General features: G+C 35.9%; 4 protein-coding genes across 6 annotated transcripts; 1 reads left to right on the top strand and 3 right to left on the bottom strand.

The window, feature by feature from the left end:
- Nucleotides 1–46,986: 46,986 nt before the first annotated feature.
- Nucleotides 46,987–142,484, bottom strand: LOC129239594 (uncharacterized). 2 transcript variants are annotated; one of them, XM_054875206.1, is made up of 3 exons: nucleotides 142,070–142,484; nucleotides 140,703–140,943; nucleotides 46,987–47,529 (listed from the first exon to the last, which is right to left on the bottom strand). In XM_054875206.1, exons 2-3 carry the CDS (start codon nucleotides 140,820–140,822, stop codon nucleotides 47,320–47,322), a joined length of 330 nt encoding a protein of 109 aa, XP_054731181.1. In that variant the 5' UTR covers nucleotides 140,823–140,943; nucleotides 142,070–142,484; the 3' UTR covers nucleotides 46,987–47,319. The 2 variants fall into 2 exon arrangements, with proteins under 2 accessions (XP_054731181.1, XP_054731182.1); XM_054875207.1 differs by having other exon boundaries at nucleotides 142,123–142,484.
- Nucleotides 142,485–143,868: 1,384 nt separating this feature from the next.
- LOC129237621 (uncharacterized) lies at nucleotides 143,869–144,918 on the top strand. Its single transcript, XM_054872479.1, has 2 exons — nucleotides 143,869–144,381; nucleotides 144,440–144,918. The coding sequence occupies exons 1-2, from the start codon at nucleotides 143,994–143,996 to the stop codon at nucleotides 144,808–144,810; spliced, it is 759 nt and encodes a 252-aa protein (XP_054728454.1). The 5' UTR covers nucleotides 143,869–143,993; the 3' UTR covers nucleotides 144,811–144,918.
- A 4,411-nt stretch (nucleotides 144,919–149,329) lies between these two features.
- On the bottom strand, nucleotides 149,330–183,869 carry LOC129237852 (neutral amino acid uniporter 4). 2 transcript variants are annotated; one of them, XM_054872810.1, is made up of 6 exons: nucleotides 183,719–183,869; nucleotides 157,586–157,951; nucleotides 157,106–157,466; nucleotides 153,307–153,761; nucleotides 153,044–153,219; nucleotides 149,330–149,698 (listed from the first exon to the last, which is right to left on the bottom strand). In XM_054872810.1, exons 2-6 carry the CDS (start codon nucleotides 157,678–157,680, stop codon nucleotides 149,454–149,456), a joined length of 1,332 nt encoding a protein of 443 aa, XP_054728785.1. In that variant the 5' UTR covers nucleotides 157,681–157,951; nucleotides 183,719–183,869; the 3' UTR covers nucleotides 149,330–149,453. The 2 variants fall into 2 exon arrangements, with proteins under 2 accessions (XP_054728785.1, XP_054728786.1); XM_054872811.1 differs by having other exon boundaries at nucleotides 183,730–183,869.
- Nucleotides 183,870–220,331: 36,462 nt separating this feature from the next.
- Nucleotides 220,332–282,993, bottom strand: LOC129238705 (proton-coupled amino acid transporter 1). The gene is made up of 6 exons (XM_054873827.1): nucleotides 282,497–282,993; nucleotides 229,061–229,221; nucleotides 225,090–225,450; nucleotides 224,581–225,032; nucleotides 224,350–224,522; nucleotides 220,332–220,785 (listed from the first exon to the last, which is right to left on the bottom strand). The coding sequence occupies exons 1-6, from the start codon at nucleotides 282,512–282,514 to the stop codon at nucleotides 220,535–220,537; spliced, it is 1,416 nt and encodes a 471-aa protein (XP_054729802.1). The 5' UTR covers nucleotides 282,515–282,993; the 3' UTR covers nucleotides 220,332–220,534.
- Between the last annotated feature and the right edge of the window lie 5,365 nt (nucleotides 282,994–288,358).

The following is a 288,358-nucleotide window of genomic DNA, read 5'->3' as shown; positions in this document are numbered from 1 at the left end:
ATGAAAAAGAGATAATTACAAGCTAATTATGCAGAAAAACAAATAAATATGAAATCAAGAAGCTAACAACGCATGCAACGCACGAAACAGACAACACAGACTGCAGCAGAACGAAATTATCTGGGGAAGAAGCTACACACTCATACATACACACATACATACACCTGAGTACAATACTCATACACACACATATGCATGTATACATTTCAGAGACACCTGAAATACAAAAATCCTCAAATAATTTCGAGAATCCGACGGGGTGATTTCAACAGACCGCCGAAACTGCTTGCAGCTAAACAATCTTACCACCGCACAACCGCCCTCAAGAGCCCAACTACTTCCTTACTATTCGAATCCAATCCGTCGTGGTAATTTATGTGCGCTGCATAAATGCATGGGCAATGCGATTTTTTCTCGAAATTGCAAACACGAACGAATGCAGTCAGTCAAGTGAGGCGATTTGAAGGTGGTGCATATGCGCGTACGTACGTATGTATGTATGCATGCGCATATTGTAGGTGTGTAAGTAGAATTTACATACATAGTAGAAGAGAGTGGAGAGCGGGTTGGCGCGGTAGATAAAATAGTAGTAGCGCGAGAAGGCGTAACGGCTGGAAACTTGCTTGACTTAGCGGCAATAGGTAGTATATACATGCATACATACCTACATACATAGCTAGTAGAGACACAAGTGCACATTTTTCTACGCCGGACATGTACTGCCCGCTCGTATTTCAAACACAAACGCTCCATAAAAGGTAACGCTTTTTCAAAAATGTGGAATCAGTAACCAAATGTATTTATTTACTAGACTCTTAAGAATGCTAAGGTGTGGGTTGAAGTGGTGGAAGGGGCGGTAAGAAATAAATTAATTATAAGAAGTGCGATTTGTGGTGTGTTTTCAAAACAAAAACGGCATTGATACCGATGTATAACCTCTTAGTTCTTAGTCGCTTTAAGTATACTAGGGTGGTCCTCATAAAAATCAAGACCTTAAATATTTTCTACTTCCGCCTACTTATACCTACTATTAATTCGTACCCCTACAATTTCTACTGATATACTTGTATAACGACAGCCCGGCAAAATTGTTCGGAAATAAAAGGGACGTAATTTTTTTATTCTGAAAGCAGTTGATGGCTGCCGGAAACCCCATGAAGTTTCGATATATGGAAATAACTTTTTTTTTTGTTTTTGAAAACTGTGTATAAAATCGTTAAAAATTTATATTTTTCAAAGAGTAAGCGGTATTTATCTTCAGTAATTGTAAAACTATGAGCTCACGATTTCAATTTGAACATGAACACACCTTTTTCTATAGCATGTATGTAGGTAACAAGAACGCCAAACGTTGGAGAATGCAGTCGGTCAGTCGGTCTCTGAAAATGTAATCGACAAGATGCTAAGCAGCGGACAACGTGGAAAATCATCAGTGGCTTCGCAGAAAAAATTCTACGGATGATGAAGCGGGACCTAGACTCAGGCACACAAGCATTGACCTTTGTAATGAGGAAGATGGAACGCCATAAAGTAATGCAAAAGTGCTCCCAGGGTGGGCAACGGTTCCAAACGAGGCGGAGAGTTTTATACTCCGGATAGGTAGTACTACCGGCTTCTTTTCATGATTTGTTTCACATAGCACTCAATATGGCAACATTTACCACGTTATGACGTCATTACTGCTCCCTCTTTCCCCAAATAACAAATATTCTTTCAATTTTATATTATTATATTACCTATGAGATATTGACAAATTTTAGATAACATTTTTCAAAAATTCTTGAATTAAAAAATAAATAAAGAAAATTATTAAAAAAATAGTATCAGTTGTAGCAGCAAAATTCCAAACATCTCCTAGTAGTTAGTAACGAGTTCTATTACATATCATCGAGGAGGTTAGTTTTCATACTTTCCAGTTTTTAAAAAGTGATGGCTATCGATGGCTTACAGTTCAACTCGTCATTCAGGAAAGCCATATACTTCTCTCTAAAGGCTCTATTAATGACTTCGTTGATGAGCCTATCATCGATACCCTACACTACACGTCCGAGCATGAAACAATTCAACATAGTCCATTCTCTAGAAATGTAGAAATTCGTCTCTGAAGAACCATTTTGGTATTCATTGGTGCGACTAAGGTAATCTAGGCTAGCCAGGCATGGAACATACAGCACTAAGACTTAGAAGATTCGACCGCTTGAGGAGTTCAATACCAACACAACGAAATCTCGAATATGCATTATCTCGGTTTCATGTGACGAAAACAGGTGGCTTGATAACCTCCCTCTGCTGTGGAATCACTAAAAAATTTAGTTATTAGTCAGTAGGAGCTCCGGTTATCGCAACCGTTGCTCTACACAAAAACATTTTTCAAGCGTATCGAAACGACGTGGCAATGAATGCGCGCGTAAATGGTTGCTGATAAGGAGAAGAGTGGGAGGGAATCAACGCCATGAAACGACAATAACAACAGCAAGTATGAATAGCATTTAAAATACTTGTAAGCAAAGTAGACGCAGCCTCATTTGAGGTGCGCTATAAAAATTGCTACGGGCAAGTAGCCGCATATAAAAGGAAGAAGAATGACTATTGAGAAGGTGTTGATGATACGCCACCACAAAAGCTGGGGATGGTAAAGAGAATTGAACGCTTGCAACTTGCTACTTGCAACATAGACAAACAGTGGCAAGAGCAAACAAATGCGACTATGATAATGTGCCAGCAACACTTATTTTATGGTCAATGTGGCATTCTACAACCGAGGTATGGCAAAGAAGGTTGTTAGTAGCCACTTTGGCATAGTAAAAAATTTGTAATCGTTAAAAGCGATTTCTGCACAAGAGAAAGAAATGGAAAAATGAGGAAAACAGGCGGCAGGAGAAATAAAAATGCGGCAGCTAAATCATAAGAACAACAAAAGCAAAAGCACAATAAACGCGTTGGAGCCGGTAAAGTGCTTATGGTGTGCAAAGCGGCGAACCGCAGGTGGCCAGCCTGTGCGAAGCGACCACTAATGTTGCATACAACGCGCAGCCGAGGGCGCTGTGCTCTGCCAAGCAGCTAAACTAGCCAGTCAGCTAGTCAGCATGAGGCAGTAGCTGCGGTGGCCGCCGTGAAAATGGCGGCAGTTCTTACATTGGCAGTCATTTTAATAGCTAAATAGTCGCCTCGTTCATTCGACTGCCGTCTCGCCCGTGCATCCACCTGTCGTTGTAGTGTTTAGTGTTGCTGGCAAAGCAGCAGGAATATGTCAAGGACGGAAATCGTGCTTTGAATACTTAATTTTCAACTCGTTCTTAGGCACCTAAAACAAAAGCCACAACAATACTGGCTGGATATGTATGCAGCTATGCCATGTAATAAAACGTGCCACAAGTTCATAAGAAAATCAAAAGTAAACACGCAACACAGCAAGTGATCGCTGCGGACAGACGGAAAGTTGTAATGGAATTTTAATATTTATTCAAACATAAAATATTGAATTAGAAAAAATATGATATGAATGTACACACACTCACACACACATGCATAAATGTATGTATGGAAGTATGTTTGTGTTTGTGTGAACATGTTTGACTAGTCTAGACTGGTATTATGTTGGAAATTCCAGCAAATTGTAATAAAGACAGATATCGATCTATTTGCAATCCTAATACAAATTCATTCTGCCATGCAGATTGAGAAAATCGTTACTTCAATGCAACTTTTATGTAAGAAAATTGACAGGTGCAAGAGGGGAAAATGATTTAATGGAATTTGGAAAACCATATCAGTGAGTTTAGTTGAGCAAACACAAAACTAAAACCAAAAAAAAAAAACAACAGGAAAAACATACAAACAAAAACACACACAGAAAAAAAATTAAAAACCAAAAGATACAAAAAAACGACAAAAACCAAAAAAAAATAAAAGAAAAAAGAAGAAAAAAAAACAAAAAAAAAAGAAAAAAAGAAAGACAAAACAAAAAAAAAAAGAAAAAAACATTAAACAGTCAAAAGAAAGCACAACAAAATCGATAGATGGTTTCAAATTCTTCTACGTGTGAAGTGATATTTTATCAATTATTAAAGGGCGACCAGATAGCAATACTAGTTTCTCCAATTATTAAATTTCAGCATACTGCCAGGGTTTTTCAAGCAGAAGTCTTTGCGATCCTGCAGGCGTGCGAAATGCTTAGGGAACGTGGGACCGAGGGAGTTATTAACATTTTTCCGACAGCCAAACCGCGATCAAAGCTCTGACGACGTCATGGTGCAGATCCAAACTGGTCAACTCCTGTAAGGAGCAGATGAAATCTCTTCAGCGTACAGGTAACATTTCTCGGATCTAGGTGCCAGGGCATAGGCACATAGAGGAAAATGAAATTGCTGTTGAGCTAGAAGGGGTCGACTGAACAGGTCTCAGTGATCTCCTACCCGGTCATCGGCATCCCCACGACTGTTGTTAAAGTGGAATCGCACAACTTATTTTTCAGGAAAGCGCAGAAGAGATGGAGCTCCATTTTTTCATGTGCTCCATTAACCCTGTGGCCCTAATCCAATAGACGCAGCACTCAGAAAGCCCTGGGGACTCCACCTTACCTGTAACCTTCTTCATTACATCAACAGCTCTCTTTGCATTTTAGATATCTGCCTGTGGGAGGTCTCATATTGGTATCAAAACGGCGCTTTACTATTACTTGGGGAGTGCCAGAGTGATACTTTAACCATTTCACCTCCTACCTACATTTCAGCAGCTGTGAAAGTTACGCTCGAAGCTGTAAATGTTATAATGCATGAACACAATGCATCTACAGAGATTGACGCTTTGGTGCAGTTTATTGCATAACAGCATCACCGAATCTTATTTCTTTCGAAATGAGGAAGGAGCGTCAATGGAGCTGGGTATGCAGCAATGTTAATGGATTTTCTCTGGTCAGAGCTGGACAATATCGATGTAACCGAGCGGTGGTTTCCACACATGACACACAAACAACGCAATGCTCGAAGTTGTGAAGTAGAAATTTGACGAATGGGTCATCTCACAGCGAGCGTTCATCAATTGGGCATCGTGATCATGCGACTTGACACCTCGCGAAGTGCAAAGTGGTAGTCCTTAGTAAATGCTCACAACAAGCCAAACTCTTTGGACGGGCTCGAGCCCAACATTCGTATGCAGAAAAAAACCATGCCATATAAATCAACAGTGGAAAATTTAATGGACCGAAATTCTATCTGTCAAAGGATGCTAAAGCGAAATAAATAGAGGCACTTCTAAAGCGGATGATTGCTGGTGATGAAAAATAAAGCACATATAAGAATGTGTGTGAAAAAGACGTACACGAGGTGGACACCTCTGGAAGGTAATGCTGTGTATTGGACTTGAATTTGGTAGATAGGACGTTACGAGTTACTATCCCCACCCAAACGATTGTTTCTTATCTCTATAGTCATCAATTCAATTGAAGCGACTGGAATTGTCCAACAGAGGGCACGTCGTTGAACATCATGAAAACATCAGACTACAGGTTTAATGACGCGACGGAAACGGAGAGCATAGCCGAGATGCTTCTTAACCTGACATCCTCAGACTATCACTGCAGAACTAATTAGCATCGCTTTAAGTCCTAAGAACCTGGGTACACAAGTTTTTCTTCCAGTTTTTTTTTAGAATTTAATTTACTGTGAAAATCTGGTCTTTGGCAGATTTTTCAGGTCTGAATTTACACAGATAAGACTTAATCGAACAGTCTATTAAACCTCATACCGTAGTAATTGGCAGAGACAGCTGGACCACCGACCAAATCTTCTTCAACAGCTTTGAAAATCTTAGCTGTATATCACCATTCTCTGATACCATCATCTCTGGCCGATAGTGTTGAGTCAGCCCTTCGTGTCCCCCTGCACATTTGGCACCAAATTTCCATCTTTCTTTGTAAGAACTGCCCATCGTAACGAGTATACATTTTTTCATTCACTAACGTCACTTTTTTCGAGTTTCATTCAATAAAATGCCATATCTACTCATTTACTTAGTTTCACTGGCTTGTCCAAGTATTTTTGCAAAATAAAAAATTAAAACGTCCGCTAGCATTTTCCTGTTTTTGCATAACTCACTGCAATTTATTTATGGTAAGAGCACAAATTTACAAAATTACAGCTCACAGAAGCAACGAAGATAAATCGTCGCTGAATACGAGTAATTCAAGAAAATTTTAATGCGCCGCCTGAGAGTCGAAGTGAACACCTTGCGCATGCGCAACACCAACAAACCACACCGCGGAATATTTCGCAAAAGAGCTAATCATACCTGGAAATGCAACGGAAAATAAATATTTTACAAACCCACACACATACGCTTATTAATAGTCACATGAGGAGAGTATATTTCACATGCTAATTAGTGGTGCGCGCGGAATTTTGCATTTTTGCATGGAAAGTTTTGCGCGAAAAGTCATTTGATGGTGTAAGCCACAGCGAGCCAAGTGGGTAAGACAACAAGTAAACACAAAAAAAAACCAAATGAAAATATAAATAATAATAAAATACAATTAAATTTTCCTGCATCACAGTTACATGACGAATAAAAATTTTAAGAAGGAAATTTGCAGCATACAAAAACAAAAAAAAAACAGAAAAAAATGCATGGCATTGTTTTGATTGAAGTACCTGTAGCGTTGCAGTTGCGATTTTTGTTGGAGTACAGCTGGAAAAAAGTAAAAGTTGCAAAGCTATTTTTGCTGCAATTTATTTAATGTGGCAAAGGCCGACAAGTCATTGGAATTACCACTGCAACAGTAACAACAATGTGGTAAACTTACGCCTGGGCATCAGAAAAAAGGGATTTTTTATTTTATTATGGATTGCACAAAATCACGACTGGCCAAATGCAGCTGAAAGTTGGAAAAGGGAATTAAAAAAAAATTTTTAAAAAAATTTAAAAAAAATATAAAAAAAAAATTTTTAAATTGATTATAAAAATAGCTGGAAACCAAAAATAAATCGAAATGCGACATAAAGTAAATTATAAATAAAAAAGATAAGATAAAAAATAAAATTTAAGAAATAAATTAAAAAAACAAAAAACAAATAATACAATAATTTAGAGAATAAATAAAATTACATGAAAAAAATAGTAATGAAATATAAATAAACAAAATAATGGTCTATGGATAAGTTCGTGCGGTTTTACAACAGATGGCGTAACTTGATTATTATTCCATCGATCCACATTTCCAAACATTCATTGGAGAGCTACTGTCGTAAGGCACAAACGTCAGTATAAGTTTTTTATTTGAAGCGTAAACAACAATATTTTTACCACACTTGAAAATGTCGAATTTCGTGCCAAATAATGTGTTTTTGCGGGGAATTCTTTAATATGAAGAAAAAAGCAGCCGAAAGTCATCGTATCTTGGTGGAAGTTTATGGTGAGCATGCTCTAGCTGAGCGAACGTGCCAGAAGTGGTTTGCACGCTTTAAAAGTGGTGATTTTGGCCGCGCCGCCAAAGTTCATGGATACCGAATTGGAGGAATTGCTCGATCAAGATCCGGCTCAAACGCAAGAAGAGGTTGCAAAAACTTTGGGAGTTGATCAATCAACCATTTCCAAACGTTTAAAAGCCATGGGAATGATCCGAAATTCAAATTTCTATTAACATAAATAACATAAATAAAAAACAAAATTATTAAAAAAACAACATTCACAAAGAATAGAAAACCTGATTTGCTTTATTTATTTTTTTATTTTAAATTTTATTTGTTTCAATTTTATTCTTCCAAAAAAAAAAAAATGAAATTTATTCAACAAATTTTAATAAAAAATAAAAATTAGAAACAATGTTAGCGCTATTTTATTTTACATATACAAATTTTTTAATAATTTTTTTATATAAAAAAAAAAATAAAATAAAAAAAGCAAGGAAAAATTAATAAAGATAGATAAAATAAAATAAAGCAAGCCAAATTTGTTAAAACAAAAAAAAAAAAATATATATAGAAAACGACGAAGAAATTTAATTTTGTTTTGTTTCTTTCTCCCTTTATTTAGTTTTATGTTATATAGAATAAAACATAAAAAATAAATAAAACAAAATAAAGTAAATATATAAAGCGCGCAGTGCAGCAATGAGGCTGAGAACTTTAAGTAAGTGGTCCAACACAGACTATGGCCACGGTAAAATCCTGGATCGCACGTTATGGCTTCCCAGATAGGTTGACTATACAGTTCCGCCTATACTTGCCACTACAACGTTCGTGACCCTCCTACCCTCGAAGGAAGAGTGGAAACGGGACGCGGTAAGACAGGGTGAGTCCATCCATGTATACACAGATGGCTCAAAGCTCGATGGCAGGATGGGCGGAGTTGTATATGCCGAGCATCTGGGGATCTCCTTCAGTTTTCGGTTTCCCAACTACTGTAGTGTCTTTCAGGCTGAACTAATTGCAATAATGAAAGCCGTGGCACTGTAACAGTGTGCCGCGATACCTGGAGATGATATCTACATTCTCACTGATAGTCAGGCGGCGATAAAATCCCTCACAAAACGGTCGATAACGTCCAAGGTAGCCATGAAATGCCGCGCATCTTTTAACGAGATGGCTGAGTCATTTCACCTAATGATAGCATGGGTTCCCTAGCATGGGTTTTTCTTTGGGGTCACGTGAAAGAGAAGGTCTACGCCAACAGCCCAGAGTCGATTCAAGACCTCAAAGATGGAATTTGTGAGGCTATCGAGGACATAGTGCAGCCACTTTGCAATTCGGTCATGTAAAATCTCATGAAAAGGATATTGTCCGGTAAGCGTTGTCGTGGTGGTAATTTGCCTGACATGCTGGCTTTCGCATCTGCAAATGAGGTAATTTTTCAACGTTTTTCAAATCTAAAGCCACTCACTTTGCTCCACAGGTGTACCTTCTGCTCAAATATGAACGAGACGGTATCAATAAAACGGTCCGCGGATGACATATGGCAAAAATAAATTTTTTGTTTTTTGGTAGGACTGTTATAAGCTTACATGGCAAATTTCAGCGTGATATGTCACATAGTTTGTTTTCTGTGCTACTGTAAACAAGTCAAGCTCGAGTGTGTTCTTCGAATTGTTCAATTGTCTAAAAATGTTTTCCACGGATCGGCAACTTGAGCTTGGGAAACAGGAAAAAGTCACATGGAGCCATATCAGGCGAATACGGTGCTTGCGGAACGATATTAACATTATTTTTGTTCAAATAATCGCGAACAAGACGTGATGTGTGAGCTGGTGCATTATCGTGATGCAAGAACCATGACTTGTTGTCCCACAATTCCTTCCTTTTAAGACAAATATTCTCGCGCAAACGCTTTAAAACGTCTAAATAATATTCAGCGTTAACCGATCGGCCTTGCGGAGGGAACTCCGAGTGCACCACACCTTCGTAATCGAAAAAAACAGTCAGCATAACCTTAATTTTTGAGCGACTTTGGCGTGGTTTTTTGGGTTGATGTACGGCCCTCTTTGAACGATTTGTACCACTGGAAAACACGTGCACGCGATAGAGCAGAGTCCCCATAGGTTGTCTGCAACATTTTTAAGGCGTCTGAAGCCGAAATTTTTTTTGGAATAACAAAATTTCAAACAAATTCTTTGAATTTCCATCGTTAAATTCGAAGAACACACTCGAGCTTGACTTGTTTACAGTAGCACAGAAAACAAACTATGTGACATATCACGCTGAAATTTGCCATGTAAGCTTATAACAGTCCTACCAAAAAACAGAAAATTTATTTTTGCCATATATCATCCGCGAACCGTTTTATTGATAACGTCTCGTTCATATTTGAGTAGAAGGTTTTTAAGAATAATACTATACTGGCTTAGAATTGAAATTTTAGAAGAAAAAATGGTTAGTGTGAAAATAACATAATATTCATTCACACTATAAATCATTTATTATCTCGTCTAATATGGGCATCTCTATAGTATTTGCACACTGGACTCAGGGTATAATGGCCTATGTACAAGTAACTTTAGAGATTTACGCATCTGCAGGCATAAGTGGATCCTGGTGGAATTATAGAGCAGTTTCAAGCCACGTTATGTCGAGGAATACGATTGTTTAAGAGGAGGATTACTAAGAGCATAACCTCGTGTACGTGTCATTCAGATTGGCTCGTGTACAAATTCATAAAATAGTTTTTCTACCAGCACAGATCGAAACGGCAGCTTAAAACTGTAGGCCAGCATCAGTACGCAAATCACAAGTTGCAGTAGAAACAAGTTACAGCCTAAACACCTTGTATTTGCAGCAGTCTACTATTGAGAACTAATTTCAGTACTTAAATTTTTAGCGAACTGTTTGTAAATTTGATTGCAAAATTTTTCCCACATTTTCCTAATAAAATGAAAATATAAAAATTCGTCTGGATCTTAACAAGGTGCAAACGAAAGCGATAAAAGAAATTGATATGTAAAAAATCTAGAAAGTAACTTCCGCCTTTTAACCAAAAACAAGAAAAAAAAAAACAGTATAATAAAATTTCAATATATAAACAAATCACAAAATCGACATCGCAGCTGTTTTAGCACAACAAAAAGCCAATAAAAAAGTTTACAACCTGAATAAAAAAAAATCATCCAATTAGATTACGAAAAGAAATATCAGATTTAAGCCTTGCCTTAATGGGAAACAATAAAATTAGATAAGCAATAAAAGTTTGGAACTAAAAGAGCTTAAAACTATAAAACAACAAAAATCTATGGTAAAAATTCTGACAATCCACAGTGCAGAGGTAAAACGTATCAACGTAACTAAATGAGTTTATCGTATGCGAATTTTTTGATTTGCCCCTTTTTCGTGTTTTGTTTTGATTGCCGGTCAGTTAGCCAATTTACGCCGGACAAGTGCGTAGCTCATTAACAAGCAAAAAACAAAATACAAAACAAACAAAAAACAAAAAAAGCAAGAGCCGAAATGGTGAATATAAATATAAGCGAAGTAGAGAATTGAAACGCAGATAGGCAGAAGTTTGTTGAAGAGCAAACAACCACACAAAAGACATATCAGATGGACTTCAAAACCAGCTAATCACCAATTGATTTAACAAGCAGTCATTTGACCGATTAAAAATCCCACAGAGCTGTGAACTTCGTAAAACGAACGGATGGTAAAGTGGCTGACCACCGCTGAGACGAGAGTAAGCAGTGCCAGAAGCAATTCGAATTTTACTGCGGTGAGAGAATATAAATGAATACTCGTATGTATGTATGTATGTAGGTATGGACCTAATTTCAGTATGTTAAGTACTTTTTTTCACTTTCTGAACGCGATTTAAAATTTTGATTAGCCTTTCTAATTGAATAAAATTTGAAAACCTCTTCAAAACAAAAAAAAAATAAAAATAAATAAATAAATAAATAAAAATAAATAAGTAAATAAAACAAAAATAAATAAAAATAAAAAACAAATAATAATAAAAAATAAAAATAAATAAATAAAAAAATAGTATAAAAAAAAATAAAAATAAAAAATAAAAAAACAAATAAATAAAAAAAAAATAATAATAAAAACTATTAAAAATGAAAAATAACCAAAAAAGTAAAAATAAAAAAAAATTAAAAAAAAACAAAAAATAAAGAAAAATTAAAAAAAAAAAACAAAAAAAGTAGCTCTCGAATAAATTAATAATTTGTTTACTAAACTTAAATTACAAAACATAGGCAAACACAAATATCGGCAGCAAAAGTTTATTCACCAATTACCTCCTTTGCGATTTTGCAGGTTTTTCGTATAAATACTATGAATAAAAGTAAATATTTGAAATCCGATAGTTAAATTAATTCTAGGTCGTTCAATAAGTTTTGAGATGCAGTGAGGAAAATACAATTTTATGGTTTCAAATGCACTTTATTATTCAGTATAGTCTCCCTGAACATCAACAAACTTGTTCCAACGAGGAACAAGGAACTGAAATGGATGCGAAATACGCTTACACTGCTATTATGACCTCATAATTTGATGAAAAACGCTTTCCACGCATGAACTTTTTAGGTCTGGTAACAGAAGTAAGTTGCTAGAGGTCAAATGTGTTGATCGCTTCAACAACTCGAACTTTAATTCATCGATTCTAGTCATTGTCAAAATGCTCTTGTGAGACAGTGCATTGTCCATTTTTTTTTTTCTTTTGTAAATTGGGTCTTTTTTCACGAACTTTTTCCTTCAGCTGCTCTAAATAATATTCAGAATTTATTGTTTTACCAGTTTGTAAGTAATCCACAAACAAAATTCCTTTCGCATCCCAAGGAACATATGCTAACAACTTCTTGGCCGATTTCTGGACACGAATTCGTTTCGGAGCCGAAGAACCTGGCTCACACCATGTTTTTTTTTTTTTGATTTGTGATCATGGCGATAAACTCAAGCCTCATCCATAGTGTGATTAATCGATGAACAGAATCCACTTTATCCTTTCGAAAACGCTTTAAATGTTGCTGAGAAAGTCGCATTCACACAGCTTTCTGAGAGGAAAAGGGATGCCCAGGGATATTCTGAGACATTTACTGAGACATTCGCATTCGAATGTGTGTTTGTTCCATTGTTATCGAATGCGGCACCCATTTTGCAAACAGCTTTCTGAAACCAATACTTAAATCAAAACATTGCTCACACTGCCCAATGAGATGCCTAGGGCTTCAACTAAATCTCTTTCAGTCACTTGACAATTTTTCTATATAATTTCTTGTATTTCTTCTACGATTTCAGGTGTTGCTATTTCTTATTAAACAATTTGTAATTTTGAAGCACATTTTCTGATTTTGTTTTTTTAGTATTCGACAAGTTTTGAAACTTGCGCTTCAACTTAAACTTACACTTTATAATGCTAAAACAAGATTTGAAACTTTGATTTATATGGCATTTGCAGTAGGATTAGCATATTATTATCGAAAAAAAGGTACGAGAATTTAAAAAATTTAAAAATTGAAAAAAAAGTAGTAAAACTATTCGATTATTTCAACTATTCTATTATTTTGTCCATAAGTATATGTGTATGCTTGTAGAATGCTGTAAAAGAGGCTATCCCTTGCCGGATATAATCCCGGCAAATCTCGTAGCCTTGAAAACGGTGATAGGCATCCAAGAAATATGGCACAAAACGGCTCCAAAATTGCTACTACTTTCAGTTGACGCCAAAATCATTTTTTTTTTTTTTTTGAAAAAGCTATATTCACGATCTCTAAGAATAATAAGCGTTATATATATGCAATAGTAGACATCATGTACATGTGTTTGTGTGCATGTATTAATCAGCTTTTACTATAAATCTGTCTTGACATGTCTCTCCTAAAGTGTTGACATTTAATCCAATTTCATTTTCTACATTAAAATGTTGCAATACGCAGCTAAATGCGTTTTTACAAGCCATTTAAATTGTGTATATGTATGTGGGGCACAGTCAAGTGCATATATGTATGTAGGAAATAAGTCACAGCCACATTTGGAGCAACTCAATTTAAAGAAAATTAGATTATTGCAACAATGGCATTTTTCAAAGTCAAAACAATTAGAGTGAGTTCAAGTTGAAAATGAATCTACATAGTTTGAGAAAAAACATGTAATAAAAAATATAAAAGGTTAATTTAGAAAAACTAGCGAAAAAATAACAACTAATTGAAACCATATAAGAGCCACAAAAACAAAAGCCAGTAGCAAATTAATAGAGAGGTGCCAACCCAGCCAAGAGACACCACCACCAACTAAGCCAGCGACATGCTCCAGTGCTAGCGAGCAGAAGCGCATGCGCGAAGCCAGTCGAAGTGCGGACATTGGCAACAAAACTTGCCGACGCCATCAATGAAGACGTTTCAACCCTTCTGCTTTCGTTTTCTTCAGTAACACTACATTTGCTTTATTTTGTAGCAAATATCTACATATAAGTTTTCAAAAAATGCCAGCAAAGCAATTTTGCATGCTTTGCTTAGCAATTTTCTTTTCGCTATAAACTTGGCCTTGACTAGCTACTATTACTCAAGCGGAAATGGTAAATGCTGTGCACTTACTTGGTGCCAACGGCTACAATGTGTAGCAGCAGCAGCAGCAACAACAACTACAATTCCAATACAGCGGTTATCTGGTTTGTCAATCAGCAACGTCGAAGAAAAACCTCCAAGCAAAGTGACAAGAGAATTGGTGGTAAACAAATGTGGCAAATAAGTTGATGAACGCGTAAGCCAATTTACTATTGGAAATTTTAAAGGAAAGTAACGAACGCACAGCAATTAAATGAAGTGCAAATGCAACGTTGCAATAGGCCATTATAATGTAATTTAAATATAATTTTTTTTTAATGCGGCGGTAATTTAATTAATTAACTAGACTCGAGAGGAAACACGATTTTAGTGTTGGACAAGTGAATACTGGATAATGACTTAATATAGGGTGTGTTTTTAGAGATTTGTTTTTCAACTTGGCAAAACCGCTTCCGGGGACAGTCAACTTGATAAGTGAGAATTGATGAGCGCTAAGTGTCAAGTGGCAAAATAGATAAGAGCGCATGAAATTTAAAAATGCGAGCGAAGAAGCACCGCGAAATTGGTAACTCCTAAAACAAACAGGTTAAAAGGGCTATTGTATTTAAAACACTCAAAATTAAAAGGGTAGATAGCCAAGGAGAGAGACAAAGAGAAAGAGATAGCATAGAATAGAGGCAGAGAGAGAGAGAGAGAGAGAGAGAAAGAAATAGCTGATCCTGTGAGAACTTTCCAGATTCTTTGGCAAATCGCAAAATATTATCCAGTTTGAGAGAACGAATTTTACTCATTCCCATGACATTGGAAAAAATTCGTAGCCTTGCTCTAGCAAAGGCAGGGCACTCACAGAGAAAATGCTCAGTACCATCCGCCTCCAGCAGGCAAGACAACCAAGTCAGGTCCTCAATAATTCCAGCGGAGGTCATATGCTGGCCTCAAAGAGTTGTGTTCTGTAATAATGCGGACCATCAACCGAATGTCTTTCCTTCTAAGTTTTAGTAGAAAGTTTGACAGTTTTCTATTCGGGCTTGTCACAAAACAGTTTGCAGTTCTTCAGCTTTTCAGTTCTTTATGTAAATCGCATACATAATCGCTGATCCAATTCATGATTCCTGTAGAACTCATTCCGATTATTCAATTATGCAAATTTTTTTCGGAAATGGTGGCTCAGTTCCACTCAAAAATATTGTTCAGGTGTTACGCATTTTCTTCATATAAAGAATACTCGACATTTTTTTACATGGAAAAAATCAGCAAGATCCGCAAAAATTGTATAACATCAATAAAAATTTTGAGCCACTTCGAACTTGGACTTTATTATACTAAAATGCTGTTATATCTTCTACTCAAATATGAACGAGACGTTATCAATAAAACGGTCCGCGGATGACATATGGCAAAAATAATTTTTTTGTTTTTTGGTAGGACTGTTATAAGCTTACATGGCAAATTTCAGCGTGATATGTCACATAGTTTGTTCTCTGTGCTACTGTAAACAAGTCAAGCTGGGCAATCCGACTTGCAGCCTAATGATTTCTTTTCATTCCCGAAGATTAAAAATGTAGTCTGGTTCTTGTTTCAAAAAGTCAATCTAATTGGTTCGGCCTCCATTACCTCCACTGAGTTCCTGCTCAATATATCTAACCTAATCTTTTTCTCGGAATCCATTGGTACCATTTACAAATAAAATTTTGGTGCTTTTATTGTCTACTTTAAATGAGGAATCCAAATTCAATGCACTGATGATCCCACGACTAGAAGTAGGGCATAAGTATTAGTGCACCAAATATTTGGTTTTTTTTTTTTGTTTTTGCTTGTCAACTTGACAGTTCAATTACATACAAAGCACTGTGACAGCGCTGAGAATACTTTGGATCCATTATTGAAGCGTACTTGAAAAATGGCTCATTCATCCCGATGTACCAGTGTGAATGATCGTCTTTATATAAAGCTGCGGCATATAGTTTTTCGTTTCGTTTTTTTTCAAACTGAAGTACTTTGTTGATTGAAATGTTCACACAATAGCTAAGCTGTTTGCGCATAGAGAGTGAACGCCGATCGCAACAAAAGCGGCAAAGCTCGCAATTAACGTAATGGTTTGGAGTTTTACACCAACCAACCAGCCAACCGACCAACTAAACTTTAGGAGAGATGAGTACGAAATGCGCAGCACCACAAAGCAAGTGTTCGGAACAAAAGGTGAGACGCATAATTTGAAAATAGATTAAAAAAATGTTGCTATGACAATACTACGCGCATCTGCATATGAGTTTTATGCTCTTTGCATGTTTTATTTGGTATTTTTTATGTTATTTTTCCTCTCACTTTCCTGCGACTTTTTGCATTTATGTGAACTATGATTCATGTTAATGCAAAGTGCGCAAAAGAAAACTACAACTGATTTCATATAAGAAAAACTACAAATTCGTATAATAGAAAATATCAAAAATTTAAGAAAAATGGCTTTCAAAGCTTTCAATTTACTGTGGCTCCCTAAGTAAAAGTGAAGACATCATTTTTATCTATTTTTTTCGGACTATGACACTCTTGTAATGATACTCGTCTCATCTGTGTGATGGTAAAAAAAATTTTTTTTTTTTCAAAGTTAATTATATTGATAATAGACTGTAGAAATTTCAAACCGAAAAAATTTCAAATCTATAATATATATAAAAAAATGCTATACATTTTTTAAAATGCATAAAAAGCAAATATATATATAAAAATTAATTTACAAAATTATAAAAGGTTTACTTTAATCGCCTTTTTCGCGTAACCACATTTTTTAGCCGCTGGGTATGGTACGAATTTCCGCCAATCTGTTCTACTTACCCAATACTATGTTCAGGCATAGGCCTAAATTGAGGCAATTAATTTTGAAATTTAGTTGTTGTTGTAGCAGTCCACAAAATCCTTCCATTACGGTGTAGTCTCCGATCGTCATCGTCTAACTCATCTAACGGTAGGCCCACGAAACGTTTAGACAGGTTGAGACCAGAGGCAGAGTGGTGTAAGGATAGTGGCCTTGAGAGAGCATATGAATAAGTGGCTAGTATCATACGGGTTACTCGATTGCTGGGCATGTATTGAGTATATCTAGGTAGTTTCTGGAGACTTAGGAGTTTAACCTGCTACAATAATCAGATCATAATTGAGCCAAAGTCACGCGGGTGTCACGAAACAACTGAAGCTCTTCGCCTGCAATGGGTGGTGATTGAACTCCGATAACGGTATTCGGGGGTCGGGAGTTTAGGTAGGTGGTGAGAGTCCCCCGATGAATGTCGTTTAATTTATGCTTATCTACTGTCCGATCCAGTAGTTGCAGTCATGTTTGGTCCAGGATCTCGTCGGTGTAGTCGAAGAGATGCCCCCTGACTCACCTGGAAGGCTCTATCAAGTGTCTGCAGTGGCAATTTCTGCGGTAACACCCTAGCACACTGACGAAGATGACAACCAAGATTTTAGGACTGTTAACGGTCGGTATGTCATCGACTTTTACCTTTAACTGCAATTTGACTTCCTTAGTTCTGGTGGATTGAGTGAGGTAAAGCCGCAGATTGAGTGAGGTAAAGCTAGAGATTCCTAGCAGTGGAAAAGCGAGAAAGCGAGCGGGCTTTGGAGCTCAAGTCATCAATGTCATTGCCGGACGCCATTTTTTTATTTTATTTTATTTACTAAGCCGATGAATATAATATATTTTTATAGGCTAAGTAGACATGTTTTAAGTTTTTTCAAGTTAATAGACATTAAAAAAGTACTATTAAATCAAACAATCAAAAATTTAAATTGGCGATCTTTTGAATCTATCTCAACAAATTTAGAGATTTCATTAAACTCAATTAAGGCACTAGTAATAGGAGCATTATGAGCATAAAGAGATTTTGAGAGACCAACATAGTAAAACTCCAAACTTCGAAGAGCTCTGGCCGGAATATAAAAGAAAATCCTCTCAAGAAGCTCCGGACAGTCAATAGCGCCAAGGATTAAATCAAAGATGAAAGAGAAAGATAAAATTGTTGTAGTGTTTTGCACAGATTTTAAGTTAATCAATAAGCATCTCGCTTCATAGGTAGGCATAGGATCCGAAAAGCATAAATTATCGAATAATCGTCGGTATAGGAGACCAGTGCTTATAAATTGAGTCATCGATTTTGTTGTTGCACATACTCAATTAAGCGTACTCGAACATTTTCAGAGCTGAAAATGTTTTCAAAGAAGAGAAAGATACAGTATTAAAATAAATATTTACATTTCGAAATTGGGACACTGTTGCTGCGATCGAGATTTAGTCCATAAAAATATAAATGCATATAAGAAAGCCAAAAATTTCATGGAGAACATATCTTTAATGCATTCTATGAAAACTCAGCATAATAAGAAATGGTCAGTTATACGTATTCTGCTCTCGAGTGGGAAATTCAAAAAATTTATTCATTTTCCCACATTTGGGAAAACCAAGCATTTTGTGTATCCTAGGGCGGTAGAATAAAATAACGGCAGAGCATTGCATGCCGAGCATCTGCTAGTAAACTATAAATGCAAAATAACTGATAATGTGAACATATGTGGCGATCATGTGTGCCACCATAACAACAACAATATTCTTTCACGCAGCCCGTGAAATTGGAAATCACCTTTTTTGAACAAACCTCCCTTAATTCAAAATGATAGTTTCAATCTTCAGGTTTCTTCGAAAATTCCTTTTGCAGTTTTAGCAGAGCGCTAAAATTCCTTTCGTCATCTCTTTCACATTCTTTTGCCAATGTTACGCTCAAGGAAGACAAAGATATGCAGAACTTCATCATTTCTTTGCTACCAAAATGATTTCCATCTTGTCATTCTCAACTCGAAAGGCTACCTTCTTTCAGAAATATCATCTAGTTTTACTTCCATGAATTCACTATTCATTCACTCATTCATTATCCATATTAGTATTTAGCGATTTCCCCGCTATTAAGCAAATAATTCCTTCCTTAATGTTCACATGCCCTATGCCTCGCGCAACATTTTCTGCACGTTTGTTACTTTAAACCAAGAGAATTTCCGTCTTTATGTATTTGCCAGCAGTTAAACAGCAGTCACCGCGCAATCAACCGTTGCTCCTAGTGAAAAGTACGTATGTATGTATATTTGTACCAAAATACATATATATGTACTCCTATATCAGGTCATCCTATAGAGGTAGTCAGCAAGGCAATCAAATTGAATACCCGCAATCATAAAAACAAACTCCAACAAATAAAAATAACAATAGGGACAGCTTTTCTAATGGCCGGAAGTTTAATGATAAAATATTACATACATGTGTACCCACCATGCAGGAAAAATCTAAGGCATTGAAGCACATGTCTGGTTCAGAACTCGTACAATTACGACAATTTGGAGCCATTTCGCTACTCATGTCGCAAGTAGCGAAATCTGTATTCAGAACGGATCAGTATCTAACCAGAGAAGTAAACGACAGCATGGCGGTTCTTCCAGCATTTGAAATGCAATTCAATGTATTATTCCATAATTTTATTTTATTAATATAGAAAGAGTAAACAGCCTTAGCATTTAACATAGAACACAATTTCATTAAAATAAGTTCGATAGTTGCCTTTACCGTAGTCCATTTTGTCAACTCAATTATTTTAATAAATTTGCACCTGGCTCTTATCTCATCAAAAGCAACTTTATTGCAAATTTCCCCTCCTGAATCGCCTCTGGATGGTTGGTGTGACATACTTTTGCTGAAATATGAACGAGACTTTATCAATAAAACGGTCCGCGGATGACATATGGCAAAAATTATTTTTGTTTATTTTGTGTTTTTTGGTAGGACTGTTATAAGCTTACATGGCAAATTTCAGCGTGATATGTCACATAGTTTGTTTTCTGTGCTACTGTAAACAAGTCAAACTCGAGTGTGTTCTTCGAATTCAACGATGGAAATTCAAGTTGAACAAAGAATTTGTTTGAAATTTTGTTATTCCAACAAAATTTCGGCTTCAGACGCCTTAAAAATGTTGCAGACAACCTATGGGGACTCTGCTCTATCGCGTGCACGTGTTTTCCAGTGGTACAAATCGTTCAAAGAGGGCCGTACATCAACCAAAAAAACCACGCCAAAGTCGCTCAAAAATTAAGGATATGCTGACTGTTTTTTTTCGATTACGAAGGTGTGGCGCAAGACCGATCGGTTAACGCTGAATATTATTTAGACGTTTTAAAGCGTTTGCGCGAGAACATTCGTCTTAAAAGGAAGGAATTGTGGGACAACAAGTCATGGTTCTTGCATCACGATGATGCACCAGCTCACATATCACGTCTTGTTCGCGATTATTTGAACAAAAATAATGTTAATATCGACACGCAAGCACCGCATTTGCCTGATATGGCTCCATGTGACTTCTTCCTGTTTCCCAAGCTCAAGTTGCCGCTCCGTCGAAAACATTTTGAGACAATTGAAGTCATAAAAGAGAATTCGAAGAAGGAACTGAAATCCATACCGAAATCGGCCGTCCAGAAATGCTATGATGATTGGAAAAAACGTTGGCATATGTGTATCGCCTCCAATGGTGATTACTTTGAAGGAGATAAAATAAAAATTGAACAATAATTAACCGTTTGTGTTTTATTAAATCAGTCTCGTTCATATTTGAGCAGAAGGTATATCCTTAACGGCGCTCCATAAAACACACGTCTAGTATAGTCAAGCCGCCTCTTCCAGGCGACCAATTAACATCACTGTTTCGGCTGATTATTCGACTTTAATATTTCTTAAATTTGTTCAGGCGGAAAACGGTCCCTTTTCTAAATGTCTAACCATAAACATAAATTTCTGATACATTTCAGATGTATTTGATAAAAAAATATTTGATAGTTAAATTTCATTTAACGCACGTTCGGAACTAACGCAGAAGGGATAAATCGTGGATGCTTCCTAAAGTTCCCCGTTTTCTTATATGGAAAAGGGAAGGAACGCGCATTACACCCTCTTTAGAATTGCATTACTTCAGAGAGTATTGCCTGAATAGTCTTTGTTAGAGTTAATTTCTTATAATACTCGTATTTAACAGACCATCGCATCGGAATATTTTACAATATTATAGTGAAAAATGAATGAAAATTTAATTCTAAATATTTAACGGTTTCTGATATAGAACAGACCATTCCCATTTATTGTGATTCCTATCAAATTTATTTAATTTTCATTCTTATCAAATTTTATTCTAAATATTTAACGATTTCTGAAGGAAAATGGACTATTCTCAATTATACTAAAAAGCTTTCTGAATTCCACATCACTATTCTACCGTGCATTCACGCCTTCTGAACAAATATTCATAAAGGTGTGTTCCTCTTCCGGATCTCTTAAAATTCATCAATGAATCCAAGAGATTTATGGAAGAGTGACCTCAAACTAATTTATCCGCCTTACCATCCCCTTTTATCTTTCCTATCTCCATTCTTTCTACTGAAATCTATCCGGGTGTAGTACAATGGTCTACTGACTGAGTGCTTGGACTTGTCCAACCCCCCACAAATCTAATCTAATCTAATCTAATCGAAAGGTGTGTTAGTGGTTTTAAAGTAATAGAATTAGAAACATAACAGTTTAGCACTAGTACTAGTACACTTTCCTGCAAGGTATTATTAAGGTGGTAAGTATCTATGTAAGTATAGTGTACACAATCACAGGTCCATAACTACAAATCATCCAAAATAAATTTAATAATAGTTGCGTGTGCAAGTACATGGAATGTACGTCAAAAAAGGAAATCAGAGGGAAACAATAAAGATAAATTCTGAAGCAATAAAAAATGAACTCCATATACATACATACATGCATATGGATCACATGTACATAGAATTACTCTAATTATCATTACATATGTACATATGGAAGTATTTATATAATTATTTGATACGCAAATGCCACCCTTATGTTTTTTTATCAATTGATGCGATCGATTAATGCATTCATCGGAAACTCGTATAAGAAAATTTTATATTTATAAAATTGTATGTAAAAAATGTTTATGTTCTACGAGGTGTGTTCAAAAAGTATCGCGAATTTTTAATTTTCGCAGGTTACGTATATTCGAATTTCGATTTTTTTGTGTCTCTCACTCATGCCGACGAGTTCGGCCATTTTGAATGTTCAGTTAATTATTCACAGCTTATTCAAAAAGATGGATCAAAGAACCTGTATCAAATTTTGTGTGAAAAACGAAATTAAGTGCGCGGATGCATTCCGAATGTTGACTGTGTCATACGGAGAAGCTACTTTGGACCAAAGCAACGTTTATCGGTGGTACAAAATGTTCTCAGAAGGCCGAGAAGATGTGAACGACGAAAAGCGCCCGAGCACTTCAACAACAGACGAAGAAATTGATGAAGTGAAGAAAACGGTCAATAAGGAATATTACCTGCAAGATATGCGCAATTTTCGCGAAACAATCCGTCAGAAACGCCCGGATTTGTGGAAGAAAAACAACTGCCTCTTGCATCACGATAACGCCCCTGCTCAAACATCGTTGCTTGTGCGCGACTTTTTGGTCAAAAACAACACACTAATGATGCCACTAATGATTTCGGCCGCCGTAGCCGAATGGGTTGGTGCGTGATCACCATTCGGAACTCACTGAGAGGTCGTTGGTTCGAATCTCGGTGAAAGCAAAATTAATAAAAACATTTTTCTAATAGCGGTCGCCCCTCGGCAGGCAATGGCAAACCTCCGAGTGTATTTCTGCCATGAAAAAGCTCCTCATAAAAATATCTGCCGTTCGGAGTCGGCTTGAAACTGTAGGTCCCTCCATTTGTGGAACAACACCAAGACGCACACCACAAATAGGAGGAGGAGCTCGGCCAAACACCTAACAGAAGTGTACGCGCCATTTATTTATTTTTATTTTAATGATGCCACAGCCACCGTATTCCCCAGATCTGGCCCTCTGCGACTTTTTCTTGTTCCCGAAACTGAAGAGACCCATGATAGGACGACGCTATGCTACGATTGACGAGATAAAGAGGGCATCGAAGGAGGAGCTGAACAAGATAAAAAAAAAATTATTTTTTGAAGTGCTTCGAAGACAGTAAAAAACATTGGCACAAGTGCATAATATCTCATGGAGATTACTTTGAAGGGGACAAAATAGATATTAACGAATACTTACGCGATACTTTTTGAACACACTTCATATATCTTTTCCTTAATCCAAACCCGTTATTTCTGATTTCCAAAAACACCAATATTAGAAAAAACCCACCATATTTTCTTGAAAAAAGCAGTAAAAATATTTTCGAAAAAATTTGCTTAAGCAGCCAATAAATTAAGAAAAAAATCGTTTTTTTTTTTGTAAAAAAAAGTCCCTATATCCACTCATTCACAATAAATTAGGTGTGCGACATTTTGACCAGTTTTAGTTGTTCTGTTTCTGTTTATTTAAGGCCTTTTAATTTTTTATAAAAGTTTAAATCATTATTACAACAAAAGCCATATACATTGTTAATTCAAAATTTGAGAAAAAATTATAAATATTATGAAATTTTCACAAAAAATTTTAAACTTTTTAAGCACAATTTTTAGAATTTATTTGGGCTTGCAGTTTTTTAGCCCACTGAATTCTTGGACAATAAAGTTCAAATTGGAAGTGCCGTGCCGAATGGCAAACAACTATAGAAATTTTCTTTCTAATTTCTAATAGCTGTGCTTCTTGGCAGACGATGGTAAACTTTCATGTGTACTTCTGCCTTGAAAAAGCTCCTCATAAAAAAACTATCTGCCTTTCCGAATTGGCATAAAACTGTAGGTCTTTGAAAAATAGCAAGACGCATGCATACCACAAATAAGTGGAGGAGCCCGACACTCACCGTCAGTCAACTTTTGTCCGCCTAAGAGAGGTATCCGCTCAAGGGGAGAGCAGCTTATTTTAGAACTTTTTAGTTTTTTTAATTAATTAAATACTGTTTCTTATTTGAATAAAAGACATTGATATTATATCATCCAAACAAAAATGTGACGAAAATTGCAGTAAAAAAAATGTTAATGTAAATAAAGTAAAGTCCATGTCCACACACATCCATTTTGACCGACTAATCACTTTATTTTGGACGTTGAGCGCAGCCGGTGTTTTTCCAATTTTCAACCTGAAAAAGGCAAATCGAGCTAATTTCTTTAAAACTTTTATACAGAGACTCAGTGGGGACATTATGCTAAATGTACTGAATTAATTATTTTTCATCTGGAAGAAATATATTTGTAAGATTTGATTAGTAAAACTTTCCTACTGGCCTACTAATGCCCGGGCAGACAAATTGTTTTCTTCGTAAGTGTCACTGTGCAAACCAAACTGAATGTGTGGATGAAAAAGCATCACACTTTATCCGGGAAGTCCTACTTTTTCTGCTTTCTAAGTATGAACTACTCACTCGCGTTTTTTATATTTCAACAGAGGTTTTGGTTTGATTTGTTATGAAAGAAATTTGTGTGCGCTTTGATGAAAGCTTCGCGTCCGCTCAATAGAGGCTTTTGTGTAAAATAGAGGTGCTCGTTAGGAGAGGTTTCGCTGTATTTAAAACTGCAAACCAAATATTATTCCCACAACAATTCCAATCCAACTTACTAAATAACTAAAAATATACAAATTCCATTTGCTTATTTGTAATTAATCAAAATTTAATTTATTGGCACTTACTTACACTCGTGCGTAGGTAATAATAATATGACTTATTTATGACTATTTCCCCCGCAAGAAGTCTTTATAGCCCTTTTAACAATAACAAAAAGCCAAAAAATTCTTTTACATTTATGTTCCCATATGAAAAACGGCGAATCATTTACTAGCAAATCTTCAATCGGAAAAAGTTATTTAAAATTTGCGTCTTCTGCTTTCATTAACATTCTCTCTGCTGGTCTCGCTAAACAGTAGTTTACAATAACAAGAGTTCACACACAGGTGGCGCGATGAACGGTTACAACTTGTCGCGCCGCGACTTGTCGTATATGGTGACGAACCACAATAGAAGTGTTAGATTTTGCCGCTTAAAGCCGATAGGTGGCGCGAGTATGTAAACAGAGTGATTCAGAGGAAATAAACTGAAATGAAGTGGAGGAAAGTGTTCATAGCAATAAACGCGTTTTAGTTTTGCTTGAAAAAATTGAAATTTCTCTGTCAGCAATAAATTTATAAATGCAGCCCCTGCAAATGAATGCGCGTAGTAATGTTTCTACACTCACTTTCGTTTTAACTTTTGTTCGACGTACTAAAAAGCTAATCAAGCCTGTAGTGCAAGTTGTTCTATGAAGAGCTTGGCCCAAACGCTTTTTAGTGATAAGAGAGCTCCTAATTGCGTGTTGTATAGAATACTTGAATGCAAAATGCTGAATATCCACAAATTTGCTTTTCATATTTTTATTTTCTTCTATTTTTCTAATGGCTAATATAAAAAAAAACTATAAATTAGTGCAATAGAAAATTCTTTTGAATAGAACTTATCGAAAAAATGCCAAGAACACAATAAATGTTAAAAATCCACAAACATAAATAATATAATGAAGCATTTTTAAATTGAAATGCACCATACGAAGGCGTGAAGAAAAGTTTCCAGCCTGATAAAAAAGATCTTAATTTTTTTATGGACTTCTTTTTTTTGTGTTTTCAAACTTCTTAGGTGTCGATGGACGAGCGAGAATGGAGAGTAAAATTTCAAGGCCATGCAACGTTTTGAGCATTTTCGTTCCACAAGAGAGAAAAACGATATTACGTAGAGGAAAAGGGAAAAGAGAGAGAGAGAGCTATACCTTATACATATCTTAGATACACTTTAGGCTATTTTTCCTGAGTTTTTCTTTGTGGTTGCTAATTTCTAGTGAGGAATAACACCGCCTACTTTTTGGCGCTTGTTTTTTTGGTGCAAACTTGTAGGAAAGATATTTTTGGGGCCTACTTTTTGGCGTTATATTTCCTTGGTGCCTACTGTTTGGGGCGTTTTTTGGTGCCTAGTTTTTTGGCGTTTTTTTGGTGCCTACTTTTTGGCGCTTATTTCCGTTTCCTGGCTAGTGCGTACTAGTGCTATCCATTCCGGCGTCGGGTTTATTGATATTGTCTTGCGGTAATTTCTGCCGTTGCTGCTGTCCTGGAATCTCTGCGTTTGTGCGAGTGATAAACGCTCAGATTTTTCCCTTCGAGCTACTTTTTGAGGTTAGGACACAAATAATGTTGCTTGGAGCTAGGTAATCTAGTGAATATGCTGACTGGAATGGAGCGAATTGCTTGAATTCTGTTTGTTTATTTAAGCCCCATCAACTACCACAGTATAGGCGGGTGTCAAGGATGATAGATTTACCAGGTTTCGCGAATAACTATCGAGCGAGCAACTTCGCCTGCCACGTGACATTGCGTTGAGTTTTTTCGTATCTCACTAACACATTCTTAGTGTTTTCATAAAAAACCTGCTCCGTGACCCCAGTTGCGTCAGACCATCAGCTGAATCTATCCAATTCGCAGAGAGCTGGACAACGGCATGTTATTGATCTCACCTTCTCAATTTTTTTCACCATGGTCGGGTGTGCTATAGTCGTGAAAGTGGATTTTTCAGCAAGCACGGCACCCATCTGGCATAGAGTTTCTCTGCTGCTTTACTCTCTTTTACTTCAATTTACTATCTTCTAACGCTTTTTTATGAATTTTGTCGTTAATTTCGGCTATACCAAGCAAGCAATGGAGCTGGGCCTGGGCATTCGCATGAGTAGTGGAAAAGACTTCTACAGATGGGATTGAAAGAAAGGTTAAGTATGGCTGCATGATGCCCTACCTTACAATGACCTGTAAGGGTTGCAGTAATACGTGAGAAGCTTGGGCGAAGTCATCCTACTAGGTAATTCGTCCTCTGAATGTTTTACAACGGCCATGTTTTTCTTGTTGTGGTGCATGTAGTTAATTGCTTCCACCTTAATTCGACTAAATCATAGTAGTGATAAGGCGTTAGGGGTAGAACTTTCAAAAAATTGTTTTTTTTTGTTTTTGCATTTTATTAAAGTATAATATCTTTAAAATATTGTGTGAAAATTTGAAGTGAATCCGACAAATACCTTTCAAGTGTTTCTCAAAACTATGTTTTTTGAACTGATGATTGAAAATCATCATTTTTTCGGGCCTCTGACTACCCTTAACCCCGTAAACAATGAATAACTCTTTAATTGAGCCTCAAAAATTAGCAGTGCAAATGTTTTAGAAAGAATTTTACTTGCTTCCGTTAGTAATTTTTAATTAAAGCAGAAAATGTATTTACAGAAACCGTTCTTTTAGTGATAGAAAATTTTTGCAATCAAAAAATTACATTTTTTCCGGTGCCCTTTTTGACTTATTGATTCTCTGTTTTCGTTTCGTTCACATTCTCTGTTCTCATTTCATTAACATTCTCTGGTATCTGAGAGTCTGGTATCACTCCACTCCCACACACTATGAGCTGTATTGAAACCGAAATGCCAAGTGGCGACTGGTAATGCCCACTCTTAAAAGATCTGTCTAAATTTGGCATGGGCTAATAATGAAATATTTTATTTTTTTAAACATACCAATGTGGCGCAAAATTAATCATCCAATTTTGTTTTTGAATAACTTTTCTACTAAATGAAATAAAATATATTTACAATGATGGAACTCTTTATTTTGACCCTAATGCGTTCCATTGTTTGACTGTTTGTATGCTGTAGCTGCCTAAAAAATATAAAGTTTGTGCCACCTTTTATAATCACAAATTTTAATTGGTTATAGAGGTTGAATTTTTTGCGCGAATATTTTTCTATATTATTGCTATAGTTACTGGATTTCATAAAAAGGAAAACATTTGGTACAACTAAAGTTAAAAGCAAACAACGAATATTGACGTTAGGACAACGAAAGCTCTCCCTTAGATATTTCGTAAAATTCGGAGGCCTTGCCAAAGTTGTACTTTTTTGCCTGTTACTGTATTTATAGAAATATGCAATTTTTTGCTGGCCGCATCATGTACCACAACGACCTTGTAATAAATAGCTAACTAGATATGTAATCGAATTTCGTGACTAATTATTAAAAAAAAATGCTTGTTAAATTTCTTGATTACTGCCATATTTGCATTTTGTTACCTCATTTCTAGCATCGAACAGGTGTCTCTGAAATGAAGAGGTCTTACCGAGGTGCTATTAATTTGGCTCAAAAATCGTCAATTATTTGACAATTACGAAATGGCAATGAAAAATAAAGTAAATGTTAAGCATCAATAATGAAAATTGGTAAAATAAACAATTTTTTGGCATATAAAAAATTAGAAAGAAAAAAAAAATTGTACATTGCTTCAAATATAGGGAAGTTATTCATAAATCAACTTAAAAATAGATGCAAAACGCAGCTAAATTCAAAAATTTGTTATCAAGTTAGATAATATTTGACTTTTTCCTTTCATTTTTCTTTACTAATAAAATAGGCAAATGCAAATCAGTAACATAAATTTTTTTGTTTTTTTAATCTTCAAACAAAACGCATGCGCACAAACGGCATGAATAACGTAATCGCGAAATATAATAACAAAGCGACCGGTTTGGCTTAAAAATTGCAAAAACAATAACAAACAAGACGAACATCAATAAATAAATGCAGAAAACTAAATTAAAAAAACTAAGTTAAAAATGAGGTGAATATGTTTTACTTAGTCGATTTTCTTTGCAGTAGTTGCTTGCAATTTAAACTGCAGTGACAGCAAAAAGGTGTTCACATACATAGTTGTTTGTTTGTTTAGCAGTAGCCAGCTGTCCAGCTACTAAAACAGTTAATAACAACAACAAGCTAGTCATCAGTTAATCAACAAAGAAATCACTCAACAACTAAATCAATTTGCGCCAGTGAGGTGGAGAACATAACCGCAAATGCATATGAGTGTATGTGTGTATGTATGAATGAGTACGAGTAATCGCGTCTCAGTTCGTAAGTAAGCCAATGAATATGTATGTAAGTATATACATATATCTGTGTGCTCACCAAGTCATTGGGTCAAGCGAGACAAGTCAGCGATATTAAAAGCAAATTAATTAAATATTTACTGCGGAAAAAGTTCATTAATACAAATAAAGTTATCATTAACATTTATGGAGAAATAATTTAGCAGAAGAAAAAAGGAAGTGACTATTTTTTAAACGAGCATAGCATGCAGCGCAACAGTTTCGTTGAAAATTAAAAGCAAATACAAATTTAAGCGATTAACTGGCAATGATTCGAAAAAAAAAATCGAATTGCATCGAAATAATTTGCAGTTTGAAAACAAAATTGTATAATTAAGAAAAAAATATGCAAGCAAAATTAAAATACTGAAATTATATAAAATTTAAATTACTAAAAACAAAATACTAATAACGTAAGTTACTACCAACTTCAACAAGTCGTAAACTGCACAGTAAGGCAACTAAGGATGCCCAAATTAGTGGTAATTGTTGATACCGAAATTTCAGGATATCTATAAATTAATCCGGGGCTCGTACAGAGATACATTTTTTTTTATTTATTAAAATTTTTTTAAATTATTTTCTTTTTGTCTAGAAATATTTTAGCAAACAATATTATGATATTAAAAAAGCCTGCTGAAAATGGAGGGCAAATAATATGTAGTTTTGTCAAGGATGCTAAAATTAGTGATAATTGTTGAACTCGAAATTTCGGGATCATTTTAATGTAATCCCTGGATTTCGGCACTAGTAGATGCCGAAATAAAATTTTCTTAAATTCAGTAAAAATTTTATGCGTCTTTAATTTTTTTTCTGTATAAAACCATAAACATTTTAACAAACCTTGCTAGAATATAAAAACAATTGTGCTACAAATCAGTTACATTGAATATTATTTATTCAGTTTTAAACAAATAAACAATTTCAAAAGCGGAAACTACCTCACATATAACTTTTTTTAATTCTTTTTTTTTTTAGAAAGTTTATGGGAATCGGATAAAGAATCCAAAAATATAGAAAAATTTAGTGAAAAATTCAGAATCGCAAAATAAATCATGTGGTGTAAAATTTTTCAAATCGGCATTTCGTTATTATTTATATTTTCTTAATTTTGAAAATCCACAGGCGGTTAAAGTTGCACAACAATGAACTTCGTAGTAAGATTGTATTTAGTAACAGTAACCACAATTTCTTGCCAGCATCAATTTCGAAACTAGAAGCGACAGCATTGACTTTATCGGCACAAATAGAAATGTTTACGGCGCTGAAGAAAAAATTAACGCTAAAATCGGTTTCCAATAAAAATAAGGACTTTGCTGAATTAAAAAATATAGTAAGGTTGAAAACTATAAATTGAGTGAAATTTCTGCCTCAAAGCGAACGTCGCCTATTGCCAGTGTAGATGTAGAAAGGTCCCTTTCCCATGTCCATAGTTTCTCTTTGAAAATTTATTGTATTTAAATATTTTATTATTTCTTGTAAAAAAATATTTAAGCTGTATTTGCATTTTTATTTTAATAATTATGTAAGGGAATACGCTCTGAATTTCTAATAGTTTACTTCACCAGTATTTTTGGTCCTTTTTGATATACAATTTAAGAGATTTTTGTACAAGAAAAATTAAACGGTTTATGTTTTTAGATGCAAATTTTCATCAGGTATTTTGTTTCTCGTGCGCATTTCAAGCGCTAAAATTATATTCAAGTATGTTTTAATTGCTCCAGTTATCAGTATCAATTTTTTTTTTTTTTTTTTAAGTTTATGTCATCTTTTTCTTTTTAGAAAAATGAAGCCTTTAAAATACAAAAAAAAAAATAAAACTTAAAAATGGAGGAAAAAAATATTTAAATTTTAAAATCGGCATTTCGTTATCAGGATCATTTATATTTCCTCTTTTATATTTAAGTTAAACTTTAAACTTTTCACTAATTAATATTTAGAAAAGTGAGGAATTTAAAAATACAAAAAAAAACAAAAAATGTAGAATTAAATAAATAAATAAACGAATGCATTGGGTATTAGCTTCACTTATATTTCTTTTTTTTGTGATTTTAAGTTAACTTTTAAAATTTTCACTAAATAATATTCAAAATATTTAAAGAAAAGATACAAAAAACTAAATTACAAAAAAAAATGTGACTTTAAACTTTTTTATCAGCAACACTCATATCTTTTTTTCTAATTTTTAGTTAATTTTTATTAATATTAATTTAGGTTAAATTTAGGTAAATTATACAAAAAAACTAATTAAAAGATAAAAAAAAATTATTTTAATATTTATTATTTTTTTAATTAAAAATTTTCTTTTTTGTACATTTCCCTTAAATTTGTAATTAAATAAAATTGTTATTTCAAAATGACTTACATATATTTCTTTTTTTATTTTTAAATTAGCTTTTAATAACACTTTTTTAATAAATTAAAGGAAAATATAAAAAAAAGAAATATTAAAATTAAAAAAATTTAATATTTAGGTACATAAAAAAAATTATTAAAAACAGATAAACATTTTATTTACTTCTTTTTTTTTTTTAATTAAAAAAATTTCTTTTTGCATATTTTCCTTAAATTTACTAAAGAAACATTTAAACAATTTTTTTTTTAATTTTAAAACCATGTTTTGTTTTTATAAAAAATTTTAAACAAAACAAATAAACAATTTAAAAAACAAAGTACAAAGAAAAAATGAATAAATAAAAAGAATTAATTAAAAAAATAAATAAATTTTAAAATCGGCTTTTCGTTATCAGTATAACTTATATCGGGTGTGTTTTTTTTCAGCTGCAAGAAAACTATCGATATCGATATACATATATGGTGTTACAGCTGAGAATGGTTGACATTTCAGTTCACTAAGTCTTGACGAGTCATCGGGAATCGTTTAACGGGAGAACAACGCTTCTTTATTTTTCCCCGTTCAGGCAGGCGTTCATCAACATTTTCATACCTAAAATTACCTTACCTACTCCTGCCTAAAATTATAAGACTCTTGCAGATATTTGCGACAGATAATTTGGTCCCCGTGGCTGAGAAATAAGAAAAAGAGCTTCAACGCAAACCTTACATTGAACATTCCTTGCCACAGCCAATTGAAAATATATACAATAAAAAATATAAAAAAAAAATTTGGTCTTCCTACTACTAAAGAATAAGAAATTATGAGCCTCACACTGCATTCCCTGAAGCTGTGTCGGAAGAAAGTTTCGTAAGGCTTACAGCTCCTCCTAGTGCTGCAGATAACGCAGAGGTCATGGCATCAAAAAGTATCATTGAAATCAACTCCGAAGAGATTTTCGAAACAAATATCTACATGGTAGGGATAATATAAACTTTAAGGGACATAAAGCATGACAACGCCTGCTCCTAGAATGTTTTTCACTAACTATTTATTCTCAGAATTGTGGGTACTCAGCAATTTTCAAGATTCACGATTGCTATTTAAATAAAAGATGCATCAACCGGATATTCTTTGATAGCAAATCATGCCCCGAAACTACTTTACAATTACCTGATATAAGTACACGCACACATACATACATATGAAAGAAGCTGACTGACTATGCCGAGGACTTTAAAATACTCCACTCACACATCTCAACTGATAAAGTGATTAAATGAGAAATTCTTTGAATGCCAGCAAAGCTCCTTGCAATGAGAAAAGAAAAAAAAACGGTGATAAATGTTAGTTTTTATTAAGAAAACCAATAATTTCAAGACAATTTACTTTTGCCTTGCGGGACATTGCATTAGAAGTAAAAGTGACCAGAAAAAATTATAATAATAATAGCGATCGTTAGCACCTGTTGTGGCTGGCGCTTTCAGGCCACATTGTTTTTCCCATTTTGTTGCAACAAATAGCAAATTGGAATTTTTCAAACCAAAAGCCAGTCAGCTAGAGGAGCTCAACTGCAACGAATGACCAACAAACGCTGCGGGTCAGCAAAGTGATGCGCTGTGCTGTGGCCATTGCTGCTGGTAGACGACGGGCACCATAGGTGGATAGTTGGACGTTGGACCGACTAGCAGTTTGCCCTTTATAGAGGTACGTTTGTATTAGGGATGTCAAAGCCGGGATACCGGAATTTCGGTATTTTTAAGTCCCGAAAGTTTTCGGGATTTGTAAATTCTTACGAAGCATATGAAGTGAAGACAGAAAAGAGAAACCAAGAGCAAAAAAGAATAAATGTTTACAAATTTCAAAATTTATCATCAGAATTTTCAACATTTCATTAATACTTATTTATTAAGCCAATAAATATATTTTACGTTTTTAAGATTAAAGACATTAAAAAATAAAGTACGATTAAACTATTCGTAATTAATATTCAAAAATTTCAATAGGCAATCTTTTTAAAATAAAATTTTTTCCTAATGAACGAATGCATGAGGTTTGCGCTTCGACCTAATGGTCTCTACTCATCACAGTATCTCATCCCTTATTAAGCTCAGGATAGAGCTGGGTTGGATTGAGCCTTTCCTCTGGCTGCAGTTGGCCTAGATATCTCAACCGTCTCCGCGCTATAGCGCTGCATTCAAGGAGAAGGTGCATTATAGTCTCCTAGGATTGGTCGCAGAAGCGGCAAGAGGTCGTAGACCAACACCCGATCATGTGCAGATGACTTCGCCGTCTGCAGTGAGCATCAGATTATCCTTGAGGAGGGTTCTGAGTTGTTTAAACCTGTTTTCAGTATTGATTTCGCCTGGCGAAGCCTTATAGTTAGGTGCCAGCAAATCTCCCTTAGCCCTAGCTCTTTACTCCTGAGCTTCTTCTTGATGGTGTGTTGTCCCATGGCAAGGAAGGGTTCGGGTCCTATTGCAGGCGAGACCGCAGCCTCTATCGCCAATGCGTTCGCTACTTCGTTCCCAGTTATACCCCTGTGTCATGGGACCCAAATTAGCCGGATGCCGTTGTGCATTCCTAGTACGTTAAATTTCTCGATACACTCAAGAGGATCTGATCTCATAAGACGATAGGGCCATGAGTGCCGCGTAACTGTCACTCAGAATCGCAATTCGCTCATTCCGGTCTAAGTTTAAATTTTTTATCAACAAATTTAGAGTTTTTATTAAACTCAATTAAAGCTCTAGTAATAGGAGCATTTTGAGCATAGAGATTTTGAGAGACTGACATAGAAGAACTCCGAAGTACGAAGAGCTCTGGCCGGAATATTAAAGAAAATCATATCAAGAAGCGTCAGACAGTCAACAGCACCAAGAATTGAATCAAAAATGAAAGACAAAGATAGGATTATTCAGCGTATAAAGGTCGGAGAAATCGGAGCTATGATGCCTAACAAAAGCAAGCATGACTTAGCAAAAGAAACTCAATCGAATCGATTCAAATACTACACCCAAGGCTTTAAATTCACCTACCCATTATAGGGGCCTGCTAGATATGTGATAAGAGGTGTGAATAACAGTGGCACTCTTAGAAAATTTAATTTGGAAACTTATTTATATTCAGCGGTAGACGATTATTGATACACCAGTTGCTGAAATTATGTAAATCAATTTGCATCAATTTAGAATCGAGAGATCACTAGCGGCGAATAAATCTTAACGTCATCTGCGTAAAGCAGAAATCTTGCTGACGAGAGGCAAGAGCAAATATAATTAATAAACAGAACAAACAAAAATGGGCCCAAAATACTAGCTTGTGGAACCCCGAAACAAGCAACGAAAGGAAGAGAATTTACATTGTCGACGACAACCAAGCAATGGCGAATGAGCAAGTCGATGAGATCCAACTTAAGAAGGCTGACTGGAAGTCAATGCAGGTTAATATTTTAATTAATATTACGAGGGCGATTCAATAAGTACCCGTGTTTGATGACAGAGGGCGTTGTTGAGGGAAGTTGGTTTCAGCATCATGTGCTGCCTTCTATCAAACGACGGCAAAACAAATTTCAGACTGATTGTTAGGTTAGTTTAGATTTGGCAGCTATTCGAGTAAGACGTGTTGCGTGATTTTCGCGAAGATGGAAAAAGAGCAGTATCGTTCGGCAATTCGCTTTTTATTTTTGTATGGGAAAAATTGTGAGGAGATAAACGCAAAGTTGGATGCTGTCTATGGGGACGCTTCGCCATCTACGGTCACACTTAGATATTGGTTCAACGAATTTAAACGTGGGCGAGCCTCTATTTTTGATGAGGAGCGTCCAGGACGCGCGGCAGACGTGGTTACCAAGGAAATCATTCAAAAAGTCCACGACATAATTCTTGCTGATCGACGAACGAAAGTGCGCGAAGACATAGGTGTGACGACTGGAACGGCAATTAATAGTTTACATGATATGTTGGCGATGAAAAAATTGTCGGTCCGATGGGTGTCCCGATTGCTCACAAGCAACAACAAGCGGAAGCAGTGTTTGGAGTCATTTAAGCGAGATCCGAAAGAATTTTTGCGTCGAGTTGTCATCGTTGATGAAATCTGGATTCATCATTACACACCAAAAACTAAAAAACAATCAATACAATGGATTTTTCTCGGTGAATCTGCTCCCGATCACCCGATCTGGCTCGCTGCGACTTTTTCTTGTTCCCTAACATGAAGAAATGGCTCGCGTTGAAAAAATGTAGTTCAAACAAGGAAGTCATTGCCAAGACGGAGGCGTATTTTGGAGAGTTCGACAAATTCTATTTTTTGGAGGGGTTAAAAAATGGCCGGAGCGTTGGGAGCAGTGTATTTTTCTAAATGGCGACTATATTGAAAAATAAAAAAAAGTTTTGGGAAAAAATGATGTCTTCATTTCTAACTTGGGTACTTATGAAACTCCCTCGTACTTGGGGAACACGATCAAAAGCCTTCGATAAGTCGGTATAGGCGATGTCAACCTGGTACTCTGATTGGAAGGCAACGATAAGATCATCCGATAATACACATAGATTAGACAATGTTTGGCGGACCGGAAAGAAGCCATTCTGCTCCGGGCACGCGATGTTCTTGACAGGAAAAAGCGATTTGCCCTGGATGATGCATTCAAAAAGCTTTCCATTTTTATTACAGGTGAAATGAAAGCCAATTTCCAGGTATCAATAAGAGTGCCCGAAGTTAGTGATGTGTTAAAGATTAGCAACAGAGGCTACCTATACACCGCTTGAATAACAGCGCAGACAAATCATCAACATCAGTGTTTAAGGAGGTTTAAGTCGAATAATGGGCACTGAAGACATCTTCGAAAGCATTTAGTTTTACCAAAAAAAACCTCAACATTGTAGGCAAAAAAAATTTTTTTAAATCAACGAGATTTTTAGCGACTTCAAACTCGCACTTTGTTATGCTAATGTTGGATGGGCTCCATTACTGCGTACTCAGAATTTTTCTAAAAATTCTTTATAAAAAATTGGAAATCTTGATGCATTTTGGTTTGTTCAATTTTTGAGAATTTTGTACAAATTTCGGAGCATTGAGTTATATGATTTTTGTGGTAAAATGTACTACATTTTTATAAAAACACAAAAAAATTAAATCGCAAAAAATTGTGAATAGTTGGTAGTCCGCCGCGCTGCTATTATTTGGATCACAGGTGTATATTTAAAACCCATTTATTTAGTATACAGTAGCAGAGCTTCTCAATCAAACAATATTGATGAAAATTTTCCGAGTTAAGTTGCTACAAAATAATGAATATCTAAATTTCGCAACTAGTACCGGCATCCCGGGATTGTAATAACGGGATCATCGCAAAAATGTACATCCTTAGTACGTATGCTCATATGTGTATATGTATAGGTATGTATGAATGTATACACTTGTAAATTTGAGCATTAATTTCAAATCCATTTCTGTGGCCATAAATTTTACATAAGAAAAACATTTTGTATTTAAATTAAATTACAAAAAAAAACAGTAACAACAAATGAATAGCTATTAAGAAAAAAAACAAGGAACAGAAATAAATGCAGCCAAGCAAACGATAGGGAAATAAGAATAATAATAGTGAAATAGATATGTGACGACGACGACCATCGGACCATTCCAATTGGCATCCAGCAGCAGCAGCAGCAGCAACAACAACAACTGACATTAAGAAATGCACGCGTGCAAAGGCAAATGTTTTTGTTTTTAGACACCAAATTCCAGCAAAACAAAACGCCAAGTGCAGAGTGAGTGGCTAACTGGCTGGCTGGCTGGCCAGTTGGCTAAGGCTGCCTATCTGATCGAGCCACCAAACAACAACAAACGTGGTTTTGGTGTTACATAGTTGCAGCACCTGGGTCAACTATCTACTGCCTGCGTTGCGATGCACTACCATCCGCACTCCGTTCTTCCCACAGCCAGTTGACGTCTTGTCTTGCCTTGCTATGTTTTGTCAAACCTTTGCTGCTGGTAACGAAAAAAGTATCTTTTTCATGCGCGAGTTGGTGCTGTCGTCTTTTGTTTTTGTTATTTTATTTTGGTTTCCTGTAGACAGTTTGTTGCAACGCTCTCGGCTATTTTTCTTCTTTCGTGCCCATTTCACCCCATATGCGATAAAGAAAAATATGTATAAATTTCTTTCTTTACCTTCTTCAGTGCCTGTCTCTTCCATCCAATCCATGCATTCTATGCACATATTTTTTTGCGTTACCTTGCCGCTTTGATAGTTTTCAAGGTTTTCTATATGTATGTAATGTAACGACTGCATAAAAATATGTCCGCGCGCACGCGTATCATCATCATCATCGCCCTCATCATCATCTTATTCCACTCAACTGGCACCACCAACCAGATATGTATTCTTCTTCTCATTTGCTATAATATCTTAGTTTTTATTATTTTTATTCCGCTGGTCACTAGCGCCGAACCTGTTTTCTTACTCGCAAAGAATGGAGCAATCGAAGGGGTAAAAAGGTGGAAATAAAAAGAAATACAATTTCACACTTGCAAGAAGAAAATCGACTGCTACCTTTAAGGAGTTAGTCGGTGTAGTTGCATTTGCCGCGGCTGCTGTCCTCTGCCGCGAAGGCGCGTTGCAAACTATACTTGCACTTACACATATACTCGTACATACATATGTAGAAGGGCGCACAGCCGATCGGTTGGACGAGCGAATCGAGCAGCAATGAATCAACGAAGAAAACAGCAAATAAATGAGCAAAACAAAAAAAAGCACAACAAATGACTATTGCAGCGAATAAAATAAATAATAAAAGTTGGTGGAGAGTGCCGAGTAGTTCGAAGAGGGAAAGACAATAAAATAAAACATTGTCCATAAATATAAAAAAAATGAAAGAAGCGATCAACTAACCACCAACCAAGCACTCAGTTGAATGACAAAAAACTCAGGCAATATTACGCAATTTTGTTATAGAGAAGTGTTTTGAAAATATTAACACTCACCTAGACCTGGATACAAAACACTCATGTTCTGACTATTTCACTAGGTTAGGTTAGATTGGGGTAGCTGCCACCTTAAAAAGCGTAAAAAGGTGCGCCCTTACACTGTTAAGTTCACTGTGTTGCCACTGAACGGAATGCTGTTGGCTCACCTTCCTTGAATAAGGAATCCTTGAAAGTATACCCTATGATGAGGAAGAAAATTGGGAATGCTTGCTCTGTTCTAGATCTGCTACCCCTTCTAAAATGTATCGTGGAAGTATCGGTATCACATCTGGGTCAGAGCCGAACTAAGGCATAGGTAAAGTGCAACAGTCTCCACCTGCCGCTCATATGTGCAAATGCGATATAAATTGTTAATCCATCGACCTACCGTATGTACGCCCATCAGTTAGAGTCTCGATATTATGCCGATTACACTGCACAACACACAAAAAAATTGCAAGGATACGACAATGGATTCTGATAGAAGGAAAACAATGATACGTGTATTGGTGATTTGAATGCTTGCGTCTGAATGTTATTTCAGGCGGGTTGGTCAAGGGAAGATTGAGATAAATGGCTGCCCAAACCAGGGCCCACGTGGATAAAAAATCAAATTCGTTCATTGCGATGCCATACAGAGAAAAAACAAAAACGAAAAGAGGGAAAAAGTATTGTGTGTTGAGCCCTATTGTTTTAGTTAAAGTTCAATATATGCAAGCCACAGTATGTATTTTCTTTGCCTGCTCATTATCCATGTAGTTCCCAGGGATGGCCTGGTGGTGCCTTGCGAAATTTTGAAAATCCTGCAATGAATTCTAGTCGCAAATCGATTAAATAAATCTGTGTGAACAAATATACACAAGGAGCCGTAGGTCAATAGCCACATAATCGACTGCGAGTTAGCGAATAAAAAAATGAAAAATACAAAAAAAAAAAAAAACACAACAACCATCAAACAAATAACACAATTGACGACCTCCAACTCCAGCGTTTAAAATTAACCATGTTTTGTGAGCATTTCGATTATTTTTGTTTGTTCTTTACTCTTACTAAAAATCAAATAATCTTAACTGAATCGTAATCTCTGCAATCAATTTAGTTGAATGCCCAAATACATAAAAACTATCACAGCGATCACGTATACATCCATACTTATTTATGTTTTTTCCTTTTCTCGGTTTTTTATTTCTCTTAATTTAAATAGCATTCATTAATGCCACTAAACATTTTAATTACACTGAAAAATGTCAGGCCCTTGGGCTCCTGATAGACGAGCAGCATTAATTAATGGAATGTCTTACATTCATGGGTCTTAAAAAATGCATCAAATTAAAAAAAAAACAAATAAAACAAGACATCAATATAAAATGATAAAAAATACATTCTACGAAATCTCTACTGCTTTTACCCTCCTATCAGATGCTAGAAAGTGATTACAAAGTACAAGATGTCACTAAGATGCCACTTGTTGTCAGACAAACAAAAACAAAAACTCCCAAAACAACTCAGAGAGCTCTGCGTTTTCCTTCTCCGTTTAGTGTGAAAGCTACTAAATCCACTTATCCTAACTTTCCAGTTAGTTATAAATTCAAGATTCTACTGTGTAAAGTTTCGTAACCACAGACATATGTAAATAAATAAAAGGCGGAACGGGTGGTCATATTATGTGTGTTCGTTGTAGGCTCAGCACAGCAACGAAAATGAACAGACTAAAGCGATCTGTCCAACGATACCTTTTTTATGGACGTCGAGGACGAGCCAAGCTCTGGTAGGACAATCGTCGATAAAAATAATGGAAATCGTGATGTCATGTGAGTGGTAATTTCATTGTTCAGAATTAGAACATTAGCCAGAAACTCCTCTGAATCCATTGCATACTAAAGACTGATCTCGAGAAGATGCTTTCTGTATGACTGCGACACGAATTTAGACAAGGCAAACTTTTTGGACCGAATTGACGTCTGAGACTCTTTGCTGAAATAGAACGAAGCCGACATATTTTTGAAGCGGATGGTAAATGGCGATGAAAAATTAGTTACTTAAGAGAACAGCAGTCAAAACCGAGATGAGCATTACCAAAAGATTGCTAACTTCAGATTGAGAGCTAAGATAGTTTTTCTGAGAGTTTAGAGGAAAGAGGAAAGAGAAAGAGAATCATTCATTGGGTCCGACGCTCACCACGGACCTCTACTATAAACAACTGACCAGACTGGGGCCAAGCGATGAACCAGAAGCGGTCAGATTTAGCGAATAGGAAGGGCGTTGTGTTCCATTAAGTCAAAGCCACATCTCATTAATGACGCACCAGAAGCTCTGAGAAGTTGAATGCCAATCAATTGCACTATTTTCTTCATAGCCAGAAACTCCTCTGAATCCATTGCATACTAAAGACTGATCTCGAGAAGATGCTTTCTGTATGACTGCGACACGAATTTAGACAAGGCAAACTTTTTGGACCGAATTGACGTCTGAGACTCTTTGCTGAAATAGAACGAAGCCGACATATTTTTGAAGCGGATGGTAAATGGCGATGAAAAATTAGTTACTTAAGAGAACAGCAGTCAAAACCGAGATGAGCATTACCAAAAGATTGCTAACTTCAGATTGAGAGCTAAGATAGTTTTTCTGAGAGTTTAGAGGAAAGAGGAAAGAGAAAGAGAATCATTCATTGGGTCCGACGCTCACCACGGACCTCTACTATAAACAACTGACCAGACTGGGGCCAAGCGATGAACCAGAAGCGGTCAGATTTAGCGAATAGGAAGGGCGTTGTGTTCCATTAAGTCAAAGCCACATCTCATTAATGACGCACCAGAAGCTCTGAGAAGTTGAATGCCAATCAATTGCACTATTTTCTTCATAATTCAAAACTGGCCCCAAGAAAAGCTTTTGAAAATAAGCTGATTCAGTTTTTTACCAATAGAGATGAGGACTCTTCCAATCAGGGATTTATGGAATTGTCTTCAACTGAACAAAATTTATCGAAACAAGGGCGTATATTTGAACGAAATCCTCGAAATAAAGCGAAAAATGCTTAGAGCTTTTTAGATTACGCACTACTACAAACTGAGAGACGAATAAATTATGGAAAATTTTGAGCTAAGGAGATAAACGATTAACAAATTTCCGATGCAATTAAACGATTTTTAGATCGCCATATAAGAAGATTGACATGAGATTTCTAAAGAAATTTAGATTATCCGATTATCGCGGAAATGTAGTGAGTGTGCAAAAAGAGTGAAAGCACACAGTAAGAAAGGCCATTGGACTACATCCGGATATAAGAAGGAATAGAGTTACAGGATAGTTGGAGTATGGATGGTAAGATGGAAAAATTGGTTTGAGGTCACTCTTCCGCGAATCTTTTGTGCCCTGTGATAACACGCACCAGTACTCCAAGGTCCTTCCTACTACGTTTTGGGAGAAAGCTCCCTAATTTCCTATTTGGCTCTTTCACAAATCACTCAGTTACTCTGCAGGAGCCCAATTCCGACCAACATCTTCTATGGGTAGACCTCACGAAGTCGTGAATCCATAGGCCCAAGAGTGAATATTGCTAAAAGCGACCTCTATATCGAAAATACGCCTAGTGATAATTCTTTAAAGTTTAAGCACTTTTCCATCTCCGATGCGGTTTTGTGAAGTAGGTACAATTTCCAGGGAGTTGTTTATTCCTGCAAAGGCTGAGATGATAGTGCTGTTAAGATAGGTCCAAATTGCAGCACAGAGGTCCAAGTTGCCAAGTTGTTTTTGGCTTTAGGTTCGATTTTTCAGTGTTGGTTTAACTGTGACGAACTTATTAAGCACAAATTGACTTTCAAACTTGGTCCACCAGAAAGCTTAAATAAAACAGTACTGAAAATTCGACGCATAGTGCATCTTTCCAACACTTGGAATCAAAGACTTTCTTTCCCTCAACACTTGTCAATTCTCATAATTCCATTTACGCACCACCTAGCACTCATAGTAAAGTCTTATGGTAAATTTCTCTCACATTTTCATTTTCACAATTCTTCATTTCATCATATTTATTTCCTTTTCAACCTTATCCCACAGTTTTGCTTCAAGTCAAAGAAACTGCAATCAAAATGCAATCCATTGGAACGCACCGCAGCGAGAGTTACAAAGCAATCACTTGGAATTATGAACACATGAATGGACATGGAAAAGTTGTCTACGCATAAACAGTGACAGTCGAGCCAAATAGACCAAGTGGATCAATGGACGGACAGCAAAAGGCAGACTAAGCGACCGACAAGCCTAGAAGCCGATAACCGGCAATCAGCAACCGACTTTTGTTGAACGGCCGTTGAAACCGCTCGGATGTGAACAATGGACGGCGACGTATGGGTGGCACTGAAAATATGAAGAATGATGGCGGCAACAGTGAGCAGCAAAGAAGAAAAAAAGAACATATCTAGAATTGAGGATAAAAAGCAGTGAATTCAATATCTCGATTAACTAGAATCTAAAATTAATTCAATCATCAAGACGTGCGAGAAGCGAGAGCTTGTGATTGCTCATTGAGGCGTGGATACTCTTGTGTGTGCGTTGCGTACGTGCATTTTGAAATCGGGGAGATTGATATAAAATATATGTATGTACATATACAGTTGTGGACATAAAAATGTAGAGAGGCAATAAACCGGCTTTCAAAGATTTATAGGGTCTAAGAAGTGTAAGATTATGCGGGTAGACTCCTTTTTTTAGCATAACTATTTGAATAATATGGCTTTGTAAATTATTAAGTATAAAATGTGCGTTGAGAAAAGTAATCACGCTATTGCAATTAAAGTTAAATTTAAATAATTAAAAAAAAATATCTATAGCAACAAGAGTGCTACGAAAAGAAAGTAGAATATCCAAGTCAGAAATGGTGAAGTCAGATTTGGCTAGCCTGCCTACAGATACGGCAGAATGAAGAAATTGCCAAAACCAGGTGTGTGCGAAAAGCCGAACAGGCTCAGAATACATAAAATAGCTGGAGGGAGGATCGCTGTATGGATTAGGTGGGAATCCATATCAGCCGACCGCAAAGAAATTTGTTTATTTAATTTTAAAGAACAAACTCTACCACACGACTCTGACGACGCCATGGTGAAGATTTAAACTAGTCAACCACTGTAGGAAGGAGATCAAATATCTTGGTTGTACAGGTAGCATTTCTCTAATCTGGATTCTAGGACATAGGAACATAGAGGGAAATGAAATTACTGATGAGCTTGCCAGAAAGGGAACTGAATTGGTCTCAGAGACCTCCTACTCGGTCAGCGGCATCCCCCTGACAGTTGTTAAAGGAGAACTGCACAAATTATTTCTCAGGAAAGCGCAGAAAAGATTGAGTTCCATTTCTTCATGTGCTATTTCGAAAAACCCGTGACTCCAGTACACTAGACGGAGGACTCAGAAAGTCCTGGGTACCCGTCATTGAACGATCGACACACACGCGGAAAAGCTTTGTTTACCACTGTGATTGCAGAAGCTGTGGTTACCTTTCAGAGAAGAAAACCCTCTTTCACTGTAAATGTCCGGGTTTGACAGCTAGGCGATTAAGGTCACTGGCTGCTCCTTTCTTCGACAGCCTTGGGCAGTGCGCCAACCTAGATCCCATCAGTCTTCTTCATTATATCAACTGCCTGTTGGAGGTCTCATAATGACATCAAAACAGTGCTTTAGTGCTTCTTGCGGAGTAAAGAGTGATACTTCAACCATTTCAACTACCTACCTACCTTAAAGTATATAGGACGGCCAAAATCTTTGGCAATGCAGATGCCATAATCACCGCCAGCAGAAACTTACAACTGGAAGAGTGATTGGCCTAAGAATTAGGCAACGGTAACCAACATGGTACTATCACGATCCGCGAGCAGGAGGCGACCAAGAGTACGGGAACATGAATGGCTACAATTCCCAGGCTGTTGAAACTTTTGAAACTCTATATAATGGCAATGTGATGAAAACGATTATCATCGAGAGACTAGAGAGAAAAAGTTCAAGAAAAAAACGTAGACCAATGAAGGAAAAATACGAGTGGAGAAGACAAAGCAATACAGGCGAATTTATTGAGTTAATAATACAAAGGTTGGACGCAGTGGATTTTTTTAATTCCGATAGCATCAGATGGACAAGACACGTGCGATCACGCAAGGAGGTGGATAGAGTACAAAAGAGATTACTCGAGACTTTGATGGCAAGCGTTTAAAGCCAAGGAAGACCCAAAATACGAGAGATTGTAGAGAACATTATATTATATGTGAAAGTGGGAGTCAGAAACTGGGAGGAGGCAGCATGTAAAACGACAAAAATAGCGAAAAGGCTCACAAGGACGCTGCAGCGCCAAACGATAACAACGATGATGATGATGATCTCAAAATTCAACGCCTTCCCTTCTTAACACGGAAAGCACTCTCTCTCAGATTTCGTTTGTTGAATTAAGTTTTGTATAATTCTATTTGTCTCTTTAGATGAGTCTACTCAGTTTCCGCATATGTTTGGCGAATTGGCGAACTCGAATTCGCCAAAAATTGCAAATTTATATAGTACATTTTACATAACCTAAAAATGTGTTTTTCGTAACTTTAAGCCGAAACACTTTGAAAACCAGCCACCCTTGGTTTAATCTGATTTCACATTCGAATATTGCGTAAGCAGCATTTCATGCAGCATGGGAATTCAAATTTTAAATATTTAAAATACATTTAGACACCAGCGGCAAAGTTTTTTTTCTTCTACATAAAGGTTTTCTCAGGGCATTGGTTCGCCTTCAAGGCATCATTTGCGTTATTATTTCAGCATGCATGTCCATATATTCATATAAAGATTAATCGAATTTCACCACAGCGGTGCACTTAATTTGACGTATAATAAGCATAATTAAATATAAATAATTTTTTTTTTTTACATAATAAATGTAAGAAAAAATACAATAAAGACACACACAAACTACTATTTGAGAGGAAAAAATTGTAATTTTATTTGAGACACTAAAATGTTACCTTCCTCACAGCCCTCACATACAAAATTATTTGTTCTCATAGCGGTCAGTATTCATAGGCTACTTGACTCAATCAAACTATCACTTTTCTGTTGCTGATAATTTATTTTCACTTGGCATGCGGTCTATGCATTCATTGACCATTTTGCCATGACAATTGCAGCCGTATGCGTTTGAGTCATCAATTCCATGCTCTTTTGTTCCATTCAAATACTGAATCATTATCGAGCGTACGCTTTTTTGTTATGTAGAAATGGCGTATATGCGCATGTGATTTATTATAAAAATCTGTACTATGAGTATAGTAATAAACATCAGTATTGAATCCTAAATGGACGGGTTTTTAATTAACCTACCCTTGACTGTAAGCAAACTAGTACAAAAGGATGGAAAATGGGTGCGCGGTGATTCCAATTTTTCGCAGACAGCACTGCCAGTTTTATGTACCTTAAGGTGACTAGTCCAATGCGGCAAACTTAGAAATATAATGAATAGGAATCCGTTGTAAAATCGCTGTTAGCTAATAAAGTTGATAGATTACCCAGTTTGGCCATCCGAAACAAGCAAAACTGTGAGAGTAACTTCGGCTGCCTGGGGATACAGCAGCAGAATTCAGCATTTCACACATACTCACACACTCGTCCAATCAGTCGTTGTTCAGATGGCAACGAAGTAACATGGGCGGAGACTGCGTTGTTGTTGTTTTTTTTTTGTATCTCAGTTTTTTCGTAAACAAACCGCTATCATGACTCCTGCTACGTAACGAGATCAGCTGGTTTCTTCAAAATCGCTCCGACCCCCTTAGCGCTCAAATGTTGGCCACACCTCTGCATTCTGTACATGGTAATTATCTAAGTGACGTTTTATTTTTGTATACGGCTGCTTATGACTTTTTATAGGGTCTGGTAGGCACCGGTTCAAAACTTGTACAAATGTATGTAATGCTTGGAAATTGGCATAGTAAATAATATTGTCACATAAAAGTGGGCAGTTGGAAGAATTCAGTGTTTCAAAGAGAAACTAGTTCGAAAAGGAACAGTTCGTAACCAGCCTTAAGATCGCTCGTTTTACTGCATAGCAATCACGCCCGTCTTGAACGTTACTTCAACTAATATTGCAATCAAAGTGTCAGCTTGAAGTTGACGTTACATTATTCTCCGGCAAAATGCCACGCAATACGACACTCGATCGGCTGTTGCATTGTAAATATGCATACATATAGACACCATAGCTAATTATAGGTTAAGTTAGATTTGAGTGCAATGCATTGACGCAAATGACATGGAATTTAGGTAGGTAGATGCACTTTTTCGATCGATATGATTTTTTTATTATTTTTTAACTATTTTTTTTAATGTTTTTTTAAATTTTATTTTTTTGTTTTTGTAATTTTGTGTTTTTTGTTTTTGTTTTTTTTTTAATTTTTTTAATTTAATTTTTTTTTTTCTTTTTTTTATTAAATTTTTTTTCTTTTTTTAATTTAATTTTATTTTTTCTTTTTTTAATTTAATTTTTTTTTTCTTTTTTTAATTTAATTTTTGTTTCTTTTTTTAATTAAATTTTTTTTTCTTTTTTAGTTTAATTTTTTTTTCCTTTTTTTCATTTAAAATTTTTTTTCTTTTTTTAATTTATTTTTTTTTTTTTTTCAATTATAAAACTTTACTGGCAAACACGAGTTGAGTTTAAAGCGCGATAAAAAATAGATTTCTTTCTAAGGAACAAATAATATCGGGCATATGTAGAAAAATGTGTAGCGCTACGATTACCGTGGAATGGGCTGACATGTAGCCTCATAGTAAGTCAACAAAGACCGCCGCTAGGCAGGAACTATTTGCTTACACATACGAGAACCCACATTCATGACTTATTATAGTAGGTTGCACTATACAAAATTCTATGGTAAATAGATGACCTCTGATAAGATAAAAAATTGATGGCACGTCGCCAAGTGCCAAACTTCCTTTTGTATATAAACAAAGCCAGAGGCTAACCAGAAAAAAAAAATGTGTGTGCTTGGATATACTTGGATATGTAGGCAGAACTCCTCTATAGGTGCCGTATGAGGGTTGCTTTTGTTATCCAACATTTTGTGCCTCCAGTTGGCATTTATTGATGGTGCAATGCTGTAGCGGCTTAGTTGAAAGTAAGCGTGGTATACAAATTTGTATGTGTATATGTGTATGTTTGTATTTATAGCTTGTGGAATATAGAGGAAATATTACCAAGTGCACCTGCCTCTCAGCGAATGGAATGCGAAATAAAACAGCATGTTGCAAATTGCTTACCTGCAAAGAAACAAAAAAAAAATAGGTGACTTTTATTAAAAGATAAATAATATGAAAGTTTATTGTTAATAAGTGTTTAAAAAGGAAAAATTACTTAGGTATTTCAGTGAATTCTGCCCGTTTGCTCAGCAACAAATTGTTTTTAATTTTACTCAAATTTTAATGCAGCAAATTGAGGCGAGAGGCCACTGCTGAATGTTAAAAAAATATTATAGTTTTGCTTTTTTTTTTGTTTTAGGTAATAGCTTGTTTTGTTTTTGCTTAAAAGTTTCTCTACGACCTTAAAAACTGCATATTGAAAGAATTAAGATGGGGAAATTTTTAAAACGCATATAATTTGAATTTTGGCACAGACCCTTTTAGTTCGATGCGTACCATCCGAGAAGGTTAAACGAGTTTACCTCTAAACTTTATTTTTATTTTTCAAGTTGGCGCGAAACTCAAATAAATCTGCATTGGTTGATTTGAAAATTGAGCACACAATTACATATTGGATTTTAATTTCTATTTAAACAGTTTTCCGTCGACTTTTTTCCTTTTTTTTTTGTGTGAAAATTCTGAATATAATTCTATAAACTTTTAAAAGCTCTACGTTTTTGTAAAACTCGATGTATAAAAAAAAATGGTACTTCTGTTTTTAAAGTTACTCAAATGTATTTAGAATAAAAAAAATTACAGTCAATTAAAACGTACAGGTGCGTGTTAGGTCAACTAAGTGGGCTTTAAAATACAGACTTTCGCAAAAGAAGAACTCTGCAGCCGCCTTTTCTTTTGAACTGTTTAAAAAAAAGTAACACTAGTTTATACTTTTTATGACATATACAAAAGAAAAGGCCGCCTTTCGAAACTTCGATTCATTCCATTGTCCCGGAAAAAAACTTCCAAGGCATGCATATTCTTCCTCCGCTACAGTGGCAAGATCTGCAATCAGCTTTGCAGCAAAATTACAAATAAACCTATAGACATAATTGAAAATTTCTCCACTAATTTGGCTGAGACTTGGCCATGCAAATGATAGTTTTCCATCTGATAAGGATGATTTTTTCACGCTGTAAACCCCAACAACTATGGAGCCGTAGATGAAATATTTTAGTGGAGTGAATTCCTTAAAAACGTATCCAAACGGGTCTTCTTTTATGTTGTTGTAACCATGTCAAAACCACTTCATTTTCAAGTGTCGACTTCTTCATTGTCTAAGAGTGTACAAAAATTGGAAAAATCAACATAAATTATTTAGTTTCAGAGCAGCTGAGAAATGTCGCCCATTATTTTCCGCACATATTGATAATGGTTTGGTAAAACTAATATTATGCGACAAATGAAAGTATTAATCGAATCAGTACGAGAAGCTGTGCTAGGATTGTATGTATCTTACTAGGAAACTACTTGCAGGCCATAGCCTACACCTAGGAATATATTCACAGCATTAAATTGCTTTGATTATCTAGAATTTCGTTGGTCTGTTGACAAAAATGTTGAACGAAAGAAAATTTCTTTCCTAGGCATAATGCCAGGGCTTCTGCATATGTACAATGGTGAGCATGATTTTTTTAGAGAACTTATTTTGTATTTAAACCTCATAAATCCACCTTTCAAGCTTTATACAAAATTAATAAAAATGTAATAAATTGTCTTCTAAATCTTAAACTTTTTAATCTGAATCTTTAAATATTCTCGGGTATGCAGTAACATGGCTCATGAAATTTTAGTAAAATGAGTGCAAGTTTTAAACACCTAAAAAACCGCTTGGATTTTGAATGATTTTTTTTTTCATATAAAAATTAATTTCTTGTAAAAAAAACTCGCAAGACCTTTACGAAAGAAAATTAGAAGTAATCAACTAGAGTTTTTATAAATTACGCTTGTCACAGAAAAACAAAAATCGCAGGAGCTTAAAATTTGCACCTTCTTATACCAAAATTCCATGAGCATGAGCTCCAAAACTGCATATTCGAAATTTTTCTAGAAACTCTAACAACAAAGTTCAAAATTTAGATGAAAATTTATTGAGTGAAAGATGAAAATTTGGGGAATGAAAGATGAAACTTTTGCATAAGGTTTGAGAGCTTGATTTCTACGAGTTTTGTGAAAAAATGAACAAACTTCCAAAAAATAAAAAAAGAAATTCACTCGACATTGTAAATATTAAAAACAAAAAAAGCACAAACTAAGTTATGCTCACCACCGTGTTTTAGGGTGCATAATTTTCCATACAAAAAAAATCGGCACCGTTTATGGATCGGAATTATAAAACGTATTATATTATATTTCTTTGGTATATTTTCGCTGGACTGTTTGGAAAATACCTCCAATTATCGAGTTTTTTTACAGACAAATTTTGTTTTTATAAACATTTTTTCCAAAAAAGGTGAGATATTCGAAGAGTTAGTTTAAGCTTAAGAGGTCGGCGTAAAAATGTTTAATATTTTGATCAAAGTTAGATTTTCAATTTTAGATTTTCATTTTTTATTTAGAAGATTGATTGTTATACGGGCAGGTTTTGCAATTCACTTCCGAGTGAATGTCATTGAAATTTTCTTGCAATTGGAAAAGCATAAGTTTGATAGCCGAAATATGCTGCTTTTGCTATAATGTGAAATGTAGTTTTATACAAATTTAACGAAACAAATTGGCATGAAAAACAATGCACATTTTGCCAAACCTCTTTTGATTCACTGTATACATACCTTATGATCAAAAAGTACCGGGAAGGTGATGCTGACAGTTTTCTTCGATAGCCAAGCCGTAGTGCACCAAGAGTACCTTCTATCGGACCAGACAATCAATAAAGAATATTATTTATCCGTTTTGAAGTGTTTGAGAGATGCTGTACGTCGCAAAAGGCCGGAAATGTGGGCAACCATGGGCATGATGATAACGCGCCATCGCACCGAGTCTAAATTTTGCTGGATTATTTGACCAAACACCAATTGAATACCATCGCGCAAGCACCGTATTCACCTGATATGACCTCGTGCGACTTTTTTTGTTTCCCAAGTTGAAGTTAACACTTCGTGGAAGGAGATTTTAGTCGATAGAGCAGATCAAAGAGAATGCGACGAAGGAGCTGAAGGCCATACCTTCGTCGGCCTACCAAGGGTGCATGTGGGACTGGGTTAAACGTTGGCAAACGTTGCTTCAGACGGGTCATATTTTGAAGGCGATAAAATAAATTTACCTGAAATTTAACTCTGTTTTGTTTTATTTAAACATTCCCGGTACTTTCTGATCATAGTATATACAGGGTTTGATTGAAAAGTAATGAGCTTTATTTTTTTTAAGGAGTTTTATTAAAGCTTTTGGCTTATACAACTAATATTCTTCAAATTAGGACCCTTGAGCGTCAATACACCGCTGGTAGCGGTCCTTCCACTGCAGGAAACATTTTTTAAACTCATCCGCCGGAATCGCGTTCAATTCGGCTGTCACAGTTTTTTGGATCGCCTCGATGGAGTCGAAAAGCTTCCCCTTCAGCTTTCTTTTCAGGCGCGTGAACAAGAAGAAGTCCGGAGGGGACAGCACATTGTAATAAGTTAAATTAAACTCTTCACTGATCTCACGTAGACTAGCACGGCGGTCAATGTTCAAAAATTCACGAATCCGGTCCACATCTTCGTCTGTTTGCGCCGTCGAAGGCCTTCGAGATCGCTTTTCGTCTTCGACGTCCTCCCGGCTTTCCTTGAACGACTTGTGCCACCGTTTTACCTAGGCACTGGACAGAGATTGGTACCCGTAAGCCTCCTTGAGTAGCCCAACGGTTTCGGTACTCGTTTTGTTTAGCTTTACGCAAAATTTGATCGAGTAACGTTGCTCCAACGATCGCTGCATTTTCGCCACTGCAAAATCCTAACACACTTTTAAAACAGCTTTCACGCGCGGAGCGATGTTGACTGTACCGTTGTTGCCAGCGAACTGGGACCGGTTTCTAGTGGAAGGTGAAGGTCCAACGATCATTTTCCCCATCAGCCGATTCGGTTGATTGCTTGACAGACGCTCCGCGCGGAGGAGGCTCATTACTTTTCAATCAAACCCTGTATTGTGTTAAAATTCATTTGCAGCCTCTGCCATAACCAACTTGCCTGTAAATCTTGGTAAGTAAAAAAAATCCTGAACAAAAACCAACAACTGTAGAGCCGACTAGTTCAATGGAAGCTTTAGTGGCACAATTTTAATGCATTCAATTCGAATGTTTTGAGTACGTAACAGAACAATATCAATATTACGAGGAAACGCATTCCTTTATAGACTTTTGTGCAATCTCTTTTTTGCGAAAAATGCTGAAATGATCTTTCGTTGTTCAGTTAACTTCTGGTGGTTCAACTATTTCGTAATCGGTTGTCAGGACCCAATAGAATAAATTAAGTACTTAAAATCGGAATAATTATAAGTAAACATTCTATTTATGTTCCAAAGCACACGGGCTTACTATCTCAACGTGTCTATATAAAAAGAATGAAGTTATTTAATCACTTCCGCTGTTTTATTTGCAATGTGTACATCAAATTCTAATCTGATTATGATGTCAACTTTGTTCTCCACAACAATCGCGGTGTCAGTAGAACAAAACGTACGAAATGCTTTTGCTGCTTGTAACAAGAGACAGATGATACCGCAGTAAGCTGACCACCCACCATGCCATCACATTTTTATGTACTACAATAAAATCTGAGCAAAAAATCAAGTCATTAAAAAAGTGAGAAAACGAAAAGCTTGCAAAACTTATACTTTTTTGCACACACATCGCACATGCAATTAAAATTAATAGCATTCAAATACAAAAATGTAATTTATACTGTCACAATGACATTGTGTGCATTAAATTTTAGCTTCGCTCGCACTAAATGTCAACTACCGAAGAGGATCAAATGTTGATTGCGTGCACAATAAACAAAAATTATAGACTAGTAGCGGCAGCGACGACGACGGCGGCAATGGCAATGCAATAATGCCGAGTATCAAATGGCAAAAACTGTAAAACTGCTAATGAATAGAAGCTCAACAACTGACAGGTTAGAAGGAAAGGCGGAGAAAACCGACCGACCGACCGGCCCACCGACCACCAATTGGAATGACAGACCAACTGACGCTAATAAAAATATCTAAATCCAACTAATGTGATATACAATAACTCCGGCTTAAAACTAAGCCAATTGGCAGTGATATCACCCTCACAAAACATAAAAGCAAAAAACAGTTAGCGAGCAAACGAAATGCACTCCACATGCAATGAGTGCTTGCCTGCTTGGTACGACAAACTGCCGCCTAAGCGCTCACGTGAGTCCAGCACCACTATAGGTACTATCAGTAGTACAGCCATTGCGCGCGGGGCACGAGGTGGGCGGATATTAATGCTGCGGCGCCGCCAAATGACAAATCCACTTATGCATTACAAGTACACAGCAGCGATACAAGCCAAGTATGCGGCGAGAATGCATTGAATGTATCACTCGGCAAAAGTAGCAGAGTTCATCGAAGAAAAAGAAGAGAAGAAGCAAGAAAACAAAAACAAAAAAAAAAAACATTTCAAACAAATAATAAATAAAAGTATAGAAAAACATAGAAACTGCAACAGCAGAGAGAAAAATGTAATCAATAACCGCAACGTAGCAATGCGACACTGACAGACGAGTGGACGAATATACCTATGAACAGATAGACAAACGGTCGTGAAGTCACGCTGAAGCCAAACAAAAAGGCCAGCAGCAGCGCTCACATACGCCAGCGTGTAAAAACGATCGAAAAAAATATGAACAGACAAATGCACGTACAACGCTATTTCTGCAGCTCTCTGCAATAGTTGTGGAAATCGGACAATAACCTTCGAGGTACTGCCCTTTCTGCGTAATTTTTATTAAACAAATTTCCAAAGTTCCAAGTACTCGCCTTATTGGTAATAATTAGTAAAATACTAGCATGTCTCAATAAGCCGAGGTTTTGTCGCGGATGATAAAGAAATTTGAAGTGCTTGAACCGACAATAGATCAATCGAAATTTTATTAATTTTCTGATTTGAAAAATTACGAAGGATATTTAAAAAGTGACGCCTAGATGTCAGTAGTGAATGACGGTACCTTCTCTTTATGTAAACAGATGAACAATTTTATACGATAGAACAACGCGTTAAAAATATTAAAACTTATTATGAAAATAGTCGATCTTTAAAAACGAAATATCGCAAAATTGTGATTTTTTGGTAGAATAATCATCCGAGTGAGTAGGCAATTCAATTCCAATTTCCATTGCTTGAAACTGGTTCTATCGATAAATAGAAAAAGGACAAGCAGATCAAAAACTGGACGTTCTGTTCAGAATAAGTGCTGCTGTAGTTCAAAGTGTTGCTGAACCAACTTCAGCTTCGACGTTCACAACAATTAGGCATTCACGAATTGACTGTTGGCGGATTTTACCTGTAGACCCACTCATGGTTGACATTTAAATGATGCCACTTTTCGCATATAATTCTTAGATTCCTACAGTTCTTAAGAGACTTTTTTTAAATTAAAATAGTGTAACCTGAAAGAATCTAAATTTTTTCACGTTTTACTTTAAAATAACATTTAGGCGAGTATTTTGAAAGACCCTTTATTTACAAGGTTGTTTAATAAGTTTTGCGGTTCAATAAGAGAGGGTGTTGCTACTACCCTAAATTTTCTGCATATGAACGTATGTGAAGTTTAATTTCAATCTGTCAGTTCATTCTTTGTTTACAAGCCATATAGTACCGACGTCTAATGGCTTTTTCTACAACGGAAAAAATCAAGTCTCGTGCAGTGATTAAATTTTTATTTTTAAAATTTTTATAAGCAAAGGAAATTTATGAACGAATGTTGAAAGTGTTTCGCCATCAATTAGTACAGTAGAAAGATGGGTTGTTGAATTTAAAGCTGGTCGTACAAGCCTTGAAGACAATCCACGCCAACGGCGTCCAAAAACATCAACTACACCAGAAATCGTAGAAAAAATACAGGATATCGTATTGGGAAATCGTCGAGTGGTTGAAAGAGATTTAGTAGAAGCTCTAGACATCTCATTGGGCAGTGTTACCAATATTTTGTCTGAAGTAACAATGGAACAAAAATACATTCGAATACGACGCTCTCAGCAACATTTGGAGCGTTTTCGAAAGGATAAAGTGGTTTTCACGCATCGATTCATCACTACGAATGAGACTTGGGTCTATCAAAATCAAAACAGGAAGCCACAGAGTGGTGTGAACCTGGTTCTTCGGCTCCGAAAGGAGTTCGTGTCCAGAAATCAGTCATGAAGTTGTTAGCATCAGTTCCTTGGGATGCGAAAGGAATTTTGTTTGTAGACCACTTGCACACTGGTAAAACAATAAATTCTGACCATAGCAGATATGGTGAAGTCAACTCAGGTTAAGTTGAAAGAAGCAGAAATCAATTCCAAAAAAATCGCGGAGAGTACTCGGTGACCAAAGAAGTCCATTTTAGTGACCAACGAAGATGTACCTAGTCCTATTCCTGCATGCTATTAATCCATCCCGATTTATTGGCGCACCTAACCATATTCAGAGACTATGCCTAACTGCCCAGATTCTCATATAAATGACTAGCCAGACGTTTGAGGTGCATTCTTTGAAGTTTGAGGCATTCTTACAGCAAACATTGAATGCACTTTACCTCTTCCTCGTCTCTGCAGTTTCTGCCAAAAACTGTTGTGGCTCCAGTTGTTCATTAGTATGCAAACGAGAAACTGCTTTTAAGAGCTTCAATAAGTGTTGAGTCCCACATTAGTCCATCTGCTAATAGAAGCCCCTTTGGACCGACAGGATAGTAATTCCCACAACAGTCGATTCTACGTCACCGGAACGACCACCGAATTTATGCTGCTAGAACAACAACCTGACAGAGTAGTAGCGAAATTCGTTCGCAGATAGTCGAGGATATGTGGGACCACTTACCGGGCACAACCCATGCGGAATGACATATGAACACCATAAACATCCTCGACGATCTACTGTGTACATCTTATTTGGAGGATGAAAATAGCACTGAGCGTTTTCTCGCTATGCGGCTTTTGCCAGACTGAGATGGTATATTTTTTAATCGGAGGTATTGAGAATGGACGAACTACATGTTTTTCCCACCGACCAACTGCAAAGATTCATAAAGAAATATGGGAAGTTTGCTGAGGAGTAATGAGCCCCCACCTCCCTCCATCCTTTAATTTCTATATCAGAGCCTAAGTAGAATAGAAAATATTGCCTCTTGAGTGCTTGGGAAAAAATTTCGGGCCACTCACAGTTCCAATCCATCCCAGTAGCTTTTGTACCTTTTTGCTAAACTTGTGATAAAAGAAATTGTTGAACATACCCCTAATTAGGCATTGCCGTTCCAAGCGCTTCATTTAACTTTAGTCCAACTTTGCCGCTAGGCCAATGGTGCAATTGCATAGAGCTCGGTTAAAAAACCGCTGTGGTAGTATGTTCACTTAGAACCCTATCACCAGTTACCAGTTACTTCTGCCGAAGAAACTTCTCTTCTCTGTGGTCAAAATGAGTATTTCTTCTACGTTCCTATTCCGTTTAAACTACTCAACTTTGGAGCACTCTTAGATGCAGACTATCATAGATAAACCATTGGCATAATAATTTAATTTAAAACGCCCAAAGTTTTTTAAGAAAAGCAAAAGCTTTTAGCTCTTATTTGTTGGCATTGATAAGGGAGGTAGCTATAATTGAAGCGTAATGAGAGGGAGAAATATTTTACACACACTGTAAAGACTCGTTGAGAAATATTTATGTTGCCGTAACATAGATGTACATTTTCAAGGGCCAACGCGTGAGTAGAAAACTCCTACCGCCAAGCCGCAAACCTCAACATCAGAGATCACGCGCACAGATAAGCTAAGCTGCGCTTGAATTGAGCAAATTAAGTTGAGTTAAGTTAATTTATGCAAAGTGTAATAAAAATAAAAAAAAAAAATGTTAAAATATTAAAACAAATAAATCATGAGGCAAGGAAAGCTGGTAAAGCATGAAGATGTTAAGAAATTTGGTTTATTTCATTGTTATGGCCTTTTTCGCACTACCAACAGACATTTTTATGTCATACCAACAGCTGTTGGTTGAATTCAGCAAGCCTACTTTGCACAGCCATAAGTACATGCATACACACACACACATACATACGTCTACTCAGTTTAAGTGGAATGGTACCCCCATTAATGCCACAACCAACTAACAATCATAGAGCAGCTTGGCAGTCAAAGCATTTTGGGGCGACAACAAAAAAAATAACAAACACAACAAGAACACCAGCAACAGCAACAACAATCATTCGAATAATTAGTCAACTAACCAACATTTCTGTTGAGGCATGAAATTTAAGCCACATAAAGCCTGAATACTGAGCACATTTTAACTGGCTTTTCACTTTTCGCAGCCGAATTAAACCCAAACAGAAATAAAATTAAATAAAAGTGTAAAAATAAATAATAACTTTTTACTTGGTCATTGTTTTGATCTCGAGCTAAGAAACCGAACTGCGAATGCGACAGCAACTAAGAGCGCAAGTGTTGAGAATCAGCCAAAACGTATGAGAAGAGCAGGTAGAGGAAAGTGATTTTAAAAATTTTCTAAATTAAGGCGTTTAAAATACAAATATTTAGTTGTGCCGCGTTAAAGAGCAAAGTGAAGTAAACAAAAATGAAATTTATTTACAGCAGAAATTAGCAAAGGAATTTGACCCACAGACCTCAAAGTGGCACCACATTTTTTGGAGTTTTCTTTTTGCCCCTTTGAACCGGTACAGGCTACATCATACAGCACAAAGTCGACTCAAAGCGCAGTCACACTGAAGATTGTAAAGTGGCGGCGCAGCAGAGAGTGGCCGTTCGGTTGGAATGCGGTAGAAAAATAAAAACAATTGTTTGCGCGCTCCAAATGTTGCTAGGTAATAAGCTTAAGAGCGGATCGTGGTGAGAAAAAAGGCTGAGAAATGTGATATGAAAATAAATGGGAAAATAATACTGTTGCTTTAAAGATTCAAAGTAGTAGTGCAATGTTTACGGAAAGGAGAAGAAAAGCGCAAAAACAAAATAGCGCAGTTATATGGAAAATGAAGGTAGTAAAATTAAGCCAAAAAAGAGTAAATTAGCAGTGTACAGAGTTATGCAAAAAACAAAAATTACTAATAATAAATGAAAAAAATAAAAAATAAAAACAAATGTTACGTAGGCAAAATAAAAGGGAAAACATGAAAATAACTATTGAATAATAAAAAGAGTTTATTAAACATAAACTATAAAAACTTTAATACCATTAATTAAGTAAACATTATTATCTAAAAATTTAGGTACAGCGCTTTCTCGATATATGAGACCCACGATTACTGCGAAAACTCTATTAAAGCCACAATTAAGGTAAAAGCAAGAATTAAAAACAAGTGCGTGTTCAAGTGCGTTCAAGGCAGACAAAGAAAGAGGGAGAGACCCGAGAGAGAATGAGAGAGAGAAAGAAAATAAATCGAATTAAATTCACAACATTTGCAGAGAATACAAATAGACAAAATTTACAAAAAACGGAGATGGGTCGACCGGTGTAGGTAAACGCCGGACACAAGCCGTGGAAATAACGTCCCAAACAGTAGGATCCAAGGAAATATAACGACAAAAAGTAGGCACCAAAAATATATTTCCTACAAGTTTGCACCAACAAACAAGCGCCAAATAGTAGGCAGTGTTATTTCTCACTAGAAATTAGCAACCACGAGGAAAAACTCGGGGAAAATAGCCTAAAGTGTATCTAAGATCTCTCTCTTTTTCCTCTACGTTACATCTTTTTTCTCTCTCGCGGAACGAAAATGGCCTTGAAATGTTACTCTCCATTCTCGCTCGTCCATCGACGCCTAAGAAGTTTGACCTCAAAAACGGGCTGCCGTAGCCGAATGGATTGATGCGTGACTACCATTCGGAAGCGCACAGGTTGGAATCTCCGTGCACGAAGCACCGATTGATAGAAAAACTTATTTTCTAGTAGCGATCGCCCCCCAGCAGGCAACGCCAAACCTCGGAATGTATTTATGCCATAAAAAAGCTCCGCATAAGAAATATTTGTCGTTCGGAGTCGGTTCAAAACTGTAGGTCCCTCCACTTGTGGAACAACTCGGCCAAATGCACAATAAAGAGTGCCAGCGGTAATTATATTAGTTCTATCTAACTTACAAAAATGATAAAATAAAATATTACTCAAGTTTAGTGCAAAAATCTGTAATCAGTTCATTTATAAATAATACGAGTGTCAAAATAGTAAGTTTTTGTTAACAATAAAGAGAAGTTAGGTTGGGTTAATGTAAAAAAAAATTGTTTGTGAACAAACAAAAAAATATTTCACCAAACTCTACAATTACGCAAGGTAGCGATATCGCGATATGCATAACATTTTTTGTTTTCTTTTTTTTATGAAGATGGCAAAATCATTGAAAGCCGACAAGTGTGAGACTGGTCTTACGACTCACCCAATAAAAATGCCAAGTTACTGGTTCTAACGGGGAAAGAAAAATGACTGGCAGATCAGACTGGGGTTTTTTAAAAGCAAATTCTATGTGCATAACGATTTCAGAGTTAAAATATTACATTTGGATGGAGATTTCTGCATTCCATGCGATAATGTATGGGCGAGTCCTTGAAAATGTTTATTCTCATATGACAGCCTGTAGACGTGCTCAGGGTGGACATATTATATGAACGATGAAATTTTTTCATATATAATAGTTAAGAGCGGTATTTGCAATAAAAAATAGTGAAAACTGAAAGAATCTAAATTTTTACATTTTATTTTAAAACAACATCTAACGCGTCTTTTCAAATACCCTTTATATCAAAATCAAAACATTCCAAATATCGTAGAACAGTTTCGAATATACTGTATGTATCTATGGGCATATTTCTTTATGTTTTCCATGAATCCTTTGCGATTTAAAAATTTCTGAGTTATTATTAAAAATCACATTTCGATTTGTAAATAATTGCTCAGAAAATAAAATTAATAAATCGAGAATTATTTTTCTTTATCAAAATTAAAACTAAATTTTCCGATGTTATTTTTTCGCTTTGAAATAATTATTTTGTGAGTTAACAACTGTTTTATCAGTAGTAAATATTTCATTAAAAATAATGATTGTTTTTGTGACCGAGAAAATTAAAAAATAATTTTTGAATTTTTTAAGAGACTTATTGACCCATACACAGAGACTTACTGTCAAGTTTTGCTTCTTATTCAATTAAAAAACAAAATTTCTGAAAACAGTTCATTCTATCATAAAACCTTATACTAAATCGAAGTTTCAAACTTTGTGAAAATTAAAAAAAAAATTCAACGCATTTTCCTGAAAGTACCAAACCTTTTAATCAGATTTTTTTTAGAAAATTTTGAGCATGAAATTTTATAGCCCATTGAATTTTGGTACAATAAATTGCAAGTGTGAAGTGGCTCAAAAATCGCGTTGATTTTTGGAACTTTTTTTGGCTGGCAGTTTTGCGCATTTGCTGCATATCGCGACTACTCTACATTTTTCGCGACAAATTTGACGCATAATGCTTATTGCGTGACATTCTGGCAAAAGTAAAAAAAAAATTCTTGTACAATAAAAATTTGATCCCCAGAAAATGTCACCTGATACATTCTAGATATTTTTATTTTTCACTATTGCACAGTTTTTCAGTCTAAAACTTACAAGAGACTTAATTTGAGCAAAATATTTCGACTTCGTTGGTTTTAACCAGGAAACTAAGATTTCATGTCACCGCAAGCAAACAGAAGAAAATACTAAAATACAGTAATTTGTACAAAAAAAAACAGCTAAAAAGTCGATGTCGCCAAAACACCGTCACACAGTTTTTGTGACAACTTTCTTTCAAAGCCTAATGGCTTCACAATAAAGTAAATAAGTATTAGCTACATACATATGTACACATATATATTTGCGTGCAAACCATTATAAATATGTACAAACATATGTACATGCATAATTTTTGTGTAAATAAAATAAAAATAAATTTCACAAACCTGCATTAACCGGTACAAATTATGACCAGAAAGAAAATACAACGAAATGTGTGAGAAAAATATTTCGTTGGCAAATGAAACTCAATGAATGTAGCAAAAAAAAAAAAATAAATAAATAAAAAAAGGAATAAAAAACAAATAGAAAAAAATAAAAAAAATAAAAAAAAATAAAAAATAAAAAAATAAATGAAAATGTTGCACAAGGAAAGCTAAGTTCAGGGGTTATGTTGTAAAGCTAAGTTATTCGTATAATTTTCTAGTAAAGCAATTTAAATTATAATACTGAATAAAGACCTTTCTACCAGAAATGAAAAAAATACGCGTTAAGCAATAAGAGCCTCTCTTGAATTCTTAATTTTCTGCTCTCTACCCACAAATTTCCCCCAAAGTCCCCTCTAAACTCATTTATTCTAGGTAGGCGCTCTTGTTCGTCATTTTCACACATCATTAGTTATCATTATTGTTCAAACAGAAAAAAAAATAAATAAAACACACACACATACACATTTACTTGACTTTCTTTTCTCCTATCGCCACTAATATACGCATAAATACTACTAATCAACCAAAATGTTCCATGATTAATAATATCCTACGGCTATAGAAGTTTGCTTGACTACCGGAAATCTTACACGCGCACAACACATGTTTTAAAAACAAAAACAAAAAAATTAAAAAATATATAAAAAAACTCCACTTCCAAATTCCAATTCAAATCTTCATTACTCTTATTACCGCCCGCAGCAACAACACAACACAAAGGACAAAATTGAGGGAGTCCACAGGAAATGACAATAAAAACAACAAAATCTATAATAACAGATCATTATCAAAGAAATTTGTGTACACAATTATGCGTTATTGTATTTGTATTCAAATGATAAACTCACAAGAGCGTACCTGTTTTGAATATAAAAAATATCTATTGAAATAAGTTTTGAAAAATCATCATACACGTTTATGTGAGTACGACTGTGGATAGTACATATACATATATATACAAACACAAGCCCATTCCTTTTGGCCACTTGTGGAAAATATATGGTGGCATACACAGGGAATATTACCTCTCCACTACTCGACGACAGCTACGTTTTGTATGCACAAGTGGAGAAGTGGCAAGTGTATTGCCGTACGGAACAATGGAACCCCTTTTCTTTTGAGCCTACATACACACACACATACATGCATACCATATTTGTTATTATACAATACGATATTCTTCATTCTTCTTTATTCTTTTCAACATACGCAATTGCTGGAATATTGAATTATAGTAGTTGTATGTGGCTGTGTGTGTGTTATATTTGACCCTATGAAATATGTCCCAAATACGTTGAAAAACTACCCTTTGTATTCTTGGAATACTTGAAGATATACACATTTCACATTCTTATAAGAATTGTGAAGAATGAAAGATAGAATGGCACACAATAATTGTTAAGGAGTTTGAATTGCGTATCTAAAAAAAATTATAAAATATCGTATCATTGCTCCTACGCAATAAAACGAGAATAAATAAAGATATAATTTTTTAGAAAAAAATTAAAAAAAGATATCAGAAAACAATTATTTTAATAAAAGATAAGCGAAAAATAGGCCGTACCAGAGCGCAATTTAGGGAAAAAAAAATTTGTTGGCCGAACGCGGAGTTGCCTTTTATATTTTTCGTTATATTTTCGCATTTTTGTGAGAAGCTTTTTCATCGCAGAAATATTTACACTCGGAGATGTGTCATTGCTTGCCGAGGGGCGACTGCTATTAGAAAATAATGTTCCTATTATTTGATGTTCGTGCACGGAGATTCGAACCAACGTACTCCGGAATGATAGTGACGCACCAATCCATTTGGCTACGGCGGCCGTTTTCAAAATTGCCTTGCAAAAATACTTTGGATTCAAAGATGTACGGCAAACTAAGGCGGTGTACTGTAATATGCATATACAAGATAATACAAGGTATGTTCAAAAAGTAAGGTGACTTTTTAAATTTCGCGAGCAACGTAAATTCGATTTTCGATGTTTTTATTTTGTTTTGTTGGTGCACATGCCCTGAATATACTGTCAGCGTCAAAAGAATGAGTGCGACACATATTGACAAGTTTTGACTATTTTTTTTAACTTTTTATTTTATAATTTGTTGTTATGCATCTTTTTATAAAGTTGTTTTGTGTTTATAAATTTTTTATACAGTTTTTATAAATTTTTTTAATACCTATATATTTTTAATAATTTAAAAAAAAAAATTTTTATATAACTTTTTTTATACATTCTTTTTATAAATTTTTCTTTAAACATAACTTTGGTCTTAAAATTTTTTTTCAAGAATTTTTTTATAAATTTTTTTGGACAAAATACAGTTCATACTACAACACGTCACGCAAAGGTTAAAAATTTATAAAACTTCGGCAAATTTCATCAAAATTTTAAACTTTAAAGCCAGAATTTTTAGTAACGCCCACTTAATTTTAGTGCAACAAAGTGCAAGTTTCAAGAGAATAAAAATTCGCGTAGATTTTTAGATTTTTAGCAATTTTTTTTATGGCAGTCTTGTGCATTTTTTCACCCTCAGAACTCGAATTTATTTTAGACAATATTGTTTCGCTGTTGCGCATTTTATATAAAAAAAATCGTGCATTCGTTTACAGTTTCAACTATATGGCATATTTTTTTTTTGTTTTTTTTTTTTGACAGATACAATCACCTAGATGTTTTTTGGTGGATCAAAAGGAATAGAAATCGGCCTCAACCACGGCAGTACTCAAGGAACTTGGCCCCTTCAGACATTTTCCTGCTCCCAAAACAGAAAATAGTACGACCACTATTAAAAGACCGGGATTTTCTACAAAGGTGAAGATAAATTTCGCAGTGTTGGAAGACATCGTGTCATACCAAAACGCTTTTTCGTCAGAAGTGGTTCGAGGATAGGGAAAAGCGCTAGCACAAGGGCAAAGATAGATAAAAGGGGCGAAATAGATATTGTTGAATAAATAAATATTTTTTGAGAAAAATACAAAGTCAACTTACTTTTTGAATACCTAAAATCTGTATAATGAAAATGTATACATTACATATTGAGACCAAATACACATTCTATACAATGTCGGTCCCAAAAATTTTCGCCTCGGATCTTTAAACAATTTTAACAATACCTCTTTAGTCGCCAAAAAGTTTGGATGTGCATACTTATCTTAAGCGTCGTAGCGCCAAATGTTGCATATATTCAGAAAATACCCCATTCACTGTGCGTTACCAGCTAGTGCACAAATGTCCTCTTACCTCTACTTCATTGAAAATGTTCGAACCTAAAAATGCCGAGTTTTGTTAGCGGAAGCTTCTTGTCTTCCCACATATGTAGGTTCCACATTACCAAAACGACCCGGATTTATATCCGACCAAAGCCTGTCACTCCAGAAGAATTCCTCGTAGATGTATAGGGAATGTTTATGCAGTTACAATAACAACACTAACGCCGTTTGCCCACCGTTTTAGGACCACCGATTGCGTCCATCAGTACGTAGGCTAAGATGGATGAAATCAACACGAGGACCCAAAACAGATGGACGAAGGCCAAGCTTGTTCGTGGGGCAATAAGATATCCTCATAATTTTGGTCTCTTTTCGCACTAGCATCAGGATTACTATTGTAAGTTCTGGCAGCATGCTAATAATAATTTCAGGTGCCAGTTTATAATTAATTCGAATACACCTGCGCTAAATCAGATAGGTTATGTTTTAAGAATAATTTAAAGCTGATAAATGCGATCATGGCTCTTTACGTCGTACATTTCTTGGTTGTTAAAATTTAAAAAGGATAAACTTTGAGCTCTGCTACAATTGCCGCATATTGTGCAAGGCAAGCAAATTCCCGTTGCCGTATATATAGCGCTGTGATAATCATTACCATCTTGTCTCTTGTTGTTTGCTTTATAGTCTCAGAGTCTATAGCAAACTACGTATAATCGGCCGTAAGATTTGGCCTCTAATGGCTTAGGCCAGATTTGTGCTAACTACAACAGTAAAGCCAAGACGATGTGGAGCATAAGATATAAGATATATGTACGGCGAAATGGCGCATATTGTAAATAATAACCAAATAAAGTTGTCGTTCAAAATTGACTTGGATACAGTTGAAGTATCAATGGCATAACTTAGGTTGTGTATGACGGGCCTCACAACAAGAACCAAAATGTCGTGCCATAAATAATATATTTTGCGATAAATAAAGGTTAGGAAAATACAAATAAAGACACACAATTTCCTCACTTATTTTAGAAAAATTCATTTACTTAATGGTTGGCATGTGAAAAGGCCAGATGAATGGTTTACTTAATACACAAAATATTTGTATGACCTAAAGCAAACATTTTTGTTTTCCTTTATTTAAGAATATTCCTTTCAAATTTCGGAAGCCACAAATAGTATAATTAAATTACGTGTACTAGACCACATACGCACCACCAAAAGCAGTAAATTATCTACAATAAAATGGAAGGAAGGCCTTAAAATAAATTCAATTGAAGCAGGATGTGAAATATTTGAAATCATTAACACGCACATAACGTTTCTGTATTCTTGAAAGCGCCTTTGTAAATATTGGGTAGTTGAAAAGTTCGGTAGCTAATTGGCGATGAAAGGCTTTAAACTCGCATATGTCTTTTAATATTTATAGTGAGTTTGAAACGTTATATTCTGTAGATTATTTCCAAGTTACAATAGTAATCCCCATGCGGAATTACAATGGGATATGAGCCTGACTATGTCCCATAGTCAGCAACCGCTACAACCTAACCTAATCTACATTGGAAACTGGGTGAACATTTCGACAAATTTTGCTTTCTGTACTGCTTAAAGAAATGTAATGTTTTTGGTACAAAGTATGTCTCTGTCTCACTCTGGCCGGCCGATCACGGTAAAAGGCAAAGGAAATAATGACAGAATTTGAAGAAGATCGGCACATAAGCAGTCATGGCTTTGCTAAGCCATAAAACACCCAGCACCTAAGAGTTTCGAACCACTTGAAACACCTTTGAATACAAATGAAGCGCGATGTGTAGGTTAAATACGAGATAACAATGATTGAAATTTCCCTATGAGGAACTTAGATGCAGTGAAAATAAATTTACTCATTTCTACTTGTGGCGGCCTGGTTCTCAAGTCAACTTATCAATGGAGAGGTCATCACTTCACCGTCGACTTATTAGTAACAAATTTCACAGAGACCAAAGTAAAAGAAAGGATCTGAAAAGCGAAAAGTGGTACGAGTAACAAACCGGACCCTTTGGTTGGGCACCTATTGCGGCGCGTCCCAGGTGGTGGATAGGGTACGCCACAGTTATCTTCTGTGGTTAAGTAGGTCATAGCCTTGGTAAAAGCCTACTCGCGAACCAGCCTAGTTCTCGTCAACCAACAACTATGGTAGGGGGAACAACATGTAGTGCAGTGTTACTGCACGCGTGCCGTAACTGCCATAATTGCTGGCAGTGACCCATATCCACTTCGGTGGAAGGCGAGAAGCCACTCGTATTAGTAGGTCATGTCTCTGCTAATACGAATGGAGTAAACATGGACTCACGGGGAGAAGGCCACTTCCTTATATCAAAGGCTACCAATCCAAGGTGGAACAGCATACGCCGAGGGATGCATGGCTTAGGGTGAGCTAAGTCGCTAGTATGCGGACTCTGGGGCACCTGTCGCACCCCAGTTTAAATTAGACTTACCACGGCATAGGGCTCTGGCGTGGCGAACCCCATTATTTCCCTACTAAAATCTCTGGTTACGACTGCTGACTCGTCAGCTGAGTGACCGCCCCGCAAAAATGAACAAAAAATAACTTAAAACAAACAACAAAACAAAAAATTCCTTCCCGACGCGGAAGACCTGTTGGCTCCACCAAACTAATGGCGGAGTCAAAAACCACCCCTTCGGTGGCTAAAGTGCTCACTAAGAGCAAGACCGTCAGGGAGACACCACCGCACTCCCAGGTGGCTTCTACTTCCTCCAAAACCGACTCGGCTGCGGAGAACCCATTGAACACCAAACCTGTTTTGCCAGAAACTGGGAAAACAAGTCGGACAGAAGTCTCCAGGAAACCCATCCCTCCTCATCTCCGTCGATACAGAGATCGAAGACGCGCCACCTTCCTTACGGAAAAGTTCGGCAAAACCCCTGAGGAGGAGCTGTCCGACCAACAAAGGTCAACTCTCGGTTGGGCCCGGGAGTTTCTTCGGAAGTATGAGGCGTCCAAAGAGAAACCGAGTGCAGCTAAGCGGCAGCGGTCTTCAGAGGATCCTCATAGCTCCAACGACCCCAAGAAGCACAAAGCTTCCTCTGAGGTCAAAATACGCAAGTTCTGCGAAGTTGCCAGAGATAGTCTGGTCATGGCGGTGGTGGATAAAAGCCACCCTGACGGTTTCATCTCTCCATCAAACTGGAAGATTGTGGAGAGAAAACTTCAGTTGGGATACCTGGACGTTCTGAAACAGAACCCAGGGCCTCCTCCTTTCTGCTCTGACGCGGGATGGTTCCAGGCAAGGGTCAAGTTGATCGCGTGCTCGGATCAACGTTCGGTCAGCTTGTACGGCAAGGCCCTCGACCGACTCGGCGAGGTATGGCCCGGAGCGAATCTCCAACTCATCAAAAAGAGTGAAATTCCTAACAAACCCCGCGGCAGAGCAAGGATACCTGTAGAGCCATCCGATCCGGAAACCATCCTGGAGCTACTGAAGATCGGAAACCCGAACCTACCCACCGAAAACTGGAGGGTAGTTAAGGTGGAAGAGCCTTCAGGAAACTCCAGACATGTCACGCTGCTCCTGGACCAGGAAAGCGTTCAAGCACTGGACGACCGCAAGGGGATTGTGGCATTCGGGTTCACTACCACTACCATTTGGACCTATCAGCCGAAAAATCTCCTCGCACCCAGCGAAGAGAGTACGGCGGCCCCAGAGATGGATGTCGATAAGCCTCTCTCACAAGATTCGACGATTGAGTCCGACTCGGAATCAAACAGCGAACTTGTGGGAAACTTATTTAACATTCAACTCGAGGACGAGGATAGTCTTTTAGATAGCGGTGATGACGCGAACGCCACAGTCATCGAATGTCCCTCTAAAAGTGCTGCAGATTAATCTGCACCACTCTAAGGCTGCCTCGGCAGCTCTCATTCTTCGTCTCTCTGACCTCAGAGAAGACATCATTCTCATCCAAGAACCTTGGATATCAAACAACAAGATATGCGGCCTGAAAGATAGGCACTACACCTTGTTTCAAGGTGAGGCTAACGGTAGATCGCGCTCTTGTATTCTCATTCGAAAACATATTAATGATTTTCTTCTTCCCCTTAGCAATGCTGACACCACTGCCATAGAGGTTGAAGCAGTCCACGGCCCGATCTGGATTGTGTCGGCTTACATGCCTTACGACGCAGCGGAGGCGCCTCCTCCTGAAGCAGTGAGGAGGCTCGTCAATACGGCGCATCTGATCCAGAAACGCGTCATTATTGGAGCAGACGCTAATGCACATAATACTGTTTGGGGCAGTACAAACAACAACACACGAGGTGAGCAACTTTTTGATTATATTCTAGCAAATAAGCTTGATATATGTAATAGAGGGGATGTCCCTACGTTTCTTAACTCGTCTAGAAGAGAGGTACTCGATATTACTCTTGCTAGCGAATCATGTACACAACTGGTGCAGGACTGGAGCGTTGATAAACAGCACTCTTTTTCCGACCACCAATATATAACATTCACTTTAAAAGCCGAAACGGCAAAACCCATGAAGTACCTTAACAAAAAACGTATGAATTGGATCAAATATAAAGAACATCTTGCCAATGGACTTCCTGATATCAGGCAGTTTGAAATGGCAAATAAAAACGATATCGAAAACGCTGTCAACATAATAACGAAGACGTGTCAAAGCGCAGCACGACAATCTTGCCCCCTGACGAAAACAGGAGGTAAGCATAAACCTTTTTGGTGGACTCCAGAAATCTCAGAACTTCGCAATCGAACTCGGAAACTCTTTAACCAATCTAAAATAACAGACGAATGGGAAGAATATCGACAATGTCTCAAAGACTTTAAGAAAGCCGTCAGAAGTGCAAAACGCACATCCTGGCGATCATACACTCAAGAATTAGAGAACACCTCAGAAGTAAGCAGACTACGCAAGATTCTTGCTTCAAACCCAGTCTCTCCCAGTTTTATCATGACTCAAGATGGAACTTGGACTACTTCAACTGACCACACTCTTAGAATACTTCTAGAATCTCACTTTCCAGGCTGTGTTGCCAACTTACCTGCACTTCCCAGCACTTTTCAGAGTAATTATGGGAATAGATCAGATCTAATCAGCTCTAATAGCATCTCTACAGCAATACTAAGCTTTAAAAAATTTAAATCACCGGGTCCTGACAACATCATTCCAGCAGAACTTCAAGAAGGACTAGAAATTCTACTGCCTTGGTTAACCAGGATCTTTAACAAGTGTTTAAATCTGTCTTATCTTCCGACAATTTGGAAGAAATCGAAGGTAGTATTCATTCCGAAAACGGGGAAGCCTTCACACTGTAAACCAAACGACTTCAGGCCCATTAGCCTAACCTCTTTTTGCTTAAAAGCTTTTGAAAAAGTCTTAGATGAGCAAATCAAAACCCAACTTGATACTAAGTTGATCTCTGAGGCACAACATGCCTACACTAAAGGGAAATCGACTGAAACGGCACTTCATTCACTGGTGCAAACAGTGGAAACTTCCCTTCACAATAAGGAGTACTCTCTTGTCGCATTTATGGACATAGAAGGTGCTTTCAATAATATTGAACCCAACGCTATTTTGTCTGAAATTGCCAAATTGGGTATCAATTACTCCATCCGAAAGATGATCGAACAAATGCTCCAAAGTAGAATAATCACTGCAGAGCTTGGGTTAAGCCGCATGAGAATGTACGCCGTCAAAGGCACCCCTCAAGGCGGAGTACTTTCACCCCTTCTCTGGAATCTCGCTGTAAACAGTTTGCTCCGAAATCTCGAAAAAGCAGGCTGCAAGGTTGTAGCCTATGCAGATGATATTGCTCTCTGCGTGTCAGGCAAACACCTGAATACTATTACTGAGCTCATGCAACGCTCAATCAATATTCTGTCAAAATGGTGCACCGAATGCGGACTAAATGCGAATCCAGCAAAGACAGATCTTGTTCTCTTCAATAGGAAACAACAATCTCCTCCACTGCAAACAATAACCTTAAAAGGGGAATCATTACTCCTATCTGACTCAGCTAAATATCTAGGAGTTATTCTAGATAGGAAGTTGAGTTGGAAATTGAACATCGAAAACAGATGCAAAAAAGCCTTCATAGCTCTTTATACTTGTAAGAAAGCTATAGGCAAAACCTGGGGTTTTTCACCTCGGATCATTTATTGGATATATACCTCGATCATCAAACCGATACTCTTCTACGGTGTGGTTGTATGGTGGACAGCACTCGAAAAACGGTGTAGAGTAGCCACAATTGATCGAGTTCAAAGAACAGCCTGCCTCCTGATAACAGGATGCTTAAGTACAACACCTACTAAGGCTCTAAATACGTTGCTTCACTTGCTCCCTATCGATCTGGCTGGCAAAGCGATTGCAGCGAAAGCAGCGACACGCATGAATGCTATATCGAAATGGAATAAGTATCTTGGCCATTCGGCCATACTGAACAGGAACACTGTTATCTCTTCCGACATAGACTATCATGTAAGTCTTCCATCACCACCCTTGCTATTCTCCTGTTCACTCCCAACTAGGGAAGAATGGAAGACAAATCTTACCGAAAGCGATGGCCCTCTGACTATATATACAGATGGTTCAAAACAAGACGGCAAAGTGGGATTTGGAATCTTTTCCAATTCCCCTCACATCAATCTATCATTTAGATTACCCGACTACTGTAGCGTATTCCAAGCGGAAGTATGCGCTATCTGGTATGCTGCGAAAACTCTCTTAGAAAATAGAATATCACTAGAGGATATCCGCTTTTTCACCGACAGTCAAGCGGCCGTTCGAGCACTCAGCTCCTCTTATACCCACTCAGATGTGGTTCGATCCTGTCTCTTATCTCTTAACGAGATAAGTGTTCAGAATTCTGTCCAAGTTATCTGGATACCGGGTCACAGTGGATTCGAAGGTAACTGCAAAGCTGATGAGCTCGCAAGAGCTGGAGCTGCGCAATCATATGTCAGTAACTTACCCACAATCCACATTCCGCTCTCAACATGTAAATTACTCATTGATCGAGAATTTCACAGCGTTGCTGATCGGAGGTGGCGAGTGGAAACTACTTGCGTTACGACCAGACAAATCTGGCCATCCTACAATCTGAAACAGACAAAAACCCTTATAAGTCTTTCGAAACACGAACTAAGGCATATAACATCTCTTATCACCGGCCACTGCCTTTTGGGCACTCACGCACGTCGGCTCGGGGTTCCTCAAAACGACCTGTGCAGATACTGCGAGGACGAAGATGAGGAAGTATCGAGCAGACATTTGCTGTGCAGTTGTCCGGGTCTAGCCAGAAGTCGACTCGCTCTTCTAGGCTCTCCAACTATTGACAATCTTTCAGTACTCTCGGACCTGAAAATCGAATCTCTCATCAAATTTTCGAAACGAATTAATATCTTTGACCAAAATCCACAATAAAAATCTCGGTTAGGTGGGGAAATCATTTAAAATAATGAGCTCTAGGGCAACACAACGGACCCAACTTGCGGTCTATGTGGCACTCCGATGCGGGGTCACCCTTAAACCAACCAACCAACCAACAAACCGGAATATGGAAGAAATCGGGACACAACTTCCTCCAACCCAACTTCACAGAGATGATGTAAATAAGACCATTAGCTTTGAGAGTCAATTCAGAATAATAGGAAATATTGAAAATTGGATCGACTTTACACTAAGAAGATATGCCTAGGCCTAAATACGCAACCTAAATTGGTAAGAATGGTTCGGAAATCCCCAAGGGCTACCATTTTTGATGCTAGAGCAAATGTATCACTGTCGATGTATGATAGAAGCTTCTTAAACGCACCGCCACGAACGAAAGTGAGGCAGCATTTAAAGCGCTTTTCTCAGGTGAAGTATAAGTACAAACGTCTTTGAAAATTAAGTGTACAGACCAAAGGGTAGAGAAACTAAGTGCTCTAACTCCAAATACTACTTAGGAGTCCCTCTGTGCTTACGCCCTACATGCATTAAGAGAAACGAGAAAGCAGATGGATAGGTAAGAGGAGCTGCACTAACAACATCAACGCACCGTGAATCCTTATTTTCAGTGACACATCCATACCTTATAATACTGACCAGGCACTCTCTGAATATTATGTGCTGCTGTTCTATCTATAAAAGCTACCTTAATGGAACGCAACTAAATTCTATAGAAACCTTCAAAATTTATTATTTTTGAGCCATTTTTTTGCTCAGAAAATTCTGCCACAAATATGGTAATCGATAAAAAAACGAAGTAAACTAAATAAGATAACAAAATAAAACAAAATAAAAAAATAAGATAAAAAGAAATAAAAAAAAACTAAAAAAAGAAAAAAGAAAAAAGGAAAAAAAATTAGTACATTAAAAATATTAAAAAATAAAAGGAAATATAAAAATATTAATACGTTAAAAAAAAATTAAAAAATAAAAGAAAATATAATATAAAAACAATTAAAAATAAAACGAAATAAAAAAATAAAATACAAATAATAAATAAAAAAAAAATTAACTAATAAACAAAATAAAAAAATAAAACAAAATAAAAAATAAAAAAATAATAAATAAAAAAAATAGTAAATTAAAAAATAAAAGAAAATATAAAAAAAAATTAAAAATAAAACGAAATAAAAAATTAATAAATTTAAAAAAAAAATTAATTAAAAAAAAATTAAACAAATAAATAAAAAACCCAACATTAAAAAACACAAATTACGACAAATATTTTACCTTTCCGCAAATTAGTTACCCAACTTTATGAACTACCCAATAATACATTGATATCCGATACCTATGAACGTACCTAAGTAAATTTCAAAGGAATTTCTAAGAACAGAAGTTGAGTCATTAGGCCAATGAGGGTACTACGCAAGTCATTAAGCAACGCTGCCACCACCAAATAATACACAAACACGCGCCTAGAAGCAATGAAATATTTTCACGGCAACAGAAGGAACCAAAATTAAAATAAAACAAAAGCGCACACAAATAATACAAAGAAATGCCCACAGAAGGCGCAAACTAGAAATAAATAAATAGAACCAAAAAAAAGGTCCGATACAAAACTGCTACAAGCGCGATTTAATCGAAATTACTTTTAGCTGCATACAATTTTAATTCGCTCGTTTGCAAGGTGAAGAGGGTAGAGCAGACCAACCAACCAACCAACTTTGCATTAAACATAAAAATACGCAAATTTATTGCCATATAAAGGAAGAAACTAATTAGGAGAGGACATTATCAGTCAATCAGAGACATTGATGTTCAAGCAAATTAAAAGAAAAGGAAACTAAGTGTTGCAATTCACAAATAATGATTATGAAATCTCAGCAACAATGTTGCATAATGCTCAAGATGTTCAATCGAATAAGACTCAAACCGATGAGCATTCATGGATGAAGCTGGCAGGTAAGGCTGGGTTGGTACGTTGGGCAGCTTGTGACAACAAGTCAACAACAAATTTCGCACAAAAACATTTGCACATACATTTGTATGTAATTGCTACGTTTTTTCTTCTTGTTTTTTTTTTTTTTTTGTTTTATCTCACTAATGCCTCAACTCAGCTTAGCTGTGAGAATTAACGCATTCCACTTCAACTGTTGATATTTTGCGATGTGTTGCGATGGCGCACATGCCAGTGTGTACATAATTGCTAGACTGCCTGCGAGCTGGTTGACTTGCGCGCTGTTTTGCATGCAATTAAAAGATTCAGCAAAATGAAAAATTACACACTCACACACATGCGCACGCAACTTTGTTGATGATGTTGTTGGCTGAGGGAAGGCCATCAGTCGTCAGCCATCGGACGTCGGCCGTCTTAAAGTGAGAAACAGAAAATTGCTTAAACAAATTTGCTAAGAAGAGGTCGTAAAATGTGTATGTATGTGTGTATGTAATACTATCGCTGATTGCTGTGAGTAGTTGCGTAATTTCTATGCAAATACGTGTTGTTATTTATTATGATTTGTGCAAAGCGGCTAAATAAAAACGTTGCGCCATGAATGAAAATATGTTTGTTAAACACGATTGGACTTAGAACGTTCGTAAGCATTCGTCGCTTAAGATTATCTCAAAATTATGCAAATTTTATTGGGGAACGCATGGCTGTTTTTTTGTAGCCAAAGAGCTGCTCCTTTCGCGAAGCCAAGAATTTACGTGCAGTGCTGGCATGAAAATTAGCATTGCACCGACATTCATTTCGCATTACTTTTAAGAAGAAAAATAAAGGTTTCACCTATTTCTAGAGTTATATGACAAAATTATTTATCTGCGCCTGACTTTGCTGAGTATTACCTGAATTAGAAAACTATATATATTCGTCTAGATTTCTTTCCCTTAAATTTATTGAAAAATTACACGATTATTTTTAAGCTTATAAATCTGTTTTTTGTTTTACGTATTTAAAACTGGTGATTTTTATTTATATTCTTTATATAATATAATATATAAAAATGAATGTTTGTATGTATGTTATCGATGAACTCAAAAACTACTGGACCGATTATTATAAAAATTGGTATATATATGTATTTGTCCACGGAGAAGGTTTGTAGAATATGCTCATTGATGCCATTCGCCACCAGGTGGCGCTGCAGAGTAGCAACTTCTGCCCCGTTCAACCAATTGTCATAAATATTAGTATAACCATGTATTTTTGCACAGAGGAAACGAATATGACATGTTCATAGTCAAGGGCAATCGTTACAAGTGGATTAAATTGGAGAATCCATGCTTCTCACATGGACTATGTGACTTGCTCACGTGTCGGAAAACATTCTGATTTATTCGTCTACGCACCAGATCGAAAAACAAGAAATATTGTGTATCTCTTTGTTATGTTAGTTGTATTGTTAGTTGGTGGCGTAGCAACGCGTGCCGGGTACAGCTAGTTGTTTTATAAAAACTAAAACCTACGAGACCGTGAGCCGCTGTAATCGATAAGGAAGCGATATAGATGACTTCTAAAATACCCTGTACAAAGAAAAATTTAGTAAAATATCTGTTACATTTCTGCCACTTTTTATGGATTTCAGAGAGCGGCCGAGAATCGATTTTGAAGGCAGAACTGAACCAATTTTGGCCGAAATCAAATAAAACCGAACCGAACATTCTCAGGGGCCCAAGTAGTAAGCAAAAATTCAATATTTCTCGATTAATTTGAGCTCACATACTCTGTTTAGTACTCAGAGATGAATAATTTTTTATTGTAAATATAGAAAATTGTTATTTATTGTAAATAAATAAAATGTAAAAATAATAGCTTAGCGGCATTTTCACTTTGCCAGCGGTATAGTCTATCTGTATGGAGCCGACCTGCAGCTCTCAACAATTGCTCACTAATCACGCTCAATGGTGGAAGGGATATATAGAGAAAATGGAATAAAAATTCTACAACTAAAAGTTTCTACAATTTTTGACAAAAAAAAATTCCAACTAAAAGTTTCTACAATTTTTGACAAAAATAAATTTTTTTCAACTAAAAGTTTCTACAATGTTTGATTTAAATTTTCCAAAATACGACCAAAGTTGGGAATTTTATTGTTTGCCGAAGTAGAATCGAACTGAACTTTTGTGGCTGAAGCCGAAGTTCGATTGCTTTCTAATGGTTTTTCAATTGAAGTTTTACTGTTGCTAAAACTAAGAAATCCATTCTCATGGAAAAAAATGTGTATATTTTTTTATTAAGAAAATTATTTGTTTAATTTAAAAAAATAGATGTATATATTTGTTATTGCAAACCACTTTTTTCATTTCTCTTCAAATATGGTATGAAAGTACAGAAAATGTCAGTGAAAAAAATCAATGAAATGAGCTAGAATACTACGTAAAAGTTACTACAAATTATTGATTGCAAGCAAAGGGGTTGCTCGGAGGAAAATTATACAAGAAAAAATATATTATATTAGTTACCTGATTCAGCAAAATGATCCGAAATAAAAAATCCGTGGACACACATGAGGTATATCGATCTCCATTACTCTTCAATAGTCAACTTATTCAGAAAAGCAAAAAGTTGAATTAAAAAAAAAGAACTTAATATCACAGTACGTATGGAGACAGTTCGACAGAACAATCCGGATACAGGAGCAGTTCAGAGTCGGTTTGAAAATAAAGATTTAGAGTTCTGCCCTCCCAGAAAGACTCCCCGCCTGGCCCGTAAGCTTATATACAAATGTATTACGCTTGTAAAAGAACATTAATACAATGACCATTAGAGAGACGGAAAACATTTTATGAACACAAGAAAAAGAAAATTGTCTTAGTTTTACCTGCAAGCAGTAGATATCTACAGGCTCTACAAAGAATGAAGGAAATCATGGATAGGTGATTTTGCCTACCACCAACTAAGAAGGGCCAATTATTATAGGGCATGCAGCAAAACAATGACCCCAAAAACTCCAGTAAGAAGCAAAAAACTGGTTTGGGAATATTTTGATCAGCCTGTGCAGTAGCCTGATTTCAAAATGGTTGGAAATCTTTGGACTGGCAGCAAGAAAGCAATTCATGATACAAAAGCCTTTACTCATGAAGCTCATTGAGTGTCAGTTGAATTTTGCTAGAGGAAAATATCAATGAAAAAATGCCAGAACCTTCTTTGACTCTATGCCAAGACGTTGTGCGACCAAGTCTATTAATGGCATAAAAGCAGATTTTACTAAATGATTGGATGGCCAGATATAAGCAAGCCTAAAATAAATGCATGATTGCTATATATGTAGGTATAATTGACATTTATACTCTGTATTGGGCTCTTGGCCGTGCATATCCTCCTTAATGGCGTGCGTCTTAATGTTGTTCCACAAATGGCAAAGATAATACAATTACATTATATTCAGAACTACCTCTCCTTGTGCCATATTTCGATAGAGATAGGCGTCCTATTTTTCTGGGCTGTAGAATCGAAAATACTGGGGGGAATATCCTTCCAAAAATTTGGCAATATATTCTTAAAAGCCTATACTTTCAAAATATTAAAAGAAAAAATTGATTTTTTTTTTAATTCTAGACCACCGGGACGCCATAACGTTTGTTTACTCTACACTCTACTCAGTGTAAAATAAATTATTTGTTCACTCTACAGTACTCAATGGAGAGAAATTTGGTGTTCACCCGATCGAGAAGTGCCGTTAGGCTGCGCTCCATTTAACTCCGATTGTACTGCTTACTGTACTAATTTTAAACAGTTTTTTGCGTTTTGATTTACTTTGTTATAAATATTTTTATTTACTAGTCATGAATTAAAAAAAACTTGCATTTTTATCGTTAAATCACCTATTGAGAGGTTAAGACAAAGCTCAATAACTGTTGGAATAGGGTGAGAACTTATTTAAGACTTCAATATTTCGAATGAATTGCTCAAGCGGCAGATATTAGCTGCCGACCGCGCAGCCGATGCTGACCTTGAAATATTTCGCATAATCATCGTGGTTGTTGTTCGGCAGTGTTGCTTTAATCTCTTTCATTTTCTCACGAGTTGAATACCGCATACGAAAAATTGTTGTTATGTGCATCGGCAATATTTTCTATTTTATTTCAATATGTTACGGTTTATTGTTTTTGTATATGCATACACGAATTACTACTTCTGTGATTTCTTCTTATTGTTTATCATATCTCAGCCATTCGCACCGCTGAAGCTGATGGCCTCAGTCGCTAACACACATTTTTTGATTGTTAATTTCGTTGCGCTCTCAGCTACTGCAGAATCCCGGACCTAGAGCCGATTGATTTTTGGTTGTTTAAAAATTAAAAAAAAAGTAAAAAATAACAATAATAATTGTAGGAAATGTCTGAGTAATAGAAAAATAGAATGCATAATCCTTGGAGTTTAAAGACTTTTTTCCGACGAGGTTCTGCGACATTAAAAACTTAAAAATTAATGGCAGTTATGTCGAAACAATAACAACACAATCAATTATTTTACGGAACTGTCTGGGGTGCGTATTGGACCAATCCTACGCTTCATAAGAAATATGAGGTTTCCGTGTCGAAGAGTGACATCACAACGAACTTGTAAGGTCTACGTGAGCGAAATTGTGTCAGTCACATCGTATACAGGGTTGGCCATATTAAACTGACCCATGTGATTATTAAAAAAATATGGAAAAAGAAACATTTTTTTGTGTTTCATTGTGAAAAACATTTAATTTAGTTCAAGGAGATTCGTTTACATCACTTTTTGAATATGATATCGCGCAAGTGGTCGCCCTTAGCACGTATTTGGATATGTACAGGGTTGGCCATCTTAAACTGACCCATGTGATTATTAAAAAAATATGGAAAAAGAAACATTTTTTTGTGTTTCATTGTGAAAAACATTTAATTTAGTTCAAGGAGATTCGTTTACATCACTTTTTGAATATGATATCGCGCAAGTGGTCGCCCTTAGCTCGTATAGCGTAATGTGCCCGTTTTTCGGCGTTTTCCATAGTTTTGGCCAGCGTCTCGGCCGATATGGCGGCTATTTCCCGTCGGATATTGGCCTTAAGTGCGCCTAGTGTCTTTGGCTTGTTGACGTAAACCTTAGATTTCAAATTACAGTAAAAAGTTATAGGGTTACTCAATGGGTCAGTTTAATATGGCCAACCCTGTATACTGCAAAGTGCACGAATAAATATATTTAAAAAAAATTTCCGTTTGGAAAACAGTTCTTCCCATAGCGTAATTATACTTATTATTATCGTTTAAGTACGATTCGGCTCCAGAATCTATTTCTTTCTTGGATTCATCGGTAAAGAAAATAACCGTCAAATGTCTTTGAATGCAGTCTGGATTACTGCATTGCGTGAGTTGGCATGAGATCGTCCTTGGGTGCCAAAAACAGTGGTACTGCTCAGATAGCATCGCAAAGATTTCTCTGGCCCATGTTACTGGATATTCGAAAATGTTCTAAAAATTCAGATTAAAAAGTTTAAAATATAGATGAACATTTGTTGGATTTGCTAAATTTTGTATATTACGGATTTTTATTTTTTCAAGCCATATGCATGGTGAAGTCCAAAATAAACAAGATTGACGACATAAAAATGTTTTTGATGGCACCATCTTTTTAATGAGTGAGTGCGTAGGAAGTTACATCACTAGCTGACTTCCAGTGAAACCTTGGTGACATTAGGTTCAGTGGAAGCAAAGTTATTGTTTTTAAAGTGTCAGTATGTTTGTGTCATCGGTACAAAAATGAGTTTCGAAAAAAGAGCTAGTATCAAATTTTGTTTTAAAATTGGTAAAACGTTTACCGAAACATTTGAATGGATAAAAAAGTTTATGGCGTTGATTGTCTATCTCGTGCTAGAGTTCATAAGTGGTTTACACGTTTCATAGATGGTTGTGAGGGCATAAATGGCAAGGAACAAACGGGCACCCAAAATCAGTAACCACCGAAAACTCCATCGAAATTGTTCGTAAAGTTAACAAAAATGAACCGAAATAATCGTTGAAATTCATGGAATCTAAGTTGACTATCTCCAAAACATCGATTTATCCCATTTTAACTGATCATTTCGACTTAGGAAAAGTCTGTGCATGTTTCACAAGTTAACTGAGAACCAAAAATGGTTCACAATTCAACTTTCGAAAATGAGGTCTAAAGAGGCGAGAAAAGACGAGAACTTCCTTTACAACATTATAACTGGTGAAGAAACGTGGTGTTCCAACATGAACCTGTAACTAAGGGTCAAAGTACCGAATGGAAGGCCTCAGACGGGCCACCACCCAAAAAATCACGTTTGGAGAAGTAAAAAATTAAGTTGATGCTCATTTGTTTTTACGATTCCAAAGGAATTTTCCACAAGGAGTTCGTGCCAACGGGCCGAACTGTTAATGCCATTTTCTATATTGGCGTTTTAAATACTGCGGAGGAGGAAGCTGGCGCTTATTGCATGATAGGACACCATATCATCGATCCACTCTTGTGACTGATTTTTTGACTAGAAATCGAATCACTCACCGTATTCGCCTAATATGGCTCCCTGAGATTTCTATCTATTCAGAAAATTGCATTTGGCCATGAAAGGAAAACGTTTTGGGTTCGTAGATGCCATCCAAAAGGCTTGTACCAGCATCCTGCAGGACATTCCTGACAATCTCCAGATCTCAGTCTTGTTTATTTTGGGCTACACCTTGTATAACCCATTATAAAACTCAATTTATTTTAAATCATACCCGTATTCATTTACGGCCTTTTCAAATAATTTTTGACTGAAATATTTTATTGGTTGTTGGCGGTAAGTAATTAGGCAAAGGAGCTTTCCAATTGAATTAATATCAGTTAAGGCTTTCAATAAATTTTATTTTGCATACTATTTGTGCTCTCGTTTTAAAAAAATTAAATGTTAGTTTTTATTACTATTTCCAATAAAAGTTTATTATAATGGCAATATCGCTTTCACGCAAGCACGTACCACCACCACAACTTGCTGCTGTATTTGCGGGCGCTTGGAACCATAATAAAATGCGATTAATTGCAGTAGTAACGCTATAAATAAGCGAATATTTATCACAAATACTATGAAGCGTGTTGAAGAAGACGAAACGAAAACCCATCAACAGCCAGCAACCAACTTCGGTTGTTGTTATTGTCGCCAACGTTGAAGCTTAGGGGTCAAAGCACGCAAAATTGCTATTGGTTGCGCATGTCAAATTAGTCCGTGTGCATATGCACGTGTGCGTGTACGTGAGTGCTCAGCTCAATATAAACAACGAAAGACGTAAAGCAAATAACAAACCGACAGAGTATTTACAAAAACCCAATAAAAGCAACATTTTACATGTTTGTAATTTTATTTTTACTCATAACCACTACGAAAGTCAAACAAATCAGTGCAGTAAATAAACGTTAAACAACTTAATGAAAATTGGCGGCTATTTATATACCGTTGTTCAACGATTCTTACATTGCAGTAGTTGTTGGCATTTTTGGTGACGTGCTCACCACTCAATTGCCGCGGTCGCAACTGTTGCTTGCCGCTGGTCGTGACGACGTTGATTCAGTCGTACTGCCAATGCAAGCCCATCAGGAAAATCTACTGGTATCCAACTGGTAAAACTTCCTTACAACCATAACTGGTTTTATTCGGCCTTTTTTATATATAACATAAGACATGAATATTTCACGACGATGTTCTACGAGGTGTCCATTTTCCCCACCGCAGCCCTTTTCGCTAATTCGGGCATAATGTTAACTTGAGCACATGAGATCTAGTACGCCCTGCAACTAGCCTCCAAAAATTCCGAATTAGTGTTAAATCTGACAAATAAGATTTAAGAGAATCAAAGCTGTAATCTCCCCCCGGTAAGTGCGGTAACGATTGCCTTCTCATCAGATAGCAAAATATGTGCTGGGAGTCTGCCCTGTGAAAGTCATATTTTGTTGTTTTCCATACGTCGTTTTTGTGCTTGCATGTAAATTTACTGTAGTGCAAGCAAATATGAACAAAAAATGTTTGTTTTATTATTTCCCATTTTTTGTGATCAGGGAAGCACTAACATTAAAATTTGGTTGACCACGCGAATATCATTCAAGGGTAAGTGGTTTTTTTTAAATTAAATTTTTTTTATTTAGCAATTTTATCAATTAAACAATTTTTAATTTTATGTTTGTTTTTTATTTAATACAATAGTTTTTTTTTTTAAATTTCATAATCTCTTTTTAATTCCATGGTTGGTTGGTTGGTTTAAGGGTGACCCCGCGTCGGAGTGCCACATAGACCGCAAGTTGGGTCCGTTGTGTTGCCCTGGAGCTCATTATTTTACATGATTTCCCCACCTAACCGAGATTTTTATTGTGGATTTTGGTCAAAGGTATTAATTCGTTTCGAGAATTTGATGAGAGATTCGATTTTCAGGTTCGAGAGTACTGAAAGATTGTCAATTGTTGGAGAGCCAAGAAGAGCGAGGCGACTTCTGGCTAGACCGGGACAACTGCACAGCAAATGTCTGCTCGATACTTCCTCATCTTCGTCCTCGCAGTATCTGCACAGGTCGTTTTGAGGAACCCCGAGCCGACGTGCGTGAGTGCCCAACAGGCAGTGGCCGGTGATAAGAGATATTATATGCCTTAGTTCGTGTTTCGAAAGACTTATAAGGGTTTTTGTCTGTTTCAGATTGTAGGATGGCCAGATTTGTCTGGTCGTAACGCAAGTAGTTTCCACTCGCCACCTCCGATCAGCAATGCTGTGAAATTCTCGATCAATGAGCAATTTACATGTTGAGAGAGGAATGTGGATTGTGGGTAAGTTACTAACATTTGATTGCGCAGCTCCAGCTCTTGCGAGCTCATCAGCTTTGCAGTTACCTTCGAATCCACTGTGACCCGGTATCCAGATAACTTGGACAGAATTCTGAACACTTATCTCGTTAAGAGATAAGAGACAGGATCGAACCACATCTGAGTGGGTATAAGAGGAGCTGAGTGCTCGAACGGCCGCTTGACTGCCGGTGAAAAAGCGGATATCCTCTAGTGATATTCTATTTTCTAAGAGAGTTTTCGCAGCATACCAGATAGCGCATTCTTCCGCTTGGAATACGCTACAGTAGTCGGGTAATCTAAATGATAGATTAATGTGAGGGGAATTGGAAAAGATCCCAAATCCCACTTTGCCGTCTTGTTTTGAACCATCTGTATATATAGTCAGAGGGCCATTGATTTCGGTTAGATTTGTCTTCCATTTTAATTCCATACTTTTTTTAATTTTATAATATCTTTCTAATTTCATAACTTTTGTAATGTAATAGATTTTTAATTTTAGTTTTTTTTTTATTTAAATTTTGTTTTTTAATTTCATTTTTGAACTTTTTATTTTAATAATCTTTTTTAATTTAATTTTTTTTTTATTAATAATTTTTTACTTCAGTAAGTTTCCATAATTTTTTTTTATTTTCAGAATTTTTTAATTTCATAATTTCATTTAATTTCATGTTTTTTTAATTTCATATTTTTTTAATTTCATAACTTTTTTAATTTCATATTTTTTTAATTACAAAATTTTTTTCGTAATTTCATATTTTTTTTGAATTTTATACTTTGTTTTGACTTTCGTAATTTTTTAGTTTGATAATTTGTTTTGAAATTCAAAATTTTTTAGCTTCATAATTTTATAATTTAATTTTTTTTATTTTATAATTTTTTTAAATTCATATATGTATTCTTCAATTTAATAATTTTTTTTAAATTAAATTTTTTTTGTAATATCAATAATTTAATATTTTAATAATTTTTAATTAGTTTATAATTTAATAATTCTAAAATTTAATAATATTTTAATTATAATAATAAAAATGTATTGCAGAGGTGGCGATTGTCCCCCAACATGTATTTAGCTAGCTTCATTGTAACGTTGCGGTGGCGCTTCCTTACTTCTTAGGCCATGCAAATGTTAAATGCGTATAACGATGACTCGTCAGTCCATGATCGTTCCCTGGTACTGGCGGACTAAATCAAAGTGCCGCCGCTTTTGCAATGATGGAAGGAGTGGCACGCTATTCTGCTATCCCTGCGTCAGACGAAAAAGTATGTTTTTCATTTGTACTTCAATTTAACAATTTAGATTTCTTTAGCAATAAAATTTCTTCCACATAATAACTTCTTTTTATTGAAATCAAAAAAAAAAAAACCAACTGTCTACATCAGAAGTAGTAGTCAACTCATTAAGCCGCTGCCGAAAATACCGATTGTATGAGAAGGCCTACTTTTGTGTTTATTTTTCGATTTTGACCATTGGACTTAATAGTCACATTGTGAAGGCAGATATAGGGGCAGGTGAAATGTGCACCGAAGTGCTTCGAAATCGACGAAATGATACCTGACCAAAAATTTGACACCCTACTACAGCTTTTTCCTGCAGGGACTACATAAATAAGCATACCACCACGTATCCACGTTGATTTACAAACATACGTACAATTTTATATTGCTTTGTCGTTGCTTCTGGTCTTTTTAGGCCTAAACTTTTATTTTGTGAGCAAATTTAAATTTCTTAGCCACTTCTTCACTTCATTACGGAATTATTATAATGAATCCGTAGTTTAAGGTTGTTTTGATTTTTGAGGAATGCATATATGTATATATGTATGAATATGTAGATATATGCTTCCAATAGGTTTATATAGAAATCAAGGCTATATTCATGGCAAGACGTCGCTTTGGAAGTTAATGAAAAAAAAAATTATTTTGTTTTCATAATTTTATTTTGTGATCACTGTCGCCACTTATATTGGTTGTTGGTGTGAGACTTTCTGAATTATAGCAAAACAAATATCAATTTGTAAGCATTAGACTGAAAAACATTTTTGGAAAACGGAAACTTTGAGCTGGAACCACTGGCAATGTTGGGATGACGATATCGAGAATAAAAAATTTGATGAAAGGATGCACCCTTTTTATGAAATATAGAATTTCACTAATATTTCCTAAAGGTAAACCAAGAGTGTATTGGTTGTGTAACAGTCAGCTCAAACTTTTTTCACGACCAATTTTAATTTTTAACTTTAGGCTTTTTTATATATACAAATTTGACTTCTAAATAAAAAATTCTAACTAAATTCTTATAACTGAACCTGGAAATGGCGTTATTATGCAAATAAATTATTGTTATATCTTAAAACCTATTTTTAGGTTCAACTTTAACAAAAAAATTTGAGATGTTTTTGACAAATTTTCGGTATTAAACCTTGCTTAAACATCTTTCGTCTGATATCCATATTTCAGGATTCAAATGAAATTTGTGATAACTTGCTATTTTTCCAATAAAATTTTGGTGGCAACGCTATAAAAAAATTGTTTTTGAAAGATTTTTTTCTTATAAATACATACTACTTTTTAATAAATTACTTTTTTTTAAATTCAAACAGGTGGTAACCCCTTGCTAAATGAGTGCTTCCGATAGTGTAAAAAATGTTTAATTCGAGGCCTATGACGCTTTTTCGAAAAACTTACGAACATGCGAAAAAAAATGTATTATCTGGAAAATAAAAACCAAAAAAGTAGTTGTAGCTGTATAAAGTAGAGCTCCCGATTTTGTTCGTACATTTTCGAATAGCCCGGGCTAACGAAGAACGAGTACGCTCATGATTGCGACACTTAGTTAGGAGCAGCCTACGAGCGACTTCAAACTGTCTCGTTCCTTGTACGTAGTACTAAGAAATGTTTTCCATACGCAAGCATTTGCATATTAATCAAGGCATGCTCCAGAATAGTTAGAGTGACCCTCTACAAAATACCAATAACATTAATATATTTTGAAAATGGTTTGAAATACAATTTATTACGAAATCAAATAAAACCAAAGAAAAGACATATCGAGTCACACACTCATTTAGCCTCAGACTTTTGGTAGTAAAGCCAAACCCACACAAGTTCGTGTCTTAAGTCCTTCGTTTAATTCCATCAAAACAGGGCCGCGTGCAGCAAGTAGAACGTACCAAGCGCATTGATCAAATTCCAAATAAAATCAAGCAATTAGAATAAAAATAAAAGCGTAAATAATGTAGATTTGTGCATCGTTAGCTGTCAGCATTTTTGTGCGTGACTCAGTTGCATTCAAGGCGGTTTAAAACTCGTGCGGCGTTTAAAGACATTTTACAACTATGGTGCCGCAGCTAATTTAAAAGGTATGCATTTTCATACTAACTAACAAAGAAGAAATACCATAGACAAATAATAGCAACAACAATAAAAACAAGGCTAAAATATCCCTCCCAAACTAACCACCCACCACCACCACCACCTCACTCACTCATTAATTACCTTCGCTGCCACATAAAGAAGCAATCAGTGTACTCATATATGCGAATAGTTGCATGCTTTTCTTGAATGCAGCTTAATTGTTTTTTTTTTGTTTTTTGAACGGCCATAACAGCACGACGCTTTGTAATTAAAATCTATATAACGACTGCAATTGACGCACGTTCTAGGCCATTTAACTGACTTTAAAGCTTCTATGGCAATACCTCGTCGTTACCTACTACGCATTTTCCAGCGGTCACTTACAAACTCGAAATGTATTTATTTGTCTATGCTATGCTATATTTTTGGGCTGCTCAATAATACGAATAAGCTCTCCTTGCGATTACGCCTTTGTGCCGGATTTAGTGGGGATAAAGATATGGGAATTTTATTGAGTCTTTAGAAAATGATATTTAAAATTCCAGGCACATCGAGAGGCTTTTATGCACAGTACAAACAAAAGGCAGGTATTCACAGTATGAGTATGAGCTGGTAATGAATTTATTTACTCTTTTTGTGATGGGAATGAGGAGCCAGGGTGAGCGCATTATTATTGCAAACATGGATTTGAACTTGAATGCGGGAATGTATTCAAAAAATGTCAGTGAAGTATTATGGTGGCGTTTGACTTGATTAATACCGAATGTGGTGAAGCGTACGTAGTGCTCTGACATTTGAGGCACATAAATATACATGAATTCTCAACTAAATGGTATGTAAATTATGTCATGCGCATAAGAATACGCTTAACTAGGTATGTTTAGTTACAGCAAATTTATTTATTTTAAGTTTTATGTATTTTCATTCGCTGAGGAAAATTTATTAAAAACAATTTACATTTTTCCCCATCAAAAAACAATATTTCACTAATGCCCTTCTGTTTTATATATTTATTTGCATTAAATGTTATCCACGTCCCCGAAATTTTCTTTCTTTTAACACAGCATAACCGAAGAGTATTTTTTTATATTAATTCTGTAAGGAAATGACTTCAATCTTTATTACTTTGTATTCCCAGTTCGTCTATGCCAACTTGTTTAACGCAGTGCTGCACTTCTTAAGTACAACATTTCAACTTTTCTCTTAATATAAGTAAATAAGGGTGTAAAACTTCATTAATTTAACATCAATCTAATACCAGTGTCAAGAAGTATAGAAGGAAAAAACTCTCTAGGATCTCATTAATCAGATAAATTTTTTACAAAACTCCAACAAGAACGCGGCCGCTATTTTAGTTTTTGCTATGATTTTCTAAACAAATCAATTACAGCCCCGCTCTGATTCAACTGAGCAGTTTCATCAATATCGGTGTAAAATTCCTATGACTACGCTTCAGTTCAAGTGGTCGTAGTTGTACAGGGTGGCTGAGCCGCTACCAAAAAAAAATTGAATAACTTTTTTTCTTTTTAAGTTATCTGTTCCATTTTTGTTTTAATTTGCAGATTGATCTTTAAAAATTTTTAAAATGGATAACTGGGACACGCAAACAAGAATTTGGATAGTCCGCCGCTATCACGCACTGGAGTCCGTAGTTTTGGTACAGAGAGAGTACAGGCGGATGTTTGGCGGCGATCCCCCGAGCAGATGGACCATAATGAGACTGGTGAATAATTTTGCTGAGCAAGGAACAGCCGCAAGAAGGCCTTATTATCGAAACCCACCAGTTCGGACGGAGGAAACCTGTAGCTGCAGCTATACAAAGCAATCCAAGGGTTTCAACAAGAAGCTTATCTGCTCAACTTGGTGTCAGCCGACAGTCTTTGCAAACAATAATGCACAAACATTTAGACTTATTTCCCTACAAAATTCAAATGGTTAACAAACTGAATGCAGCAGACTTGCCGATTCGCTTGGAATTTTGCCAGAAGATCCTGCAAATGGTGGAAGAAGACCAAAATTTGAAAATGCTGAAAGAATTTTTCTATCCAGAACTACGCCGAAAGAGAATTCCTTTCAACTCTGTGTGGTTTCAACAAGATGGGGCAACGTCTCACATAGCCCAGACTGTTATGACAGAGTTGCGACGAAAATTTCCCAATAAACTGATTTCAAGAAACTCCGAATTTCGTTGGCCCCCCAGGTCGCCTGACCTTACTGCACCTGACTTTTTCTTGTGGGGTTTATGTCAACAAGAAGTTTATAAAACAAAGCCAACAAATTTGGATGAACTAAAACAATCCATTCGGGCAACAGTTGCGGCTATTCCTGTCGCAACTCTCAAAGCAGCAATGAACAACTTTTTACTAAGATGCCGCACTTGTGTCAACGAGCATGGGGGGCATTTAAATTCAATTATTTTTAAAACTAGTTAAGCTACATTTAATAAAATTGAGTGACCTTCAACTTAAAAAAAAAATAAATGAATTCCATACACTAAAAAAAGTTATTTGAGTTTCTTAATGTAGCAAAATTCATCAGCCAGCCTGTATATTTCTTACCGATCGCTTTTTCAAAATATATTCGCTCCTAAATGTGAACGACACAGGCGGGGTATTGCATCTTCTTGCTAGTATATACATATGTGTAGTAAATAAACAAAAATTCTTTGTTCAGATAAATTTTACCATACATTGATTTTTATTTAGCTTCCCGGCAACAGCAGGAAAATTTCACACTTTTTAATCAGAATTACAAAACAAAAATTAGGTACGCAGTTCTATAGCCCATTGAATTTTAATGAAATAAAGTACAAGTTTGAAGTTGCTAAAAAATTCTTGGAAAACAATTTAATGGCAGTGTTGCCTATTTTCTCTACATAAAAAAATGTGTCCATTATAAATACTGTTGAATTGTCCAACTCTTGTAGGACGTTTATATGTAACTTATAACATTTATATTCATATTTGATTTATATTTGGGTAAGACTCCGTCAGAAAATATGAGATTTGCAAGTGGTCTTTCGATTTCTTTGAAACTTTGGGAAATATTAGTTCTAGGTAAGATACATTCGAGCCTAAAAGGATTTTGAAAAATTTTCAAAATTGAGTCATCTACGCCATGTTGAATATCGGGACCGTGTTTTTTCAAAAATCAATATTTCTTGAACCGGTGGATGGATTTCAATGCAATTTACAGACAATATAGAAACAAATAAGTAGTTTAAATTAGTATTATGTTAAAAAAAAAATTTCGAAATTTTGACCAAAAAAAAGTCAAAAAAATTGTTTGAATCAATTTTTAGTTGATTTGGCCAGTTTTTTAGATTTTCTGTTATACACGTAACGATTCCTTATGATTTAACCTTTATTTTGAAAAAAAAAAATTTATGGTGTCTATAATAGTTCTCGAGATATTGCGATTTTAGTGGAAGCGCGCACCGTGAAGTTCGCGGTTACGCAGCGCGGGAGTAGAAAAACGCGCACAGACCTGCAGCAGTCTGCTCCAGTCACTTCATACAGGAACACATAACGCAGCGCGAACCGTGCGTGCGCGCTTCCACTAAAATCGCAATATCTCGAGAAATATTATAGACACCATAAAATTTTTTTTTTCAAAATAAAGGTTAAATCATAAGGAATCGTTACGTGCATAACAGAAAATCTAAAAAAGTGGCCAAATCAACTAAAAATTGATTAAAAAAATTTTTTTGACTTTTTTTTGGTCAAAATTTCGAAATTTTTTTTTTAACATAATACTAATTTAAACTACTTATTTGTTTCTATATTGTCTGTAAATTGCATTGAAATCTATCCAGCGGTTCAAGAAATATTGATTTTTGAAAAAAACACGGTCCCGATTTTCAACATGGCGTAGATGACTCAATTTTGAAAATTTTTCAAAATCCTTTTAGGCTCGAATGTATCTTACCTAGAACTAATATTTCCCAAAGTTTCAAAGAAATCGAAAGACCACTTGCAAATCTCATATTTTCTGACGGAGTCTTACCCATTTGCATAAAAAAAATAATTAAAATTAATTAAAAAAATACATTATATGTAAATTTAAAAAAATTTAATTAATGTCCTTCTTCATTGGCACTTCACTTCTTAGTCATGATGAAAATATTTTAAAGGTGAGCTTTTTAACATACCGTTATTCAGCTCTCACCGAATATGGCAGAATCAGCCTTGTGATGCCGTAATTTGGTGTGTGCTTACAAAAAATCTGAGATTTTATTGATGCACGAAAAAAATCTACCAATGACACTTCGTTGTCACCTGAACAACGACTGATGTGTGAATACGTGGGAAATGATCGTGTAGAATTCGCCTGGCGAATCCGCAAATGACGTGGCAGCCAAAGTTCCCCTCACAATTTTCTTTTTCACCATGGTTAAATAGCAAACGCGAGAATGCTGGTAGTCAAGGTTCGTTCAAAAGCCACTGTGGACATGAAAAACCAAATGACAGAAATAGGGAGTCGTATGATAACCGAACTTAAACGGGATTAGCGTATTAGAATTTTCAAAAAATAGATATATTTTTTTTATTTTCTTCAAATTTTTATTTTAAGTTTACTATAAAACAGATATTTGAAATACTTTTTGACTTAAAATTTTTTTCCACAAATTTGCTACGAAACAGATATTTGAAAAATTAAAAAAAAAAAACAAAAAAATGGTAGTGCTTGAAGGTAAAAAACTGTAAAAAAAACCTTCAAAGCTACTCAAAACACAAATTATTAAGTGGTTTTATGAGGAAATGTTAAGCCATACTTGAGGGGTTTTCTTAAATTTCACCAGCTCAATTAAAAGTATTCGATTTTGAGTGCGATGGAAATCTCAACCGAACTACAAGCACCCACTTATTCAAAAAGCTTTCAGAGAATTTCGCAGATGGACAAAAACCCCTTAAGAATTCTCTCTTAATCCAATATTTATAGACTTCGCTTAATTCTTACATACAACCCCCCATAAATTCGATTTATAATTCAAACAAACATTTTTTTTTATCGAAAGTGAAGCAACCTCACCTTAAAACACTACGAAAAAACGGCAACAAGAATGTAAAAAATAAGCAGGTAGCAACAGCAGCAGCGGATTTGTTATTGATATGCAGCTAAAGTAAATATACAAAAATAATCTGATATAGGCTGAAAAAAATACAGATTTCTTACAAAATAACAACAAAGAAAAGGAATGTTCTACAAAACAGAACAGAGCAACTGAAAAAATTAAACCAAAATTAACAGCAAAATAAAAAAAAGCGAAGCTTCTTGGTTTAACCCAGAAAAGAAATACAGAAATATGCGGAGGCTGAGAATTTTAAGAATTAAAAAACAAAAACAAATAAGTACGAAAAAAGTGGAATACAAAGTTGGAAAACATGTAAGTTACCACAAAATAAAAAAAAGGCCACATAAAATAAAAAAAAATAAAAACGCAGTTATTAACCTAAAAAATATTTTTTTGTTTTTTTTGTTTATAAAAGAACAGCCATGAATTACGCAAGATACAGTACGCAAGCAGTAGTGGGCAGCAAAAGATTATTGCCCAATTACAAGAATTTCGCGCAAATATCTACGCTTTTCTTCACTTCATCACTCGCTCCCCTTTCCCGCGCACTCCACCGTGCCGACTCGGTGCCTGTGTTGTCATTTCGTGCGCTTAAAAGTGTCATCAACGGCGCAGCTTCCAAGAAATACAAAAATGAAACCACACTCGTGCGCTAAAAGGCATCAAAAAAGCGTTATTGCTATTGCCATTCATTCCTCCGTCCGTCCGACGGTCGGTTGGCTTGACCGTTCGTTACGTTATCACGACCTCAAAAATCCAAACAAAATTTATGTACAAATAAAACTAAATGGCCGGTCGTTATGGCGGCGACAAGCAGCAGCTGCGACAACAGTGGCAAATCGAGGCTTAAGAGTATTAAGAAAGCGCAAGCGCAACCGCACGAAAGACCGCCAAAGCATTACATGCATATGTACATATTTTCTTGGGATTTAGCGAGACAACACAGCGAAATTCCTGAACAACTAGCCAACAGCCACGGGATGCTTAAAGCCAAAACAAAGCAGGGACAATAAAGAAGACGCAAATAAAAAACGAAAAAATAAACAACAAACATTTTTTTATTATAAATAAAAAGTAGGCATGTGGTGGAATCTAACTAAGATTGGGCGAAATTGAACTTTTTATGCCCCACGCGTTTAATTGCTGATTATCAAAAATGTTGTTTCCAGTTTCTAGTTTCAATGAGATACTTTTGGCTAGAAGATGGAATCGGGAGTCGGAGTAGGGGATTTTTCTATATCAGCTAATTTACCTGTTTCCTTAAAATTGCTTGTGTTTTTCCGGCAGACTTTTTTGCGATCCTGCAGGCATGCAGAATTCTTAGGGACCGCGGGAGCGAGGGAGATAAAAGCATTTTTTCCGATAGTCAAGCTGCGATCAAGGCTCCGACGTTGCCTTGGTGCAGATCCAAATTGGTGGACACCTGTATTCAACGCTCTCAAATGTCTCAGGTTTGCAGCTAAAACTTTTCTGATCTGAGTTCCAGGATAACCGAACCTAGTGGGAAATGAAATAGCTTTTGAGATTGCCACGAAGGGGTCGATTGAATTGGTCTCAGAGATCTGGTTATCGAAATCCTACTGATTGTTGTTAAAAGGGAATTGCACAACGTATTTCTCAGGAAAACGCAGAAAAGATTTAGCTCCATTTCTTCATCTGCTATTTCGAAAACCCAGTACAATAGACGGCGGACTCAGAAAGTCCTTCGGACTCCACGCCATTCAAATTCCAACACACGCGGAAAAACTGGACTTGCCATTTAACCCCCATTGCAGAGCTGTGGGGACTTTTCAGAGCAGTAGACTTTTGAGCACTTTCGCCACGCGCCAACCCAAGTAACATTCGCCATTACATCAACAGGTCTGGCTGGTTGCAGATATCTGCCTGTCTACTTGGGGAGTACTGGTGCTTGGTACTTCAACCATCTCACCTACCTACTTACACTCATATTTTATTACAGAATCCAAAGCGTTTCATTGCGCAAGTAATTGCCTCTCAGCATAGTGTGTGAAGCAGAAGAACTCATAGAGCTGAGAAATGGAGTGCATCCTAAAAGTATATAACAAACCACTGCTGGAGCACTTTTTTGTATTCATGCATTGGGTATAAATATACATAGCAATTGCACCGAGGCAGGCTTAAGAACAAAATCATGCACCATCAAGAAAAATGTGGAATGGGAAATGTAAGCAAACAAAAAGCCGCGAATAGTTGAGTGAAAATGAAAATGCCAAAGCTCAAGCTTTCAAAATCAAAGTCAAATACTCGCAACAAGGAGAAGAAGAAGAAGCAGAAGAAGGCGAACAAAGGCTCAACTAAATATGGTAACGATATACGCGATTGGCGATTTCTGGCAAGACACACAAGACACTTACTCACCACTTCACTCCACCTCTGCAAGTAGGCCGTTCTGCGTTCGTATGAAATTCCAAAGCTGTGATGATGGCGGTCAAGCGCGATTTAAGCCGGCTGTGGACAAACTCAACTACATATACATGCATGTATGTATGTACGCATTATGCGCGCGCTCGTTCACATATTTACGACCTTATGTGGCCTTCGAAGAGCTACGCGCAGCCGCCAAGACAAAACTTTATGATCGGCCAACACAGCCTATTTTGGGCTAGCGAATTGCGCTCATTTCTGTCGCAAAACGGAAAAGGAGGCAGCGAATATAAAAATACAAATCGCTGCCAGTATTAACAGACTGCTAAAGATTGTTAAAGTAGAAGAAGAAGAAGGTAAAGAAGAAATACGATTATTGGTTATTTGTGTTTTTGGCTTGTTTACAATTGCACGAAGGAAAACTAGAGCTGTATTTTATTTTATTTTATGTTATTTCCTACTAAACAACAAATACAGCAAGGAAAATAACAGCAACAACTAAAGTAGCAAACAAAGTTTAGCAAAGTAATAAATAGTTGCAACAAAAAGATCATTGTCATCATCAACTATTCATTCCTATGCGCCAAAAGCAAAAACAAAACAACAATAAAAATGCATCACAAATTACTATCATCAACAAAATGCAATGTTATGAGCTCACATACATGCACATACACACACACACACGAGTGCAATATAAATAGGCGCATAAAAGTTGGTAGCAGTCGAGGCAAACGCGCCGCCAACCATCAGACGCTTTAGTCAACAGTCGTCAGCATTGCAATTGGCCGGTGAAGTTTATTTTTGAGCGGCGCTTTTCAATGTTGATGCGCCGCGACTGAAATATTTATTATACTTGTACGCACATAATTACTATTAAATGTTTATAATGCGTACATAAATACATAAAGTTAACTACTTCGACAGTAAACGCTTTATGCCATATTTTACGCCGACTCACTTAGTCAAGCTAACGCACAGCGCAAACACTCACGATCACTGAAAATATCTACAATATATGAAAATAAAAATAAAAATAAAAGTTAATAATAATAGGTAGTGAATACAACGCCAATCGTTGTCAGATGATGCAAAAACATCTGGCTGGCTGGCTGCATGTGTACATGGAATTAATGCTAACAAGCTGCTAATTCGGTATAAGCAAATTCCAAAAAAAAAAGATTAAAAAAATTGTAGAAAGGTGCTTGACAGCTAGTTGGGGTGTGTAGGTGTAAGGAAAATGAACAGTAGCAAACGCAAATAGAAAAATTTCTCCAGTTCTCGCAATTATTTTGATGAGCGAAGTTGACTGAATAGAACTAGCGATTAGAAGGTTTACTTAAACTTGTTAGAGCTTTATTAAGCTGCCAAGGCTAAGTGTGGACTGCAAACGATTTCAATTCAGACCGATTTCAATAAAGCGAGTCAGTATTTTCTTCTTCATGCTAAACGGAATCTGTTCGAAGAAACAAATCCTTCTGCAACTAGCTTTTCTACGCCAATGAGATCTTCCCTATATAAGTCACCACCAGTAGCTACTGTATTGAATATTTTCAAAATTGTTTGAAATAGTTTTAATGACCACCTAATATCTTCTAAATAGTTCTTGTAGTCTCAAAGCCGGCTTACCAATAAAACAATAAAATAAATTATTCGTATTATTTATTCGTCGATATTTCGACCCCAATTAGTAGTCATCTTCAGAAAGTAATGGCTGTGACTGACCGACTTATTGGATACTTGGCATCAATTCGTACGATATGACCTAGCCAGCGGACCCTTTGAATCTTTATGTTCCCATCCCTCTAAAGCCCCTTTACCTCATTATTCTAAAGTCTGTAGCATTCTTGATAGGCCAACGCTCATAACTCTCAAACGCGCTCAAATTCTCTAGGCGTCCCCTCATGGAATGTTGTCATTGCCAAGCTTCTGTAACAGAGATGATGAGCGACTTAAAAAGTGTGATATTTATGCTTTGTAACAGAGGACTTTGCTACTCAATTATCTACTTACTTCCAAGCAATGATAACAGATTATAAAGTTTGGCTATCCGAAGCAAAATTGGGAGATAATTTCGGCTACCACGTCAATAGGGATTCTGTCCTCTCATTTCACGCGTATTCACACACTCATACAATCAGTCGTTTTTCAGGCGAACGAAGTAACATGAGTGGACGTTGCGTTGACTTCGTTCGCATATCAGCAACACAATCTCAGTTTTTTGTAAGCAAACCGCGGCCAAGACCTCGGTTACGCCAGCAAATCAGCTGAATAGTTGAAAATAGCTGAGAGCCGTTTAACGGTTTAATGGTGGCCGCTCGTCTGCATTCTAGACATCGTTGTCCCAAATAGGGGTTTTTTGGCAAGAGCGAATCTGTACTGTATTTCAAGACTTCCTAAGCAAATGACGCCACCTACTTGCCCAAAGTTTAGTCCTACGATTAGTGCGCCCTTCATTCTTACGCTCTTCCCATTAATCGTTGTTCAGACAGCAGAGGAGTAATTTGGACACCGTTTACGATTATTTTCTCTTATAGTACCTACATATTCGCAGTTGTTCTACGCACACCTACACAATCTCACTTCCTATTTTCTCTACCTCTGCTATAAACTGTGATTGGGATGCTAAGACGCAATTGTCCTGACTGATATTTCCATGGTGCCTTTCTGAAACCGGACAACTTAGGTAATAATAGTGGACTCTCCAAAGTTGGGTCAGATCTTCTCTTATTGAACGGTTGATTTTGTTTCACCTACTTCCGAGACATTCTTTAAAATAAAATGGACAACTTCAAAATTGAAATTTCTAATCAAAATTTCTCTCTGGCTTTCCGGATGAGGGCGCTCTGTCACAAAAAGACCCAATCACGGAGTCATATTCCAACAGCATTAAACAAACTATGTCAAACAGCAAAAAGCAACAAACAGCCTACAGAGACGAGATGCTCATAATGAGAACGTAAACCTTAAAACAGTTGTCATATGTTACTGAATGCTAATAAAAGTAACAATGTTGGCAGTTAGTCAACAGCGTTAAGATTATTAGATCATTTCCTCTCAACGTATCAGGCCCTAGGCGACGCATTTTTTCAGGCTGCCGGAAAACCTAAATCATTTTATGTGAATATGAGCCGGCAACATTTGAATATAAATCTGTATAAGAATCAAGAATTTTGGATCAAACATATATCTAGAAATTTATAGGTCACTTCAGCTCCTATAAGAGCCACAGTAAAGGGGAAACATTCCTCAAATTTCAACCGACTACTTGGCAGAGAAAAATACCGTGAAAAATGGGAAATGCCATTCGACTTGGGGGTTGCGCAACTCGGGTTAGGCTTGGGTAATAGATCGAGTTCAAAAGACAAGACAGACCTATTATGCAAATTGATATGTACTTCCCGAGAGAAGCGGCTCTGCAGATAAATGGCTTCGTTCCCACGGCAGTCGGCTCGACGTTACCGGAACAAACCGTATTTATGTACATCCGGCTAAGGACTGTCACTCCAGCACCACACCCCGTATATGTATGGGGAATTTTTATGCTGCTACAACAACAACGTCAACAAATGATTCTCATCCAGGATAATAGATTACTAGGATCGCTCTTTAACTATGGTGAAAAAGAAAATTGTGAGGGGAACTTTGGCTGCCACGCCATTCGGGGATTCGCCAGCCGAATTCTTCACGATCATTTCCCACGTATTTACACACTCGTCCAATCAGTCGTTGTTTAGACGACAACGAGGTGTCATGGGTCGATTTTTTTCGTACATCACCAACACAATCTCAGTTTTTTTGTAAGTACACCTCAAGGCACGTCAACCCATCAGCTGATTCAGTCAAATTCGTTCAGAGCCGAATAACGATATATTAAAGAGCTCATCTTTGAAATCTCTTCAACATGGATTTTTATAAGAAAATTTTTAATTTCTTAACAAAAATGAGTTTGGAAATTTGCCTTGGCTTCTAAGAAGTAAGCAAAAAAATTATGTATCCTTTTAATGGTTCATGTCCGGTTCAGAAAACGAAACCAGAGTCTATAGACCTACAGTTGATATTACCGAAACGTAATTTAACCACCAATTGCGAAAAACAAAAATCCTAAACTGCGTCGTAAAATTAGAGAACAGGCGCTAAAAAATTATTTAACAAAAAAGAACGAATCAACCATTGACGCCAATGACTTTTAAATATGTTATTACATCCATTAATAAAAACAAAACTTTGTTATCCAATCAGCTTTATTGCCAAGCTCTTCAAACAGGCATTCACTTAATTAAATTCCACATTTCCGGTCAGCATGCCTAAAATGTGAGCCACAACTAGCAAACGAACAGGCCAAATTGCGACAAGCTGCTGCTAAAAAGTGATAGACGTCGAACGAATTGACGGGAACAGTAGCGGCATACAAAGGCATCACAGACACATATGAGTATATAGCAATAGCTGGCGAGCGTTTAAAACTGACCATTTGTGTCAACAACACAGCTACTGCGACAGCCAACAACAAAGCTGAGTGAACAGTTGGCATTGTTAACCTAATTATTGGGACAAGTAGTGTTGTTGGTGGTGTTGTCGTTGTTTGCAACTGCCATCGTCATCTATTGCACCATAATTGGTGCAACTATAAATCAACAATTTAATTTTATACAAACAAGTAATTAAATAATTATAAAATTCTTTAAGCAACAAGAAACCAAAAGCCGGTGCGTAGGTAGCATTGGCAATGGTAGTGATTATTCGAGCTCTTTAGTAACTTTAAACAGCTTAAGGCAATTGAGTAGCAATTGAATGGTCATAGATACAGACGTAAACGAGTATACCGACACTAGGCAGAAAAAGCCTGCAGCATGCAGTGTGTCATACGAAAGTATTCACAACAAATATTTTTCGATGTATTTTTGTAAAAATGTAATTCATTGAATAAAGTAAACTATATAAATCGAAAATTAAAACTTTTTCAAAATTTTTTGTGTATGCAGTTTTATAGCTCAATTAATTTCAGTTCAATAAAATGCAAGTACGAAGCAGCTAAAGATTCGCATTGATTTTTGATCAATTCTTTCCGCTAAGGGTTTGCGCATTTTCTTTCAGACTAAAACCATTTCGAACATGTGTGATATGAAAGAACAGCAAAAGACTGTCAATAACAAAAAAAAAAATTAAAACTCAAGACGAATTTTTAGGCACTTCGAACGTGCACTTTATTGCACTAATATTTAATTTGCCACAAAATTGCAAATTCTGATGCTGATTTTTTGGAATTTTTTTAATTTTTGTGAAAAGTTTAAATCTTTGATTTACACGGTTTTTGTTTATAGTAAAAGTCATATTTTCATAATAAATTTGCGAAAATTAATTGACATGACAAACATTGTGAATATTGTATAAAGAAATCTTGAGCGCAGTGATTTTCTCGCCTTTATTTATTAATTTATTATTGTATTACTCTATCATGAAAACGTGGATATCCTAACAAAAAGAGCGTAAATCAAAGTCATAAATTTGTTTAAAAAGTTAATAGTATGCAGTCCCGTTACGTATTAGGAGTTGTTGCGCTTGCACGAACGTGGCGAATTTCCTAACATTGTGTTTTCTGATGAAAAAAATTTCCCAATTGAGCAGTTCAGAAACACTCAAAACGTTCGTGTTTACTTGACCGAACGCTCATACGAGAATTTGAGCCTACGTATGGCCCCTCGAAGCAATTTCCCATCGCAAGTAATCGTTTGGGCCGCAGTGACCGCTGATTGCCACTCTCCAATCGTTTTTATCGAGCCTGGTGTCAAACTGAATGCAACTTATTATAGAGAAAATGTTTTAGAAGCTGCTTTAGAGCCGTGGACACGACAACATTTCGGTCGTAGACCATGGACGTTCCAACAGAACTCGGCACCGTCTCATAAAGCTCGTGTGAACCAAGAATGGTTAAAAAATCATGTTCCACACTTCATTTCGTCCATACAATGGTTTTCGAATTCGCCAGACGCAAATCCGATGGACTATTTCATCTGGTCCATTTTGGAGAGCAAGGTGAGGACTAAAAAATATGCCAGTATGGATGCGCTGAAAAACGCGATAATACGAGAATGGGTCAAAATGCCTCAAGATCACATTCGTGCAGCATGCAACACATTGCAATCTGCAAAAGGTGGTCATATCGAGCTAAAGTGAATATATGTTAAAATTGTAATCATTTTTGAAAAATTTTGTCTTTGAAATCAATAAAAACTAATATCGCACAAAAAAGTTATGGTGTTTTGAATAGGTAACACTTCATATCGTTCACTCTGTATATTGGGGCTGAGTAATTTGTTCGGAGCTAAATTTTCGAAGAAATTGTATGACACATTCGAATTCTACGCTCAATTTTAAGCAAAATCAAATACTGCGCAAACTATATCTTAAAAAGGTTTGATCCTCTCAATTTTTAAAAGAAAAAACAGTATTTTATAATTTTTTGAAAAGGTAGCAAATCGTGCATGCAGCACATCACAGGGGAAGGTGAAAAATACTTAGTTGCTCCGCCCTAAAATGTGTTAGTCTGGGAAAAAATAAATTCATTATTTTTGCACAAATGGCTTAAAACTCTTTGATGATCGATCTTTAGCTCTTGGGCGAAGCCACAGCTGCTAACATGCCGGTCAACTTCGATTACTTCTGTGATTTTATCGATATTTTCGACGACGGGCCTGCCTGTACGAGGTGCGTTTTTAATATCAAAAACACCTAAACCGAATCGGCGAAACTAAAATTGCACGTAATTTGCTGTTACAGTTTCGGCACCATAAATACCAGTCACAATTTCAGCGGCCTGGTTGCACTTTCTTCTTCTTTATCAACGAAAAACTGTAAAATGTACCAATTTTTTCTTCTCTCAAAAGAATTTTTTTAGTGTGAAATATCAACTTGACACAGAGTATAAACTTTAAATTTTTATATCAATACTTTTACATTTAAATATCAATTTTTGAATTTTTTGCTTATTTATAAAAAACGCACATTTTGACAGCGCTCTCACGAGTAAACGAGTTTCGCATCTAGTCATCTATAGTGAATGCACTAATGCGGCATTTCTCAAATAGTACGAGTATAAATTCCATTTTTGGTAATTCAGAATAAGTCTTGATTTATTATGTTCTCATCGGCCATTTTGGCTTTTTATTTAGCTAAGTAGCGCACTCGTCCAACTCATTCACAAAATAGTTATGCGTAAAATAAAAACGTGATTTACTACAACCGCTAACGAAACGTGATTTAGTTCAAAAATACAAAAAACAAAACAAAAAAAGGTACAGTAGCTAACCAGTTCAATTTGAAAAAATGTTGAAATCCAATTAAGGTTAATTTTTCTAACAAGTTTTTTTTCGTTTTTAACCGCTGAATGTTGGCCGCATATCAAAATATAAATTTAAATGCTATAAAAATATTATACAAACACACTTTTTATATTCACGATTGCGTTGATGGGTAGACCATTTAAATAAAATGAAAATAAATAAATAAGGCGACACGTGCGTTAGTCACGCCTGAACATTAAAACAAAAGCAATTCTATACAAACCCGACACTTCGACGAGGAACAAACAAACATTTGCGCCTATAATTGAAAGCAATAAAAATGTAACCACATCGTCCACGAAAAACCGCAACGCAGAAAACAGATTTTAATAAAATAAAAAAAATAAAAATAAAAACGCAACATAAAGCAAAGTTTAGAACAAGCAAACTGGCAAGTCAAAACGGCAGATTATAATATGAAATTTACCAAGCAATAGTCGCCACACTGCGAATGTAACGCTGTATACCCAACTTTATAGTTTTTGCTTTTGCGGTTCGAGCTGTATGCAAATTTATTATTATTCCTTCACATTTTAATTACCTGAAAATAAAGAGAACGGAAATTAGTAAAACGCAAATTGAGAATAGAAAGAATAGGTGTAAGCTTAAAAATATAGAATTTCTTGAGCAATAGAAAACGCAATATTCGATACGCAAGGATGCAATACAGTGAAGGGAAGAATTATAAGAACACCATATTTAAAAATCAATAAACAGATTGCCTACTCTTCGTCGTCTGGCCACTTTCGGCGTGTGAATCAAATCGAGTTTCTCCATCATCTGGCTCATATAAGCAAAGTTAATCGATTTCGAGTACATACTTAAAATAATTATAGTCAAGTTGAACAATAAAAGCGAAAAAAATTAGCTCCAAAAAATGAAATTTCAGTTTCCAAAACGGAACCTCCGAACAAAATGGCTTGAAGAGCATCAAGCATCAACATCTTGGCCGACTTAACTCTATCAGCAGGTACCGTATATCATTTTTCCTTAGATAAATGATTACGTTTATATGGATGTCTTAGAAGTGCGCATTATCCGTGCACCCAGCATAGACTCGAACCACTTCTTAGTTTCGCGTAGGCCACTTCTGACAGAGCTTGAGAAAATATTTCCTTTGCATCTTCTCTTAGTAGTCAACTCATGAAATTGGAACCCAATTATATTTTTATCATTGGAAGCTTACAAATGGAAAACCCACTTATGATCGTCAGGAACCCAATGCATCCTCAGGAAAAGACAGTTTGGTGCCGATTTTGGGACAGTGGCACAATTGGCCCAATTTCCTTTGAAAATGCTACTGGATACGCTATTTCAGCGGTTAGTGCTAAAGAGGTATGATAAAAAATTTTTGTGACCAGAAATTGAAGACATGCACTGGGGCGATCTTTAGTTTTAGGAGGATTTGACGCCATTAGCTTTTTTTTTGTGAAGTCCCGTGAAGTACCCATGTTATGGGAACAACCCATTAACAATTTAGAACTTTAGAGTAAGCGAGAGATAGAGGCAGAAACCGGCACTAAGGTCTTGGAAAACTGGGTTAGCAGGATACGCTACTGCCAAGCCAGTCTAGGCAGTAAGGTTAGGTTAGGTTGAAGCGGTGGGACACACTCCGGCCCTAGCCCGCCCATTGAGATGCCGCGTGGGGAACTTATCCTTATCTCTTTTAAGACCAGTGTGTACTTTTCAAAAATTCTAGTAGATCCCTAATTTCTGTAGTACTGAGATCTTCCAATTCATTAAAAAAATGTATACTTAAAATGGTATATCTACATCTGGATAGAGCAAGACAATGGCACAGCAGGCGCGAGATCGTGTCTTCCTCTTCCTCATATAGACAGCTTCTGCAGAAGTCATGTGTTTCGCACGCCCATCTTCTCGCCGTGCCTGCTTTTTAGGCAGTGCCCCTTTATAACTGAAATCAGTGTGCTAGGACTGTGCTTATTTTGACTTAGCAGAGATTCGGTGCGTTTAGCATTGAAAGTCGGCCACAATTGTCAGGCAATTCTGCAGGTGGGTTCGTTACGCCATCTTTCATTCGCTGCTCGTACATGGCTATTTCATTGTCTGTGCACTCATCAGTCAACTTGGCGCCCAGTCTCGCTAGTTCATCGACCTTACAGTTACCCTCAATGTCACAATGGCCAGGAACTCATGTTACCTTTAGATAAAATGACTCAGCCATCTCTTTAAGAGATATGCGGGTTTCATGGCTACTTTGGACGATGTCGACTGCTTTGGGAGGGATTTTATCACCGCCTGGCTATCAGTGAGAATATAGATATCATCTCCAGGTATTGCGGCACACTGTTACAGTGCCACGGCTTTCATTACTGCCATTAGTTCAGCCTGAAAGACACTACAGTAGTCGCTAAGTCGAAAACTAAAGGAAACCCCCAGATGTTCGCAGTATACACCTCCGCCCATACTCCCATCGAGGTTTGTGCCATCTGTACGGATGGATCTTACTTGTGTAAAAAAATTATTTCCAGTTGTATTTAAGGCTCCACTCCTCTTTGCTGACACTAACCTAACCTAACTTTCCACTAATCTTCTCTATTTTGGCACTACTTCTTAGTTCTTTTCCACAACACGCCTGGAATTATGTCCCGGCAAAATTAAGCTCATTTTCACACATCAATCGAATCGATCACTCGTGCAACAATTGCTTTTCCCGCCTTTTTAAATCTCTCTCTCCCAGTTCCTCTTTGTATCTATCTCTTTGTGAAAGTGTTTTCATCTGCAAAGTGATTTTAGCCGGGTTCATGCCTGGATGTTTTGCTCTACCACGGAAGCTTTCATACCAGACACTCAATTAAAATTCTGTCAAAAAAAAAGAAAAAAAAATTCCCTAAACGGTGGACTTATTTTGCTGTCCACCGGTGCTTTTAAAATATGGCGCATTCAAATACGGAATTGAGTACAAAGCAAGCATGTAACCAAACACGTCTCAGTCTGCGTGCAACATTAAAGAAAATACTTCAATTACGCTTCAACGCAGGCGCTAAAAGCCATTTGGTGTCTGCGCTGCTGTTTGTGAACATGAAAATACTCCAAAATGGACCATTTAGTAGGTTAGTAATTTATTTAAAAACTCAGAAGTCACGTTTCAACTCATTTTTAAATTAATAAAAAGTTCAAATATGAGGCGAGACCGATAGCAACCAGGGCTTAAAAAAACCTGCTCGCATTACAAGTGGCAACGCTTTTGCTGTGGGCAAATCATGAAATGATCAAAATCGATTGGATAGCTCATAATTTCCCGAAGAATAAGTGAATATATCTTAAAATCTTTACATTTAATTTACGAACAATGACTAGTTCAGCATATCTAGTAGCAGAAATGAGTAGTATAATAGATTATTTATTGTTATTATCTTTTAACATCTAGAATTCAGATACTTTCAAGTAAATATTCCACGACATTGGCGCACAGCAAAGAAACAGGTTCAGTAATTAAACAATTACTCGCTCGAATTCCTCTGCATATTATTACAAAACGAAAGTCAATAAGCGGAAAACTTATTTAAATATTCATTTACTTACATACTAACTTGCTTTACTTATGCATCTTAATAAGTTTACTCTGATTTGAATACTCGTGTAAACAAGTTGTAGCACCGAGGCTGTGTGAATGAAGTTTACTTACATTTTCCATTGAACAAACAGTTTCAAGAGAGACTTATAAAAGATTTGATATGTAAAAGAAAGCTGACAAATTGAGATATAATGGCACTAATTCGTATCGAACGTTAAATGAAAAGGTAAGTGAGAGAGCACATTTATATACCGTAGTACTGCTGCAGGGATCGAAATCCGACAACTAATCGATACGAGTAAGTTAACATGAATACTCGAACTAGGTACAGCAAAATATGGCGCAAAGTTAATCATCCATTTTTTCTTTTAATGAGTTTTTTTTACTAATAGGACTATGGTTAAGTTCGTGCGGTTTTTTTTCGAAATTTGAAACTTTATTGACGTAAAATGGTTACAAATTTAATATTCAAAGTATTGTCCATCGCTTACTACTACTTTTTCCCATCTTTCTGGCAATTCACGGATTCCCTTTGTGAAAAATTCGGTCGGTTTTGCCGCAATCCACGAATCGATCCATTTTTTGACTTCATCGTAATTACGGAAGTGCTGGTCAGCCAGGCCATGTTGCATCGATCGGAAGAGATAGTAATCGGATGGCGCAATGTCTGGACTATACGGCGGGTGGGGTAGGACATCCCATTTGAGCGTTTCTAAGTATGTTTTGACCACTTGTGCAACATGTGGCCGAGCATTGTCATGTTGCAAAATAACTTTGTCGTGTCTATCGGCGTATTGCGGCCGTTTTTCTCGCAGTGCTCGGCTCAAACGCATCAATTGTCGTCGGTAGACATCCCCCGTAATCGTTTCATTCGGTTTCAGTAGCTCATAATACACAACACCCAGCTGGTCCCACCAGATACACAGCATAACCTTCAGGCCATGAATATTCTGCGCCGACGTCGATGTTGAAGCATGGCCAGGGTATCCATACGTTGCCCGACGTTTTGGATTGTCGTAATGGACCCACTTTTCATCGCCAGTCACAATTCGATGCAAAAAACCCTTTCTTTTGTGCCGTTGAAGCAGTTGTTCGCATGCCATAAAACGGCGTTCAACGTCTCTTGGCTTCAATTCATACGGCACTAATGGCCTACCTTTCGGATCATTCCCATGGCTTTTAAACGTTTGGAAATGGTTGATTGATCAACTCCCAAAGTTTTTGCAACCTCTTCTTGCGTTTGAGCCGGATCTTGATCGAGCAATTCCTCCAATTCGGTATCCATGAACTTTGGCGGCGCACCCTCGCGTTCTTCGTCTTCCAAGCCAAAATCACCACTTTTAAAGCGTGCAAACCACTTCTGGCACGTTCGCTCAGCTAGAGCATGCTCACCATAAACTTCCACCAAGATACGATGACTTTCGGCTGCTTTTTTCTTCATATTAAAAAATTCCCCGCAAAAACACATTATTTGGCACGAAATTCGACATTTTCAAGTGTGGTAAAAATATTGTTGTTTACGCTTCAAATAAAAAACTTATACTGACGTTTGTGCCTTACGACAGTAGCTCTCCAATGAATGTTTGGAAATGTGGATCGATGGAATAATAATCAAGTTACGCCATCTGTTGTAAAACCGCACGAACTTATTCATAGTCCTATTAAATAAACAATTTTTTTTTTTGAGTGATGAAAGTCCTTAATTGGACCTTCACAATTTTCCCTGTAATGTGGAAGAATCGATGCCCGTCAAACGGCAGCTCCAGTGTTGATACACATTTGAGCCCGTTCTATCGCATTTTCCATGACTTTCCACAAAATTTCCGGTGATAACTGTTCGCATTCATGTGGAATATTCACCTTAAAGACTCCAATGTTCCCAGACTTGTTAGCATTAACCGGCGACTTTAAGTAGCCCCAAAGAAAGCAGTTTGGGATGGTTAAATCGGGCGATGCCAACGCCATATCCATTTTGGCTCGTGCTGCGTTTATGGTTGTACCAATTCCGGCAGTAAGAAGTTGTTTGTCATGGCCTCAAACACATAAGCACCTGTCAAAAAAATTTTGGCCAATCACTTCTTCTGCGTAAACGCCGCACCACACAGTGTCTTTAAGTGGATGCAATGTGGTTCAGCGGGGAGCACACGCGGATTTTAAGATTTTCGGTGCCATAAAAAAAGATAAGAAACTTGGCGTCGATATTGGCGCTACACCAACACCATTAAAAAAATTTACACAATTATTCCACGCTCTTGCGGAATATAGCGCTCCATTGCTTGTCTGTTTGTATACTACAGCTGTCTAGTGCACAAATGTCAAATAAAGGGTCTTTCACTAGTGATGCCTAAATGTCAGAAGTGAATAATTCCTAGACTGCATCTTTTTTATGACATCTTCGACATTTGTCACGTAGACAGATGTAAAATTTTGCAACGACTTAAAATTATTGAAACTTATTATAAAAAGAGTCAATCTTTAAGAGCAGCATATCGCAAAATTCTTGATTTTTTTTGGTGGCAATAAACATCCGAATGAGTTCACAATTCAAAGGTAGGTGAACAAATTTCAAGAAACTGGCTCTGTGGATGTTCTGTTCAGAACATGCAGCGCAAACTTTTGCTGAACAACTTTCAACATTGATATCTTGACGTTCTCAGCAATGAAGCATTCCTGAATGGAGGGCGAGTGTTTGGCGGATTGGCTGTAGACAGGCTCATGGTGGACATTTAAATGATGTGATTTTTCACATATAGTTCTTAGAGCTCTTTAGAATTGTATTTTGAATAAAAATAGTGAAACCTGAGGGAATTTAAATTTTTACAATTTTTTTACAACGTCATATGCAAATATTAGAAATCTTTCGAAGGGCTGATTAGATTTTGGACTACATTTTAAGCTAAGTTTGTCTCATAATAAATTAGATCCAATCCATTTTCGTGCATAAAAAATATTGCCACTGCGAGATGCATACCAACTCTTATTAAGAACAAATAATCGGAGTGCTTTTCGGTTAGTTTTTCTACGTTAATAAAAAATGTCCCAATGACCACATAAACCTTTCAACCAAGTAGCCCCAAAGAAAGAAGTCTCTCCCCTAGTAGACTGAGTAGAGTTTTCGTCAAGCTTGATTTAACGCGACACTGAAATATGCGATAATTTGACATAACTACTTCTCATTTTAATATAAATGATTTTGATGTCACAAATGGCGTAACGAACAATAAATAACTATTGGACTATAACTATGTACGTACATCGAGCACCAATTGCCAAGTTCATGGGCCTTGACCTTTTTTGTGCATATATAAAATACATACATACGTACAAATACATATGCACATACATCGGACGAGCTATTATTTGAAGCAAGTCACTGACAGTTATGCCAATGCGACCACAATTAATTTTGGGCTAGTGAAAAAGTTACCAAAAACAGTACACGAGTTGGTATAGGCAAAAAAGCACGTGAAAGCAGCTACTACAATAACGAGCGTAAATAATAAACAGCAAAGTGACAACAGATGACGACGAGTGTACGAGTACTTTAGTCAAAGTAAGCGAACCACCCTCATGAGTCAACGACTAAATGACTAAAAGACAAGCTGATTGCCGGCTATTCGAAACGCGTTCGGTCGCTGATTTATCTTTCACGCACTTAAAGCTCGCTTCGAAGCTGAATATATTGCCATTTTGCTGGCAGTCAAATAGATCCTATTTATTTACTTCGCAGTGGTTGTTGACACTCGCCACAGGCAAAGAAGTTTTTTACACATTTCCACTTATTTTACTATTTATGAACTCTCGTTGGCCTAATGAGGGCCACAATAAAAAAAAATAGATTTATTCGAAGAAAAAATTGGAGGGAGACTTCGGCAGCTTAGTTGGACGCGAGTGATTAGTTGAGGTAAATTGTACTTGAACCGAGCCTTGATGTGAATTACAAGAACTCCATCCATACATACATACATATTTGCTGACGAACTCAGAAATTTTCTATAAATTACAATATTAAAAAGGGTATAAAATAATGAAGGAAAAGCTTATGCAGCTGCGTAAATACGACATAAAAATGGTGCAGTGTGTTATAATTTTGGGGGCGAAAAAAGAGGCTTGGTCATTATTTTATTGCAACTGGACAGAGGAAAAAAATAAGAATTGTTCCTGAGCAAATATATTGGGAAATAGTATAACTACGAGAGTCGTTCGATAAGTTAGAAATTTGATTTAGGGAATATATATTTAGCATTCACGAATATACAATAAATATTAATAAAAGATGGTTATGATGACATCTACTACAGCAATAATAGAAAAATGTACGAATATTGTTTCGTTGATTGTTTGTTTAAAAAGGGGTCTCATAACGGAACGCATTAATTACCGATATTTTAGTAACGCGCAAATTTTTGTTCTGTGCAAAACGAGATAATTATAAGACAAAATTTTAGCATGGAGAGAGGCCTTACAATCCGGGCGATTGCTTCAAAATTAAAAAGAAGCAAATCTGTAGTTTTCCTATACTTCCATTTGAAAGGAAAGCACGGATGTACCAAGAGAAGTGGTAGTAAACCAAATTTAGCTCTTGGGATGTTCGGGAAATTAAACGATAAGCTGTAAATAAATCAAATAGCCCTGCTGAAATTCAACACACTTTTAATTTGGAAGTTACCACACGTCGTGTGCAACAAATTTCGCAAACGGATTCTTGTCTAGAATATAAAAAACGAGTACCTAAACCTAAGTTAACCACACAACACAAACAGGCCAGATTGGCATATGCAGAAGAGTACCAATTTTGGGAAGATGAATGGGAAGGAATAATTATTTGCGATAAAAAAAATTCAAGCTTCGGAAAGTTAAAAAAAAAGATTGTGAATTCGTTATATTTTTCTTAAAATTCTTGCTAGGAAAAGTTTTGATGCAAATCTGATTGAAAAGTTCACTTACTTTTTAAACATACCTCGTATATATGCACATTAGGTGCACAACCTTACATACACAAAAACCCGTTCGCCGTACAAACGCGAAACACAAGTATTTGGCAGTATTTTTCTATATGGAGAAAATGCGAAACACCTTCACGGAAAAATGGTCAAAAATCTACCAGTATTTTGAACCACTGGATCAAATTGCACTTTATTCAAACTTTGGTTTATATATTTGTTGTAGAATGAAATATGTATATTTTTTCGAAAAATTCATGAAAAATAAAACCTTTAAAAATATGGTTAAAAGTTTAAAAAATTAAAAAGTTAGAACAATAACACTTCTGCTAATAATTATAGAAAAACATGCCCATGATTTTCCTTCAGCACGACGAAGATCTCTTTTGAAGTGATAACTCTCAAATAGAAGTATCTTAATAACCGAACTCTCTAAAATGCTCTCTAAATTTTTGAGTCGCTAACACAATATGTGGACTACAAAATCGACCAGATGCTGTACTCCAAGCGGTTCATCAGGATCGCGAAAGTAGGTATAATACATATGTAGGTAATATTATAAACAAGTTCTACACTACAAAGGCAGAAGTCTTGCAGGAAAGTCTATTATTTTTGAAAAAGTGTCGCTGGGCTTACGGCAAGTACTATGTAAAACTTTCAGAGGTATACATCTCTACTAATTCCAATCAGTTACTCCATAAAAATTAAGAGCGTTTTGCCGCTAGTAAATTTTCGAAACACTTTTCGAGTGACCCTCGTACGTTTGCTTATTCATATTGTCAATAAGTAATAATAAAATCACCCTCAGTTTCACTAAAATGAAATGCATTTTATAACACCGGAAATTTATTGAATCTTTTATTGAATTCACCTTTACTAAGAAAAAAATTGTATGCCAACACACACGTGTACACTGATAAAAACACGGCCTAAGTAACAACAAAAAAACATTAAAAATGCATTCGATTGTCATGGCAATAAGCGAATATTTTGAGTAACAACGAGTTTGTTTATTTTCCCCGCCTGGTTACCCTTAAAAGTTTTCTTACATTTTATAAAGTAGTAAGTTGTTTTTTTTTTTTTTATTTTTGAAAATTACCTTCGATTGGTTTTTGACACGCAAATGCGCCTAATTGTTAGTTCGTGCAACTGAGTGAATGACTGAGTTTGCGGCCGAAAGTTCAGTTGACCGAACGTCTGTTTCAATTGTCTGTACGGGGTGTCATGGCACGTTGCATTTGCCAAGCGTGTTGTATAACAAATAACGGAAACTTTGTTGTAGCCAAAGTAGCCAAGTATGCATGTAGTTAAGGGAGTACAGCGTGTCATGCCGGAAACGTTTTAATGTTCATTTCCTAACCGCACAAAAAAAGTATTAATTGCGAATTGCATATTTTCGACTATGACAAAATCGGTTGTCTAGAAAAAGTTGTCTAGAAAGTTTTCTAATTGTAGTATTTTATCGATAATGGAGCATTGAATTTGCTAATAAATTGTAGGCATTTCGAATAATTTATAAGATTTAAGAAGGTTAGGGAAAAGTGAAGGTGGAGATGATGAAGAAGTGAGCAATGCCCTGCTCGTGGCTATTAGCAAATATGGGTTTTTTCTTGAAAAGTGCAATTCTTTTTATAATTTTCTTTTCACTGCAAGTAAAATGAAATGTAAAGTTAGGCAGATTGCGAACACAAAGGTGATGGGACTCATAAGAATATACACAATTTTCTATGGTTCCGCGAGCGAACAAAGGGCCACACTTTTTGTCTGAACATACATAGTTTAAGGTTAATTCAGCGCAAAACGGCATGTTTAAAATATGTTTTTGCGATACAGAGAGGATTAATTTATTCAGTAAGTTTCCAAATAACATTGCAAAATGTTGAAAATTGAGCGAGTGGCATCTCCTCAAGAGTTGTTTTGAGGTGTACATAATAACTTGCAACAGAATCACCTGAAACAAAAAATGCTAAGTCATTTGTTAAGGCGTTGCTTCTCGAGGTATCCCTGGAAGGATATTTTTAAACTTTTCGTAGCACTTGGAAGTCAGAAACTGAAAATATTCAGCTAATATGTTATTTCAAAATTATTAATTACAAAAATACCCCCAGGGTACCTTATGATTTATGTGAAGAAGTACTATGTAAAATTTCAAAACGGTTGGTACAGTGAACTTGGAGCTATGGCTTAAACCGACTTCGAAAATTCAGAAAAATTCTTTAAAGTCGATTAGGCATACGAATAAAAACCCGACCTGTAGCAAAGGTTGCGCCGAATACTCATAATTACGTAAATTTTGTTCCAATCAACTAAAAAATTAACGAAATAAAAAAGTTTAAATATCTTATACAATTTTAAAGCTAGAGTGGACTGCCAACGCGGAATGGCTTATTTCTAACTGCGGTCGGACTAAAACCAGGCTTAGTCAACCAGAATAGCTACTCCACATGATAGTAAATCATATAAGCTACCAAGCAGATCTCAGAAGCAAATCAGCACTATTAATTTCATAAGCCAGAGGAGAATTGTTGAAGCTAAGGTATGTAAAGAAATGATTCCGCTATAACGACTAAGCACCCTTTATTTAATAGAAAATTTAGTGGCTTGGTGTTTATAGCTGCTTGGTTTAGTGGTTAAAAGGGAAAGTTCGAGCTGCTAACAATAAAAGTACGATTAGTTATTTCAAAAACCATTCGTGAATTGCTAGCATATAAATAAGCGAATGGAAAAAAACTTAAATATTTAATCTGAGTTGGTATTACTCAAAAATTACCCAACAAGTTGTTTGTTTTTGTTTTCAAAAATTAAAAAAAAAAAAAATTTTCTGAAATAATTTTTGTTTTGATTCTTAAGTATATTAAAACCATAAAAAAATTCTAAAAACTACAAAAAAGAGTATTTTTTTCTCAACCAATTGTTTTTTGTTAGATTTTCAAAAATTACAAGAACAAAACTATTTCTAATGTTAAAGAGCCGAAGATATGTATATCACTCCAAAACGATATATATCATAGCTTTTCAACGTTGAATAAATCTAAAAAATACTAAATTTTTTTCTGAAAATTATGAAACATTTTTTATATATTTTTTAAACATTTTCTATATTTTTTGTTTTAACATTTTTTGTATTTTTTTAACATTTTTTATTTTTTTTTTAATATTTTTTATATTTTTTTTAAAACATTTTTATATATATATTTTTTTTAACTTATTAGATTTTTTTTAAGAGCATTAAACTTTATTAAAAATATTAATATAGGTACATTTTCTCATAACATTTTAAGATAGAATTTTTTCAAAATTATTAATATACATTTGTTTCATAACTTTATAAGATACAATTATTTTTCCAAAATTTTTTCAAAGTCATACCTTTTTTTTTGTTTACATATCATACGTTTTTCTACTCAAAATTATAAATGTATATTTTTTCAAAGCTATTAATTTTCTTTCAAAATCATTACAATTTATTCAAATTATTGAATTTTCTTAAAATCATAATTTTTTTTTATTAAAATGCTTCGATATTATACATTTTTTTTCAAAATTATTAAATTTTTCTTTTCAAAATTATGAATGCACATTTTTTTCACAATTTTTAAGACAAACTTTTTTTCAAAATCATTAAATCTTTTTCAAAATTGATGAATTTTATTTACTTCTTATTTACAAAAATAAATTTTTTTTTGCAAAATATCACTACTAGATTATTTTTCAAATTAATTATATTATATGTATATAATATATATTAATAATATTGAATTTTTTCAAAACTTTTTAAAAACAATTTTTTTTTTTAATTATTAAATCTTTTTTAAATTATTAATTTTTTTTTATTTTATAAATTTTTGTTTTTTAATTATTAAATTTATCCTTTCAAAACGTTTTAAGATACAATTTTTTCAAAGTTATTAAATTGTTTTCAGAATCATTACTGTTTATGCAAAATTATTGAAGTTTTTTCATTTTCAAAATTATAATGTTTTTTTGTTTAATTATTAAAATGTTTCCATGCTTTTTCCAAAATTATAACTTTTTTTCAAAATTATTAAAATTTAATTTTCAAAATTATTAATGCACATTTTTTTCAAAATTTTTAGGATAAAATGTTTTACAAAGTTCACAATTTTTAAGATTAATTTTTTTTTTTCAAAATCATTAAATCTTTTTCAAAATTAATGAATTTTTTTCTCAAAATTATAAATTTTTTTTTTCAAATTATTAATTTACAATTTTTTTTTTACGATTCACGCAAATGTTTAAAATACTTGGATTACTTGACATAGAATCGGTCATCTTAGTATACCAGTCTTCTAAAGAAAGGGGCTGAGTGCAGTGCTGATTTTTTTACTCAATGAACACCCGATTTTACGGGCGCAAGGAGTTATGTGAGATTTAGGACGAAATAATTTTTAAAGTAACAGGATGATTTATGATGTTAAAGTACCTAGAGAGAGGTCTACAAGTCTAATTTATAGGTGTTTAACTGCAGTTTTTAAGTTTTTCAAGGTATTAGCTAAACACTTCGGCTTCGATATAAAGCTTGTTGAAACACTAAACACCGAGTCCGTCAATTTCTCTGTCCGAACAGTTTATTTTGCACGATTTCATGAATCATGAAATAGCAGCTGCCGCCATGAAATGAAATCAACAAAAGCGGTAGCAAAACCGCCATTGAATCACACAAGAGGCTCAGAAAAAACTTTACACACATATACATATAATACATACAAATAAAAATATGTACGTATGCCTGTAAATGGAATGATCATTGCTTATCGGTGTTTGCCTTATTTGAGGTGCGGATATGTCATTCCAAATCGAATGTGAATGAGCATACGTTTCTTGCCGGGAAACGATGACGCACAGACATGCAGCAATGTTGGAATGGCAAGAACAACTAAAAAAATCATAAATACAAAAATTAAATATAAAAGCTTTGTGTCAGTGCTACTGCCACCAGCAATATAGGTATGTATGTAAATACTTGAAAAAAGGAAATACATACATATACTCCAGCATTTCCAAACCTACTAATACTATACTATATAAATAAGTATATACATACAAACTATATCCAGGTGATAGTCGATGGTATTGCCATTTGCATATGAAACTGTAAAATACTATTCCATGTATCGTTCAAATTCAAGTGAATTTTTAAAATACAAAGTTAAAATATGCCAAATTTTAAGAGAACTGCTAAAAGTGGTAAAAACTTACGTGGTAGTAAAAACTCAACTCTACGGAAAGAAAAATATTAGTACTGGTGTAAACTTTTCCATTATTATATTAAAACAACATCCAAGCGCGTTTTTTGAACGACTACTAGGATTCTGCAAGTACGCAGCCGTACACTTTTTAAAAAATTATGAGAGGATCCCCTGAATAAAAGGAAAATAAGCTGAGATCGCATCAGAAAGACCAGTATAGTCGGGAACGATGAGTTTCTAAAATAGACGGAACGCATGGGTTTTCAAAACGGAATAAAAAAATGACGAAAATATTTGGAGAGAGTTGATAGAGGACAGCAGCATCGCAATTTGCACGAGAAAAGTTCATCAAATATTTTGTAGAATATCGTTCGACGTGCTGCCGATAAGCCACTTTTAACACCGAAGTCAGCCCGAGTCAGCTCGAACATAAAGCCAAAAGAAATATTACAAGGCTTTAAATGAGGAGACAAGCAAGATTTTACCTGCTTGAGCTTAAACTGCTTAAAAATTAATCTAATATGACGAAAATTATTAAATGTAGTTTGTTAATATTTAATTTAGTCCCTTCAAAGTAATCTCCATAGCATACAGCAAACCGATTCCGAAGATTCTTCCAAATTTTCAAAATACTTTTCATTAGCCGATTTGGTTATCGCGTTCAGCTCCTCCTGCGTGTTCTCTATTATCGCCGCAGTCGTCTTAAAATGCTTTCCGCGTAATGATAGCATGAGTCGTGGGAACAGCAAGCAGGTAACGTAAGGCCGTCTCTGTTAAATGTGTGCCCTGTGGAATGATATCAACGCAAAGTTTGATTAAATGCCCTAGAATTTTCATATGAGGAAAATGGCGGTATATACGGTTTTATGCCACCTCCGAACGGCAGATGGTTTTTTATGAGGAGGTTTTTCGTGACTAACATACACTCGGAGATTTTCCATTGCCTGCCGAGGGGCGACCGCCATTAGAAAAACTTTGTCTATCAATTGGTGTTTTATACCCGAGCTTTCAAACCCACTTTAAGAAGATATAAAACTGCATACCAAAACTCCAATTACTATAAAAACTGCGCAATTGCGATGAAAAGTTTGTAGGTACTTTCAATTTGTTTTTTTTTTTTTTGTATAACATTGGAAATTTGGATTTATATGACTTTTGTTAGAAAATAAGCTATAAAAAAAAAAAAAAAAAAATAGAAAATAAGCTATACTTTTATAAAAAAAAATATTAATATTCAAAATATTAACTATGTAAGTGTGTATGTAAGTACTAAAAATGTTTTATTGACAGCATAAAATATACGAAATCACGTAATTAACAACTAAATATAAAACAATAATGCACCAAAGCCAGTGACTTTTTTCTTTTTACATTTTTTTTTTTGTGTCAGAATTTTTATGTCCTTAACTGTATTTACATATTTTACGGTCTCATATGGAAATGCCAATACAGCGAATTACTGTTGTTATAGCAACTCGTCGCCATAACAAATATTTAGGTAATACAAACCGCATAAAAATAAGCAACACAAACTGAGTATACAAGTACACAAGAATAGCCTGCGAATAAATTTGCAAAAACTATACACACACTAATAGACTCTTACATGAAGTTCCAGTCAAAACCACGACGAATTTACGTATGTAGATGTTGCATGCCCAATGAGTAAAAAGCAATAGCAAACTTGGCAGAAAACTGCATCGAAAACAAAGCATTGAAGCGTAACAGCGAGGGTTTCCCTACTTTATGACTAGACAGGGGAATAATATAAAAAAAATGAATAAGTTGTGATAAACAATTTTACTATCAGTACATAATTGGAAAATCGACAAGCAATAGATTTTTAGGCAGCGATTGCAAAATGTGTACATTTATAGCTAATGCATAGAATTAGGTTACTTACCCCAAACTGTGGAGGTTGTTTATTTTTTATTGTAATTTTTTGTTATTGGTGTCGCTTTATCTATTAAGGTTTATTGGGAAAGAAATTGGGTCGCGATAAGAAAGTTCATTTATTTTGATTATAAAAACATTGTATTTGGTAATGTCGCTAAAGTGCCGCTATTATATTATTTCGTAAATGCACTGGTTACTTTGATGGATTTGTTTTTTTTTAATAATCTACCCAAAAATCTATTATGATGTAGTATTTATGTTTTTGAACCCTTTTTCTACAAGGATTTTTGCTTTTATTTGTACAAAGAATACCAATAGAAATCCGGGAAAAAAGACAGGTTGGTAGTTACATTTCACAGTGAAATTCGAAAAAAACAGAATAGAGGTTACCGAGCCAAATCCCTCTTTATTTTGGAAAAACCACTCAACACTCAACTGGTTTCACCAAACACATTATCGACAATTTTTTGAGACATCATATCATCTTTAAATCGTCGTGTTTGGTCGAAAACTTCTTGATTCTAATAAAGTGGGAAAGCAGAAAGGTTTAACATAACAAATCGATATCTTGACCTCAGAGGAACTTTCAAATCGCCAAATTGCCAAAAATATTGTTCAAAGTCCAAGCGTTGTGGATATGGGTGCCTCCTATGGTAAGAACTATAAAGGCAGCACTGCGATGGCTTTGACAGCAAAGGAAACCCGGCAAATCTGTAGGATTGTATCAAATTCCGCCCTTGCCACAGCAAAAATTAAAGAAATTGCAAATGTTGCAGTCAAAAAATCCACCATTCGAAGGGATATTCTAAAAGCGCCACATATGAAGCATAACAAAATTAAAAAAAAATCAAGTTTGAATAAATTTCTACATAGAATCAGATGGCTTAGAGTTATGTTACAAATACCGATTACGGTGAATGGAAGAAATTACATAGTATTTAGTGACGAAAAGAAGTTCAATATGGATGGGCCTGTTGGATACCATTACTATGGTATTTCCATGACTTCAGAAAGGAGGAAAGGTACTTGAGTCGAAATCACAGCCGTGAAATGAAGGTGCTGTTATAAAGGTGGTTCAATTTCAAGGGTCGATGTTGAATGTTAACCACACCTAAACCTCAAGCGTTGGACTTCTTTCTTTAGGGTTATTTAAAAGAAAAGGTGTAAGTCGATAAGCCAGCAACAATTCAAGAGCTAAAGGATGAGATAATTCGGCACATTAGTGGCATAGAACCTCAATTATGCCTCAGCGTCATCGAAAATTTGGACCATCGGATGGAGGTGAGCCGTCGAGGCCGCGGCGGCCATTTGACCGATATTTTGTTTCATACGTAATTGAGCCATACCAATATTATCATAATAAAGAGAAATGACAATAATTTCCTAAAAAAACTTTATTTTATTCAAAATCAACATCGGCCCTTGAAACTTAACTTACTCTTACTATGGCGAGTTTGAAATGGAAATTTTAAACTACAAAATGACGGTAAACAGCTGTAAGGCTCTGCTGGAATCGTCCTTTCCCGAGATAATTTTGTTGCTTGAACGTCCACTTTTTTTAACCCTTTGCGATCGTATGTCTACTCTCAGCCACCATAGCAAGGAACCATACTAATTATGTGCTGTATTTATTTATAGAGGCGGCCGCCATAGTCGAATGGATTGGTGCGTGACCACCATTCGGAATTCGGAGAAAACGTAGGTTCGAATCTTCGTGAAAAACCAAAAGGAGGAAAAAGTTTTTTCTAATATCGGTCGCCCCTCGACGGGCAGTGCATTTCTGCCATGAAAACAGCTCCTCATAAAAAATATTTGCCGTTCGGAGTCGGCTTAAAACTGTAGGTCCCTCCATTTGTGGAAGAACATCAAGGCGCATGCCACAAATAGGAGGAGGAGCTTGGTTAGACACCCAATATGGGTGTAAGCGCCAGCCAATTATATATTTATTTATAGAATTAATGAATCTTGTTTATCTTTTATAATTTCACACAACATCACCGCTCTTTTAACGGAAATTAATTCCGAGCAGTACGACACCGATGCCCAAATTTAATACGACCGCTTCGATTTTTCGATTTTCATTTGAAGGGTTTGTGAATTAATAAAATCATCAGTAAAATCTAAACCAAGTCCAGGCAGCTAAAAATGGTTGCTTGATCGATTTTTGTACTTAAAATTCACTAAGCATTTCGTATTTCATATCATTTAAAAAGAGAAAAACCGTACGTAGATTTCAAATTACCAACATTTAAAATACAAATTTTATAAAAACACAAACACTTTTCTTTGAATACAACTGTATCCTTCAAACTTAAATTTTACCATATTTTTTTTAAATATCTTCGCATTCATAACAATATGTTAATATGTATCATTAACATGAAATAAATATGCAGCTGCCTAGACGAGAAATGTTTTCAATTTTCTGTCCGGTTTAACGGATGTTTGAAATTAAAAAAAAATTTTATTATTTTGATTTTTTTTATTCCATTGTAACATGGAAAAATTATAAAATCCTCGAAAGCATCATATTTGAGTGAATTAATCTGGAGCATAAAATCTTCTGAGCGCACAAAACGCAATAAAATTTAACAATAAACTATCAAATACAAATACATATGTACGTATTTTTTGATGTATCATCTCGAAAATAAATAAATTATAATCATGTCAGGCAACAGATTTAACCCACACCTAGAACCATCATTCAAATTAAAAAAGAAAAAAAAAACAAAAAACGCATTAAAAATATTCGATCCTATCAATGTCAAGTGTCACTTTTGAATATCTGTACAACAATCACAATATCGCAGTTACATTTGTATTTTCAGTTTAAATCCTAAAGCGCAATTAATTTGATGCATTAGAATCGCTTATATAAGCAAAGGCAACCTACAATACAACTTTAACAACTGCAACAACAAAACAACAGGCAGATTGTTTATTTACTTGTTATGCAGTCAGCGTTGTCGTTTCAATTGCCACACCTTTGTAAATGTAAATGTCAGCGTTTAAAGCGGCACTTCCATTGGCGGGACTAGAAAAGAGTGGAGTAAAAAGAGAAAACTCATATGCAAAGGCGCAATTCGTAAATCCGAAAGCGGACCTCAGCAACATTGATCATAGACGAGGTGAGTAACTGTATATACATATATTTGAACAAACTACAGGGTATGCGCATTAATATGCAGTGACTTTCAAAAGTGTTCATAAAAAAGATATCGCTAAAATTTCTTTCATTCACAAGGTTGCAGGTATGGCTGTAGGGAAATGTTTTTGCAGTCGATTGAAGTTAATAACGTTACTTAACATGTTTGTTGAAAACGTGCATAACCAATTATTTAATATTTGAATTTTTTTTAAACGTGTACACTGACCACCTAGTTAAGGTGCGAGACCTCTGCTGTGCTTTGGGTCCTCTACTCCGATGCAAGTTTAAGTCACAGGTCCAATTAAAACTATATTCTTGTTGTTGTAACAGCATAAATCCTCCCCCATACATTTTTCTTGAATGCTGTTTCAGTTACGGTTCATGTCCAGATATAAATCTGGGTTGCTCCAGGAACGTAAAATCGACTGAAGTGATAACCTACTGCATTTGAACCTTGGGTGTTAAACCAAACCACTTCGAAAATCAGCGAAGGGCCGTTGCAAGGAACAAGTCGACAAGAACTCCAGCGACCAGCATTAAGCTTCCAGTCAGACCTGGTAGCCGAAGCTACTGAGTTGCTCCAGGAACGTAAAATCGACTGAAGTGAGAACCTAACGCATTTGGATTTTGGGTTTTAAACCAAACCACTACGAAAATCAGCGAAGGGCCGTTGCAAGAAACAAGTCGACAAGAACTCCAGCGACCAGCATTAAGCTTTAAGTCAGGCCTGGTAGCCGAAGCTACTGCCAAGTGGCTGAGCCCCATGTCTCTTCGCTCAAGCTAACTGATCAAATTTAATGTACAGGGAACCTGTTGCTAGTGTGGACCACTCTACTCACATCGTACTATTCGACAGTCCAACTAATGTCCACACCGCCAAAATTGCTAAGGTCCGGAAAGGACATTCACAAAGGACGTCAGCCTATCTGCTCAGCACAAACACTCTGGCTTTTCGGAGAGATAGGAACCTCTTAAGCGAGAACGCATTAAGAAGTCTATGACTGATCGGGGTGGAAAACTCATGCTCAAAGTCTGGGTTCTCTGCAATAGAATAAATGTCCCGGATTCACTCGTATCATTCTTGTGACTCAACCGTTGGGAGTAGAATGTACAGTCTAGTTTATTAGATATCTTTTGCATGAAGAGTTCTAAAAATATTTATTTTAATAGAAAGGATAATGCAGAAAAAGTCAGAGAGCATATTGTCTCTTTAAGTTTTGATTCAAAACTTCGGCCAAAAATAGCCGAAGTGGTTAAAAGGAATATCGACGCACAGCAAACACAACCCAGCTCTTCTACAAAGTGAATGATGATATGAATTAAGGATCCGAAAAAGCTGGAATGCTACAGAAGCTAATAGGTTATTATTTACTAAATAGCGCGCCAGCTGTTTTTGACCTGCGCTCGCAGGTACCAGTTAGAAGTCCCGAGTGCTGGCAGATCCTGCAGCACTTGGTTCTTCCAACGGAGGTGTGGTCCTCCCTTTTCGCATCCTTCTTTGAGGTACCGTGTCGTAGATTCGTCTTGCTGGAGCGTCTTCATTCATACACGTTTATCCATGTCCATGTGCTTTTATAGGTCATACAGCTCACTGTTCCACCGTTCTCGATACTCATCTCCAACGCGGAGAGGGCCAAATATCTTACGGAGAATTTTTCTCTACAAGCCTTCCAAAATTTTCTCATCTGCTGCTAACATAGTCCATAGCCATATAGCAAGACGGAATGAGCGCTTTGAAGAGTATTAATTTGGTCCTTCGACAGAAAGCTCTACTTCTCAATTGCCTACTGAATCCAAAGTTATTCTTCGCTTTATCTCTTGTCTGACGTCGTTTAGATGAGGAAAAGTCTTCACATCGAAATGGACAATCCTAAATATCTATAAAAACCATAAAAGAGTGTCACCAAAATAAAATGCCTTATTTTATCTGTAAAACATAGAATGACTTAAGTTCGTCAGAAATCAAGAGGATTGCATATTTGAGCAGTGGAAACTCGTTACTTGGTCGAATAAAACATAAACGGCTCGTTTGGGATCTGATGATCGCGCATGGCGCAAAAAATTTTAAAAGATAGAAAAAGAGCTCTAAAGCTTTGAGAATGCTTCCAAAGGAAGTAAACTAGCAGTCCTTAGCAAACCCCATAAAATTTCGAAAAGAGCGAATTATGACGGATTGCGACTGGTTCAGCCTTAAGATATTGAGGCAATGTTGGGGCTTTACCGTCATTGATTATCAATTCAACAGAAAATTTGTTTAATATTTTGAAAACGAAAATTTTTGTAAATGTTAGACTGATTTGGAAAGTAGTAAATGAAGAGTGATTCACAAGTGATTATACAGCTTCAAAAACTGCGAGTAAAAGCCTACAAAAATTGCTACAGTTTGCAATTAGAGTCAAAAGTAGTCACGAAAATTTTAATAAGAAAATGTTAATATTATGAAGAATCATTGCAATTATTATTATTATTATTAGGCTACTGTGCATTGCGACCAAAAGAGATATTTTGGGCAAAGCCTGCTGTGGCACCCTCTATTTTAAGGTTTTTTTCATCTTAGCACATTCTGAAGTTTATTGTTTATAATTTGTATGGTGGTGTAGTTGTTTTCGGCTTAGTGCAGGATATTTACATAGAATGTGTTCTGAATTTTCAGTTTGCATTTCACAAAATCGGTAGATGATGGTGTCAGACAGACCAATTTTTATTAAGTAAGTGAAAGTAGCTTTCGGAAAACCACCTGTCCGGCCTTAAGAATTCATTCACTTTTCGCTGACCGCTAGAATTTGTGCAGGGTTCAACGAATTTTTTCTTCTTCCACTTTCTAAGAAATTCGTCAATGTAGCCTTTGTAAGTACACAGAAAAGCTCAAGACCAATTAGAGGCATGTTTGCCCGCTTTTTTAGATAGATGATCCGTTTTTTCATTTCTTCGTATCCAGAAATCCAGCCTGACCTAATACTGTGTTTAAGTTTCTAACCTGTTGAGAAGGTTCAGGCAGTTATGTACCATTTTGGAGGTGATTTTAGTTGATAGAGGGGCTTTCGAAGCCGCCTGTTTATCCGAAAATATGTAAATGTGAGTTCCTCTCATTTTTCTACGGATACGTTCCCTCACACATATTACAATGGCAGGTAATTCTGCCTGGAAAATTATTGGGTAAAACCCATTGACATCGATTTTTTAGAATTTAGGCCCATTGATTCCCGCCTCTGTCTACCATCTTCTAATTCCGAGTCATCAGAAGCCAAAACAATCATAAAAAAGAGTTTGAAAAAATATTGAGTATAGAAAAAAATGGATTTGTATATACCATTTTCGAAATTTACTTTAAAGCCTGCATTTATCATATATTTCTTACATTTTATATATATATTTTTTTTTTTCAAAAGAAAATTTAATAGCAAATTTTTAAGAACAATATTGGAAGTAAATGTGTGTATCTACTTACACATATACATATACTACTATACATGTATACTTACACACGCACACAATGCAGGTAATTGATGTGGGTTTTGACTTTGGGTAAGCTTAGTTTACTTGGATTACTAAGCTACCTTTTGATTTGTTTGAATCGAAAATGTATTGCTTTATGTATTTAGTTTTATTCATAATTTTATTATCCATACATATGTATGTGCACATGTATGTATGTATTTGCATAGGTACATGAAAATAAGTACAGCAAAGTAAATACAGAAATTCCACAATGAATGACAGTAACTGGTTTTGTGCGCAAGACAAAAGCAAATACATATAATAAACATTAACTCCAACAAAAATCACTTCTACAAACACAGCATCAGCAAATAATAAACAAATATATGTGTATAATATATTCGATAAACAACTCATATTAAATATTTGTAATTGTAAGAATTCGCAATGCCAGCCACTTCATTTAGCAAAGATCTCCACAGGCGTGTGTATGTATGTGCAGGTGTATGTGTTTAAGCTCAGCACAGCTACAACGTGCACGCCTCCAATAGACTGCCTGCTGTCTGCGACTTACTAGCGAAGTACCAGCTTAAGACGCATACTTTTGAACTATTCGGTTGGAAAAATAAATATAAGCAAAGCAAAAAAAAAAACTTGTCAATAATTTTTGCAAAAGGTGAGAATTGCCAGTATACAAAACGCAAGCATGCCGATACTTGTATGTACATATGTATGTATACTCGTTCATTTAAATATTTTGTAAAATATTTTGTACTAATCGCCCACCTGTGCGGCCGAGTTCGAGATAATGAAAGGCTAAGATGTAAAAGTTAAATGAAAATAAAATAAAAGTTCCAAAGAGATAAAACTAAATAAAAAATATTAAAAATAAATTAAAAAAATGAAAATCAAGGAAAAAAAATTAAACGAAATACTTAAAAACCAAATAAGCAAATAAAAAGCGAAATAATGTAAAGGAAAAAATTAATAAAATACCAAAGAAAATAAAATAATATTATAAAGAATAGAGAAAAAACTAAAAATATAAAAGAAAATTAAAATTACAAAAAACAGAATAACAGAACACATAAAAATACAAAAAACAAAAAAAATATGATCAAGTGAAATGCAACGAAGGAAGATAAAATGAAATGGTGGAATGATAGGAGTACCAGTCTGGCCCTACCCCCCAAATAGCGCTAAAGCGCAGTTTTGCACGAAATAAAAATAATATAATAAAAAAATTATAGAATTGCATAAAATAGAAAAAACAGAATAATAAAAAATTAGTAATATATTGATATAAAACAAAATTATACAAAATTTAATAAAATAAAAATAAACTAATGAAAATAATAAAAAATAAATAAATAAAAATAAGGTAATAAAAAAATAAATAAAAATTCAAAAAAAATTAACATATCTACTTATATAAAATGAAATGAAACTGTCAGACGGTAATATAAAACAATAGTAAAATTTGAATCAAATAAAAATAAAAAAAGATAAATGAAAGAATGAAATAAAATAAAATTATGACATGGAATCAAATCATAAAAATTAAATTTAAAAAAATTTAAATGGCAAAGATAAAGAGAAATGAAACAAATAAAATAAAATGAAATTACATATGTACATACAACCACAGGTCACATAAATAGCTCTTTGAAAGCAAAGAGTTGAATATGTTTTTAAATAATTATAAAATATAAAAATTAATAAAATAAAATTGTAATATTCAAATTCTTAAAAAAGTTTTATCAAGATAATTAAAAAAAAATACAACTAAATTTAAGTAAGAAAAACAGCTTCAATTGTCAATTCTTCTCTTCTTAATTGGCGGGATAACCACTTACGCGATTTGGCCAAGTTTAACAAAGCGCGCCAGTCGTTCGTTCTCGTGCTAACCGGCGCCAATTGGACACACCAAGTGAAGTCAAGTCCTTCTCCACCTGATCTTTCCAACGCAAAGGAGGCCTTCCTCTTCTTCTGCTACCACCAGCTGGTACCGCATCGAATACTTTCAGAGCCGGAGCGTTTGTATCCATTCGGACATGACCCAGCCAACGTAGCCGCTGGATCTTTGTTCGCTGCGCAATGTATATGTCGTCGTAAAGCTCATACAGCTCATCGTTCCATCGTCTGCGATATTCGCCGTTGTCAACGTGCAAAGGTCCAAAAATCTTCCACAGAATCTTTCTCTCAAATACTCCAAGCGTCGCTTCATCGGATGTTGTCATCGTCCAAGCTTCTGCGCCATACGTTAGACGGGCATGATGAGAGCCAGATATACACTTTTTTGGCACTTGAAATATGATTTAGTTTGGAATTTTTAGCTTTTCAATTTATTGAGCGCGATTTAAATTGCGTAATTTCGCTTAAATCGCTGCTTTGTTGTTGTTGTTGTTGCAGCAGTATAAACATTTCCCATACATGCTTCTGAAGTGACAGTCCTTGGCCGGATATAAATCCGCGTCGTTCAAGTACATTACAAGAACTGGAACCGACTTTCGTTAGAGCGATAAGTGGTATTCTGTGGTCTCCTATGCTGCTTCAATCTCATACTTATTCTTAGATTTTTATACCCTCCTTCTTTTGCAGCATAGTAGATGGCGTAAGCGTGAGAGCTATTACTTCTAGGCTCCCTTTACCATACTCCGTTGGAAAGACATTGTAGGTTTGAAAAAAGTTGAATTTTGTTGCACAGTGAAGTTGTAAAAATTCTACTCAATTACTATTTTTGATTTATTTAAAGCTTAGTCTTACAAGAAAATACAAATTCAAAGTACAGCTTGGTGCTGGGCGTATTTTCAAAAGCAAATAGTAAACAACACATGCAAATACTTTTTTACTAACATTTATTCAGCCTAACAAATTATCTTCACTACACAGAAAAGGAACTGCAGATAACTGCTTTATTTCAAAAACGCCTATCTACTACTTTTTATAGCATTTTAATATAAATTTATGATAGCTGTTTTAGACAATCGCTTTTAGTCACTTCACGGGTTCTTATCACACCAGCTGCACTCACTCACTACGCCGCTATACGCCCTTAATTGTTTGTTGCATAGCTTTCGAAATTACAAATGTATACAGAGTGTAAATAAATTAAATTTTTTGATGATTTTTTTAGTTGTTGTTGTTCAAAAGAATGGGAACACCAAACGTTATCTGTCTGCTGTGATGACCTTCGCTTTGTTGGAATTTCGTAAATTCGTGTTAAAATTTCTATGAGTTAAGTAATAAAATGTAATCGTAAAAAATGAATAAGTAAATCTAATTTACTCAATAGTTTAAATGCATTTGAATAGTGTCAGTGCGATTGGCATACATTTTTAATAAAAAAACTTCGATTGTTAATTTCCCCAGAGATGTTTTTAATAAAATAAAAAACTAGAAATATGGCACTTAATACAAGAATCTAATGTACGAATATCCAAGTTAATGTTCAGCTAATTAAAATTATCAATGGATGTAAAATCCTAAATTTTTTCAACGAAATTTGAAAATAAAGAACTGATGCCTAAAAGTATTTGTATAACCTTTTTCATAACCTCTTCCAGCAGCACAGAAAATATCGTTTTTTTTTTAGTTTCTTATTCAAATTTCCGAAATAAATGTGTGTTTTTAATTTAAAATTTGGGATTTTCAGTAGAAAAGCAATCACACGCCAAGTGATGGAAATGTTTTGAATTTTGTAAATTTTTCTGAAAATAGCTACAATATATTATTGAAAATCAGTGCAAACGCGCAAAAAGTTTTAGAAAAAAAAAATTAAAAACAAACTGGGAGTCGTGTTTTTGTCAAAAATGATTTATTAATAATTACGAAAAATTTTAATCACAAATGTTGCCAAAAACTTTTAGCAAGTAAAATTTTTCACCAAAACTATTTTTTAACTTTTAGGCATTACTGAGCATATAAATGAGAGCAATTTTTATGATCAACAATTACAAAAAAATTAAAATAAAATTAAATTAAAAAACAAATTTATCGAAAATTACGAAAAAAATTCAAAGTACATAAAAAATTATGAAGAAAAAATTTTTTTTTAATTTATCAAAAACGGCAAAAAAATTATTCCCAAAAAGTTTGAGCAAAAATTACCACAAATTTTGTATTCAACTTGCAGGGATTACTGAGCATATAAATAAAGGGAATTTTTATGATCAAAAAAAAATAAAAAAAATTATCAAAACTTAAAAAAAATTATCAAAAATTAAAATACAAATTTATCAAAAAATTGCGTAAAAATGGAAAAAACATCAAAAATTGTGAAAAATTTTGTTTTTTTAATTTATCACAAACGACAAGAAAATTATTCCCTCAAAAATTTGAGCAAATATGTAAAATTTTTCGCCAAAATTTATTTTTTTCTATCTTTCAGGGATTACTGAGCATATGAATGAGGGTATTTTTATGATCAAAAATTAAAAAAAATCACCAAAAACTAACAAAACAAATTACCAAAAATTAAAAAAAAACTACCAAAAACAAAAAAAAGAATTACCAAAAATTAAAAAAAAAATTACCAAAAAAACCATTACCAAACATTACAAAATAAATCTATCAAAAATAAAAAAAAAAATTATGAAAAAATATTACCAATAAACATCAAAAAAATGTTTCCCAAAAAATGTCACCAAAAATATAAAATTGTTTGCCAAAATTTTTTTTAAACTTTCGGGGATAACTAAGCAAATAAGCAGTATTCTTTTGATCAAAAATTACAATAAAAAAAATTTTCGAAAATTAAAAAAGAAAATTATCCAAAATTACTGGAAAGATATTATTGAGGTACAAAGAGATTATGGAGCATTTTTATGATCAAAAAAAAAAAAAACAAACAAAAAAAACAATACATTTATCAAAAATTACCAAAAAAATTGAAAACAATTTTATCATGAATGACAAAAAAATTTGTTTCCAACACTATAACATTTTTCGCCACAATGTTTTTCAACTTTCAGCGATTACTGAGCATAGGATAAGGGGTATTTTTTAAATCAAAAATTACAAAAAAAGTAAAATTTATCAAAAATTACAAAAAATCACAAAAAAATTCCAAAAAAAACAGCGAAAACTACCACAAAAAAAAAAATTAAAAGCAATTTTATCTCAAATGACACAAGAAAAATATTAAAAAAAAATTGGAGATGTAAAATTTTTTACCAAAACTATAAAATTTTTCGCCACAAATCATTTTTTCAAACTTGCAGAGATTACTGGGTGTATGAATGAAGGGTATTTTTATGATCAAAAATTACAAAAAAATGGTCACAAATTACGAAAAAACAAAAACAAAAACTAGCAAAACAAAATTTTCAAAAAATGTATCACAAGCGACCAAAAACAAATGTTCCCAAATATGTAAAATTGTTCGCGAAAAATAAATGTGGGGCATTGTCAAAAAATAAAAAAAGAAACTTCAGCAAAAAAGAAAAACAAAATTCTCAAACATTAAAAAACAAATTTATCAAATATGACAAAAAAAAAATTCTAATAAAAAATGGCCACAATTGCTATCAAATTTGCCCAAAAATTAAAAACAAACTTTTTAAATGTTGAAGAGACGGAAATATTTCACTTTAAACAAGCCTATACCAAATTTTTCAACCTTGAATAAATCTTAAAATTATTACATCTTTTTCAAAATGTTTTCAGTTTACTTTTTATTATACTCAAACTTACAAATAAAACAATTTTCAGAAATACTATATTTATGCTAATATGCAAAATACTTGGATCACTTAACAAAGAATCGCTCAGAGACAACTTTTTATTTTAAGAAGAAACAGGATAATTGAAGACTGATATTTCATTAGTGATATTCCGGGTACAGCACAGCACATGACCACGACGAGCAGTGACTGATACTTAGAAGTCAATTTTTCAGTACTCTTATGGCCGGAATGTTACCGATTTCGTGTTCGATATTGTTTTTGAACTTCTCTTTTCGCGTTGTTGACTTCTTGACAAAAACAAAATTCCAAAATCTTCTGGCGTTAAATCGGATGAGTGATGTAACTATTTGACCGTACCTCAGTGGATTAATTATTTGATTAACTGTCATCGTCGATTAACTGACGTTAAATCAAGTACATCCAATTGTGCCAAAAATAGTTTCCTGCATGGCACAGAGGCGAAAATCATCCACGGCGAAATATGGTTCGATCATACCTCCGGCTTTAAATTCATATCACACGACCACTTTCTGCGGAAAAAATGGAGTCTATTTTTTGTTTATAAAGTATATTTTGATGATAACCTTCCGATGAAATTTGGGACTTTCTTTAAACTTCAAAATGTGCATCATACACCTCACCACTGCGTGCGGAGTCGACGAACCCGAGCACGTAAGGTATAAAATTTGCATTGTTTTCAGCTGTTATGTATCCCTTTATCCCAAGTAAAATATGGTCTTTAAACAGCTCATAGCAATGGGCAGCTTCACCCGCGTTACTCTGGTAAAATTATATTCTGGATATGGTAGCAGCTTAAACTCAAGAGACAAATGTTCGGCTTGTGGAGGCATCTCGCATGAAACTAGCCACCTCCTCTTCGCATGCCCGCTTAATTCTAAAATCAATCTAGTATTTCTTTGATCCCACCAGGTCGATGATATCGACGACGATGATTGATAGTCGAATTGCTCTGAGGATGTTGTAAACAAACACGCTGTGAAATCGAATGGAATAATAAGATGTCGATACTTCTTTGGTCCATAATTTTCAACTAGCTACTACTCTGTCACACTTTCTTCTGAAATTTGGCTCTAATGCCCTCAAGTATTGTATGAAGTACGTATAAGTATTTATATTTCTTTTGAGTTCCAAAGCGTATGGCAATGAAACTATGCAAATGTGCCTAATCAAGCGTTCAATTCACCACATTTTTTTTGATAATTCCGACGCCTTCTCACATTCAAAAAAATATTTGCAACTACAGTGACACCTAAAACTGAAAAAGAACAAGTTACGCCCACTGGCATTAAACACCAACAACTCCGAGCGAGTTGGACTCACATAGCGGGCCACAGAGGACGTGGGAAATTGCAAGCTCAGTGGATTTCAGCATTGAACTCAATACTTGAGACACTTGCAATGCAAACTGTGGTTTAAAAAAATAAAAATAAAAACAAAAACAAAAAACTACAAGAATGTTTAGACTAAACGAGTGAGCATGCCAACAGCAGTCAAAAGTGCATGCAAGCAGAGTATACCTACATATAGCTAATGATGAATACAGGGTGGAGCAATTCATTTTCAACCAACTTACAACTGTTATAATTTTGAGTACATAAATGCAGGAAGATTCTGTTGGTTCTTAAGTTAGTCCTAAAGTGTGCTGAAAGACATATCGAAAATTCGAAAGAGATTTGAAGGTTTGGATACACGGACTGCCCGTTAATAGTTCACCCGGTATCCACAAAGGCTTTTTATAGTACAGACAAGAAAGTTGCACAATTTTAATACTACCTGTCTTTAAATTGTCTTTAAATCAACCCGGTATTTTGGCAAATCCAATCAGTGCTACTAACGCCAAGACATTCCAGATCGTCGAACAACTGGTACCCCAGAGCACTGAAACGCATTATTCGAAGTGCAAGACATTCACACAGGAAGCAATGAATAACAGAATGCATTTATCATCTCTACAGCGCTTACAGAAATCGTTTTGGAACCGGATGCCCATACATTTTTGCACATGTTGGCCCCTATAACGATATTCACAGAAGAGGAGTTTATGGATATTTTTTGTCCAACTGTAGTATATCGGATGCCGGGATAGTAGTATTATGCATATTATTGGTCTTCGTCAATGAGCTCCAAGCAGTACCTTCTGACATACATGTGACTCCATCGGCATCTTTTGCAGTAGGTGTCTACTTAATTTCTGCGATAGCCGGCAACAAATTTATATTTACATTGCGAGGCTCTGAATCTAGCCGTCTTATGGTCAACAATGATCTTGTATCTTATTGATGTTCCCGCAAGGAGTCTAGTCTTTTGCTCGTTTTTGATAGCCAAATCAAGTGTCACTTTCATCGAGTGTTCGCCCAAACAAACGGAATTCTCTGCTGTTTTCCAAATTTGTCCACCTGCCAGTAACAATTTTTCTAGGATCTTCTCAATTTGTGAAATGCCTCCACTATGACACTCGCTCAAGCAGCAACAATTTTTCCAACCAACTATTACGTTTTATATGAACAGCTCGCCTCCGTAAATGACTTTGTTACTTCTAGTGTTGGTGTTGACTCAGAACTAACCTTTGTTGTTCCAGGGTTTCCTGTATTACCTAGCCTTTCTGCGCAGGTATCGGAAGCTCCCTCGCTTTGTCTTTAACTCTTCTATGAAACTTATAGTTGCCATGCCCTTCAGCCGTTTCGTTTTTCATACCCGCTGCCGTCCTATACAGCTCGTTGTAAACTTATAAATTTAAATTCTCTCGAATGTAAACCACCTACATTCGCTCATGTTTGCCATCGATTGCCAGAAATTACTTGGTAAGATCGGCTTCAATGCCCCCAATAGAGTATTGCGCTCTTTTTCAGGGCTTTAGTAGAATGAAACTAATTATTGTGGTCAAGCCGATACGGAGGGATCTTACTAAATTTAATTTAAAATAAAAATGTTAAATATTGAGCCGTCTATCATTTGGTTTTCAGTTATTTAGAAGTTTAATTGAATCTGTTTATTCCTGGTGTAGTTTATTCTCTCTTCCCCTATTAACTTTATTTTGTCTGTAAAGTTTGTAACTTTTGTTTGTTTTGTTTATGATCATAACATCATTAAATACTGAATTGAATCGAATAAACGAAACCCAGAGGAACTTGTTGGTTGGCTCTTGCACGATTAACCTTACGTGATATTTCAATTCCTGCTATGTTGCTAAGCAGTTGACAACCAAGCCATATAAAATTGGCTAATCAAACGTTTCGACCCTTTTCTCACTTACTCATCAACTTCTCAGTTTCCTGAAAGATCGTTATGTCCCAGAACCCAGTGCAGTAACGCGATTCTACCGAAAAGACTATTGGAATCTTGAAAAGTTTTGAACGCATGAATCTGAAAATTTAATTGTTTTCCAATATTTTTTCTTTTGCAATAAATTTCAATTCCAAATAAAAACCATTCAGTGTTTTCAAAAGTTGCAACGCATTCGGGTCACCTTGTAATATCATATACAAATATGCATTTAGAGAGATTGATAAAAAATAAAGCAACAAGGCATGCGACCAAAAGAACAACAATGCAGAATGCAAAACCAAGAAGTCCAAATTAATATCATGAGATAAAAAACAGTCAGCGAAAATGTCGCTGAAGCTGAAATTTCTACAAACTCAATGCAGGCCGAGTGCAGTGTTGCATGCACAGCAATTCTTAGAGCGTAGAAGTGATGCAAGCCAAGACAATTGGATTTAATGTTTTATTTTATTTTAAATTTTTACTTTTTAACAATCGCATGAATCAAATTGCAGATTTGCACGGAAGTGCGCGCAGCGATGACAGTTAATTTTAATGTTGCGCAAAATTCAGAACGCACGTGGTGGTGAATGAGGCAGAAACACAAAAAACAAGCAAACAAACATGTAGAGGAGGAAAGGTGAAATTGTTGAAAACTTTTCACACACTACTGTTGTACATAATATACATATATACGTGTATATATGTATCTATTTTGGACTTTTTCATATTTTTCCAAAGTATTTGCTTCGCTATGAGAAAAAGTAAGTAGTTGCTGCAACAATTGACACAGATTTTGCGCAACTTGCATGTCTTGGCATTTCTCTCGCTCTATAAAAGCTAAGAAAATACCAAAATTTCACACGGAAATTTAATTTTGATTGTTACTGTGCAAGCGTGATGTGCAATCGTCAGAGAAACAATTTGTAGAAAATATTTTTGGTTGCAAAATTTATGAAAGAAAAACACGACTTCATGTGAATTATGAATGGGGAATAAATATATTTGTACTTTTGATGGAATATTTCATTACGAGGGTGTATCAAAAAGCTACTGAACATTGAAATAAAGAGAATTGGGCAAAAACAAAGAAAGATTAACTTTTTAATGCTCTTAGTCCGATTTTATCTACGCTATAGACAAAGCAGCAAAAACGAGAAGACTAATGGACTTACCCCCGGCAAACTTTACCATTTTTATTGATAGTCAAGCAGTGATCAAGGCACTGACCGCAGCGCGCATCAATTCAAAATGTGTTACAGAATGCAGGAGGTCGCTCTCGCTTATCAAACAACACATCACCACACTTTGTTGGCTACTCCTCCGGAGTGGAGGGAAAGGAAAGAGCGGATGAGTGTCCATAGGAAAGGCGAGTGGTAGAGGACATAAGCATTACTCTACACTGCGATTGACTTGAGCGTAATTGCGGAAACCAGTAGAAGGTGATTTCTAACTACTACTCTGACTACAAAACTGAATCTTAAAAGGATAAAATGTCTACTTCGTTTCAACAGATCAACTACCAGCGTTCTCACAGGTCACTGCACTATGGGCTCCCTAGCCAGTAGAATGGATGCACCGCACAATGACTTTTGCAGGAGTTGTGGAGATGAAAAAGGAATTGAATAGGTACAACACCTCCTCTGTGAATGTCCTTCACTTCAAAGAAGCCGCGCCGAAGACCTGGAGACCTTAATAAAAAGATCTAAGTGGTTTAAGCAACTTAGGGAATGGAAATCAAATGCAGGTATCACAACGGGTCTTCGGGTCACCGAATGTCTTGTCTTAGACAAGCAACCTGGCTAACCTAACCTAGTCTGATTTTAGTTCGGTGCATGTCATCCAACATTTCCTTAATTTTTTTACCGCCCCCAAAAAATAGTATACAAGAAGTGATTATTCCATTGTTAACCACTTCATTCGATGTGAATCCTTTACTGCGGGCAGAGTAATTGAAAGCTAAAATGAGAGCTGCGCCATGCTGGTCACCTGTTTATTCAGCTTTATATTATATTACACATTGACGTTATTTTTAGCATTTGGGGCAAATGCATTTCAATCAGACCTAACATCTGGACTCCATTCGACTGTTCGCATACAACTACCTGAAGATAATCACGGGTTAGTTGCCTTTCTGACATCCCGGTTTTATAACAACCCGCTTTTTATTAACAGAAATTGTGGTGTTTTCTGTTAATAAAAAGCGGGTTGTTATAAAACCGGGATGTCAGAAAGGCAACTAACCCGTGATTATCTTCAGGTAGTTGTATGCGAACAGTCGCTTTTCATTTACTAATAAACTACTTTTTTACCAAAGCAAAATCAAATTATCTAATAAAGTTGAATAAATTCAACCGCATTTGTGAAATCCTGCATTAATCAGCAATCGATAAAGTAAGAAATGTTTGGTTGCTATCCACTTCTTACCATTGGTGGCTTACATTTTAAAAATTAAGTGAAAAAAGATCCACAATGGCCATTGACACCGAGAAAACAAAGTAACTGACGCGCTTTTAATGAGCTCAACCACCATAAAGACAATCAAAATGAAGAATAAAAATTTCTTTCGCGTTTTAAATTCCATTTCAAGCACAAAAATTGCTTTACGACAGCTAATAGACGCCCCTGAATCATTAAAAAATTTAAATTCACAAAAAAACATATCAAATTCATGTAAATTGTGGATTAAACAACGGAAATATATAGAAAAACGTAAATTAATTACAACATGCAACAACAAATTATTAATGGATTTATGTGCATTCTCCGGCTTCAATGCTGCCGCACACGTATGGGCAGAACTATTAGATGCAGTAGGGGAGCCAAGTGCATGCCTAAATGCATATACAAACACATACACATACATATACATATATATATGCACACACATTTACATAAATGCCATGCAGTGCTTTCAAGCCAAGTATCCCGGCGCAAAAAGCGGAACCAAAGGCTTAATAAAGCCAAAAACCAACACCACCGCCAACACAAGAACAACAACAAAGCCCGATTGATACGTCATATTGATGACCAGCATTTATGGCAAGGAGTAAATGGGTGAAATGCATTACATGCCTGCTCAACTCGGCTATCTGGCGCTTTTCAAAATGACTGATCATGACGGCAAAGTTCAGAATTTTTGGGTGTGCTACGAAATTGATAGTAACGCGGTTGTTGGAAGGGAATGTATGAATGTGTGTATGTATGACACGTAGGTGTAATGCAGGCAGCAAAGATAAACCTTTTGAATTATTGGTTTAATCAGCCAACTGAGAGCGATGACTTCCTTCTTTGCGTTAGTTTATCTTTTCCTTTCTCATTGAACCTTTTACTCTTACACTGAAGTGATATGATAGAAAATATGGCTGATCACGCATTGTCGCCATTGAAATGACTTCACGTCTGCCACATCATTCTTTAGTAGCTTTAGACGCTGCGCCACAAGCTTAAACACGAATTAAATGGATTTGCCAGAATCACTTTAGATTTTTGATATTTCTAAGCAAGCTAGTGGTTTTACAGAGATGTGCATAATATTGGGACCCAATGTTCTTATGAAATTTTTAAAATCTAATTGTGTAATTCAGGAAACAAAGGTGTCCCAATTCCCTAAACTATTAGCTTTAGATAAAGTCAAAATGGTAGTTTTACTTTTTTAATCACTTTTTAGAACGAAAAAGGCATACATATTTTTTATCGCCGAAGGATAGCGACTGTTGTAGTAATTTATCAAGCCCTGCACGGTCAAATCACCAATCGTCGTCATCAATCTTATCTAATTGTAGACCCAAGACATGCTGATTCGGCTGGGTAGGTTCAAAGGGAGACGCGTGATAGGGCAGTACGAAAATATAGCGAGAAACTGCTCACAAATTAACTTGTGAGTTAAGAAATAATTTAAGCTTGAGTTTGCGCAGTGTTTGGGACTTATGAGTCCAGCTCATGGGCTCATTGTATCACTCGAAAGTATCGGTGTTGAAAATTTATCAGAAAGCAAAAGTAATTTAGAAATGTTCTACGAGTAATATTGAATAATTCCATGTTAAGAGATCCAAATATTTTGGATATTTTCTGAAAATTTGTTCGCATTTAAGTTGGATTATAATAAGAAGTAAATAAAAAAAATTAAAAAAATTACTTTATAATTGTGAGATTTATTAAATGTTTAAAATTTTGGTTAGACTTTCTTCAAGCCAAATTTTTTCTTCTTTTAAGGATTTTTATAACTTTTTTCTTTTAATTTTCTAAGATAAAACAAATACGTTTCTGAAAATTTTGTTTAATTATTTGTTAAAAAAAAATTTTTTTTTTTTTCTCAAAAATTTTGAACAAAAAAAGTTTACTTTTTTTAATATAAAATTTTTATACAATAATTTTTTTGTTGCTTTTAATTTTGTATATAATTAAGTATATTGTAAATATACTTTTTTAATTTGTTGTTAAACATTTTTAAGGAAAAAACTGGAGGGGTTTTTTAAAACAATATAAATTTTTGCTCAAAATTTTTTAACAAACAATACGTACTTTTTTTTTAATTTAAGAATTTTATAATTTTTTTTTGGTTTTTAATTTTGTAGAATAAAATAACTTAAACAAATTATCAATTAATTATTCGTTGCATCAAAATTTGAAACTTCCTCAAAAAACTTTTTCCCCGAAATTCTTTGAACACGCTACAATTTTAGTATAAATAAATAAACAAATTTCAAAGCAAAAAAAATTTCGATTCTAATAATATGCACACCACTGTACATGGGCCATGCTTTTGTGTGCACACCTAACTTGAAATACTTCAAATTCTTCAAAACTCTTTAAAGCACTTGCGCATGCGCCTACTTCTACTACTGCATTATCTATCTCTTACAAAGGCAACACATACTCATAGGCGGTTGATGAATTTTCGTGTAACATCTTTGCTACGCCCTCGAATTATTTCCACATTTTCTACCTGCTTTTTTCACTTGTACACAGTTCTATTAGATTTTTCCATGTTTTCTTGATTAATTATTTGGCTTTTATCGCGCACACATTACACCAAAATCTTCCTGGCTGGCCGAGTGTGTGAGTCGAACAAGTTTTAAGCATATTTTGGAGTAGAAAAGGTATAAGAAAAATAGTTGCAAGTAACTGAAAGGCACCCCTTCTTGAGGTGATAAAAATTGAAGTTATATAAAATAGAATATAAAACTAGAAAATACCCCAAATGTTTCCACTTATTTACAAAATATTTTCCTTTAACTGAGGTCAACTGAGTTCATCTTATTGCCTATTTGCTCAGTGCATTTTTATTCAGAATGCATTTTAATTATTCTCTTTCCAATGTAGTTGCCTTTTATCACTATCTGCGTATTTACAACACTAATATTTAAGAAATTTTATTAACTTTACTTTATCATTAAACAAACAAAGACGAGTTTTCTGTTTTCGTTTCAACGATCTGGTAGTAAAATTTTGTCATTTTGCCTCGAATTGAGGAAAAGTGATTCTCAAGAAAGCAAAGTTTACTTCCATGTTGGATTTTTATCTTGAAAAAGATAAAACGTTGCTATTCTCAGATCTTTACGATACCTGAAAGTGAAATCACTTGCGTAAATTACTTACTTAGTAAGTGTAGGGAGAAGTTTAAGATTGCACTTTGTTCTTGTTGTTATTGCTCATTCCCACAGTTTGCTGAGGGTATCTAGCTGTTGAAATTGTATGGGGAATTTTAATGATTTTTATTGTTAGAAGAAAAAGCATTTGAATATATCTGACAAAATAACTTATGTGACTTTAAGAGGGTTTTCTGTGAGATCGTAGAAAAATATAATATTTAATTGAACTTTTATTAAGATCGTGACTTAAGCTACGGCTATAAAGGAGTAGTTAATGGCATATTTCGGGAGAGGTACGCAATTTGGTGTTTGACAGAAAAAATGAGAATCAAATTAATTGTTTTTTTATTAAAACTACACAGAGATGTAAGTATATGCCACAGTTTTGATTTTATAGATCGAGTGATGTTACAAATTAAAAAAAAAAAAAACTTGAGAAAACCGTCTCCTCTCAATTTATTATACTCACTCTTAGACCTAGCTGTAGTAGGGTTCTCGTTTGTGCCAATTCTTACTCGTTTCCACAACAGTCGGCTCTACGTAACCGTAACGAACGGATTTATATCCGACCAATGACTGCCACTTCAGCAGCATTCCCCGTATATGTATGGGGAAATGTTTATGCTGCTACAACAACAACCACCAACTGTTACTGTGTAATTACACCCATGTCTTTTTTTAAAGGGTACATACGAATAAGACCGTGTAAAATCAGAGTTGGGTGTATCAGGTGGAAGGTTTAATGTTGTTGTACCCAAAACATTTGCAAAGGGGAAATTGAGAGCACAAGGGAGTGCAAAGTGACATTTCATTTTAAGGGGCAGTTCGAACTTTTACCGGACAGATGTTTACTTGTAAGAATTAGCCAGTAGAAAACAGATTTTTACAAGCACTTATTTATGCTGAATTTGGTAAATATATATATAAAAAAATATAGCTGAATTTTGTAAAATATGTGGTGAAGAAGTTTAAACAGAAACAATTGAACTTAAGAAAAGTGTGCAGTATAATTTGAAATTTTCCACTTTTTTAACCTTTATGAAGTAAGCACCGAGAAAACTTGCTAGTTCTCACTAGTTTTGCGTTCTTGTACTTTCTGTGATATTTGCCTCTCTCAGAGCGAATGTTTGCAAATTCTCAGAAATTTTCTTTACTTTTCCTACTGGACAATTTTTACTGGAAAATTACGAGTACATGCCTTATTTCAATAAACTTTAATAAAACAGTAAAAGTTTGTTCTAATAAAAAAGAATATTACAGGATTACCAAAATTATTTATTTTCCTCAAACTTTAACAAATAAATTATTTATTGCAGATTATTTCGTTATTGGTGATAAGAGAGAGTTTTTGTTCGCGGATTATTCCGTTGAATGATGTAAGAGGGTTGTTTTCGAGTGCATGAAAATAGATTTTACGTAGTGAAATGACATTCTTTTGTAGGTTTGAGATAAAAAAAGGGGAAGACAATGAGAGAAAAAATACTGGCACGCATAGTTCAGCTTATCTAGAAATGTTTAAGTTGATTTTGAGTCAATACATAACAGAAATATGAGAGAACAGAAGGCCCAATTTTAAACTATATGGTGACAAATTTGTCGCCAGTGTCCCTCCTAGCTTCAAGTTTCTCTTATTTCTTAATATTTCGAGAATGTTTGTTTGCCGCACGATCAATCGCTTTTCCCAAACGTCTGAAGTGACAGACGGAAGTGGAAAGAAAGTGGTCCTCGCGTGGTTCGAATCAGTGCAGCCATAAAAGCGGTTTGAGAAAGAATTCAAAGGAAATCATGTCCAGACAAATAAGTGTATCCAACAGATCCATGTCAAGACTAATTAGAGATGATCTTCAAATGAAAGCCTTCCTTCGCTCAACTGGTCACCTTTTGACAAAGCGCTTGAAGAAAATTAGACTCGACCGATGCAAGCAGCTTCTTTGGTGGGACGAGCTCAACGGCTATAAAAGTGTTTTTTTCACAGATGAGAAAATGTTCACTGTTTTAAAAGTTGTTAATAAGCAAAACGGCAAAATCTACGCTAAAACTTCTAAAGACGCAAAAAATGTTCCACATACTCAGGGCGGCCACTATTCAGCCTCTTGTAAAGCCGTTATATCTCTTCTATTCTGCGAAAAAGGGGTTAAGGTCGGGGCAAAAGTTTACCAAGAGGATGTCTTAGAAGGCGTGCTGAAGCAGTTGAGCAGTACTCTCTTCAGTGGAGAGCGTTGGATCTTCCAGCAAGATTCCAATCCAGCAAATAAAATGCGAAATATTATCGGGAAAGTATTCTGTAGGTTGCTTTGAAGCCATGGGCAGACAAACATTTTGATGTCAGACCATGGACGTTTCAACAGGACTCGGCACTATCTCACAAAGCTCGAGTGAACCAAGAATGGCTAAAAAACAACGTTGCGAACTTCATAACGTCCTCACAATGGCTCTCAAATTCACCAGACGCGGATCCTATGGATTATTCCTTTTGGACCATTTTGGAGAGTGAGGTCCGAACTAAAAGATTCACCAGTCTCGAGGCACTGAAAAAAAGCCATTTTCCGCAAGTGGACGAAAATACCTGCAAGTCACATTCGGGCAGCTTGGGATTCGTTTCTGGACAGAGTCAAGGCCACAGTCAAGGCAAAAGGTGGCCATATCGAGCAAGTAAATTGATTCTTAATTTTGTATTATTTTCACACATTTTTTGCTTTGAATTAAAGAAAAGTAATTTTCTAATATAAACTAAATTGATGGTGTTTTTAATTGGTATTTAAGGACGTAGCCTGGTCAAATACTCATTTTTTATAGATATTTTTTTGTAATTGTTTTTTTTTTTTAAGAAAATAAAATGCTATTATTGACATCAAATAGTATACAAAAACAATTTGTTTCTTACATATTTTTTTTGTAGTAGGGTGACACCAAAGTAAGCATCTTAAGGGGGTGGTAGGGTTTAGCGCTAAAAAAAACACTTTTTTTTTAATTTTTTACAGAAATATGGCTTAACCCTTTCAATACTGACGGGACACATACGTCCCAATGCACGTGCTAGGTCAGTAAGTGCAAAAACGACAATTATAGATCTACTGAGTGTTCATTACGGGTGGGACAATGTTTTCCCAGGACATTTTCTCAATTCCTAGAAATAATTGCTTTATTTATACAAGAGGACATACTATTTAGATCACTAGTAATAACTTTTCATGGTTAAATATTTTTTCCCCTTAAAAAAATCCGTATTGAAAGGGTTAAGATACTTTAATAAAATCAGTTGCATGTTATTGTACATCTTTTCAATAAGTTTTTAAAAAAAATTAATAATAAAATATTGACAAATAAGCCCATGACAGAGTTTTTTTGGAGATATGTTTTTCGAGAGGTGCTCTGCGGTGCCAATCGGCATTCGTCGTAGAATCATCTGAAACTAAAAAAGTCGAATTTTTCAGTTAAAGTATGACGCTTTTGTTTACTATTTGATGTCAACTATAACATACTAAAAAATATCTATAGAACATTAGTATTTGACCAGACTACGTCCTTAAGGCAAAATAAAATATATAAAAGTCATTTTAACACAAAACTCTTGTTTCGCATAAATATTCAATCTTTATGTTTCTCTGGGTTCCCAAAAAAAAAAAACAAAAAACTTATAAATGCACAGAATGCCGGGCCCTAAATGTTACACTTGTTTGAATGGGTCCCGCACAAATTTGTTTCAACTAATCCGTTTATGTGTAATACTTTGTTCACAACTCACCTTTCCTGCTGCTTTCTTGTAACGCCTGGTTGCCTCGTTGATAAGATCCTTCACCAGTAAATCGCCACTGCCGCATGGCACGACAATGCGAATGGCACCAAAACACACGGTGACCTTCATTGCTTCAAAGTTGCACGTTTTTCAATGACCGATTTCGTTCGTTTATACAAATTTGTCTACTTGTTTATATTTAAACAAAACACATAACACCTTTGGGTGTACAAGACTTCTCGCGATTTTGCTTTTCGTGAAATTAACTACATTTACGTTTATGAGTTTAACATTTAAACTGCACATTAGGTTTTATATTCAACATTTCTTAATTGGAAAAAATATAGAAATAATATAGAGACTGGCTGAATTGAAAATATAAAAGAGAAATTTCAAAAGGGATAAAGCGCGCGCAGGCGATCGTCTGATTGTGGCGACACACGCACAAACATAGGTACATAGGTATGAAGTCCAACAACAATGCAAATGTGTGGCGTACATTATGTGTTTGACGGTGCGTGCAGCCATTCTCAAGAGGGTTGAGGTGGCAGGGAATCGCCCTGCAATGGCCACGGACAAAGCGCAATGGTAATAGCGGCAATGGTGGTTCTTGTATTGCATGTGTATGCCGTGTGTTTTGGTTCTAGGTGGTTGGGTTTTTTTTTTGTGGTCGCTTCCACATAAATAGAGAGCAGCTGCGCTTTGCCATCAGAAAAGTACGTTACACAAACACCAACAAAGTGGTTACTCTGTTAGAGCAGGATGACTGCACTATAGGGAGGAGGATGTAGAAGGATGTTTAGCACTTGACAGCTGCACTTCCTCCAAACGTGTATGGAAATCTGCGGCGAGTGCAATGCAGAGGTGAATAAATTTTTTGCTGTACATTTTAATGGCATTTTGTCACATTTCCTTCTCAATAAATTGCAATAATCGAATCGTATAAAATATTTCTGTGTTCGAATTGGCGTTGACACCTTACTTTGTTTTTGCCGTCATTGTTGTATTCTACCAAAGCAATGCAGGCTCCTCAAAATCCAAAAGTAATGCCGCCACTAATAAACACCGATTGCACCTCTTGCGTGAGCCCAAAAGTGTCGCGGTCACCACGGAGTTAGTGGTGTGCGCTGTCCCTTTAATATTTTAATTTTAGAGGCAAAGAAATTATGAATCACTACCGTGACAAAACAAAGCATACAAACAACATCCACACACAAAAAAATTGTTGGCAGAAAAAGTGATCTACGAGCGCGGCTGAAAATAACTGGATTTACAGCACAGGTTTAGAATCCCAAAAATGTGCCCATAAGGAAAAAAAATACTGGTTGTAAAAATGTTTAGCACCACAAAGAAAAATGTTGTAACACTTTATTTACTTCACTTGTCGTTTTTTCTTCACCGCTTTTGCATTATTAACGTTTCCATTTACCTTCGTCGCCGTTTGTTTGTCGCGGTCGGCACTTATGGCATTTTTATCAATTCTTAGTTATTGCTTACTCTCTTTCTTCTTTTTGCACTATCTCACATACACGTTCGTTGGTTAATTTTCGCTTACATTTTATTGCATTTTATATATTTCGTTTCTACTGTGATTCACATTTAATTTACTTTTTGTTAAACTATTAAGTTAATCGCGTATTCTTTTGAATTTACATTTAGCAAATATATTGAATTGGTTAGTTTTCGTTAAATCCGATCAGTAAACGCATTTTACTCATTACACACATGAACAATTTGAAATTTTCAAAAATCGCGTTCACCGCACACGCGCGTTTCACTCCCGTTCGCACTCATGTCAACAACTCGTTTGTCACTTGGCTTCCATGGAATTCTGCCGTTTACCTTTGCTTCGTCATTTTTCACTACTTCGTTACCACTCGTTTGTTTGTTGTTTTTTCGAAGCTACAATTGTAACGTCTATTTCAATGAACAGCATATGTTGTTGTTGCTATATTACTCGCTGTTGTTTACCTACCTGTTCTCTGCCAACAGCAGCAGAAGCAGAACTTGTTTTTGACAGCAAAGAACTCGTTGACTTTGTTTGACAGAAAGTTTGTTCGTTTCTCGTAAAGGGTATTGCCATACACAAGAAATGGGAATATGTAGTTAGAAAAGTTGCTTCTCTGCGCAATTAAACTTATGATTTACCTAACGAAAAGAAGTTTATTTTACTATTGTGCTTATGTATCCAAGATCTTTTCCACACATTCGCAATAAAGTAGCCAAATGATCAAATTCAAATCAATATACAAATGGTATAAGCGTAGAAATGATTATGTGCTGATTATTTCATGGGTAATTATCTACTTAGAAGTGGCACCGATCGATATGTACTGAGTCCAGTATTAACAATTCGAAATGTGAGTAAGTTTTCTTTTTTCAAAAAGAAATTCTTAAGTGCACAATCACACTATAATATAATTTAATATAATATTTTCATTAACAATAACCAGTGTATTTTTATCGCTGCATGTGAACTATCGATATCGATAACTATGATTTGACTGCTGAGAATGGCAAACTTTGCAGACATTTCTGTTCAGTAAAATTTGGCAAGTCAAAGCTATAACACGACTTGTGAATATTTATTTTGAAGAAATTTTATATTTTCACGAGGTTCATACAGCACTGGGGGACATCATCGGTCCTTATGTATTTCGAAATCAGAAAGGAGCTGCCGTTACGGTGAATGGTAAGCACTATAGAGCTACACTGACTTAATTTTTTTTACAAAAATTAATTTTGTCATATGGCCAAAATTGGACTAACCTAATTATATTAATCATGTAATTCGAAGCCGCGGCGAACAAATGCAGGATATCATATTTCAAAAAATAAATACCTTGAAATCTGAAATATTATAAGAAACAAAATTAGTTTGAAGTTCTCAAGCTCTTGAAAAAACACCCGCTATTTAAATTATTACCAATATTTTCCGAAATTTTTTTAAAATACAGTTTACATATTTCACCATTTGACGGGGTAAAAAAATGGTTTTCCTTTTAAGAAAGGAGCCAATATGCGTTGATTAGTACTCCGTCGTTTTGACTAATTTTCTTAATGTCTATTTCCTATGGTATAGCCTAGAAGTATTTGATTAACATATGTAGTTCATAACAATCAATTTAAAATATGTGCGCTCCGGGCGTTTTATTACATTGGCAACCCCAATAGTCAGCTGTCAAGTTTGTTTTGATTCGACGGCGTGTATTCCTCATTGAAAAGCATTGTACGAAAGGTTCAAAAGTTTTGATTTTTCTAAAGCCTATAATAAATTCACTTGAATTGATTTACCTTCCAATGATTATGAAAATGAAACAAAACAAACGCCGTGTTGGCCTACCGCCACCACCATCTCGAGAAGAGTTGGAAGAAATGTCACAGGAAGGCGTGAAAGAGTCGGTCAATGAACAATCGCCGCACTCTGGATCCGATGTAATGGAAGACAACGTCGATGAAAATAATGTGCAACAATCATCAATAGTCAATAACGATGAGGATGAAGATGATGACGACGAAATGGATTTAGGCAACTTCGACATGAAACCTACAAAGAAGAAACGAAAAAAGGGCATCATTTACGTTTCGAACATACCCAAGCACATGAATGTTACAAGAATACGTGAAATATTAGGTGAATATGGAAAAATAGGACGCGTCTATTTACAGCCAGAAAAGCTGCCTGGCGGTAAGTAATAAAATTATGATATTAAGAAGATAACTGGAACATCTTAAACTACTTGCAGGTAACGATAAAAAGAAAAAACGCAAACGTCTTGCGCGCCATTTCACAGAAGGTTGGGTTGAGTTCGAATCGAAGCGGGTGGCTAAAAAACTTGTTGAACTATTGAATAACAAACAAATTTCCACCCGTAAAACATCACAATTCTATGACTATCTATGGAGCATGAGATATTTACCACGCTTCAAGTGGGTGCATTTGACCGAGCGTATGAACTATGAGCAAGCAGTGCACAAGCAACGTCTACAGACTGAGGTGTCACAGGCGCGCAAGGAAACAACATTCTTCCAAAATAATTTAGATAAAAGCGAGTTTTTGAAGAAAAAAGAGAAAAAGGCGAAGAAAGTCACAGAAGCGCAGTCGGCAAATGCGTGATAGAGACGAGACGGGGAAAATATATAGTTTTAATTCTTTGATTAGTTTTAAACGTTTTTTTAGGAATTTGTGGCAAAAAATATCAGTTGAAAAATAAATTGTGGCAATATTAAAAATTTCAATTCTATTGCTGTTGTAGCAGAAAACACATTTCACGTAAATGCGTGAGAATTCTTATTCAAGTGGCAGTTCGTGACTCGATGTAAATCCGGTAACGTAGAACACTCCGGTGACGTGCGTATCTGTAATCGTTGAATTGTCGTTTGACGTTCAACTCAGCAAATCACAAGAAAAAAATCAGGTCCTATAGCGAGTCCCTTTGTACGGGTAATAAATAAAAATATTGCGAGAGCCCTACCTTGAGAGGTTTGGTTTGCAGAAAGCGTAGGGTAGAGAGCGATCAATTTAAATGAGCCCAAGCTGGTTTTTCTCCTAATTGAACTACATAGGTACATTTAGAAAAAAAACAGAAAAAGTGCGTGTAGCGTAGTACACATAACAGAAGTGAAACTTTCAAGGCAGCCAAAGAAAGAGGGAAAGACCCGAGAGAGAATGAGAGAGAGAAAGAATATATATTTAAATAAATTCACAACATTTGCAGAGAATACAAATAGACAAAATTTACAAAAAACGGAGAAAGGTCGACCGGTCTAGGTAAACGCCGGACACAAACCGTGGCAACAACGCGCTCTACTCCGAGCGTTTATCACCCGCACAAACGCAGCGATTCCAGGAACGCAGTAACGGCACAAATTACCGCAAGGCAATACCGGAATGGATAGCACTTTATAGTACGCACAAGCACTAGCCAGGAAACGGAAATAAGCGCCAAAAAGTAGACACCAAAAAAAAAAAACGCCAAAAAATTGGGATCAAAAAAAATATATTTCCGAATTTCAATATTGGGATTTCTTAGAGATTTTTTACGTTAACGCAGAAAGAAATTTTTGAAATTTCACTTTTTTCTCCGAATTCAAAATTTTATAAAATTTAAAATTTTATTTTATACATCCTTGGATGAAAGCATCAAGTGATGGCAGACCTGAAGTTGTCATAAAAGCTCCGGTTAACAGATGGCCACAGTGCGTTGTCGTCTAGATAAGGTCCTCCTGTCTCCAACGTGAGGCAGTCTACTCATCCAAACCACTGATGCATAGGTGATAATAGGTCTTGTCATAGAAGTGTAGATCTATAGAACCTTGCTAAGGGAAAAACCCACGTTTTCCCAAAGACACCCCTGCACCGCCAGACAGCTGTCAGTGCTTTGGATGTCTTTGCTTCAACGTGTGACTTCCAAAGAAATTTGCTACCGAGGATTACTCTAAGATATTTGATTTCTTTGGATAGCTGGAATGTGAGTCCTTTTAGCTTAGGCAGAACGAGTCCATCAAACTGCCTCCTTCTGGTAAAGAGGACATTACCTAATCAGCCTTTACTTACTTGCATAAACGGAAGCAAGGCAAATATGAAGAAAGCTGTGATTGTGATAACAGTACAATTGCTAATGCGATGCTCTTCATCTGATAGCCGTGTTAAAAGGAACAAATTATTGTGAACAAAATAAAATCATGTGATGCTAAGCTCGTTATTTCGCGTTTTATTAGCTTGATTTTTTTATCTTTATTTGATACGCGGTAGCTCAACTGAAATAATTTTTAATTTTTGTGACTTCTCCCGCCAACGATTTCATCAGCTGTTCGTAAAACTTGCAAATTGTTGCTGGTTTGCGTACTCGTACTTTTTTTTATATTTTTTTCTTTGAGAGCGAATTCCGGGAAATTAATTTACTGGCAAGTTACTTAATAATTTTCACAGGAACAGACCTACTGTCACTTCAACAGCATTTTTTATTATGATTGGTCTGCGTCGTGCCACTGCTGGGAAGTCGCATAGAACATGTTCTGCCGTTTCTTGTGCCTATTTGCAGAGTCTACAAGAATCGTTTTCTATCGCACCTATTTTTTCCATGTGATAATTAATTTTACAGTGTCCTGTTAGTTCAGTGTAAAATTTTATGTACTTTCTGCTTTGGTAAAGGACTGCTTCTGATTTTATCCGTTCGGGATCTATGTGTCTTTTCGATTGCCGCATGCCTGATAGGCCTCGTTGCTCGTGCTCACGCAGTAAGGCATTTTTGAAGCTGTTATTTACCCCGCAGAAAGGTTCAGTGTCCGCAATTTCATTTCCTTCGTGATTAGCATTTCCCAAGAATGTATGGGGAATGCTTTATGCTATTCCAACGATAACAAAAACATTAACATTAAGGGAGGAAGTCCATGTAGAAGCCTCAAAATCGATCATTTTTTAAACATATTTTTAAAGGTGATAAAATAATTATATTATTTTGAAGTTTTAGCACAATTTTATTTAACCTTTCGAGAGTACAAAAAAAAAATTTTTTTCATTTTTTTTTCCAAAATGGCGGCTCAGGATCATTTCTTGTCGGCTGCCTACGGCGCGAGGTCCCAAACTGCTCTATTTATTACTCGTAATCTATCTGAAATCTGAAACAAAAAATTAAATTGGTTTTTTTTATAACATGTTAACGGAAATAATGAACCTATAAAATTAAAAAACAATTATAAAATAAGCCTTTGAAAAAAATCAGAATTTAGGGCTATTTTATTGACAGTTTTAACCCCCAAAAAATAATTTATCAACGCGAAATATCTGAAATTTTAGGTTTATCCTTCCAATAGTAATGTGCAGAAAGGCCTCACCAAGCTTCAAACAAATCGGTCGACAACTTTTTGAGTTACAACACGAGCAGTTTTTAAAAATACAGTTTCGAGATAATTGAGTTTAAAGTTTGAGGTACAGGAGCGCGTGGACCGCTCTCTACATAGCTAATGGGCTGTAGAAGCTATAATATTAGGAATTTCCGCTTGAAAATTTTGCAGTATATTCTTAAGATACAGGGTGGGCCATATAGCGTTTGCTTTTTGAACCGCCTTTTTTTTTGGGAATGGTAACACAAATGACATGTCAAATGTGTTCATAATTTACTTAAAGGTTGGACATTTACGAAATGGGACGCTATACGCTTGAACAAAATTTGGAAATATTGAAAACCTATTTCCAAAGTGGCGAGTCTTCTTCTTCTTTTCTGATGAAGCTCATTTTTACATCGATGGCTACGTCAATAAGCAAAATTGTCGGATTTGGGGCTCAGAAAATTCACACGTTACTATAGAGAAGCAAATGCATCCACAACGAGTCACTGTTTGGTGCGGTTTTTGGTTTGGCGGCATCATCGGCCCATTTTTTTTCGAAACTGAGCGAGGAGCCGCGGTTACAGTAAATGGCGAGCGTTACCGTTGCTCAACGAGTTTTTGTTTCCAAAAATTGAAGAGGATGACATGGACGACATTTGGTTTCAACAGGACGGTGCAACTTGTCACACTGCCAAAGTTACACTCGAACTTTTGGCTATCGTTTTTGAAAACCGAATAATCAGCCGAAATTCCGATATCAATTGGCCGCCTCGGAGCTGTGATTTAAGCCCGTTGGACTATTTTTTGTGGAGAGCCGTTAAGGACAAATACTATGCGAACCATCCAGAGACGGTTGATGCTTTAAAATACGAAATCGAAGTTGCCATTCATGAAATTGGAGCCCAAACAATCGAAAATGTGCTTAAAAATTGGGTTGATCAAATGGCCTACTGTAAAGTCAGTCGAGGCAGTCATTTGAACGATATTGTTTTTATATGTACATATATATTTCATAAATGACAGTGTACAATCTTCAAAATAAAAAAAAAGTTTGAAAAAATATTGATTAGTTTTTTTTTATAGCCGATTCAAAAAGCAAATTTTACATGGCCCACCCTATACTATACTTTCGAAATATCGAAAAAAAATCGATTTTTTGAAAATTTTACATGGACTTCTCCCTTAATCAGCAGTACTCGTATCGCACAAAGCTTCTCGTTTAGTAAAATAAGTATTTCCGAATAAATTCTCGATATGCATTCTCGTTTATTAAATATTTTTCTCTTATGTGCTGTTTGCATTCTTATAAAACAAGTTCTTAGTTGTATGGAACGTATGTTTGCTTTTTATACTAATAATACAATTTCATTATAAATAACAATTATACTTAACACTAAGGAAACATAGAAGTATATTGTGAATATAATATTTTTGCTTTTTTATCAATTTCTTAAAAAAAATTACCACAGTGTTTATCTTAGCACAGTTTCATGTAATGTAAAAGACTTAGGAACTACAAATACTAACAAATTAAACAAAAACAATCAAAACGGTAATTTGTCCACAGTCTACACGAGTGCCACTGCTTCGGTACATAAATCGCAATTAAATCCTCTGATCGTGTGATTTCGATGACAACAAAAACAAGGAAATATGCTTGCATTGTATTCCAATTGTTGTAACGTTTGTTGTGTAAGTGCTCTTATTAGCTATGTACAATATATTTACAACAAAGATTTTTTCTTTCACAAATCGCACTAACAACTACATATCTCACTGGCATACAAATCCACATGTTGCGCCACACACGCACTTACAAGCGTAACTAACACAACTTACTATACATACACACGCATTATTAGATGTTTATGTACTTAATTGTTTTTGTTTTTTTTTTCTCGACTGCCTTGTTCGTACACCACATATTTTTTAGCCATAAAATTCTTTTACTATCTCCACAATACTCTGATAAGTGCCAATGGCAATCCCGAGCAAGGCTATCACTATGATTGCCATGTTCTTCAGAAAAACCCAAGCGGTCAGGGCTTTAGGCACGCCAGCGCGCATCAAAAAATCGAGAATCACCGGAATTAGAAAGGCCAATGACGTGGAGCAGAATGCACCGATAAGGGAAATGAAGAGGCTGAGCTTTGGCACAAGCACAGCAACGCTAACTGCAAAAAGAGAAAAGAGAAAGAGATGCAAAATGTAATTTAAACTGAATATTGATAAGATAAATGCAGTAGATATGTATCTAAATGAAGACATACATATATGTATATATGTATATATATATATGTACATATGTATGTATGTGTGCGCATTTGAAGCACCGAGAGATTTTCATATGGATATCTATTCAAGTCAGGTACTAAAAAAGTCTTTGCGTCATAAATTTTATCAGCGAAAAAGTAGCTGGTATTAAAAAGATTTTTGCCTTATAACGGTTATTGTGTCGGATAAAATGTTTGCGTTGTCAATAAATGTACGTTTCCCACTATTCCAACAAATGGTCCAAGGCGAATCCACAGTGACTTCGATACAGCAACTGATTTGTTGTTTTTTTTTTTTCTTGCGATTTTGTTAGTTTGAATGTCAAAGTGCTCTGCTACTCTGCTTATTGGTTGAAATGTTGATATTAAAACCACTAAATGTAACAACATTTTCCCTACCGAAATCACCATGTATGAATATGTCATGAAGTGGCCCCTCTCCCACGCCAGAGAGAGTGCATACCTCATTTTAATTCAAGTTTTGTTTTTCAAATTCGGATAAATCCGATAATTTGACATTGTACAAAAGTACGAGTAAAACACTTTTTTTCTTCCTATTTCCAGGTATGAGTTTGACAGACAAATTAGAATTTTAAAACAATATATATTAGTAGAATATCGATAAAAATTCAAAATAATATCTTTGATTTGGAAAATTTATAGTGAAAAATATTTTTTAAATATATCTTAGCTCTCATAAGGCTATTTATTAAGAAATATCTAAATTTTTCAAAATTTTTTTAACTTTTTTATACGATTTTTCTTTTTAATTTTAGCATTTTTTATGCAACCAGTCGATCTCAGTTGTGGGTATTTTTTGACGATCAGCTGAGTGTTTTTACTTATGGATTTGTACAATGAAGGTAGAAGAGTATCCTTGAGATTCAACATACTACAACTTCCAATCATCTTTGCGGAACTATCAGAAGGATGGGGCATCTAAATATCTGCTCCTTAGCTGCCCAGCGTCTGGCTGGCTAAGATTCAGGCATATTGGTTTTTGTTGTTGTTAATGTTGTAACAGCATAAACATACCCAATAAATGTATGAGGAATACAGCAGGAGTGACAATATTTGACTGGATATAACTCCGGGTCGTTCCAGTAACGTAGAAACGACTGTTTTGGCTCTAATTTTTTACCTTCCCCTGGTCATTCAACAGATTTTGGATATTACCCACTTGCGGAATTTACTTATTGGCACGCAGTTTTCTTCTTTCGGTGTTTCCTTATTCTTATGCGTATTCTCTTAAGTTTTACCATTTTTTGAGTAACTGAACTTCTAACCAATGCAGTTTTTCATCTGTTTCTTCTTGTTTCCCTCATCCTTTTTAATTAAATGATATCAATTTTTTGAGTAACTGCAAAAGTGATAGCATTTTTTTAAACAAAAATACTGAATTCTATTCATATTCATCAAAGTGTTTCCAATCCTTCTGTAACCATTCTAAATGTTTAACGTATAATAGATTTAAAAAAAAATGGCATTATGTTGCAGTAAAAATAGTTGCTTGGGTTCTGTACAGGTTGGCTTAATAGTATTGAAAGCGACACTGTTACAGGCCATTTTAATATGCCATCTTTCATTTGAGCACCCAAAGAATTCTATCTCGATCTGTCAATTCCTGATTTGATTTTTTTTCCCTGCTTTTTGGCCTCCAAATGTTAAAGTCCGATCCTGAAATATTATCGGGAAAGTATTCTGGAGGTTGATTTGAAGCCGTGTGCAGTCAAACATTTCGGTGGCACACCATGGACATTTCAACAGGACTCGGCACCGTCTCACAAAGCTCGAGCGAACCAAGAATGGCTAAAAAGCAACGTTCCGATCTTCATAACGTCCACACAATGGCTCTCAAATTGATCACACGCAAATTTTCTTTGGGCCAATGCTCCCCAATGTCCGAATTAAAAGATTCACCAGTCTCATGGCACTGAAAGAAGCCATTGTCCGCGAGTGGACCAAAATACCGGCAAGTCTCATTCGGGCGGCTTGCTATTCGTTGCTACACCGTCTCAAGGCCATAGTCAAGACAAAAGGTGGTCATATCGAGCAAAAGTAAATTTATTCTTAATTTTGTATTATTTTCACACATTTTTTACTTTGAATTGGATAAAAGTAATTTTTCCAAAATAAATGTATGACCTTTTTAATTGCTTACACTTCGAGTACCGGACCCTGTATTGATACTGGAGGAGTTGAAGAAACTATAATACAATTTGGTGCTCAGCAATCGCCCCGACAACGAAGACAACGATTTGATCGCAATTCGCAAGGTGGGAACATAGAAAAATGTATTGAGGCGAGCTTGAATAAAGAAAAAAACGAATCTTATTCAAAAACTCACATTCTTTAATTTTTACTTTCTTACTATTTAAACAACCTGTACCTGTAATTTTTGAAAACCACAAGACCCAAATTAGTAGCAAAATATTCGAAATTTTATCTAATGTTAACTTAAAATTTGTCTAGATAAAGACGAAAAGTCTATAAACTTCTTATTTGTTTACTAAATTCACTTGAACGTCTACCGGATGTCTGCAATTGATGATAAGTCCTTGAAAATTTTATCATCTCGGACCCAAACATACATACATATGTACATATGTATATACACTAAACGTATGTACATACATACATACATATGTATGCATGTTTAAGCCTATCTGCGTAGTACAGGTAATTAATAAATGTTGCGCATAAGTATCCCACTTTATTATTCAATAAAGGCTTTATGACACTAAACTAACTAATTGACAGATAGAAAAAAGTTGCGCTAATACTTAGCAAGTGGCGAATGGATGAATCAACTGGCACAAATGAACATATATATGTCGGCAATGTGGGAAGGGAGCTGCCTTAAATAACATGTGTTGGTAAGGCAGTGCTTCTAATGAACTAGCGGCGAATCTTGCTCGATAACTTTGTTGTTGCTTCCGCATGCAAATTTTTCCTCAAGTTAATCGAGCATTGTGATAGCGGCGGGGAAATGGCGAATAAAAGAGACCTTTTGTTGTTGCTTTCGCATGCAAATTAATCGAGCACAGAGATAGCGGGAGAAAAAAGGCGAACAGAAAGAGGCCTAATATATACCAACCAGCCATGTATTGATTGATTGAAAAAATGATACAGCCTTTGATACCCTTGGCAGTAGAAAACTCCGATGAAAATGCAGTGCCAACTTTTTTTTTGTATGAATCTTGTAGTATTTTTGTTTTTAATAAATAGTAAAACGTCAATACTTACATGTACTCAAAACTAAGAAGAAACGCAGGATGACTTGTAAGGTAATGGGATACTGTTGTGCTGCTCTAGACGACTGCTTCAATGGCACCCAAATGATCTTGATCAGAATGAAGAATTGTATGGGATAGCCCATAAATACACCCGTTGCAGCTACGATTTTAACAACCTGCGACAAACTGCAATTGAATAACAAAAAAAAAAGTAAATTTCATATTTCATTCACAACTTTCTCTTTCTCTCTCTCTCTGTGTTTCTCAACTTACACATCATTGGAATCTAAGTTCAATGTAATGCTGCCCTCCACATTCTCACCCCAGCGCAGATATCCAATGAAGCCAGTGAAAATAAAGAGCACCGTTATTATCGCTGTAGTCACATTCAACACACCAAACGGAGTTGTGAAACTTTCAGGATTGCGCATTTTGTTGCGCAAAGGTAAAATGAGTGCGATACCTTCGTAAGAGAATAGCGCTGTGCCGAAGAAGAGTGACAATTGCGAGCCATTGGTGAAGAAATGACGTTCGCTGGGTGAGGGTAAGGGACCTTGCAGTGCGATCGTTAGAGTAGCGAAAACACCGAAGAGCAGCGACACATTGGCCAACATCGAAACGGGGGAAATATATTTGAGATTGGTGAGTAATGAAGGCAACATGGCGGGCAGTAGGGTGATGGCCATTGTTGCTGTGGAGCTAATTTCAACGCCATTCTGTAGAAGAACCTGTTTAAATGGAAAATGATAGAAATTTATGCTTAGAATTTTAAAATAATATTTATTTTATTTTATATTTTATTTTAAATAAATAATTAATGGAGTTTGTTAGTTTTTAGAAAGGTTTGTCATAAAACTCAAAAATAAAAATTTTCAAAAATTTTGAACAAAAAAATTAGATTGTTTCAAAAAAAAAAAAAGTTTATATATAGAAATATTTTACTCTGTAAGTTGTTTAAAATCTCTAAAAGCACTGAGAATGAATTACTTCAAAAACCTTTCAACATTGAATATTTTTTTTTTTCAGTTTTCTTCTTATTATTAATCAAGCCAACAAGTACACCAATTTTTAGGAAAAATTACGACCACGTTTAAGATACTAGCTGGAGGCTGAGCCATGTCCCGGTCGAGTCAATAAACATCTCTTCAACGACTCTGACGAGCTTCACAACTACTGGATCAGACAGACATTAAACGACATTCATCGGGAGTCTCTTTCCAACTTTCTAAACTCCGGATCCCTGAATAGCATCATCGCGTCCAACCGCTCCACATTGCAGACGAAGAGCTTCAGCTGCCAATGTGAGACCCGCGTTAATTTGGCTCAATTCCGTTCTGCATACCTCTTGTAGCAGGTTAAACTCCAGACTAGCAGGTAAACTACCTGTCTAGAATTGACCTCGACATACCCAATATATGGCTGTCATGCTAAGATACCTTTCATGGTACTAACCACCTAATCACATGACCCCTTAAATCCACTTACCCAGCTCTCCCATCGAAATACTATGTTTCCTGGCCCTACCGTTAGATGAGATAGATGGTGACGATCGGTCAGGTAGGGCTTGATGAGCTTCTACAAGAACAACAACAACAATGCCCAAAACAATTGGTTCACTTTTCATGGTATAAGATGTGAAGTGATAATTTTTGATTGGATATAAATCCGGCTCGCTCTGGAGACGTAGAACCCATTGTCACGAGAACGCTTCTATTCGAAGATGATACGAAATATACGAGGTATTCGAAATATAGGATAGGGTTTCGGATTGGGCTATGTAAATACTATACTAACAGCGGAGACAGTTTTTTTTTCTATTGAAAGGTGGTTGGTATGGAATGGTTTTGCGATGCAGTAATTTCTGACGCTATGTTATAACTATTGTATATATATTATATATTAGACTGGGCCAAAAAAATCGACTATTTTTTGTTTCTTCACTATATCGAAAATCTTGTTCAAGGTGATTAAAAAAAAAATATTGTGAAGATTTGAGCCCTTAATATTAATATTAAGAGGTCTATCACCTTCAATTTTGATATTTTATTTGTGCTTTCAATTTTGCGTCAAAGCTCCCAAACTACTGAGGTGAAACTTTTTTTGTATACATAAATTTTTAGTAAATTAAATTCCCTACAAAAAAGGTCTATTTCAAAATATTTGCCAGATGAGTCGTTTCCGAGTAATCAAGCTTTGAACATTGATGTATTTTTTTTATTTAAGTTTTTTATTTTGCAATTCTGCAACTTATCAACAAATAAATATAAAAAAACGAACAATAAAGATTTTGTAAGGAAATTCAATTCTCTACAAAAACGGGTTCTTAACATTTTTTTATAAAATCGCTCTTTCAAAAGTTATTCGCAATTGTAATATTAGATGAAAAAAAAATTAAATTATTGTTTATTGTAATATTAGATGAAAAAAAAATTAAATTATTGTTTTTTTCGTTGTTTAACCAATTTTTTATACTCAGTGGAACAAACTGATATTTTATTTAATTAAAAATCATCATTCTATCAATGTTATCAAATTTTATAAGATATCCAAACCTATTTTCTGTTAAAAGCTATTTATTATACGAAAACGTAATTTTACTATAAATAATAATAGCCTTTTTGTGGTGCGCGTTTTGATGTTGTTCCACAAATGGAGGGACGGACCTACAGTTTCAAACCGACTCCGAACGGCAGATATTTTTTTATGAGGAGCTTGTTCATGGCAGAAATACACCGGAGGCTCGCCATTCCCTGCTGAGAAGCGAACGCTACTAGAAAAAACGTTTTCGTCATTTTGGTCTTTCACCGAGATTCGAACCTACTTTCTCTCTGAATTCCGAATGGTAGTCACGCTCCAACCCATTCGGCTACGAAGGCTATATTACACCTAAAAAATCAGGATGAACTAAAGGGTGATTTTTTAGCTATTATCTTTTTAAACAGTTGGTTTAAACAGCTGACGCACGTTGCAGTTTGGTGCCGTTTATGGGCTGCGAATCGCAACGTAACTGTGAATGGTGAACGCTACCGTGAAATGATATCCAACTTTTTTTTGCCCAAAATGCAAGAGCTTGACGTGCATGAGATGTGGTTTCAGCAAGACGATGCCACATGCCACACAGCATGCGTAACAATGGACTTGTTGAGAGGCGAGTTCGGTGAACATATTATTTCACGTTCGGGACCTGTCAATTGCCCACCCAGATCGTGCGATATAACGCCTTTAGATTATTTTTTGTAGAGCTATGTTAAAGCTCATGTCTATTCAGACAAGCCTGCTTCAATGAACGCATTGGAAGGCAACATTAAAGCATTTATATGTGAGATACCGACCGAAACATTGGAAAGAGTATGCCAAAATTGGACTAAGCGGATGGACCATTTGAAGCGCCGTTTGCGGTCAACATTTGCATGAAATAATCTTCAAACATTAAATTATATGGACTGTACTATCGATTTAAATAAAAATTTCATGCATTTTTCTGAATTTTACGTGTGTTTTTTTGAAAAAATTTCCTATAGCTCTTAAAAAATCACCCTTTACTTGCAGGTATGCCACTGAAATTTGAGATTTAGAAATCCCATAGACATCCTTCCCTACCTTTTTATCCATTTGACTATGCAGCGGCTTATCTACATTTAAACAAGTAGGGTTGGAGAGTAAGTGGAAGAATTCCGGCTTTATATTCCATAGCTTAACTGGCAGAATTATGTTTTACCCAGGTTTACGAGTTTGTAAAAATCCGAAATGGTAAAAAGTGCATAGATAATAACTTTTTTCTTTTAAAATTCAAGATGAAGCTACTGGAATGATCACAATTCTGTGCCCTTCCATGGATTCTTACTTGAGCACTATTCTACAAAGTTTCCTTTTAATTTGTATTTAAAACTGTTACAACAACAATACACGAATTGTAAAACTCCCTAGCTTAAGGTTTAAGCCGCATCAACCTATATAACACCAAAGAAGTATAAATTTTCCCCTTTAGTTTGTTAAAAAATGTTATTTTGGGTAAAAAAAATCTTATTCTACTCTATAATCTTAGGTAATACCAGCACGTCGCTTTACTAACCTGATGCAAATTCTCCGTAATGAAGACAAAATAAATCGCACAAAAACCAAACTGCGTCACACACAAGAATGTCTCCACGATTGTTCTCATTAATTTTGAAAATTTCCGCATGCATGGTGGTCCATATTCGAACACTTTTTCCACGGTATCCGGATAGTCGAAGAATTCCACGCCAGGTGTCCTTTCAACCGCCAGAATCGAACCTTGGATCAGCAGACGTTCACAATGCACACAAATAACCGCTAGAACGGGCAAAAGCAACGAAGCGCCGATTAGACCGCCATTCTTGAAGCAATCACCCATGGCAAAGAGACCAGCGCCCACGCTACCTTTGAAGAGATGTGTGGCTCCCTCCAAATTACTACAAAATAAATAGAGAGATTGTTGAAAAAATGCATTATTGAAATTTTTGTAGCGCCAGTTGGGTGTGCATGAAGAATCTTTATGTACTAAAAAGTAATGATGAAAATGAGTACGCACCTTATGGGAATGATTTTCTTGACACCAGCGCCCTCAATATCTGCACTACTCTCCTTTTCGCCTTTGCCATTTTTCACTTCCAATGCCACGCCCATGTTCCGTTACTTTCACGCTATACTATACCTATATATATTTGTATATATATATTTGCTTTTTATATTCTTGGCTACCACCAAGGCCTGTAAACTTTTGTTTCTTGAATATTTCTTGAAAAATTGTTATCTTTGTTTCTTTCTAAATTTTGTGCACGGTTTGCTGATTGAATGTTTTGAATTTTTTTTTCTTCGTGTGGAATTTCACTGGCCTGATCACCGACAGCTTTGGTAATGATTGGTGTGGGTAACGGTCAAGTCAGCAATGAGCAAACTGAAAAGTAGAGGAAATGTAAAAAGCGATTAGAATTTTTTATTGTGCGAGTACCTTCATTTGGGATTGAGTGTTAGGTTGAGTAAATTCAGCTAGAGTTTCTAACGGTAGTTGTTAAGGTGTGCAAATATGGGTCAAAGATTTTTGTTTAGTGTTTCATATTTCATAGTTTTGAATTAAATACTTCGATTATATATTAAATAACTATAGCACATGGACTTATTGAAAAGTTTTCATATTTTAATTGTTTTTTGCTTCATTTCAATAGTTTTTCGAGCAAATATAAAGGGTTTTCCCATAAGAGGTGTTATTCCAGCGAAAGATCATTTGTTTCGTTGCTTGTGTGGCACGTAGCGCCGTCTTGTTGAAAATAAGCGTTGCTCAGATCAATACCATCCAATTCTGGCCATAAAAAATCGTTAATCATCTCTCGGTAACGCAATCCATTCAACGTAACTGTTGCTCCAGCTTCATTTTCGAAAAAGTAAGGTACAATGACTCCGACGAACCATACACCGCACCAAACAGTCACACGTTGAGGATAGAGAGGCTTTTCAACAATAACTCTGGGATTTTCTGAGCTCCAGATCCGACAATTTTGCTTGTTGACGAAGCCACCGAGGTGGAAACGGGCCTCATCACTCAAAATGATTTTTCGATGGAATTCCGGATAATTTTCATGCATTTCAACGACCCAATCAGCAAAGACACGACGTTGTTGATGATTGGCCGGCTTGAGTTCTTATATTAACTGGCTTTATAAGCCTTAAGACCCAAATCTTTATGCAAAATACGGTGTAATGACGTTTGTTGAAAGCCTAATTCCAAAGAACGACGAGGAATGGACAAACCTGGGCTTGCTTCAACACTTTCGGCTACAATAGCAATATTTTCGGCTGTTCTTGAGCGACGTGTACATATAATTTAACAAAATTAAGACTGGTTCTGAACCAAGGCGCATTCATTAAAGGTGGTGGCACTAGACCAACAAAAATATTTTGTAAGTTTGATTGTCAAAGCGAAGTATTGGGAAACTAGAACACAAATAATGAGTTTGCCTTGTTTCATTCTGAGCTGGCAGCCACATGGACACGGCGAAAGAAAAAAAAAAACAAATCAGCTGATTTACCAACACCACCTTGAATAGATTCGCCCTTCACATAAGGCGAATTCATACAAGGTGGTAGCAGTAGTAAAAAAACCAAATACAATTTTTTTATTATTTTTTATTTGATGGTTTGATTCTCAAATGGTGGGTTTGCTTGACGCGCTTTAAAATTGCGAATAGTTAAATTTTTTGTCGAAAAACGCTTTTTAGGCCTTCGACATTCCAATTTCCCCTATCGCTTCGCTTTTTGTTAATTTAAAATAAACATCAAATTAGGTCCCAAATTAAGACCCATCTATTCAGTAATTCCGCTAGACAAATACTCGTAGGTGATTAATTGAGTCGATGTGTGAGAGCTCATATTTTCCAAGTGAAGAACGATTCAACGACCTTTTTCAAATTTTAGTAAGGGCTTCGGTTAAACAAATAATTGTGACTATTAAAATTAACCGGTCGAAGTTGCTCTAATGTCAAAGCTGCCATATGGCTAGCTATGCTGAGCAAATCGGCCACCATTTGCTTTGAAGTGTTGCGTATACGTACTCCTCTGGTAGGTTTTAACGCATGTATCTTGGAAAATCTATACAGAGGATTGCTATTTTTTTTTTCAAGGTTCCATACATGGATCCATGAGTCACCTAAATTTTTATTATACGCAGGATTTGAGGCAGTATGGTTGCTTATTTATCACTTTGCACCAATTGACGCGAGCACTTTTTGAGCGCAAGTTAAATCCTTTTTAAGCCCAATTGTTCATGCATTTATTTATTCAGTTTATTGTTGCTTCTCATGCAACTCTATCTCATAATATATCACATGTCCTCCGAAAAAAAAATTGAGCCTGGTGGCGCAAAATTAAACACTCTTTCGGAAGATTTACGCAATAGATCGCATAAAGATTAAAATAAAGATTTCTAACACTCAAAATATTTTTTTTTATTTATTAAAAAACGTTATGCAAAAACGCAATTGGATGTTTAATTTTGCGCCACCTTGCACTTTGTATGAAAGAAAAGTTATTCGACACACCTCAGCAAATTGTAAAATATCAACGGTATTTTATTGTCACTTGAAACTTACACTTTGTTATACTAAAATTCAATGAGCTGCATACTAAAAAAAATTCTCAAAATTCTGATTAAAAAGTTGAAAGTTTTGATGTGATTTTGTAATTATTTTTTAAATGCTCTTCTTCGCGTTACATGGTTTTGTTGTAGTATAAGCTATATTTTTATAAAAAAGTGCGTGTAGCGAAGGAGAGACCCGAGAGAGAATGATAGAGAGAGAGAGAGAGAGAGAGAGAGAGAGAGAGAGAGAAAGAATATATATACAGTAGATTCTATTTTTATGCGGTATATACGTTCCGCAAGAAACAGCATAAAAAAAACAGCATACAAAAAGCTACCAGTTCTATAGTAAAACTATAGATACGTTTCAAAAGTGCTAAGAACCCAATAAATCTGAAATAATGTAATAAAATCGCATAAAAAAGGGTACCATATTATAACTATAGATACCTTCTATAGACCGTATGAATCTGATAAATCGGATAAACAAAAAATTGTATCTTTGAAAATTATATCTTTATTTAAGAAACGTCAGAATCGAAAAATAAATTTACATCGTCAGAAATGGAAACAGACAATACCCGCATGCTGCGCATTCGTTTAGGATTTGGCGTAAAATCACTTCCGTCACTTGAGGAAATGTACACGTCTGATCTGGATGGTGATGCAGGCGGTTCCATACTTATAGGGTTAGCATTTTTGATATAATCTGTGATGAGTTTTTGCTTAGCTGGTTTAGAATCTTGTTCATACCTATGTACAACCCGATAGGTCGACGTCCATTTTTTAATAAAAAAAAACCGCACTATTTCAAAACCGCATAAAAAAAAAAATCTACTGTATAAATAAATTCACAACATTTGAAGATTATACAAATAGACAAAATTTACAAAAAAAAATGTTATACGAGAATTCAAAGAGCATATAAGTAAGTGTTGCTCCATAAATACATATGTACATATGCATATTATGTTAGTTATGTTTGTGCAAAAGTTCAATTGCATCTTCAATTCTTATAGTGTTACATAGTATCTGTATGCGCACTGGAGCAGCCATGACCTAAAATTTTTTCAATTTACATTTTACTACAGGGATTATATTATTCCCTGCATTTTCTAGATAGTATAAAAGTTTGAAATTTAAAATAAATAAAAGAAAACTTCAAAGAAACGTATTTGCATCTTTATCAAATATAGTGTTGCACGCATATGTATGCACTGAATCAAACATGACCTACCTCACGAGCATCGCCTTATCATATTTCATGCAATAATTAGGGAGTAAATGTCCTAATGATCAAATTTCTGCCTAACAAATGCTATATTTTGCATATGCACGTACATATAACCGCACACACAGGGCACTCACTTTATTCCTCTAAATGCGCACGCCGTCTAAAGCTAAAATTCTATGCCTAGCCAAGAACAAAATGCATTAATAGGCGCAGCCGTAGCGGCCATCATTCTAGTTGCCATAGTGCTGAACAGTCTGAAATAGTCGCGGCGACGCCGAACAGTTTTAACAATTGTACTGTACAACAAAAACTTATCATAAAATATATATAAGGTATAGCTCTCTCTCTCCTTTTCCTCTACGTTATATCTTTTTTCGCTCTCGCGGAACGAAAATGCCCAAAACGTTGCATGGCCTTGAAATTTTACTCTCTATTCTCGCTCGTCCGTCGACGCCTAAGAAGTTTCACTTCAAAAAAATTGTGGTGTGCTTGGAATTGTACAGCAGGGTGTATGTGAGAAGAAATCGTAGGTGTACGAATTAAGAGTGATAAGACCAAATATTGCATTTGGAATATATTTTAACAGTTTGTTCTAATTAATGTTAATGCACTTCAAATTTACTGCATAACTGTTATAAATTATAAGCGCATGGTAATTATATTAGTCAGATATGCACTCCTGTGTATGTGAACTTTGTGACAATTGATTGACATGACAACGCTGCAGTAAATCATTGGCTTAATGCACATGGCTTGGCGATAAGACAATACAAACGATTTGCTTTTATTAGAGTGATTTGTTGTAAACTCGTGTACTCCACACACTTTCATTTGTTTTTCTCAAGCTTATCTAAATGTTGTGTAGCTCAATTTTTTTCTTTACTTTTTTTTTGTTTTTGCAAATTAGACACTAATATGATTGCTTTTGCAAACCCACAAAACGTGAAGATACTGCCATTCATACTCGTTTTTTTTTCTTTCAGTTAAGGTGAAAAGTGCTTTTGTATCATAAATTTTGCGTACTACGAGTATAAAGGAATTATGAATGAATGGTAAATTTCTTTGTTTGCGATTATATTAAGATTTATAATACCCCATTCGTTTTAGTTATCGGTTGAAAGCAGCGCCTCTCTATTGTATTTATTGCATGCTCTTTCTCACCTGCTGTCCAATAATTGATTTGCACATCTATTATATTACATGTGTATGTATGTAGGTGGTAGATTGTATGGAGGTGGCAGTGTATTTGCAAGTCTAATTGATACTAGGCGTGGGAGAATTAATTGACTGCAAATCATATAAACGCTAGTATGGCTCTCTTCATCAAGAGAACCAGAACTTTTTTCTGCTAATTATTTAGAAATATTCGGGAGTCAAGTATGAGTATAACATTGTAGGTACGTATACATACATATTAGGGCGGGTCGATTTAGAAATCGCTCATTGCTCTGTGAAAATCGTATTCGAGGGATCAAAATAAGAAACTTTGCCGAAGGAACCATGCCTCTAAAACGAATTCTGATGTATCCTAATTTAAAATTATCACCATTTTTGGCCTTTACATGAAAAAAGAAGCTAAATGGCTATGTTTTTTCTTTACTTTTATTTATTTATAATAATATTTATTATTTATTTATAATAATATCTATTTTTTCTCTTAAGAAATTTATTTAGTCAGAACATATGTAAATGAAAAAATTAATTTAAGTGAGTCATAGAAAAGAAACTAAAAAGTTCGACCCAAATTGGGGGACATCAGAATTCGTTTTTGAGGTATGGTTCCTTCGGCAAAGTTTCTTATTTTGATCCCTAGAATATGATTTTCACAGAGCAATGGGCGATTTTTTTGCCTCCCCACAAATCGACCCGGCCTAATACATATGTATAAAGTAATACCAACATCAACACTTTGTTGTCAAGACTGACTTGAGAATTTCAACCCAAAAACGAATATATTATTTTGATTTTGATTTTAAATTGCTTCTGCTTTTCTTTGATGTGGACTTTCCAGGTTAGTCTTCGATCAAGGTGAACTCAAAGGTATTTAACAGTATCGCTTTGGGGGATTTCGGCACCATTAAAAAACTTTTGGGCAGTGTCCCTTTCTCAAGGCAAAAGTAGCTTGAAGTGATTTTACCGAATTGATTCGAATTCTCCATTGCAACAGCCACCTTCCGATAAAGTCAACCTCTGATTGTAGATGTTGAGAGGCTTCTGCCGGGACACTGCTGGTTGCACTAATAGCCGTGTCAACAGCAAATGTCGACATGTTAATGTCTTTTGATAGGTATGTGGGCTACAAATATGGTATAGAGCACTGGATCCAAAACACTTCCTAGTGGAACTCAGTATTAATAGTTTTTATGGACGATGCTTCGTTTTGTTGTTGAACATTAAAGTGTCTATCACTTAGGTACGATTTAATAAGTAAAAAATATGGCACCGAAAGACATTTCTTTATTTTGTATAAAATATCAGCGTGCCAAACTCTACCAAACGCTTGCTGTACGTGAAGAAAGACTGCATAACAGTACTTTTATTTTTCTGGTATGATAGCAAGTTCATCCAACAGAAGCGACACTTTTCTCAAAATTATAATTTCGATTACTTAAAATCTTTTTCTCTTATTTAGTAAAAAAGGCATTTAACAACAAAATTGATGATTTATCTTGCGCCACCTTGTATTGTATATTAAAGCTTTCGCTGTCTTTATAATAAAAGAAAAACCCAGGAGCTAAGAGGAGATTTAAAGTACGAAAAATATGCTCTGTAGATCCGTAATTTTCTTTCATAATAGAAAAACTACTTTTATCTAAATGGCATGCAGAACAAGAAAAAAAAAATACTTCCACAAGAAACATTTTTAAAAACTTCAACATGAACTTTGGCTAAAAAATCGTAAAGCCCACCGGTGGCGGTCCACGTGATTTCCAATGAATAATTTTTGTGTTCCGCCAAAGTGTGTCATGGCAGCGAACGTGTTAAAATCTATTAATCTCGATGTCTAATCTGAAAAACTAAACCTTTATTTCAAACACCCTGTATTTACATGTGCACAGTTAATTACCGTACATGAGTATAATTACTGTTGATCATAAATCTAATTAAAAAAAGTGTAACTAAATAAATAATAACAGTTATTAATACAGAATTTTTATTTTTTTTAATTTTCACATTTAATTGTTAAATACAAAAACATTATTGTTTGTCGTAATTGCTCAGAGCTTAGATGTTTGTGTCTACAAGCTAGTGAAACTACTCCAGCTTCTCTAATATTTCCGTGCTTGGGTGCTGTGACGGATTGAAAATTATTACATAGTCAGATTTTCTGTGAACAAATAATTTACAATATAATAACACAATAAATTAATGCGTGTAGAAGTTTTAAGTGTATTTTTATATAGCTTTGAGAACAACGTAAATTTTGCAAATTCGGTATGAAGTTTGGTGGCTAAAAAGGTGCACAATTAAAGCCAAGCTAAGGCCGACTCTGAATAAATTAGAGTATACTCGTGCTTATTGGGTTGTCCGAAAAAAATTGCCGATTTTTTAAAAGAAAGTAAATAAATTTTTATTAAAACTTAGAATGAACTTTAATCAATCATTGGGTTGGGGAAAAAGTAATGTCGTATTTTGTCAATTGAGCGCGACATTTAAACATATCTTGCGTTGTACTTATTGCATCGGGTCTCACTAAACGGCGATTTGAAGACGACAATCTGTACCACAAGTGTCTCTTTGACAGTGTTGTGATCGTACGTTTCAGTCTTAAGTTATAGCGTGTCAAAGATGGAGTCCACCAAGCAAGAAATTCGTCATATTTTACGTTTTTACTACCTTAGAGGTAAAAATGCAACGAAGGCGGCGGCACAAATTTGTGAAGTCTATGGGCCTGATACTGTAACGATTCGCACAGCACAGCGTTGGTTCGATCGATTTCGTTCTGGTGTAGTAGATGTCGAAGATGCACCCCGTACTGGTAAGCCAATCGTCGTAGAGACTGATAAAATCGTTGAAATTATCCAAAGAGACCGGGATGTGAGCATTCGCTCGATTAGTCAGGAACTAGGTGTAGACCATAAAGGGGGCAATATGAAGTTGCAATCTAAATGGCAACAAGTTTGCGAACAAAACGGGGCATATTTGACTTGAATCGGATAATTCTAAGTACGTTAAATAAAGCGTCAAATTTCGATCACAAATGCGACATTTCTTTTTCCCCCAACCCATTTTTGCCATCTTTCCGGCAAATTCATTATTCCGCGCTCATAGAACTTCTGGCTTTTATTTGCAAAAAACTGAACCAAGTGCGATTTTATAGCCTCGTTATTGCAGAAAGTTTTACCATTTAAGGAGTTCTGCAAAGAGCGAAACAAATGGTAGTCTGAAGGTCCAAGGTCAGGTCTATATGGTGGATGCATCAAAAGTTCCCAGTCAAGTTCTCTCAGTTTTTGGCGAGTGGCCAAAGATGTATGCGGTCTAGCGTGGTCCTGATGAAATATGACACCTTTACGATTGATCAATGATGGTCGCTTTTTGTTGATGGCTGTATTCAATTTGTCCAACTGTTGGCAGTTGACATCCGAATCAATCGTTTGGTTCCTCTGAAGTAGCTCAAAATATACCACACCCTTTCAGTCTCCCCAAACTGGCAGCATAATCTTCTTTTGGTGAATATTAGCCTTTGAAGTGGTTTGTGGCGCTTCATCAGGCTTGGATCATGATCGTTTTCAATGGACATTATTGTAAAAAATCCATTTTTCATCACCAGTGATAATCCGCTTCAAAAACTGGTCGACTTCATTGCGTTTAAGATGCATATCACAAGCGTTGATTCGGTTTGTTAAATGAATTTCTTTCAATTCATGTGGTACACAAATATCAAGCTTTTTTACCAGTCCAGGACTCTTTATATGCACATGAATGGTTGATTTTGGTATATTTAACTTCTCTTCAATCTCACGCAAAGTTACATGACGATCCAATTCGATTAAAGCCTTGGTAACGTCTTCATCGGCATGACTTGGCCGCCCTGAACGTGGCTCATCTTTAAGTGGAAAATCTCCAGAACGGAATTTGATAAACCAATTTCGACACTGTCTTTCTTTTAAGGCTTTATCACCATACAAATCACGAAACTTTTTAGGAACCTTCTCTGCGCTTTTTTCTTTAAGTAAATAATAAAGTAAAATATTACGAAAATACCCTTTTGTGGGCTCTATATTAAAATTGACGCCAAACAAACAAATATCAGGTCAGTCCATAAATTCGGGCGTATTTTACCCATAATTTCACCTCTGTACGATTTTTGCATACAAAAAATTCTTCGCGGAATATAACGGAACTATTTATATTTTTCTTTGATATATTGTGCATTCAAAAAATGATTTTAATCGCGGATAGAAGCACGTGTTGTTAAAACATAAAATGGAATCTTCGAACGCGTATAAGAGGCATATTTTGTATTTTTTTATAAAAGTGGTAAAAATGCAACAACTGCTGCTGCAGAAATAAAAACTGTTCAGCGAGAGGATACGGTGAGTGTAAGGACTGCGCAAAAGTGGTTTTCTAAATTCCGAAGTGGTAATTGCGACGTGGAGGATGCCCCGCACGCTGGTCGTCCTGAAGTCTTTAACTCCGACGCCTTGCTCGAACTCGTGGAAGCTGAGCCAAATTTGACAGTGGATATGATAGTTAAAAGGTTAAATTCATTGCATGGAACAGTTCACAGGCAGCTGGTTCAGTTGGGAAAGGTTTCAAAGGTGGGAAAATGGGTTCCGCATAGACTTTCCAGCCTTCAGCAGAGAGTGAATGTGTGTTTTCAGCTGCTGCAACGGCTTGATAATGAAAGTTCTTTGAACCGTTCGTCATTGGTGATGAAAAATGGGTCCTTTACAATAATCCTGTTCGCAAACGCCCATGGTTAGATAAAGATGAAACACCAGAACCGACCCCAAGAAGATTCTCCTACCTGGCAACAAACGAAGTTTCACCTTCCAGGCAAGCCACTACTCGGATTGTTTTTTAGCACTCGTTTGCATTCTTTGTAGCTATTCAGGAGCAATTTTCGCCGTTAGTAGGTTGACCGTGAGCAAGTCCGTATTCGCTTTGGTATTGTAACGTGTATGTATTCGTATAAATGTTAACACTTGTATTTGTATTTTTATTTTTATAAGTTGAGTTAAAATTAATCATTCAGTTTTATTTTTGAGTAATTTTTTTTATTTTTTTTATTGATTCTTAACGATAATACAAAATGGAAACGAAAGCTCAAACGTAAAAAACCTCTAGATTTAAACTAATAAATAAATAAAAATCAGTATGAATTGTATTTTGCTGAGGATTAACTAAAATTATTTGTTGTAACAAAACTTCACAAAATAAAAATACTAATAATAAAAATAAAAAAAAATTTATTGTAGAATATGTTTAGAATTTTTAATTTTTTATTTGTACAATAAATAGAAAAAAAATATTTTGTGTCGTGGAAATCTTTATTCTGGCTTTCACTCACTGCATTGGTTCACTTTACTTCTTTACTGAAGCTGTTCACAAGTTCAGAAGTGTCAGATATGATTGATGTACGACGCCATTTGAAAAAATTATAAATCTTCCACTGGGTGATTATTTTTGCGCCACCTTGTAAAGGGTATTTCAAAAGTGACGCCAAGATATCAGTGGTGAACAATTCTTAGACGGTACTTTTCTATGTCATCTTTGACATTTGTCAAGCAGACAGATGTACAATTTTACAAATTACGAAAATTTCAAATTTACTGAATGGGTTGGTGCCATTCGGTAATGACCAGGTTCAAAGCCCCGGACATGAAACACAAATTGATAGCAACATTTTTTCTAATAGTGGCAGTTTCTCGGCAGGAAAAGCAAAACCTCTCACGCCAGAACCAGCTGCGGTTCGAAGCTACTGTAGGTGCCCCCATTTGTGGTAAAACATAAATACGCACGCCTCAGATAGGAGGAGGACCGCGGGTAAACACCCATTGATTAGATTGGAGGTACTTTTTCGAATAGTTTTTTTTAACAGATCACATCATTTTTTTTCAGTATTCATTTGCATTTGTCCTGGAACGATTTACGTCTCAACAACGTTTAAAAATCGTGCGATTATATTATATTAGGAAAATCGACGCTCTGTGAAAAGTGTTCATCGCGCGCTCAGGCTAACTTATTTTGTTCAGCAATGGGACCCATTTTTGGCTTAATGGCTGTAGCTGCGTCAATAAGCAAACTTGCCGTATTTGGACTGAAGAGCCATTACATTCATTGAGAGCAGCCGTGTGGTGCAGCCTGTGGGCTGGAGGAATCATTGGCCCATATTTTTTCAATGGGCCAATGTAACAGTGAATGGCGAACGATATCGCGTTATTGTAAACGAATTTTTGATGCCGGAAGTTGAAGGCCGAGAACTCCGTAACATTTGGATCCAACAAGACGGCGATGGCGCTACTTGCCATACAGTCCGTGAAAGAATAGGTTTCCAGCGTTGTTGTTTTGGTGAGCAGTTTATCTCTCGTCTCGGACCAGTAGATTGACCACCCAGAGCATGTGATATCACACGTTTGGACTTTTATTTGTAGGGGCATGTCCTTGTCAGTCTAAACGCTTTGTCGATAAATCCTCTTCAATTGAGGCATTAAAAGCCAACATTATTAAAGTGACACCCGAAGTACCGACAGAAATCCTCCAGCGAGTCATTCAAAATTGGTGTTTATGCATGGCCGAATTACGGCGCAGTTGTGGTCAACATTTGAAAGGGATTATCTTTAAAACACAAATTTAATAAATGGTTCTACACAAAAATAACAACGATTGCCCAATCAAATTAAATTTTCGTTGTTTTATTTTAATTTAAAATACGATAGCTCTAAATTGACCATCCTTTATATATTTACATATATACATAAATATATATCTGTATACTTGATTGCATATTCCTTCTGGCATACGATTCGGTTAATTGGGCATGAAAAATTGGATAATGATCACTTGTCGGTACTAAAAAACCTCCGTTTGCTTCTCTGTCATTAAATATTTTCTCACAAAAATCACCTCCCAAGAGGAAGCAACTCAAACTGCAGGCCACTCCATTGGTGGGAAAATCTCAATATGCACACCATAGATTAGATGGTAAGCTCAGTCGGATACCTAACTACTTATACAGCTGTATGTTTGCACTTAGTATTTGACCAGCAACACGCGTGATTAGGCAGTTGCCCTCTTGACGATAAAGTTCACATGATGGAATAAAGATATGCCCCATTTCAAGTGCTCCATTGAGTATACAAAAGCTCTTCAGACCTACTAACAAATAACGGTACTTGCACTAAGTCTTCTTTGTAGGCAGCACTAAGTATACAAAATCTCAGTTTCCTGTCCATTTATTTACAACCTTCGATTACTGTCGAATTTTAACAAGAAATTGAAAATTTCCAAAGATAAACTACCAGCTCACAAAATACTAACGTCATAAAATTATATACTGGTATTATCAGGTATCTGCACAAGTGTTTCCAGGTAGCCATTTTTTGAGTTCCAATATTTGGTTTGCTAATTTATATAAATTTTCCTGACAAAGATTTCCGCAATTAACGGCTATGACCATTAATTAGAGTATTTGCGCAAATTTTGTGATTCAATTAGAGTATTGATTGAGCAGTGATAGATTTCGTAAATGTGAATGACGTACACTTCTTAATATTAGTTGTTGCTGTGATTGGGAACTATGTTGAGTATGGAGATGGGATACACTGCCACCAGCTTGGATTTTAGATAGTTGATTTCGGAACGACTGGAGAGATACCTATGAGTTGCAGCTGTGCAGCGTTACCCTAAAGCAAATCATCAGTTTCCGAACTGGCGCTCTTCTAGTGAAGTTGGAGTCATGGTCAGCTCGAATTTCTACATTTTTCCATACGGTGAGTTTATAAAGCAATGCGCTAGAATGTTTCGGATATTTCTTTTCGACTTTGCTCAGCATCCCCTCCATCGTTATACTACTAATATCACCGTTAAATAGTACTGTTCTCGTGCTCCTTTTTATTTGTTTCAAAACTCTCAAATTTACTTAAGACGCGGAGTAGTTTATTAGTTGCAGAGGCTCTAAGGCGAGCAAGTAGATATTTCCAAAAACCTCACAGCTAATGCTGGTGAAGGTCTTTCACGCCTTGTACGACGGTGTTCCGCCACAAGACAAATAGAGCGAACGAGGTTTTAGTGTACGACGAACACATCCAGTTATTTGAAGTGCAGCGCGTGAAAAAAAGTATAGCACCTCAAGATTTTGACCAGTTTTGACTATTATTATTAGTTTTATTTCTCGGCATTTTTTCTTATAAAAGTATAGTTCATTGTATAACAAAGAACCATATAAAACCAAATTTCAAACTTTATACAAAACTTCGAAAAATTGGACAGGTTTTCTACAAAATTTTTACATTTTCTAGTCAGAATTACAAACAAACAATAAAAAATGGGTACGCAGTTTCACAGCCCATTAAATACGAGTACTGCTGATTTTTTATAATTTTTTTCTCTATGTAATAAATTCAAGAATTTTCCTTTTTTTCTATGGAAAAAATGCTGAACACCTTCAGGGCGCAAAATTATGAAAAATCAATAAGAGTTTTGAACGACTTCAAACTTGCATTTTGTTATACGAAAACTGCGAACTCAATTTTTTTTACTTCTAATTAAAAATTTAGAAATTTTGCTGAAAATTTGTCGAATCTTAAAGAAAGTTTAAAACTTAAATTAATATGATCTTTATTATATCGATAACTATGGTTTAACCGCTGAGAATGGCAAACTGTGTTGACATTTCTGTTCAGTAAGATGTGTCAAGTGATCATGAATCGTTTAACGCCAGAATAAGGTTTCCAAATTGTGGAAATTTACTTTGAAGGAAATAAGTCTGTGCGCGAAGTTCATAGAACGAGTGTTGAAGAAGCCGCCGAACTGTCCGTTCGTTGTCGTTCTCAATTTATTGACATTTGTCCATCGACTACGTGGAATCTTAGCTTACCTATAAAATACAGCTCGTGGCAGAATTGAAGCCAAATGGGCTCATTTAGATTATTTCGTTAATTTCGTTTATTATAAGTCTAAAACATAATTATTGTTTTTACAGACCACTTAGATCTAATATGAGCTTAAATTACAACTATATTACTATAATTATTAAATAAACTAGAAAAAAGAGGTTAGAAATTTATAAAATTCATTCTTTGAAACCGAAAAGTCAAGCGGAATAGAACTCGAGATCTCATTAAATTCTCTTAAAGCGCGGGCAATAGAAGCACTACGCGCATAATTCGTGTTAAGAAATTTAAGATAAAATGGATAATTATGAAATTTGGTACATATATATATTTTTCCACGGAGAAGGTTAGTATAATATGCTTATTGATTCCACTCGCCACCAGGTGGCGCTGCCGAAGGCCAAAACGAGGACCCGGGTAACCCTAGGATGTGTTTTTACATTGTGGGTATCAAATCAAAGCTACTGATGAGTGCTTTAATACAGAGTATTTTTTAGATCTCTGAGTGACCAGGGTCTCGAGATATAGCCGAAAAGGTGGACCAAGGTGCCCTTGGATGTGTTTGTACAATATGGGTATCAGATGGAAGTTGATGAAAGCTTTTAAGTGAAGTAATTTTTACTGCCCGTTTCCGGGATAAAGAAAGGAGATGGAGCTGGAGATGGAAGAGGAAAAGGAATAGCTACAGGAAGAGGAAGAGGAAGAGGAAGAGGAAGAGGAAGAGAAAGACCACATATTATTATTAAAAATTAAAAAAAAAATCCTAAAAAAATTTTAAAATGTTACATATTCGCTTATTATATAAACGTTAATCTGAAGTCCGTTATAGTGAAAAATTCATTGTATCATTGCCGGCGTGATTGGTGATAGTTTCTTTAATTTTTAGCAGAAAGGTTATGCTAATATGAGATATTACCTATATCATTCATATATTTACATATTACCTGTGTACTCACAAATATACGGTTGAAGCAAATATATGTCAGTTTTTTTTTCTTCGCCTGGAAAAGTTTATATAAATTTAAGAAGAGTAAATAGAACTTATTTTTTATCAGACTTCACGCAAAAAAGTCATTTGCACCTGAACACATAGCTGGGTTAAAGCGGGGGGAATAGAACAGTTCTCTTCTCCTTCTCCGCTTTTTCGCACACGTAATCGTATGGGATGAGTGCACGATGGCACATAAATAGTTACTGGAAGCGCTTGATAGGACATTACGAGATTTACGTAGTAAAAATGAAATGTTTGGTCGTGCCTTAGTGCTGCTGGCAGGTGATTTTAGACAAACACTGCCTGTTATTCCTCGAGCAACTGTACCAGATGAATTGGCTTCATGCTTGAAATCATCATATTTGTGGAGACATGTTCAAACATTCAAACTAACTACAAACGTACGTGTTCTAATGCAAAATTATCCATCAGCTGCTGAATTTTCACAGCAATTATTGGATATTGGAAATGGCAAAGTTCCAAACTTTTGTCAAATAAGTCAAACGAAAGAACAGTAATTCAAAGTATTTTCCGAAATTTGCCTCAAAATTACAAAAATCATGATTGGCTTAGTGAACGAGCCATCATGGCTGGCAAAAATAAAGATGTGAATGAAATGGATGCGGCTATTTTGGCTAACATACCAAGTCCGTTGACACTGTTACAAATCGATATGATATTGTTAATTATCCCACTGAATTTTTGAATTCCCTTGATTTACCTGGATTACCGCCACATATGCTAAACTTGAAAATAGGAGCACCAATTATTATGTTGAGAAACATAAATCAACCACGACTATGTAATGGCACTCGATTAACAGTTAAGAGATTGATGAATAACGTCATTGAAGCAACAATTTTGAATAGAAAATACTCTGGTGAAGACGTTTTAATACCGCGAATACCAATGATACCATCGGATATGCCGTTTGAATTCAAACGTCTTCAATTTCCTGTTTGCCTTGCATTCGCGATTACTATTAATAAGTCACAAGGCCAAACTTTATCAATTTGTGGTATTGATTTAGAATACCCAAGTTTTTCTCATGGCCAACTTTATGTTTCATGCTCAAGAGTTGGTAAGCCATCGGTATTGTTCATTTATTCAACAACGCATGGAAAAACGAAGAATATTGTATACCAAAGAGCATTACAATAAAAAAAGTAATAAAGTAAATCACATCAAACGTTTTTTGATTGCTACTACTATTCAAAACTTCTTTCATTACTATTCATGGGCGAGAATTTTTATAAAAAACACACAGTATTTTTCGACTTATTTTAATTAATTAATCTAATCCATGCTGATTGAGCGAGATTAAGCTCTTAGTTGCAAAGTAAATTTTTTTTCCCAATACCTTCGAAAAGTTTAGAAATAATAGAAAGCTTCGAGATCGGCCTATAGTTGCACACATCATTCTTTTTGCCACTTTTGCAAATAGGGGTAATAGTTGTGATTTTCCAACCGTTGATAAAAACTCCCGAAGATAGGGATTTATTAAAAACTAATTTGAGAGGAATGACAATAGCCGGGCAGTTTTTAAGAAAAATTACGGATAGCCCATCCTTATTATTGTAAGTTATTTATGTTATGAATAATAGCCCCAGCACACATAAATAATAAAGCTTTAAATAAATCATGACCCAAATATTAAGTGCAAAAAAAAAAACTAATTTATAAAATAGGCAAAATTCTTATTATTAAAACCAATTGACTTAAACCAGATAAAGCAGTACTTTTTTCAAATCAAATTCAAAATTAGCTCCCAATCCGGCCATAAATATAGTCACCCAGATATTCAGATTTATTGGAAAAAGTAGTCAAAAATTGGACTGATCGAATGGACCATATAACTCGACATATACCGGATATTATATAAAAAAAAACAAAAACCATGAAATTATCTTCCAGATTATAATAAAAAAAAATATATAAAAAAATTCCTATTTTGTATTATCATTTCCTTGGCTTTTGAACACAACTTCCTGTAGGATATAGTAACATCTTGAAGCAGATCTCCCCATCCTTCTCTGTTCTTCGCACTGACCTCTCGCAAATTGTGCTTTGAGGGTTGTGCTAGGGCTATCTTTCCGAGCCGGCAAGATTGGAAAGAGGGGAGAGTCGGTATGGATATACATAGATACCTCTGTTTTCACTGACAGGTCCAACATGGAGTCTAGAGTGGCAGCGCGGGTTTTCTCTAAATCAGCCAGTATTTCGGTCTCCTTTAAACTGCCGGAAACGAGCAGCGTTTTTCAGCCGAGGTGTTCCCGATCCTGTAAGCATGAAAAATACTTCGTGATCTCTGTTGGGAGGGAGGCATTAATATTTTTTCCGATAGCCAAGCTGCGATGAAGGCCCTGTCGTCGCCGTATTGCAGTTCTCTTCTGGTGAACTCCTGTAAAGACGAACTCAAACGTCTCGAACGTGCAGAAAACATTTCCCTTATCTGGGTTCCTGCGCACAGGAATGTAGAGGGAAATGAGATTGCCGATGAGCTTGCCAGGAAGGGGTCGACAGAACCGGTTTCAGCTGTCCCCTTCTCAGACAACGGTGTCCCCTTGACCGTTGTTAAAGGGAAACTGCGCAATTTCTTTTTAAAAAAAAGGGCAAGACAGATGGAGGTCTATCTCATCGTGTGCTATTTCGAAAACACTATGTCCTCAATACGATAGAAACAGAACGCCATTCAATTTCCAAGCTCACTGCGGTATTCACTGGTACTAGGTGATCGGTACTCATGCGGGGAAGCTTGGAATTCCGTACAACCCCTAATGCAGAAGCTGTGGGGATCCTGCAGAGAAAGAGACTGTGGAACATTTTCTCTGCAAATGTTTGGCTCTGGCGACTAGGCGCTTGAGATTCCTTAGGGTGGCCTTTGGGGATAACTTGAAGAAATTCTCCAGTCTAGATCCCTTTTCTCTCCTCCACTACATCAACAGCACTGCATGGCTGTAGACGGTTTTTTCTCTTAATATTTTCACAGGTGGTGGTCAACATTATGGTATCAAAACGTAAGTAATACTTGAAGTGTACCTGGGGTACTCTTGCCATCTTACCTACCTACCTACCATTATCATTTCAAGATTTCAAGCACTTAAAAAACACCTTTTAGTATGAACTATATTAAAAAAAAAATAATAATTTAAATAAAAAAATAAATGGTTGAGTTGCTATATTTTTTTCGCGGGCTGTATAAAAAATTACCAGTCAGCAAAGTCGCAAGTTGTCTGCTGTTCCACTCGCTCCATGAGGACTAGCGAACTCGACCTCCTGTTGAGGTTCAGAGCACCATCAGCTTAAGACAGCACCTACAGACGATCGAAGACCCAACCATCACTGTGAGATAGCAATAGTTCATTATTGACCATAAAAAAAGCCTAGCTAGAATACGCGCTGGGCAAATTGTTGGCGGTAAATTTCATTAATGCACAAGTTTTTCAGGAGTCAGAGAGCTGGTCAATGTTTGAAGAGCAGTTTAGCGCTCCCACTACAAGCACTTAAGGTTTTGCTCATCCATCTATTCCTCACAATATTCATATTTTATGTTCGAAGGAATTGTGTGAGATGCCAGTGATTTCCCAAAAGTAGTAAGGGTGCATTAAAACTGGTAAGGGTCAAGTTAATTGCATGCTCATAGGCATTAGGTGAAATGGGGCTGTTGCTACACAAAAATTTTTTTTTTGCAATAGATTAGGGTTCCCTCTAGAGCAATCATGCCTCGTCTATATTTAATATAAACACTTGAAAATATTTCGAATTTGTTATTATGTTTTTGTTAACATATAGCATTTTCAAGTGAACCTTCTTTTGCATTGGTAATACAAACATAAGGCTGATAAGATTCGAATAAAGCTGAAGTGGCTTCGGAAATCAGCGGCATAATCTCAAAACTGATATCCTTCATAAAACACTACACACTAACGCTAATTGTTTGTTTCATACTCAATCAATGGGACTACGTATGACTACTCCCATGTACGAAATTCTTCATGAATCAAGTAGAAAGTACTTATAAATAAGATATACAAATTAATTACTAGCGTTTGTAGGAAGTCAGGTGTAGGGAGCCGACATAGCGCTTTCATATGATTTAAGTTTAGATCGGCCACCATGTAGATTATGTTGTCAAAGCTTTTTTTTTTTGGTATATCTACTTTATATCTACACTTTTATAGTCGAAATGGTGACTTTTTTATCCTTCCGAAAGCATTTCATGTTCAGGCTTGATTTTGGAATTTACAGCCGCATTTATTAATTATTAAATCGCTTAATGGGAAAAGCTGGTTCAATCGATAGCTTTGGCAGCTTCTTTTAGAATCCACACTTATGGCAGATGCGCTGCATACGATTCTATAAAACTTTTTCATTCCAGCCTATTATCTCTTCATGTCCTCAGTAATGGTAAAAAAATATTCCGTATATTGGGAAACTGAGAGCAAAAGGTGATGTTAATGAAAGATGGTCACGTTACTAGGAACGCTTTAGATCAAAGCCTAGAGTTTTTAGATTATCAAAAACAGATAGCGAATTATAACCTGAATCTAACTTCTATATCTTGACCTTTTGAGTCGAAAATACCGAGTGTAATTTTATTACTTTGCTTTTGACGTTCGGAGTAGGCTTAAAACTGTAGGTATCTCCATTTGCGGAACAACGCAAGACGCACGCCCACAAATGCAACGATACGCTGTGAAGATCAACGAATGGGAAACCCATCCTAAAGACTATCAAACGCAGAAAGTGGCAGTGGATAGGTCATACGCTTAGATAACCGCCAGATAGCATCCCGAGAATGGCACTAAACTGCAAACCCGCAAGGGAACAGAGGACGCGGTCGCCCAAAGAATCTTTGGAGAAGGTCGATGTTGCGCGAGCTGGCAGATGCCGACATCACATGAGACGGCGCAAAAACAACAGCTCAGAACCGCATCGCATACGGATCGAAGAGCCTTTGTCAAGGCCCTATGCTCCCGAGCGGTGTAAGATCAGGTTGTAAAATACTTAGTTTATTTAGGAACCAGCATTAACACCGATAACAATGTCAGTCTGGAAATCCAACGCAGAATCTCTCTTGCTAACAAGTGCTACTTTAGACTAAGTAGGCAATTGAGTAGTAAAGTCCTCTCTCGACGAACAAAACTAAGGCTCTACAAAACTCTCATCCTGCCTGTCCTAACGTGTGGCGCAGAAGCTTGGACGATGACAACATCCGATGAAGCGACGCTTGGAGTGTTTGAGAGAAAGATTCTGCGGAAGATTTTTGGACCTTTGCACGTTGGCGACGGCGAGCATCGCAGGCGATGGAACAATGAGCTAAATGAGCTTTACGACGACATAGACATAGCGCAGCGAATAAAGATCCAGCGGCTACGTTGGCTGGGTCATATCGTCCGAATGGATACAAACGCTCCGGTTTTGAAAGTATTCGATGCGGTACCAACTGGTAGTAGCAGAGGAAGAGGAAGGCCTCCTATGCGATGAGGTGGAGAAGGACTTGGCTTCACTTGGTGTGTCCACCTGGCGCCAGTTAGTACGAGAAAGAATCGACTGGCGCGCTTTCTTAAACTCGGCCAATATCGCGTAAGTGGTTATCGCGCCAATTAAGAAGAAGATGTTTATACAAGGTGAAGTCCAAAATAAACAAGACTGAGCTAAAATAGAAACGGCAGGAGCTTTGTTGTGATAATTTCGAGTTTATTTATTCAAAATAGTCTGTCCTTGATACACGTTTTTTTTCTGATGTAAAAGCTTTTCGAAAGAGTGTTTCAGTCCATTGGCTGGAATGTCCTTCAGGATGTCGGTGCAAGCCTTTTGAATGGCCTCTATGGACGTAAAACGTTTTTCTTTCATGGTAAAATGTAATTTTCCGAATATGTAGAAGTCACAGGGAGCCATACATATGACATTATATATTGAAGAATGCACGTACGTTTTTACTAAAGGCAGTGTCATTTACGAGGTCTCTTAGAAAAGTATCCGACTTTGTTTTTTATTTCCAACACCTGACAAATTTGAATTACGTGCGCTTGCATAAGCAGACCTGTAACCTTCCTGCACATGTGTGAATTTTTTCCCGCCTGTCGCTAGCGTCAGTTACTGTCAAGCAATGTGAACGTAACATGGTATTTAGCGCTCTCGTCGGTTTTTGAATACAAGCAAAATGACGGTACGATTGGAAGAGCGTTACTGTATCAAATTTTCCCAGAAACTGGGCGACAGCCAGGTGGAAACCATTCGAAAGATTCGGACGGCTTTCGGTGACGATGCTATGGGCATCATCACAGGAGTGGTTCAATCGGTTTAAAACCGGTCGCACATCGGCGGAGAGCGAGCCACGCTCTTGTCGGCCATCAACATGCCGAAATGAGGATGCCATTGCCAAAGTGAACGCTGTGGTGATGCGGGACCGTCGTGTGACTATCCGAGAAATTGCAGAAGAGGTATATATCAGTACTTTTTCGGTTCACTCCATTGTGACCGAAGATTTGGCCATGAAGAGAGTGGCAGCTAAATTTGTGCCGAAGCTGCTGACGGCAGAGCAAAAGGAACTTCGTGTTGAAGTCTGACAGGACAAGCTGGACTCCATAAACAGTGATCCTGACTTCATGAACACCATTATCACTGGTGATGAGTCCTGGGTGTACGGGTACGACCCGGAAACCAAAATACAGTCGTCATAGTGGAAGCATTCGAAGTCACCAAGACGTATTCAAAAACCGACGAGAGCATTCAAATCTGTCAGGTGTTAGAGATAGAAAACAAAGTCGGATACTTTTCTAACAGACCTCGTATTGCAAGTTATACAAGTACAAGGCTACCGGCAAAGTCTTTCAAGATACTTAAGGACATTATTCAGTTGATTTCTGATTAATTTAATTACAAGACATGACGCCCAAAAATTATCAATGAAATTTTAATTAGTCCCTGAAAGTTAAAAATGGCTGATTGATAAGCTCTTGAATTTACGATTGTTCACTAAGTGTTTCCAGCTTCGGCCCAAATCGTTTAAGCGGTTATCGCACCAGTCAAGAAGAAGAAAAAGTTTTCTGCTTCACTTCATTAAAAAAAAATTTTAAGTGTCTGTTTAGCTAGTCAAAAATGTATAATATTGCCCTCTAGTATCGTATCTGGGACGACTTTCCCGGTAACTTTGAAGTGAAAGAAACTATTTGCCCATAATAAAATTAACTAAATTTTTTTAACTGCTTAAGAATTTTTTGTTTTGATAAGATTATAAATATTTACTAACATAAACACATGTGTACCTACATACACACACGCACACACACAATTGGACACACAAAAATTATGCGTTGCTTTTATCTGGGATATCAAAGATGTCTAGCACAATCGCCTTGTTTCTGACAATTTGTCTCAGGCTATTTGATGTAATCAAAAAATCGGTAACTGCCAAGGTACGCAAGCACAATGAAAGCTTAGATAAGTAAGATAAAGTAAGATTTAAAACGCATGAAAAATGAATATATTTCTAACCGGAAGACCAATCAATCAGCAAAGTAAACTTATTAATCGAACGTTTTGTGGCAAGAACTGAATGACTATGCAGAATTGTGGAAAAACAACGAAGAGGGCCACTTAACTTCATGGCGAGCAAACATTTTGAGCAAATTTAAAACAAAGAACGCCATAAATTTGTTTGTATGCATCAGCGATCAGTCGTCATATTCACCAGATTTGACCTTGTTACTGGGAAAACCACTTTGTAGAACCGGTTTTGAAACTATTATACTAAAAATAAAAAACATTAAAAAAAAACACTGACATTGAACACTGGCTGCTTTAAGAAAACGTTAGCTAATGTGTATTGCATCTAAAGGGGCGCACTTTGAAGGCAATAAAACAAATTTGTACGAATAAAAGAATAATTAGTATTTTATTACCCAATTCCGGGTAGAAGTTTTAGTGAGTGTAGCAAATCATTTGATGACTTGTTTTAAACAAAGTGGAATCTGAAGAGGTGCACACTTTTGAACTTCATACTCGACATTAGTCGCTGGCAGGTTATACAAAATTTTCTAAAGTTTTTACTGTCTTGGCACGCAATGAGGGTTATGTTATGCTTCCTTTCCTTTTCCTTTTGGCTATTTTGCGTTGAAAAGACACGCGCAAATGTCTTTTTCTTGGCATTTTGCGTAAAAATAAAAATAAATAAAAGCAACGGATTTCCATCCTATTTCGATGAGTATAGAAGTGAGTGAGAGTAAGATTTAGTTAGTAATCATGACTTCGTAGCAGAGAGGCATCAACGACATAACGAAGATAGACAGGCATAGTGGAAAGAATACAGAGATGGCGACATGCGCGAACCGCTATCCTGCTCTCAGTGAATTTAACAGAATTAGTTGATTGGCTGATGTAATGCTCTAAGATTTTTTTTATCATTTTATTATTGCATTATTTTTAATTTCCAATGCTTTTCATTTTATACAAGGCAATGCTCTGAAGACAATTGAAAATACATTTTAGCTGTTAAAATGAAAAATTCGTGTGTGTAGTCTAGCCGTCCAGACACTTATACAAAGAGACAATTCACATTTAAGCAACGGCTGTTAGTGTCGCTTCATACAAATCACTTGCGCTAACTTCGATTCTTTTACGAATTACAACGAAACATCGCCGAGTTACGTCAAATCGTTTGCCAAATTTACTGTTTTCGCAAAATGATAGATAGTAACGAGGACATTGAGAGAATTTTGAGTGTATTTGTAAAAAGATGTGAATGCTATTGTCCTTGCAAAACTATTCCGTGTAAATGCCAGGTAATGTGGATTCTGTCGATGAAGAAGCAAGAGAATCAGCTGTTGTTGATTCCATACTGACTCTGACACTGTCTGCATCAATCCGATGTGGCAACTGAAATCCACAGAAGAAAATGGCAATGGATCGGCCGCACTCTGAGAAAGAGTGACGACAACATTGCCAAACAGGCGTTGCGATGGAACCCGTTCCAAGAGACAGGACGAAGTGCAGGCAGACCACGAACCACCTGGCACCGCTCAACGGAGGCGAAAATGAGGGCCATAAATAAGACCTGACACGAACTGAGAGCCTTTGCACAAAACCGTGTTCGAGTGCGAAGAGGGGTCGTTGACGCTCTATGCTGCAACGAGGAGTTAGAGCACCTCATATATACATATATATATATATTATTTTTAATATTTATAGATTGTATTATTTTTATTATTAAATATTACTATTTTTATTTTAGATTTTTTTCATTAACTTTATTATTGTTTTTATACCCGCGCATACTTGTGCAAGAAGGTTCTATAATTTTATTCACATTTGTGCGTAAGAGCATAAAGGAATTGAGACAGAATAGAGATGTATACATTAGGGTGGGTAAATTTGTATGAAACGATTTTTTTCGACATTTTTCCCAGCAGATTCGTATTCTACATAAAATTCTAAGAAAAAAGGCCATTGGAGCAAAGCTCTGAAATCAATTTCGAGCTAACTTTGATTCACGAAAATTGAAAAGGAGTTAAGACAATGAAGATAAAAAGCAGAAAACAGATACCTCCGGTCAAAAGCAAAAATAATCTAAAACCAAAATAATCGTCAATGCGTGTTTTTTTAGGTTTATGGTGATTAACATATAAAAAAAAGAAATTGCTAGTTATTTTTCTCATTACAACAACAAAAAATTAAATATAATTTGTTTTGTAGCGCCATCATGGGTTTAAAAAAATAATGATTAAAAATAAAATAATTAAAATATTTAAAAAAAATGCTTCGTACCAAAAAATTACTAAATACAAGTTTGTATTAAAAAAATAGTATTCATAATACATTGATCTATATTAATATCGCGTATTAGTTTCATATTTATTAAAGACAACCTCGTTTAAAATTTGGAGGTACTAAAATTGACTTTGGAGCTATATTTTAGTGGACTTTTTTCTTAGAATTTCGTGTAGAATCCGCATCGGCTGGGAATAAAGTCGAAAAAAATTGATCCGCCCTAATAAATATCGAAAAAAAAAATTCTTTCAATTCCATTCCTCAACCCCAAGCAACGACAGGTAGGCATTCCCACTATTTAGGACTGGTAGCGGCAGGTTAATCATCTACCCTATCAGACACCAAATAGATTAACGAAACTAACGCAAGACAATCTTGTCGAGGCCGAGATCGAGCTACCGAGAGAAGTGAATAAGGAAAAAAGAGTATAAGCACCCAAAAGAAGGTATAAGCACCAGTTATATAAATGTTACCAATATGCTCAGAATTACTAGAGGAGTTGTAATTCTGTCTGTCCACCAGTGAGCACGATAGCTCGAGCAAAGTTAAAATATTTCAAAGAAACTTCATGCACATATTACTCTTGATCCAACGCAAGTTGTTGTTGAAGATGGACAAAATCGGTCAATAACCATAGCCATCACTCATATAACGGTAATTTTGTAATTTTTAAAAACGCAAAATTTCTCACATTTGGTACAAATGATGAACCAAAAAATAAATAAAAATACGAGCATATAAAATTAAAAAAAAAAATGGGCGGATCCACGCCCACGCGAGAATATCGATAGCGACTTATTAAAATTCGCCCAAGCTTCGTGCGCGTGTTGCTTATTTAGAATCGACATAAATACATAACATTTCAATTTGAGAAAAACCACGCCCACTTTTCAAATGGCTGTCCGTCTGTTGTTATAAGCTTATAACTTTCATGGCCTATGAGTTCGTTTGATTTCGAAAATTAGCGGCCCGACCAAACTAAATTTTACGAAAATTTTCGCAGTCCGAATTGAGCTCTTTTTACTTCTTAACATGTAGCATTTTTATATTTTTGTGACAAAGTTATAAATTTGAGCTCATTGAATTTAATCTGAAAACAACTTGATGAATGCAATATGAATGTATTTAATTTTTATAAATTTTACAAATATTTTAGCATTTCGTCGCGCAATCGCAATATCTGCTTTCAGAAACTCGCACAACTCGTAATTCATTTTTCATTAAAAAAATGCAACTTGCACTTCTGCACAGACATGTATGCACATAAATATATTTAACAATAAAAAAAATTAATTCCAACATTTGCTTTGTTTCGTTTTACACCAATTTTACACAGCTGTGTACGTAGTTTATTGAAAAAAAAAAACAGGTTTCACCATTAGCATACCAGACATGTTTTGTTGCAAATAAAATCAATATATGCAAGTTGGTTTTTTGCACAAACAACAACACATATGAACAAGTACACTTTTTTTGTTGTTTTCATAAAAAAATAATTACACCTTTTTAATAAAGTAGTTCAATAACCGTCGACGTACATTTAAATCACCTTTGAAAACAATTTTTTATTAATCCGTTTTCATTTGTTTCTCTCAATCGGTAGCGTTGAATTTTAATTATTCCATTTAATTGAATTCGCGATTTTCAAATCAGAGATCTTTTTTATTTGCAATTTAGAACCTTGTGCGCGCCTTTAAGTATCAGCGGGAACTGAACCGCACCAGAGCCGTGACCACTCATATATAGAATCTAACTAGTGACGGCGCGCATGGAACAACTCAAATGCGATTGCGACGCCGCTTGAAAACAACTCAGAACAAACTCAATTCCAAATAGCTAAAATGCTCAATGTGCACTGATAGCTACTGATTACTGATAGCTGGTATCGTGGGAAGTGAGCGCATAGTCGTATGTATGTGTGCGTGTGTTTGTGTTTAGGCAATGAATAGCAGCCAAAAAGCCAACCACCCCAACAGCATCTGCAATGTGGATTTTTTTTTTGTTCTTTATTTAGATAAATAACTATTTTTGTTTTTGTCTCTGTCTCTGTTTTTTTTTTTTTTTTTTTTTTTTGCAAAAAGTGTGTTTTAGCGTACGTGTGCTTGGGTGCTCGTGTGAGTGTACAGATGCGAATGCAGGCGATCGAGACATAACAACATAAACGCACCGAAGAACGCACGCGGTGCACACGAACTTAGTGAGTGGCTAAAGCGGAATTTCAAACGAGAAAAACAAAAATGTTTGTAAAAAATGTGTATAAAAAGAAAGAAAATGGAGCGTTAAGTTGAAAATGAAGAAAATGTAACAAATTTCAAAAAATTGTCAATGAAATTTTCAATTTTCGTTTTTGAGTTTATGTGGTGAGTTCAATTGATTAATTTTTAGCAAATTTTAAACTACTAAGCTTCTTTACATCTTGATTCAACAATAAAAGGCATAATTCTATAACGCGCTTAGGGGTAGTCAGAGGCCCGAAAAAAGGAGGATTTTCAATAATTTTTTTTTTGCTAGTCAATTGCTTTATTTTACAAAAATGTAAGGGTAAACGGCCATATTTTCCTTGATTTTCATTAAATTTTTTTAAAATGAAGAAGTCAATATATTGTTTTCAAAATTGGCATACAGTTTATTTAAACATTAAAATAATATACAATTTTTTTTTTTTTTTATTTTAATCATTTAAAATGGCGGATGTAAACTCAATTCGCTGAAAAAAATGCTTCATAAAAAAATGAATTTTGGGGCGAATTTTCCTACCATTTTTGGCTCGAAAAAATTATTTTTTCGAAAAATTGTAAATCCACATAAAAAGTAATATCATCAAAATTTCAGGGAGATCGGTCAATAACTTTTCGAGTTATCGTGTACGCCAATTCGAAAAATATATTGAGTATTGAATATTTTGAAAAAAAACGCGTCTAAAGTTTGAATACAACGTAACTATAACTATACCTCTCCCAGCGCTCGAACGCAAAGAATAGAGTCGTCACGGTTGACTATCTACAATAAAAGAAATACTTAAATTTGCGTTCTAAAAACTGTTTGGCATATTCTTAAAGGATAATATTAACATTTTATAAAAAAAAAAATTTTTTTTTTGAAATTTTACAGGTATCTGTCCCCTTAAATAAAACAAAAATTGATAATTGTAAAAGTTATCGCTGCTCGTGTGGAGCCCGTTTTTCCAGAAGTCCCTTGCGGTGATTATCACAAGTCCTTGGAGATTCATCTAAAATCGGACAAGAGAAATTAGTTTTATGGATAAGTTCGTGCGGTTTTACAACAGATGGCGTAACTTGATTATTAATCCATCGATCCACATTTCCAAACATTCATTGGAGAGCTACTGTCGTAAGGCACAAACGTCAGTATAAGTTTTTTATTTGAAGCGTAAACAACAATATTTTTACCACACTTGAAAATGTCGAATTTCGTGCCAAATAATGTGTTTTTGCGGGGAATTCTTCTTCATTATTTTAATATGAAGAAAAAAGCAGCCGAAAGTCATCGTATCTTGGTGGAAGTTTATGGTGAGCATGCTCTAGCTGAGCGAACGTGCCAGAAGTGGTTTGCACGCTTTAAAAGTGGTGATTTTGGCCACGCCGCCAAAGTTCATGGATACCGAATTGGAGGAATTGCTCGATCAAGATCCGGCTCAAACGCAAGAAGAGGTTGCAAAAACTTTGGGAGTTGATCAATCAACCATTTCCAAACGTTTAAAAGCCATGGGAATGATCCGAAATTCAAATTTCGAAAAAAAACCGCACGAACTTATTCATAGACCTATCTTGTGTCTGATCGAAGCTTTTTTTCAAAATTAACAATATGGTGGCCTCAGTAAATATTTTTCAGATTTTCGAAAAAAAATCGAGATTGTTAAAAAAAATCGAAATTTTTGAGAAAAAAAATCCTTCGATCAGGCACGAGTTTTTTTTTTTTGTTTTTCAAAAGCAGTATACATTTTATTGGAATCTACCAAGCGGTTTTTAAGTTACAGTAATCACCAGTTGAAAAAAACACAGTTTTGAGAAAACCGCATTTAAAGTTTTGCCATCGATTTATGTAGAGTTATACGAATTATTTAATTACTTACACTGTGCCATCTATTCCTGGGTCATATAATAGTTCTTCAGCCGTCATAGCAACTTTCAAAATATCGATTTGCTGTTGCCTACGTAGCATTCTACCTTATCTAACTTATCCATTTTCATACGTGCTTGCTGCAGCTGCTGTGCTAACTACTTGCTCTCGAACGCTCCGGAGCAGTCTTTGTTAAGTGTTGAATAACTCAAAAAGTATTTGTCGGATTCACTTCAAGTTTTCCCGCAATATTTTTAAAATATTGTACTTAAAAAAAAAATAAATAAAAAATCCAGTTTTTTGAAAATTTTGACTACCCCTAACCCCTTTGCTCACTTGAGACATTCGAGGTTTGGCACTAACTTACAAAATGTGCAAAAATGAGATCCCTCTTGCTAAAAATGGTAGCAAAAAAGTGTTTTTACACTTGAATGAAAAGAAACTGCGAACGGTTTAAAAAATAATTTTAAATTAATATTTGAATGTAAATAACAAATTTTATGGACAATGCAATTATATTATATTTCATATATGGACATATTTAATGGTCACTGGACTCATTCCACTATATTTTGTAGTCAATGAAATGGCAATCACTACAGCTCTAAGGTTTTCTAATCTACTCCATCTCAAGGAAGGCAATCTTACAGGACATGTAAAGATTCTGGGTTCAATCCTAAACTCTCCGTGCCTGACAGTTCACGACAAGATGGAAAGGAAATTAGAATTCTTCAAGAAGTGGTCATTAGTGGCCGCTCAGCGTAGAGAAACAATGGAATATTCCTAAAACAGCTCGCATGTGGTTAACTGATGGGTCCAAAATAGAAGACGGTAGTGCCGAGGCTGGAATTGTCGGACCACATTTCAAAGCAGTTGCAATGGGAAAAACCACTTCCATTTTTCAGGCGGAGGTCCCCGCCTTAAAGCTGTGTGCCAGAGAATGTCTACGGAAAGGCACGCGCCGTGCCAATATTAACATTCTCTCTGACAGTCAAGCAGCTCTAAAATCGCTGGATAGCGAGGTTGGTCTGGGAACGTTTTAAAATCTTCAACACCCTAGCATCAAGAAACTTTGTTACCTAGATGTGGGTTCCGGGACATGAACGGCGCGAAGTGAATGAAATTGCGGACATTTTAGCGAAAAAGGGTGCAAACACTCCTTTTATAGGTCTTGAACCTTTCTGCGGCGTAAATAACAGCTTCAAAAGCACCTTTCTACGTGAGCAGGAACAATGAGGCCTAATCGATTACTGGAGAGCCCAATCGGGCATGCCATAGAGCCCAATCATAGATCCCAAACGGATAGGGCAAAAGCAATCTTTAACCAAAGCAAAAAGTAAAGGGTAGTTGAATGTGAACCACACCTAAACGTCAACGACACCGTTGGACTTCTTTCTTTGGGGTTATTTGAAAGAAAAGGTGTACGTCGATAAGCCAGCAACAATTCAGGAGCTAAAGGATGAGATAATTCGGCACATTAACGGCAGAGAACCTCAATTATGCCTCAGCGTCATCGAAAATTTGGACCATCGGATGGAGGTGTGCCGCCGAGGTCGCGGCGCCCATTTGGTCAATATTTTGTTGCATACGTAATTGAGCTATACCAGTATTAGCATAATAAAAAGAAACGGCAATAATTTCTTAAAAAAATTGTATTTTATTCAAAATCAACACCGGCCCTTAAAACTTAACCACCCGCGGCAGCCATTTGGCCAATATTTTGCTCCATACGCAATTGAGCTACACCAATATTATCATAATAAAGAGAAATGAGAATAATTTCTTAAAAAAATTGTATTTTAGTTAAAATCAACACCGGGCCTTGAAACTTAACCACCCACCATAAAATTTTACACTGAACTAACAGGACACTGTAAACTTAATTATCACATGAAAAAGATAGGTGCGATAGAAAACGATTCCTGTAGACTCTACAAAGAGGCACAAGAAACAGCAAAACACATTCTATGCGACTGCCCAGCAGTGGTACGATGCGGACTAAATTACCTGGGAAATGGGGATATAGATCCAAACGTCTTGGTAGAATTTAAGCCTACAGCAGTTTTAGGATTTGTTAATATTATCAATTATCAATAGCCTAAAACTGTTCGAGTAGGCTGCATGGCTGCACAATAGATCTATTCAGGTCGCAGTGCGCAAACAGCCAATCTATAATAATAATAAAAATACGGACATATTTATGTGGATAAATAAATACAGGGCATAGAGAGAAGTTATTAGCGGAAGTCGCCAAGTGAGATATTAAACAACAAATGGTTTAACTTAATGCAAGAATTATTGTTTGCGAATTAATATATAATCTTGAAACCAATTGCGATGTTTCGTCTATATGAAGCTAATTCTTAGCTAAGCAAAAAATGAGTTATTCCATAAAAGAAGCTGGAAATTTGAAAGGTCGAGCCAAGGAGCACCAGGAGCTTTGGTGGCTCGTAAAACACTCAGGCTAAAAAGCCCATTGTATTTAGAGCTCTGAACAGTAGGGTAGGTAGTCAAGGAGGGAAGGAGTCATAAACTTAATTGACTAAAAACAATCTTTGACTTTACTTCCCTCCTGTTTGCTCACGTAAGTTTGGAGTTTTAATTTCCAAGTCCTGATTACTCTTACATTACTAACTGCTTGACAAACTACCTGCACTTATAAGAATTTAAATTTTTTATGTTTACATTGTAGAAAAAAAACTTTAGTACAGGGTGGCTGATGAATTTTGCTACATTAAGAAACTCAAATAACTTTTTTTTTAGTGTATGGAATTCATTTAATTTTTTTTTCAAGTTGAAGGTCATTAGATTTTATTAAATGTAGCTTAACTAGTTTTAAAAATAATTGAATTTAAATGCCCCCCATGCTCGCTGACACAAGTGCGGCATCTTAGTAAAAAGTTGTTCATTGCTGCTTTGAGAGTTGCGACAGGAATAGCCGCAATTGTTGCCCGAATGGATTGTTTTAGTTCATCCAAATTTGTTGGCTTTGTTTTATAAACTTCTTGTTTACATAAACCCCACAAGAAAAAGTCAGGTGCAGTAAAGTCAGGCGACCTGGGGGGCCAACGAAATTCGGAGTTTCTTGAAATCAGTTTAATGGGAAATTTTCGTCGCAACTCTGTCATAACAATCTGGGCTATATGAGACGTTGCCCCATCTTGTTGAAACCACACAGAGTTGAAAGGAATTCTCTTTCGGCGTAGTTCTGGATAGAAAAATTCTTTCAGCATTTTCAAATAACGATCTCCAGTAACCGTAACGGTGTGACCATTTTCTTCAAAAAAATAAGGCCCGACAATACAGCGTGAAGAAACCGCACACCACACTGTCACGCGAAGAGGATGCAATTTCGTCTCGTGGAGTATCTGTGGGTTAGAAGTACTCCATATTCGACAATTTTGTTTGTTCACATTGCCGTTTAAATCGAAATGGGCCTCATCAGACATGAAAAGGCAGTTTAACATGTTTTGGTCTTCTTCCACCATTTGCAGGATCTTCTGGCAAAATTCCAAGCGAATCGGCAAGTCTGCTGCATTCAGTTTGTTAACCATTTGAATTTTGTAGGGAAATAAGTCTAAATCTTTGTGCATTATTGTTTGCGAAGACTGTCGGCTGACACCAAGTTGAGCAGATAAGCTTCTTGTTGAAACCCTTGGATTGCTTTGTATAGCTGCAGCTACAGCAGCGATCGTTTCCTCCGTCCGAACTGGTGGGTTTCGATGATAATGCCTTCTTGCGACTGTTCCTTGCTCAGCAAAATTATTCACCAGTCTCATTATGGTCCATCTGCTCGGGGGATCGCCGCCAAACATCCGCCTGTACTCTCTCTGTACCAAAACTACGGACTTCAGTGCGTGATAGCGGTGGACTATCCAAATTCTTGTTTGCGTGTCCCAGTTATCCATTTTAATACATTTTAAAGATCAATCTGCAAATTAAAACAAAAATGGAACAGATAACTTAAAAAGAAAAAAAGTTATTCAATTTTTTTTTGGTAGCGGCTTTCATCAGCCACCCTGTACTAAGAAATCAAAATGAAATTTCTTTTCTTTTCAATTAGAGTTTTAATAAAAAAATTTGAGGCCCATTTAATAAACTAGACCCCAATAAAAATTAGAAAATATCATTTAAATATGCCTAGTAAGGCATTTTTAAAACAATTTTAATGTATTTGCAACGCGAACAAGTTTTATTTACAAACATCAAATTACCAACGATCGAATAATAAATTGGGTCCTAAAAATCCATCAGGTTTCATTAATAATTCCAGTATTTTTGAGGTCATTGATGCGAATCAAAAATTGTACTAGATAAAACGTGTAGAAATTTAATTAAATAATTAAGCTAACTACTCGTTTTGGAATGGGTGTAAAAAGATATAAAGTTAATGCATTTTTGGTGCCTAGTCAAATTTATAGAAATAAAATTAAAAGCAGAATAAATAGGAGGCAACGTCTGTTTGAAGGTTGAGAGTAATAACGTCGGAAGCGAGTATGCAAAAACGGTTTTATAATAACTGGTATGATAAAAATATAAACAATATTATCTTCTGTTTTTTTGATTAAACAATGTCACCTGTCAGTCAAAAAAAAAAAAAACAAAAAACAAATTATAAGGTAAGAATGCAGAAATGACCTTCAGCTCTTCTTTTGTGCTGTGTATTCTATTAACAGCATCTCTTTATTTTTACTTAGCAGGCTGATAGCCTGGTAGATGTCTTGATTTTGTAATATAATTATTCATAATTAGCTTGAAGTAAATAAATAAACAAAAACTTATTTTTTGCTCAGGAAAGTATAGTAAATGGAAAACTTTCAAGTTGGGTTCCACGCTCAATGCTCAATAATTCATCATTCCAACTTCATCTTTCTATCTCTCTGTCTCCAAACAAATAGAAAAAGTGATTATCCATCGAGTAGAGATAAACAAATATTATGCTGAAAATAATGACCGACGTACGTAGTCCCTTACCGCAGCCCCTAACGAGCACAAAACTGAGCAAAACTCATCCCGTGGGGAACAACTCCGTTCTTCTAGTTACATCTTTACACAATACATCGGTTTGCGTGTGTATGTGTTTGGTTGTATCTACACAATGTTGCCATTGACATTTTTGCTTACACACTTTTTCACACATCCGCGTTAGTTAAAATTTTTCATTGATTAATAAACCAAAGCCAAAAACCAACAAATGCGAATAGTTCATTTATCTATAATTAACACTGTTTTTAAGTTATTTTGATAAAAATTATAATTTTTCTAAGTTTATTTTGTAAATGATTTCGAATTGTACTGCCTGGCACTGTGGTGTGACAGGGCAATCAGCTGACAGGGTTCTACGGGAATTTTCAAAAATCGTGAAATAAAATCTACGATACGGAAGGAAGGAATTTTTCATTTACATGGAGTTCTCATTAGTTTGATCGTAACAGCTGACAGGGGACTGCGTTTACGTCGGGCACTGTTTTCAGCAATTGGCGTACCGTTCAATCAGCTCACAACATATGATCGGTCTCCACCAAATAGTCTCAAGGCGCGCGCTTGGGAACGAGATAATTATGAGTAGACGAGCTCTGGTCAGTAATTCTCCAATACTGTCAATGTAAGATTGCGCTCACCAGAGAGGAATAATTTTGGTGAGTCTTCACACTGGTGCAGAAATGTGAAAGTGGAAACAAGAATGCAAGAAGAAGAAGATAATACGCAAATAACAGAAAAAATGTCTATGTGTGCGACGTCTGCTGCAATTGGTGTGAGCGGAACGAGTGGTACGAAATGAGTGCCACCTTGGTATTCTGTACATCGTTGTCACCCTCTCACTCACCAATATACAAGTTTTCGCTGTCTCTGTTCGCCGGGAGGGGTGATCGTGAGAGTATTAGGGTAATTTGCGTTTGTGCGGCAACGCATTTGTACACACAATGGAAGTATTGCCGCATATAAACAAAAAAGCAACAGATGTTTTTGGCGAGAAATAAATAATTCATTGTGTATTAACAGATTTTGGTTGGTTGTGAAATAAATTATAAAATTAATGCCCATTGAAACAGAAGAGGGTTTTAATAGAACTTATGGTAGTAGGATTTTGGATTGTTTCCGTAGGATCGTGTCAGCTGTTTGCTCTCTCACCACACAGTGTTGTCAAACAGTACAATTCGAAATCATTTAAAAATAAATTTCAAAAATTTTAAATTTTTATTATTATAAAATTACTTAAAAACAATGTTGAATAATGTTAATTATAGATAAATGAACTATTTGCTTTTGTTGGTTTTTAACTTTTAGGTGGTGGATGCGACCATAACTTCGGGATCGGAACACACATTCATTTTTCAGGGCGACTTGGTTAAGCGTCGCCTTTTCTCTACTATTTCAAGCTTTTATCGAAAAGACAAGCGTGCACTTGAAATTACTCAATTCATTGAAATCCCTTTTATTTTCTGCATTTAATTTGATATAAAAAAAACATTATCAATAAAATTTTGCGCAATACAAACTTGTTTCTCTTTAAGCAGCTGTCATTTTCGCTGCACTTACCGTACGTTGAAAGTTGCCAGTTTTTGTGCATTTCGGCATGTCATACGGCACGTTTGGGGCGCCTTCGACTCAAGTACACATAATCTATTTTGCTGTCAGTCAAATTCTTTGCCGCAACAGGCGGAACGGACCATTGTGACGGGACTATATGCTTGCCATCGGGCACCGTTTATCTACATACATATATGAAAATCTATGAGAATAAGGCTGTAAGGAAAGGCATATGACAAGGAGCTGCAATAAAAGGATTAGTAATTAAACACACCGTTATTCAAAAGTTAAAAAGGCAAATATTATATGTATTTGCCAATTTTCTCAGTATACATACCTATATTAAAATAAAAAATTGTTTTGGTAAAATTTTAATATATGCAAGTTACAGTACACATTTTTCATTTTGACTTATTTCTGGGGTTTAAGTTGAATTTTGAGCCTTGTGGTATTAAGGGACTTATAGTCGAATTTTATAATAAATATTTTTGTGGTACATTTTAACACGTAACAGAGGGATATGTGAATATTCTTGGCCTTTCTCGCAAACAAAAAAAAAACTGATCCATCAATTGAGGAGTTTGGGAGTTAAAATCAGAAAAATATTTCACATAAAATTCTACAGTAACTCGAACAACTTCGATGATTATCTGAAATTATGAGTTATTTTACAATACATATATTGAATTAAGGGGTTGGGGGTAGTCAGAGGCCCGAAAAAATTATGATTTTCTATAATTTTTTTGCCAGTCAATTGCTTTAAACCAAAAACATAGCATTAATACATCTTGTTTCGACTTGACTTTAGCAAAATTTCAAAAAAAAAAAAAAATTATAATTGTAAAAGTTATCACTGTTTGTGTGGAGTCTGTTTCTCCAGAAGTCCTTTGCGGTGATCATCCCAAGTCCTTGGGGGTTCATCTAAAATCTATCAGACGAGAGAAATTACTTTTATTAATAGAGAATCTTGTGCCTCAACGAAGCTTTTATTTTTTCAAAATTAATAATACGGCGGCCTCAGGAAATATTTTTCAAATTTTCGAGAAAAAAAACCGACAATTAATGGTTTAAAAAAATCGAAATTTTTGAAAAAAATCCTTCAATCAGTCACGAGTTATCTATGTTTTTCAAAAGCAGTAAAAATTTTATTGAAATCTACCAAGCAGTTTTTAAGTTATAGTGATCACCAGTTCAAAAAACATAGTTTTGAGGAAACCGCATTTAAAGTTTTGCGAACGCTCCGCAGCGCCCGAGCGCCCTTTGTTAATTTTTGAGTTTTTGACTCGAAAAGTATTTGTCGGATTCACTTCAAATTTTCAAACAATATTTTTAAGATATTATACTTTAAGAAAATCAAAAAATCCAATTTTTAGAAAATTCTGACTACCCCTAACCTCTTAAAAACAATGTATTGTATTTATTTATTTTAATTAATATTGATTTAATTTATTTTCATTTAAATTTAAATTATATCTTTAACCATTTTTTACCATGTTTTTTAAGATGTTTTATATGCAATTTGTCTTATAGCAGGCTCAGTCTGCAGTATTTATCAGTTCATTTTAGCCGTTTACTATTTGGCACACTATTTACTTTGTTTTTTTCAAAAGTTTGCATATAAATACTTACTCTAATAAGTAAATAAATAAACCACTGCGCACTGGTGGTTTCCCCCTGCTTTTATGTCTTTCTAGTGACTGATTTATTAATTAATTAATAGAATTAATTTATTTTTACTCATACGCACCCGCGCACGTAGCTGCTTCTTAGCAATACAATTTTAATTCACCATTTCTTAATGTGAACTCTTCTTCTTCGAATTGCAATGACGCTTGTTTATGCTTAAAAATAAAATAATTATGATTGTTGAATGAATCAATCGCGTCATTAAGATTCGATGCGCATACGCTGAAACGACCAATTATGAAACTTTAAGTGCGCTAAGCATTAGGGCTGTTCTTATTATAGTTGGTCAAATAGTAATAGTTGATTTCAAATTTGAATGTGAGTAGCGTTTCTTTTGAATTGCTTGTGGCAATGTTACAATCGAATACATGGTTTTGGTATTTGTCGGTTGTGTGCTTTGGCTATCTTGAGGTTAACTTTCTAAATTGCGTGAATTTTTTATGAGATTTGTTTATGTGCGCTCAATTATAAATTGAGGACAAAATAGGACAAATTTTTCCTTAATAACCAAATTGGAGTTGTTTTGTCAAATTCTACTTTGCTGATTTTTCACTCAAAAATAAACCACGATCTTGCATGCTCAGCGAAGTTAATGATGCTCAAATAAAATCAAAAATCATTGATCTGGATCGTCACAATTTTATTCGAGAGATTGCAAATGGATTTGACACAACACCATACTATAGAATCATTTAAAGTAGGTAAAGAGAATGCATAAAAAAGTCTATATTTTTTGCCTCACGAGTTAAAAGAAAATTAAGTATCTTTCGAATATACTACGGAAATTCCCAATATTATAGCTTCTACAGCCCATTAACAAGGTAGAGAACTGTTCGCGCGCCTATACCTCAAACTTTAAACTCATTTATCTTGAAAAGACTTTTATATTTTATTTAACTTTTTTTTATATTTATTTATTTTTTTTTAATTGGTTCAACGTTTTTTTTATTTTATCTAATATTAATATAGAAAAAAAATTATTTTTTATTAACTTGTAATTATATTATATTATATTATTTTGTTGTATTTAATTTAATTCAGTTTTATTTAATTTTGCTTTTTACTTGATTCTATTTAATTTAATTTTTTATTTGAAAGAATATAATTAAAATAAAATAATATTGTTTAATTTTTATTTTATTTTTTTATTTTGATTTTTTTATTTCATTGGATTTTACTTATATTTATAATTTTTTATTTTGGTTGGTTTGTTGGTTTAAGGGTGACCCCGCATCGGAGTGCCACATAGACCGCAAGTTGGGTCCGTTGTGTTGCCCTAGAGCTCATTATTTTAAATGATTTCCCCACCTAACCGAGATTTTTATTGTAGATTTTGGTCAAAGATATTAATTCGTTTCGAAAATTTGATGAAAGATTCGATTTCCAGGTTCGAGAGTACTGAAAGATTGTCAATTGTTGGAGAGCCAAGAAGAGCGAGTCGACTTCTGGCTAGACCGGGACAACTGCACAGCAAATGTCTGCTCGATACTTCCTCATCTTCGTCCTCGCAGTATCTGCACAGGTCGTTTTGAGGAACCCCGAGCCGACGTGCGTGAGTGCCCAAAAGGCAGTGGCCGGTGATAAGAGATATTATATGCCTTAGTTCGCGTTTCGAAAGACTTATAAGGGTTTTTGTCTGTTTCAGATTGTAGGATGGCCAGATTTGTCTGGTCGTAACGCAAGTAGTTTCCACTCGCCACCTCCGATCAGCAATGCTGTGAAATTCTCGATCAATGAGCAATTTACATGTTGAGAGCGGAATGTGGATTGTGGGTAAGTTACTAATATTTGATTGCGCAGCTCCGGCTCTTGCGAGCTCATCAGCTTTGCAGTTACCTTCGAATCCACTGTGACCCGGTATCCAGATAACTTGGACAGAATTCTGAACACTTATCTCGTTAAGAGATAAGAGACAGGATCGAACCACATCTGAGTGGGTATAAGAGGAGCTGAGTGCTCGAACGGCCGCTTGACTGCCGGTGAAAAAGCGGATATCCTCTAGTGATATTCTATTTTCTAAGAGAGTTTTCGCAGCATACCAGATAGCGCATACTTCCGCTTGGAATACGCTACAGTAGTCGGGTAATCTAAATGATAGATTGATGTGAGGGGAATTGGAAAAGATTCCAAATCCCACTTTGCCGTCTTGTTTTGAACCATCTGTATATATAATCAGAGGGCCAGCGATTTCGGTTAGATTTGTCTTCCATTCTTCCCTAGTTGGGAGTGAACAAGAGAATAGCAATTTACTTTGCTTTATTTGATTGAATTTTATTTTACACAATTATTTCTTTTATTTTCTTCTATTTTCTATTGTCTAATATTTTTTTATAATTTTTTTTCTAATTTTTCTTAAAATTTTTTTTAATTTTGTTATATTACATATATTCAGTTTTATTTAATTGTATTTATTTTTGATATTTATTTTTTAATTTTCACTCTATTTTATTTTATTTTACATAAATTTAATATTAATTTTTGTAATATAATTTTACATTATTTTATTTTATTTTTAGAGCATGCTCTTATTATCAGTATATATACATAAATACAAAAATAATATACTTATACTTATACATAGGAGTATATATGTAAGTAGAACAAACATCTTTGATTAGTGTTTATGCCAAGTTTGCCCTCCAATTTATGGTGTACGTCTTAGTTTTACGAAGAGCTTTGTGTAGCACAAATGCGCACGAAGGTTTATTGTTGCTTGCCGAAACTTCACTTTAACAAACCATTTTTTTGATGTCTCATGTCCATATTGGGCATCTAGCATGAGGTCAAGTGTCTTTCAACAGCAGCTTTTCAGTTAAATCTATTTTAGACATTTTTCGTCCATCGGAATATGTTTTACGAGCGCATACCAAAGTGAAAGTTTCGACATTCCATAGGATATCCCCATATCAAATGCGACGGCCAATAAAAACAATAAAACTAGATAAACTCACTTATTCCTCTAATATAAAGAAAAGCGTTGTGTTTGTGTTCAAAAATAAGTACGCCCCTAATGTGCATATATTTATGTACGCGTGTATACACAATCGCACATAACCGGAAGAGGAATAACATTTACGCCTGTGCATTGATTTGTACGATTCGTTTGATTCAATTCAAGTTCGAGGACAAAGTCTACTAAATTCGTACGATGATTTGTTTTTGTTTACATTTCACGTTTCTGTGGGCTCACATGGCGTATGGGCAACATTTTCATTCATATACAGGCACACTTAGTATTGGGCTGCTCTTTACTTTATATGTGTATGTATGAAGAGCAATTTGTTAAAGAGGCCGGTTTTGTTAATTATGGCATAAATTTATGTTGCACTTTATTGCCCACATTTCGTTCTTCATTCATTGAATTCAATTCACCACACAATAAAAATTTTGGTTTTTTTGTGCTTATTTTACTCGTAAGCTGTCTCTTCCCCTTATTCATAAAAAATGTGGACAGTTTTTCGACTGTATAGCTGTTAACATTTATTATTTTTCGCACTATATTTTCCGCTAGTATATTTATTCCGCGCACGAACGGTGAGGCGATATGAATTTGTTGGCAATAATAAAATTTCCATATAAACAGCGACTATTAAATACCTAGAATGGAGCCTCAAACAATAAAAAGCAAACAAAATATGAAATTATTTTGTGTACTTACTGTGAAAAACATTGTTTATAAGAAAAATATTATTTATTAATATATATTTTTGGCGTCCTTATTTACTTTGCAAATGCCCATTTTATGACGGGAACTTAACAAATGAACTGAGCAGCAGCTGCTAGTAAAGTCTGGTATTTGAAAATAGCCGTACTGAGTTTTTCAACTTCGAGTTTCTTTCTTACTTTTACATCTATCACAGTTCGATAGCATCTCTTTGCAGTTCAATTGGCGAACCTTAAGTAGTGGATCACATAAAATTGTCACTATTTTCAGAATAAAGTGAATAAAGTTAATCGAAAAATTTGAGTCGTCTACTGGCTCGATGTAAGACATAAAAAGATCAGTGTACGTTCGTAAAAGAATAAAGCTGTATAAGAATGCGTCTTTGCAAGTGCCATGACGTCAGTACCGAAAATAAATAAACAAATTTTGTAACTTCCAATTCACTGATTTATTATAAAAGACTAAAAGGACTTACAAATGCAGTCTAATTTTTGTAATAAATAAAAGAAATAAAAAATTAAGAGAGAGAATAAACAGAAGGGAAGAATCAGAGTGATCAATTTAGAGGTATTGGATTTTAAATTGAAAAAAAAAAACGAAAATTCAAATTGATTGGGCAATCTTTATTATTTTTGTGTAGAATCATTCATGACATTTATTGTTTACAGATAATCCCTTTCAAATGTTAGTTGCAACTGCGCCGTAACTCGGCCATCCGTAAACACCAATTTTGAATGACTCGCTGGAGGATTTCGGCCGGTATCTCGTGAATAATTTTAGTAATCTTGGCTTCCAATGCCTCAATCGAAGCTGGTTTAGCCGCAAAGCATTCACATCTTTACATACCTCAACAAATAAAAGTCCAAAGGTGTGATATCACATGATATGGATGGTCAATCTACTGGTGCGAGACGAGAGATTAATTGCTCACCGAAACGACAATGCTTCACGACATTGTTTCACGGTATGTGTGGCAAGTAGCACCGTCCGCCGTCTTGTTGGAACCAAACGTTGTGGAGATCACAGGCTTCAATTTCCAGCATCAAAAAGTAGTTTATCAAGATGCGATACCGTTCGACATTCACTGTTACATTGGCGCCAGACTTGTCTTTGAATAAATATGGGCCGATGATTCCTCCAGCTTCAATGGATGTAATGACTTCGGGTTGCTCCTCAGCTCAAATATGGCAATTTTGTTTATTGAAGTAGCCATTAAGTCAAAAATATGAGGCCCATTTTTTGGGTAATCGGACCGCTACCGCCAATTATCTCTCTAGATGAGGCTCTAGGGCCATCATTACCGCTGTCGCCATTATCACGAGTTTACACTAACACATTTGGAATTTCATTAATTGTTTTGATATTGCGGATCAGTTTGAGAAATAGCAATTTAAGATTTTTGTTTAAATATATAATTATTTTTTAGAGTCAGCGCAGTTAATACCCGTATTTGTCGCCTCCGATCCATCAAATTATGACAAAGATTGCAGAAGATGTCATAAAAAAGATGAAAAAACTATCCAATAAACAAATCAGCTATTCACTAATCCACGTAACAGCCGTCTGTTACACTACAATTTTAATCAGAATTAACAGCGCTGATGTCCACCTCTATAATTGAAGCTTATGTTGAAAGGATTTCGCCACCATGGAAAAAAACCGCAGAACTGGTTTTTTCTTATAGCCTGGTTGTTTGGCATCCGAATCTCAAAAGTAATATTTACATATTTGATCATTCCAGGCTAGAGAAGTTCGGGATCCGAAGTCGCTTTCACATCTTTGAGTCAATTAAGCTGCGATTATTGGTGCCGTACCTTATCCTAAATCGGAACCATAGCAATCAGTTGTTTTGATCAAACTTATGGGTATCACTGTAAACGATTATAGGTGCCGCACTATAACGACATAACCATAACCGTAGTCGTATGTATCTATTGAATTATGGTTTTCTCCGTAACCGTAAGCAGCTGTGAAATACTTTACATCTGTTTTGATATTTGCGATAAAAATTTGATTTTTAGAAATGATCGGCCGAAAAATGAATTAACTTAGTGGAAAATTATTCGTGTTTTTGTGACAAAATGCAAATGTAGTCATTAATTCTACTTCAAAATCAGCAGTTTATGGTTATGACATGACTAATCGACAAATGCTGTAATGTTGCGGCTAGGGTTATGGTTCCGGCTATGGCGTTATGGCTATGGTACCACTAATTGCAGCTTTATTCCAGCCACCGTAGCCACATGGGTTGGTGCCTTGACTTTTACAACTTTTTTTCGTATGGCGACCGACCCTGTCTGATATAGATTATGTCAAAAAAATATGGAGAATTGTTTATTTAAAAAGCGCACATTACACAAATGTCAAATTTTTTTTTTTGCGGGAATCTTGGTATAACTGTCCTCTATAGTGTCGCAGAGTTTCAGCGTAATCTGTCAATTAGCTTGTTTTTGATATTTAATTATATCAGTCAACCGCAGTTGTGCTCTGCGATTTTCACTACAGATAAAAATATCGAACAAAGAATTTGTCTTAAATTTTGCTGTTGGAACGGGATTTTGTATCGCGAATCGTAGAAAATGTGGCATAAAGCCTACGGCGAGTGTGTTTCATCAAAAACAGTAGTGTACGAGTGGTATAAGGCTTTTGCAGAGGGCCGAAAGGTCGTGGAAGATTTGCTCTGATCTAGTCGCCCATCAACGTCTTCTACGAATAAAAACGTCGACAAAGTCAAGGAAATGGTACTGGAAAACCATAATTTAAATTTGAGGTAACCCTAGCGTGTCTCACGAATCGATTCGGAACATTGATGGTATAAATTAATTGGGCATGAAACTCGTGGCTGCTCAAGAGAGTTGAATTTCTTTCAAAAAATTTATGGGAAGAAGGTGGCTGAAGACATGCTTGAGCAAGTGAGAAGTGAATTCGGACCCAACGCATCATAACAGGTGATGAGACGGTGTATGAGTTTGACATGCAAACCAGTCAACATGCAACCAGACGGCTGAATAGCGCTAACCACATAAGCCGAAACCCAAAAAACCACGTCAAAGTCGGTCAAAAGCTAAAATCGTGCTACTCGTTTTCTGTGATTATCATGGTATTGTACACTCGGAATTCGTTCCAAATGGTTTTACGGTAAATAAAGAATATTATTTGGAAGTTATCCGACGTTTGAGAGAGAATGTGAGTAGGAAATGGCCGAATTTGTGGAAAGAAAACTCTTGGATTTTGCACCATGATAATGCACCGTCTCACAAGGCTCATATTGTGAACACTTTTTTGACCAAAAAATCGACAAATATCATCGCATAATAACCGTATATTAAATTGCGACTTCGGGGACGCGGCTTTGAGTCGATAGAGGCCATTAAGGAGAATTCGCTGAAGGAGCCCTTCAAACGCTTTTAATGACTGGACTAATCGTTGGCATATTTGTATTGCTTCGAATGGAGCCTACTTTGAAGGCGACAAAATAAATTTTGATGATTAAACAATTGAACAATTCCCGGTACTTTTTTGACAGAATATATAGGGGTTTCCAAACAGAGGTGTTATTTTGATATTCAAAGAAAAATGCTATTTTTTTAATATAAATGATCGGATGTTTATTTCGCTATAAAAAGGAAGGTATGCCGTTGATAGTGGAAAATATCATCAGGCAAATGACCACCACGACCACGCTTACAGGACAATATCCTTTTCATGAAATTTTCCATAACCGAATTGCAAAGTGGCTGCCCTATGTCCTCAACAGCCTCACGAATTCCATCTTTAAGGTCTTGAATCAACCCTCGGCTGTTGGCGTAGACCTTCTCTTTCACATGGCCCCAAAGAAAAAAGTCACAAGGTGTTAAATCACAAGATCTCGATGGCCAATTGTGATCACCTCTTCGAGATATAACACGGTCAGGAAACTTTTCCCGTAAAAGATCAATGGTTTTTTTGCTTGTGTGGCAGGTGGCGTTTTGTTGAAAATAAACGTTGTCCAGATCAAAGCCATCTCTCTCGATAGCGCAATCCATTCACCAATAACACCTGTTATTGGAAAACCCTTTACATACATAAGTAAATAAATTTAGAACTAAGTTCCTTTAAGAAATGATAAACATTTTTTTTGAATTTTTTAAGATACAGATTCCTAAATCATTTTTTTATTACTGTGAAATGCACGAAATAAAATCAAATATAACTTGACAGCTCTAATCTCACGGATAGAGTTTATGTGAATAAACCAATAACAATTAAAGCTTTCTAAGATAACAATCGGAATACATTCCCAATTATTCCTCAGCCAATTATCCCTCAATATCACAGAAAATTTTACCAAAAGAATCGGCCTTTGCAAGCGTACATGCGCGGCACATTTGGAAAATATCATTTATCAGTCAGAAGTCAGCTGTCATCTGTTATCTGTCAAATTGAATGTCACTAAATGTGATACCCATAATATATTCAACGAAATATAAATAAATTTGATAGTTCTCTATTTTGTGCTGCGATTAGAATGTCTCATAAAGAACAACCAAGTTTTAACTGGTTTGAACTTCAAACTCTCGTTTTTTGATTTCAGTCTTCAGTTTTCGATAAGATAAGTAAATAATAACTTGCAAGCAAGTAAGAAAAGTGAACGTAGAACGCACCAAAATGACCTTCATACAAGCTTAGGTATGCTCATAGCCGGGCTCACTATACGAAAATTGGCACTTAAATTGTTCGAGCTAAGTTCTCACGCAAATTTAGTAGATAATATCAAGTAAAATTTGTTTTTTTAATGCCCAATATTGTTTAGAATTGAGTATTTAATCTAGAAATAGACGCACAAAAAGGTACGGCAATTAAAAATAAGGAAACTTTTGAAACAATTTTATAAATGGGTATGCTTCACTTCAGTTAGTATAGTAAATGTGTCTTTTTTTAGGTGATGCATATTTCGACTAATACCTTAACAGCCTTGAGTAACCACTTCTCCACAAAATTCCAATACAATCTCGCATAAAAGAAAAAAAATATTTGTGAAAGCGGGTTTTTACAGTTTTACAGACCACTTAGGGCTAATATGAGCTAAAATAATTACTGGTTATTAAAAAAAAAGAGTTTAGAAATTTATGAAATTCATTCTTTGACACCGAAAAGTCAAGTGGAATAAAATTCGGCATCTCATTGAAGCCGCTCAGAGCGCGGGCAATACAAGGTGAAGCCCAAAATAAACAAGATTGAGCTAAAATAGAAACGACAGGAGCTTTGTTCTGATAACTTCGAGTTTATTTATTCAAAATATGATAGTCCCCTCTGGCCTCGATACCCTGTTCTGGGCGATCTAGAAGCTTTCCGAAAGAGTGTTTCAGGTCATTGGCCGGAATGTCCTTCACGATATCGGTACAAGCCTTTTGGATGGCCTCTACTGACGCAAAACGTTTTCCTTTCATGGCCAATTTTCCGAATAGGTAGAAGTCACAGGAAACTATATGAGGTGAATACGGTGAGTGATTGATGGTTAAAATACGATTTCTAGTCAAAAAATCCGTCACAAGAGTGGATCGATGAGATCGTGCATTATCATGCAATACGCACCAGCTTCCTCCTTCGTGATATTCAGGGTGAATTCGAATGCGATGCAACAAACGCTTCGAAACTCCAAGATAGAAAATTGCATTGACGGCTTCGCCCGTTGGCACGAATTCCTTGTAGACAATTCCCTTGAAATCGTAAAAACAAATGAACATCGACTTGATTTTCGACTTCTCCAAACGCGATTTTTTGGGTGATGGCAAGTCTTAGTTTCAAGTTTATGTTGGAAACACCAGTTTACAATGTTGTAAAGGGAGTTCTCGTCTTTTCTTGTCTCTTTAATGAGGTCTTTCAAATGTTGAATTCTGAGCAATTTTTGGTCCTCAGTTAACTTATGCGGAATGAAACGTGCACAGACCTTTCGTAAGCCGAAATGAACAATTAAAATGGGTTAAATCAATGTTTTGGAGGTATTCAACTCCGATTCCATCAATTTCATAGATGATTTCAATTCATTTTTGATAAATTTACAAACAATTTCGATGGAGTTTTCGATGATTACTGATTTTGGACGGCCCGTATGTTCATTGTCATTTATGTCCTCACAACCATCTCCGAAACATGTAAAACACTCATGAATTCTGCACGAGATAGACAAGTGTGTCAATACGTTTTTGACTCACTGTATATATATATATTAAATACGAATCGTTCAATGGATTTTCGAAATACAAATCGGAAGCATTGATGCCATCTTTTGTGTTTTATGCTTGTACTTCTTGGTTATTAACAAATTTGGCAATATATGTACATATATATAGGGATATTCATGCATAGACGGAAAGAGCTGAAGAAAGCTGTGATTGTCGCAATAATGAAATAGCTTAAGAAATATTCTTCATCTGACAGCGATGATGAAATGGAACAAATTACTGTGAACAAAATAAAGTCATGTGATGCTCGTTGTTTTTACTTTGATACGAGGACCCAGTACTGAAATTTTGTCTACTTTCTGTGATTTTTCCCGCCAATAATTTCATAAAAAAATAAATAAATAACTAAATAATAGGCGCGTACATCTCTATTAGCTGCTTGGCCGAGCTCCTCATCCTATTTGTGCGTGATGGCATCCGCATATAAGTAAAAACATACGTGAATTTTGTTTTTGCTTTTTGAACTCCTTCAAGTCAAAATCAGCATGCTCTTCTCCACACTTGCCATTTCGGTTCTCCCGGAGCGCCCAAAAGGATTGTTGTTGTTGTTGTTGGAGCAGTAACTTTGCTCTTTCAGTGTAGTGTAATCACCGGTCGTCTTCATCTAGCTCATCTAACGGCAGGCCCAGGAAAATTGTTGTTTATACAGGTTGGGTCCAAAGGGAGAGGGTCGTTAGATGAGTGGGCTTGATGGGGCATGTGAAAAGGTGGTTAGTGTCGTGCGGGGTGCCTTCACATGCCGGACATATGTTTAGTATGTCGGGGTCGATTCTGAATAAGTAGGAGTTTAACCTGCTACAGTATCCAGAACGTAGTTGTGCCAGGGTTACGTGGGACTCTCGGGGAAGTTGGAGCTCTTCGTCTGCAGTGGGTGGTGGTTGGACTCCGATGACGGCATTCGTAGGTTGGGAGCTTAAGAAGGTAGTAAGGGTCTCCCGATGAATGCCGTTGATTGTCTGTCTGTACTCTGTCCGATCCAGTAGTTGTCGGTCTGTTTTGTCCTGGATCTCGTCCGCGTAATTAAGGAGGTGCCTCCTGACATGCCTGGGAGGTGGCTCAGGCTCAAGCATGGGTGAGACCTGCTGTAACACCCTAGCAGGATCTGCTTGCTGAGCAGTTTATTATGCTCCTTCACAGAAACATCCTGTCGCAGTCCTTATTGCAGTATTTTGGCAGATCTGTAGCTTCGTCCACTTTTTTCAAACTCAATACACTTTTATGTTTTTTTGTTGTAATATTTCACTTTAGATATTATTTGAATCATCAACTATACATTCTCAATATACACAGATGTAAACGAAACAAATAATTTTTACGTTATTCATATCTATGGCGAAAAAATCATTTTGGCGGATGTCATCACCTGTTATAAATCCGCCTTGGGCAAGTTACTGGATAAATTTTACAGGAACAAACCTATTGCCTCTCTCAGCATTAGTTTTCCTAATAGTGCTGAGTTTGGATTTTCAAATTAATTTCCCAGTGTTTAGTTGCGGAGATTCACGTTTCCGATTCCGATGAAAGCGAAAACGAAGATACCTCCCTTAATTATTATATATTTATGTGCGTCTAGTACCTGAAAAAATCTTCAAGAAACATACATACAGGGTCCGCCACTTGAAGTGCTACCAACTTCAGACCGCTCGCGTATGGGCTGTTAGACAGCTGTTAGTTGGCTAACTGATAGTCCAGAATAAAAGAAAATCAGTAATGGATTTCTAACGTAAAAGTGTGTTTGCGTTATGTTTGGCTGGAAAATCATAACCAGCGATTGTTCGTGAGCTCGAGCACCTTAAAGTAAATAAAGTTTTTCTTTACCGCACCATTCCAATGATACTGGTAGCATCGCGAAACGTCATGGAGGTTGTCATCAAAAGACTGCAACATCACGTGAAATGGTTCAAAAAGTGAAGAAGCGACTTGAGCGAAATCCACGCCGAAGTGACAATCAAATAGCGAAAAACTGAAAATATCTGACCGTAGCATCCGCCGCATACTGATAACTGATCTCAAAGGCAAGCCTTACAAGATCCAATACCAATGATCTCATACCAAAGCAGCAACAAGTCAGACTAGAGAGATTGAAGGAGTTGCTTCGCTTGGCCGAAAGCGGTCAATTTCAGAACGTTGTGTTTTCTGACGAGAACATTTTTCAAATTGAGCAATTCGTAAACTCCCAATACTATAGGGTTTATTTGGCCGAGAGAATTTGAATGGCCACCAGGAGGCAGCATTTCGGTGGCAGGCCATGGACGTTTTAACAGGTCTCGGCACCGTCTAACAAAGCTCGAGTGAACCAAGAACGGCTAAAAAACAACGTTCAGAACTTCATGACTTCTACACTATGGCTCTCAAATCCACCAGACGCGAATCCGACGGATTATTGTCTTTGGGCCAAACAAGTTCAGAACTCAATGATTCAATAATTTTCCTAACTAAATTTATGGCTTTTTAATTGGTTACACTTCGAGTGCACTATTGTTCTACTAGAAAAAAACTAAATAATAATAATGTGTCAAGTTCATATTCTCATATTTTCACTTTTAGTTTTTAAGGACGGAATTTATCTAATTATTTTGCCGTTGTTCAGATAAGCGCCATAAACTTTGAGTAGCGCAAATAACTTTCAATTCCCACTTGGCACGTAAGTAAAGAGGCTCACGATTTATTCTAAATGACGCGTCACGGTTTCACTTTAATTCATTGCGTTTAATACAATAAATAGTTCTGGGTAATTTTCCCATCTTGACTAAAGCATCGATCGAATACTAAAATGAAACTGTAAGTAACCCGTTTACCATTTTAAAACCCACTCAAAACTTTATTTATATGTATGTATGTATGAAACCATGTAACGACACATGTAATTAGTAATTGTACTGCGTCCCTTGCGGTCGGTATTTCCCCTTCATTGCGGTTTGTGCTGGCGCAAACAGGCCGAATATAGTAACCGGTATTTGTTATTGTAAATGCACTTAGTACGTAAATGCGTTCAACCACCCAGGCAATATTTAATTTGAAATTGATTCAAAAGTGTGAATACTTGATGTCGCGTGCGAACTCTACAGGAGTACCTTTCATAATAATTTCCATTGTTTTTATTTAAATGAATAGGCGATATTTCTATGAACACATTAAGAAATAAAAAAAGATATCACAAATCAAACCTGTCCAAGTATATGTAAAGTGCATATGTAAATTTTTGCTCAGAGTTATTACAAACCCTCTTATACTTGTACACTGACAAGACTTATGCACTGAGAACAACTACTGAGGGAGTGAGGTAGTTTCAAATAAAGTGAAATAAAAACACAGTTTATGAAAGCAACAAGTTCACGTTAATATTTCAGTACTGTATATTCCAGCTCTCAAAACAAGGCTTATATTATATTTTGATTATAAAGGCTTTGAAACTAATAGCTATGTTATTTCATCCTCAGAAAATCCTCAGATATTCAGCACCAAAACAGCAAGGCATGAAATGGAATGAAATTTCAGCGCTTTATGCTAAAAAAAATATTTCGAATTATTAGCGCAGTTCACAATGAGAAACAACTGACTTAGCATCATGACATCGGAAAATATCGAGTGTTTTTAAGAGCTTGAGAACTAATTATGATAATGCAAAACGAAAATATTGTTGGAATGAATTTTTATTTTTTTATTATAATTTGGTAGATAATTTCGTGGCATATATTTTTTGAATAATATATGATATCCGGCATATGTCCACCCCGAGTTATATGCCCTTTTCGATCAGTCCAATTTTTTAAAGAGTTTTCGCATAAATCGGGCCGTGTGGCGTCAATGGTAGCATGAATTTTGCAATAAATCGAGGCTAAGGGGTTACATGGGTTTCGTCGTGTAAAAAAAGGCCTATTTTCAATATTTTTTTTTTCTATGTAAAAAAGTATTTATTTAATTCAAACTTTTTTCTGTCTTATAGATACATATTCAAAGAATAATTATGGAAATTTCCAAAAAAAAAAAAAAAATTAAAACTTCTCCATTGTGACGTCATTTCCGGTGGCCCCTCGAAAAAAGGTGCATCCGCGTTGTCAGCATAACTCCTGACAGGATCATCAAAAATGAAAAAACAAAAATAAGTGTTTTGGTTAAGACCATGAACACGTGCTTGAACGAAGGAACAAAAAAAAAGTAAAAATTGGAATTTTGGCAGACATTTTTGTCATTGTTTTTTTAAAATAGTTGTAATTGAAAAAAGACAAAATCCTTCGACCAAGCACGAGTAAATTGTATCTCGAACACCTGTGTAAAATTTCATTAAGTTCGGTTGAGTAGTTTTCGAGAACATTTGACAATCGACTTTGAAAACACGGTTCCGAGAAAAACGAGTTTAAAGTTTTGAGAAACAATAAAAGTGGCTTGGAGCGCACACCTTCCAAAGGCTGTATCTCCGGAACTTTTATTCGGATGTTGTAGAAATTAATAAGCCAAAAAAATTGATTTTTTGAGCCCACGAAATCCATCCCTTAAGCGCGCTGTACTGCAACTTGTGTATAAGTATAAGTATAGCGAATTTCGTGTCTTTTTCAAAAATTATTTATTTATTCATTAATACCTATTTTGTTCCCTTCAAAGTTATCTCCATTTCATGCACTTGTGCCAACGTTTTTTCCAATCTTCGAAGCACTTCAAAAAATAATTTTTTTTGTATCTTGTTCAGCTCCTCCTTCGATGCTGTCTTTATCTCGTCAATCGTAGCGTAACGTCGTCGTTTCATGGACCTCTTCAGTTTCGGGATGAACAAAACGTCACAGGGGACCAGATCTGGGGAATACGGGGGCTGTGGCATCATTAGTGTGTTGTTTTTGACCAAAAAGTCGCGCACAAGCAACGATGTGTGAGCAGGGGGGTTATCGTGATGCAAGAGCCATTTTTTGTTCTCCCACAAATCCGGGTGTTTCTGGCGGATTGCTTCGTGCAAATTGCACATAACTTGCAGGTAATATTCCTTATTGACCGTTTTACCCTGCGGCAAGAGCTCATGATCCACAACGCCCCTGCAATCGAAGAAAACGGTAAGCAAAACTTCTACATTCGACCGAACTTGTCGCGCTTTTTTCAGTCTTGGTTCGTGCGCCAGCTTCCATTGAGATGATTGAGCTTTGGTTTCCACGTCGTAACCATAAACCCACGATTCTTCACCAGTTATTACCCTCTGGAGCAAATTTGAGTCGTCGCGGACAGAGTCCAACATCTCATTAGCAATGTTCTTGCGATGCTGCTTTTGGTCGAAATTGAGCAGTTTTGGTACGAATTTTGCGGCGACCCGTCTCATGCTCAAATCATTGAAAAAAATCGAATGGCACGAGCCAATCGATATGTGTAGGTCCCAACTTCTCTAACGGTGATTCGACGATTGGCCAATACCATTTTCTTCACTTCATCAATTTTTTCGTCTGTTGTTGAAGTGCTCGGGCGGGCGGCACGCTTTTCGTCGTTCACATCTTCTCGGCCTTCTGAGAACATTTTGTACCACCGATAAACGTTGCTTTGGGCCAAAGTAGCTTCTCCGTACGACACAGTCAACATTCGGAATGCATCCGCGCACTTAATTTCGTTTTTCACACAAAATTTGATACAGGTTCTTTGATCCGTCTTTTTGAATAGGTAAAAATCGAAGACGAGTCGAAACACGTGCAAGCAAAGCAGCTGTCAACAATTAACTGAACATTCAAAATGGCCGAACTCGTCGAAATGAGTGAGAGACATGAGTACCAACATAACGCCACGGAAAAACGAAATTCGAATATACGTCACCTGTGAAAATTCAAAATTCACGAAACCTTTTGAGCACACCTCGTATGTTTAACTGATTAATTTTTGGAAAAAGTAAAATTCAGTTGGTGTAGCTCGATGGCGCTCACCATTCACCGTAACTGCAGCAAAAGAGTTTAAAAGAAAATTGATGTCGACGAATCCGCGAAAAATAAATTATGCGAAACGTGCAGACATTTTCTGCTGCGAACCGTTGAGTTCGGGTACAATTCGAGCCGAATCGGATCGATAATGGAAACTGCGGAAGGAAGTGAGGTATTCGAAGATGTACATTAACGCAGTACATTAGCGATACGAATTAGATCTGAAAGGTATTGTCAGATTATGGAAACCACATTTCTTCAAACTGCTGAGCATTCTAATAGGGTGGCGATGGTCGGACCAATGAATGTTTTCTCGAATAGAATTAAAGTGTGCTCTGCCCTTACCACAAGAAAGTCTGCCCTTACCACTTGTAGTCTGTGCAAATTATATATGGTTTAAGTCTTTCTCATAGGGGATATTAGGGCCTATCGAGCGTCTCGTGTAAAACACTAAAGCCCGCCATCAATGAGCTAAAGAAGATACTCGACATGCATCCAATACGAAAAAGAGTATTCTTGCAAAATTCATACGGCTGTGCAGAGGGCCGTCGAAGAAGACTCGTAAAGCATTTAGGCAGAACTGATACAAGTACCAAAACGGCTGATCATTGCAATGTTTCCTGATTGACAGTGGAGTGCCAAGCATTTCGGGACACCGACATATTTCAGCAGGACTCCGCATCATTTCACAAGGCAAAAAAAAACCCGAGTTAGTCTCCATAGTAGTCTTCGCTATCACTAAGCACTCGATTTGTGGCCACCTTCAAGCTCGGACTGCAAGCCCTTTGATTAATTTGAGAGTGGTTTAGCTGAAGCAAAAATGAACCCAATGCTTTTTTAATATTAAATATGGGCCGGCCGCTGTAGCCGAGTGGGGTGATGCGTGACTACCATTCGGAATTCTGAAAGAGCGTTGGTTCAAATCTCGCTGAAACACCAATATTAAGAAAAACATCTTTCTAATAACGGTCGCCCCTCGACAGGCAATGGCAAACCTCCGAGAATATTTCTGCCCTGAAAAAGCTGCTCATAAAAAATATCTGCCGTTCGGAGTCGGCTTGAAACTGTAGGTCCCTCCATTTGTGGAACAACTTCAAGACGTACGCCACAAATAGGAGCTCCTCCTCCAAAAAAGGTGTACGCGCCAATTATATATGTATATCAGAAGATAACTATCATGAAAGTGATGACCTCGATAGGTAAAAAAGGGCTGGCTCGTGCATGTAGCCGATTTAGCTCTCGTCTATAGTGAATTATTACAGCTGAAGGCGATCCTTTTGAATAATTTTCAGCTATGGCATGTGAACTTACCGAGGCACTGTGCAAGTGCCATTATTTTTTAGCACAATTTTTAAGTTCAATATTCCAGATTTTCCTGGACGACAATGTAAAATGGCTTTGAAGAATGCAACCAGCACCGTAAAAATTAAAAAGGTGGTCCTGCCGATCCGAGGCTGCAAAACAGATTTACGGCGATTTACAATCATCGACTTCAACATTTATGCCTTTTCTAAACATGTCTCTGTGGGTAGCTTTAGTTTTTCAAGCAGTAGAGGACCTCGTTTACTGGAGAAACAACAAAGTAAGTGTTACAAAGTATACGACTACTGAGTAGAAAAGGCACGTTTATAAGTCTATCGCCATGCTCGTCCCAATGCAAGGTATAGGAGCTCGGACGATAACAATATGCGATAAGACGGCCCTTGGAGTGTTTGAGAGATAGATACTGCAGATTCATGCGGCATTCCTCAGACGATTGGAGCATTAAGCCGAATTCTTCTGAGACATGACGAAGTGACGGTATGCAGCAGCGACCGAGCCAATGGATTTGGGTGGTGTCTCAGCCTTTGGTAGTAGTTTTGTTGGATTACTGCTATTTCTGCTGCCACTAATGGAGAATTTAGGCCTCGATGGATATTTTCATTGGTTATGCATCACGGCGCTCCAGTAACCATTCTTAATATTTTAGATTGCCTTAGTTGTATAACTGCAATATTGCTGGCACTTGCATTGTCCCACAGTTGTTACGCATACGTCCAGAATGGCTTGATGATTGTATTGTTGAGTAGGACTCTGTGATCAAAGACAAGCCCGGAATGGGAATTTATTACCCAATGAAGATCATTCGTTTTTAGTTTCATCTGCCCACTTTTGGTCTCAATGTGCCTTTTCCATGTCAGGCGCCTGTTCATACGAACTGCAAGGTATGTAACTTCTTTAGAATGAGGCATGAGTGTGGAGTTTAGATATACACTGGAGCTGTCGCTTCTATTTAGCGTAAAAGTCATATGCTTACACTTTTGTTCATTCACTTTGATGCACCAGTCTGCCAACCACTTTACTATGCCTTTCAGATTACAGTTGAGTTCACCCGTTGTTCTTATTGGACACTCGGAGCCACAAAGGATTGCAGTGTCGTCAGCAAACGTGGATGTAAAAATTTGCGGGTTTGTTGGAAGGTCAGCCGGCTTTAATATCGACTTCATCAGTTAGGCAGTTTTTATATTGTATCTTACTATAAACACCCGATATGTAAGATAAGATTCTTATATTTTGTGTGAGCTTTTTGGCAGTGGGCGTTGGTTTTTGTAGACAAGTCCCTCGAGCCATACGCTGTCGAACGCTTAAGGTACATCAAGAAATATGGCTGAGCAATATTCCCGTTGTCCAAAAGCATTCCTTATTTCGGAGCTGCGGATGCGATTGACTTGCTCAATTGTGCCGGGTTTCTCACGAAAAATGATGAGCTGGAACAATGTTGTTTTGCTGGAGATGCGGCATCAGTTTTCGTTTTAGCAACTTGTCAAATGGTTTGGACAGAGATGGCAACAGACTTATGGGCTTGTATGAAGCTACCTTGCCCTTATTTTTTCCTGACTTCGGGATCATTATAATGGTCGATTTTTTCCATTGAAAAGCAAAGTGACCAACTTGAAAAATTGCGTTAAAGAGAACACTGAGAAACCGAACAGCGCAGTTCGGAGTCTCTACTATCATTTTAGGAGATATTTGATCATACCCAGATGTTTTTTAGGGTTAAACTCGTTCTCAATTAATGACTTTTTATTGCATTGTTACTATATTCCAGTGGGGATGCATGATTCAATGATAAAAGGTTTGCTCAGTAAGCAGCTTTCTCGTTCTCCCTTGACAAATCGGCTCACTTAGCAAGACACTGGGTTGCTAGCTCTAGAAATTTTGAGCAAAAGTGGAGGGAAAGTAGAATTTGTAGAGAAAACATTTCATTTTCAATATGGCCTGCTTACGAGCAACAACTCGCTAAAGAGTTGTCATCGGTATGTTCAGGGCTATGTTAGTATGTCATGAAATACATACCGCTTAAGTCAGGACATGATAGAGTAATTGAGGGAATTCGAGATCGATGAGTGGAGAATTTACAAAGCTTTATTTCCTATGATGTGGTGATTTAGAAGGAATTCATGTTTTGCAAACAGCTAGCAAGAGTTGCAGGGAGAATAATTGGATAATCCCGACCTGATCGATAACATTTTCGACCTCATTATAAAACAGTTGGGATTGGCGGAACTTGTTTCCAATGAGCCCACCTTTCCATGGATGGATGAAGTTCCCAGAGGAGGCTTAGCAAAGCACAGTACCAGCATAAGCATAAAAAAGGGTAGGTCCTTCCATTTATGGAATAACATCGAGACGCGCACTACAAATAGGAGGAGGATCTCGGCCAAACACCTAACGTGCCAGTTATTTATTTATTTTTAACAAAATAGTTTCATATTGGCGAAACTTCGCAACTTCGCGATCAGTTTTAAATTTAAAAATTAATTTACAAAGTAACATCTTGATGAAATAATCGAAATAATTCCTTGTTTTAATATTAGACTTGGCAATTTCCGCTAATAATTATAATTTCTATTTGTAGCATTGTTTACATCCAAATATTAATTAAAATTTATTTTTTAAGCCGCTCTACAGTGCGGCCGATTCCCAAAGAGCTGGCCAAAAGTCGAAAAAAAAAGTTTCTAGATAGAGTTTTTTTGTCTTTGGGTTAGCTACAGTAATGCCTTGAGTAGTGAAAACCGTTCATAACAACGTCCTGTACCCTAAGTATCCTCTGTATTTTCAGTCGCAACGTGGCCTTCGTTTGAGCATCGTATTACTGTCGATGAATAGTGAAAGTTGTACACATTTGAAAGATTTTGTAATGGAGTAAATTGAACAAAACCAAATGGAATCATCTTCGGAATTGACACAAAATTTTTAGCTGCAGCAATACGTAGATACATTTTTTGCAATTTTTTTTATAAAATTTGAGTTTTCAAACTGTATAGTAATACAATGCTTTGAAACCTATTAAAGGTTACTCAAAAAAGTAATGGTTACTGAATAAAACAAGATTCAGCTGCTACCACTTGCTACCTTGCGACCCCGAAAACATATAAATTTACATGCATCTTGATTATATTCTTGAATATACGCTATTTCACGTGAGGGGGTGGCCAATAGGGGTGGAAGGGGGTGGATTTTCAAAATTTTAAGATCAAATTCGTAATCAGCGACCCCGACAACCCCCGAGTAAGAAATTTTGAATCAATTACTTAATTTTTTGAGTTTTGGCCAGCTTTTCGGGAATCGGCCGCACTGTGCGCTCGCAGTTACTTTCCATTTAAATAAGAATATACTTTTTTTCTACCATTTTCACCTTCTTAAATACAACCCCCCTTTTGTAAGGGAGTGCCAAAAATCGAATGTCACTAGTGACCAAACCTTTAATAACACGGTGCTACAAAAAAAAAAAAAACAAAAAAAATAAAAAGAACTCTTCAAGTGATATCGTGCACATCTTAGGTCAAGACCAGTACAACACAAAACTGTGTTTAGAAAATTCAAAACACCCTCAATTTTTTACTTATTGTTGAGAAACCGATTTAAGGTGTTTTTTTAGAAGTAAAAATACATAATTAACCCATTTTTTAAGCTATTCTTTATTTCAATATGGTCTTGGAAAGGGGGAGTGTATGTGTGTTATCTATATATATAAAAAGAAGTTACATTTCCTTGGTAATCTTATAACTCAAGAACGGGCTCACCTATCCAAACCAAATTCTTAGGCTTTGTTTGGACTATTCAGTAGATGGTTTGTGTTTTGAAATTTTAAGAATCGGATACCAGGGTCTCGAGAAATAGGCCAAAACGTGAACCCGGGTAAGCCAAGGATGTGTTTGAACCACATGAGTATCCATTGTAAGTTGTTGATAAATGCTAATGAAAAGAGGACTTTTCTTTTCGCTGGGTAACTAAGGACTCCAGATATAGACCAATTGGAAACTCGCCTTCAGGTTAAGAGATTGCATTCTTATGTACTACAACCAGTTAAAATGTTTTTGAAAATTCAGATTCGTTATCTACATATATTTCTCGAACTTTACAGATTCAAGGTCAAATATACCTTAGAGCTGGGTCTTTGCTACCATTCCCAGATGGTGACCATCAATTTTTGCAAATATATTTTATTGGTGATGAGAATCGTGAATTAGATCAGCGCTGTGCAATTTCGACGAATACGAGAAGATCAATCGTGAATGAATTGCAAACAATGTTCCATCAACACAATGAATTGGTGAAATTGTTCAAAGTGGCACTCGATCTGATGCCCACCGATGGCCACAAAATCATAATAAAAGCCGATAAAACACCAATTGGGAGCACGCCAGACGATTCAATGTACCAACGATTGATGAAGTAGCTATTGTTGTGGTTGGTGAACAGTTTCAGCCACGAGATATTGTTTTGTATCGTAGAAATGAGCAATTACAACGTATTGCAATACCCCATTTTGTTTTGGAGAGGGGACGATGGCTATCATATCAACATACCAATGATAAATCCAACAACTGGTACATACACATTTTATTTTTGTTTAAATATGATTTTTAAATAATTTTCATACGCTAATTAATTTTTGCATCGCAGGTCAAAAATCAACGAAAACCGTCAGTGCCTTGAATTTTTATTCGTATCGATTGATGATTCGCCCTCAAGAAAACAATTTTATTTTGCGATGCAATCAACTTTCGCATCAATTTTTTATCGAATTGCAAGTCATTTTGGACGCAAATATAATAAAAAATTGAATGCTCCGGGAGGAACTGGAAAAACATTTTTAACTTTATTTATTTTTTTTTTTTTGCATAATTTATTTAGCGTAAAAAATTGAAATGGAAATTAAAGAATCAAAGTTTAATTACAAGTTTTTATCGGCTCTTTCACCTTACCTGTATATATGTAGGTGACCACCACAATCAAATTTTAAAAAAGTACAGAAAAGGCTATTGTGACATCTTTAGAAAGTATGTTGAATGAAAAAAAATCAACTAATTCAATTGTTTAAACATTTTACGAGTTCTATAAAGAAAACTTAATATGAAAAATTTCTTGCGATATAAAAAAACATTTTATGTATGGTGGTGCGAAGCCCACTGGGTAATGCTAGTGAATATATATAATATAATCCTAAGATTGAACGATTGACGTTTAAAAGAAATTTTCAATAACAAGCTCTGATTTGTGCAATTTTTTCACGTTTTTTTCAATGTGATGCAATTTTTTGGCCACTAATCTCCAACAGGCACCACAAATATATATTATACATATTTTTAAACTCTAATAAAATGTGCTCGAAATAAGCTATTTTTCATCTTCATACAGTGATAACTGTAAAAGTTACGATTTTAAAAGAAAAAAGCTTTTTTCCACATTTTTAAAAATCCAGCTGAACCGAGACTGCGAGAGAATACCGCACGACCTATAGTGCTTTACTGCTCATTGTGGCTAATTTTGAAAGACAGCAATAAGTTTACATAACTATGAATACATCTAACATATCAAAACTCATTATAACCTGAGCTTACCTGATCCGAACTGACCAACCGAAGCTTGCATGACACAACAGAACCGTTTGCAAGTTCTATTAGTGAAGTGAGATTAGGATAAGTTACTCAAGGTTACGTCGGGTTTGGATAGGTTGGCATTGCAAACTAATCAAAATGACTTCCTTCTGCAATGCAGAAAAACAGCACAATGGGTTCGATTGTCTCACAATGTGTACGGTTGGATTGATTTCGATAACGTTAGGTTAGGCAAAGTTTAGTTAGGTAATACTACGTCCGGGTAAGTCAGAAAATTGCAGAAGTGAGTCAGCGAATTGCATTACTTTTTGATTTTTTTTTTCGACGTTATAATATTCTTCTACGGTCTCTGTTCAACTCGAGAACGTTCTGTTTTTATTTTATTTCTACAAAAACGTTCTTTACTTGGAAAATTTCTTATCAATTTTGATGAAATAATGCTTGCTAGATTCGGAATGGGCACAGGTATGAGTAAATATACTTAATTATACACGTATTTATATAGTATAGTGAACAAAACTTTCACTTTACTGATTTTTTGTTTTACAAAAGAATCCGTTATTTCGACACATTTTCATCGATTTTCGAAATTAAATGCTTTTTACATTCAAAAAACACACAGCTATAAGACTTTCTACTTATAAATAAACCTTTCATTTCAATATTATCGACAACATCTCGTTAAACTCGCAAAAATTGGAAAAATTGACTACAATTAAAGTTTTGTGTTGAAAAATCAGTGGTTATTTTTGCTTAGCGTGAAAAATAGAAGACATACGTCAGAAGGACTAACATTTACCTCAACAAAGCTGTTTCAAGATTGGAAATCGGATAAAATGCAGACGAGCTAGGAATTTTTAAGTGTCAGAAAACACCCAAAATCGGGTTTTTAACGATAAATAAAAAATTTGAGGGTGTTAAAAATTTTTTGAACACAGTTCCGCGTCGTTCTCGGCTAGATCTACAGTGCTCATCAGGTCACTTTAAAATTGCTGATTCACTGTAGCACTGTGTAATTGAATCATGTTGGTAATGGAGATTCACTGCAAAATTTCGTCAAATCGTGAGTTGGAGTTGCAGGCAATTCAAACCCTTTAGTTTGTGGGTTGGGTTAAAACACCATCCTCAAATGATCAGCAACCACTTAGGCTATTTCTACATCTCAGATTCAGTTGATGGTCTCAATTTTTGTGCCTTCCATAAGGACAGATTAGCTCCCATTGGCGATAGGTTTTGTATTAAACGTCTGTTATTATAATCATTTTCGAGTTTAAGCGCTTTTCTTAAAGCTTTTTCGGCGTTTTTGAAGCGCACCTTAGATGCAGGGACGATACTCTTACCATTCCCTTCTGTTCCATCGTTTTTCCATAATGAGTCTGACGGTTCCACTATTTGTGTTATCGAATTTGTTATATTATGGATTTTCTGTCGAGAGAAACTTGTGCTCGATGTGGAGTAACGCGCAGCAGATATGAGAATTGAGTTGAACATTTCTACCGAGCGTTTAACATCTGGTATTTGAAACAAACTTAAGGACGACCATTGGGATCGTTGTCGTATATTCTTCAAAAATAGTTTTTAAGATATTTGTGTATATTTCTAAAATAAAGAATTTATCTATTTATCTATCAAGAGGAAACATTTTAAGTAATACAATAACGATTATTAAACTCAAAATTTTGAAGTGGGCTTGAAAAATTCCTTAATAGATAAAGTTCTTCGAGGCGGTCACCTGCTTGTTATTCAATTAGTAAAAACAGTGATTAGCACTTTTAAAATGTTTATCATTAGTCATGTGATAACCTTGTTTTTAATACGATAATAGTATTTGTATTTATCGGCAAGAGTTTAAACTGATTCGAAAAAGCGAATGAAACTCCATAGTGTACAAGTAATAGGACTATGAATAAGTTCGTGCGGTTTTACAACAGATGGCGTAACTTGATTATTATTCCATCGATCCACATTTCCAAACATTCATTAGAGAGCTACTGTCGTAAGGCACAAACGTCAGTATAAGTTTTTTATTTGAAGCGTAAACAACAATATTTTTACCACACTTGAAAATGTCGAATTTCGTGCCAAATAATGTGTTTTTGCGGGGAATTCTTCTTCATTATTTTAATATGAAGAAAAAAGCAGCCGAAAGTCATCGTATCTTGGTGGAAGTTTATGGTGAGCATGCTCTAGCTGAGCGAACGTGCCAGAAGTGGTTTGCACGCTTTAAAAGTGCTGATTTTGGCTTGGAAGACGAAGAACGCGAGGGTGCGCCGCCAAAGTTCATGGATACCGAATTGGAGGAATTGCTCGATCAAGATCCCGCTCAAACGCAAGAAGAGGTTGCAAAAACTTTGGGAGTTGATCAATCAACCATTTCCAAACGTTTAAAAGCCATGGGAATGATCCGAAAGGTATGCCATTGGGTGCCGTATGAATTGAAGCCAAGAGACGTTGAACGCCGTTTTATGGCATGCGAACAACTGCTTCAACGGCACAAAAGAAAGGGTTTTTTGCATCGAATTGTGACTGGCGATGAAAAGTGGGTCCATTACGACAATCCAAAACGTCGGGCAACGTATGGATACCCTGGCCATGCTTCAACATCGACGTCGGCGCAGAATATTCATGGCCTGAAGGTTATGCTGTGTATCTGGTGGGACCAGCTGGGTGTTGTGTATTATGAGCTACTGAAACCGAATGAAACGATTACGGGGGATGTCTACCGACGACAATTGATGCGTTTGAGCCGAGCACTGCGAGAAAAATGGCCGCAATACGCCGATAGACACGACAAAGTTATTTTGCAACATGACAATGCTCGGCCACATGTTGCACAAGTGGTCAAAACATACTTAGAAACGCTCAAATGGGATGTCCTACCCCACCCGCCGTATAGTCCAGACCTTGCGCCATCCGATTACTATCTCTTCCGATCGATGCAACATGGCCTGGCTGACCAGCACTTCCGTAATTACGATGAAGTCAAAAAATGGATCGATTCGTGGATTGCGGCAAAACCGACCGAATTTTTCACAAAGGGAATCCGTGAATTGCCAGAAAGATGGGAAAAAGTAGTAGTAAGCGATGGACAATACTTTGAATATTAAATTTGTAACCATTTTACGTCAATAAAGTTTCAAATTTCGAAAAAACCCGCACGAACTTATTCATAGTCCTATTAAATAAAAATTTATTGATAAAAATTAAAAATGAGTTAAGTTGATACCTGACAAATCGTATCACTAAAATCACATTTGGCACATAAACATTCTCATTTCCTTCTATGCTTATAAATTCAAAAACTTATTTTAGCTAGAAATATACATACATACATACAATATATTCTACATATAAAAGTACACCTATTCGAGTTGCACGTTTGCACAGCATTACTTAAATGTTATTCCATTTCATTAAAATGTGATACAATTTGTGATAAACTTTCATAGGTGCCAGTAGAGAAGCCCAACAACGCCAATACGAGTATCAAAATGTTTTTGGTGAATAGCCAAACGCCAGGTCCTTTATTATCATCGCGCTTCACCAGCAATTCAATCATCGGTGGAAATACCAACGCCAACGCAGTGGAGCACAACGCGCCGATGAGGGACATGAAGAGACCCAAAGCGGGTACCAACTCAGCAATGGATACTGAAATGTGTGAGAAATTATTAAATAATATATTTTTTTTTTATTGTACATATGCATAATAATAAACATATAGTGGGTGTTACTTGAAATCGTACAGCTGCTTTGTTTTTTTTTTTTTGTTTGCAAAATTTTCGAAATTTACTTTTCTCGTTAGTTTATTATAAGGCAAATTTTTTAAAGGTGATAACTGTAAATCAGAATGAAACAAGGCGAATTCATTATTTGTTTTCTAGTTTCCCAATACTTTGCTTTGACAAACAAACGTACAAAACATTGTTGTTGGTCTAGTGCCACCCTTTTAATGAATGCACCTTGATTTATTATGCAAATATTGTTTATATTTTAGCAGAGGAAGTATAAATCAGACTTCCATACACTCGAAAATAAATTTACTAAATGGTATGAGTTTTTCTAAAACTTGCTTATCCAATTTTTAAGAATTTTTTCGATATGTATACAATTTTAGTGCCGTATAGTGCAAATTTTAAATGGCTATTAAAACAATTTTAAAATTATAATAAAGATTGATTTTTTAAGAGCTATAGGAAAGTTTAAAAAACAAACACGTAAAATTCATGAAATTTTTATTTAAATCGATAGTACAGTCCATATAATTTAATGTTTGAAGATTATTTCATGCAAATGTTGACCGCGACTGCGCTTCAAATGGTCCATCCGCTTAGTCCAATTTTGGCATACTCTTTCCAATGTTTCGGCCGGTATCACACATATAAATGCTTTAATGTTGCCTTCCAATGCGTTAATTGAAGCAGGCTTGTCTGAATAGACATGAGCTTTAGCCCCACAAAAAATAATCTAAAGGCGTTATATCGCACGATCTGGGTGGCCAAGTGACAGGTCGCGAACGTGAAATAAAATGTTCACCGAACTCGCCTCTCAAAAAGTCCATTGTTACGCGTGCTGTGTGGCATGTGGCACCGTCTTGCTGGAACTACATGTCATGCAAGTCAAGCTCTTGCATTTTGGGCAAAAAAAAGTTGTATATAATTTCAGGGTAGCGCTCACCACTCACAGTTACGTTACGATTCGCAGCATCTTTGAAGAAGTACAGTCCAATGATACCTTCAGTCCATAAACCACACCAAACTGTGACCTTTTCTAGATACATTGGTAGCTCTTGCAATTCTTCAGGCTGATCTTCACTCCAAAATCGACAATTCTGCTTATTTACGTAACCATTGATCCAAAAATGAGCTTCGTTGCTGAACACAATTCGATAAAAAAGTGGATCTTCGGCCAACTTTCCAAGAGCCCATTCACCAAAAATTCTGCGTTGCGGTAGGTCGTTCTGCTTCAATTCTTGCCCCAGCTGTATTTTGAAAGGCTTCACACCTAAATCCTTTCGTAAAATTTTCCACTTTGTTGAGTAACAGAGGGCCAATTTCTGCGATACAGCTGCGATATTTTCTTCAGTTCGCACTCTACGTAAGCCTGTTGGTGGTTTGATGTCCGATAATGCAAATTTGGTTCTAAATTTAGTCACAATAGCTCGAATAGCCGCTTCAGTGGGTTGATTAAACTGGCCATAAAATGGAAGAAGCGCGCGATAAACTTATTTTTATAATACAATTCAATGATTTGCAAGCGTTGTTCGTTTGTAAGACGATTCATGTTTAAATTATAGACCAAAGTGAAGATGCTTGACAGTGAAACAAAACACGAAACGTGCGTCAGCTGTTTAAACCAACTGTTTAAAAGATAATAGCTAAAAAATCATGCTTTAGTTTTCAAATTAAAATAATTAAAACTTTTGAAGCTTCGATAAAGTTTTGTCAACCATTTTAGATGTCTACTATTAGAACAATTTTCAAGTTATGAACGTTTTTAAAGAAATAAAACTTTTGAAACTTCAATGACATTTTGTGAGTATTCTTTTTTTGTAATTTTTATTAAGTTTGAGACTATGATTCATACCAGAGCACTTGTTAACAATCGTTTATCCGACTATTCGATTATGTAAACAGTCGAAGAGCCCCTTTAGGATCGATTGAAAATCGAATCATCTCTGACATTGAAATTGAAATTTGAAAGGCGAGCCTAGAAACACCGAGAGTTGGGCAACTCCTAAAACACTCAGGCTAAAACGCCCATTGCGTTAAAAGTGCTGGAAAGTGAAAGGGTATATAGCCAAGGAGGAAAGAAGAAGAGTAACAGAAAGAAAGAGATATAATAGGGACAATGAGAAAGACCAGCTTGAGAGAACGAATTTTGCTCCTTCTCATGACATCGGAAGCCAAAATTTGTGGCCTTGCTCTAGCAAAGGCAGGACACTCACAGAGAAAATACTCAGTGCTATCCGCCGCCTCTAAGCAAGACAGGCAATGATTCGAATAGTCGTCATATGCTGACCCCATGGACTGTACCCTTTAATAATACCAACCATCAACCGAACATCTTCTCTTCCCAGTTTGAGAAGAAAGTTTGACAGTTTTCTGACATATTTTTTATTGTCGCAAAACATTTTTCTGCAGCGCTCTATAGTGAACCAACGCTCTTTATGTTAATTGCATACATAATCGCTAATCCAATTCATGATTCCTGCGGAACTGATTCCGATTATTTTCTCTGGCCCCTGCGTGATAACCGCTCTTTTGCAGTTGGCCAATTCATCTCTAACCTCTCGTGCAGTCGACTAACTGTAATAGTTATTCCAAATTTTTGCAAGGAGGTGTTTGAATGCGCTCATGCTGAAACATTTTTTACAGGTGTGACCGTTAATCGGCACTCAGCGAATTTAGAAGAATCAGCTCATTGGCTGACTCAACAGGGGTTATGACAGTGGTTTGTTTACGAAGAAACTGAGATTGTATTGGTGATATACAAAAAAAATGAACACAACCCTCACTCATGTTACTGAATAACAACTGATTGGACATGAATGAAAGAATAATGAGATGGCGTCTATCGTGGTACCGTTACTTTGCTCTCAGCGAATTTGACAATGAGTTACGTGGTTTTAGCACCAGTATGGCCAGATTACCATTTTCGTAATTTGATTTGACCAAATTAAAAAAAATCAACAAATTTTCATCAAAATTCACAGAATTTGAAATATGCTGTTTAATAGCCCATTGAACTTTGGTATGTGAAAGTGCCAGTTTGAAATGATTAAAAAATCGCATTTTTTCATAATTTCTCCTTACTAGTAGTCTTGTCCATTTTCTCCTTTTAAAAAAAGTTTGTGCATGCGTTATATGAGAAAAAAATTAAAATCAACGCGAATTTCGAGCTAATGTAAATCAGCACAATTTCATACCAAAATTGAGTGGGCCACTGCATACCCAGATTTTTTTTTTAAGCTCCGACTAGGAAGTTTGAAATTTTGATGAAAGTTTCTTGAGTTTTTTTTAACTTTGCACATATTTTGAGTCTTTGAGCTATGCGGTTTTTGTTGTAATATAAAATATATTTTTATAAAAACACTTAAAAAAAAAAAATATTAAAAAAAAGTAAATAAGTAGTCAAAACGTTGCGCTGCTATTATTGCCAACACAAGTGTAACGGTACGATTTTCAGTGATACCCACTGCATGCAGTTACTTACACGTGACCACCACCATAACAGTGCGGAAGAGCAGCTCACCGGAGAAGGGACGATTTTGCAAGTGCAAAAGTTGCATTGCATTCGGCCACATAATCTGTATGGCGATAAAGAATTGCAGCGGATAACCGAGCATCACACCCGCCGACACCATTACCTTCACGCATTGCGCCAAGCTGCAACAGGATATTTTTTAATTAAAAAAATCGGTATGCATTTAAAATTATAACTCACATTGTGTCGCCAAGATTCAGCGTCAAACTGCCACCCACATCCTCACCCCACTTAAGAAAGCCCAAAAAGCCGGCAAATAAAAACATAAATGTCACCAAGCACATGCCCGTATTTAGGACGCCCATTTTGCGTGCAAAATCCGTTGGGTTGCGCATAGCATTGCGCAGTGGCAGCACCAAAGTGATGCCCTCAAAAGCAAAGATGGCCGTGCCGAAGAAGAGTGCCAAATGCGGACCATCATTATAAAGTACGCGCTCCGACGGACTGGGTAGACCATCCTTTAGGGCGTAAAATATTGTAATGGACAAACCGAAAATCATGCAAAGGGAGGCGATCAACGAAACTGGCATCAGCCACTTCAAGTTTGTTATCAGCGAGGTAAGTAAGATGGGCACGAATATTATTAGCATCATATAGTGCACGTCTATTTCGATTTTATAAGCTTCGAAGATCTACAAATGCATAAAAAAATTAGAAATCGTGTTATGTTTCATTACTTTTAACAGTACCTGTTTCATATTTGTACTAATGAAAACCATGTAGACACAGCAGAACCCCAATTGGGTAACACAAATAAAAATATTAACTATGGTTTTCATCATTTTCGACCAGGTGCGTAATTTGATCGGCCCATTGGCGAAGCATTGCTCCACTGTATCGGCATAGTCGGCGCATACTAAGCCATTCGTTAGAGTTCGCATCTTTTCAGAGCAATTCACGAGCACATGTTGACAATGCACGGCTATAACACCAATCACCACAAGCAGAATGGGTCCCAAAACTAGGCCGCCATTTTTAAAGGCATCGCCCATAGCGAAGAGGCCGGGTCCAATATTGCCCTTGAAGATGTGTATCAGCGTAGTCGCATAACTGTGGATGAGACGAGAAGAAATATAAATATTGTGTTTATAGGAGACGGTTGTGGCCACAAGCAAAAAACGCATAAGTTGAAAAACCTGCTTTCGAGAGTACGAACCAATTTGCTTTTTTCAGTAACTTTTCTCGAAACAAATTTACTGATAGATATGGGTTTGGTATAAATATAGAGTTATATATGTACATATTGACAAGTTTTGACTATTTATTTTAATTCATAATTTAATATAATAAAAAAATGTCGCGCATAAATAAAAAGGGAGACAAGCTGGCACAAGACCGTCAGTAAAAATAAATACTCTTAAAACAACGCGATTTTTGAGGCATTGGAAATCTTTATCTAAAGATTCTGAGTAGGTAGGGAGGGAGGTGAAATGGTTGATGTGCCACACTGGTTACTCCCCAAGTAGCACCAAAACGCCGTTTTGATACCATTATGAGACCTCTAAGAGGCAGATATCTACAGCCAACCAGAGCTGTTGATGTAATGGACAAGATTGACGGGATTTAGGTTGGTGCATTGCCCCATGCTGTCGAAGAAAGGAGCACACAGTGACTTTAATCGTCTAGCTGCCAAACCCGGATATTTACATAGGAAGTGCTCAACAGTATTCTTCTCTGAAAGGCCCTCACAGCTTCGGATCTGCAATGGGGGTTAAATCGTAAACCTAGCTTTTCTACGTCCAATGGCGCGTAAACCCAGCTACGAGTTTGAAAATTGAATGACGTGGAGTCTATTACACTGGGACCACAAAGTTTTCAAACGATGACATGAAGAAATGGAGCTCCATCCTTTCTGCGCTTCTTTGAGAAATAAGTTGAGTAATTCGCTTTTATCAACAGTCAGGGGGTCGCCGACGTTTAACAAATCAATTTTATTCTCTTCCTGGCGAGCTCATCAGCAATTTCATTTCCCTCTATGTTCCTATGTCCTAGAAGCCAAATCAGAGAAGTGGTACCTGCACAGCCAAGAGATTTGATCTCCTCCTTACAGGAGCTGACCAATTCGGATATCCACCATGGCGTCGTCAGAAACTTGATCCCGGCTAGACTATTAGAAAAAATGTTAATATCTCCCTTGCTCCCTCGTTCCCTAAGCATTTTGCATGCCTGCAGGATTACAAAGACTTCTGCCTGAAACATCCGAGCAGTATTCGGGAAGTTTAAGAAAATAGATAAATTGGCTGATTTAGAGAAAACCCCTATTCCATTTTGGAGATGGTGCAGATTTTCCCTTGAAATTCAATTTCAAATCCTGCCTACTTGGAAATATTGTCCTGACACGACCGTCAAACTCCAGTTTGCGTATGGAGAGATCTCTCCGAAGTTCAGAGAAATACAGCATTCACTGCCTAAAAATGCTACCGTGCCCCTTGAGAGATTGTTTCCAGAGGCCGACCTCCTTTAACCTGATTGCACTTTGAGTAGCGATGGAAATAACGTTAAAGTCGATGGAAAGTAAGTGCAAAACGGCATTCAGGTTATGCGAATACATCACGTCCTTTGCACCCTAATCAGTTTAGCGGTATTATAGCCCATCCAAAGAGCTTCCTACCAAACCAGACATCCATACATTGGCAGAACCAATTTGTTGTACATCCAAAGCACGACCTGTGGTTTGCATCCCCATCAGGTGTTAGGTGTTAAACAGGAGAGATGATTAACAATTTTGTATGGCCGGGATTGGATGGTTGTGATCTGGACAAGGTTTATTTTCAACAAGACGGCGCTACGTGCCACACAAGCAGCGAAACCATTGATCTTTTACGGGAAAAGTTTCCGGACCGTGTTATCTCTCGAAGAGGTGATCACAATTGGCCACCAAGATCTTTTGATTTAACACCTTGTGACTTTTTTCTTTGGGGCCACGTGAAAGAGAAGATCTACGCCAACAGTCCAGGGTCGATTCAAGACCTCAAAGATGGAATTCGTGAGGCTATCGATAAATTTTTTTATAAGTCATTTTAGGCATTTATTGCTTGTAAAAAGGGGGCGTCCATAAATTACGTCAGATGTTTAAGGGGGGAGCGGGCCGAGTCAAATCTCATCTAATCTTACGGAGGGGAGAGGGGGGTCTCGGCAAATATCACCCAATTTTTTTTCTGATTAAAAGAAAAAAAATTATACTATATTATTTTGGTCCATAATCCAGAATGTACATGCTTAAGATTTAATCTTAAGCGTAATCGTAGTATGATTAAGATCATTCACTAATTCGTTCGAAAGAAAATAATTTCATTCATACTTCGACGTTATACATTACTACTGTCAAACCACCATATTTGTTTTATACCAAATAGCTCAATTTAATCTGAATTTACGGTACACTGTAGCCCGTCGTTTGTTTTCGCGCCACTATCAGCCGAACGCGCGACTCGATGAACAAGAGCGTACGAGCTGAGTAGCAGCGACACCCGGCAGGTTCCAACCTTCTTTGTTTATTCTTGTAAATGTTTTACTCGACTCAGTTCATGCTCTTACTAATTTAAAATGAGTTATCCAGATTTTTATAACGCATACGTCAAAAGATACGTCTATAAGACGAAGAAGTCCTGCCAGGACGACGTGATAAAATTATGGAATACTGCGAATTACAGTAGACTGGACGGAATTAGAGTAGATATTCTTTTTTTAATCGCAGTAGTTACGATTTAAGTCTTCTATTGTTAACTTTTTATTACACTTATAACTCTCAGCAATATTGATTACTAGTCTTAACTAGTCGTAAATAAAAGCACGAAACAATTTTTTTTTTTCTTTTTACAATAACAATCCAACGCGTTTACATAAGAAACCCACATTTTGAAAAATCTCACGTGAGATTGGGGGATGGGGGAGGGGGTTGAATAAAATCTCACGACATCTCACCAGGGGGGGAGGGAGGTACAGAAAATTAAAAAAAAAACACCTCACGTAATTTATGGACGCCCCCAAACACTCCCTCAAATTATTACATATAGTCAGCTTTTGGAAACTTACTTATTTTTGTTTTTTAATTTAAACATTTTCTCATCAAAATGCAAGATTTGTACAAGATTTATAAAATTTTGACAGATTTTCATCAAAATCTCAAAGTCTTAACCAAACTTTTCTGAAAAAAAAATTGGTCACGCAGTTTTATAGTCCATTTAAAGTTTAAAGTCGGTCAAAATTCTGGTTGCTTTCCATATGCGCGAATACACGAGATTTGTTGGTTTTTGATAAGGAGAAAATGCGAAACATCCTAAGGGGAAAAAATTGCCAAAAATCAACGAAATATTTGAGCGACTTCAAACTTTCACTTTGTTGTTGTTTGTGTTTATAAGCTTTAAAATAGCGTTATCAAATTTATAGAAAACAATTCTGATTAAAAATTTTGCAACAAAAAGTATTTGTTTTTTTATGAAAATTTGTTACATTTTTAGAACTCTTAAGCAAACTTGGATTATTAATGTCTTTGTTATAAAATGAAATATATTTTGATAAAAAAAATAGTTCCAATTAAAAAATACCATAAGTTTATAAGTAAATAGTCAAAATGTGTCAATATGGGGTGCCTTTATATAGTAATAATTATAACTATGGGAAGTGTTTGTTTAGAATTTTTTTACGAAAAAGTAAGTACCTCGTCGGCGGATGTTCGGGTGCATTTTCACTAGCTCTCTTTGGTTCAAGTTTCACTGTTTTTTCCACATCACTTTTCTGGGATGGTGCAGCCATAACGGTTTTGGTAGTAATATTTTCACCGGGCCTATTGTCACTCGGTACCGCAGTATACGTTTGTTTCTTAAAAGATAAATATAAAAAAGTAAAATAATTAGCATTTTTATAATTATGCGATGATCATAAAAAAAGAGCCAGTTTAAGAATTTATTGTTGTAGGTTGACCAAAGAGAGAGAGACCAAAAATTAGTTAGGAGGGCCTACTGTTTTAAGCCGACTCCGAACGGCAGTTGGTTTTTTATAGAAGAAATACACTCGAAGGCCCTTTTAGAAAAATTTGTTTATATTATTTCATCTTGGTCTCGATAGCGTAAGTGCACTAGCCTGCTATCCCAGAGGTTGTGGGTTCGAACTCCACGTAAAGCACGGACCTCACAGTTTTCCAAATTTACTTACTCTAAAAAAAATGTCATTCCTCAAACCCAAATCCATTCCATCCTTACTACCGCACAATAGTCAGCGCATAATTTGCATTGTGGCTGCTAAAACAAGCAAAAAACAAAGAAAAACACACAGTTACACATTGCATCAGTGGCGCCAGCAAGAGGAAGCGGGCAACCGCAGACACACCAAATTTAGCAAAGTCCTCAACCATCTGTGCGATCCATCTGCCAGAAAAATGTGAAACACTGATGGCGCTCCTAGCAGTAAGACGGCGTTGTTCCTAAGCAACGACAGGTGGGCATTCCCACTACTTAGAACTGGTAGCGTCAGGTTAATGACCTACCCTGTCAGAAATCAAAATACATTAACGAAACCAACGCAAGACTGAATATTGTCGAGGCCCCATGCTCGCGAGAGAAGCGAACAAGGAAAACAAAATTATTTCATCATTTATGTCCGGAGATTCGAACCAGGGCACTTTCGAATGGTAGTTACGCATCAACCCACTCGGCTACGGTGGCAGCAAGACTATACAGATCCGAAAAAATTGTATTTGTACAGAATAGTAAATATATTTTTTGCAATATAGGACATCCAATGGATTCTAAATCTTCGTCATCTTTACAGAAAATTTTTATAATCCAATTAACCCATTTTTAATATCACAAAGTTAAAGGCGGCGTGTCTACCAAGTTTTGTTAAGATACCTCAATTCATAATTTTAGCATTTATCGTAAGCACGGCCAGACGGACGGACACGCAGGCAGATAGGCAGCCATTGCTTAATCGATTCTGCTCATCACTCCGAACATTTATTCAGCCAATGGCTGTGTGGCAAAGTGGTTCCACTTAATCACGCATATCTTACGACCCAACTTAATATTATTAGCACGAATTGTAGCCAATGAAAGATAATAAAATTCCCCAATACTTTTCGATATGCCTAATATTCTGAGTCTGAGAAATTGATGAGTTTTTTGAGTTTACGAAAGACATCATTGGATGTACTTGATGACTACATATAACTCAGACACCATACGGCTCTTAAAATAATTAGACTAATTCGGTATTCACTTAAGCAAGTCGTAGCCCTTCTCATGATTATAAGCCAGTTAATGATATTCGAATAGACGGCACGTTTCTACTACCCGACTATTGCCAATTTAATTAACCGAACTTTCATTGAATGCTGCGTTTTTGAAATTTCTAAGGTACATTTTTGCTTAGAATATTTTTTATTGAATATTGAAATAAAATAGTCACGCTAATTTACAATATGATTTATGAAGCAATTCCATGACAAATGTTCTTTCGAATTTATACGCATTAGACCGCACCCAAAAAAAGGTTGCCATTGCCTCTGAGATTAACTTATTTTTGCAAGGCAATTTCGAAGAAAGAATTTATTTTTAGGCCGAACGTAGTGGTTGCCTTTTACGTTTTTCGTCATGGCTTCGGCATTTCCGGATCTTAAGTATGATATATCAATATTTTTGTCTCAAGCATACCATTTTGTTTTTGTATTTTTCCATTCTAGTACTTACCCAACAGATTTCCCTTTCTGAAACTCTAACATGCCAACCTAATACCAGTAGATTAAAGCTCGCCACAAAGCATTAAACTTTTACTAAGGGCCAATAACGCCCTCTGCGCATGTAATGGGATGCCTGGAGCAAACTGGGGCTTATCCTCCTCTCTGGTGCATTGGCGTTACACAACAGTAGTCAGACCAATACTTCGCTATGGTACTCTGGTGTGGTGGAACGTGACTAGTAAACCTTCATACATTGTGTCTATGACAGAGATTCAGCGACTAGCTGCTTTATGCATTATGTGCTAAGAACGACTCTAACAGCGGCCCTCGAATACATACTTGACTTATCACCGATAGATATTTTTGCAGAAAACCTTGCAGCAAAATCTGCAGGAAAACTGAAGGCCCAAAACCAACTCTCATACGGGACCTATAGGCATAGCTCAATAAACCGGAAAATATAGCCATTATGGAACATATGGCTGTGATTTTTAGGGGAAAAGAGGTCCAAGATCATTATCGAAAAAGGGCTTTAGGCCTAAACGTAATAAACTTAACTTTTATACGGATGGTTCCAAAATGACTAGCTGCGCTGTATACTGTCAGAGTTAGACCTAAGGCAGATACTGCTTCCAGATACTGCAACTCGTGTTACTACTAGGACAAACCTAAGGCTAACTTTTACAAAGTCAGGCAGTCATTAAAGCAATTACATCGATTAGTATAACGTTCAAGACCGTTCTTCAGGGCAGAGAGGTAGTAGAAAGGGGCAACTGCATTCCTATTGGGTTCCAGACATAAGGGCATTGAAGGGAACGAGCTCTATCTTCGGATCTTGTTGACGAAATACCAAAGTTAATACGAACGTTGTATGACGAACTAGACGAAAACATGATCAGAAAATTCAGGGCCATATGTGGGAAAGATTGTCCACTTGCACGAATGCTAAAATCCTGTGTAAACAAGACGATCACAGTCGTACTCAATTTATACTATCACTAACACGAAGAGATGGTAGAACTCTGATAGGCGTACCAGCGGGACATAGCCCAGCAGCGGCGTATTCTTAAGATAGGAATCTCTGACAGCGCTGAGTACAGGAAATGTAGGGAGCCGGGCTTAAGGCAAACTGCACTTAGTACTGCCATAAGTTATGTTACAAGTTAAATCCGTTATAGATATGAAATTATCATAGAATTTCCTTTTTTAAAGAAGCTAGTTTTATTTAATCATGTAAATATTAAAAAAAATGTTCATTTTCATCCGAAATGGTCACCATTTGCTTTTACATAAGTCTTCACACGATTAGGCCATTCGGCTATAGCAGCACTCACGGTTTAGATGGATATCGACATCGCTGCTCGAACCAAAGAGTATTTGAGACTATCCAAATTGGCCATGTTCTTCAATTCTGACTATAAACTGTAGTCTAATGGAATCAGATCTGATTCTAGACTTCCAGACGGCCATGAACCCAGGAATTTTGTTTTTTAGCTCCTTCTGGGTCACTTTTGCCTTATATGCTGGAATGGAATCCTGCTGGAAGATCCAACGCTCTCCTTTGGAGAGAGTACTGGTCAACTGCTTCACCGCGTCTTCTAAGACATCCTTCTGGTACACTTTTGCTTCGGGTTTCATTCCCTTTTCGCAGAAATGAAGAGATGTTACGTCTTTACAAGACACTCCCCACCAAACCATTACGGCGGCTGAATAGTGGCCGCGCTGAATCCTTGGAACAACATTTTTTGCGCCTTTAGAAGTTTTAGCATAAATTTTGCCGTTTTGCTTATTAAAAACTTCTTCAACAGTGAACATTTTCTCATCCGCGAAAAGAATATTTTCATGGCCGTTGACCGCATGCCACCGAAGAAGCTGCTTGCATCTAATTTTCTTCAAGGGTTTTGTCAAAAGGTGAGCAGTTGAGCGAAGGAAGGCTTTCTTGTGAAGATCATCTCTAATTAGTCTTGACATGAATCTGTTGGATACATTAATTTCCCAGGATATGATTTTCAGCGTTCTAAAGGGAGTTCTGCGAATTCTTTTTCAAACAGCTTTTATGGCTGTACTGGTTCGAACCACGCGAGGTCGACCACTTCTTCTTTTCCGAAAATCAACGACATCACTGAATAGTCGAAAAAGGAAGGTAGTCGAATAGCTGACAACCTTCAACAACCCGAATACCACTAACCGACTAGAAATTTCAAAAAAATCGATTTTTTGTTTTTTTCATATTTCGAAAGTATTTGAAAACTTGAAATTCGAAAAGGTCGAGTGAAGGAGCACCAAGAGATTTGGTGGCTCCTAAAATACTCTGGCTAAAAGGCCCATTATATTTAGAGTTCTGGAAAGAGGGTAGATAGTCAAGGAGGGAAGGAGAAAAGTATCAGAGAAAGAGATAGGAAAGAATAGAGACAAAGGTAAAGGTAGTCCTGTGAGAATTTTCCAAATTTTTTGACAAGTCTGTAAATATCCTCCAGTTTTAGCGAACGAATATTACTCATTCTCACGACACCGGAACACAAAACTCGTAGCCTTGCTCTATCCGCCTCCTCCAAGCAAGTGCCTGTCTTGGGTCCTCAATGATTCCAACGGTGGTCATATGCTGACCCCATAAGTTGTGTCCTGTAATAATACCGACCATCAACCGAACGTCTTTTCTTCCAAGTTTTAAAAGAAAGTTCGACAGTTTTCTGTTCAGACTTGTCACAAAACACTTTGCAGTTCTAGACCGGACCATCGCTCTTTAGGTAAATTGCATACATAATCGCTGATCCAATTCATGATTCATGCGGAACTAATTCCGATTATTGGCTCTGGTACTTGTGGGGGAAACGCTGATCCACGGTTGACTAATTCATCGGCAATTTCGTTTCCTTGAACACCGGAGTGTCCTGGAACCCATGTAAGTACAAGCCTGTTTTGATTTCGACAGAATTGAGTTTCTTCTTACATTCTTGAACAATCTTTGAGGTTTGCTTCGTGTTCTCCAGGGCCTTCAGTGCAGCCTGACCAATCGGTAAAGAAAATATCCGTCAAACCTCCCTGAATGCATTTTGGATTTCTCCATTGCTCACGCCATGGAAATCTGACATGAAATTACTACGAAAGTATAGTATCTTGCCGGCCTCCGTAGCTGAATGGGTTGGTGCGTGATTACCATTCGGAATTCACAGAGAGAACGTCGGTGAAGCACCAAAATTAAGAAAAACATTTTTCTAATAGCGGTCGCCTTTCGGCAGGCAATGGCAAACCTCCGAGTGTATTTCTGCCATGAAAAAGCTCTTCATAAAAATATCTGCCGTTCGGAGTCGGCTTAAAACTGTAGGCCCCCCCATTTGTGAAAAACAAAGTTCCAGTGGTATCACAATGGACCTATGAAAGGTCTAAGTGTGTTATTGCGATAGCCACCCCAGCCACCTACCTACCTACTGTCGAAAATTAATCAAAAGCACAAAATATTTTTCATTCATTTAACTTTCATGTATTGCTTTCAAAGTAAGCCCCTTCCGAATTTATGAACATATTTTTTTTATAATAAACTAGCATTTCCAAGTGGGCTTCGCACCACCATACATAAAATGTTTTTTTTATATCGCAGAAATTTTTCATATTAAGTTTTCTTTATAGAATTCGTAAAATGTTTAAACAGTTGAATTAGTTGATTTTTTTCATTCAACATACTTTCTAAAGATGTCACATAGCCTTTTTTGTACTTTTTTAAAATTTGATTGTGGTGGTCACCTATATACAGGTAAGGTGAAAGAGCCGATAAAAACTTGTAATTAAACTTTGATTCTTTAATTTCCATTTCAATTTTTTACGCTAAATAAATTATGCTAAAATAAATAAAGTTAAAAATGTTTTTCCAGTTCCTTGAATGATCCAGTTTTTATTATATTTTCCTCCAAAATTAATATTAACATAATACACTTACAGCCACAACAGTACAACAGAAACGCTCATAAGCGGCTGTGTATTTGTTGTTGTTTTTCCCATACAGGCATTTCGTATGAGAGGAAACCATTACTCACATAAAATGTCATAACTCAGGAACGGCTGCACCGATTTCAATCAAACTTCACACAAACCACCTCCTCAAAGATAGAAAAGAACTCTGAAATTTTTGTGTTAATCGGTTCGGCGGTTCTGGAGTTATAAGATTACCAAGGAAATGTAACTTCTTTTTATATATATAGATGGCTTACTAACTGTTTGCTAGGCAGTTGAGTAGGCTTTTTTTGATCCACGTACATATGAATGTATTTCCATCTAAGGCAGTTTCTGTGTGTGAAAGCAGTAGCAGGAAAGTTCGAGTGAAAGTTTTTGAAATCTTTTCTCAGCTATTTTTGCTTTCCTAATCAATCAAAGGTACTTGGCAGTTTATGCTCGAACGTTTAATATGCAATACATTTTTGTCAATGAGTGATTACTTATCACAAAACGCTTTTCCAATGCAGTGCCATGAAGGAAGTATTGGAACTATAAGAGTCGAATTTTTGGATAAATCATCACAAATGATACGAAGACTACGCATGAACGTGAGGAAAAACCTAAGAGCGATTTTCTGCAAATTTTACTTTTTGTTACTGTAACAGCATAAAACTGTGCTCAAACTTTTTGGGGAATGCTGCTGATATGACAGTTCTTGGTTGGATGTAAATCCGGCGCGCTTTCATGGCATGCAAGGTGGCGCAAAATTAATCACCCTATCGGAAGATTTATAATCGTACATCTAACACATTTCACACTCGTGATCTAGACAGCTGTAGCACCTATACAAACAGACAAGCAATGAAGCGCATAAAAGTCAAAGCAAATATTTCCATCAGTCAAAGAACCAATTTACACTATGACTTTTCACCCTAGGCGTGTCGAGCTTGGCGGCAAAAAATGTTGAGAAGTCAACGGGGTAGGCATGCACGCACGGTCAGATAAATCGAGGGTTTTTATTGACATTTCGCTTTCATCGCATTCACATTTTCGTATTTTTATTTAAGTGAAGTTAAGACTCGCTTATTGTGCGCTTAAATGCCAAAAATACGCAAGGAAAGCCGCAAACAAAACGTCATCATGTAAGTGAACGAAGATCTTCGAATGCTTCTTTAAAAGAGAATGAGCAAAAAAAAACTTGAATGAAAAGTCATGGTGTAAATGGGCTCAAAATATTTATTTTTTTTTGCATTTGTATTTGATCTTCTTTTGTCGTTGGACAATCGCTTTGAATGGGATTTTTAAATTATCCCTTCCTGCTCATTTTTTGACCGAATGCACACTGTGTTATTTATAAATATAAAAAACATTAATAATTTGACCGAGCTCCTCTTCCTATTTGTGGCGTGCGTATTGATGATGTGCTTAAAATGGAGTGACCTGCAGTTTTGAGTCGACTCCGTACGGCAAATGGTTTTTATGAGCAGTTTTTCATGACAGAAATACACTCGGAGGCCTCGGGAGGGACAACCGCAATTAGAAAATAAATTTCCAGCATTTTGCTATTTTATGTTCGAACTTCAAATATATGTACAGAAAAATGCGACGTTACGTTTTCCGAATTATCAAATTGATTCTCCCACTAATTTATTAGCATTAATCGCAGCAGTGAAGGCAATAAAAGTTTTTCTAATTTTTAAATTAAAATGTAAACTATTATTATTATTTTTCTTTTTCAAATTAATAAAATTCAGTTACACGCCCAAATATATGTAAATATGAAATTTGCAAAGATATTACATTCGTTGTATTCGATGTTCCAATTCGACATTGCTTTTTATAATGGCAACAAAAAAAAATATAACTACTTTAGTGCCCATCAAAGCACTTATCACGAAATATACCCGCAGTCGAAAGCAATGAAATAACAATAAAGCCCAAATACATACAGATACATATGTACCTACATACCACAGATAAAAAAAAAAAAAAATTGAATTGAATAAAAACGGCAAAACTTTTACTGAGCAATTGACGTGTCTTATATGAAAAAAAAACGTGACACGTACCGGCAAATCGTTTCAATTCATCGCCGGTATGTAATACATACACATATACATATACACATACACATACATATACACATATATGTGAAAAACCTAAACTTGGATATGTGTATATGTGTATATGTATGTAAAATTCAAAGGCAAAAGAGATTTTATCTATTAACTAAGTTACAGAGAGATCGTCAACATAGTCTGGGACACCTGCATTAATGTTGCGGCTATCTACTACTAAGTACAATAACAATAGAACGCAATGGAAATTTACAATTAATAAAACATTCATCGGCTAAACCTTTAACCACTTTTGATGTCCATTGAAACAAAGTTTGACGAGCGTTTGAGTACAATCACAAGAAACACGCGACACAGCTAGCAGTCAAAGGCCTTTTCGCTTTCCCCCTCTCCATTAACTATTGCAGGGTCTTTCAAGTTCGCGTTTCTTTTACGGCAATGTTTGTGTTTGGCAGCTGTTACAGTGCGAAAGCGTCTCTCATGCCAGATATCACGTTGAAAATCACAATTCAACTACTAAAATGAGTTTGATTTCGCTGGTGAACTGTACAAAATAATTAAAACATGTAAGAAAAATGGTGGATCTGTAGAAACTACTCATATTTTTCGTAAAATTGTGGTTATTTTGTGCCGTTATAATAGGCCGCCTTGGCGCGTAACTACCATTCGGTAGTGCTCTGTTTCGGGCATGAAACAGCTAATGATGGAAAACAGTTTTTTCTAATAGCGTTTGCCCCTGGATAGGTAATGGCAAACCTCCGCGTGTATGTATTTTTGTCTTGATAACAAATCAACCACCATTCGGAGGCGACATAAAACTGTAGGTCCCTTCATTTGTGGAAAAACATCACAAATACGAGGAGGTGCTCGCCCAAAAACACCCAATCAGTATTATTGTTCAGCGGAGCCCGGAAAACAAATCCTCATGAACAATTCTTAGTCGAGTGGTTCGGTACCAGACCTGAAAACACCAGTCAGTGCATGTTCATTGCGGCCATTGAATAGAAAGTGCGATCTGGGGGTGTCACTGGACTATTTTTTTTGTTTTTTTGGAAAATATTGCTGAGCATGAATTTATCGTCAACGAATAGCAAAATTGACAAAAGATAAATTATAAACATTTTTGGGACGAGTGTATTGACTGTTTGTGGCTTCCTTTAAGCGTTACGACATGCCACTGGCCAACGAAATAATCAATTTATTGCAGGCGGAATTTTGGGGATAATATTTTTACGATATTCTATACCAATTTGGTGGCCAGGATCACTCGATATAACGCCTTTGGACTATTCTCTGCGAGGCCACTTCAAAAATAGTGTTTATGGGACTAAATCAGAAACAATTGAAGAAAATATTCGGCAGGAAAAATTTCTGAGAAAGAGCACCAAACGAACCGAAACCTGTAAGCCAGCACGCAGTAGTCATTTGAAAAAATATCATTCATAATTTGTAGACCCTCTACTATATATATGGTATGTAAATAAACAGCTAGCAATAAGATAGGAATTCAAATATCTATGTAATTTGAATTTATAAAATAAAGTCGAACTTGAAAGACCCTGCACAACTTGATTACTTTTAATTGAAAGAAACTTTGATATTCAAACTTTTATTCATTGGGACAAATATAGTGACTTGATATTTATAAAAAGTATACATATAAAGTAATTGGACAAATTCTCGAAGATTTCATGGTGTTTTCTATGTGCCTATCTATTAGCGATGTCAGATCTAAAATACAAAAATCGATGATCAAACAATCAATTCGAATCGAAAAAGCTGCGAGGCGAAAGAAAAAAATGTTAAAGATTTGCCTCAAAGGTGAATCTGTCTCAAATGCAATTGTTGTACTTATATTTTATAAGAATTTTTTTGTCTATAACTTTTTTTTAATATATTGTATATCAACCTTCAGAAAGTGCGATAAAAAAATTATTCACAAAAGCAAAACAGTGAGAGTTCTTAGAGATTTAACAAAATGTATGAACCTAACAAGGCTTATAGCCACCAATCGTCAAAATGTATGGACCCCAAAAAAAAATTACCTGATCCAATCATAATTAACTACTGAACACGATTTTCAAAACCTAACCCAATATGAAAATTGCACTGAGGGCACTAGGAGGCAGAGGTATGTAGAGCGAGAAAAGTGGTGGGTGCGTGAGTTGCTACCCTGTTTGTTACGAAATATTTATTTTCAGCTTCAGAGCTTCCTAGAGCCTGAGAGCTGTTTGCTACTGCCTGGTAGGCTGATTGAAGTCAAAGCCAATCTTCCAAATTTCACCGCCAATGTTTGTGAGTCGTGCCAACTATCAGAGAGAGCGCCGATATGAGTGTAAACAATTTGTTAACACACACATTCATTGGACGCCCTGTGACTGTTGCCTGTTCCCAAAACTGAAATGACCCATGAATGGGTGGAGATTTGCCGCAATTGTGGAGATAAAGACCGCAACGCTGGAAGGCGAGTCAGAAGCACTTTGAGGATTAGAAAAAGCGCTGACACAAGTAGAAGTACTTTGAAAGGGAGCAAATTAGATATTGATAAATTAATTAGTATTTTTCGAGAAAAATAAATCACCCCCCTTTTTTTAATAATTCTTGTATAGCAGTAAATAGTATATATATATATTGTACCTCGGCCAAACATTCAAAACGGATGTAAGCAGCAATCATAGATACAGTATTGATCACATATAGCGGTGTCCTCGTATTTGTGGCAAGCGCCTTGGTGTTGTTCCACAAAAGAAAGGACCTACAGTTTTAAGCCGACTCCGAACGGCAGATATTTTTTTTTTTATAAGAAGCTTTTTCATGGCAAAAATACACTCTTGTCGAGAGGCGACGGTTATTATCAAAAACTTTTTCTTCATTTTGGTGTTTCATGCACGAAGATTCGAGACTACGTACTCCGAATGGTAGTCCCCAACCCATTCGGTTACGGCGGTCACCATCACTAAATGTATAGGTGCTATATTTAGTCAAATAAGTCATCTCTTGCATGTTCGTAAGCTTACATATTTGCTTCAGTTTTGTAGTGAAACTCGATTCTCAGTGAGTTGGACAAAAACAGCTGTTGAGCTGACGTAATTGTAGATCTTTATGCAAATATTTTGCTTCATAAACTACTGTTTTCTTTCCATTATCTTCTTTGTTTACATTGACCTAACCTAATTTTTCTTTTAGGTTTACAAGTCCTCGTTATTTTGCCTTCGCTCTTTTCTCTCTCCAGTTCTCTCACATACCGCTTTTACAATTTTGCAGCTTACTGCATATTTACAGGCGGGGCGAATATTAAGCACAACTCGCCTTATCAATACTCGTTAATGATTTTCTAGAATCACAAGTGAAAAATCACAGCCTCCGATTAATTGGTCTTCGATTTTATCGATTCGAAAATGGTATTCTTACTTTGTGCTACAAAAGAAGATGTACAAAGTGCTCAAACGGGGAGCAATAAGTAATGGTGGGAAGGGAGAAAAGAGGTGGTGGGCTTAATGAAAAATGAAAAATACTAGAGTCTCCTTGAAGAAATAGAAATAAAAATAAATAAACTAAAAGAGAATACAAAAGTAAACTTTTTGGCAAGAAAGGTATGACGTAAGAGATTTTATGGCGCCCTAAAAGTCAATTGACGTTGTTTAGCAAATATTCAGGCAGCTTTCCAAATCGGTGATTAATGTGAAAAATATATATGTTTTCTTTCACTTTGAAATAAATCGGCAGTAGAAAATACACATTTACTGCTTTCATTTAGATATAGTAAATAATAAGAGAAAAATAAATAACAATAATTTTTGATTGTAAAGTAGAATTTGGTGAGGTCAACCGCTATTGCACTTGCATGCACCGGTTTGCAAATTCTTTATAAGTCTTACTAATTTATTATACGTTTTTTTTTTTTTGAAATATTGGTTTTTATATTAGTTGATTTCAAGTATCTTATCATCCTCTCTAAAATCGTGATGAGAATCAATGTAGGGCCACTTCAATGCTTCATATCAAGTGGAGCATGAAACCGTGGCAATATCGCCGCTTGCGAACTTGTTTGTAGCGTGGGAAGTGATAATCACAAATCAGCTGAGACTGTGATTTTGCACCAGCTTCAAATATTTTGTAGTTAAGGCTAATTTCCATACCCAGCACAGCAGTCTTATGACAGATGGACCTCAGAGGAAAGAAACAAATGAGCGAATAAAGCCCTATCGTGATTTTCGGAACTTTTTGTAAAATAAGACATCCCCCGAAAATAATCCCTAGTTAAAATAATGTGACAAAAATAATTCGTTAAAAAATGCTGTTGATTTATTAAGCATAAGTAATAATATGTTTAGTTTTCCTAATACTCAGAGAAATGTTTGAAACAAAATATTCCGAGAAATTAATTGTTAACCTCTACAGTTCGTCTCAAACTAATTCTGGGAATGTATCTCAAAAATACAATATGAGGCAGTAGTCCACATTGAGCGACAGTGCAGGTATACAACGTTCATTCATTTTAGTCTTGTAAGTCTGATTATTTCTGAATACTCTGATGAAACTGATGCAGGGTCATCTGAATCTAGTTATGAATTGGACAACTGCGGCCTTTCGATAAATCCTCTGAAGACGGAGCTCGTCTTATTTACGAGGAAATACAAAATACCTAGAGTGTTTCTCCCCTCAATAGCGGGTGCTCCATTGGTGCTCCATTGGTGCTCTCAGACAAGATTAAGTACCTGGGACTTATCCTTGACAGAGGTCTTACGTGGAAGCCAAACATTGAGGAGAGAATTAGGAAGGCAACAGTCGCCTTGAATGGTTGCAGGGGCTTTATCGGCAAAAGATGGGGCCTCTCGCCAAAAGTCACTTTTTGGCTTTATAACACGATTATAAAACCAATCTTGCTCTACGGAGTCCTTGTCTGGTGGAACTCGCTAGAAAGGATGGTTCCAGTTAAGAAGCTGGAGAGGATCTACCTTCATTCGAATCAGTGGGGCGCTCCGTACCACTCCTACTCTAGCGCTAATTGCTATGCTGAATGTGGCATCCGTGGACATTGTAGGGGAAATTACCGCCGCACGCGCCGCAAATAGACTAAGGTGTTCCGGCCATAAGCTAGACTTAAGTTACGGACACTCTAGCATTCTTAAAAATTTTGAGTTTATGCCCATGATGCTGGATCACTGTACAGCCACGCTAGGTCCGAGCGGACCTTTTACTACTCATATTCCCTCAAGTGATGAGTGGGCGGGGTGCAACATTTGGTTGCTTACCTCGGTAATTACCGTTAAGGAAGTAAATATTTACTCCGATAGCCAAGCGGCAATTAGGGCCTAGGGCTCGTTGTTTGTGACGTTGCTCGACTGCATTCGAATATTTCGACATCAGGCAAATTTGGGTTCCCGGTCACAGGTGCATAGAGGGTAACTGCTGGGCTGATGAGCTGGCTGGACAGGGAACTTTGGAGACGGTTTCGCCACAAAATGAGAGGATTGGAGTTCCCTTAAGAACCTCTGGTCTGCTCCTGGAAAGATGGGCCTTGAGTCAACTCAACGAGCGCTGGGCTAGTGCGCAAACGTGCAAGGTCGCGAGATCCTTCTGGCCACGGGTAGATCGGGGACGCTCGAGGGAATTCCTACGACAAAGCCCCAGCTCTCGAATTTGGTGGGTATCCTTACCGGATATTGTCTGTTAGGTGTTCATGCTGTGAGACTTGAGATTGCCTCAAGTCCGTTCTGCAGAAGATGTCTTGAGGACGAGGTGGAATCATCTCAACACCTTCTTCTCAGCTGCCTTGCTCTCGTCTGGCAAAGATTTAGATATCTGGGCTCTCATTTTTTCGCTGCGCCTGCGGATATAGCGAGTATAAATATCACACATTTGGTGAAGTTCATCAGTAGCTTGTTGCGGCTAATTACGAACGCAAATCAGCCACCGTCTGCGTCGCCGTAAAATGCATGGTCATCATCGTCTCCAATCCCAAGGCTCCTTCTTCCTTCCCTTCTCCTTTCTCCTCTCCTCTCTATGGCATCACAACGGACGAATTTTCAATATTTGTCCAAATGTGCCCTAAACTAGGGCAGCCATTTAACCTAACCTAACCTAACCTGATTATTTCTCATACGTAATATTCTTTAAAAATAAAGTGAATAATTTTGCATTAGCGTTCTGGAAAGAGAAGATCCTGGATCTCTGTATGGTTCGTAAATGGCGTGCAGACTACGATTACCTGTGTCAACTGGTGGACCAATGAAATGAGAAAAAACGCAGAGTTGGATCAGGTCGGCAGCCGTTATTTTCTGAGTTGGGAGATTGCATCTGGGAATGGATTGTAGGAAGTAGAGCAATGACTTTGGTTGTGTGCAGGGCTGATATTCAAAAATTTATCCTTGAAACAAAAATCGAATTTGATATATCCACAGAAAAATTAAGAGCATCGTCCAACCAGTGTGGCTTCCTTAAACGATATTAACTGTCTCTAAGGAGATCAACAACATTGTTTAAGCTGAAAGACAATGAAGTTGTTAAGCGTGCACTTGCGTCTAAGCATTTTGTTGATGGCATCGATTTTTCGAAATACCAACTCTTCAACATGATTGCAATGGATGAGACCGCGGTATTCCTAGGCTAAGGAGCTCAAACGACAGTTCTTCACAAGGCTTCTTCCTCATTTTATATGCCTTCTACTGGTTACGACAGTGCACGTGTTACCTGTATTTTGGCGATTCGTCTAGATGGCAAGAAAGTATCGCCATTTTTAATCCCTAAAGGTAAAAAAGAACAGATTTAACGTGTTTCAGGAATTTATGTGATTGAAAGTGAAAAAGTCTGGTGCACCTAAGCAGTTATAAAAAAGTGGATTGATTTTATGCTGCCACCACTGTTGGGGGTCAGAGTAGGCTAGTTTGGGATTCAGCCAGTACTCACCGCGCTAAAGACATGAAAAACTTTCTTGCTGAGAGGAAGATTGATCAAATAATGATTCCGGCAGGAATGACTGGTTGCCTCCTGACACTTGACATTGCAATAAACAAGCCATGCAAGGATCATTTGCGGATGGAAATCAATGAAACAGAATGGTGAAACATCATCGAGGTAATTTTGTAAAATCAGGCTTACAAGAAGTTGTGAATTGGATAAAAAATTCATGCGACAAAATAACTGATAGTGATGCTTCCAATACACTACGAACGGGCAACTTAGACGAAAAGTATTCATTTAACGATAACTATATCGCATGACATGAGAGATTCGGACCAATGATTCAACAGGAAATAGATTTGGAAGAAAATCAGAATATAATTCAGACTTGTATTTATGACGATGCTCCAGAATAAGATAACATGACTGTAATTGAATACATTTAAATTTCTGTATTCAGTGTAAAATAAATATTAAATAAAAATATATATATATACTTCACCCAAAATAATATTAATTCAAGAACCGAGGGTGTCTAAAGGCCAAATACAGGGCTTGGGAGATATAAAGTGGGGGTCTATCCTTTATAAAGAGGGGGAGGTCCGTCCGCGTACGTGTATTATTATGTCGAAAGCGGTTGATTTCACTTTGTTACGACAATTCTGTTGTCAAGACTTAGTTGCCGTCAAAATAAAGTATCGATTAGAGGGGAAAGAAATAGAGACAATTGGCGTCTGGGCCTATTTTCCTTGCGACTCCATTCTCCCTCCCCCTACGAGGGAGTTTATGGAAGTTGTAAGACATGCTGAATTCATGGGATTAGGTCTGATTGTGGGATGTGACGCAAATTCACAGAACACACTCTGGGGTAGCACAAAATGTAACTTCAGGGGGCATAAACTCATGGACTTCTTTCTGTCATCTCGCTTGGTCATACAGAACGTTGGCACCAGACCGACTTTTGTGACCAGTAGAAGGCAGGAAGTGATTCATATCAAACATTATCTAACGATAAAATATCAGATCATATCACTGGTTGGAAAGTATTCGATAAAGATTCCCCGTCGGACCATCGTTATATAGAGTTCAGGCTTGCGGCCGAGACAACCTCAACCCCAGCAGCCCGGAAACCTCGAAAAGCGGATTGGATACGATATGAGGATTTCACTAAAAAGGAAATCCGTGATGTTCCCAAACTCCGGACAATAACTGCGATTGAAGAAGCCACAAACTCACTGCTCTGAGGGTATTTCTGCCAATAAAAATACTCATGTTCTCTAGGGGTTAGGGGTAGTCAGAGGCCCGAAAAAATGATGATTTCCAATAATTTTTTTTGCTTGTCAAGTGCCTTATTTTACAAAAATAAAAACATAGCATTAATATATCATGTTTCGACTTGACTTTAGCAAAATCACCCTTGCGGTGATCATCACAAGTCCTTGGAGATTCAGCTAAAATCAATCGGACAAGAGAAATTAGTTTTATTAATAGAGAATCTTGTGTCCGATCGAAGCTTTTTTTCAAAATATTTTCAGATTTTTGAGAAAAAACCTACAGTTAATTGTTTGAAAAAAAATCGAAATTTTTGAAAAAGAAATCCTTCGATCAGGCACGAGTTTTTTATGTTTTTTAAAAGCAGTGTCAAATGTACTGAAATCTACCAAGTGGTTTTTAAGTTACAGTGGCCACCAGTTCAAAAAACATAGTTTTGCAAAAAACGCGAACCGGGGCACCCGAGCGCTCTTTGTTAATTGTTGAATAACTCGAAAATTATTTGTCGGACACGATGATTTTGTTCACACAATATTTTTAAGATATTATACTTTAATAAAATAAAAAGAGATTCCAATTTTTGAAAATTCTGACTACCTCTAACCCCTTAAAAATCAACGAAAATGTTCAGCAATTTCAACCTTGCACTTTGTTCCACCGTAATTAAATGAGCTATAAAACTGCATGCCAGAAAAAATATGAAAAAATTCGAAAAGAGTCGACAAATTGGGATATGCACCATGGCGTCGTGAAAACCTAGACCGAGGCTTGACTATCAGAAAAAAATGTTAATATCTCCACGATCCTTCATTCTCTAAGTATCTATTTTGCATGCCTGTAGGATTAAAATGACTTCTGACTGAAAACACTAGCAGTATTCGGCAGCTTTAAGAAAATACATCAATTGGCTGATTTAGAGAAAACCCCTGCTCCGACTTCCGATTCCATCTTGGCGTCGTCAGTGAAGACAGAGGTACCAGCTTCGGTGCAGATTTTCCCTACATTTAAACTCTGCTTACTTCGAAAGATTGCCCTGGCACGAGCCTCAAATTCCAGTTTGCGGATAGAAGCTCAGAGAAATATGGTGTTAACTGCCAAAATGCTATCATGTCCCATGAGAGACTGCCTCCAGAGGTCAATTGGTGATTGCACATTGAGTAGCGATGGAAATAACGGTAAAGTCGATGGAAAGTAAGTTCAAAACGGCATTCAGCGCAGCACTGGAACAAGTTCTACATGCTCCGGTTATGCAAATACATGCAGTCTTTTGCACCCTCCCAAGTTTAGTGATATTAGAGCCCTTCCAAAGAGCTTCCAACCAAGCCAGGCATTCATACGTTAAAATTGGCAGAACCATTACTTTGTACACACAAAGAACGACCTGTGGTTTGAGTCCCCATTTTTTGCCGAGCATAGATTTGCAGGAGTAGAAAGAATTTGTAGTAATTGGAATATGATTTTTGGATCCCAAGTCAACCACAATCATCTGAATGCTAAATGAATCAACACGCCAATTAGCGCGTGAAACCAGGGAGGAAATTTTAGTGATCGAATCAACTCTAGAAATGGGCTGACCAATAAATCGCCTAGATTTTCTGATCTAACTCCCTTCAAATACTCTTGTGGGTAGAAGTCACTGATCTACACTGAACAGTATAAGGAAAAAGACGCAGTCTAGGCAGCCATACGTCCAACATTATTTCAAAGCAATACATCTGTTGTAGGTATTGAGCAATTCACTATTTTTTTTTTTTTTGTGTTTTATTATAAAAAAAGTTCTTACCTCTAAAAAAAGGCACCCATTGAAAAATAATCTTTTGAGAACCTTCTATCTTTAAATTTAATTAAATATCATAGTTACGCGTACGGTTAGACGCCAGACTGATAGTTTCAAAAGCCTTGAAATTTAATTTAAAATATTTCTTTCAAGTGCTCGAATAATACATGAATAATTGGATAGATAAATTACGCGTACTTATGTTTTACAAAATAAAAAATTATGATAGCAACTAAAAAGCAACAAACAACACCTTTATCACACCTCTCCATTATACAATTTATTATATCGATTTTCCATCGAACCTATGCAATGGTTATGCATACATACATATGCATGTACGAGGTGCTACGTAAAGTATGTCCAAGTTGTTTAAGTCCATAAGCTATCTTAAATTAGAAAATTACCGCTTTATCAAAAAAACTCATTTGTACGAGGGTGAGATCAGGAGTAAATGGCCCAAGCACAAGACAATACCTCTTTCCCTTGTCGGTCTTCAAAATAAGCATTCATTTCGAAGACGACTAGAATTGAAAATAGTCTCACTAAGTCAATGGCAGTCGTAGTCGAATGGATTGGTACGTGACTACTATTTGGGAATGCGTAGGTTCGAATCTCCGCGCCAATTATTTATTTGTATACCAAGTTTTGGACGCCCTTACGTTCCTGATGAAAATGGAAAATATTTTTATTCATCATGCAGTATTGTTTTTGTTTCACAGTTGCGTCATGAATTGCGAATTACGTCATGAGTTTTCCAAAATAAATGACCGATGTAGTCACATCACGGAACAATCAAATCTATCAAAGCCCAAAAGGAGGCATACTCTATCCTCTTTTGTGGACTCTAGTTATAGATGAACTTCCCCACAAACTGAACAACCTTGGTTTTCACACTCAGGGATACGCTGATGACCTCGTAGATGATGACATGGGGACTAAACCCTAGAATGACATTCTGGATACTCACCCCAGTTGTAAGACCCATAGTCATGGTGGCCCAAGGTAAAGCAAAGAAAAGCAGTAAACGAATTAAACAAACTGCGCCATCTTTTACAGACTTGATTTTTTCATTAAATTGTTTCCTTCAACTGGTCGAAATGATTACAATAATATTCAGAATTTATTGTTTAACCAGTCTGCAGGTAGTCCCCAAACAAAATTACTTACGCATCCAAAAAATCTGATACCAACACCTTCTTGGTTGATTTCTGGACACGAACTCGTTTCGGAGCCAAAGAACCAGGTTCTCACCACTTTTGATCCTCTTGTTTTGATTTCAAACTGAAGTGAATAGAATTCCATTCTCATTACATATTTCTTCTGAAATCTTTCGAACATCTGTCAGTCTATTTGGCAAATAGAAAGTCAGAATTTCCCACGATGCCCCTGTCACATTCCCCGTCAACTTCTCCATACGTTTTTCTGATCGTGATCGGCCAGAAATCTTAACGAATTTGAAATTTTTCGCAAAAGATCCGTCGGATATCTGACGGATGAGGTAATTTTGCTAGCTGGTAATGTAATTGGTCTCTTATGTTATTACAACTAAACATTTTTGTTGAAAGTTTCTCAATAAAATTTGAGGGCACATAGTTTTTTTAAGCTCATTTGATCGTTTCTGGAGACTTAACAGTAGCCTATTCCGCCAGTTGAGTGCGTAAACCTTAACAAAATGCTCAGTGTACGTCTTGGCATAATTACAAAATGCGGTTATTCTACCGAAAAGTTGTCTCAGCTTAGCTAGAGAGATATAGGCTGACAATATCTGCACTCATTAAAGTCATTAAAGGGACAGATTTAAACCAATTTCACGTCGATGCGGAAGTATACCGCTACATTCTAAAAATAATAAAATGACCAAAAGCCACTTCTAAGAATGCCTTCAATAACATTCAAAATAATTTATATGAAATATTTAGGAATACAACATTTTATTGAAAAGTATAAGACGCATTAGGCAACCCACAAATTAACTACTCAACTTTAATTTCTATTATCTACGATACCTCTTCATCTTGATGAAAATAAGAGTACTAATGTTATCCGATTCGGCTAACATAGTTTATGTTTCGTAGCGCAATTGTTCTCTCACTTTTGCGATCGCATTCATCTCATTTGCCGAAGCTATGTTATTGTGTGCAGTAATATCAGAGAATTTTAATGAATTCTCTGGTAATACTCATATGTTATCGTATCAATGCAGGAAGTTTTGTTATTTTGTAGTTATGAAGCTCGTGTTAGTCGATTCGGCAAATAATTAACATTTATGTAATATTCAGTCTTCTGCTTAGCAACATTATGTTCTCAAGTTAGAGGTAAAGAGCATGTTTTTTTTTTTGATTTTTGTTATGCTATAATAAATAAGTTGCAAAAGTGATTAACAGAATATGTTATAGAAACAGAGCGTGGAATGTCCAAGCCTACATGAACAATAAAAACATATGTGGAGAGCGCAAAGTAGAGGTCTGCAACAATTGCTGTTAAAACGAAAAAAGTATTATTTTTCAAGCACTATACATTTCTTATTATTTTGTTTGTTTTCTTTTTAATGAATTTTGTAAATGCGATTTTTTTTTACTTATGCGTTTATTCTTTTTTAGACCTTATCTCAAAAACCTGTTTGTAAAAGTTTTTTTTTCAATTAGTTGTTAAAGTTTAAGTAATAACAAAATGGTAAAACTTCTATTTCATTATACTTAGAACAAATAAAAATGTATTCAACTTTTGTTGATGATTCATGCCCAAGAGCCGAAAAAGTCAGTTTTAAATACGTGTTAGTCGAATCGACTAAGGATTAGTAATAGTGGCGCATAAAAAATAGCATTAGTTCTCTCGCCATATTTTGATGCCTAATACTCTTCATGCAAAGGGTGAAATTTTCATCATTTCATGTAAAGCGTACTTTTAAATACTTCTTTTAACAGAATTATTAACATATTAAAGACATATTGTATTTTGGGACATTTCTTAATGCAAAGACTTACATCTGAAGGCCGAAAATTAATTCCAAAAATAATCAGCAAACAATTTTCACAGAGCATTTCAACCAAACTAAGGTGTTCAGTAGTGTGGTTCGTTTCTCTCTCAGTGGATTTATGAATAAATAAAATTGTCGCATTCAGGTGAAAGAGAAAACGCTCATAAAAGGCCCAGTGCCATTGACCTAATTAATAGGTGTTTAGCGGCGAAGAAAAGCAAACACATACAAACAAACTCTTATTGGTTTAGGAAATAGCTGTTTACATAGCTACAGTGGATGTACAGTGGGGAGCTTAACTGAGTGCATGGTTTTTCTTTTAAGATTTACAATGTCTGTTGAGTTGAAATTTCTTTATTTTTCTTAATATTATTGAATCTTTAGCCAAAAGCATATAAATCAAACTTGCAAGCTTCATACAAAGTTAAAAAAGTCAACAAATTTTTAGCTAAATTTTAGACTTTTTGAACTGAGTTTTTAGAAAAATTGCAAGTGTTCAATATTTGATATTGATTTTATTTTAAAGTAATTTTATTAATGCATTGCATTGTTTTATATTAAAAATGTTTTTATTTCATAGTTTATGTTATAGTTTAATTTAGTATTAATTTACGAAGTTATAAACTAAACAAAGATATATAAAATCCACCTAACAGTTCCATGTCTTCAGTATTTTTCCTTTTTTTGTTTGCCTTTTAGTTTTCTAACTGGTCACGGTCAGCGCGCAAGAGAGAGTCCCGTTGCCCTTTTTGCTGCTAGGTTGGGTTGTATTTAGAATGTTGAGTAGTGAATACTTAATCGAAGTTTTACCTCAATCAAGTTTCGACTCATGGCCTCAACATAGAGTATGCAGTTTTATAGCCCATTAAATTTTGGTATAAAAAATGTAACTTTTATGCGACTAAAAAATCCCTTGGATTTTGAATAATTAATTTTTTCTAACTATTTTTTGCACTTTGTTCCATAAAAAAAAGTTTTGTGAAAGAAAATGTGCAAAAAAAAAATTAACAACAATCAACTCTAGTTATTATAAATTGCACTTTATATATGCAAAATAAGAAACTGCAAGAACCGTCAAATAAAAAAAAACATCAACTACTTACAGCTTGCACTTTATTATATTAAAGATTCCAAAACTTAAAATTCAGATAAAAATTTGTTTAATTTTCTAAATACAATATTATATAAAAATCCCATTCTTCATAGGGATGACATACTATAGCCCAAACCAATACTCTTCAGGAACTTATTATTAACGAACGTACATCCTGGAAAACTAATTCTATCAATTTCAAACCTGGATCCCATATGGTTCACTGATGGGTCCAAATTGGAATCAATGGGCTTAAATTCGAAAAATTGATTCCGATGGGTCTCAACCCAACTATCGTCCAGGCATAAATACATGCCATTGAAATATGTGTGAGCGAATGCCTTCGCAGGAAAATGAGAGGTACTCACATTTACATACTTTCAGATGCTTGGCTATCTGGCCCCAAAAGCCTTTCTATCAACAAGTATCACCTCCAAATTGGCAAATGATTGCCCAAACCTTCTAAACACTAAGCTGGATTTCGAGACATGAAGGGCATGAGAGAAATGAAATGACTAATAACCTTGCAAAACGAGAAGCAAATATGCAACTTACTGGTCATGAGCATTTCGGTGGACTCACAAAAAGCCACATTAATGAATTTATTAGGACTTGGGATCAAAGGAAATTTGCTGCACTCATAATAAATCCACAAATGCTAAGTAAAATGTCGTGCAGATTTCAGGCTGAATTGTCTGAAATTTTTTTACATTTTCTTATCCGAATTGTCTAATCGAATGCTGACCGATTGCGCACAAACATGTTTGGTTATGTTTACTTTTCTTTTCTACTGGCGAAATTTTTTTGAGCATTTTTTATTCTAAAATTTAAAATGTCGAAATGATTAGTTGTAAAATTCAGATAAAAAATTGTTTAGTTTTCTAAATTTTATATGTTGAATTTTGTATAAAGTTTGATTTGCTATAGGTAAAGTATGAACAATATTTAAAAAAAATAATAAATAAAAATTAATTAAAAAAATATTGTAAATATTAGATCATAAAAGTCAGCATTTACTCAGTTATGCTCGCTACTGTATAGTATGTACATATGTATGCATGTTTTAGCCTCATATAACCCTTTAGGAAATCTTCTCATACTGTACTCAGTTAACTTTGGTTCTATTCCATTCTCTCAATTTCTAAAGCTGTTTTTTTTTTTCGAAAAACCATATCACGAAAAAAATAGATATAATATATTATAAAAAATTAGTAAATGTTTTGAGCGGTGAAAATGTACCTGGTGGCGTAAAATTAATGATCTAATTTCGTTTTTTGAATACATTTTTTATAAAATAAAAAAAAATTGATTTTGAGTGACCTTTAAGCGCTCCATTACTTGTCTGTTTGTACACTTCAGCTTGTGAACTACACAAGTGTCAAATATGAATGACGTACGACGTCATTCGCAAAAATTATAAACCTTCCCGTAGGGTGACTAATTTTGCGCCACCTTCTCATCAGGTTGGCTATGATATACCGACATTATCACTAACTATGCACTAAAACTTTTTTTAGTTCAGTTCAATTGTTGTCTAAAGGGTGTCTGCTAGCCCGAAAGCAGAAAATCTGTGACCAGGTAAATAAGTGCAGTTTTTTACCTTATAAGTAGATCACTTATTGCCTATCTGTACTATGAGTGCATACTTACATATATGTATAAGTTGGTGTATAACGTACGACAGCAAGTTGTAGCACGAGTACAACACAATTTTCATTTCTCACTTGATCACGAGGTTATTGCATGCCTTGATACTTTATTTCTAATTGCGTTCATTCAGTTAAACAGTCACTTAGCTTTGTAATGTAGTGAAAGCAAAAGAAAAATAAACAGAAGTCAAAAATATTTGTGATAAAAATAATTTCAATTATTTGAGGAACTGAAAGTATCAGGGATGAATTTCTTTTTTTTTATATTTCACATCCCACTGGCCATCATCGTCTGCGCCGACTAGCCCTGACAAAGTATTTAGCCATGTAGGAAATTATCAATGGTAAAAGAATTTAATATTTCTAAATGTAGATTTAGGTTGAGGATTTGAAATTATTTATGTATAAACTTAAACAAAAAACAAAGTAGGCACAAGCAAATTGCAACAAGAGGTACATACATTTAGGACATCCGTCGGCATAAACACTGGTTTACAAATGAAGAAGAAAAAAAACAGGAACTACTGGAATTTGTTTTCCCCATAAATCATTAGGTAGAGCTGATATTAGGTTACTCACTGATACCTAACTGGTCTCAATTGACTGCGTTTCCGCATGCAGCAGTTAAGTTTGGCTACTAAAGGTGCGACTAGTGGTGCCATACCTTAGCCGTAACCGTAAACATAGCAATCAGCTGTTCTGATCAAACATATGAACATCACTGTAAACGATTATTGATGCCGCACCAAATCGCCGTAGCCATAACCGCAGCCGTATGTATCTATTGAATTTTGGTTTTCCCCATAAACGAAAGCTGTTGTGAAATACTTTATGCGATAAACATATGAATATTAGAAATGAACGACGAAAAATTAATTGACTTAGTGGAAATTTATCCGTGTTTGTTTGACAAAATGCAAATGTTGTCATTAATTCTACTCCAATATCAGCTATACACAATACGCAATATAGCAATACGACACTATTAATTGCAGCTTAATACAGTTTGATGGTTTTGGCTTGAGAAAATGAAATTGGCCAAACAGAGATTAAAACATTCTAATCCTGCCGGCCGCCGTAGCCGAATGGGTTGGTGCGTGACTACCACCCAGAGAGAACGTAGGTTCGAATCTCGGTGAAACACCAAAATTAAGAAAAATATATTTCTAATAGTTGTCGCCCCTCGGCAGGCAATGGCAAACCTCCGAGTGTATTTCTGTCATGAAAAAGCTCCTCATAAAAATATTCGTCATTCGGATTCGGCTTGAAACTGTAGGTCCCTCTATTTGTGGAATAACATCAAGACGCACATTACAAATAGGAGGAAGAGCTCGGCCAAACACCCAAAAATTCGTCTACTGAAAACCTTTCAGCTTTCATAGGGTATCTGGGGAAGCTAGTGTTAGGAATAACTCCAAAATGGCTACACGAAATTTGAGAGGGATTTTATTAACAGATAAAATAAAATAAAAGATCAGGTTAACTTATGTTGTTCAGCAATTTCTTCATTTTATGATAAACGACTTTTTGATGTCGAAAATTGAAGCCCGTGTTCTTCACAACATTTGGTTCTAACAAGACGGCGGACGGTGCCACTTGCCATAGAGTCCGTGAAACAATATATTTACTGCGTCGTCGTTTCGGTGAGCAATTTATCTCGTCTCGTTTCGGACCAGTGGATTGGCCACCAAGATCGTGTGATATCATGCCTTTGGACTTTTATTTGTAGGGGTATGTCCTTGCCAGTCTAAATGCTTTGTCGATCATTTAATTGAGGCATTGGAATCCAAGGTTACTAAAGTTATTCACGAAATACCGACCAAAGTCCTCCAGCGAGTCATTCTAAATTGGTGTTTATGGATGGACGAATTACGGCGAAGTTGCGGCCAACATTTGAAAGGGATTATCTTTAAAAAATAATTGTCATGAATGGCTTTACACAAAAATTGATCACCCTTTAGAAGGCATTTCAAAACTTATTATGGAATAATACATACGTGGACCTCGATATACAGGGTAGGCCATTTAAAGCGGGCCCATCGGGCAACCCTATAACTTTTGACAGGAACGTCAGATCGACTAATGACATAGCGCGTTGGAAGCGTCAGTCCAAGACAATTTTTACCATGGAGCAGTACACTCCAAAAGAACGCGCTGAAATAATTCAGCTTTACATCCAAAATAACTTCTCAATTGTGAAAACTCAACGTGCGTTTAAAAAAAAAAAAATAAAGTTAAAAGTGCGCCATCCAAAAGCACTTTACAGCGTTTATACGCAAAATTTATTAACCACGGTAGTCTCAGCAATACCAGCCACGCATCCAGACAACGTACACGACGTTCTGCTGAAAATATCGAGGCTGTACGAGCCAGTGTTGAGGAGGCTCCGCGAACATCGAGTTATCGTCGTTCTCAGGAATTAGGCATCGCCAGGACAACACTCAGGCGCATGGAAGGCTACTGGTTCCAACAGGACGGGGCTACATGCCACACTTCACGCGCTACAATCGATTTTTTGAAGCCATTGTTCCCTGGAAGGTTGATTTCGAAAAATGGTGATTTTCCGTGGCCACCGAGATCACCAGATTTGACGCCACCGGACTTTTATTTGTGGGGTTATCTGAAATCCAAGGTATACATCAACAAGCCAAGGACTCTAACTCAACTTAAAAACAATATCCGACGCGAAATCGCCGCCATACCGGCCGAAATATTGGCCAAAACGATGGAAAACGCCGAAAAAAGGACACATTTGGCCATCAAGGCCAGAGGCAAACATTTGAAGGATATCATTTTCAAAAACTAGCTGGAACAAATCTCCTTGAATCAAAATAAATGATTTTTCATATCAACACAAAAAAAAATGTTTTTTTCAATGTTTTTTTTCAGAAACAAATGGGCCCGCTTTAAATGGCCTACCCTGTATTTCGAAAAAAAGTTTATAGTCCAATTTAACTCAGATGAAGAACTTAAATTGATTATAAAACGTATCGACTAAGTGGTGCTGAGATTAACGTATTTCGAAAAATCGCAGTAGGGTTTATATTTTATTCTGACAGCCAAATTTTCATTAAATCTATAGAGTTCACCAGTACCTGCTGGAAGGTACAAAGCTTTTGAATGTAGAATGGCGAGTGCCACGAAAATAATACAGGTTTCTGATCACAAGACCGTCCCTATTAACTGCGCTGCCAATGAGCCAGCAAGGATAGAGACTAAATTTTGCATTTTATTCATAATTAGCTGAGACCCACTTTGAGTGAAAATGCAAATGATACACGGAACAGTAAGCATGCGTCTGTGATGGTCGACGAAAAGAAGATTTCAATAGCTTATATAGACGCAAAATTAATAATTTCATTTTGTTTTTGAATTACTTTTTGACTAAATAAAAATATATTTAGTGATGGAAATCTATTATTGTAAATCTTCTGATGTGCTGAGTAATTTTACGCCACTTTGTGAAAATGAAGAAAAAGTTTTTTCTAACAGCAGTCGCCCCTTGGCAGGCAAAGGCAAACCTCTATTTTTGCCAAGAAAAAGCACCATTTGCTGTTCGGAGTCGGTTTAAAACTGTAGGTCCCTCCATTTGTGGAACAACATCAAGACGCACAGCACAAATAGTAGGAGGAGCTCGGCCAAACAGCTAAAAAGGGTGTACACGTATGTTATGTATATGAAGCATTCTTGGAAAAAAACTAGCTAGAAATTAATTTAGTCCACTTTATATATACAAAAGTCTTTGTAGCAATGTTGATTACCTATTTTTCAAATATCAATAACTTTTTAATGGATTACTCTATTAAAAAACTTTGCATAATTTTTCGTGCAAAATTTCATTATATTTCAATTAGATGTACAGAAAAAAAAATTTAATAAAAGTAAAAAATAAATTTTCTGAGTATGCAGTCTCATAGCCCAAGGAATTGTATTATACAAATTTCAAGTTTTAAATCACAAAAAAATTCGCTGATTTTTGGCAATTTTTCCATGTTGACGGCTTTTTTCCATACAAAAATATTCGATCATTCACATGAAACTTTCGATTTTTATTATAGTAAAAACCTAACAAATTTATTTACGAGTACCTTTTGTTAACCAGTGTAATACTACATGACACATTTGAAGGTTTGAGAAAACTTAAGAAAAGTATTTTGTCATTTATACCAATACAATTTATGAATTACGGAAAAGTTTGGCACGCAGTCTGTGTGAATGCGTAAAAGTTGAACATTTTATTTTCGCCTTTTTGTTTCAAAGAAAAGAACTCGTGAAAGCAATTTATTGCGTAATTATGTTTACCTACATATGTAGGTATATTTGTATGTTTCCATATGAACATTATATACGTATGCATGTGTGTATGTACATTAGGGTAACTCACAAAAAAAATTTGCAGTTTTTTGCAAAGGAAACATAAACCAAAAATATTTTAATGTTTTCGGCGAAATATATCGGAAAAATTTCAAGACTTGCCTCCAAAAATCTAATTTTTTTATATAAATGAATATTGATTTTGTAAATTTTTTTTCCAAAATCCCGCAGCTGATGAAATAGTAAAAGTATAAAAAGTCTGCATTAAAATGTTTAAAAATGTATCAGGTAAAAAAATGGAACGGAGTTGTGTTATTATTTGCAAAAACAAAATTGTAGACGTAAAAGCCGAAAAAAAAGGAAAAAGGTGGGAAAATACCTTTCTACTGATATCTTAGACGTTTAAATCGATTAAGATTTGGCTGAGTTATTCACGTTTTTTCTTAAACTTATTTGAAAATCAGTCAAAAATAGTATAAAAAATATCGTTATTTGGATTCCATTGAATCAATTTTTAAACATTTTGGTGCAGGCCCTAATAAACTTAAATCTTCTATCAACTGGAACTGAATTTTTGAAGAAAATATTAGAAAAAAATTTCTCCATAAAAAAGCTCAATATTTGGAGGTATTTTTAAATTGGTTTAGCTCACGTAAGCCTTAAAAATTATTATTTTTATTAGCTTTTAGAGCGCCGGCTTTGCAAGCATAGGGTCGCAAGAAAAGTTTGCCAGTGTTGTCTACCTCTCGCTTACGTCTTAATATGGGTCCATGTAAGAGATTCGTCGATTTCTGTGAGTTCCTCATTGTCATCCGAGTTTTCTGATGTGGAAGTGAAATCAAGTGCCTATATGAGGGTCTAGACTCTAGAGCAAAACTTTGGGTGTGATACAAATACAATAACTTTATGAAAGAAGTTACAGGTATATTTGGTTTAAAGAAAAACATATCGAGAAAGGAAAATATAAGAAAATCATTTCGCCAACTTTTTGCCCTATTCTTGTAATATAGAAATTTGAATAGAACTTTTTTAGAAACATTAAAAAGTCTATTTTCAACGTGGTGCATGCCTAATGCAAGATTAACAAGACAAGTGATTCCTACATATCTTGGTGCGGAAGCGCTAGTTGGATTCTGGAAGAATCATCACTTAAACCTACATACATATATTTCTAGCTGTAGGCCTTCATTTGAGCCCATGGAAGAGATTCGTCGATTTCTGAGAGTTCCTCATTAAGTCTACGTTACCAAAATCCTTTAAGGCGCCCATTGCGGTGTGACACTTGTGGGTTCCAGTCAAGTGCCTTTCCACTTATATTGGCCGCTGGTTAGGCCAATCCACTTCCATTTCTGTACTCGTATTTTAATGACTATTTGTTTTTGTCTGCTTCGATCCAGGAGTTGTTCGTTTGGGATCCAATTTTCGTGCCACGAGTTACGAGCAATTGGTTCACAAATGTTTGCAAGTTTCGATTAGCAGATACAGGCACCACCAGCAGCTGTTTCGAAAACCAAATCTTTTCGAGGCTTGCAAAGGCTACTTTGGCTTTTTTGGTTCAGGTTCAATACCATCTATTCCTCCACCATCTAGGGTGATTTGCCTTCGTAGATAGGTGAAGTTATTGACGTTATCGATGGGTTATCCATAAATTGTGAATGTGTTCTAGCGCAAGGTATTGATTTCCATAACATTCCTGACATTGATTCGTAGATCTACGTTTTTAGCTTCTAAGCTTAGCTCATAAAGTTTGCTCTACTATATCTGCTATGCAGCGACAAGAGAGCGATATCATCGGCGTAGTCCAATAATGATAAAAACAAGATTGCGCCCGTCCGAGAGCGTCATATTCGTGCAGTTGCATGAGAGAGATGTGAAAATGCGATCAAAAATGCAAGAAAAGAAAATTACACAAGCAACACACGAATAAACTGCAAAAGTGCGACGTCAGACACACAGCGCTTCTCGCATCAAATGATCTAAATAGTGGCTGGTAACAAGCAGATGGTGCTTTCGATGCATTGCATCAGGACGTTAAGTCTAGTGCTCAAACTGGCTTCCGACGAAGTAAAGGGTGGTTAAGTTTTAAGGGCCGGTGTTGATTTTGAATAAAATATAATTTTTTTTATAAATAATTGTCATTTCTCTTTATTATGATAATACTGGTATGTCTCAATTACGTATGGAACAAAATATCGGCCAAATGGCCGCCACGGCCTTGGCGGCACACCTCTATCCAATGGTCCCGATTTTCGATGACGCTGAGGCATAATTGAGGTTCTATGCCGTTAATGTGCCAAATTATCTCATCCTTAAGCTCTTGAATTGTTGCTGGCTTATCGACGTACACCTTTTCTTTCAAATAACCCCAAAGAAAGAAGTCCAACGGTGTCGTTGACGTTTAGGTGTGGTTCACATTCAACATCGGCCCTTGAAATTGAAAAACCCTTTACTTAACTGTGTTACCCGGGGAGATCTTTGACGGTAGAATGTTTAGTTCGGGTTAAAGTTCTACACTGCCGGGGATAGGCTTTCGCTGCTTCCTCCTCGTAAAAACAAAAAAAAAAAAAACACACACAGCGGTTCTGTCAAATTCGCTGAGAGCAAAGTAGCGGTACCACGATCGGCGCCACTTTATTATTCTCTCCATCTCAAAGTAGCCTAGATGTTCCATATTGATCGGATTCCAAAGAAATCCCCTTTACGGGAGCATTGCTTAGTACATCGTCAATGACGATTAAGCATAAAGGAGGCGATAGTATTAGCCTTTTTATTTTAATATTTTTCCGAAATATTTTTGAGGAAGCCCTAAAATATTAATTTGAGGAAAAAGAAATCCATCATTTTTTCGGTAGACGGCTGTAGTGATCGATATCTTGTAAAGTATCGATCAAGCAATTTAAAGTTTATGCTGTTGTGAGTTACAGGGTGTTATCAATGGAAGTCAACAAAGAGAAAAAATTGGGTACATTTAACATTTTTTCTTTGATAAAGACGAAAATGCAGGCCGGGCAGCTGAAATCGAGAATGGTGTTTGTGCTGCCGCTTCTATAACAGTGAATTAGCTGATTACGTGCAATTTTGGTTTCGTCGATTCTGTTCAGCTTTTTTTGATAATAGAAATAGAAATAGAAATAATCGAAGTTGACCGGCCTGTTAGTTGGCGTAGCATCGCCAAGATGCTAAAAATCGACCATAAAATAATATAATACACTTTATAATTCCAGCGGAAAATATGAACATTAACATACCCTAATGTGCATATGTACATACATGTGTATATATGTATGCATTTAAGTTTTTTCACAAACCAATTTCTTGTGTTTTTATTTATACTGCAACTATCTTTTAATTTTACGATTTCTTTAATTTCCCAGAGGCGACCTGTTGATTTCGCTTTATGTGTTTTCATTTTCACACGTTTGCCCCATGCGTGCGTGTGTTTATTATTATTATATTATTATTATTTTTTTTTTTTGTTTTTGCTTAACAAAATTAATTCAAACGGGCACAATGATGGGTGAATGAGTTGGCAAAATATCAAAAACGAAAACCAAAATATTCAAATAAAATGCATTTTCGCCTATTTTTCTCAGCGCCATCGTTGTTTGTTAGCCACTCGTATTGACATATTTGTGCTATTTACGAGCACTGTGCAAAGAGTCAATGATCTTAATATTTATTTTTTGTTTTTGTTATACATTGCAATTAGCTTAATGTCAAGTGAATGCCTGATTGCATTAATATCTTCACAAAGTGTTAATTAAAGTCCTATTTAAATTTTTTTATTATATACAAATTATGTTCCCACAATATGCATTCATTTTAATACCCATTATAACGGTATTCCTTCATATCTATACACACACGTGTACTATGAACTCGTGAGAGGGAATGTGAATGTGAATGTGAGTGGGCGATTGCGACAAAAGGCACTTGGCATGATCAGAATCGTAGCAGAAATGTATTTACACTTAACTTAGAGCGAATGAAATGTGTAGGTGAATATGTAGGTGTGTATAATTTTTTCATATCTTATATTGGGAGCGTGTCAAAGAAACCTAGAAATCCTATTTCAATTTTTTAAACAAAATTCACGTGCTGTCAGTTAAGTTGATCCCTGTTCTTATTTATATTCCACTGAAAATACTTAAGTTTAGCAAAGGATTTTTCCAAAAGCATAAGCAAACATTTTTCCCAGATCTGCATTAGTTCACTTAAGGGGTCCCGGTGGTCTAGAATTTTCAAAAAATCGATTTTTTGTTTTTTCTCGATATTTCGAAAGTATAGACTTTTAAGAATATACTGCCAAATTTTTGGAAGGATATTCTCAATATTTTTGATTCTACAGCCGTTTTAGGTAGAGTAAGATTCGTCCCACCGCCACCCTCACTTATGTCGAAATGACTTTTTTCGGCCTGGTGTTGTCAAAAAAAAAAACTATTCATCCGAATCGTCTGAAATTTTAATATGTTGTTCACAAGATCATCGCTATTATTATTTTAATTATTTCGTTTTTTTTTTTTCGATTAAAAAAATGCAAAAAAACGATTTTTAGAGAGTCAAATTCAAAACCGCGCCATTTTGTCAATTTTTTTATTCTAGTAGTGGGGCATAGCAACAGTCATACTGATTAATAATTTTATATAATTGGTTTTTGTGTTTCAGATAAATAGAAGACAAAGAATAGACAACACCGTCCAGGTCCAAACAAAACAACAAAATAAAAAAAACAAAAATATTTCATTTTTGTATGTAAAAGGAGTTAAATAAAAAGCCTAAAAATTTAAATATCGTTTTTAATTTTTTTTTATTGTAAAATGAAAATATAAAAAAATTTTTGAACTCTATACCATCAGGAATCCTTAAGTCCTCATTCATCGCTCGACACTTCTGAGCATACAACCTAAAGACATACATTGATAGGTTGCTGGAAAAAGAGATCCATTATTTTTGCGTAAAATTCAAAACTTTATGTAAGATGTTTAGGATGGTCCAATTTAGATCAATCATGCACCGTTTTGTTACATAATTTGTTGCCCTTTTAAAGGCAGCTTCATAACGCCCCTAACATAGAAGTCCTTATTGGCGAAAAACTCTAGTAGTCGATTTTCACAATCTTCTCTTGACACAAATTTCTTATCACTCAGGAAGTTTGCAAATTAGAGAAAAGAAGGTATTAGTTGCTTGGTGCCAGAACCGCACTATCGGGTGGATGCATTAAAACTCCCCAATCAAGCTCGCGGAGTCTTTGACTACTCACTACCGATATGTGTGGCCTTGCGTTGTCCTGATCGAACACAACACCTCTTCTTTTCGCCAATTGTGACCGTTTCTTGCCCATCGTCAGCTTCAAACGGCCCAGTTGTTGAAAGTAGAGATCTGAATGTAGTGTTTGGACATACGGAAGCAACTCATAACAAATGATTCCTTTCAAACCTCACCAAATACATACATACTCGTAGTAGCACATTTCTGGCCATTAGTCCTGGTTTTGCCACCGTTTGAGCTAATATACTTCGTCCCGCTTTGACCACGATCGTTTTCGCACAACATTGTCGTATGTCATCCATTTCTTATCCCCAGTCATCACCTGTTTAAGAATTAGATCGATTTGATTCCGTTTGAACAAGGTTTCGTAGATGGAAATGCAATACACACGTTTTGTGGTGTTAAATGGTGTGGCACCCAAAGAGCTTCTTTTTGTTTAAAACTATTTCTTACGCGTCAAAATAAAGTGTACAGAGATATATTCTACAAAAATGTAATGTCGATTTAGTATTTTGTTGATTTCCCTTTTGCTTTGATAACGGAAGACAGTTTTCGGGGCATCGACTTATCTAGTTTTTTTGTCACGTCAGATGAAATTTTATGACACTCTTCCTTTATAACGAATTTCAGCATATCCATATTGGTGATTGCCCTTTTCCGGAATTGGTGGTCTAAATGCTCCCACAAATTTTCAATAGGGTTTAAATCCGGTGACTGTGCAGGATGATCCAGTGTCTTAGGAGTACGAGAAATCAGCCATTCTTTTACTATTTTTGCTGTGTGCTTGGGATCATTATCTTGTTGAAAGATCCAAGATCCCTGCAAGTCTAATTTTTGCACACTGGTTAACAAATTATTTTGTAAAATATTCAGATAATCTGTTTTGTTCATGGTACTTTCAATAAAAACCAAATTGCCCACTCCGCTTGTCGCCATGCATCCCCACACCATCACCGAACCCCCACCGTGCTTAACTGTGATTATCAAATTTTGGTCGGCATACTCTTTATTTTTGGTTTTCCACACTTTAACCGGTTTTTTCTGCCCAAATACCTCGAACTTACTTTCATCGCTAAACAGGACATTATTCCAGAAAGAAACATCCCGATTTTCGTATTTCTTTGCATAATCAAGACTTTTAACTGTAGATATTAGCGGCTTTTTTCGTGGGAGACGACCATGTAATCCATTTGCGTACAACGTTACACGTATTGTGCTGGTACTTACCCTAGTATCTGATGCAGTTGAAACTTCTTGTGATATTTTGACCGCCCTTTTAAAGGGATTTTCCTTCACATCACGCACTATAGACCTTACTTCAGTCTCATTTAAAACTTTTGGACGACCTGCACCTGAGCGATTTTCTACTTTGCCGAACTTTTTGTATTTGTTAACTACTATGGCTTCTGTTGACAATAGAGCCAATTTCACGAAAGGTTTTACCTTCATTGCGAAGCTTTACTACCAGTTCGCTAACATCAGTCGAAGTTTGTTTACCCATTATTGAAAAAAATAAATAATAGAATGTAATTTACTGTAGACAAAAACTTTTCACTCTGCCGATCGCAACCAATTTAAATACAATATGAAAAAAGCAAAAAGGAAGTAAACAACCAAATATAACGGTATTTTTTACGATACAACATCGCTAAAATGCTACTGATGTACGCTGTACACTTTATTTTGACGTGTAAAATATGTAGTAAATTTTGTTTTTGTTTTAAAACTTTTGTTGTTGTAATTTATTTTCTGTTGTTTTCTAGTATTAGGTAGAGAATCAAATACTAATTTAAAAAACATGAAATGAAAATACATATATTGCTTTGTTATAAAAGACTGAAATAAAATCCATAATACCTATAACAAAATGCTTTGTGCACTTTATTTTGACGCTCACTGTACATATGTATGTGATTCTGAAATTTATTATCGAATATTGATAACCAATGTTAATTATCAGGCTTGGAGTCTCATTCTCTGAAAAATTAATACCTGTCTTGAAATTTTTATATTGTGCCGAATTTTCTGATAAGTTTTTCAGATTCATTTTTTCGAATAACTCCAGCTTTTCACATTTACTCCTTTCTACTATTCTCTTCTCTTTTTTAACATTTGGTAGGAATAATCGCTTCCCCTCTGTTCTATCACAGTTGCTCTAAGTAATTTGTTTTATGTTTAACACATTTTTAGTGTTAAGAAGATAAAATAGAAATTGCTAAGCCTGTGGCAACGCTGCTCTCAAAGCAAAAAATGTGAAGTTATGAGGTAACAGAGATAACATTTATTCAAATAAAAATTTTATCGCGCAAAAACTAATCGACAATATCTAAGAGCGATTACTTGCATTTCACACGTTTTTAGCAAATCTCAGATAAGATTTACGGCAAAGCGTAAGCCTTTTCAATTTGTGACAGGGAGATATTAACGATGTCGTTACTTGAAAGTGTTTTATAACTTTATGAACATAATTTAAGACTAATAAGCGTCTGCTTGTTTAATGGCCGGCTTATTTGTATACGAAAACGTGTGAGAGAATTATGGCCCAAAGCAGCTGTAAAGTAATTAAATAGAGGAAAGCGAATGCTAGTAAACGTAGACGAATATACACTTTTATAGATATCACTTGTAGATATATTCCTGAAACTGTGATTTCGTAAAAATTTGCAGATAACGCTAGCCTGTTGTTTTTAACATTCCCTACCCGAGTTATTATTCGCCTAACATAGTAGCACTCAATACATAAAAGTATGCAATATGGTGGAAGGGCGCAGCTATACAACTACACTCAATCCCAGCGTTTGTGTGCATGTACAATATATTGATAAGCAACACAAGTAACCTATGAGCGATATACGGGGTAGAAAAAGAGAGTGCTTTAGTGAGCCCCTTCTACTAACATTTAAAGTCAGTGCCGCTGCAAACAAGTATGTGACTTGGAGCAAGTGGCCGGTATGTGAACGTACTCTCTAAGCAATATTCAAAGAGTAAAGTTGTGTGTTGAGTCTACAAGAACCTATTGTAGTACAAAAAAAGAGGGCATTCGGGAATGAGCATCCTTCTTAAAAGCCGGCCATGGCAAATTGCGCTGTTATCAGCGAACTGAAAAGTCCAGTAATTTAATGGAGAGACTTGAGAGACAAACGATCACCGCCAAGGTGTATTAAATCAAGGATGATAGATTACAAGGTTTGCTCATCCGAAGCGAAATTGTGAGAGCAATTTCGTCAAAGTGGTTTCGGCAGTAGAATTCTGCCCGATCATTTCTCACGTATGCGCACATACGAAGTGCCATGGGCAAAGGCCGCGTGTGTATGTCTTTGTGTGAAGGCTTTTTCCTATATCAACAACACAATCTTAGTTTTGGCGACCTCTGATATAAGCAAACAGCTCTCATACTCCCTGCTACGTGAGCAAATCATCGGGCCATGAGACATCTACCACAACTCTCCTATTCGACATTCGTCGGCAAGTACTGTCATTCACACTGAAGCAAGATTGACTCTCCAAAATACTCATCACGTTGAAATTCTATAAGAACTCGCTAATTTAGAAAAGGCGACGGCATCAAGGATCATATCTCAATAAGAGCAATGGAGGTCACTCAAAAGTCTTGCATTGGCAAGAAGAAATGGAGTGAAATTTGGCGGAAAAAAAATTTAGCATTGAAATCCGGAACACTACTATAGGGTGGGCCATGTAAAATTTGCTGTTTGAGTTAAAAAAAACTAATCAATATTTTTTCAAACTTTTTTTTTTATTTTGAAGATTGAACGTTGTCATTTATGAATGAAAAATAATATCGTTCAAATGACTGTCACGAATGGCTTTACAGTAGGCATTCGATCAACTCAATTTTTAAGCACATTTTCGATTGTTTGGGCTCCAATTTCATGAATGGCAACTTCGATTTCGTGTTTTAAAGCATCAATCGTCTCTGGATGGTTCGCATAGTATTTGTCCTTAACGGCTCCCCACAAAAGATAGTCCAACGGGCTTAAATCACAGCTCCGAGGCGGCCAATTGATATCGGAATTTCGGCTGATAATTCGGTTTTCAAAAACGGTAGCCATAAGTTCGAGTGTAACTTTGGCAGTGTGACAAGTTGCACCGTCCTGTTGAAACCAAATGTCGTCCATGTCATCCTTTTCAATTTTTGGAAACAACTCGTTGAGCATGTCACGGTAACGCTCTCCATTTACTGTAACCGCGGCTCCTCGCTCAGTTTCGAAAAAAAATGGCCCGATGATGCCGCCAGACCAAAAACCACACCAAACAGTGAGTCGTTGTGGATGCATTTGCTTCTCTACAGTAACGTGCGGATTTTCTGAGCCCCAAATCCGACAATTTTGCTTATTGACGTAGCCACCGATGTGAAAATGAGCTTAATCAGAAAAGAAGAAAAAGACTCACCACTTTGGAAATAGGTTTTCAATATTTCCCAATTTTGTTCAAGCGTATAGCGTCCCATTTCGTAAATGTCAAACCTTTAAGTAAATTATGAACACATTTGACATGTCATTTGTGTTACCATTCTCAAAAAAATAGGTGGTTCAAAAAGCAAACACGATATGACCCACCCATTATTTATGAAAGAAAACCTTAATAAGAAGTATAAGAGAATCCAATATGACAAAGGTATGGAGAGAAAAAGGGCAACAGTGTTCTTTGAATGGACGAAAACTATCCGTTAAGGCATCAGTTCAAGCACCAGTCAAAGGAAGAAAGAACAAAATATTCAAAACGTTATTTTTTTTTTGTTCTCTCAGACACTTTCCTCCGATGAGTAGATCCCTTCATTAGTTGGACAATATTTAGATGCACACCGCAAATTGAAGGAGAAGTTCGGTCAAAAACCTAACGCGGAAGTGACGCATGTCAGCCGACAGCCTCTAAAGGTTTTTCTCAAGCGAACTCAACCCTTTGTGATTTTGTGTTCTGCTGTTTTTCTCTATTTTTTATTATTGCTGATTTAAAAACTTTGTTTTTTTAATATTAATTTGTTTATTTATTATTTTTCTGTATTTCACAGCCTTTCGCTATTTTTTGTTGGTTTCTAATTAAATTGTGCTTTTATTTTAATAATTAATTAATTATTACATTATTTCTTCGGATTTTTTTAATTTTTTCTTTATTTTACATTTTTTTTCGATATTTTTTTGATAAATGTATATATTTTTTTCATTTAATTTGATTATGTACCTTTCATTCAACATTTATTTATTTATTTTTCTCTCTCTCGATCCTCTTTTTATTGATTCAAGTACAACTCTAGCACTCCCCAAGCGTCAAACCATTATGAGTCCTCCAAGAGGCAGATATCTACAGCCAACCAGAAATATTGATGTAATGGAAAAGATTGACGGGATTTAGGTTGGCGCACTGCCCCAGGCTCCCGAAGAAAGGAGCACCCAGTGACCTTAATCGTCTAAACCCGGACATTTACAGAGAAATTGCTCAGCAACTTTCTTCTATGAAAGGTCCCCACAGCTTCTGCAATGGGGGTTAAATGATAACCCCAGCTTTTCCGCGTGTGAACCGATCGTCCAATGACCGGTAAACAGCTGTGAGTTTGGAAATTGAATGTCGTGGAGCCCAGAGCTTTCTGAGTCCTCCGTCTATTGCACTAGGGCCAACGGATTTTGGAAATAGCACATGAAGAAATGGAGCTCCATCTCTTCTGCGCTTTCCTGAGAAATAAGTTGTGCAATTCGCCTTTAACAACAGTCAAGGGGATGCCGATTACCAGGTAGGAGTTCTCTGAGACCAATTCAGTCCCTTTCCTGTCAAGCACATCAGCGATTTCATATCCCCCTATGTTCCTATGTCCTAGAACCCAGATCAGAGAAATGTTACCTGTACATCCAAGAGATTTGATCTCCTCCTAACAAGAGTTGACTAGTTTGGATATGCACCATGGCATCGTCACAGCCTTGATCGCAGCCCGACTATCTGAAAAAATGTTAACATCACCCGCGCTCCCAAGTGGGGAGACTTCTGCCTGAAAAGCACTAGCAGTTTTAAGGAAATAGATAAATTGGCTGATTTAGAGAAAACCCCTGCTCCGACTCCCGATTCCAACAGTGAAGACATAGGTACCAGCTTCGGTGCAGATTTTCCCGTCGTCCCAATTCTGTCTACTTGAAAAGATTGCACTGGCGTAAGCCTAAAACTTCAATTTATGGATAGAGAGATCTGTCCGAAGGTCAGAAAAATACAGCATTAACTGCCTAAAAATGCTACTATGTCCCTTGAGAGTCTGCCTCCAGAGGTCGACCTCATTTAACCTGACTGCACATTGAGTAGAAATAAGTCGATGAGTAGAAGTGCAAAACGGCATTGAGGGCAGCACATGGACAAGTTCTACATACTCCGATGATGCCAATGCAAGCAGTCCTTTGCACCCTTCACAGCTTAGTGATATTATAGTCCTTACGAAAGGACCTTCCTCACTAAACCAGACAACCATGCACTAAAATTGGCAGGACCACTACGTTGTTCACCGAAAGCAGGACCTGTGGCTTGAGTCCCGGTAGTAGTAGAAAGCTATACTGGCCTATTTTACCCAATTTTCAATGTGTAGTTTCTAATCGAGTTTGGAGTCAAGTGTCACTCCAAGATACCTAACTTTCGTTGAAAGCGGGAGAAAGCGTAGTTGTTTAATTTGGGAAGTTTAAAGTGTGGAAGCTCATTATTTTTGGTAAATAAGTATTTTTTCCTTCATTGACATTTGTCCGTATTCATTTCACGTTTCGATATTTTATTATTATTTTTTTTTGTGTTCGACATTTTTTTATATTATTTAATCATTATTTTTTTTTTGTTGCTTTTTGAGTTTTTGGTCATTCGTTTGGGTTCTTATAATTTTTGGGTTTTGTTTGTCAGCGCCGCGTTAATTTTAGCATACAGAAATATTATTGTTACGGAAGTTTCTATAAAATAAAATAAAAATAAATAAAATTTGTTGTTCTTTCGAGCTCTATCGTTACATGGAAGTCGGCTGTAGGCGTGGACGTCGATTGCGCCCGTTTTAAGTAGCGACCTATCAAGGGCTTCACGTTGAGATATCTCTAATTTTATTCATTCTAAATATAATATTTTTGTATATGCACCTTTTTATGAACAAATTTACAATTCCCTGGCACTTTAGGACTTCACCAAGCATATATGTACATACATATGCATAGGTGTATGAATGTATATAAAAACTGCAACAAGCTGTCATGCCAATGAGTAATTTGATAAGAAAATTCCGTTGCAATTTCATTGCTATGCATTTTTCAAATATACATACATACTATATGTATGTTTGTGTGTAGGTATGAAAATTTAATAGGAATGAGTTCATCAAATCGTGACTAGTTTTGCAGTTTTAATTACGAAAGAAATTTATCGGCTTTCAAGCTTTCGTTTTTTTCCACCAAAATCACGTGCATTTTTAAAAGCTGTGTAAAATTGCAATAAAACGGCAATGCAACAAATTTGTGTAAGCAAATATACAATTATACAATTGAGCCCTTGATTTTGAAAGTAGTATAAGTCAAAAATTTTAAAAATTTAGTTTATCAGCTATTTCATATCAAATCCTAATAAAATAACATAATCTGAAGAGATTAGCAGTATGCCATGAAAATTAACTCGATAAAATTTGTTTATTTTTTGGTTCGTAAACAAAATACGGTTACTGTTTTTTTTGATAGTAGTATAAGTCAGTCTGTTCCCAAAGTTTGGCAAAATAATTAGTAATTTTGTCATGTCTTCAGATAACGGTTCAGATATGATCAAGTAATCATTTTAATGTCAAAACGTACTATTTATAATTAATTGTAGACATTATATGGCGAAGAAGTATAATTAATGCTACCAAGAAATGGAAACGAATAAGACTTATATCGCCTTCAGATGAATCAGTTCATACTTTAAAAGTGAATTCGGAATCCTTACCAATGAAAGAAAGCAACATGAAATCAGGAAAGGTGACATGAAATCAATGTAATTATGCACATCTATATACATATATAAAATTCAAATTATGTATGTATCTATAGATCGACTTGCGTCCTAAACGCATAAACCGATCGTAACCAAATTTGAAACACGAACTGGATACCTTACCGGGATGGTCATGGGCTAAAAAATAGTTTGATATATATAGGGGGCGTGGCACCTCCCATACAAAAGGAATTTTTAACAGTCCGTATTTCTGGAAGTATTTACGTTAGACTACTGAAATTTGGTAATGGTAATCCAGAAAAACTGCGTATAACGAAAAAGGGTGCGTGGCACCTCCCATACAACTGGAATTTTTTAGAGTCCATATCTCTGGAAGTATTTAGGCTAGACCAATGAAATTTGGGAAGGGGTTATATGAGGTTAATCCCTAACACCTCCAAGAAAACTGAGAAAAACGAAAAAGGGGGCTTGGCACCTCCCATATAAATGCAATTTTTCATTGTCCATATCTCCGGAAGTATTTGGGCTAGACAACTGAAATTTGGTAAGAGATTATATGGGGTTAATACCTAACTCCTGCATGAAAACTGGTGATAGCTAGAAATGGGGCGTGACACCTCCTATACAAATGGGATTTTTCATACTGCATATCGACTGATGCTTAAAAAGGGGGCCATGATAATTATGCTGCGTAATTTAGATCCTCCACGTTTATGCAATGGCACAAGGCTAATCATCACGAAACTTTTACCGAATGTTATAGAAGCTTTTATCAGGAAGTTTTGAAAACCACAAAGAATTCCAATGATACCGACGGATATACCTTTCAATTTTAAACGCCTCCAATTTCCTATTAGACTGGCTTTCGCAATGTCCATAAATAAAGCTCAGGGACAATCATTAACTGTAGCAGGAGTCAATCTAACCAACTCATGTTTTACCCATGGCCAATTATATGTAGCCTGCTCCAGAGTTGGCGCACCGAAAAACCTTTTTATTTATACTCAAAATAATATAACAAAAAATGTCGTATATCCGATCGTTTTAAATAATACCTAAACTGACTTAAAAAAGTTAAAGTTGTTTTATTTACATTGCACACTTTTTGATAGAAATGTGAGGTGAAACCCACGGGTTTAAGCTAGTTTTTTTTGTTTTTTTTTTTTTTTTTTTTTTTTTTTTATTATTCCTACATTAATCATACATCTGTCATACTGACATCTAGTACATTTTTTAACAATTAGTTAGGAAAATTATTAAATATATTTCATCATGGCCAGTGCCAAGACGAATACAGCGATAGGAAAAGAATTACATTTTATATATTATAGAACAGTTATTTTAGCATACGAGAATTAATATTTAATTTAATAGGTCAATTGGTCGGTTTCTCTTCAGACGTCGTAAAGTTCTTCTTTCAAGTTGTGAGAGTGTATTGACTTCTCTATTTTTGTGCTGGTTTATTTCGTTAAAATACCTTGTTGATATCGCTTTTATTTCTTCGTCGATTAATGGTATATTGAACGTAGTATGGATGTCATCATTTTTTGTGTACCTGTCGGACATTGTTATTATACGTAAGATTTTTGATTGTTGTCGCTGTACTTTGTTTATGTGAGTTCTTTTTGCAGTTCCCCACACTTGAAGTCCGTAGGTCCAGATTGGTTTAATGACCGCCTTGTATATTAAAAGTTTGTTGGAAATATGGAGCTTAGAATTTCTGCCTATTAGCCAATGCAATTGTCGAAATTTTTCCTTTATTTGTTTTATTTTCTTTTTGATATGATCTTTCCAAGTCAGTTTTGAATCCAGATGGATTCCAAGATATTTTGCAGATTTTTCAATTTGTATATTTTTATTGCTGAGCTTAATCGGCATAGCAGCAATCTCTGTTCTTGTCGTAAATATTACTTGTACAGATTTGTCCTCGTTTATTTTTAAACTCCATTTGTCAAACCACTTCTTTACATTGTTGGTGTACATCTGTAATTTTGTTGTTGCGGTGGAGAGGTTTTTGTCAGATGACAATAAAATTGTGTCGTCTGCGAATGTTGCTATAGTAGAATTAGTTTCGTCTGGGAGTGGTATGTCAGAGGTAAATAAGACATATAGCAGTGGCCCTAGAACGCTACCTTGAGGAACTCCTGCTGTTATTGGATGTATATGTGAGTATTTGTCATTGTATTTAATGTAGAAGCATCGGTCAGTAAGGTAGCTCTTGATAATTAAATAATAGTCGAGTGGTAATATTGTCCTAATTTTATGCAAGAGGCCTTTGTGCCAAACTTTGTCAAAAGCTTTTGCGACGTCCAAAAATACAGCAACGCAGTATCGTTTATTTTCCATGTCTGAAATTATTTTTTGTGTAACTCGATGTATTTGTTGGATAGTTGAGTGTTTTTTTCGAAGCTAGTAATATAAGAAAAATGAAGAGAAATAGTAGAAAGGGATATGAAACAAAAGAGTCTAAGCAAGTGAGTGGTAAACTTTTCGAAAATAAAGATTGCTCTTGTTCCAAAAAATGTATAAATGGAATCGGATATGAAGGCAGGAAAGCTAATTTTGATTCTTTTTGGAAATTAGCAAGTTTCTAAAAACAGAATTTGTTTCTGTATGGTTTGGTTTGAAAACAATCAATAAAAAAAAGACGACCCAGAAATTATGAAGGATATATGTGAAAATGTAGTTTTAAGAAGGCGAGAAGTTGCATCTTATGGAAATTCATGATTCACATCTGAACAGTGCCGAACAGGCTACAAAAAGTTTAACAGATGACATACAAAAAGCAAAAGATAACCCGAGTGAATATTACGGATTCACATTTGATCTTCAGAAAGCACTTTCTTATCCAAAACTTTCTGTTTCGGTAGCTTATTATATAAGCGCAAGATGTATGTATACAATTTATGGTTTCATAATTTCCACAGTGAAAATGCTAAAATGTATGAATGGGATGAAACAATCGCCTCAGAGAATCATAGAAAGTCGCGTCCGGCATCTTAAAGCATCTTTGATAGAAACTAAGATTAAAAAATCGAATTATTTATACATACCTGAGCATTATTTAATAGAAGTATGTAAAAAGAAAAACCCATTTTTGGTAGTACATACAAATGGCTCAGAAAGATTTCATTTCGATAAAACAACTAAAAGACTCAACGAATAATAGAAAGAAAAACACCAATGGGGAAGCTGTGTCTTAGCTAAAAATACAATTGATCAGATTTCTAACACAAGCTCCATATAAGATGTTTTATAAAACTTTCTTGGGTCACATTTCCGAATTCACTTCTCACCTTAAAGAGGAGCACCTAGCATATACGAAAATATTGATTTACTTCCATTACACAGGCCGACAGCATCGCAGACTCAGAAACCACTTTTAGGTTAGGATATCTCGAAAACCAGAGCTGATAGAGCAATTCAGAGGCCAGATTTGGATTCAGCGCATCATAAACCTTCGGAACTATATAGTCTGGTTTCTGGGTCTGAATGTTGGTTAAATTTTGTCGGCTTGTGTTATAGACAACCATTAGACAAATAACAGAAGAAAACCCCACCCTTTTTCACAAAAACTTTATTTCCCTAAATACTAATAAATAATTTACTTATTTACAATGAAATGAGTTTGAATAAAATGTTAATTACTAATAAAAATGTTTCCTTGATGGTATAAGCCATTTATAAAGTCATGCAGTTAATTTTGAAAGTGGTAGAAGCCATTTCAACCTTTCAAAACCACATTTCGTTTTACAAATGGTTATAAATTTCACAATCATAATAAATATTTGTTTGTTGGCACTACTTTACTGTCGAAAAATCATATTCCATAATACAAAAATATTTTTTAATCATTTAAAATGCAAAACTCTAAATATCTCGAAACAAGGAAAATATGACTTATACCATTTTCAAAATCAAGGACTCAATTGATTACTGCTCACTTCTCAGCCATAATGAGCATTCTGCCTATAACTTTGCTGACACAAAGCCAAAATTTCGACTGGATGCAAAGTATTGCGTACTAGAGACCGTATGCCCACACATACATACATACATACATACATAGATATTTCTGGGCGCATATTCGGTTTGTAACACCATCAAACACCGTCTAGCTGACAGTCATGGGCAGTCAGTTAGCCAGTTCGACAGTCAGTCGCGTCCGCCAGTCAGTCACTCAGTCGCTCAGTCGTTGAGTTGCTCAGTCAACCAGTCAGCCAGGCAACCAGTCCAACATTTGTACATACCCAGAACAACGCGCTTCTGCGGATGCCTCATTTTCTTTTATTTTTTAATTCTTGTGCTCTTTCTTGGCGTATAAATAAATACATACAAATGTGTCTACTATGTCGGGGTTTGTGGAAATTTTCCATTCATCACTTAAGCAGCAATGTTTGAACACATGTGAATATATGTATGTATGTATGTATGTATGAATGCGCATAAATGCGTATGTATGTTTGTATTTTATGTTGTTTGCTGCAAGTGTTGCACATTCAATGCTGTTTGTGACAGCCGGTGTGGCCTATTGTGCACATGCATCATTGCCACCTACATATGTGCTTGTGTGTGTTTGTGCTGCGCATATGTATTAATTTATTTATTATTAATTCCAATGTTTGAAGAAATTATAATTTGCGCACAGAAACAGATTTTTGAATGACACACTTTTTCTTTCTAATTCAATTAAATGCATTTAAAGTCTATTTTCTGAGAGAGAAAACAAAAAAAACATGCATACATTTGAATGTCTATTTGCCACAGCAGATAATGTAAAATATTTAACATACATAAAATTAAAAGCAAATGTCAATACAAACACACATACATATGTACGCATATAATTTTTTTTGTATACATATGTATGTATGTATATATGTATGTTACCATACCCACTTAAGGATTTGTAGTATTTCGCAGCCATTACCTCATTATTGCTATAGGCCCAAATGTACACACACACACACAAAATACATAGCACAGTTCCCTTCAAGATTTTGTTACATAGAGACAATTATAATTTTCTTATAACAACAACGTTAGCATTAACTCATAAAATAGCAAACAGAATATGAAGCCAAAAAATTTCCAAAAAAAAATTCCACTAGTAAGCAAGCAAGCAACTCGCATCAAATGGTTTGTTTGTATGTAGCAATGCCCAGACCAAATGAAGATTTGATTTACAATCCATTGAAAACAACTTCCAGTAGAGTTAAAACTGAAGGCTTGTAATTTCATTTAGGGCCTCTATGTACTCTTGGTTATACAGCAGATTCTTTATAGATTTTATTTTATATTATTTACATATTATATCTACCCACGAGATAAGGGCATGTCGAAAGACATGGAAGTTAGTTAAATTTAAGGGGTTACATGGGTTTCGTCAGTTCAAAAAATCGATTTTTGTTTTTGGCTTATTAATTTCTACAACATCTCAAGAATATTATCCTAAATTTTCAAGTCGATCCGAATAATAGTTTCGGAGATTCCGCCTTTGGAAGGTGTGCGCTCCAAGCCACTTTTATTGTTACTCAAAACTTTAAACGCGTTTTTCTCGGAACCGTGTTTTCAAAGTCGGTTGTCAAATGTTCTCGAAAATTACTCAACCGATCTTGATGAAATTTTACACAGGTGTTTTTTTTTTCAATTACAACTATTTAAAAAAACAAAAATGTCAAGGAAATTTTGAAATTTTCATTTTTTTGGAAAAATGTCTGCCAAAATTCCAATATTTACTTTTTTTCTTTCCTTCGTTCAAGCACGAGTTTATGGTCTTAACTAAAACACTTATTTTTTTGTTTTTTCATTTTCGATGATCACGTCAGGAGTTATGCTGACAACGCGGACGCACCTTATTTTTCGTGGGGTCACTGGAAATGACGTCACAATGAAGGAGTTTTAATTTTTTTTTCTTGAAAATTTCAAAAATTATTCCTTAAATATGTATCTAAAAGACAGAAAAAAGTTTGAATTAAATAAATAATTTTTTACATACAAAAAAAAAATATTGAAAATAGGTTTTTTTACCCGACGAAGCCCATGTAACCCCTTAAGGCTTAAGTGTGGTCTAAAATTAAAAAAAATCAATTTTTTGTTTTTTCCATATTTCGAAAGTATAGTCTCTTAAGAATATACTGTGAAATTTCCATGCGGAAATTCCCAATATTGTAGCTTCTACAGCCTATTAACTAGGCTCCTGCGCTCCTGTTAATATGGTAAAACTTTAAAATCATTTATCTCGAAACGACTGTTTTCGACCTGGTGTTGTCAAAACAAAAAAAACACTATTCAACCGAATCGTCTGAAATAAAAACCTAAAAAATTTAAATATCGATTTTAATTTGTTAGTATTGTAAAAAAAGTTCCTGATAATACCCTAAATTTTCGAGCTCTAGACCACCGGGACCCCTTAAGAAAATGTTAAACAAGAATCAGAACACCGTTGATTATACTCTGAATTATGTACACTAAATTATATTGAATTCCCCCAATAACTTAGTAGCAAAAAGTTCAGGAAACCAAAGGTAGAGAGGCAACTATCAATGCGCCACACCTTAAACATATACACAGCCAGTTGCAAAATAGAGGAGGGTATTGCAGCCTCAGTATTCTGTTCAGACAGTTACACAAATTACCAGACTACTGCAGTGTGTTCCAAGCTGAGATCTACGCAGCAACGAAATCAGTAAACTTAGCTATAGAAAACACTTCTCCGAACTCTCAAATAACATTTTCCATTAACAACCAAGCAGTTATCAAAGCAATAGCAGATGTAATGAATGACAAACTCACTCTGCGTACGACAAAGCCGGAACAGGATGGACGAGCTAGGAACTAAGAAACAAGCCACCATCTGCTGGGTTCCAGGGCACATGAGAATTGAAACAAATGATAAAAGGGATATACTAGCCAAAGCAGGCGCAAAACTTCCATCCATCTCTCTGCAAACAATGACAGGATATAGATGCAGCAATGATTCAAGAAGTGAGCTCAAGATGGGAAAGCACCAGCTCGGGCAGGATCGCGAAAATCGTGCTACGTAGTCACCATTTCAGGTATACTCGTACAAACTATGTATATTTTATCTCTGCCAAGGAAAGAGTGTAAATTTGTAGCGGTAATACTGACGGGACACTGTCACAGTCCATCGACTAGTGCAGAACGATACATGCACAGTATGAAACGAAGTCTACGCGAGAGGAACTCCGGAACACCTACTCTGTCAATGCCCTGCACTTAGCACAACACGAATAAACCGCTTAGGCTCTGCATCATTTTCAAACTGAGAAAGTGTGACAGATCAAAAAATTAGCAGCCTACTAATTATTCAAACTGTGTATTAATTAACAAAATATAAAGTTCTTAAACTCTCCACACAAAAATTTAGTTTCCCTATGGATCACTTTCTGTTCTATGTGCGATCTAAAGGATCAGCCAAGCATAACCTAAGCTAACCTCTTTACACGGAAGAACATCAATGTCGTTATGGCAGGCTTCAATGCTACAATCATAGAGATCTTTACTTCTAGTTTCCACAAAATATGGCACTCTTGTGTCTGAACGTTAGTTCTTTATTTATTCTAAACGTCGTTGGGACTCTCTTCCCGTTAGATTAAAGCTCTTAAAAAATGCATTGCTTTTCAAAAAAAGGTATCCAACTTCTACAAAACTATCTCCTAATACAAAGCTACTACTACGACTGGCACAAAATTAATCACTCTATCGGAAGATTTATAATTTTTGCAAATGGTGTCATACGTCAATTATATTTTACACTTGAGAAGTGGAGAGCTGCAGTATACAAACAGGCGAACAATGAAGCACGTAAAGGTCAAAGTAAAGATTTCTTATCACTCGAAATAATTTCTTTATTTCGTAAAAAAGTTATTCAAAAACAAAATTCTATAAAACGAAATTTGTATAAATTAAAATTATTTAATTAATTGTATATAGTTTAATAGCGGCTGAAATTAACCTTTTGTTTCTTATTTCCTTTGTTTTTCCTTTTTTTTAGCTTATGATAGGTTCGCAAATAAGTCGATTATCTACTAAAGCCATAATTCTATAGCTCTAATAAAATTTTTGTTATTATTACCTAAGCATTCATATTACAGAAAAATGCTTATTTCCATAGTCGCTTCCGCCTGTTATTGCTTATTATAAAATGTAGTATCGAATTTCGCATGCGCATTGCTGCCATAATTTTTTGCAGCCACAGTGCATCAAATATGACTATCACTAAAATAATTTGCATAAATAAAAAATAACAAACTAAAAATCGGGGGATTCCCTTCACTTGCTGCGAATGCAAGCAAAACTGCTGATTAGGAAAGGCATACTTTCAGCACCGACCAATTTGTAGCCTTACGAACTATCGAAAAACAAAATTATTTGCTATTTTCCTTCTAATTTCATGTAGTCGAAACTATTGAATGAATGCAGATGATGCAGATTTTTTCGCTGAAAATTCTGTACGAAAGAACGCATTGAAAATTTCAATTTGAACCTCTAAGTGGACTACTACGATGTTTTAGGTGTATAGCATAGTTTCTATTTATTCGCTCGAAAGTCAAGAAAAGGCACTGAATTGGGTTAACCAAGGCTGCCTTAAGTATTGCAATGTCTGCAGTACACATGTCACGAAATGGTTATACGAAGTTCAAGCTGTAACGAAAGAGACCCAGCGACCATCAAATAATATTTTTCACTCTCCTGAAACCTTATAGACTAGCGAGATTCTTCAACATCCTCCACAACACCGTTTCCATAAAGTTTGAAGCAAGCAACTTGTGAATTAGCTTAAATTTAATAATTTACATTGATTTATTTTATTATTTACAAACATTTTCTCGCAGAAAAGTTCACTTTCTGAAACTTAGTGTTGGAGCGTATAAAAATGTTAATTTGAGTACTTCGTTGCAGCCCTACTAGGCACATCTAAACGCATATTCCTTCTTCCCCAGATAAAAATTCCAATGCACAGAACAACGCATATTCCTTACCTGTTACCTTACCCGAAATACCAAAAACCACATCAGCCAAAATTTATTAGAGGAAATGCGTGCGATCACTTTTGAAGACATCTGTACAGCTCATAGCTCTAACTGAGAAAACTGAGACTCGGACGTTTATGCGAAGATCCACGCATGACCTTGCACAGCAAAAAATGCGCATCTAAGTTAAAGTTCCATTTGTGGAGCAACATCAAGACGGACGCCACAAATAGGAGGAGGAGCTCGGCCAAACACCCAAAAAGGGTGTACGCGCCAATTTTATAAATATGTACATATATAAGTTAAAGGGAAAAATGTACTTTCAAAAGCTTCAATAAAATAGGCAGCCAACAAGAAAACTATTGCAATTTAATCAATAAAATTGTTAAATATTAGGTAGAAAATGTCGATAAAATCATAGAAATAATCGAATTTGACGGGCTTGTAAGTAATCGTAGCATCGCCCATGAGCTAAAGCTCGACCATAAAACAGTGTTAAAGCATTTGCGCAATGGGGGATTTCTTTTTCCCCAAACTAATATTTGTGCGATGGGATCACCTATCTGGCCTTAATCGCTCGACCACTGAAGAGCTCATCCAATTTAATTGTAGCTAAAAGCACCTGAACTTGTACCTCGAGAACCCTGATCGTGAATATTTACAGTTACATATATTTGTTTTTATGATCTCTAATCAAATATACGACGACTTTTGTATAAGGGGTTTCCGATAAGAGTGGCCAGAAGTGAAATAAAACACGCTGTATGTGAGGTATTAATGAAATGCCTATCCATGCGTAGAAATGCCCATTCATGCGTTCAAATTTTTCAGTTTCAATTTCGCACATAGCCGCGTATTTGGGAGGTCCATTGCTCAATGATTGCGCTGCAAAGATGTAACTGAATTCGAGCAATGCTCTGAGTAATGTTGAACTTTTTAAATTTAATTTTTGCGATACTATTGAAGTAAATGAGCGAAATGTTTGCGTATCTGTGACGCAAAATTGTGTTGAAAATCTGCAAATGTTCAGGCATTGGCATCTGAGAAAATATTGTTTTTTTATTAAAAGTTAAATACTTCGTGCCCGCACTTCCACTTCCTGAGGCCAAGTTCACCCATATTTTTTAAAGTTTTCATTGCGCTTTTGCAAGAGGTAAAATATAGTTTTTTTTTTTAAGTAAGATATCAACAACCACTTTATGATGAGACCGGATATTTTATTTGCGACGTGTATGGAGAAGGTGTCATAGGCGAGTCTACAGCGCGGAAATTGTTTGCAAAGTTCAAAAATGGTGACTTTGCTGTAGCTGATACATCCCGTAGCGGAAGGTCTTCCGAGTTCTATGAAGAACGTCTCAAATCACTTTTGAAGGTGAACGGTCGCCGAACCGGTCGTGAATTGCGGGTAAAAATTAACTGTGATTATAAAACGATTCTGAATCACCTTCATTTAATGGAATTTACCGAAAATTTGGGAGCCTGTGTGCCTCACGAGCTCAACGAAAAAAAAACAAAGAAATTCGCCTTCAAATTACTTCTCAGCATCTCGTCAGCCATGGAGCAACACGCGGTCCTAAACAGCGCTTTTTGCACCGTATCGTCAGGAGAGTTTAGAAATGGTGCCTATACATCAATATGAAGCAAAGAAAGGAGTGGGTGGCTACAGGAGATGCGTCAAAGCAATGCTAGAAAACAATGCATCAGCCAACAAGGAGCTCTACATTGCCCAGCTATATCGCGTGAATGAGGTTGTTCGACTGAAAAGACCTGATCGACATGGTCAAACCATACTTCTTCATGACAACGCCAGACCCCATGTTGCACAAGTCGTCAAAGCCGCACTCCACGAGGTCGAATGAGAAGTCATTCAGCATTCGCCGTATTCTCCGGACCTTGCACCGACCGATTACCACCTTTTCCCATCCCTGTCAAGCCATATGAAAGGTGTTACCTTCGATAAAAAAGAGGTCTTTAAAGACTGGCTCAACAACTTTTTTGTCACCAGATCAGTCGATTTTTAGCAGAACGTCATCAACAAATTGGTCGAGAGGTGGGAATAGGTTGTAAACAGCCACGGTGAATATATAATTGATTGACTTATTGATATAATTATTGTTTTTTGTTTAAATAAAAGTCTTCGGTAAAAACCCTACGAACTTTTTCCCCAACCTAATACATTCCTATCTGAGTTTTGTTAGTAAAAACGGGAACTGCTGCATCCTTCTTTATACGTATGTATATTTCTTGGTAACCGTGATTTGCCGGACTTTAGTTTATACTAGGAGCAGTAAGATTTTCTGATCCTATCCCATCTTATATGTACATCACGTTTGCTATTGAGGTCAATAGAAAGTGGAAGATCAATTCTTGCTCCCCCGTTTATTTTCAATGTGATTAAAGGCGTGATTTCTTACACCACCCAGAATTCTTCGTAATGCTCTTCCTTTTTATTCACTTATAAATAAGTTCAATACAAATTATGCCCGCAATGCTCCTATTGAACGTGAACTTCGTGATTTTAATGAGATCTCCAACTGTAGCTCGCTAGATGTCTCAGTTTCTAAGAAAGAATTTTCTGTACTATTGAAGTCTCTTGTAGGTAGATGTAAGTTTGTATTTGATTTATGTATATTTTTTCGTTATTTTTTATTTTTCGTAGTCAATCTAAATTATATTTTCTTGACTTCTTCAAATGAATAAATAAATAAATAAATTAGTGTAACTTCGAACCAACCTGCATATTCGTAAACTAATAATAAAATTCCAAATACAAAAAAAAAAAAACAAAATACAAAAATTCAGCAATAAATTTATTTTTGTGTTCGTAGCCCTTTGTTAAAACGAGCAAGCTTTAAAATAATTTGATTTGATTTTTTTTGTATCTGGAAATTACTTCCTTAATAGTTTGCTTATGTTCAAAGTATATTTTGTCACAATTGAGGGATGTGACAAACCTTTCCAACTGAGAGATGGCAGATCGCCAAAGCTTTAAAATAATAAATTTGAATTATTACTAAAATAACAGTAGTGAGTTTCTCCGCTCATAAAATCGTATCCAACCAACAATCACAACCACAAAATTAAAAAACCATAAATGTTCATGCCCTTTTATGAGAACCCCTTAGAAAATGGGGGAAAAATAATAAAATAAATGGAATAGCGATAAAACAAAACAGAAATTACAATTTTCTATTACACTAAAGTACACACCTCACTTTCCACAATCATTTTTGTGCCTGCTTTGCTCTTAATTCTTTTGTTGAACCAATTGTTTATTTATTTGCACAAACGAGTTCTGATTTCAGCTTCTTTGACTTATTGGCAGTTCATAATAACGAAACAAAAATATATTCTTTTTATTCTGTTTTGCTCGCTGCTACGTAGTTTTATTTTTATTTCCACTCGCTTTTGTTATATTTGTATAGCAATTTTTTTTTTAATTATACACAAAAAATGTTCTCAAACACAATTGGAGTTCGCAAACCAGGCGCATAACCAGAAAATTATTGTTTTTCACCTGCACTCACTCGCAAACCTAATAAAGCATTTTTCCATTTATCAAAATCAAAACATTTGCTATTTAATTACTCTCTTTATAGTGCTAAGTTTTATTTTACACCTATGCATGTATGTACATATGTATGCGCTGGCACTTGTATAAGCTTTTAATTTTGTTACTTTTTAACGTTACGCGTCTTTATCGCGCCACGAAATCTTCAAGACTGAAAGATACATTTACATTGGTTGCCCACAATTGCTGACTTCTTCCTCAATTCTACAAACAGAGCACAAAACGGCACGCTTACGTCAACGGCAGCAGTGACGCCAACAGTCGACGTCGCAGCAAGCAGCGCATGTGCTAAGGCCACTTCGTAACTGTTTGCCGTCAGTTAGTGCTGCTGCCACTGTCAGTGCCAGTGCCATTGTCAAGCGCAAAGTTGTAGCGTCAGCGTTAGCTGTGTTAGCAACAGCGATGTTGACAGAGAATCATTCTATCAACTAAGTCCAAGTGAATACCGGCGCTATGCGCTCAGCCAACCAATCGTCAGCAGCGCAAGCGCCCAGCTGGTATGTTTGTTTGTTTGGCACTCCATTCATTGGGCTACCACATAAATCTGGTATTTGACTTTGGTTGTTTATTATGTTTTTGTTGTTTTTATTTTAAGCATTTCCCATTTAAATGCAGAAATATTAATCAATAAAAATTAACCGGTGGTGTGGTTTATGAAAATAAATTTTGCATTACTTGTAGATCAAGTAAAAAGTTCAGAGCATTTTTTCGCCTTATTTCGACAATGAAATTCAGATAGTTGTGATTAAATAATTTGCGTCATTTTGTCTATTTTGTGCTAATCTCTCTTAGTAAAAAACTTGAACAATTCATTAAACAAAAAATGCGGATATTAACATATTTTTAGTGGCTAGCGCAGTCCGCGACATTTTTTATGCATTTTTCCGTATTGAATACGAAGCTTGTCTGTACACCGATCCACGGTCAGGATTTTGAATAATTCTAGGTAAAATGGCGGTTTTTGCAATTTTTGTGAATTTTTTTAGGGTACATTAAAGTTTTTGAAGTGAAGCTTGTTGGGCGTCGATGGACGAGGGAGAATGGAGAGTAAAATTTCAAGGCCATGCAACGTTTTGGGCATTTTCGTTCCGCGAGAGAGAAAAAAGATATAACGTAGAGGAAAAGGAGAGAGAGAGCATACCTTATATACATATATCTTACACTTTAGCCTATTTTTCCTGAGTTTTTCCTTGTGGTTGCAAATTTCTAGTGAGAAATAACACTGCCTAATTTTTGGCGCTTGTTTGTTGGTGCACACTTGTAGGAAATATATTTTTGGTGCATACTTTTTAGCGTTATATTTCCTTGGTGCCTACTGTTTGGGGCGATTTTTGGTCCCAATTTTGTTGGCGTTTTTTTTTTGTGCCTACTTCTTGGCGCTTATTTCCGTTTCTTGACTAGTGCTTGTGCGAACTATAAAGTGGTATCCATTCCGGCGTCGGATTTATTGGTATTGCCTTGCGGTAATTTGTGCCGTTGCTGCGGTCCTGGAATCGCCGCGTTTGTGCGGGTGATAAACGCTCGGAGCAGTGCGCGTTGTTGCCACGGCTTGTGTCCGGCGTTTACCTACACCGGTCGACCCCTCTCCGTTTTTTGTAAATTTTGTCTATTTGTATTCTCTGCAAATGTTTTGAATTTATTTATATATATGTTCTTTCTTTCTCTCTCTCTCTCTCTCTCTCTCTCTCTCTCTCTCATTCTCTCTCAGGTCTCTCCCTCTTTCTTTGTCTGCCTTGAAAGTTTCACTTCTGTTATGTGTACTACGCTACAAGCACTTTTTTTACCGCTATATGGCAGGAGTATTTTATTGTGGCATTCTTAGCTTCAAAACCCAAAAAAAAATTTGCTTTTTGGAAAAGTTATGAATATTTGACTTTATGGCATTTTAACATTTATGAAATTTTAAACATTTTGTGAATCGCTCACATTCTGCACACTAACTAAAAATCTGCGCTACTTTGAGTTGTTTGTAGTTTTAGTATTAGGTCTGTTCACTCTTACAAATTATCACGTTTTGCGGTGCATGCACCCAAAAAATTTGCAAAGTAGGGGAAAGTAAGAGAGCAAAATGAAATTTAATTTTGAGGGGAAGTTGCAAGTTTTTAGTGAATAAATTTTTACTTGTAAGAATTTGCAAGTGAGAAAAACAGGTGGTTCCAAAGTGAAAATAAACACGAATTAAAATTTGCTAATGGAATGTTCTTCATCTGGCAGTGATGATGAATGGAAGAAATTATTGTGGCCCAAATGAAATCATTTGATTCCGAAGCTCGTTATTTTGCATTCTATTTGCTACTAAATTTTTCACAGGGATCGAAAATAATAGTGGTTTTCGAAATTTCAATTCAAAAAGTCAGTCGTAAAGAATTTGTCTATTTAATATTTGTTAATAGCAATGTGATGATTGTTTGCCAAGAATATTAAAGTTAAATGATTTAATTTTTTTTTACTTTTATTAAAAAAGTCAGCCGTTCTTTTTAAAGAATATCAGTTAAATTCAAAGAGTAAGGGGAAAATTTTCATTTTCATTTTTGACCAAAAAAATGAAAGTTAAGTTTTAATTCTTCGTTTTGACCGAAAAAATAAGATTCAAGTTTAAGCTTTTATTTTTGACGGAAAAAACATAAAAGTCAAATTGCAACTTCCAAGGGTAATCAATTTAGAGGTGTCGTATTTTAAATTGAAATAAAACAACGAAAATTCAAATTGGTTGGACAGTCTTTAATATTTTTGTGTGATTAATTCCTGACATTTATTTTTTAAAGATAATACCTTTTAAATGTTGGTCGCAACTGCGCCATGATTCGTACAAACACCAATTTTTAATGACTCGCGATTCACTAGAGGACAGCATTCGGTATCCCGTTAATAACTTTAGTTGGCTTCCATTGCCTCACACGAAGCTGGTTTATTCACAAAGCATTTAGACTTTAGATACTCTCACAAATAAAAGTTCAAAGGTGTGATATCAGACGATCTTGGTGAATCTATTGTTTCATGGACTGTATGGCAAGTAGCGCGAGTTTCAATTTCTGGCATCAAAAAGTCTGTTATCATGGCACAATAGCGTTCGCCATTCACTGTTACATTGGCGCTAGCCTCGTTTTGAAGAAATATTGACTGATGACTCCTCCAGCCCCTAGGCTGCACTAAACGGTTGTTTTCAATGGATGTAATGCTATTCTTGAATGGCTTTGGATTGCTCTTCAGCCCAAATACGGTAATGTTGTTTATTGACGTAGCCATTAAGCCAAAAATGGGCCGCATCGCTGAACAAAATAAGTTGGCCTGACCGTGCGATGTACACTTTTCACATAGCGTCGATTTTTGTAATATATTTGTACGATTTTCAAACGTTTTAAGGCATAAGTCTATCCATGATGAAATTTCAATGAATACTACAAAAAAACCCGTATTGGGAAAAGTACCTCCGATCTGATCGCCCTTTATATATAGCTATATTATACAAAAGTCTGATTTTAATTGATATAATTTGATATATGATTTAATTTATATAGCTCTTATTTATTTATATTAACTATTTGACCAAAAAAATAAAAATTACATTTTAACGTATTTCCGCCCAAACACATATCGGTGAAAAAATAAAAATAATTTATTGACTCTTTTGGGAAAAAAGCATAACAGTTACGGTCTCTGATTTTTTCATATAAGTCATAACCGCATACCTGTTACGGTATTCTCGAAAATGGCTTCAAAGCAGCAATATCTCCGAGTGCGCTTCTATCAACAGAACATAGAGAAAGTTAAAAAATTTGCCTGTGCGCACTTAAGTGAGGAGGGCGTACCACAAAGAACTATTCCATCTATTTTGAATACTTAAAAAATAGAAAGGCAAACCAGTTCTGTAAAAAATTCTATTATTATGACTAAAAATATGTTAATGTAAAGAAACTGAAGACTGGCTTTAACAACAAAGATGGCTCAATTCAACTGAAACCGTTCGCAAATGTAAATGTTCACTGGCATATACAGGGAAAAATATTGAAATCACTTAATATTAGGTTAGAAAGAAGCAGCGATCTCCAATGCACGCTGAGGAGCAGATTCGAACGGTTATAACTCAGTGGCGGTGGATGTGCATAAATGACAGAGAAAAATCTTTAATTTTGCATGACGAGGGTTAGTTTGCCGCAAGCGCTCTACAAATGCTAGGAAACTATATGTTTTACATATACACTAGGGCGGGTCGATTTAAAAATTGCTCATTGCTCAGTGAAAATCGTATTCTAGGGATCAAAATAAGAAACTTTGCCGAAGGAACCATACCTCTAAAACGAATTCTGATGTCCCCCAATTTGGGTCGAACGAAAAATTCCACTTTGACCCATTTAGAGTGCTCCAATCGAGTCCAAATGTATGACCGACCCCCACTAACTTTGGACGGCCGATTCACCCATGCCAGTGGCACACCCCTTGGAACTCCCCTGGGGGGTTCCCCATACAATCACTTCAAAATATCACCATTTTTGGCCTTTACATGAGAAAAGAAACTAAAAAGTTCGACCCAAATTGGGGGACATCAGAATTCGTTTTAGAGGTATGGTTCCTTCGGCAAAGTTTCTTATTTTGATCCCTAGAATATGATTTTCACAGAGCAATGGGCGATTTTTTTGCCTCCCCACAAATCGACCCGGCCTAATATACACACATCCATATATGCAACCTCTCCTTATGTTAGATATAATGCGGTTGCGATCCGCCAATTCTCTGCGCGCTATCTCTGGGATCTGCTCGCTTGACGAATAAATTGCCTGTAAAAGCAACAATTAAGTTATAGAGCAAGAGTCGCCGCTAACGAGTGCGGTTACACTTCATAAAACTGGTATAACTCAGTATTTTACAAATCTTGCGCTAACAAGAAATGCTTATCTATACCAATTACTTCATCTATTCGCCACTTGCTACCGTTTCACTCCTTTAGGTCTCCTATAAATACTCATATAAGAAAAAGTTTGAGCAAAAAGTTATGCTTTGTATTGCTGTAAGTGATAAATAAATTTCGGAGCGCTACGTCATTCATGCCAAGTAGACAGGCAATAATTGAGTTCGTCTATCAAATTGATTGTTTCGGGCAAAATTTTGATACCATTTATTTGTAAATATTATATTACAGGGCCCGACACTCGAAGTGTAACCAACTTCAGACCGCTCGCGCAGCTGATGCACGGGTATCAGCTGTCTGTTGCTTGGATAAATGGCAGTCCAGAGTATTATGTACAAGCGCGCGGAAGCATTTTGCCAAGAGTAAACGCGAAAAAAGAAAATCAGTGGTAGATTTCAAACGTAGTAGAGTGATTGCATTATACTATATTTGGCTCGAAAATGACAACCAATAATTGTTCGTGAGCTCGAGCACCTTAAAGTAATAAAGTTTTTGTTTATCGCACCATTACTTGTTGCAATGATACTGGTAGCATCTTGAAACCTCATGGAGGTGGTCATCAAAAGACTGCAACGTCACGTGAAATGGTTCAAAA

Source organism: Anastrepha obliqua, chromosome 2 (genome assembly GCF_027943255.1).
Source record: "Anastrepha obliqua isolate idAnaObli1 chromosome 2, idAnaObli1_1.0, whole genome shotgun sequence".
Taxonomy (NCBI): domain Eukaryota; kingdom Metazoa; phylum Arthropoda; class Insecta; order Diptera; family Tephritidae; genus Anastrepha; species Anastrepha obliqua.
The sequence above is the reverse complement of the archived record's forward strand: the minus strand, read 5'-3'. Positions and strand labels throughout refer to the sequence as shown.

What these genes read in the sequence shown, in the direction of transcription:
- LOC129239594 (XM_054875206.1), bottom strand. Translation starts at nt 140,822, where the DNA reads ATGAAGGTCACCGTGTGTTTTGGTGCCATTCGCATTGTCGTGCCATGC. An exon ending in ACAAGAAAGCAGCAGGAAAG is followed by an intron (nt 47,530 to 140,702) that starts GTGAGTTGTGAA and finishes GTTTCTTTGCAG; the next exon opens with GTAAGCAATTTGCAACATGC.
- LOC129237621 (XM_054872479.1), top strand. Translation starts at nt 143,994, where the DNA reads ATGATTATGAAAATGAAACAAAACAAACGCCGTGTTGGCCTACCGCCA. An exon ending in GCCAGAAAAGCTGCCTGGCG is followed by an intron (nt 144,382 to 144,439) that starts GTAAGTAATAAA and finishes AACTACTTGCAG; the next exon opens with GTAACGATAAAAAGAAAAAA.
- LOC129237852 (XM_054872810.1), bottom strand. Translation starts at nt 157,680, where the DNA reads ATGGGCGTGGCATTGGAAGTGAAAAATGGCAAAGGCGAAAAGGAGAGT. An exon ending in AAGAAAATCATTCCCATAAG is followed by an intron (nt 157,467 to 157,585) that starts GTGCGTACTCAT and finishes TTTATTTTGTAG; the next exon opens with TAATTTGGAGGGAGCCACAC. An exon ending in AACTTAGATTCCAATGATGT is followed by an intron (nt 153,220 to 153,306) that starts GTAAGTTGAGAA and finishes ATTCAATTGCAG; the next exon opens with TTTGTCGCAGGTTGTTAAAA.
- LOC129238705 (XM_054873827.1), bottom strand. An exon ending in CCCGAACATCCGCCGACGAG is followed by an intron (nt 225,451 to 229,060) that starts GTACTTACTTTT and finishes TCTCATCCACAG; the next exon opens with TTATGCGACTACGCTGATAC. An exon ending in CTGAATCTTGGCGACACAAT is followed by an intron (nt 224,523 to 224,580) that starts GTGAGTTATAAT and finishes ATCCTGTTGCAG; the next exon opens with CTTGGCGCAATGCGTGAAGG.